The 279,059-nt window shown below is 40.5% G+C and overlaps 1 protein-coding gene across 2 annotated transcripts; it reads right to left on the bottom strand.

Annotated features, from left to right (window-relative positions):
* Nucleotides 1–39,811: 39,811 nt before the first annotated feature.
* On the bottom strand, nt 39,812–266,156 carry SLC35F1 (solute carrier family 35 member F1). Of its 2 annotated transcripts, none has more exons than XM_077175219.1 (8): nt 265,708–266,156; nt 136,554–136,729; nt 88,507–88,634; nt 75,783–75,942; nt 70,380–70,536; nt 66,066–66,118; nt 61,389–61,543; nt 39,812–43,883 (listed from the first exon to the last, which is right to left on the bottom strand). In XM_077175219.1, the coding sequence occupies exons 1-8, from the start codon at nt 265,908–265,910 to the stop codon at nt 43,659–43,661; spliced, it is 1,257 nt and encodes a 418-aa protein (XP_077031334.1). In that variant the 5' UTR covers nt 265,911–266,156; the 3' UTR covers nt 39,812–43,658. The 2 variants fall into 2 exon arrangements, with proteins under 2 accessions (XP_077031334.1, XP_077031335.1); XM_077175220.1 differs by lacking the exon at nt 265,708–266,156 and adding an exon at nt 249,246–249,483.
* Between the last annotated feature and the right edge of the window lie 12,903 nt (nt 266,157–279,059).

Raw genomic sequence — 279,059 nt, 5'->3', positions numbered from 1 at the left:
AATGTTATTTCTGTATGATAAAAGGATTTTAGAGCAGCATTCCCTGATTCTTTTTTTAGACAGATGCTCCTGTTGGCTGATTGGAGAGATCAGAGGTAGGTCTGTTTAAAAGACTAAGCACAAAACTGTAGGCAGAAGTCTCCCTGCTGCATGGAATACTGCAGGTCAGTACAGCCCAACACAACCAAGCAGTGTTGACTTCCCTGTCAAGTTACTCTGGGGAAAAGTCAAAGGGTGAGGATTTTGGTCAATCTGACAGGAGTCTTCACAAGTGTAGAGGGAAGTGGGGTCACCCAAAAGGGGCTTTTTCACAGTTCCTTGTGATAAATCTTGGAGCCTGTTTGGAGCACGAGGTGCTGAATGAGCTTTGCATGTGGAGTGGTCTTCTCCCCTCCTCACGCTCCATCGTGCAGAGGGCAAAAGCTGGCACTAGCTTTTCTTTTCAAAGGCACTGAGAAATGCACTCCACTTAGGTAATGCATTATATATGGCAGACATCACTTGCTTTTCTCCAGCATTGTGACTGAAGGTTGCACGATGGGTTTGTAACTCAATTAGAAACATCCTGTGCCCTGTGTAAATACGTGTAACAGGCTGCACAGATGCCAGCTTTTTGTAACTTGCTGAGGGTGGCCTTTTGTGAGCTGCTGCTCAAAGCCAGGTTTTGTTTCAAAGTACAACAACTAAAGCACTGCTAGCAACAGTAGTGGTAGAAAATGTCCTGTTGCCTTTTATTCCACAAACAAAATACAACTCCACATGTGGGTAAAAATGAAGCCTTAAACAATAACTCTGCAACTAACACCGCAGCATCTTGAATGAGGACAATTTGCAACAGGTAAATCTGTGGTACATTGCCTTCCTTATGTAAATTAAGTCTGCATGCCGGGTAGTTTGTTTTGTAAATGAATGGGTTCAGTATAGTTGGAAAATTTCCAAGTGGCAAGGTATGAAAGATGTTTTTTAATTACATTTTAGTATGTGCATATTTATTTTCTGGCTTTGTGTCAGTTACTCCCCCTTTGGGGGCAGCTGCTGCTTTTCTCCTCCTTTTCTTGGTGTCACAGGTCTGAATTTCATGGAGATAAAGGCACGCTTCAAGTCATGGAGTTGGAGCCTGACTGTGGAAAACCTGATAGGTTCAGCTCATGTTTTGAGGTGCCTTGATGAGCAGTTTGGCAGCTCTCCCAAAGAATGCAACCTGTAGGTATTAATAGACCAGAAAATGGATTTAATGGCCTGTGTGCCTGTGAAAACATTTGCCTGAAGGAAGGCAAAGGGAAACCATTGTATAACTCTGGTTGGGAAAAATGGTGTCTCCTGCTGAGAGACTGAATTGTAACCCTCAAGGTGGTTTAAGAGAGTTTTCTGCCTGAAAACCCCTCCTCGTGTGGCACCTGAATAGAATTTAGTATCAAAAAAGCTTGTCTCCCTGCATTAAAACATGGGAATACAGGTAGCCCCTGACTGCTGCCAGGGCGATGCCAAAACCCCTCCCAGACTGAATGGGCTGTACTGAGCTTTGAGGTTGGCCCCAAGGTGCTGAAGGAGGGAATTTCTGAGCCCCACTGCTGTCAGCCTGTGTTGGGCTGGGGACCCAGCCATATCCTGTCCCAGTGCTGGGCCAGCTCACTGCCAGCCCATTCCCAGGGCTGAGCTGTCCCTGGAGGAGCATCAGGAGCCACTCCTGGCCCCAGAGCTGGTCACGGAGCTTCAGTGTGCCCTGGGCCAGAGGCCAGATTCTCCTGGTGTCTCAGGCAGCCCTCTGACCCTCTGCAGCCCTGCTGAGATGCATTCACAGGAGCCAGGCAGTGGGGACAATAGGAGTTAATGGACCAATGCATTTTTTAACCTTCTGCTGTTTTTGATCTCATAATAGTTAAATGAGATTATGCCTAATTTATGGTAAGTTAATTGGGGGCAATCCAGCAACAGGGAGGGAGAGAGCTCTAATCAGAGTGAGTGATGACACAAACTTTAAGATGATCTATCTTCACTCAACGCAGAGACACCTGAGCTGTTCAAAAGCTGTCTTAAGGTGGCCTGAAAGTAATGCCTGGGGCAAGTCCAGACCTGCAGGGCAGCCTGCAGCAGCACAAGATGGGCTGGTGAGGACCCTCTGTCCTACTGCAAACACATCCTGGCTGTGAGACAGGCCCTGGAGTCTCACATACCCCACACTGGTCCTTGGAAGCCCCACTCAGGTGCTGTGGTGGTCATCATGCTTTGAGCACAACCAGCCAAGGCTGCATTCTGCTGAACTACTTGAAAGCTCCCATGGATTTTCAAACTGAGCTTTCTCCTCAGGAAGCTCAGCTGTGCCACAGCAAGTTGATGGTGACAGCAAGTCCCCCTCCTGTTAGTCTGGACAGTGCCTGGTTATCCTCTGCATCAGAGCTGGGGTGGCAGCACCCAGTTTCTGGAGCCTCCTTTGCTCAGTAACTTTTTCAATAAATGGTTTACTGACAAGTTAAAGCCAAAACCAGCCACCTCCAGCAAAATCACCCCTGAAACACTATAACCACGTGCAGGAGCTCATCAGCAGTTTTCATCCCAGCTTCTGCACCCCTCATGGGAGCTCCTCACTTTGGGGAGAGACAATAAAGGTCACAGCTGGGAGGGAGCTGGCACAGGCATACACTGCCCTGCTGAGAGCTCTGCTGGAGGAGGGAATGCTGCAAAGGGCCTTGATTGATGGCATAATCCCACCAGCCCCCAGACACAGCTCATTATGCAAGCCAGTGACAATCAGATCATTAGTTACATTATCATCCACTGCCTTGGTGCCTGGGAAATAGCAAAGATAAGTAATGGGATATTTTTAGTTTAAATTGTGGTTTGAACATTTTAATTAAAAGCCTATTATAGTCAATCTGTTTCTAACATCCTTTCCCTCACCCTCATTCATAAAAATTAATTATCACTGTGGAAGGCCAGTGAGTGCATATATCCTGCTCATGGCCAGTGGCAGCTTCAGAGCCCGAGTTTGCCACTGCCTGGGTGGCTTTGTGCACTGAGCCAGCCCAAATTGTGTGCAGTCACCAGGGCAGCTCACCAGCCCAGTGCTGGCCCAGTACGGGGGGTGTTGTTGATCACTAAAGCAAAAGTGATGATCTGCTCAGACCTGGCTCTCTCAGACATCCATTTATTCCTTGGAGCTGAGCAGAGCTGAAAACACCTAGACTTTTAAAATGGAAATTGTCTTCTCAAGGTGACAGATTTTTTTAAAATGTCTCAAATCTTCTCTGAAGTTCTGATGCAGTGGCTATAAAGGTCAGCACAAAAAATGACCCCCCCAAATGGCTGAGAGAGAAGTTGGGAACATGGGGATACCAGGCAGATTAACGCTGTGTATTTGCAGTGTTACTCCAAAACACATTGAGGGTGTAAGAATAAGTACAAAATCAATCATTAAAAAATAATAATAATTGACTGGACTTTGCTTTGACCTTCTCAAGGCTCATCACTGATCCCAGCTTGCATCAACGAAAGGAGACTTAGGTCTTTAGACACCTCATTTGGGCATTAAAATTTTTCCAGCAGCTCTGGAGTTCAAAGCAAAAATGCTTCCCCTGCCAAAGAAAAATCAAAAATTTTAACTGAGGACTTTTCCTAATTGTTAAAAAAAAGAATATAAAAAAGTCTAATTCCAGTGTTATTATCTCCTGGGAAATCCACACAGTATGGTGTATTTATCAGCAGGACTCATACACTTGCAAACTGTACTGTTTTCTGAAGTCCCAATAGATTGGCTTGTGCGATGTGGAGTCGGCAACAAACTATTTCCACAAATTAAATAAAATCAGATTGTTTGTAGCATACATTGCAAGTGGTGACTTTACAAAGCAAAAAAATCAAATACCTCAATCACATAAAGCAAGAACATCTAGTTTGGTAGAGAAATGCAGTCTCTTCTCCAAAAAGAAAACAACTACACTGTTACAGAGTTCCAGATAAATTAACCAACACCTGCAATAGGATCCATAATTCATCAGTTTGTCCATGAGGATGTTACAGGAAACAGTGCTGGAAGGCTTCCTAAGCTCAAGGTGATATCATTCACTGCTCTCCCCTTCTCCACCAAGCAAATAATTTTGTTGTTTTGTCATCTGTCAAGTCAGCCACACATGATTTCCCCTTTATAAATCCATGCTGATTACTCCAAATCACTGGTCTTTAATGTGTTCCAAACCAGTTTTCAGCATAACTTGTTCCATCCCCTTCCTGGGGATCAAGGTGAGGCTGACCAGCCTGTAGTCCCTGCAATCCTCTTTCTTGCCCTCCCCGAAGAGGCCAATGACATTTCCTTTCTTCCAGTCTTCAGGATCCTCAGTGTACAAAGATTTCCAGGAGTGGCCTTGCAGTGACATCAGGCAGATCCCTCAGCACTCGTGGGTATTTCCCATTGGACCCAAAGGTTTGTGCATGCCTGGTTTGTTTAAACACCTAACCTGTGCCTCCTCCACAGTGGGTAAATCTTCATTGCTCCATAATTCCAGGTCTGGGAAATGAGCTAATCTCTGCTGGCTACACCTTTCATTTACTCACATGTAAGAGTTTTTCCCCAGCTCCTGAGGGTGGCAGGCACTGCTCACTCAGTTAGGGGAGTTAAAGCTTCAATGGATTTAGCAAGTGATGATGCTAATCTAATTTTTTTCCATCTTTCAAACAACTTGACCCCCCGAAGTGAAGTACACCACTCTGAAAGTTCACTGTTTCTCTGAACTGAAACATATGTCAAGCAAAAAAATCCTGTTAAATTTGAAGAGCTGTGGAGGCTGGATGTGCCTTTTCTGCACCTGCTCACTTTTCCCCCCCCATTTTGCCAGCTGCCTGTTCACCCCTATGCTCACTGCTCAGTGCTGGAGCAAAGCCTATCTGAACCTTTGAAGGAGGCACTATGTGTTGTGGGGCACTCCTGACATAATTTTAAACAACCGTGTTTCTCCAAGGAACTTTTCTTCCTCCTTTTAAGGGATGGGAGCTGTGCTTATGAGGCAACACAAAGACAAAACCAAACCCCAGTGTCACCTTGCACTGCTGGGTGCTCACAGGAGGCAGCCCAGCCTGCCAGGCTGGATATACAGGCAAAAGGTGGATTGTTGTTTCTCTGCCCCAGCCTGGGGTGGAGTGATTAAGGAAGCAGTGAATCAAGTGCTCCAAGCACATTTGATTGCTTGTCATGACCTTGTTACACAGGTCCTTTTGGAGCATGACTTGATGGCTAGGAGTCACACACACAGATATATACACACCCACAGAGCTGCTTTGCAGCTGGGTTCCCTACAGTACCAGCGTTATTTGCATTTTGGTGGCGCTTAAGCTGACATTTCTCCCTGGTCATCTGTGGCAGGCTGAGAGAAGTCCCTCAAGCTGTGTAGTAAGGAACAGGAGGCTTGGATGGACGCAGAGGAGCACAGAGGAGCTGGCAGGGTCCTTTCCCAAGGAGAAAAGGGACAGGGAGAAGCCTTCACCCATGATAGATGGGTTCCACAAGAAGAGCATGGCAAGAAGTCAAAGCTGAGCCCTGCCTTGGATATTTGGAAACAAACCATTTACATGGCAAGTCAGTCTCAAATTATTAAAATGGGAATAAAAGGAGTTCTCATGGAGAAGTTGTCTGAGGCAGCAGTAGTGACATTTTCTGTGTCTTAGGTCTAGGGTTTCACACAGATGCAGATGTCCAGAAAGAATATCTAAAAATATCACACCAGCATAGTACAATGATTTATGTGCACATTAATACAGGACACAACATGGTCTCTGTCTAATTAAAGCACAAAAGTCTATTACATAAGCTGACCTTCAAATAAAAAGAAATTTATTATCTCTGCACTTACACATTCTAAATCTTTGGAATGCTTTGAATTGTTTCAGTGTACACAGAGAAGAAATTGTTTCTTCTTGACACAAACTAACTAATCTTGCATCTGTGGCATGCCTGAAATGTATTTCAGAGGCACCATGTCCTGGAAAATGCAGTTCTGGCTGTTCTGTTTGGGTTGAGCTGGGCTGAGTTTTGGGCCAGTAGCTCCTCTCAGTGCCTCAATGTATGTCAAGTGGCAATTACACAGGCTCCCCTGGAAAGCACCTTGACAGCCCTGGATGAAAACTTCCATGAGAGCCAGACAGCATCTCCACTAATGAGCATTCGCACACTTGTCTGTGTAAGTGAAAGGCTGAAAAATTAGATGCTAAAAAATAAGTGGTTTTCAATCTGACCACAAAACTGCTATACTACATCTCCTGTCTTGAGTCCCCTACCACTCCATCTCAGTAATCCAGGTAAATTGTCCCACTTCCAGAGCTGAGATTACTGGAGTTGCACAAAACTAAATCCAATTCCTCATACAATGAATGGAGGGAAAAACCCCAGGCTTTAAAAACATTCCTGACTAGTACCCAAAAAAAAGTTGTAATTTCATTTACATACTTTCATGATTTTCCTGAATCCACAGGTTCTTTTGCAAGAAGACCTGGGATTTTTTTTTTCCCTCTTGCTGTAGAGATAGCACAATACTCAAGTTTTCTTTCATCAACCAAGAGACCAGTTTGTTAGCCATTAAAATCTCTGCTGGATTCCCCGCATTAGGGTCTGCTAAACCATGCTTTGGAGATTGTCACCCTGTGCTGGTGCATCATGGTGATGTTGCTGCCTCATGGGCCTGCAGAGCCATGGCCAAGGGAGTGGAAAAAACTCGTGCTTTGCTCAGCATCCGGCTTTTTTGGGAACTGGCCCGCTGGGAAGGGAGCCTTGAGGGAGAGCATCACTCAGCATCTCGGGGCGGTGTTGCAGGGATTTGCCTCCCGCCCACTGCAGGCAGCTGACACTGCTTTGCCTGCCCTCCCTTTCTCTCCCTCCAGCCCTGAATTTACAGAGCAGCAGCTCCCAGCACCCCTTCCCAGCTGCACCACCATGGTGCTTTTCCTCCCCATGCTAGTGGTCACTGAGGCAGGGACAGAGCAGGGAGCTCCAGCACAGCCATGGCTGCTGCTGCCCACCGGGGCTGTCTGGGATTTAATTCTCCTGCTGGAAAGGCCCCTGCTCATGTGTTCCATGCTCTGACAGTGCTTCAGGCAGTGTATGCATAAATGGAAAATTAACTAAAAGATAGTATGCACAACTTCAAAGCAAAAGGGACCTTCTCGAGATGTCCTCTGTCATTCAGGGAGTTGGCACCTGCAAATGAACACACTTCAGGAGAGGAAGGGAGACTTAACAAAGGAAGAAAACCCCAAAACACCCAATTTCAAGAAGAACCTTAAAAATTCAAAAACTGGATATTATGGGTTTGGTGTTTGGAAAATCCCAGACTAAGGCTGAATGTGTGTATGTAACTTCCTTTCTGCTTGCTCTCGGCAATTTTCTCTGAGTACCCAGTAAAACTGTTCAGAAGCCTGGACTTTGAAGTAAGAAAAAGAGGGATTGGATCCTCACAGTGGCTTTTATTGTCTTCACTTAGTTTTAATTTTCTCTTTTTTGTCTTTAGAATTTCATTTTTTCAATTCCTTCTCCTATGTCTTTGTTTACTTTTCTTCCCTGATTTTGGAATTTTAGTGGGAATAATTTTGGCAAGTTTTTGTCCTTTTCACTGCCCTTCATTTCATCTCAGTACATTTGGTTGTAGTCAGTCCATTTGCAAATTTTCTGGGTTTTTTTCAATTGAATTTTATTTGATCATATCTCCTTGCCAGAGTGTTTGTTCCACTTTGTTGTCACTTTGTCCAATTTGGAAGAATTTCCTTTCAGGAAAGGGACTGAAATCTTGCCATTTCAATGAGGATCAGTTGGGATCACCTTTTGTCTTGGGTGAACATTTCTCTTTATTAGGGATTTATCACCAGTCACTGTTTAATCACCAACAACATTTACCCTAGCAGTGGGCACATCAGTCACTTCATTAATGTGGGGAGAAATCTGGTTTCCCCACCTGCTATTCTGTTTCTATTGCAAAGACAAGAAAAAAGTGTTTAAAACCAGTCTTTTGTCTTTATTTATCTCCTTAATAAGAGCTGGAAACTTATTTATCCTGGAAGCAGAGTGGGGTGCAGCTGGCCAGGCTGGTGTGCCCCATGCAGCACCCAGGTCCTTGTGGTGTATGGTGGAGAGAGGGGATACATAACTAAGGCTTTTTCATTATGACACCAAATCAGCACTTCCTGATGGGAATTTCTCTTGGTTGAAGATGGGCAACACAAGAAGTTGACATATTTCACTAAATCATATGTAGGAGAATGGTCCAATCTCAGTTCTCCATGAGAAGTGCAGTAGCTTCTAGAGAAGTCTGGCACCAGCCACCATCCATTCCCACCACACACCACAACCTGTTTTCTGCAAGCGTGTTCAGGGACTGCTATGGTTTAGCAGTGCTGTAAAACAATCCACATTTAATTGCAGCAGGCTATTTATAAACCTGTGTTTTCAAAGCCAGGTGTGCAGCAAAACAAATGATGGTGGTCACTGCTTGTTCCCACGAGGATTCAGTCTCTCCTACGTTACACTTGTGCAGACAAATATTTGGAAAGAAAGACACACCAGCCTCGGGACACCTTGGAGAGGGCAGGAGCTGAACATGCCACCTATGGCTTGTGCAGCCTCTCCTTGTGCTGCCCCATTCCCCAGTGTCCCAGCCATCCTGCCCACCCCTGGGCTGAAGGGCAGAGCCCAAGGCCCCATCACTCCACCCACACCACCACTGGGCTCTGGGAGACACCGTAGCTGGCCCTGGACACAGCCTGCCTTTTGGGTTTTGTCAGGAGGGAGTGGGAAGAAGGGAACGGAAGCAGCTTGTGAGGAGTAGGCACAGCTCATACACATATGTGTAGTGAACACAGCTTCTCCCTCACTCAGTTTTTGACCCCTCTGATGAGGCAGGGGATGAAGGACAGAAAGTTGTTCCTCCCATGGGGGCAAGCACAGTGCTTTCTCCAAAAAAAAAAAAAAAAAAAAAAAGAAAATAAATTCAACATTTGTGCAGGATGACCCAAATTTCTCTTTTAAAATATGCATGAAGCTTTAATCTTGTTCTTTCCCCTGACATATCATTTAAATTCAGTGCAATGAAGGTGTCTATATCCTGGCAGACACTCAGCCCATTTCATTTCAGGTATTCATAAAATATTTCACACACTAAGGATGGCTGACACTACAAAGAGCAATTCCTACATAACTGTAGAAGGTATTACAATAACATTGACATTTGTATATTATTTGGCAATTTTTTTTTTTTTTTTTTTACTGCCAGGACAGAAGATGATGAAAGGAAAAAATAATAGTATTGAACACAAGTACAAACAAGTTCAGGTGGAGTGCCTAAGCCTTTGCCCTGTAAGCCGCTGACAAAATATAAACTGTTTGCTCTACACATTCATTACTGACATTTCTCTTTTTCAGGCAGCACTTGACTGGCCCTACTGGGGTTGCAGCAGCCCACACTGCCTGTCTCAAAACAATGGCAAGGCCACAGAAAGAACTTGCCATAAGCCACCCTAGAGGGACCGTGAGATAAGCACGTAAGGGAGGAATTTGCAAGAGGAAGGCGCTGATTCCAGGCCTGATGGTGAGATCTGAGGTGAGAACATGAGGCTCTCCATCACTCCTTGTAGCTTTCAGATTTCTTAAATTTCTCCACCTACTACACACATTACCTGGGCAGCATCCACATTTTTAAAGCAGAGGATAGAGGAGCTCTGAACTGGTGAGACTGTCTTGACAGGTCTAAGTCCAGCCCATCTAGCCCCCATAACCATGATCAAAAAGATCTGAAATCCATGAATTAAAAATCTGCTCTCTTGCCTCAGTGTCATTGAAATGCAAATCTCAGCAAAACATGGAGGCTAAACTGATGATTTCCCCTTTCAATCACACAATGATGCCATTCTTAGAGAGCAATTTGTTTGACACAAAGCACCCAGGCTCTGGAGACCTCAAAATCTACCAGTGCTTAAGCTTATGAATGTTAAAATTGTCACATCAAAACATGAGAAATTAATTGCTGCTAACTGCAGGACTTGTCGAAGCACTCAATTTAAATATCATGAATTGCTCATTTAACAGAGTTTTACATGGGGCACCATTGTAGCAACACCTTCATGGTAGCAAATATTTGCAGAACCTTCAGTAAAAAACACACCACTGCTGAAATAATGTTTGGGACAGCACAGAATTCATGAGATAGGACATTTTTAAACAAAATTTCCAGTCCAAACAGAACTAGAAAGAGCTAACTATTTCATTTTTCAACTCATAACACCAAAAACTGAAATGTCTGAATTACTAAATATTAATATTTCAAAAACTCCACTGCATATAAGAATAAAAAATCTGGCATAAATAATACATTTACAATTGTAATATATTATGTATAAATATGTAACGTAAGTGCATGTATATGTACACATATACATAAGTAATTATGTAGGCACAAAAATGTCTAATTAAAAAAAAACCAAACCAACAAACCAACCACTTGGGACATGATTTAGAGATTCCTGGCAAAAAATATAAAGATGCTTGAGTACCTACACAAAAAGCACTTTTAATTTGATCTTTGATCGTTCTGTATTTGTTATCTATATGCTTATATCTAATAATCTTTTTCTTATTTTAAGGACAGCACTTCTAAAGTTCTTGAGTTTCTCCAATGCAAATTCTTTGCACTTTATCTTAGAGAGGACTGAACCACATGAATCTAAAAACTGAGAACAAAGGCCCTGACCCAGGGTGCTTCTCATCAGTGTGGGCCTCAGAGTTCTAATAAGCCACTAAAGTGTTAGGAAGCACCACAAATGTGTCCTACAGGCAGGTTGTCTGCTTGACCTAATGCTCACAGTCCCTTTTTGTGAGGACAGGGATGAAGCAAACAGGTAGCAGTAATTCCAGCCTTCCACAAAAAACCTGCCACAGCAACAGAGAGCTTCTGGGTGGAACTGTGACAGGGATAAAGAAATGCAGAACAAGACCAGTGAAAAGTTGCCATAGAGTTCCCAGCCAATGCCACCTCTGTTCCAAGAAAAATAGGACAGCTGTCAATCTCTGACTGATGACATCTCATATCAGAGGCACAGTGTAATTCTTTAAATTCTACTTCAAAACTTCTGGGACTTTTTTTGACTTCTGAAAAGCAGGAAGTAGATCAGGGCAAATTCACCTGTGGCGTAAACCTATTTATTTCACTCGATTTAGATTAGATATGAAATTGGTTCCTAGCAGGATTTTAAATTATGATTAGATTTGAAATGTCACTATCAGGCTTCAGAAAAGCGAGCAGAAAGGAAGTGGTGCTGAGCCACCTGGAGAGCAGCCATCCATCTTCCTGAAAGAAAATCATTAAATTCTTTGACCAGAAACCTCTCAAGGTAGAGGACTTCTAACAGAAATGCTTCTAAAGTTCTGGGTGTCACACTTTCTCTTCCTGAGAGTGGAAGGACTTGCCAAATTTCATTCTGGCCAGGATAAGAAAAGTTGGACCGACCGTGTGTCCAAAGATCTGTGGCATCTGTACAAGACCTGTAGCAGCCACTGCTTGGAGGAGGGCAGTAATTTCTCTGTTCAGTGCTGCAGCTGCTGACAAGCTTGTGACACCATTCCAGCTGTTCAGCAGCTCTCCAGGTAGTATAAAATGTGAAGAGATTCTTATGGCTTGAACACCTTCAGCCCTGGCACAAACCTTTGTCCAGTCTCAGCCATGTAGCTCTCAGCACTTCAGTGGTGCTCATCAGTGGCACCGGTGGGAAGGAAATGCAATTTTGACTTATTTACAGAGTTGCTCAGCATGATCTAGACTGAAGCATCCTTCTTTGCATTGTAAATGAATCATTGTGGAGGGATAAAAATATTAAGACCTAGTGACTGTCTCCCTGTACCCCTGAACCTTGTCTGCAAACATGTTCTACTTTAACAGCAAACAAAAACAATGATAAATCTTTAAGAATTTGATAAAACTCCTACCTTTAAAGCCCTATGAAACCACTACACACCCTAAGCTTTTCTGACAGTCAGTATTGGAAACTTGGTTTCAGCAACTCCTTTGACAAAAATCAAAATTAATTGCCTTGTGCCAGCAGACTGTTACATTTACTGTTACATTTACTTCCCACACTGACGAAGATTAGAGGTGCTTTGGTGTGCACACCTTTCCCCAGGTGATGTCATTGTGGATTTGTGCTGAGCTCCATGTTTCATTACCAGTTCACAGCCACACTTGCAGTGCAAAATATGCAAGTGCCCAGCCATGATCCACATTTTCTCTTTCCTAGAAAAGGGCAGAGTGTGCTGCACAGCAGCTTAATGAACTGTGGATTCAGATCTAAGCTTACTTACAGCTGTTTTGTGGGCAACAACAGAGATGTTTTTCTTGCCTGAATTCTATTTTAACCTTGCAGAGTGCTTTTTGGTGGGTGCATGGACAGTAATGAAATGTTTTGCAGGCACAACTGCCCCAGAAGGCCCCAAGGGCAAAATGGATTGTCTGGGAAAGAGTGCACAGTGGGCACATAGGAATGCTGGGGGAATAGCAGTAAAACACTGCTATTGTAATGCAGTGTTTTTACACTGTTTTAAACACTGTTCCATCAAAGTTTGGGTAAGTTTTCAAAACATATTTAGGGACTGACAAATCATAGGATCAATATTTGGGCTAGATGTTTTTAAAAATTCCTTCATAATTTTTCCAATTTGGCCCTTATAAAAATGAAAGCTTTCTCATAATCCATGATAGGAGAAAACTTTGAGGTTAGTGCTTAGTTCTGCTTTGAAACAGCTTAGGGGTGTTTTCAAACAGTCCAGCAGCAATGTCTGGTACACTGATACAGTATTATCACACTCTCTCAAAGACAGTTATGAGGTAGGTAAAAGCAGGGATAAATTCATATCTGGAGTCATGTGCAGCTTTCCAGGGTGGCAAGGAGAGCAGTGGAAAAGTTAAAATCAAATCCACAGACAAAAGGCAGCACTATTCTACTTCATTACACTTAAAGAATTAGAATAAAGATATTCACCTAAAGAGTCAGTCTTGTCGGGAAAATAAAAAACCTTATCCTCCCCTCTAGGCATCTGCTTCTAAAAGCAGGAAACCTGGCTATGTGTGACTTTGTTCTGGCCAAGAAAAGCCTCTCTGATTAGTCTAGGAAACAGGAAGCAAAGTACAGACCTACCCTAAGAGGAAAATTAGAAGATGCTAGGTCAAGTTAAAGAAATCTTTTATCCAAGTGCAAGACAGAAGTTCCTGTTGCACCTGTATATGAAATGCCATGTAGGCAATGTCTGCTGGCTTTTAATCTGATTCATTTTCATCTTTCACTTTGGAGTCTCAAACCCATTTCTAAATTTCAGACAGAGTGCTAATCACTGAAATCAGGCACCTGTGAGCTTTTTTTCCCAAAAGAGATCAGAAACAAGCACAGAGAAGGCTAGAAGTTGTATTAATTAGTCCTTCCAGTGGCAACCTTATCCAGAAGATGTCACCAAAGCACAAGTAGTGCTCATAGTCCCTAGAACAATGAACATAATTGGAAGGACTTTGGATTTGTACAAAACCCACTGAAAAATCAAGAAGGATGTTGAGAGAACACTGCAAAATGTGTCACAGCAAAAACCAGGTGGTTGGGCAAGGTGAAACCAGTGCCTGGAGCAAAGGCTCTCAGTGCTTGAGAGAGCTGGGTCTAGCATGGCAGCAATATGGACACTGCTGCAACCTCAAGCAGATCAGCAATTACCAGATGATATCTGAGAGGTTTAACATCATTTCACTTCTTTGTGACAGCTGAGTGCAGGTATGAGCCAGCATGACTCATCCTGATTAATGCACTGTGGTTCAGAGCAGATCCGATTGCAGGAAAAAGTTCAACATGAAGAACACAGACCAGGACATCAGCCAGCAGGAATTGTCCTGAGTCTTGAGCCTCGTGTTTAGGGGGCTTCTTGATCCTCTCTGGCAGCAGGAGATGAGCCCCATTCCATCATGTTTATCTTTCTCTGAGAAGAAAGCAAAACAAATCCACCTGATAATGGTAAAATCCACAGGTGCTCTAGGACTGACAATGTGTTAGAGTGCATCACCACCTGAGTACTTCTCTCCACAGACCTCCCTGACAAACGTGTTCTAGGAGCAATTAGAGCATGAATAATGGAGCTTTTAAACTCAACAGACCTTTATTCAGATCTTGTTTACACCATTTTCAGCAGAGGGTTAAAAGTAAGACTTGCTTCAGTGGTATTTGTGCTATTATGGGAAAAGATTTTGTAAGAGGTACTCCTAGGAAATTGTGCATAATAGTTACATAATATGAGAAACCACATTCTCATGTCACTTGGCAGGTTTAGCCTTATTTCTAGGAAACAGGCTAATGGAAATGGTGTCCTTTCAAATTCTGTATTAATCAAAGCAATGTAATGAGACCAGGTCTACACTAAAAAGTAATCTGAAGGTATATCTATGTGGATTTCCAGTGTTCTGAAACAAACTGTACTCTAAATAAATTTTGTTATATTATACACACACACACACACACACACACACACACACACACACACATACACACTATTAGGAACAATCTATATCCATAATTAGATCTTCAATCTACCCAATGCTGTAAAGAAGTCTTCCATAAAAATGAATGCTACTTTAAGGTCTGTACATCTAGCATCTGCGCCCAAAACATTTTTCAGTTTCGAAAAATTTACAAAAAATAATTCAACAAGTAATGAGGTAAAAAGAGAACTTCTTTAAAGGCAGAATTAATTTGGGTTTCAAAAAATGACTATCATGCTTCTTGGCTGAAGAAATTCAAATTACAGACAGGCATCTTAAAAAAAATCAATTAATGGCACCTAGCCTTGCTGCTCATGTCTGAACAATCAAGCCCCTGCTTTGTTTCAGATAAAAAGAAACAGTTTCCTTAGCAATCTCAGAAAGTTAAAAAACACAGCAGCAAAAGAAGAGGTTTAGCTGGGTGCACATGCTTAAAGCAGTAACAAAACTGCTGCTCTACACCTTGTCAGATCCCAGGTAATGACAAACAGACAAAATCAGCTACTTAGGCACCACACAGTCCTGAAGTGCCCTACAGGGTGTAGGCTCAACAAGGTAAGAGGGTCAGGAAGTTAAAAGCACTCCTGGGAGAAGTCAGCTGTCTGGTAATTCTCTAGTCCTGTGGTAAGGACCTGCCTGCTTCAGACAATCCTTTCCAGAAAGCTCCTCTGATTTGCCTTTCTCTGTAAAAAAGGAATTTGCTTTCTATTTCTCTAAGTGAGAATAAGCAGAAGTGGAAGAAGTGGAGCAAGCTGATTTTTTTAGCATAAGCTAAGACTGGACATCAGGTCTGGTTATGAACAAAGATCCTTCTCTTTGTCACACATTGAGAAAGTCATAAAGCTTTGCTTAAGGGTAAATTGACATCAAAAGCTAATGCCTGATTAGGCATAATTTGGGAGATTAGGCAAGGTAAAGAGGCATCCAGCCCTTCTGTGTAGAGCAAAATGAAAATTTCAGCCTCTGGGAATCTCTGTCTGCGGGTCTACCAGCTAATAAATCACTGGCAATGCACAGGCTTTTTCATGACAATAATCCTCCCCATTACATAAACTCATTTCTTGCTATCTTTGTCATAAACTAAAAGAGGATGCTTGACAATAAACACTCACAATTCTCATTAATTTGCTTCTGTTTGTGCAAAACCTCCCTGGTTACCTCCCTGGACATCCGGGATGATTAGGAAGTAAGATGATATTAACCAGGCAGAACCAGCATGGTTCAACTCGGTAACTGAGGAGATATTTACAGTTTTCAATTTAAATAAGATTTCATTGTATACTTCTGTGAGCAAAGATACTTACAGGGGAATTAAAACAAGTCAAGTGATGCTAAAACCCACTTTTCCCTCTTTTTGTAATTTGCAAGTAGATCCAAATTCTAGTCTGTGTAGATAAACATCACAGTTGGCCTTGATGGTAGACCCCAAGACTAACATTTTAAGTACTTCCAAATGCAACTGGGAGCTACTGTAATCTATGAAACTATGTGCAAGTGAAAAGTCCCATTTTATTGCACATGCTGATCAATTACTCTACTGTATTTTCAACCTGTGCTTAGCAAAGTTTGCAGGTTGTCCTACACATAGCAATTAAAAAGAAGTCCTAATGAAAAGGAAATTACTAGTTCTTTACACCCAGTTTTATATTCTGTTCTGTGCTGTTGTCTAAATTCCTAGAGGATATGACATTACATACTGCTCCTTTATGATGTTTTATCACACATAGCTGCTTGTTCAGATTTCTCATACTCTAAGGAGTTACAGTCTTGGAGTTTCTGTAGCTGGTGTACCCACAGGACAGACTGCTTAAAAATGGCATAGAAAATGTAAGTAAATCAGTGTACCTTTAATTTAACTCAGAGCCCTCCTTCTTGAGGAAGATACATTAGAGCTGATCTCAGTTTCTTTTCTGAGTGCAATTGAAATCTCATTGCAGGAAACAAAAGAGACACTTTAGTTCATAGCCACACTATCGTGGTGATGGTGATCTACTGCCAAATTTGGCACCAGTGCCAGGAACAGAGATTTGAGCTGACACTGTCACAATGCCTTTTAAATTAATTTGGCATCAAACATCAGAAAGGTTTGTCATCACTTTCCTGTGACACAAGTGCAGCAGTCTGACAGACACAGTAAAGGCTGTGGCATTTTTCTCTGTCAACCTGGCTTCTCAGTGTTCATTTTTCAAACATACCTCCATTATCTGTGTTGCTCTGTTGGAGCTCCTGGAGGGTGCAGAGGCAGTTCCTACTCAAAGCACAGCGGGTGTGAGGCTGGGTGGGTGAGCTCTGGCTCCTCGTCCTGGCTGTGCAGTTTGCTCCCTTAGCTGAGGCATCATAACATTGATCAAAAATAGCAGAATTGAAGGTGACATGAGAAGAATCTGTCTTTTGCTGGTGAAGAGTATTGGCAGTGTCTCTGATGAGATGTGGCTTTGACAGTTGTCACCCCAAGAGCAGCTGTAGTTCTTACTCCAGCCTTTTGCCCCTAAATCAGGAATTTCTCAGGGACAGGTAGGTGTTTTCTCTCAAAGTGCAGTGAGGAAAAAGAAGTCTGAGCAGCACCATAAATAATTAGAGATTACTATTAGGAAAAATGGAAAAGAAGGTTAACTGAGTTCCTGTGACCATTCAGATGCTTAGGGACTGGTAGTTAGGATAGGCTGTGGATAACTCACAGGCTTAACCTGAAGTATATGGTTAAGTACACACCTGCATGGAAGCCTGTCAGCCACTGAGACACTGGAGCATTCCAGTATTTAAAACATTTTGTGGTACAGAATCCTCTCTACTAAAAACTGGAGTTTTTATGGGTCTGAACCTGTAATTTACTTTATAAGCAAATCCATGAAGAAATTTAGACTTCCATAATTTTCTCTTAGCATGATTGTAGGATGGTTTGAAATAAATCACAGTAAGCAGGAACATACTAGACAACTTATAGACTTTGACATCTCAACTTACACATCTGTCTTTAAAAGAAAAACAAACAACATAGCAGAAATATGCATGATTGTTACTTTTTAATTTGGTAAATGACAGCATCATTTCATATAAAACAGAAAAAGAACCATGCTGATCAGCCACCCACACACTTTCTTTAAAGCTCTCAGGAATTGGATCAACATTTAGAAAGCACAGCAAGTACTGGCATTTAAGTGATATTATAAAAACAGTCAAGCTGTGATAGTGAATGCATCTCCAGCCTTTGTGCATTGGCTTCCCTATACACCCACAATGTTATGAAACACTGCTCAGAAACACAGGAATATGATTTTCATGGGAATTTCACAATCAGAAATCACCTCTTCCTTTACATACATGAGCAAGACAGTTCTAAGCTCCCCCTCTGCCCAGCACCAGCTATTCATGGAGCTGCTCCCTCATCCTGTCTCTGATTACACAGCTGTGCTTCAAGCCCAGCATCTGCATCTCCCAAGGCAAAAGGCTGGCCCCAAGCTCCTGTGCACAGTCTCCTTGGTCCTCCCACACCTGAATTTAAACTGAATTCAATCCTGACATAACTTGGGAACAGCTAGAGCTATTGTCATGCTGTATCCCTGCCTATGCCAAGGTTCTTTTCTTTTTAGGTGATATCCTCTGCTTACAGAAAATGACAAATTAATGCTATAAATCCTTTGCAGGATTTGTTCAACACCAAAACATAGAGTTGCCATTTCATCCTTTTTCATATAAAAGGCAGCTGCATGAAAACAAGCTGGGGTTGGTTTTGTATTCCAGGTACCTCCAGAGCCACTGTCATGGTTTCTCATTCTGCTGCTCTGGTTCTTATTTAAAATTTGCATAGTGTTTACATTCTTCTACACTGATTTTTAATATCGTTTTATCTTGAAACACATACATACACAAAAACTCAGCTTTTAGGCTGGTTGAGATGCATTGTTATCCTTTAAAAGAACACCAAGTGTTTAATGTTTACCCTTTTTATTGCCAGTCCCTCTTTAGCACCAGTCTGATCTTCTCCATTCAATGGGATGTTGTGGAGGTGAAGGGGAGCAGGTTTTGCCTTGACTTTTCAATAGAGATTAAATTTAGTAAGTTATTGTGATATCGTTACTGGTGCAGCTGGACCCCTCTGAAGCAGCGTGGTAACCCCTGTGAGATGCATTGCCCAGGGGTGTGAGCTGGCTTGCCTGCTTCTGAGGCACCCCAAGGAGGCCACAATCTGCCCAAGAAGCCACCTCATGCCTGGCCCAAAACCTGAGCAGGAAATCTTAACACACACACACACCAGCATTAGCATATGCAATCAACTTGAGTCTTCAACTCCCTCATATTTCAAAGCTGGCATACTCACCTTAAAAATGGACCTGCTGCAATTCTTTGGGTGGTCAGCTTCCCACTGACATCCCTGTGCCCCCCTCTAGAGCACACTGGCTCCTAATGCAAGGTAACAATCAGGCTTTTCAGTGAAATCAAGCTTTCAGTTTGCATCCCAGTGTCATTAGCATCAGAGCTGTTGTTGAGCTGTAATTCTGATTTCTTTCATCTGTATTGTTTGTCTGCATAATCGAGAGACAGGCAAACACATGCTTGGTGAATGGGCAATTGCAACATACAACCATTTTTTTATTCTGTCAGGGAATGCCATGGCACGAAGCAAGCTCTTTGTAGTCCCTCATGCCTCCAGGATGTGGGACTAGCACACCCTTGGCTGGCTGAGGAAGGAAGATGAGCCCACCTGATGCTGAGGCTGGGGGACAATGCCCAGGACTGCAAGGCTTCCCAGGGGGCAGAAAGGAACCCTCTCTCCACCCTTGGAGAGCCAAGGGTGGCCAGCAGGTCTGGGCAAGAACATTTTTCCTCCCTGCCCCCCTAAGAGGTGCACAAAGGCTTATGTGTCTTATAAAGCACATCTCATGGAGTTTGGGAATGGCTGTGGCCATGGCATAGTCTCTCTTTAAATAGAAGTGGTGATGCCTTCAGTGGGACACCAGATCCTATTATCTGCACTCAGGGCAACATCCATCCACTCATTAGGTTACCCAACACGTTTGATCTACTTGGGCTAAGCAGGGACCATGCAATTCCTTTTGCTCAGAAGCAGAATTTAAAGCAGAGTTTAAAATTGCAGACCCAGAAAATTGATCTTAAAAAACCACTCAGCTCTGTGAAGAGCTCATAAACCTAAAATTAGAGCTTTAAAATAAATGCAAAAGCCATCATCTACTGCATTATGTTTCTCAGTTATACCAATTTAAAATTTTCACACCGAGATAATCTGAGTAGCCCAATTCCATGTTGGTAATATCACCTACACTAACACCCTGCAAGCACAGCAGCAAACTCTCCCAGGCAGGAGGCCAGGTGCCAGCAACAGCCACTGAACTTGAAATCAATTTTGTCTCTCAAGTGTAACTTTATTCTTGTACTCTATGAATATATCACTGTGTACAGGGACAGCTATACACACACTTTCCAGAGATAAGTAAGATGAAACCACAGACTTAATAAATTCATTTTTTATAGACGTACCGTACTTCTGTGCAGCTGTGTAACATGGAGTGGGACTGAAGCAAAGCAGGAAGAAAGAAAAGATGAGGTGATCTTTAAGATATTTTAGAGTTTCTTTCTCTGAAAAGGAAATCTCATTTCTGTCATGTGAGCTTTATTATCTCATTGAGGGGTTGCTTTGAGAGTTTTAACTAGTGCTGCCTGGAGGGTGTGGCTACAGCCTCCATTTCTCATCAGTCCCTTTGCAGGCAAACCATTATTTGCATCCCCAGCTCTTCCATGTCCCCAAAGTTTAGATTTACCTGATCTTCAAAGTGTCCCAAGATAAGCTGAACTTGGAATACTCTTTGCAGCTTCCACAAACAGGGAAAATGACATTATCCTCCTCTGAGTTAATAGATGCTACTAATTGTTCTAATATTGAACAATGGCATATAAATTCACTGAAATATTTACTTGGAACTGAAAAAAAAGACAATAAGGAATTAAAACAATTTTCAGAATAAAGATAGCTGACTGCAGAAGCCAGAAGGTACTACTCAGGTGGGAGCAGGTTGAGGTATCTGCATTTATTCTAAAAACTAGCAAAATGGGAACTGCAAGTCTAAAATGCTCTCTTATAGCCTTTTGTTTACAATCACACTGTTAGTAATCTGAACACCTCTTTTTCACCCATATTAGACATTTTCTAATTCACCATGAGAGTTGGTTAATGTCTCCCTCTAGCCCTGAGGTCACGCACCCCAGCTCGAGATGATCGTGCTTTCAGCAGAGGTATCCCTCGCACGAGGCAGATCCCTCAGCATTTGTTGTGACCATTTGATGCTTTTAGAGCAAGCAGAGGTGTTGTTCAGGAAGAGGTGCTGTTGTTGTCCTGCTCTAATGGCCCTGTTATCTGGCACCGTGCCTGGCATCTTTTGATGCCTCCTTATCTGGTAAAAGCAGAGCAGCCTCACACGTGGTGCAGTTTTTCCAATGAACAAGTCACAAGACTTTCAGAGGTACAACTGGTGAAAGGCTGTTGAAATGCTCTCAGAATTATAATGACAACTTATCAATGCTTGGAACAAAATCATCCTTTCACTGATTAATTTGCAGGCTCCAGGAAGAGTGTTGCCTGTGAAATCTCTTCTGCCTTTTTAGTGTCATTTCTTCTTTATTTTCTACTGGTGATCTCTGAAAGAGGAATCTTAATAACAGCAGAGTGCAGACTCCTCTCAATTTAGCTTGTTATCAGATAGCTTTCTTGGGAGACTAACTGATAAGAGCAAAGCATGACTTTTGTCACCAAATAACAACTACTTTGACATGCACAGTTTGAGAGATAAGCTGCCTGTGCTCATCATCTGCAGACCTGTGATCTTTCTACTACAACTCTGCTGCCTACTGAGTAGCCAAGTCCAAAATGTGGGTGTCAGCCCCCCTGTGACCATGCAGAAAAGTAAGGTCTTTAGGTATCTTCAGCTGAGTAGCAATTCCCTCATGTGAGAGCTGGTAATAAAGGAGAGCTCCAGATACAACTACACCCAGATTTTATCTGCAAAGAATAGGGACAGTTTGTATTCCAACCAATAGCCATCAATTAGAGATCCCTTACTCAGTACACTCTACCTCAGGAGAAAAATAAGGTCTGACCTGTGCTTCTTGTTGGCAGATACTCAGCTGATAAACTAGTGCCTCTAAAAATTACATTCTAAACAAAAAGACATGATGATCAAAGGACACTCAATATTAGAAAAATTTGCATAAGAACTTTTCTGACAGGCCTAAGTCACACTGGCTGAGGACAAACAACTCCACATCTTTTCCAAGTAAGCTGCAACACAGCTTGCTTCAAGCAGAGGAATGACACAGAGGGTGCCACTGTCACCACGTCTGGCTGTGAGTCCTTCAGAAGTCACAGTGATACCCTCCCTGGCTTTGAACTCTGGATGTTGAAAGCCAGAGCAAACTTCACACTTCAGGGTGCTGGACAGCAGCTAATTTTCATATGTATTTAACCCAAGAGGTGCAACAACAGGGGTTATATATGGTAATTAAAAGGTGCTCTATGGAAAACCGAAAAATGTCCTGTATGCTGAAACCTGGCCAGTGCCCAGGCTTGTTCTGTTTGCAAACAAATCATTGACAGAAGAAAAGGACACAGTGACATGTTTCTTGGAAGTCAGATTAGAGGCTACGAGCACTGAACCAACACTTGCCTTGGCTGGAAGAGGAGGTGTGCCCTAAATACAGGTTGCCAAGTTTTATCTGTGGCACTTGTGTCCTGCTAGGGGAAGACCCTCAGGCCCACACTTTATGACAACACCACGGTGGCCACAAGGTTATCACAAGTTTCATGTTTTCAGGAGTGCTTTTCTCTCCAGGTCTGGCTACAAGGCAGGGTGAGGGCTGGCAAGAGATCACAGCATCTAGAGGAACTCACCTCTTTGAGGAAAGAAGCTCAGTACACAGTTTGCCAGCCTTTTGAAGATACATTTCTAGAGGGGGCAGAAAGCACTTTGCATTGTCTCCCCAGGAGAGGGATGAGCATTTCTCAGTGTTGAAACCTTTGTATTACTCACTGCTCTGGTTACAACTTTTCACCTTTTACCGTATCTGAATCTGAAATCATCTATCATCTTCACTTGTCCTTCCAATTACAAATATTGAGCCTTATATTTTGGTTTCCTTGCAGAATACCCTCTGCTTACTGACCATTATTTATCAGTGGTAAATTGTCTGCAGATGCCCAATATGAGATTATGAAAGATTAAGCAGTGTGGGCACAGCTTGCAGAATCCCAAATGCCAGTGCTGCTGATGCACGCAGTCATGGGTTTATCATTGAAGGGGGCACATCAGTAATGCAGCTGGTACTGCAACTCAAAAGTTCTCCAGTCATTAACAAATCCTCTAAATATCTTGGAACTTTTGGAAAATTAAAAAAAACTCTCTAAAAATCTTTCTTGATGATACCATTCCCTAAATTTAAAGGTTTCTTTAATTTCTAAATTCCTACTATCTTAAATAAAGCCAACGTCTTTCTCAAAATCCAAATCGTGTCCCTAAAACTTGAATAACATTCTCAAAAAAAAAAAAAATTCCAACTAATACATAAAACATAAGCAAGCAAAGATCTCTCCCATCTCTAGGATGAAGGACAGGAGTTTCTCCCTAACTGGTTTGATCATTATCTCTCCTGGCATCCCCGTAGCATGGGAAGTACAATCAGTGCTGCTTTGTGCTGAGTTCTGCAGCAGGTGAGTGTTGACCTTCCACTGGTTTCTTGGACATTTTGGCCGAGTGGATTTTATGGAGTTGTCTGCAGCTGTTTATTTTGGGGTTTTGGGGAGTTTTATTTTTGCCTCCCTCCTCCTTAACCTTCCTTATGCAGCCTTTGAAAAGACTATGATAGAATGGTCCCACACTGGTGTGAGAGTCTGTCTGAATTTTCCCTCATCTGCCTCACGATTGTCATTGGGGGACCACTGAAGAGAAGACCCCTGTCTGAAAATCTCTGGTTCTGAAGGAGAAAGTCACATGCCAAAGGCCCTGAGACCTGAGAGCATTGCTCACAGGTGCTGTTTGCTGTATGCTAAGGAGGGGGCAACATGCCTTTGTTTTTTTTTTTTTTTTTTTTTTTTGCAACAATAGCTTTGGAAGCTGTCCCACCTCTCAGCCAGGCTGGACTTCTGAGTTTCAGGTGGTCTCCCACAGAAGACCCTCACCTGCTTTACAGCCACTGTGACAGACAGACTGAGATGTAAGAAGCCTCTCCAACAAGGATTGAGACATGAAACTCCTATGTGAGAAGGTCCCTCTCCTCCTTCCAAGGACTGGGACTGAAACCCCCAGCCCGGGGGAGGTGTGTGGGGGGAGGCAAGCTGACCAAAGCCAGATGTTTGCCTGCAGGTTGTGACCACCGGACCATGAAAACAATGGTTCTTGCCTGCTGCCTAGCTTGGACTCTGTGTACCCCCCTTTCTATTCTTCCCCCCTGAAGACCTTTGTTTTGGTTGCAAAATTTATTCTCCCTTCCCCCAACGAAAAAGAGTATAATTGGTGTCCAGATGAACTGTGCCTCTGAGATCTCCCCAGCGTAACAGGCAGATCCTCGACTGGACTGGACCAAAGGACTTCGTCTCTACATTGGTAGCTATATCCCCCTCTCTCTCTTCTCTCTCTCTATCTTTTTCTCTCCCTTAATCCCTCTATTGCGTTTTGCTGTGCTCATTCAATAAAGGTGCATTTGTTTTGATTATTACTGCAAACCCCCTTGTACTGTGTCAGTTCTTTTGCACCCTGAGATCACTCCTACAAACCACCACGTTATCTGTTCACTAGGAAGGATCATGACAACTGGTAACAACTATTCTGTAGTTGTTAGCTGTAGTGAGCTCTTCCATCTCAAACCTGTTTCCAAGAACTGAGGTACATATTGATTAAGAACATAAATTGTACACTCTCATTTGAACACTGACTGTGCAGTTGAGAAGACAAAGGATGTACTTTATACGGTGAAGATTGATTTTGTTTGCTCACACTGCAAAATACTTTACTCTAAAGGATGTCTTGCCAGTACCAGTAGGATACTTGGGCTCTTAGCCCCATTAGATCAGGCACTGGTTGCTTTCTTGGAAGAATCCAGAATGAAAGGACTCAGGTGTGTAGTTTCAGAACAGCTCCACATGTTGGACAGATGCTCACTACAGTCTAAGCCTTTTTTTTTTTTTTTTTTTAGCAATAATTGACCTCAATTAACAGCAAGAGTTTTCCAGCTTGGTAAAACCCAGAAAGAGTGAGGTGGCATTACTAATACAGGAAGGCAAATATTATATTAGGATATGAAATACAGTGAGCACCATGCACATAATCTGAAAATCACAGCTCAGTGCTGACTTCTAATGAGATTTTGCAATTGTGCCAGAAGAGGCTTCCCCAACAAGGGAGTAAAAACCTGAGCTGTTTATCATTTACTAATGCATACTACAACTGTTAGAGACAGCTTCTTCAAAATCTAATATTGCCATATCTATTTTGACAGCTGTAATCTTGGGTAAACAACACTGAACATAATATGATTAGCAGTTATAATTTCCGTTTGATGTGAATGTAATAACCTTAATTCAAATCTAAACCAGAAAATGAGGAACTGTGAAATTTTCACCCTGACAGCACTGGAAATAAAGTTAAAGAGACAGCCCATCTCCATGGTGGGAACTGTCTAGGGCTCTTGAGACTGGATCATTTGAACTTCAAGAAATACCACTTCCAATAAAACCAATATAAGCATCTAAGATAAATTTGACTGTAAATTACAAAGGGCACATGTGTTAACAGAATAATGAATTTTTTTACACCACATTAATTAGCACAGGAAGAACTGTATTTCCCAAGCAACAAATGTATTATTGCCAAACACCACTCTTGGAAATCAGAAACAACAGGTAGGTTATTGAGAGTGTGGTCTAATCAAAGAAATTTTCTTATTCTGTCTTCTATTCCAATTTCTATTTTTGATGGTTTTTCTGGTGTTGCTTTAAACAACCTGCCTAAGTAATGCAGCTTCTTCATCATGTTTTAGGAAACCATTCTAATTTGATAGGTAATAATTACAAATTTAGCTGCAGGCTAATTTTTTTGCAAATTAGTTTACTGCTACTGATTTCAGAATCTCTCTCCTCTTTGACAGTCAAGCATTTCAGACACAGTTATGGGTAGAAAATGTTATATTACCAACTTGTATCAAGACTCTTTTCTTCACAGAAAAAATCTCTCCACATTTCAGACATTCCTGATAATCCCTCAAAACTTTTTACCCTTCTGGCAATTACTCAACTTTTCCAGAGCCAGTTATTTGTAAGTCAGAGATCAGAGCCCAGTCTTAGTGCAGTAGTACATAAACCAGCCCTGGCTGAACTCTTCTTAATCACAGAAGGCAGCACACATCTGAGGAAGACAAAAACCTTTTCAGATTTTTTCTTTTTTTTGTTAGTATTCTTTTTCCAAAGTGAATAACATTTTTCCCCTCCCTAGTTTTTCACACAATCTGAAATTAAAGAAAAAATTTACTCTTTGAAAGCTGTAATTGCTATTGGAGAATGAAATAAAATAAGCCCCAAAATGGAGGGGTGTATCCTGGAAAAGAAGATAAAAAGTTGTCACAGACATGTTTTATGAAAAATCCTTCTGTTAGTATTTTTCTCCTGAGAAGCTGAGAGGCCTCATGAACAAAATGTAAACAATAATTATCTGTTGCTGCGGAATGAAACAGGTGGATCTGTGATTGGTCTCATGTGGTTGTTTCTAATTAATGGCCAATCACAGTCAGCTGGCTCAGACCCTCTGAGAGTCACGAGCTTTTGTTATTCATTCCATTCTTTTTCTTTTCCTTTCAAGCCTTCTGATGAAATCTTTTCTTCTATTCTTTTAGTATAGTTTTAATAAAAGATATATATCATAAAATAATAAATCAGCCTTCTGAAACATGGTGTCAGATCCTTGTCTCTTCTCTCATCCTGGGACCCCTGTGAACACCACCACAAAAAAGTATGTGCAGAGGTTTTCCAGTGGTCTTATATGATTCATTATGCATGTAATATAAGATTGCAGATAGAAGTTCAACCTTTAACTTCAAAGGTCCTGTGAGAGCATCAGCAAAAGAAAACTCCTCCATGTTCTGAATATGCACTGTGGGAAAGTGACAGTAATGGCTATGACAAATTGTTATCTAAAGAGACTGTGAAAAACCCTGACTCAGGACCAAAGCCCTATACAACTCTGCAAGATACTCTGTACACATAGGATAAATTAATCTTTATTTAATAAAGTCAAGCAGACAGCTCCACTAACACCTCATTCCTATGTGTCAGTCATTGACCTTTGCAGCAAGCCAGAAGCATGGTTAATTAAAAGAAAAAGAGCAGCATAAAAATTTAGGAAGAATTCCACTGAGCAGCTCAGGTAGCAGATGCGATGTTCTAGCTCCTGCCACCGTTCCCAGAGCGCACATCAGATATCTCTTGCTAACAGTGGTGTGCATGTCCCTACAGCTTCTGCACTGCATATTGTGCCCAGTTCCTTCTCTTGCTTGGAGGGGCTCATTGTGCTGTGTTTTGTGTATCCCATTCCTTGGGACTTGGGAGCAGCTGGAGAATGACATGTGGAAATCACAGCCAGAGAAGACTGGTGCATCCCACACTTTTTACATTGGTGTGGAGTTGATGTGTAGGAAGGGCATAAATGCAGCCAAAGCCCTTCTGGCTCCCTGGTCAGATGTAGCCTTTATACCTTCCACAGCTTCTTCCCTTCCATCTCTTTTTCCATGGCATGCCTCCCTTCTCTCCTCCTGTTGTTGCTTGTGGGAACCCAGGAAATTCCTCTGGCTGCCCTGGAGGATGCGAGACCCTGTCAGGAGGCTCAGAGACCTTGGCACAGAGCTCAAAACCCCTGTGCCTTTGATTTAGCCCTTAGGAAAAAAACAATTACCAATCTTTATATGAAGGATTACCAGCCACGACAGTTTAAGTAGAATGATAGTGAATTTATCACGGGGTGAAAAATAGATTTTTGAGGTTTTTGGAATGGGGGTTCAGGGGGCAAGATGGAGGAATCTGGGCATGTCCAGCCTTTCTTCTTCTTCTTGGCCTCCATCTTCTGGATGATGTTGGCACTTTTAGATTGGTTTAGAGTAGAAGCTCATGGTCTAACATAGGTGATAGGTATTGGAAAGTAATTGTAAACATTGTATATCTGATTTTTAGTATAAAAAGATAACACCACCCTGGGGGCAGGCAGAGTGTCTCTGACTGTCTTGCTGAGCAGACCTCAGCTGGACAGGAGAAAAAATGTTATAGATGAGGAAAAATAAACAACCTTGAGACCAAGAACTGAAGAGTTCTGATTCCTTCGAGCTCGGCGCCAGTAAAAGAGACTTTCTAACACATCTCGAGGTCACTCTGACCAGCGAGAGAGCCCGAGAGTTGCTCCTGCTCCTTCATAAACAGCTATGAGGTGTTTAAAGTGTCCATGTTGAGCGTGTGGCTGCTACACATCCTTCCATGACTGCAGTGAAGGAAGGGAGATCCAGATACACACACACTTTTGCATAAAGAATATACTTGTCTTATCCTATAAGGACCAGGTTAAAAGCTGGACAGAGATGTTGTATCACATATAAATGGAAGAGGCTACATTTTCAAGAGATGCTGTGTAGGCCTCAGGTTTTCATACATATGTAACACTGAAAGTTAGTCAGAAAAACTTTTCAAATCAAATTGAATGTCAATGCCAGAAAGGCTCTAGCCAGAAATTATTCTGCATCTCAGTATTTCAGTTTTTCTGTTGCATTTCTATTAAAACCAAGTCATGTCTATAGGGCACGAAGGCACTCATTCATGAACTTCTTAAGGAACAAATCCTCTGTTTGAATAATTGCAAATGAAAAGTTAAATCCTGAAATTCTATTGCAATCTGACTTTTCACTGCAGGCCAGAATGTCCTAATAACCTAAACATTAGAAAAATGGAAAATCTACATAGCAATATAATCTCCATGGAGAAAGAAAACTCCAGATTCAGAACAAGTGCTTTTCTCTTAATATTGAGCACATCTTGTTGGAATTTGTAATCCCCTATCGTAACCCTATGTTAACTATTTTGACAAAATGAATAGTGTTTTCAAGCCATATAATTTTGACATGAAAACAAAACTATTCAAAACTGCAACAAAGAGAAAGCAGATAAAAAGCCACCATTTGATCTCACAGTGAAGAATGGTGCACTCTTAGCTGCTGTGTGGCAAACAATTAGAAGTGAACAGAGACAAATGCAGATTTAACCCTCACTTGTCTGCCTTTAATCACAGGCAACGTGAAAATGTTTTAGGCTGAACAGCTGATGGACAGAAGATTACAGAATGCTTTCATTAACCCACAACAATGTCCTCAAACTACATGTTTTCCCAAAGTCAGGTAAGGAAAAGAATAGATATTACAGTAAGGGAGCTGAAAGCTATGGTTTTGGAGCAGGAGCAGGGAAAGTGTTTTGAATGGAGTAACTGCAAGAAATTTAAAAACTCAGTGGTTCTTTGGTTGGGTTTTTGTTTTTTGTTTTGTTTTGGTTTTTTTTTTTTTTAAGCCCTAAGCAGATAGTTCAGGTGGAAATAGAGAGTTCTGGGAAGAGAGGTAAACATGTAGAGATTACCTGGATTAATGACTTTTGTTTTTAACTGTTGGAATCTAAAAAGAAGATGTTTTATTGCTGTTGGGACTGGAGTCCAAATCTTTCACTGTTTCAAAACCAGTGCAGATAGTTGTAAGTTTGTTTGTTTATTTGTTTGAATTTGTAACCCCCAAATCAGTCCAGTAGAAAGGGCCAGAGAGTACTCTAAACTGATTAGGTGAAGGTGTAAAGGACTTGTGATGCAAGAGACCTTAAATGCTTATGCTTTTAATATTTCACTTATTTTTTGCTGTTGTGTTAATATCTGGAACTTCAGGTTTGCACTTTAATACAAGGTAAGAGTAAGAAAATCAGGTATTAAGACTCATGCAAACAAAATTCTTTTAAGTCTTGGAACATTTAGAATGGGGGCTTTAAGTGATCTTTCAATCACTGTGCTTTTCATATCTTGAAATGCAAATTGGTTTATATTGACATTGGTATATTGATTGATCTTTCAATCAATATGCTTTTCATATCTAAAGAGCAATATTAGAAGTTTTGGGTCTGAGAGGAAGACTGTCCTGTCACTGTCCTTGCAGAAGGACAGCTTAAGGAAGCCAAGCTGGAAAGAGACCCAGAATATATATTTTCCCCCAAAAGCAGCAATCAAATGATTTGTTTATTGTGGAAAATAATGTCAGAACCAGACTTTCTTTGTTGGAGGGAATGGGGGAGTAACCCTGCACAGGACAGGACACTGGGTGAGGAACATCTTCCTCTTTGCCACACATGAACAAATGCCTGTGGTACACAGGTCTCTTTTGGTGGCAGTTACTTCATCTATTTGAAACAATACAGCCAAAAACTTCATCTGTTTGAAAAAAACCAGCCAAAAAAGACAGTTCCTGGGGGACCCATGCTCTGCTCAGCACTAAGAGTATCGTCCTCTTCTCCAGGCAGACTCAGTGCTGTGCAACTCCTGCATACAGACAATTGCAGCTGACCTGCTCTCAAGGGATACCAAGCATTTCATTTCCAAACTAGCTATCTACATAAATGTCTCTCTGCTTTTGTATTTCAGGAAAGAAAAAAAAATAGTTATATTGGAAAACTGTGAAACAAATGTTATCATTATTTCTGTTCAAGAAATAACTTCCAGCATTTCAAGTTTCTTGGCTGTGGTGATTTGTTTCATGTTCATGTTGCCATCTTCAAAATTTTTATAGGTCCTTGCAACAGGGGAAGTATAACCCAGTCATGTGAAAACCCAAACAGAACTGAAACCTTGTATATCTGGTTTATGTCCTATGGTTTAAATATTCACATACTAGCAAAAGGCTAAATGACCAAAATAAATCACCATAATTGCAAAATTCAGCTCTATTTCTCCATTCAGACTTTAGGAACAGAAATATTTGTAGCAGAAATACGAAGATTTTTCTGAATGTGTCAGCCCATGTGAGGGCACCAGAAGAAAATGAAGGGTTAAAACAGTAGGACGTAGCACACACAGAGCAGTCAGCCTTGTAAACACAGAGAAAGAACTGTGTTGCTGTTGGGATACAGGTCTTTTCATCTAGGTATAAACAAGATGATGGCAACAAGGCTGCATCACATGTTCCATTCTCACCCCTCTCACAAAACCAGAAATCAAGTTACAGCCAGAAAGACAACCAAAATGAGGAAATAAAGGCAATGGGTAGCAACGGGGCCTAAGAATAGTAGAATATAAACAAGGTTCAGAGGAAAAAGCTCATGCCATAGTCATTGCTGAGTTCTCAGAGGCACATCAAGTCTATCCAGAAATGAGTTTTCTTTCCCAAGAGATCTGTTGAGGAAACTGAAATCCTATTTTCTGGTGTTCTTCAGTTTTGATTGTGGGCAGCTTGTGAACATCTGGGTGTGAATAAGTGCAGCCCATGAGACAGTGAGTGAGACTGGTGACAGTTGTTATTTAAGGTATTTCTTTCCCTTTCTATACAGTCTTACACAGACTTCCATTAATTTATTACAGGATTTCAGGTACTAGAGGATTTCTCTATTTGAAAGGAAATAAGTGACTAGCTTTTTTCTTTAAAAAGAATCCCAAAACAACATCCATTTGTCTGATGCCAGTTGAATACACAACACTTCAGGGATACATAGCGAAGAGCCTCTGCTGCTGGAGACATTTGTGCTAATTACTTTCCCCTCTTCTTATCTGCAGTGGAAGTGGAAAAGAAGTGGAATTGATCTCTTAAGTGCTGTGCCCAAAGAACAATCTTTAAGGAGAAACTACCTTAATTAAAACAAGATGAGCAGCAGCACTTCAGGACAAAACTGCACAGCCATCAAACAGTGCAGTGGCTTCAGGACTGCAGAGTTCACAGTAATTAAGAACAGAGATGAGCAGCTCTGGTGGGAAGAGCCTGAGCAAGGCTTAAGTCACACTGTCACCCACAAAATGATGTTAGTGAGACACACAGTTTAGTCTGACAAACAAAGCTGATCAGCACTTGAGAGAAAGGATTGGGAATATTATCTTGGCAGACAGTATATGAACAAGTTTACTCATGGATAAGCTGCAGAAGAAAGAGAGAAAGTGACCAAGAATTTAAATTCTCCAAGATTTAGAGGAGAGCTGGAGGGAGCACAACTAAGAGCATTCAGAGGACAAGTTGTAAAGCTGAGAAGGGCCAAACCAGAAAGACAGATTTCTAGATCTCAGGGGAGCAAACAACTGCCAGGCTGACAGATTTTCAAGGTGTCTGCCAGTTAAATGAAGGTGTAGGTGCAGCACCAGAGATGTGCTCCTAAAGATCTTCCCAAGGGCTGAGGAGGAGCCATCCTGAAGCTTCAGCACCATCTGGCAGCTGGGAAGAAGGCAAGGGGATTTGCTACTGCCCAGCAAACATTTGCACAACACACCTCCAGAAAAGGTCAGCATTTGAAGCTGTTATTGAGCAGTTTCCTGTAGAAGTTTTTCCAGGTGTACAGATGCCTGAAGGCATCGTCCATCAGGGGATTGAGATGGGATGGAGGCATCCAAAATGAGAGAGCTCATTTACAGAGAAACATCCCTTGACAGCTCAAGAGAACAATGCATTTCAAGAATAATTTGTCTGTGCATATTTGCCACAGTTCTGTTTTCTGCTTAAATGCAAAATCTATCAGGTTGCTCCTATTTTTAAATACAATACACAGAACATCATACATTCATTGGAGAAACAGGTATAAATGTGAAAACATCAGTAAGAGCAATACAGCACTTTTGGCATTAGTTTGTACCTCAACAGCATGTTTAAATTTTAAAACCTATGTCATATAAAATAAGGGAAAGGACAAACATATTTCAAATACTTACTCCCTTTGATATTTTCAGTTGTGTGTGTCCTCTAGGGGTTTTTAAAAGTGTAGGACTTTTACATCTCAAGTATATTCCAAGCAGAGATGTAAATACACAGAAAAAGAATGGTTGTTAAATCATAGCAGGTTAAATTATTAAATCATCTCAGTGACAAGACCCAGAAACAAGACTTGGCCCCAGAAACAAGACTCTAATTCTGAGTGATTTTCCATGTATGAAGGTTAAAAAGATGTATGAAGGCCAAATGGGCACACTACAAATGCCACCCAAAAGATACATGGAGCAGCACTTTATATACAGCTCTGCAAGCATAATAGAAACATTCAGATCTAGTTATATGTTTCTTCATGTGAAAATTCAAAGTCTTAGTCTTTATAAGAAACAAAGAAAATATTCTCTCTCTTGAAGCCCTGCTGGAAAGCCCAAACATCTGCAGAATGCAAATGAGCACCACCTGCTGCGGCCTCAACAGGCTGAAAAACATTCTGCTTGCCTCTAGATAATATAAATACAAAACGTTGTATGTTAAATTGCTAAAGTGAAAATCACTTTTGCAAATAGAAAAGCCAGGTTCAGCTGTAAGCAAGACCCCTACAGAAAGATTTGTTCTGTGGGCCTGTGGATAAATGCCATTGCCTCAGAACTGCAGCAGCTCCCAAGGAAGATGTGTTATCCTGAGGACAGTTCTGCATAAGCATCTTTCATTTGGGGATTACATCTTCTGCCTTCTTCAGAGATCATCTGGGTCATTTTCTGTGCACCACACCTTTCATTTTAATGGAAATCAGAATGCCCAGCATTTCAGCTCAGCTGTTTTTTCAAAATGCATTAGTGACATTTGCTGATTGGAGTTGTTCTTGGTTAGTGACTAAAAGCTTTTGTTCAGTGTGCTCTAATATGTTCTGCTTCACTCTTTTCTCTTTATTTGCTTTATCAGATATGAGCATCCCTAGATCTGGTGTTAAACACTCTGGTGCATCACTAGGCAAATGGAGAGGAAGAGGTCAGAGCAATTGAGGCTTCACTGCTTTATGAACTCACAGTTATAGAGGTTAAGCCATCACACAAGATGGCCACAGAGCCCCAACAGTTTTTTTTCCCCTTTATTTCTCTCCCCCCATCTTTTCTCCTTCCTGATAAATGAGCAGTGAAAGAAGTGACATGTTTATTTCCTGGCTCTGATGCAACCCAAGTATGAGGCAAGCAGGGGAGAAAACGTTGAGCATAAGATCTGGGAGTTGTTTTTGTCCAGAAATGTTGATATAACAAGACTGATTTATTTTATAAGTCTTAAAATTCTTCCAAACAAAATATTTTGAAATAACCAACAGAAGGTCCCTGGCATTTCTCATTAGATTAAAGTGTCAGTGGCAAACTCCAGACACTGCCTCAGACACACTTACCAATTGCCATTTAGCTTGTGCAGAGAACAGTCAGAACACAGCCAGAATCAAAACTGGGAAATACAGAAAAAACAAACCAGGATGGGTTATTTCTCTCTGCTCAGAAAAATTAACCATCTTTCATGCTCAGAGATTGCAAACACTCCATGCAGCAATAATGTTCCCTCATACATTGATAGACTTTTAAAAAGTCAGTGTGGGGTGGCAGCTATTTGGGGAAAATAAAAACCCCAAAAAGCAAGACAGCAGCAATAAATAAATAAATACAACATAAATAAAGCCCTTTTCCACACTATCCTTCTTGCTTGAGGAGTTTTTCTTCCATCTTTAATATCTGGGAATGGTTGTTCATTAATGGGCTTCATCAGTGTCTGCTTTAGGTTCACACACATCCAACACAAGCACCCCAAGGTGCAGCTCCTAAGGAGAAGCCACCTATTCCATTTTCACGGTGCTGTCAGAGCACATCCCCCTTGCAGATCTGCTGATCAGGAGGAGAGCTAAAGCCTCAGACTTGGTAGTGCTTTGGCAGCAGATGAGGTGATGAACCCCTCTCCTACCCCTCTCTAACCTCTTAAATAACCTTGGACCCAGGCCATGGTCCCCCTATCCCATCCTTTCTTTCATTCACAACTCATATCCCTTCTTCCCTTCTCCATCCCAAAAGACTCCCGTCTCTTTCTCTCCCTCTGTCCAAAATCACCACTTTCCTCTCTTTCCCACTGCCACATCTTTACCTTTCACAGCTGTGAGTCTTCTCCCTCACCATCACAGAGGGATGCAGGAGACTGGAGCTGGCCTTGCAGACACCTTCTTGTCTAGAACACTTCCATGCAAGCTGGGTGTAAGGTGAATTTCATGTGACTGAAAACCTCTTAGGCTGCCAAAGCCTTTTTTTGGCTTTTCTGTATCTGCATTTCTCTCCAAGGCTCAAATGCTGGTATGGAAGAAGTGTCTTGGCACCATGTAAGGGCAAAAAGAATGGAAAACTCACAAGGAAAAAGCACAAGCTAAAATGGGAGTGCTAGGGCACTTTTTTTGCAAATTTTTCACAATGCACGCTCAGAGCGAAGTCCATCAGTGTTCCCTTGCCATAATGAAACACCCGTGCTGGAGCTGACAGGGATGTTTACCCCTCTACAGCAGCAGAGAGAAGCCTGTGCTAGTGCAGCTGCTGCAAAAACTTTCTTCAGATCAGCAGCTTACCCCAGTAACTCCAGCTAAAGCAGACCTGTGGCAGGTGCCAGGCTGCTGGCTCTGCAGAGCACAGAGCCCTGGATCTAGCAACTAAATCTGAACTCAAGTAGCTGCAGCAGGACAAGATTTTAGCAGGACAAGCTTTCTCGTGCTGTCTTGAGCATGCATCCTTCCTCCTGCACCCAGGGGAAATAAAAGGAGCTCAGCTGGATCCCTCCATCATCTCACAGAAATGAAAGTCTGTGGTAGAGGTGAAGGCTGAGGTTTGGGGCTGAGGACTCACAGTCCTCCCAGTCTCTGAAGACAAATGCCAGCTCAGCCACAGTTCATGTTTGCACCAAGTGTAGTTCAAAGGAGGCATTTGTACAAGGAGAAAGAGAAGCAGTTATACCTTGGATAAACACTTTCCTTAATTTTTCTCTCTTTTCTTATATTTTTAGTGGAATTAAGCATTTCCTTGGTCAGACCAGATGCAGAGAAGCTGGAGAGGAAAACAAGAGCTGGAGGAGAGGAAGCCAATCTCTATATGTAAATGGATCATCAATGCCATCTCTGTTAATAATTTAAATAATTACAAGCTGGAGAGACATTTTGCTTTTTATGTTGGTTTTTTCCATGAGGACAGAATGATGTGGATTACCCTCCCTTGCTCAGTTCAAATAATGCAACTATTTTTGTTGCTGACTTGTTAGAGACAATGACCTGCAGGGTACCTGCAGCTCATTCTCCATCAGCCACTCATCTTTCACCTTCATTGTAAATCAAATGGCAGGCAAATTAACATTGTTTTTTGAATCTCCTATGACTGGTTCATACCATACTGGTATGCCATTGCCTGAACATCATATAGTAGAAGAGCGGGCATTTTATTTTAATTTTTTTTAAATATGTCCAGTTGCAATGGTTGCAACGGAGTGGGGCTGGAATCTGACATTTGTACAGAAACTGAAAGAAACTCCTGTTCAAATATTCTGTGACAATTAGCCTTCATGTTGAGGCCAGGAGCCCCTTTGGCTGGACTACACCAGCAATAAAGCAGCAAGATGTTTGTATGGAGGAGGCAGAGGACCCATACTGTGGGCCAGACTGGGAGGGAGAGGCAGGATAGCCAAGGACCTTGAAGCTGTGAATGAGTTCATTTAGGTCAGTGATTCAGAAGGGAGTGTAACTTAGACCAAAAAGATGAAGATGAGCTTAGTAGCTGTTTTGGTCACATGGAGATTGGTGGATGGTGACCTGGGGAAAAAGAGTGTCAGACAAACTGGGTGACAGAGGAGTAGGAAGCTAAGTGCTACCCTGCTCTTTTAATATATACCTGTTCCACTTTAAATCCCTGTTTGCTTTTGTTGTATGTTGTGTTAAAGCTCAAGGCTAAAATAAAGACTCAAATTCTGCATTTTCCAAATGCTTTGCTGGCTGGTGTAGCAGTACACATCATACTAAGAGGTGGGGGTGGATGCATCCACCTAAGGATGCAAAGTCAAGGCAGGTTCTGCAGCATCAATGTTCCTTGTCAACTTAGTCATTAAATCAACCCTGCTGCAACAGTTTTAAGTGAAAAAAAATTGTGGGTACTCTCCTTTCTCTTTAATTACACTGTAGGCTCACAGACAGTGTATGGGGACATAAAGACTCATAAAATATGTGTCTGCATACATGTGTGACCTATTTATCATCCAGAAATCTCTTTAATGCCAAGAACTACATTAGATAGTTCAAGCCACTGCTCACAGTGAGTCACATAATGAGGTTCTTCAGATTATTGTTGTCATTAGCCCATTCCCTTCCCTCTTCTCACTTAGGAAGTTCATTTAGGCAAGCAGTCATTTTAAGAACATGCAAATGCTGATTGCTGATTTCTATGGATCTGGCAAGCAGCCAGGCTTCTGGGATGCTGGCTACTATAGGCAGTGGGAAGTTAAATATGCATGACCTCCCATAATGTTGATCCATGGGCTTGCAGGCATTCTGCACCTGTAAAAATCCCAGCTATTCTGCATGCAAAGTGTCTCTGGTGTTGTCATTGAATCACTTTGTGCTTCAGTGATCAGGTAAACTCAGCACATGTTCATTATCTTTCTCTGCTTTGGTAAGGTCTAGAATAAAAAAAGTCATTATTTAATCATGGCAAATCCAATATTTTGCTCCTGACAGGCATGTACATATTGCACATGGGAAGGAGGAGCTGAATCCATACTGACAACTTTGCAGTTGTGTTAAAATCTGATGAGTTTGCTGCTATCAAGATGTGGGGAATAAAATGCAGTAGTTAATATAAATAATTTATTTAGCAGTAAGGAATTAATAATGAATTATTAAGATCAGGGTAGCACTAGGAAATTGCCTGAGGACATTGTACACAATAAGGAGTCACAAAAAAAGTCAACTATAGCTCAAGGTTATAAATCAGAATCTAAGTAGAATAAAATTTATAAATCTAATAAGATCAGCTTCACCTAGTCTCAACCTACAAATATTTGTATAACATGTAGGACTGACAATATCTGTACTCTTAAAGAGATTCCATACATTAATAATATTATCAAATAGTAGACTATTAATAAAGGGCTAAATTTTGACATCATGAATACCAGAGGAACTTGGGGCATAATTTCCAATTAAAAATGGAACTTCTAGGATAAGGGGAAAAAATACCCCCAAATAAGAGCAAATGTATGGTTCTAGAGCAGAAAGGACTGCATGGAGTGCTGGCTTTTCACTTCAGTCCTCAAGATTTGCTTTGAGCCAGTTTCTTTCCTCCACCTGGTTGCTGTATCATAGCAGTGGTAGCAGGGGCTCTTCCTCATGGAGGGAAATTCCTCTGTGAGAGGCAGCACAATGGTAGTGGTTCCTCCCTGCACCCAGCCAAGTGCCATCACTGGGATCACAGGGCACCTGTGGTGCTTTCTAAGGCTGTGGAAGATGCTCTGAGCATCAGAGGGATGTGGCCTGAAGAAACACTGTGGGCCTTTTAGTGAAACTGAAATAACAGCAGTGCAAGCTATCTGAGGGTCACCACTGGCTTTTTGTGGCCAATTTGTAGGGTTTTGTGTCCTGTTGGTGGCTCACAGCCAGTCCATGACTAATCACTGATTAGTGATCCCAGCCCTGTAGAATTAATATCTTCCATAGAGGAAGGATTTTTAATAATAAATACCACAGTGCATGAGCCTACACTTCAAACAGGAGGAGGAGGCTGACAAGGACAATACTCTACTCCAATATTGTCATTATTGCTGCATTTGGTGTCCCCTTTGCAATTGCTGAGGGAACAGGTCAATGGCTGCACAAGCAGAGGTATTCTCTTTCACAAGGGTTTGGCTTAGTTACTGTTTATGTCACAATTACTGTGTTTATAATTGCAGAGCAAACATAACAAAACAACTTTTCTAACTGTAAAAGCACTGCTTCCTTGTTTGTATGCCACAACATATTGCTGCTAAGCATTCAGCTTTGGGTTTGTAATGTTTTGGAGAACTAGCTCTAAATAAACAAAAACAAAGGGAGACTGGCAGCTTTAAGCTGATTGAGTGTCCTTCAGTGTTAAAACGTGTTTTATTTAAGAACAGAAAGATTCATTAATGCCTATTTATGATCTATTTTTAGAGTAATTCCATGCAATTACTATTCATATGACTCAAGCACCCAGGCTGAATTTTAGCCAGGCAATAACAGGATAATTTTATAATGCCAGAGAGTCTCTTGAGAAGATTTGGAGGAAATACAAATCAACTGTTAGTATGATCAAGCTGTGCACACTAACTCAGTTTCTAGCTCTGTATAACAGGAGACATTCACAGTGGAATATCAGACATCAACCAGCACATAGGTGCAGCACTGCTGGCTTTGTAACATCTGGGCTCTGTGCAGTTGCAGAGCAGGGAGTGGCTGGAAATGAGCTCACCACTCTCCATTCTCCTTTTACTCCCAGCAATGAAGTATGTGAGAAATACTGATGCAAAGTTTCCCAGAGAGACATCAGACAAAGAGGGATGGAGAGGTGCATATGCTGGCAAACACTCTTAGAAGTGAATGAATACATGTTTATAAAATGGCTTGCTCTCACACACTAAGGATCTTCCTTTCCTGTCCATGTGAACTTTCAATGAGTCAAAGTCTTATTTTCCTTCTTATCCTAATTCTGTTCCCCCTAACACTCCTTTTCCCCCAGTATCTAAACTTTGTCTCCATCCTTTCTTTCCAGGACTCAGCTGGGTGTAGTGTTGCAGTGTAGGGCAGCCTGGGAGGGAGGGCTGGGAAAGGCAGCTGCAGGCACTCCATAACCTCTGCCAGAGAAGCCCTTCAATACCATGCACTTGTCAGATTAATTCTACACCAATTAATTTACCCAGATTAATTCTAGACTAATTAATAATTTCTGGAAGGCAGTGGAGAGAGTGGTTTTGTCTCCAAACGAGGGCAGTGACTATCAGGATACCTGAGCTAGCCCTAGGGAAATGGCAGGTTAAGATAGAGGGCATGCAGGAGTACTCTTATCCTTCTGGATGAGTGCTGTGGGGCCAGGCAAGGTACTTGAGGATGCCTGATGGCATCTATTCTTTGACACCTTGGAAAGAGTTCTGGGTTAACACCTCACAAGGGGGAGAAGCCCTGAGCACAGCAAAAAACTGTTCCCCGCAATTCAAGATTTACACTTCTGAAAAATCATTTAAGGCAAAGATAGCAGAAAGGAAACAGTCAAGAAACCACTAACCCCGCTTTCATAAAGCATTTATTTTTTTTATTTGAAAACATTATACAGGCATTACATTGCCACAGCCAGTCCATATAGGTGCATGCAAATATCAAAATGGAGAAAGATTTATTCAGCTTCTCAATGCAGGATTTGGGGTTGGGATTTTGTTTGCCTGGTTTTGGTTTTGGTTCATACTTCCATCTGCGGTGTCAAGATTAGTGTGCTTTATTATGGCATTTAACAATAAAATCCTACCCATGGGGTAAAATTTATATTTGTAGCTAGCTCAGGAATACTAAATGGTTGTCAAAAAAAAAAAAAAGAAAGGAAATGATACTACACGCTTGTCAAAATGTTAATAGCACAAGTTAGCAATCTCTACACTATACATTGAAACTTCTTCTTATGACACAGTGGTGCAAAATTTTCAATTGCTTGGTCTATCGTTGTGTGTTTCGAAACTTGATAGCTGGAACAAAGACCAGGTCTGTCTCCCAGTGAGGGTTTTCATCTGGTATCAGAAAATTCCATCAGTCTTGCTAAGGGCTGCCCAGGACCAGCAGAATCAGAGAGTTTCAGTTTGTTGAGGCAAGGAGCTATGCAGAGCTAGAGACGTCCTACGCACACGGAGAGTAGCTGCCGTTAGATAGCTGAGCCTTTGCTGGTGCACACTGAGGGCTCCAACTGCAGAACACAAGCAGGCAGAAGGAATGTTTTCCTCCACTAGACCTCAGTTTTTCAGTCAACACAGTTCTTTGTAAAGCTATACTACTGTTCTCCTTCGAGGTCCAGCCAGGACTAGCGCGCTGGCGCTAATCCGAGCATCCACCTTGTTTATGGGGAAACACAGCGAAGCAGCCCCGCTTTGCACATCAAACTCCTCCTGCACCAGAAGCACAAGGGATGCTGGCTGGCTGCAGAGCGCTCACTGAGACATCCATAACTTATTCCTGTACAACAGAGCCTTTCAGAATAGCCTGGTGGCACCTCTCAGCCACCCATGGATTGCAACCCCTCGTAAGGAAAAACTCCCAGCCCTGTGACCCGGCCGGGAGCTGCCTCCTGCCCAGCTGTTTCACAGAAGACTCTAACAAACGTCTACAAGTTAGTGTCAGAAAAATGAGGAGGGGGGGGTCGAAGGACTACAAACATTTGGCTTAAAAATAAATACTAATAAGGAAATTAATCAAAACAGTTATGCAAAAGGAAGGAACTGTAAACATGAAACACACATGCGCACAATCCTCAAGGTTCTCAGACCAACACGGGGACTAATGCTCAGAGAAAGGTATTTAATTGGTACAAAAGGTAGCAAAAAAGACTGAGATGACAGGTGCCCACCAGTGTGCCTCTGGGTACCTGAGGGAGCCATGAGTGTAATCAGACCCCTTCTCCTGGGGGATGTACAAAATCCACCTGAGGTCGAAGCTCTCACAGAGCTTGACCCAAGGATCTTACCCTGAAGTGTTAGATACTCTTTCTTCCGTGTTTTTTATTTTTTTGATTTAGACTTTCCTTAATATCCCCAGAATACAGACTCTGTTTTTCTGCAGGAATCTAGTGGGGGTTTTTTTGTGTTTTTTTAATCCTCAATAGTTTAAGAAAAAAAGTTCAGAAACATGAGTGCTAAAAAGATTTAAAAAAACCCAGAAGACAGGAAAAAAAAATCATACATTTGTTAGTTTAGTACCAAGGCATCTTAACCAAAACTTTTGGGCTAGTTTTGGGCATGATTTGGCAATACTGCAGAACCTTCCCTTAGGTGCAGCAGGGTTGTGGCAGACAGCCTAAACACAGAGGGAAAGAAATGACCTCTTCTCCACAGTAAGAATAAGATACCACATACTTCTGCTGTTCAAGAGCATTTTGACATTTGCCACTTCATGTCTGTTATGCATATATAAACTTCTCTCAGTCTGCTTCAGGGAAGTTCCTTCTGTATTAAAGCAGAACAGGACTGTAAAAAATGAATGTTACCTCAGCAGAAATTCATCCTGCTTGGTTGAACTGTGTGACCTTTCTAATCTCCAATGTATAGATTGACTTTTTTCTTCTTTTTTATATAGAAATAGGTAAGTTGTATTTTTCAAACATGAAGGCCTACATTTTTGCTTTTAAACAGTCCTTTTCAGCAGAATAACATTCAAATCAAATTCACCTTCTATGCCCACAAGCAAAATATTCATCAACTGTGCCGTAAACTCCATTTTCAAATACGATGAATGTATACACACTTTTACAGCACTGTTATGTGCTTCTTAAACTCCTTCTTTCTGAAGATCCTGAAGCATTTTAAAATAACTTGGTCCCATAGCACCTCTATGAGGTAGGTAAAATGTCATTATTTCCATATATACTGATTGGGAAACTCAGCCACACAGAAGGTAAGTCATGCCCAAGGATTCATGCAAAGATGTGGCAGACTGGTGAATAAAACCAAGATCTCTCCTAGATTCCCCATCTATTGTTAGACACAGGAACACCTTGTCTTCCTTGATTTTAAATTACAAATAGATAAAGGATATTGAAATAATGATTTCCTTGTACTGGGCTCTCAGAGGAGCAAACATACAGGCAAAGATGGATTTTTCATGGTGGTGACTAAGATTTTCCCCATTCTGGTAAGGCTCCTGAGGCAGAAGTACAGTTGTATACAGAAGTGTGGAGCACACCCTTACTATTTTCACACGTCCCCAGGAATGTAAGAAAACTGCTGAATTCTTCTGCTTGCTTCACAGCTAATGAAAAATAATTGGCTGCACCCTGCCAGTAAAATGCCTTTGTGCTACTGCAGCAACACCAGCAGATGGTCCAGTCTTTCTGCTCCTGAATTCCTCCCTTAATCTTCCTGATTTTTACAATCTGTGGGTTTTGGTGAAAAACTGACACATTTCTAAATAGCTATTGTTAGAATAATGAACCACGGGAGGCTAAGCAAACTGGAAGAGCAGAAGGCACCCTCGATGCACTGAGTATCTAAAATAAGTGCCCTGATCCACATGATATGTCATCTTTCCATGGAGAGGTACAATACATAGGAAACTAGAAAATGTATTTTTCTTTCTACAGGTTAAAATTTTAAAAGTAAGAAATCTGTGTTGAATCACGACTACAGAGAAATTGACTCCCTGTCACCTGATGCAGAACCTTGGCCACTAGGAAATCTGCCATGGATCATAGAGAGGTCAATGCTTGAGTACTTCACTTCTGCAAATATAGAAAGGCTAAAATGCTCGCCTTATACCTATTCCTAGAATAGAGACGGATATTGTAAGTTGTCCCTTCTCTGGATTCATGCATCAGATTACCTAGAAAGGGCAACTAGACAGAGAGCACAGAAGAACTTCATTGTATTTCCCTCACCAAATCCAAGGTGCTAGCAAAAATGTGTCAGGGGGTTGTTACCACGATTAACCCATCTGTTTTGCGCAAACAAACAAATTTTAGAGAGAAATTAACAGTGACTGCACAAAGTATATTTGCTGTAAAAAGGCATTTTTTCCACAGCTGGTGTGGCTTAGGCATAACATCACTCTGTGTGTGTAAAACACCCTTCTATTAATTTCTTTTTTTTTTGTAATTTCATCTTATGTATTGAATATCTTTCACAGGTAGTTTGACATTAACTGATTCCTACACAGCAGTTTGTATTGCAAACATGCTGCTCATTTCGTAAACGAGGGACTGGCATCTCCTTGCAAGGAACACCCTGGAACAATTGATTTGTGTTTGTATGAGCTTTCCTTATTTGCTACCTTGCAGCTCACCAGTGTAACTGCACCCGGTAAATACCTTTCTCTATGTACAATACAGAGATAATGGATATACGAGCTCCACTGTCAATAGGTCATCAACAGCCCTGGGTTTAAGCAACTCTAACGTGAGGCTCCTCTTCTGTCTCCTGCCCCAGGCTGGTGTATGTCACCGAAGGCTCCATCTGGCTGCTGGCTGGCAGGTCTACAACAGGTCCAGAGGGATTTCGGAACTGCTTGTACACCCGAGGATCCTGGGCTACGTAGGTGGATGTGGAGGAGTAGAGCATCAGCCCAACGAGGATTGTGAAGAATGACAACAAGTAAAGTCCTGAAAACTGAGGAGAAATAACAGCAGAGTCGTTAGACACAGCACCAATTACCTGAGTTCATGAAGACCTAAAGACAGGGTTAGGCACAGATCCTTGCTTTGGCATGCACTGCACAGGTCAAACTCCCTATCATTTGGATATTGAATTTTTATGGGAATGACTCTTTGAAATTTAATTTACTCTCACCAATTGCTCTGTCCTTCATAAACAAGAGCTAATAATTGCCTTCCCCTGGGCCAGGCATGTTAAGTATTGACTGTCTGGGACCTGGGAAAGCTGAGTTTTGGTCACAGATCCAAAGCTGATTTTTTCATGCTTTTAGACAAGCCAGCTACTTCTCTGAGTCCAAGTTTCTCCAGCTCCAGTGCGAGGTACCATCATTTACAGTTGTCAGACAGGCAGTGGACAAATCTGAAGTTAGTTACAGCTAAAGCACATGTCTGTGAAGTTAACATGTTGTTAGAAATATAAAAATATAATTAAATAATAATTTCAATAAGAATTTTAAATATATATATATGTATTAATAAAGGCACTTAAAAACTACCCTTAAAAACTACCCTGTCTGCAGTATCTCTTGCTTGTGAATAGAAAGCAGCTGCTAGAAGATCTAATGTGAGTTTGGACAGGATGAACTTCAGCTGTGAAACGTGCTCTGGGTCAACATCATGAGGTTTGAAAGTACACAGGGAGGGCAGTTAACTGAAAGCTCAAGTACACATATTTTGGCACACAGCTTCACTAGATCAGAGGTCAGCCTGAATTTTTTGACATACACAGACTTGTGTCTGAACTAAAAATACAACACAAAGAACCTTTCTGGCAACTCATTAGCCCTTGCAGATAAAGCTAAAGGCAAAGACAGGGTTTCAAAAGCACAGACCATTGGGTACTAGCTTTAGATACTGGGTTCTGGCTACAGGGGACACAAAAATGGCTTTCAGCCCACATGACTTGTCTGTTGATCCCAGACTACAAGTTATTTGTTCATGCATGCTGTGTGTGAGAAACCATGAAGGACAAATTGCACAGCCACCTTGTTGAGGATATAAATGATTTGTATTCAGTGGAACTTCTAGAAGTGCCTGTATTCTGCAGCTGTCAGGAATCTGTACCTGAACACCATCAACTACTTGCAACCTGCTATTAGCTGCTCCATGAGGTACTTCAGGATTTTATGTACAGGTGTCTGCAAGTCTGTTTGTTAATCCTGACTGACTCTGCTTTGATGGATGCCCCATTTGTTTCCTCTGGATCACCTTAGCACAGCACAAAATAGAACGGACTGTATTATCTTGAAATTTTTTTAGCAATTCTGTCTTTTTTGCTGAAAGAAATTATCATTGTGGAGAAAACAAATTTTACTTATGCTAAATTTGTAGTGATGTTAATTTGTTACTGCTTCATAAACCTACAAAACCTCCATCTAGCCTCCTGCCTGAGGAAGCATTTGGACTTTTTACAGAACCCTCAGTATCTCTGAAAGCTTTGGTCACATAACCCATGTGATAGGTCTGAGTGTGTTTCCCACATCCAGTGTGCATGTTCAACAGGGAAAATACCATAATGGGGGAAGTTTTTAAAGCATGTGAGAAGGATTAGAGGGTAGGAAGAGTTTTGCTTTTCATCAGCTTTTAATTGTTTTTTAACATGTATGCCACCAGGCCCTCACATGTTGTCTGGCAGCACAATTTGGTGAAACCACCCAGCTGTCCCAGAGTCACAGAGACACTGTTGAGCCTCACCTGGTGTCTGCTGAAGGATTCCTTCCATGTGACACAGCTCTGATAGGACTGTTAAGCTTACATCTCCCCCATGTGGCAATCAAACACAAGTCAATAATTTCAAACTTCTGGTTGATTTCTCCCCCTCCATTTTCAGTACAATTTTGTTCTCAGCGCTTTCTTCCCCTCTTTCACTTTGTATTTGAACTTGAGCATCACTTGGCAGCAGTGAAGCTGACTAAGCTGAAGAAAATCTCAGGAGCCAAATGCATCTAGTTTCCCATCCCTAGTTTCCCACTGTCCCTTATTCCCACCTTATGCTTGAATTTCTCACCCCAGCCAGCCAATTGGCTTGGCCCACTGCATAGCCAGAGTGCCAGCCAGATCTGTGATTGCCTCGTGTCCTGCTGTGAGGAATCTGTGGGGCTTCCAGCAGCTAAATATGCTTTTTTCTTGTTCTAGGAGCTGTCCAGACAAAATCAATTCATTTTTGCTTTGGTTCATGGCTCCAGCTCTACCATATCCCCTTTCTCCTGGCCATACCTCTCATTCCTCTCTCAGAGGCTTTTGTCTGATAGTATTCTTTCCATGGTAGTGTCCTCCCTCATGGCAGCTCTCCAGCCTGGGGGAAAGGCTTTGGGCAAGCTTGGGGAAATCTAAACAAAGATCTGTGAAACATTTGTCTTTGGTATCTGTGCACAGCTAGTTCAAAGAGACCTGGAGTCCAACAGTCCTATGACAATTCCTTCCTTTTTACCTTCCTTAGAAACAAGGTTCAGGCTGAATTCATTTATGCAGCAGCTCTCTGCAACACTGAAGTAGAAAGGTAGATAGTGAAGTTAATATAGGAATATATACTGAAGTACATGGCAAATCTCTGTTTTTTGTCAATACCCAGTCAGACTGATCCAAACCTCTTTGAAATAAATGGGTATTTTCCTCCTATTAAAACAGCAGTGAATCCATCAGTGCAATGGAAAGATGCAGACCTAGTTCCCAAAACCAAAATTTGTTGTTCACTGTACTATGCTCCTCAGACTCCAGCTGAAATCTGCGATTTATGGCAGATAAGATTTCAGGCACACTCTACTACCATGTAGGTTTAGGAGGTTTTTTTAATATTCATCTGCAAACCTCATCTACTGAGATTTGCTATTAATAGACAGGAAAAAGAAGCACATTCAAAACCAGAGAAAAGAGCCACTCCTTAGAAACGAAGTGAGGGAGGATCACTTTTCATTGCCACTCTCCACACAACTGCAGTACCAAACTGTAGGTTCTTGGGAAGTGTGTAATTCCTCTCTCTGCCTAAAAAGCTACTTTAGAATGATACTGTGCTTCATTTCACTCTTTCTACAGAGAACATATTTCCTCTAAGAAAAAATATTTTTAAAATATCCAGATTTGTATGCCTCTCCAAATCCTTCCCTCCATGCTAAGCAGGATAACTGCAAAAAGAGTAACATGGTGAAAAGAAACTGGTTAGCTCAAATTAGCTAATGAGTGCCACACACCCTAAACAGACTAAAATTCAACCCATGTTTCCATACCATTAAACAGTTTTACTGTGGATTTCTTATCTACATTTATAGGTACATATGTATTACATGTGTAAACTTGCTCATCCATGAAGCTTATTGAGAGACCAGATGACTTTGTGGTGGGGTCAATGATCTAACAGTCATGAGTCCTGGATTGGATTTTCAACCTGTGAATTTAATTTGTGAATCACAATGATTTTTTATGATCCTCAGTTTCTTACCCATTTAAAAGAGATAATAGCACTTGGTTATTGAATAAATATGAGTTTACAGAATAAAAATGGGGAATACGGATCCTCTGAGGAGAAGGCAGAGAGCTCCTTTGCAGGGAAAGCACCTTACTTACAACATTTCAGATTTCATCACTGACATGAAAAGCATGTGCCAAAGCTTTTTTGTCAGTCAAATCAAATAGTTAAATCAGCTCTACAGATCTGATCATGTCTACTCTGCTCTGACATCTGTGTGTCTATAAATGCTTCCCCAATCAATAGTATTCAATATGGATCATAAAATGATATTCATAAATGTTAAAAAACTGTGAAAACACAAAAAAAAATCTTCTCTAGATACCATTTAGTACCTGTGGTAAAAATAGCCTACATTAAACTAACATTACCTTTCAGCATGTAAAAGGCACATCTTTGGTGCCTGTCAATTTGAAGATAAACACACAACACAAAACCTAGACAAATATAACACGGTAATATGCTTAACAAGATTTGGTTGGCCTATCAAAACAAGCACAGATTCTGGTGAGTGGACATTTCTGGTATTTATCTGAGTTGTTCATTAGGAACCCGGTATTTGACTGGATCCGCTCAGTCAGGTTCAGCAGATGAGCTTATGGAAGCTCATGGCTTGGCTGCAGGAATAGGGGCAACACTCCAGAGTGTGCAGCTGCAGAACCCCACCAGGAAAACCACCGCAGCAGCAAGCTCCAGCAATCACAGCAAATGTAAGGTGAAATTACTCCTTCTGTTACCAATGCACAAAGTCTTTGACTTTAAAAAAGAAAAGAACCCAAACATATCTGCAGTCCTACATAAAAGTGTAGATGAAGTTCACAAAACAAAATTTAGCTTATATATGTAGCATTTTTGTGGCAAGTGAATCAAAATTATGAGTAAGCGAAGCATCCCAAGGTACCTAAAATAAAGTTGAGTATAAAGGCACCTGAAAATGTAGTATTTTTAAAAATCCAGAATAAACTATTAAACCTTTCAAAATTTACTCCCTACTGGTTTTTATCCTCTACTTTTTACTATCTGTCCATGTGAAACTTGTCTTTCATATATCCTGAATCACTATGGGTAAAGCGCTTCTACCATTTCGTCTTGAGACTCTTATGCTTTAAAGTAACCCACTTGGAAAGGTGGGAGAAAAGGAAGCTTCTTAACAGGGAAATGAGTGCATCTGATTTCATTGTCTTGAACAGTGATTAGACAGTAACAGGAGAAGAAAAAAACAGAAAGAAAAACTATTTAGAAGGTAGTAGATTCATGCCTTGGTCTGGAGAGAAAAAGCCATTCTTCAGTACACGGGTCATGAATATAGAAGGAAAAGTCCAAAGAAACATGCATGGAAAAATCACATGGAAAAATCACATCTAGGAAAGGCTGTGCTGACTGACTCCTGCAGAGGGAATCTGCAGACAAGTAGTTCTGGCTGTCACAGATGTCCATGTCCATGTTACCACTGACACCATGGCAAAACAGTATCCAGAGTGACAAAATGAGGCAGATGTGAGTCTGCAGAAAAGCCCATGCAGACAAAGAAATTCAACCATTTGCTAATTTTGGGTTTTCGCTCAGCCATCATGATAATGATCTTGAACATTATTGCAATGGTTATGAAAATGCTAATTCTGTTTTACTCAGTCCATTGAACTGGAAATAGTTGCAGGAGCAGACTATTTGAGCTGCAGCACTCCAGCACTCCATTTGTATTTCAAAACAGCAGCCACACACTGAATCTCTTTAGGTAGTATGAACCCCAGCTCCTAGCCTATGGCAACTCAACTGTGCTTTTCAAGTCTTTAAAAAAGGTTTTTTTGTTATTCAAGTACTAACTGAAAATTTATAATTGTCATGTTTCACATATTCAGTGATAAAGTATGAAATGGAATAACTACGTTTTTCTCTACCTCATCTGGCAGTTCTCCACATTTTGGCATAAATGAATAAAGAAATCAGGTCCATTAATTCAAGTTTTAAATCTCAGAGAAAAGTGGCCTCCTCAGTATTACACTGATGAAGAGGGGTAAAAATGTATGTATCAGGTGGAATTAATCTAGTTCCATATTTCTGCTGGCACCATCCATGCTCTCCAGTTCCACCACCTTCTTCCTTCCCATCAGTGGGTCTGTGCAGTGCAGTGAACTCTGCTTTCCAGATTGATTCAGTTTGTAGCATACGCTGCACAGCCCATCAAAGCTAAGGCCAATAGGTGTTCTTTCATTGACTTATGGCTTCTTCCCCTGGGTAATTTCACACATGAATACCTGAGCAGGCTGAGTGAAGGGAGTTAAAACCAAATTTCTCTCATTATCTTTTATATAGCAAACAGACATTTCCACTCTGTTTGATAAATTGATTGAGAGGCTGAGCTTCTTTCCACAATTTTCTGTTTTCGCCTCCAACATAGCAAATGAAGCTCACCGTGACCAAGTGCAGAAGTTGCACTTGGTGCAACAGTGTGGGATGCACACTCTCTCCAGCCAGCAGCAGCACCAGAAGGCTGAGGGCTCTGAGAGCTAGGAATTCACAGAGTGCTTTCACTTGCCTGGCTGGATGCTGCAGCCATATTACTCTATTAATAGAACAGGAGCCAGCATCCCAGTCATAGCTCGCAGCGCTCTTTGGCGACCGCCTTGGATCACACCCAGGAGGATCTGACTGACTCTGTCTTGGATCAGCACTGTGCCTTAAACTACTGCTGACTATTTTTGTCCCAGCCTCTTTGGGATTCAGAGCTTGATCTGCTCCTCAACAGAAACTGAAGCAACCCCCAACAGGGCAACACTGTTATTTTGCAACCCCAAATGGCATCATACACACCAGAAGGGTTGCTGTGGGTTTTCCAGACTGCATTGAAATGGAAAAAACAAATTCACCTGAACCTTTATGTGTCCTGTGAGATCTCTCAGTTTTTAAGAAATCTCCAAAGGGACCCAAACCACTGAGGCATGGTTTAGAGTGCCTTCCCTGCTCACCAACTGCAGAAGCTGGAATGTCTGAGCAGAAATGTTGGTTCTCTTGCTGAGAAGGGGCACTGGACAGCTTCAGTAATGATGATACCTTCTGGACAGCAAGTCTGTCCACTACCAGCAGGATTGTATTATCTTTACATTTAAATGACCTCCAGCTATTTCTTAGGCAAACCATGAGGATAGAGTCTTAAGTGATGACTTGAAGTCCTGCCTTGCTCTCTGAACACAGCTGGGATGAAAAGTGGAGTGTGTAGCTAGTTACTCCACATCTTTGATCATCATTGAATGAAGGAGGTTTGTCTCAACACATCACTCATGACAGCAGAACCCAAAGCAAGAAGTTTCTGGTTTGCCTGGACAACAGTGAAAACCTGACACTGCCCTTGTTGCCATTTGGTGAAAACAAAGAGGCCAAAGGAAGTTTTTCCTGTCATTTCATGCATGGCAGAAAGGCCATACTTCTCAATTCCTGATGCTTGCTTGCCCTCTCAATATGATCTAACTCAGATGAAATGCTGTCCATTACTATGGCTTATGCTGAATTGTAAATGTTGCATAGAAACCATGATGACAAGGAACCAGACGACACATTTTCTGTATTTTCCAATTGATTCTGTTCTACTGCTTGCATGTTTTACTCCATGTAAAACATACTGATCTATGCTTTCTGTCATACAGCAGCACCCTCTTTTTCAGTTCTTGAATTATATTTGCTGGTGGGCACAATTAACTGGTAAGGCAGTGGTCAGTGGGAAACATCCTAGTTTTCTTACCTTTTAGATGCTGAGGTTATCTACAAGGGAAAAAAATGAGGAGGGTTTACTGGAAAACTGTCACCACAGATTCTATTAAATTCTTAGGAAACTTAATAGATTTCCTGGAATTCATTGGTGGAATGAAACAAACTTATGGAGAAAAATGAAAATAGCATTTTGGGGAAAAATCTCTGAGCTTGACATAGGCAGCTGTAAGGCAAATACTGATTTTGCACTAAGCTGCACGATTTCATGCTTCTCAAATGGCATCCTCATAAAAAAATAATAATAGCCTGTCATTTCTAAATACATGCCTGATAGGGCAAAATGTTTGTGTGAAATGGCTTATCTTCATTTCCTGAGTGCCAGGAGAGATGGGAACGCTGCTTTCTCTTCTCTTTCCCTTTGTTGCCTCTGACATCAGACGTGGAGAAAAAAGAAGCCTGTGTTCAGTACCCCTGCGGTACCAGCACTCTGTCTAATTAAAAAGTGCAAGGTAGAATGAGTCCTGCAATCTGTTTTAATCTTATCTATGTAGGAAAGAGATTTTTATGTGTAGTTAAAACACTTCTGTTACATTTCTCTAATTTCCTGTGAGCATCGTTATTATGGCATAAAGGGGCTTAATTTCTGGTTGTTTTATATCAATTACTTGGCAAGAAAGTGGTGAAGGACCTATCCTTTCAGATGTTCTTAATACAAAAAGGAGGAGTGCAACAGAAAAGCTTATAAAATCAATTTTCCCTCCCTCCTTTTACCTTTCAGTATTCTTTGTTGGTTTTCTCTATCAGCTGCCAGTTGCCATGTGTCCTTTTGGGTTTGTGTGCAAGTATTTAATATAGCAGCAGCTGTCTGCTGTAATGATTCTCTATTACTGTACATGAGGCTAATTGTGCTCAGTGCATTCAAAACCACAGTTACAATAACTGATTCATCTTGGATTCTTTGTTTATATTTTTCTGCTGAATCTAGCAATAAAATAAAAAAAAAAATTCCTGTAGGAATTCCTTCCCAAAAGGTGTTCTTTCTTCCTGGCAATGGAAATTTGGGGCACTCCTACCCTGAGAACCAAGGACTATGCAGCTGCAGCATCTTAGGATGAGTGACCAGGCCAGCTGTCTGGAGGGAGGGTGACATGGCTGTTTCATGTCAGGGCTCTCTGCAGTGTGACACATTTGCTGCTGCAACGAGAGGCCAAACTTCAGGAGCTCCAAGAGCTCTCAGTTGAGGTGACTCTCAAGGCAGGTTCATGAGGGAATCAGAGTGGAGAGCATGTCCTAAGCTGTTGAATCCAACCCCCCATTACTGCTTACAATCAGAGGAAATATTCCATCTGGCAAATCCTTCTCATGCAAGCATTATTAGGGATTTTTTTCTCTTCCCACTAACCTATTTGAATTTATCCTGGAACCTCCCTGCTATGATAGCAAAAAAATCCCCCTAATTTCTATACATTTTCAGTTTCCACCCATATGTTCTTTTATCATTAGATCAAATAATTCTCATTTTCTCCCTGTGAATTTATAGATTAATTCATGTATGTTAAGGTTCCATAGTCCCTCCCAACCCATCAAATCCATGTTACACACAATAAAGATTTTTTTAGGGATCTGCATATTCAGTACTTTGTTAGGGGCCATATGGTTACTCTGTTGAGGCTTTGGTGCAGACAAAAGAAAAGCTCTGTTTGGTGCTCTCAAGCTGACAGAAAAAAACCCTATTGCTACAGCTAGAAAAGTGCTGTCCCTGAGACAGTAAGTTGTCCTGTCCTATGGCATTAGCACTTCTTCATCAATACCAGAAATACCTAGACAGACTCATTTGGAAACAGCTTTGTCACGACCGTGCTCAAATTCTTCCCATCTGTTGCCACAGACACTGCCTCGCACTTTGTGCTTCACAGCATTTCTCAATGTCAGCCAGTTCTGGTTGCCTGATTATTCTAATTCTTCTCCCTACTGAGGGTGCCAAATCTATTACTACAGTCTCTACACAAGGCTGGTCTTCAGACCAACTCTTTGGGACCTCCATCAGCGAGTTCCTTCGAGCATGCTGTTTCTCTCTCAGCACATTGCCTTGTCCTTTATCCTCATTAGCCAGTTTCTCACCTGGCTTCCAATCTTTACATCAATAATCCTGTTCTTTAGCTGATAATTTTCTGTGCTGCACTGTTCAAAAGCCTTGCATATTAGATCTACCATTTGACTTTTCCCTACAAAAATCTGTTAAATTATCAGACAGGCACCAGATTTTGACAGGATTATCTGTCTTGTGAGAACAAGCTTATATTTCATCTAATTTTCCATTTATCTCCATGTTCCTAATTATGTCTACTTTTGATTTTATTGTCTACTTCATATCAAATTTGAAGCATTCAGATTATTGTGTTCTGTTTCTACTTCTGACATGGTAATTTCCATTTCTATTAGAGATGGTGCATTGTCCTCACATTTAACTCTCATCCTTACTGAATATTACAGAAGGTCCCAATTTGTTTTGGTGCCAAGTGAAAGGTTTTTTAATTTCTGCCCCCACTGTCCTTGCACAGCAAAACTATTTCTCCTCTTAATATACAAGAACTTTTTACTGCTTGTTTCACTTTCTTCTTCATTGTCAAGTTTGGTTTATCTTTTACAGTAATTAGACTTCACTCATTTTCTTTTTTACCTGCACAGTATTAGTTTTCTTTTGTGATTCCTTGTTTTCTGTTTATTTCTAAGAGTTTTTTAAGCAGTTTTTTTGTCCAGTTGCATTTGGAGTTCTCCCTTACAAGTTTTCCTCTTGTCTTTAAGATATAAAATTCATATTACTATAAGTTAAATCTATTAAAAATCTCCTCCAGATCCATTATGAGCCTTTTTAACAGTGTTCCTTGCTAAACTTAACTCATGTGTGGTGGGAATAATTCCAGAAGTTTAGTCCAGCTAATAAAATTGCTTGTCAACAGTGCAGATGTCAAGCATCCATCCCATATCATGGGTTTGAAAGCTTCCAGTTTAGTGGGAAGGGGGAGTTTAGACAAAAGAAGATGTTTTTGTTTTTTTCTAGATGTTATAGAAGCTAATAAAATACTCCACTGGTTATACTGAAAGCATGTAAAAGTGATGTTTTCTAACTGGTTTTTTTTTGGTGTGTTGATCCATTCCTCCATTCTGGCAGGCAAGAGAAGCTGATGTGGATGTTTTAGCCCTGTATGTCAGTAGCATTCACTGATTTGGCTGGTAGGAGGCACAACTGGAATAAGCTCTTCAATTCCTGTTGTATACCAAAACAGATTTTATGTATGTTCCTTCCTGGCAGCTCAGAGACCACGGCATAACTTATAGGCCACACATAATTCTTTGCACACTTCCTAAATATTCTACCTTATTTTCTGGTCACTTCTTGAAATAGAGTTTACTCAGTTTCATAACAAATTTATAATGAAATTATTGCATTTAACCCTTAGCATTTTCTTTCAAAGATGATTCTGTCTACATCCCTGAGGAACTTCTAGTCTTTATTTCCCTATGCAAAGGTGAAAATAGCATCCAATTCAAAGAATCATAATTTCAAAATCTTGTAGATTTTCAGTAGCTGAACCTTGGTTAAGCTTTTGAATGCAACTGCTGCCTTGCTAATTCATTACTTTTCTTTTTTTTTTTTTTTTGTTTCTCTCTTGGGTTGCAAATTATTGCTGAGATATGTAACTCAACAAATACATTGTACTCCCTTGTCTTAAAAATATGCTTGTCTTGGGAAATGCTGAGGGTTTTTTTTATGCTGATTTTTTCCTCCACAAGTAATTACAAAACTTAGCCTCTTGGTCTTTGCTTTCATATTCATTGAGCATCAATTAAAAAAAACACATTGTCAGTAAGATCCATCTCTTTAGATAGGATGGCTTCACTACGTTTTTTCTGTCTGCACATTTTCTTGGGATAAAGAAAAACGTAGTTATTTGCTACAGTATTTTTTGCTTTCTGCAGTTTGCAATCCATTTGCTGGTTCTTTGATATTATGCATCTTTATTGCTGTTATCCCTCAGCTTTCCTTTTCCAACCCACATTCACTGGCACCTTTAAAATCAATATGGTTTTGTTGAAGATTTATCATTCAAGAGTTAATTCTAGTAACAGGAAGAGCTCCCCTAATACATTTGAGCTCTCATACTGTGTGAGAATTAAAAGCTATTTACTTCCTTGAGATTGTAACAACTACACTTCACAATGTACTCTTGTTGTATACTTAAGAGATCTCTGAAGAATTCCCTAATAATTTCTTCACTAATTCCATAAATTTTACATTTTAACACTTGAGGTATGCAGGAAGGTGTGACACTAAGAGATAGAAAGATGTGGTTCCAAAATTACCCACAATAAAAAAGGGGTGGGTGTGGTGTTTCCTTTGGAGTATTCTAAGATCAAGACGCATCACTTAGCATTTCTGTTTTGATAATTGGGCATTTTCAACAAAAATGCATTTTCATAGAAAGCTTCAAAACAGTTCTGTTGTGTACAGTCTTTTAACATGAGACCAAATGAAAAAATCCCAAGATAAAAGCACTGAAAACAAGCTAAAAAACTTGACATTTAGATGAGCTAGTGTCTGAAATATATATTTGAAATCAAAGCTTTAATCATAACTTCTGCAATATGAATGCCTCATCATTTACACTGTTCTTGATGCCTTCCAAAGAGTGAGTATCCATGTTCCACTATTCATGCTTTGGAACTAATGAATCTATTGCAACATAGCACTGCAAAAGGAAGACATTTAAAAATGCAGTATTTTGAAAAAGCTTCCATATCCGTGCTGTGTTGTTAAAAATCTGTCAGGCTGTGTAACATCTTAGTGGAAGACACTTTGTTTTCCAGCTTCTACTCTCTTCTGTCAGTTTACTTCATAGCTTTTTTATTGTATGCCATCCTGCATCATCACAAAAAGGGTGAGTGGATGGGGCTCTTTCTGTCACAGGAATTCGTGTGACCAAAGACATGTGTTTAACTCCTTTCCACCTCAAGGCAGCTCTTTAAATATAGACACCTAAATATTTTCTAATTGACTAGAATTTGGAGGAGGAAATTCAAATAGCTAACCAATTAAATAAATAAATTTAAAGAAATTTGAAAATGATGCTGCTTAGCTGAAAGGCAGTAGAACTTCATGGGAGCAGAGCTGTTGAGAGGGACTCCCACTATAAGAAATTTAGTACTTTGGAAAAGAAAAGTAAACATGAACATAGGGGTTTTTTTTGCACATTACCAATGACATAAAGAATTAACTAGTAATATGACTTACCCTCATTATTATCACAGGCTTAGAAGTATTCACAAGGATAGAAGCCCTGTGAGATTAAATTCCATTAAAACAGGAAGTTTATGGATCAACAGCCTGCATACTCAATTTCATCAGGAAAATACCTTTAAATATATGACTGAGAAAGTGATAGTGTAAAAAACAGCTTTTTAGCCTGCACTGCCTGCTTCCCTAGAAATAATGATGCACCACTGACAGCACCACTGTCAAAGTTTAAAATAGGTAGGTGTTAGCTCCCTAACAAGTGCAAGCAAAGAATAGGATCTTACTGACTTCAGCTAATACTTTCAGGGAAGTTTAAAAAAAAAAAAAGGTGAGAACATTAACTGAAGTATTTTCACAGTTAGGTCAGAGGTTTAGGAAAAGTCTCTCAGATGTTTATGGATGGCTGCCAAATAAAAATCAAAGTAATAAACAATCCTCCCCCAAACCAAACCAATTTTATTTAACTCCTGCTGTCAAACCACAGACTTTGTAACCATCCTGCTCCAAGAAAATCCAGGACTGCCTGAAGCATATGGAGTCAAAGTCAAAAATAAGGTTTCATCTGCATAGTCATGAAACTGTGAATTTTTCTAAAGATTACTCCTTGAGGGGCAAATTTAGGAAAATGAACTGAAAGCGCACCAAAGACAGCAGAAAAACTCACACTGGCTGCAATTCATGTTTCTAGCAAGGGTCAAATTTTCACTACAGTGAAAGTTTCAAATTCACTACAGTCAAATTTTCACTACAGTGAAGACTGTGTAAATCCCAAATTCACTAAGCATTGCTTAGGATCTGTGCTGGCCAAAAAAATCCAGGAACCCCCTTCCCCCAAACTTCATCCTCTCTTCTCGATCTGGAAAAACCCCTGTCTTCATGGCTTCTTCCTTGATGTAATGGAAAGATTGTCTTCCCATTGGATGGATACTGTTAAAATTAGCATTCTGTTTAGAAACATCACTTAGCATCAGCAAAGGAGGCCTCAACTAGCATAATTTCAGATTTCTGGTCCTGGAAGGTCTTGAGTATCATGTTTACCTGTCTATCAAGTCCTTTGTCACAAATACTCTCTGAGATTCTAAATCAAGATACATTAATTACTACTATATCCAGAAATTCTGAATTTTTATAGCTGCATCTTGGATAAAGTCATGAATGAATTTGCCAAGGAATCATATAATCTATTGGGCTTGGCTTGGTAGGTAATGATACAATATAGTGTGATTCAACCTGCTGGTCCAGAACACAATCAGTATTCATGCTCTAGCTGCTGGAAAATATAAAATAACTGCTTAGATTATTTAGTGAGAACCTAATTTGCTTAGAATGACTAAAGACAACATAGAGCTTGCAAAGGAAGCCAACAGAAAAGAGCTAACAAAAGAGCTAAGGCTGAGACTAAAATGTAAAAAAGAATACTCCTACAAAAAAATGGCCCCATATTTATATAAAAGTTCTACTCTGTGCACCCAGAGATGCGGCCCTGAATTTTTCAGCACCACTTGTGTCCATGTATCCATAACAAAGAATGGCCTAGGACAATCCTGTTTTGAACATAAAAATTGTATAACATATCTCAATATGGTGAGAAATTAAAAAAAAAAAAAGATATGGGGTTGTATACTTAAATGCTATGACAGTGGTGGATATTCAGCTACCACAGAGGCCAGACACATTTCTCCATCCACTGGAATATTTGAAATCAATTTTTGATTACAGAAGAACTAAAAAGACATCTTTTATCTTGGGGGATGTGAGAACTTTTAAGAATGATACATTACAATCTAGTAATCTATCTCCAATTGAAAACTACATATTTTTACATTTTAATACAATAAGATCTTGAAAAATTAACATCTGGAATTATACATATATCATGAGAATTGTGTGAAATTAACAGGCTGAATTTCCAGCTTCCAAGGGCCTAGAAAGTGTTCAGTGTGATAAGAAGATGCCTGCATGTGGGGTAAGACTAGAGATGCAGCTGTTTATAAACTCACTCATGTCCTGCATACAATGATGTTGCAAGGCTGTATTATATAAAAATGAAATGCTAATGAATCAAAACACTTCAAAGACAATCTTCTCTTCAGTTTGGTTTCAAAAGCTCTAAAGCTCAGTTAAACTAATTTTCTGCATTTTCCATGGATTTTCATAGATCTACTGCTATAGGTGCAATAAACCTGTCTGGTGATAAAAGTAGCAGCAGAGGGAAAAATCACAGCTGTTTCTTGAAAGCCTCATAAAATGATATTCTACAAGGGATGCTAAACCCCTCAGTTGATCCTACTTGAGCATAAACCCATTTGCTTCCCAGTGAAGTGGGGCTGTGCCCATTGGCCAGTGCAGAAAAAAGCAGAAGGTGCTGCAGGAGATGTACAGCTGGGCTAGGAACAAAACAGCACTTTAAAAACTAGGAAACAAGTAAGTGTACACCGTCCTAGGAGGGGAATTACTTTGGATCACTTCATACCAACTTATTAGACTTCATTATTGAGTGCAAGTCACACATTTCACAGTTCCACTTCCTCAGATAAAATGACACCTGTTAGCAAACCGTAAGAAAAGGAGAAGGTCATCTAACTATGAATAAAAACATCATAACTAAAGAAGAAACCAAATAACTAAGTGGACTTTAAAATCGACATGATCTTTGCATATAGCCTTTCTCTTCAAATTTCATCTGCAATGTAAGTTTGAAGGGTGTGAAAGGAGACACAGCTTGAAAAATTGATGCTGCATTTCAGGTAAAGGTCCTTTCAGAAAGCCCTTATAAAGGTCTTCTCCTTTTCAACGCTTCAGCTGGGAAGAAGAAAAGTGAGACATGAGTTGTATGGAGTGCAGGATGAGGATAAATTACAAAAGAAATGCAGTGATGAAAAATGTCATTGCTGGTTTGCTGTCTATGGGATAACTGGCTTCCTAGAGAAACAGAGTAAAAAGCATTGCACCAGGTGCTGGAGGGACCAGGACCTCGAGCTGAAGGGGCTGTCTCAGGGAGGATGAAATCCAGCCAGGTGAGGTGCAGAGAAGGGCTTGCCCTGATTAGTGAAGGCTGAGAGACAATATGATTCCTCTCTACTGATGTACCAATGGAGTAAAACACCTTGGAGATGGGCATTCTTGCTGCTAATGGATACTCTTGGTAGAAAGATGAATGGACCAAAACCAGGCACAAGTAAATTTATGCTGGAAATAAGGAGGTTTGTAACTGTTGGAGAGGCAATGTTCTGAAGGTCTTCCAAGGAAAGCAGTGGAGGTAAAAACCTGGATAGGTTTAAGTAATTGGTAAGTGTTTATGAAAGCAACAGCATGATACATACAGTAACCACAGGAGGATGAGACTTTCAGTTTTCTAATAATTAGAGCAAGGGACAGAGGGGACCATCAGTTACTTCAGATGTGGAACTCAACCAGTTTACCAGGACACATGTTGAGATGGATGCTTTCAACCAGAAAACTTCCCTGATCTGAGCCTTCTACTCTTGCGCACTTTTCCCATACAGGTCTTGGAGGGAGACCAAGATGCCATTATGGATGGGAGCTGACATGAACTTACTGTAGAATGATGGGGTTCAGTAAAGCTGAAAGTTCTGCCTTCCTGGCTCTGCTAATGTATCCATCAGACACAAGGAAGAAATTAAACCGTTAACTCACCTTTTGCCTTTCAAGTGTCTGAACTTTGGAGTGTGTGTTTGCAAAACTGCCGTTTTTGTTAGGTTTGAGCAATGCTAAGAACAGAGCTATTCACCCTCTGCTGCCTTTTGAGTCTTTCCTTCTACTTAAGTTTGATTTTGCTAGTACACCACCACCACCACTGTTTTCAGAATAACATTTGTCTTTCACTGTAGTAAATGTAGTAATTTTTCTTAGAAACAGTGGACTAACACCCCTAAATATATTTTTCTGTGTGTATCAAATAATAATATTTACAGGAGATAGTTTTCAGATAACACCTATGTCAAACACTTGGGGTTTGAAGCATGAGGCAGAAAGAAGGAGAAATGATATCACCATGAGACAGCTGCAAAGCAGCAGGCAACCCCTACATTGTGTTTTCAGTCATATTTTTGTTTCTATTCTTGCTTTTCTTGTGCCTGCAGAATTCTCAAAGCCACAAAACCAAAATAAAAGACAGTAGTGGCAAACAATTTTGTGTTGAACTCTGAAGATTTGAACTTTGACTGTCACATTCAGAGTCATGCAGGTACTATTACTACAACAAAATCTGATACAAGTTGATTAGACACTCAGAATTTTAAGGCTTTCTGTTGCCTAACACTTCTAACACAATTTAGCCATCAAGTAACCTCCCTCCTATGAATAAATGATGGTAGAAAGCAATTGCTTCCAGCACTGCAATGTTATTTTCACAGGATGGACACTGGCGGGGGATACTTGTGAATAATGAAGTGCCATTCCTCATAACTGGAGGTCAAATGTGGTCGTGTACCACATGGTGCTTTAAATATCAGGGGACCTGGGAGGCCAAAGTTTAACTTCAACACAAATATGCTGCACATTTTGGCATTTACAATAAGAGGGCAAGCCACTGGTCTGGCCAAGAGAAAGGTATAATTTATGAACAATTTAGTTATGAATTCAGAATCAGTATGAATGAAACAACCTTGTTTCCAGGCAAAAAAAAGTCTGTGGGAATTTTGGAAAAGTCCCTCCCTTCATGCTGCCACATTGGGTCTGTTCACTGCAATTGAAGGTAACCTTTGATAAGTAACATGAAATTAATGATACAGTGGCTGATAAGCAGGTACTCAAATCTTAAAACTTGTAACAAAAAGACCAAATGAGCTCTCTCAGAAAACAAATAATAAAATAAAATTTGTTTTAGTGTAGGAAGTCTGAAGTAAAAAAATCAACTTGCACTTTAACTGTTTAGCCTCCTAGCAAAGCTTGGAGGCTTCTTTTGTTTCCTTGTTGTTAACTGATGTTTCTTGAGGCATACTGCTATTACTCAAACACATCCCTCATTTCCATACCTTGTAGTGGAAGAGGAATAATCCACAAAAGAGGCTGTACAGGTCAGCAGTGAGCAGGGAGAGGTTGACAGCAGTAGCACTGGTTTTCTTTATGACCACTGGCATGAAGCTGTAGAGGCCAAACATACAGGCACTAAAGCCAACGTACAGCAAGCCTGCAGGAGAGAAACAAGAAGCAAAGTGACCTTACAGCCTGCAGAAATGATTTTTTTGGGACAACCTTCTTTCAAAGGTTGCGCTTTTAGGAAAAGAAAGAATAATGCTTTTTCAAAGAAAAATTCAAATTAATAATGTACACATATAGAGAGTGAAAACCATATCAACACTGGACATGAGGTCCTTTGGGGTCTCCATAATAGCAGAGTTGTTTCAAGTTGGTGTCTTATACTACTACTGACTACCTCATGTCCTACTTAGATTTGGACATAATGATGCATTTGAACATATCAAATCCAGTCTCTGCAGGAGCTGAATGTCCCCAAAGCCAAGTGAGTTCAGCTGAGTTGGATGGAGCACACAGTGTTTTTTGGGAATGGACCCAAAATATGAACACAATATTATTTGCAGAGGACTTAATGAGCAAATGGATGAATGCATGAGGACAGCACTCAAGTGTCAGAGATCCTAAACCTATTTTGCCACCAAAACTGACAAATCACTTCAGATTTTTGCACTTCTGTTCCTCTACTCCTTTTTGTCTGCCTTCCTCAATAAAACTTTTGTGAGCTGAAACGCTTTCCTGCTACATGTTTACAGAGTGCCTCACACAAATTAGATTGTTAGACACTAATATAATAAAAATACATTACAGTAAAAATCTAAATTAATTTAAAAACCTAAATAACTTACTGGGAAAGAATTCATTGCTTCAGTTATTACTTGATAAATCCCAAGGCAAATTAATCAATATGAAGTTAAAAAAACAGCAAACACTTTACTCATCTGCTCTCATGCAAATGATATTTCTTAGGCTGCCATATGCTGCAGAACTCCCAGCTGATATGTGCATAGGCCTAAATTTAGACTCGTGCCAGCTCTTCAGAACATGTTATTGACTAAAAGTTGTAGAAAATCTGATTGCTAAAGTCCTAAAAGGGATTAGAAAGGATAAAAAAAAAGCCATATAATGGTCATATATCTGCATGTGGATCCATTTAGTTAAAAATTCTTTAGAAAAGCTGTCTAAAGGACAAAATCAGCTGTGACAGATTGAGTCTTTTGGAAGCATATGAACTGAAGTGTACACTCAACTGAAATAAACATAGCAGACACAAACTATCAATGTCCATAATATGGCATGATAAGGAATTTTGAATTTATATTCAGAATATGGACAATTATAGCAAAACTGCTTTTACCCATAGGCAGCAAATTTATAAGGTGTGCATTGTATACTGGTAACAGAATTAAGTTTTAGGCAGTGCTTGAAAGCTGCTTTATTTAAACTCTGTGACTCTTCTGTAGCAGGCAAATAATTGCACCATGTGGAGTGTAGTTTTGGTCAATGGGAAATTGTTTTGCACACAAGAGCACTAAGCCAGCTTTTCTTCCAGGCTTAAGAAGAACAGGTCAGGCACCAAAGCTATTCTGGATCAGAAGTCAGCATTGTCAAAGTACAGTCTGCAAACCACAAGCTGGTCCACCAAGTCTCTGGCTGTCTGGATTTAACACAGATTTGCTGGTTTATGCACTCAACTCACAGTGTAATTTTATGGTACTGCCTTGGTGTTCACATTATTTGACAGCCAGCTTCACAGGTTGCTTTTCCAAAGGGCATTTCAGTTCCAGAGGAAAATTGCTTAAACTGTAGCTGTCCTAGCAGAGGTGAATATAAAATGGCATTTCATTTACAGCTTCAAAATATTTGTAATATCCACCAGTTGGGTGGCATTTAGTCGTGACAATAAACAAATGAAATCAACATAATATGATTTCCAGATATATATGCTTCTTAGAGGGCCAATTTTGAGACTGAAAATATGATTTAAGTCAACAGCTTGAAGCCTCAGCCTCCTCAGGTATCCATGCAGTGCAAATAGCAGCCTTGGGAATCGCCTCTAGTGCTGCAGTCCCAGCGGACTCCAGAAGCTCTCTGGGCAACCTGCTCTGCTGCCTGCCTGCCCTCAGTGTGAAGGTGGTTTTCTTTATATCCAGTCTGAATCTGTCATTTGAGCTCTCATCCTCCTGCCATGCACCTCTGACAGAGCCATGCACCAGCTCTGTCCTTTTGATAAACTCCTTGCAGATAACTTCTCTTCCACAGGCTGAACGAGCCCCAGTCCCTCAGCATTTCTCCATTTCTTGTTACACTCAGTGTCTTCACACAAATAGGCAGATCTTTCCCTAGGGACCACTCTAATACAGCCCAAGTAGGACAGAGACCAACATGACTTGAGAACTTCTGGTCTTGCTCCTGAGCGAGGTGGTTGAATGTTGCATGGTGCCATGATGTACAAATTTGCCTTTGTGCTTTTACTCCAAAAGCAAATGTTTAATTGGCATGACATGGAATCAGTTATGATCTTCCATACTGCCTTGGAACAAAGACCATTCAGAAATATTCAAACCCCTGGTACCAAAGGACACTTCCTTGGAGCTACAAACTAGCTTTTCTCTTAAATAAAACTGATGTGAGTTTATTTGTTAGTATTTCATCTATCACTATAAAACTTGTCATGGTCTCATATGAAACCACTCTCTCAAAACTGTAAAATCATACTCCTTTCAGTCTGGTTGTCAGCAAGTATTAATACTTAAAACTTCAAGGATACAAACAGAGCTACAGTGATTCACACTGAGTGTGAAGATGATGATATGTATCAGGGCAATTTCCAAAATTAACACCAGGAGGGACACAGCCTGTTTTAAACATGATAGACATAACAGATTGGCTTTAGATCTTTATATTCAAAAATCATTTGCATCAGTTAAAAGGTAGCTCATTTGATCTTAAAAGCACAATTATGGCAGATGGCAACAGGCCACCTTGATTTATTTATTAGGTTGCCTGCTGTGACTTTATCACCACCATTTGGAAGGCTGATGATTTAACTCTGCTGGACTGCAGGTTTGAGTCTGTCACAGCGGATAACTACCCAGGACAAGGCTGTGAACTCCCTTATACAGATTTGTCAATCACTTTTTGACAATCTTGTATCACTGCCAATGCAATGGAAAGTACACCAGGTGCAGTGGAAGCCAAGGAAGAACTACAGAACTGTCACCATTTAATCCATGTTCAACTACACCACATTTCCAATTATTGCTCTAACAAAACAAGTTCATATCTATGATGTTTTTGCTAAGATGATCTCAGCCTTGTGAAGCATAAGGACTCTTCAGAATTAGTAATCAATTTTCAGGGACATTTTGGCAGCATCACAGATGAAGTAAGACCTTATTTTAACAGCACATTTCACTGATACTGAGTTTGAACAGAAATCTCATGGAAGTATATATGACATTTACATGGACAGTAGATTAATTCACTATGACCACTGGTATCATCAGTACCAGATTAATTATGTCCCTAAGCTCCTTCTCATGAAATATAAACAAACACTGATGCAATTATGCTAACTATCTCAGATTAAAGAAGGCCAATACACTTTAGTACACAGTTGAGTGTGTCTCTCCATGGATACTTTAAATTAATTTGTCACTTAGTTTTACAGCTCAACCATCAAATTTCCAAGATTTCTAGGTGCAATGTTTTGTGAAAAATGTGCTGTATTTATCAAGGTTTAAAATGATGAAAGGAAATTACAAACCAAGTTTAAAGAAACCAACGGTATTCCACAATTTGTATCCCCTCCCCTCAGGGAGTCCCCACCTAATCAGTTGTTTTTGCACACTTCTGAGTTGCCATTTTGATGTTCAGTATGAAACTAGGTAAAGAGCTGCTGTCAATGGATTGCCAAAGCTTGAATCCTCTGCAACCAATCAGCTCTATGCTACTAGTATTCTTTTATTTCTTCTATTGTCATAAACAGTGAAGGAGTGATTATAGGGACTCCCCCAGATATTGATTTGCTTTTAAACCAAATAATTCATTGGACTAATTAGAAGGGACTCATAAACTCAGCTTCCAAACTGAAATGGGAAAATGCAATCCCCTGCTTGGCAGAACACCATAACTGCTTCATTGGGCATGATGCTCCCAAAACTTGTCTAAAAGGACACATCTGCTTTATTCCACCAAAACTATTTGGAAAGCAATTAAACCACTTCCATACAGAAATGCTCCTCCTGGAAGTGAATTTATGAGGCTATAATATGCACTGCAAGTACTTTTCAAGGTTATTTTGTTAGGCTCCATTTTCTTTCCTTGGCTTTCATTGGAAAGGTTTGGCTCTTAATGACTGCCTCATTTATTGCCCCAGTGTTGCATTGAATCTTAAAACTGGAACCACACTATTGTTTAACTTCACGGCTGTCTGAATGGTTATCTTACAGCATTCATATGCTTAACCTAATTGTGCAGGGAAGGCATAACACAGCAATGGAGGACAGATTGTTTAAGAGCAGTTATGAGGTTCAACCTTTGGAAGTAACTTTTCCTCGTGGAAAAGTCACAAACATTGGCTCCCCTGAAACTCTGTACCCGCCTCCCCAAATGCTGGCTGTGAGCATGCCTCCTTCAGCAACCATCTCCCATGAGGTAAAGTGTGTTCTTACCTATTTGCCAATCCCAGGGGACCTTCAACAGCTCTTTGTGTTCCATGATTGCACTAGAAGAGAAAGCAAAATTTGATGTAAGAGAACAGAAGTTAAATTACTTCCACTCATTGAATTCAAGTGCTGGACAAAACAACATAAATAACCTTATAACAAAAGAATCTCTGTGGGAACAAAATGCAATCAAGAGTTTACTAATCTACTCTGGCATTATCCCTGTGCCTGTGTATTTGAAAGATCTTCAGGGTAATAATCAGATGTGATAGCATACAATTTCTCCTGGTTTATTTCCAGCTCTCTATATACGTGCTCTACATGTCCATTTGCGTAAATGTTCAATCATCTTGTACTTTTCTGACTTAATATTCTGAAATTTTTTGAATGTTAATTATTAATAATATATCTATCTGAGTTATCCACACTTCAGAGTAGCTCTGCAGTGTAAAATAAATAGATATCACAGTCTGGTTTGGGAAGAATACTGTGATTTGTTACACACTGAGAGAAACCAAATAGTCACAGCAGTGAAAGTCAGGATAATAAGCAAAGGATGGGCAAACCTGCAAAAGTCCACTCTCAGTATCTTGTAAATCTTGCATTGTACATTAACATCAAAGTCACATATTCATAAAATTCTAAGGTGGCAACAAGTCAGCTCTTCCCAATCCAGGCAAACAGACCCTTGGAGATAAGATATCTCCCAAGCTAGGTCTTCGTGCAGGTAACTGCTTTCCCTGTCTGTGTGATTTCCAGATAAATCCAGCTGTGCAGAACTCTGCATGCTGGTCTGGACACTATTTTAGACAAGTATAAAACACGAAATTATACAGATTGAAAAACAAAGTACCTAGTAGGAAAGGTGGTATGTGGAAGAACAAATCTAATAGTAAAACTACAGGAGCTCAGCACCTTCCAGATTAATCTAGTCTAAAGAGTTGCATCCTGGAAATTTTAATTTGCTTGCTGCTGATGTGAGGCAAATCTAATACTGTGTACAGAATAATAAGACTATATTCTCTGCAAAATAACTAAATTATAGGTGTTTTTGCATACATAAGGTATATGTCTCCTTTATAAGTAATTTCTTAAGAATATAATGAAAACAAGCTGCAACATATCTTGGTCTGGAAAAAAAAAATTCACATAAGTTAAATGTAGGAACATTGCATTCATATTATTGTTTAGCCAATACAAAAGATGTATAAAACAATATGCTATGGCTTGTGATTTCTTATGATCTGTAAAAAAAGAGGGGTGAGAGAAACTTTGTCAGAAATGGCCATTTAGTGATGCCAGAGGCACTGAAGAATTGGAATCACAATGATTTTGAAAGCTTGTGGTAGTTGGAGGAGGTCTCTGATGACTGAAAAGAGACAAATGCAACATTCAGTTTAACACAGAACAATAAGTATAGCCTGGGCAGCCAGATTATGTTAACCTTTGGGAAGATTATGGAACAAATCTACCCTGAAGTTATTCGCAGGAAATGAAGAAGATGGGTTCCAGTGGGAAGAGCCAGCACAGTGGTCTCAAGAGCACTGCCTTCTATGATGAGGTGACTGGATCAGTAAATAAAGGAGAGGGAGTGAATGAGAGTATGTGTGTAATCTACTGTTACTTTAGCAAGGTTTCCAACATGATTTTCTTAAAGATCTTCAGAGACTCAAGAGGTATGCACTAGATGTGTGGACTATGTACAATGTTGTCTAAATAAAAGTGTGAGAAGAAACTTAATGAAGTTCAAAAAAAGCAAGTATTAACTCCTTCACCTGGGGTGGAGAGACACTGTGAAACAGTACAGGATGGGAGCTGACTGGATAGAAATTGTTTTCCAGCAATAAACCTTACAGTCCTGGCGGACATCAACCTGGACCCAAGTCAGCAATGTGTCCCTGGAGCAGAGGAAGGCAACAGCATCCTGAGCTGTGTCAGTAAAGGTCTGGCCAGAAAGCTGAAGGATGTGATTTGTGAGACAGCAGCTGGAGTCTTGTATCCAATTATGGGCTGTCCAGAACAAGACAGATAATAACAAATTGAAGGGAGTACAGTGGAATTCCATCACAATGGTCAGGCAGGTTGAGGACAGGATGTAAGAGGAAATGCTGAAACAGTAGGGTTTGCCTAGCATGGAGAAGAGAAGGCTAAGCTGGGGGAAAGGAGGACACGCAATAAATTTTCCATCTTAACTATGGGTATGAGTAGTTACTGACAAAGTAGTCATACTTTTCTTGGAGGTGAACAACAAAAGGATGAATGACAATGGACATAAGTGGCAATGTGGAAAACTTATTAAATATCAAGGGGAAAAAAGATTGTCAAACACTGGAATAGGTTGCCCAGCATGACTGGCAGTTTCATTCTTGGAGATGCCAAGAAATCAACTGAACAACTCCCTAAGCAGCCTGATGTAACTTTGGAGCTAGCTTTGGGTAGGAGCTTGAACCAGATGACCTTCAGGGGGCCATCAGAAAATAGGCCATGTTATGATGATGTGATTCGATCAGATAACCTTATCTCAATTTGCTGGGTAATTGTGATATCCCCAAGTCTTATAAACTAATCTCTTATTCTTCCTCCCTGCTTTAATCATACCCAACATACTAAACTCTTTCCACCATGTCTGGGTAATCAGCCAACTCATTAATTCACTGTTTCCCCTGACACCTTAGCTCTTCCTCCTTTGCTGCACAACAGGCATTATTTATGTTTATTTTATGTTACAGTCTAAGACTCCTTCAGTTTAGAGGATCTAAAGGTCCTATATTGCACCAAAGTGGCCAGTAGTTTTTCAAAGAAAGAGCCTGCAGATTTAACATGAGGAATTGGCTTCTCTTTGAAGTAAGTGTTATATTCAGTTAGATTAAATCTCTGTGAACACATAACTGTGACTTCTGCTATTCATTACAGGTAAAGGTAAGAAAAAGGCACAGGTATGAACTAAGTGGGGTTGAGTCTCCAGAAGGTGCCCGAAAAGCACTATCAGCAAAAAGCTGCAGAGGCTGGTGGAGAAAAACCTGTTGGAGTGAACCAAAGTTGGGCCAAAGTTTGAATAGAAAAACCTTAGGGCTTTCATCAAAGAAATGGTTTCTTATTGTTTCCTTTCAGTTGTTTCTTCTTTATACAAAGATGCCTTATTCCAAAACCAGATTCCAAACCAGCAGAACAACTCACAGACCCTGAATTGTGACTAACTGCTTGGGTCAAGAGGGAGAAATGGCACAACAATTGAATTCTGGAGTATGAGACATTTACATGACAGTTTACACACACAGAGCATGACAAGGGCACTGCTTTGATGTCCTCAGAATGTTAGTATCTACTTAATCACAAACATATAAAAGAATGCTTTAGCCAAAGATACTAGGCACATTTGTATGCTCTTAAATTCCATATTCTTTTAAAAGGGAACTTCTTGTATGGCAACTAGTTAATAGAAATAATTTTAAGACACTTGTTCAGATCCCTTACAAATATATTAAGCTTTCTAGCTAAAAAAAAATAGAACCATTGAAATAGGAATTGATGGGCTGTGTTTTTTTGATCAGTTTCTGTTCTTAGAAGCAGAGTAGCTTAGATCTGTAGAGAAGCAACTTCTTGTGGACGAATAATCAAAAGTCATTCTGTGTTACAAGCACCAGAGACAGTCCTGCACAAAATGCAGCAATCTTGCAGGGCTACTTTTACATCAGTCACAGCACTGCAACACTGGAAGCCACCTTCCAACTATTAGGCTTGCAGTTGGGATGCTCATTAGGTACATGTGGATATAGACCAGACTCCATAGATCCTGAAATCCATGCAACAATATCCTAAGTGCCAAATATTTTTGAAGTGAAAATGCCATTTTCTTACAGGCTTTTTATGATTTCCTCCATATCATAATGTAATTACATAGAACAAGCAAACCAGTAAAACACTTTCTGACTGGATGTGTTTTCTACCTTTTAGAAATCAAGGGGACTTTTTAAATGTATAAAATAGAACCAGAAGAAGCTGTGGATTTTGTTATTCACAGTTCAGAATAATATGTGAAGCATCCACTTGTCCTCCAGCGGCAAGATGGTGTGACATGTCTTCTGCCTCTTTATGTGACTACTCAAGGACAATGGTCCTTGAATTAGAGTACTTGGGTAAAAATCTGTGCTATTATTCAAACCACCAATTTGAAATATGAAAACCAATGCAAATTCCAAGATTAGAGGACACCTGCTCTCCACAGGAAAGGGCTAATTTTGAAGGAGTGGGTAATGTATCTCAATGGAGGCCACAGCTGCACTTATTTAAGCCTTAGTGAGCTCAAACCTGCTCACTTACAGCTGAATTCCACTGAAGAAGGAGCCAAAGAGTCCGATCATGCCCAGGAACTCCACTCGACTCAGGTTTCGGACGATGTACTCCTCACAGACGTTGGAGATGCCGTACAGCGTTGCTCCGCCAAGGACTAAGAGGTCCCCTATCAGTTTATTTTCACCTAGGGATAAATAAAAAAAAAAAATCAGAATGCCTCAAAACAACCGTCTTCTGTCCAAAACCATTGCATGTTCTTCCCAAAAGATTTCATTCCTCAGTCATTACGTAGCCCTTATCTGGGTTAATAAAATGAATGCAAATATTCTGTCACTTGAACAGTTTTCATTCAAGACACCAGCCTCAGTCAGACAGAGGGAGAGCATGCTCCTTGCTGTAGAAAAAAGAAGCCAAAAAGTTCTGAAAAACTTGTAAAAAAAAGTATAGCATCCAAGTGGCACTCTTCAGAGACTGATCCTTTTTACTTTATTAATACTACCTTTTTTTTTTTGCAGAGAGAATGTGACTCAACTCTATAGAGCAGTTTGCATCTCATCTTGAAATTTAACCAGTCTAAAACATGTTCAGTACTTAGATCTGAGGACAACTGAAAAATTCTGTGTACCTGTGAAATGAGTGAAGAAATCATTACAACCTAATATTGACCTCATTCTCACATGGAGCTGTTTGACAAGAAAGGGAGGAGGAAGGATGGGGTGTAGACAGGGTGATGATAAGGACAGATTTCTAAAAGAGGTTCAATTAACATAGCAATACCTAATGCATGCAAAGAACAAGATGTATTTTCAATACCTCCAGGTATACAGAATTACTAAAATATTTTGTTATCAAAGATTGCTTGAAATCTTTTTAAGTCTTGGAAGATTTTATTATTGGGTGCTGGGGAGAGCTGCAGTGACATTTGATCAAGATCAAGTTCCAGCTTGAAAACCGAGGCCCTAGCTTTGCAAACTGGTGCATGCAATTCCCTCTGCACATATGGCTTGTTAAAATATTTCTACAAGAGCTACAGCTTCACAAAGCTGTCAGATATTGCTGCAGAACCATATTCTGAAATGCTGGATTATAATGGATTTTTCTTTGAAAAGTTTCAGCAGAAATGCTGAAGTACTACACAGTATTTTTTAAAAAAGAAATCCTGTTTTCTTTTAAAATACCTCGATTTACTTTTTACGTCCCCGTCTTTTAAAGTTTTATTTCAATTGACCTGTAAAATATACACTGCAGTAAATAAAAATGGAAACCAAACATTCCAACCGGTTCAAAATTATCTTTTCAACATTTTTCTTTAAGGTGTTCTTTTAAGCCTTCAGTTATCATTCCAAACTGTAGTGCTGAAATTTCTATGGGGAAGAAACTTATGATAATAAAAATGGTCATAAGAGGACAGACCAAGGGTTCATTAATCCTGTCTCCAACACTGGCTACAAGCACCAGAAAAGTATAAGTTGTTTAAGGACAATAGGAATGGAGTAAAGTGTAAAATATTCCCAGTAATACTCTCTTAGTTTCCAACAATTTTTGGCTCAGATGAGATGTGGCTTCTGTGTATTTAGCAAATAGTACTAGATTTGTTTTTCACATAGTCATCCAGGCTTTGACTGAATTTCTTGACTGGCAACATGTTTATATTTGACCATTTATCTTTTTATGATTTGGTTGTTCTGTTAAAAAGATTTTAGTCTTCTTTTGCAATCAGTAATGTTCTTAATTTAAAATAGCCATCACAACGTTACAGAACTTCTTCATACCCCTGATGCATTTCATATTTCACAGTGGCTCCATTGATTCCTCACTGAGCTCACTTTTTTGGTATTTATTGCAGCTACTCACTGACACTTCAGGGAAGTATTGCTGAAAAAGCTTTTGACCTTAGAGCTCCTGCTGGGACAAAAATATCATCCTTTTGCATCTGTGAAACAAAAGCAGCTCAGAGGCTGAGCATTTTCACACAGATGGGATGGCCTCAAGCATCATACCCTGATAGCTCTTCCCAAAGTGCTCTTCCCATGCTGAGTGTGAGCCTCAACCTTCAGGGCCTTCCCAGAAGAGGGAGCTGAGCTCTGTTCAAAGCACCAGACTCTGACACTGGAACCTCCTCTGGTACTCAGCAGCACAGAGTGGCTGAGGAGAGCACAAAAAAATAGGGAAGTACAGAGGGACTTGTGTCAGCCAGTTCTCAGTAGATCGGGCATTTTCTGAGATAGAAGTTGCATTAGGCCATCAAATTTAATGAACCTTGAGGGATCCTTCATCAATTTGTGTAAAATCTGTATATTTTTGGTCTACTATTAAGAAGTACTTCATGCTTTTAACTTTTAGTCTGGATACCTCAAAATTGTATGAGTCATCCCATAATTTCCTGAGAAATATTTAAAAATCACTCTGTATTGACCCTTTGCATATCACTGAAGACTTCATATACCTTCACAGGTCTCTTTCTTGCCTTTTCTGAGAAATGGAATGTCCCAGTCTGGCTACAGTCTCTTCATCTGAATCCATTTTATGTCCTTGAACAGTTTTCTCATCTTTCTCCATATCTTATACAGGTTTATTTTCTGATGACTTCTTTTGAGATGCAGTGACTAGAGTAATACATGGTACCCAAGGAGTTAGTGCACCAAAACTTTATATACTGGTGTAAAAATGTTGTAAAATTGTTTTGCTTTCTTTCTTAGCAATTACTATTCTGGTTGTCAAATGCCTTATCTTTGCTTCCTTGAGAGGCTGAGACTTTGGAACTTTCCCCCAACACTGACATATCCCTATAGATTTATTTTCATGCCTGTAATATCCACATGTCTCTACTGGTTTCATTGCTAAAAAAACATGCATCAACTAATTAGATGCATTCTAAAGACTTTTAGGATAATAAAGCTGTATTTCACCAATTTAATGGTGTAGGTCATTCTTCAGAAGACACACAAGGCATAGCCTGGCAAAACAAGCTTTATATTAATGATTGTTACCATATTTAATATTCTGTGGAGAAGTCATATGGTCCAGAGCGGAGTTAGTGTTTTGGGAACTAGTTATAGCATTATGGTGCAACACAAATCTTTAAAATGTGAATTGTGTTCTGACACAATTTCTTTTCACACTCCCAATAGGCCTCTTTGTCACATTTTTGCACTAGCCCCTGCCATTAAGAGGCATTTCTCTTTGGTTTGATTGTAGTTACTGATGAACGTAATACCTAAAAATCACTCTCAATGTGTCCCATTTTAAATTAAACACTGATATATGTATTAGCAGGATTGATGTGAGTGGTTTCCAGAGACTGCTGTAAGTTAAAGCAAGGAAGTGCTTTGAAAAACCTGGATGAAACACTTAGACCTGTGTGGCTTAGACCTATGTGTACAGCAGGAGCAGAAGTGTGAAAGTAACTCATGGGTGTTAGTTCAGAATAATGTTTTTTTCAGGTATACTTGGCATGTAAGATGATAGAGCTCTAAATACTAAATAGTAATTGTGTTTTCCCATTGAATAATGTGCAAAATATCAGCGAGGATATAAGTGAAAATTGAAAGCATGTGTGCACATTACACCTAATTCCTGCAGACAGTTTGGAAAATACCTTTTAATCTCTCTGTGATACATTTTAAATTCATGTTCCCTTACTGTAAGAGTTGGCAGGCTAAATTGCCTTATGCTGTGGGTACCTAGCAGAGCCTTATGGCTCTTCTAATACAGGAAGCAGTGTGGTCAACAGGGGCACACAGGTATCAACAGTTCTTGTCCCCTAAAATATAAGATAAACAGAGACATTTACTGGGGACTAATGAAAAGTATCAGTGCTTTTGGTGTCTTCCTTACTTTAGTTTATCCAGTCCTAGGAAACATCCTATAAATGGTGTACAACCTCTTAATGAAGAGTTTCAATAATTTTTTTCTTTTCTTCCTGCCATTAATTCTTTTTATTTGTACATTCTAATGTGTAGTTTTAGTCTTTCAAAGAAATTAAACTAGATGATCTATTTTACTCTGTTAAAGACAGCATCACTAATAACATCATTATGCCACTAAAAAAAGTAAAAAAGCTGCAGTCTCTCTGCATAGCAGTGAGCATGGACAGTTTTTCATGTGTAGGTCCAATTAAAAAGGCAATAATGCATGTTCACAAATTTTTCTGGACAAATTTACTTAACAGCTATACCCATGCTTCAGTAATGAACATGGCAAATAACATCTAATTACTGCAGTTGCATGGCAAAGTGTCAGTGCTCTTCAATCTGTTCCTTGTCTGCTTCCACTGCCCCACATGCTCCTGCTGATCCACAGCTCACCCACTCATGCATGTCACTCTCTAGACTGCTGGGACACAGGATGTTTCTTCTGTGGAACCCTAGTTTGAAATCTCAATCCCTCTGAAACCAGCCATTCCCAACACAGCCTTGGCTGGCTGGTTACATAGTACAGAGTATATTATTTCATTTTTAGCTGGGGCAAGGCTACTTCTGGAGGAGACCAGTAACTAAAAGTCTCCTTTCAGGTTTAAGGACTGAGATAGAAGGGGGTAGGGAGATATGGTGAGCACTGTTACAAACTCCATTGTTTTATTTAGTAGCATTCTAGCAAATGCAGTTTTTACAGCACTTGCATTTGTATTCAGAAAGCTGACTCAAGAATTTTAAATCCCAGCGTATTATGCTCTGCTCACAATTCAGTGCTTTTAATTAAGAATGAAAACTGTGCCTAATTGACAATCTTTGAAAAGAATTTCCAGCCTTCCCACATCATTTGGCTTGGCACTAGAGAAATCAATGTGACAGGGGAAGTTGATCGATGAAATCTAACTCTGTCTAGTCTGCATTAATAGATACACACACATTATTCATATGATGCCACACAGAAAAAAAAGAACATTTTACACACAAGGAGGTTCTTTTCAAAAATGTTACAGTAAAGTCCCAAAGCTTTAGGACGAGACTGTGTGCAAAACCCAACTGGTGGTATCCAGGTTCAGTGTGTTTTAGCACCTACCAAGTGATCCCACCTCTGTAGAAAAACAAGCCAAGTTGAGGAGAAGTAAGAGCGCACAGTGGATGTGAGAGGTGCTTACAACTCAGAAATGCATCCAATTTGGAAAGGAAGCTATTGAGGTTTGCAGTCCAACACCTAAGCCAAAAGAGAACAAAACTACAAATATTTAGCTTGTCCCCCCAGCTTGCAGAGGGTTGTAAGACACAGGGCCTAAGAAACCTGTTTGGAGCACTGCTGACTTGTAAGTGATGACCCCTTTCTGCCATTCTGACAAAGAGACAACTCTGAATAGTGCAGCGCTTTGGATTCATGAAGGTACAGATTTTCTTGCCAAATTTCCCCCTTTTTTGGCCCCAGTCTGACACACAGTGGTCAATGGCTTCTCTGAACAGAACTTAGCCATACAACCCATTCATTCTTACCCACCTGCTCCTTGCTGTCTCCCAACGAGGACATCTGCTCCTGCCATGCAGCCCATGCCCAGAATGCAGACCACAATCCCAATGAAATGAACTGCCTTGTATCGCACCAGTAAGAAGAACCAGGAGAGGAGTATCACCACTGGGATCACAAAACAGTCTAGGAGCTGTCAAAAAAAGACAAGAAAAATCAAGAGCACATCAACCTGCAAATAGTTTGCCCTGATGTACTAGGACAGATTCCAGCAGAGGGGAGCAGGGTTATCTAGTTTGTGATAGCACTTTCTACCAAGAAAAAGTGTATTCAAGTGGCTCTTCATACATCAGACACAGGGTAAGACTATCAATGCCAATTCCACGAATTCAGGAGAGCTGTTGCTCTCAACATGCACTCAAATGCACTGCTCTTGGATTCAGATGCATATTTCAAAGCTATGGGAAGAAAACTGGGCCAAAAGAGAGTCACACCACTCCATCTGGTCCTCACCTCCAGGAAGGTAGTTTTCCTGCAGTCTAGACATACACTTTAATTCAGTCGTTTCAGGCTGAGACATTAAGAATGTTCATAACGCACAAGTTGACTGGATTTATTAAATCTGTCTAATCTGTCTATATAAATTAGGGGTTTTCTGCATGCAGAATGCTTATGAAAAATCTGGCCCCCGTGGTCACTGTTAACTTTGTGAAAAGAGAGTCCCATATGCCTTTGAAGGAAAAAAAATCCCAAACCCCCATTTTGCATGCAGTACAAGAAACTCGCTCTTCTTGTCAATATACCCTTGGAAAGAACTTTCTCAAAGAAATGTTAAAAAATGCAATTTTTTATTGTTTGTTTTTTTTCAGAGACATCAAGAAATAGGCCCAGAGAAGATGTGTTAAAAAAAAGTGTACCAACTGTTTGTGAGAGGACCTTCAGATTTTCAAATTAAAATATATTTTAGAAACTAAAGTTTATGTCACCAAGAAACAAAAATCCTGTATAAGAAACCCCAAAGAAACTTGACTAAAGTCAAGTTTCCCACTTCCCAAAAGGATACAGGTAATGAAGAGTTGCAATTCTGTGGACTAATGATGGGATTGGGCAGGATACACTACTGTTCATTGCCAATTGATGCAGCATGAACCAAAGCAGTATATGACATGTATCTTCTTCCTAATGAAAATGTCTGGACCAAGCAAAGAAGCAGAACCATCAACTGTGTCCATAGCTCTGGAAAAAACATTCCAGATATTGTTACCTTTATTTTAGGTGATGTTATCTGATTTTTCCTCCCTTTGAACCCATCACATGTTACTTGTTTTCTCAGTGTGATTTAGCACTAAGGACACTGTTATCAAATAAAGATCAAACCCCTTTTAACTTTGTCTTTCCATGTGTTATTTGAAGAAAGAAAGATTTTTGGATTATTCCAAGAATTTTACCTCTTAGAAAACTACTTTTTGCATGTGGGATACATATGTAACAAGCATTGTATTTGTGAAATCAGCAAAAAAAAAAAAACCAACCAAAACCAGTTTTTGGACTGAGAATAATTTCCCTGAAACTTTGAAAAACAGGAATGTGCAGTGAAAACCTGTCCATCAGACAGTGAGACACAAAAGGCTTCAGAGGAAAACCAGTGTATCAGTGGGACCATGCTTCTCTTAGCAGGCTTAAACAGTCCCAAAGAGTGCAGAAAAAATGAGGGAAATTACAAATGGGAACAGTTGATGCTAAAAGCAGGTTCTGCATTTAAAGTGAGAGCTAATCATCTAAAAGTCATGGTCAGGCCTCTTTACAGTGAAAACTTTCTGCAGCAGTCCTCCATCCTTCACTGATAGAACACAAAAAGGGACAAAGTCTGAAAGAACTGGAACAAGCTTCTTCTGCATGGGGCCTCTGCTCTGCCCTGTAGCACACCCAGCATGTACCCAGCTCACACTGGGCAGCTGGGCTGGGCAGAGACACACACAAGCAACACTCCCCATCCACAGGAACAGATCCAGAAGCTGTGCTGCTGGGAGCTGCCATCTCCTGGGGCAGGGAGGGCTGCTGGCAGGAGTACTGAGCACACACACTAAATTCAGGGCATCTGAGGGAAGGGCATCCTTTGGTGTAACCTTTGGGATGTGGGCACAGCTCAACAGCTCCTGCCTCACTCCACACTCACTCATTGTGCCTGCACTCACTGGATGTCTGGCCTTCAGCACACGCTACACCCATCTCCTCTGCCAAAGGTGGTACCAAAGAGCAAGGAGGCAGGCACTTCTCCCCCTGCTCACAGCTCTCCTTGAAGGTTTGAAGGCCTCTGCCACATTCCCTCCCAGTGCAGCATTGAACAGGTGAATTTAACTTACTATTTTCTGGCCCCACCACGGATTTCCATCACTTAATGTATGGCTACAAAGAAGATGGAAGATTTCTTCCTTCAACAGAAATCACATGGAGAATAATAAAATTATAGAAGGATTTGGATTGGAAGGGACCTTGAAGATGACCTGGTTCCAAGCCCCCTGCCATGGGCAGAAAGAGTTTCCACTAGACCAGGTTGTTCAAAGCTCCATCCAACCTGGCCTGGAACACTTCCAGGGATGGAGCATCCATAGTTTCTCTGGACAACCTGCCTTACCACTCTCACAGGGAACAATTTCTTCCTACTGTCTGACCTAATCCTGCCCTCCTCCAGTTTAAAGCCCTTACCCCTTGTCTGGTCACTACATGCCCATATGAAAAGTCCCTCTCCAGCTCTCCTGTTGACCTCTTGAGACACTGAAATGCTGCTACAAGGTCACCCCAGAGCTTTCTCTTCTCCATTCTGAGCAATCCCAATTTTCTCAGCCTTTCTTCAGAAGAGAGATGCTTCATCCCTCTAACCATCTTTGTGGCCTCCTCTGGACTTGCTTCAACAGTTCAATGGATTTCCTGTGATGGGGGCCCCAGAGCTGGATGCAGTATTCCAGGTGGTGTCTCATCAGAGGGGAGAAGAGGAAAGACAAGGGGCAAGGAACGCAAGTTACGCTGGGAGAGGTTTTATCTCAATAAAGAAAGAAATTTTTTTACAGTGGAAACAAACTCCACAGAGACATGGTAGGGTCACCAGAGATTTTCAAGATGTGACTGGGTGCTAAATAATCTCATCTAGGCTCCCTTTCTCACAAAAAGCTGGACCAGTTTGGAGGGCTGGGGTGTTCCATGAGTCTAAATTGTTCTAGGAGTTTAAACATGCTTGTACCTGCCACATGTGTACTTCAACATGCAAATTCCCACTAACAGTCTTCTAGAGGAAGATTTTTTAAATTCCTCTTGTTCCATAAATATTTAGACATACCTATGCTTTCAAGTATGTGAATGAGTGTCTTTTAAGCAGTAACATGAAAGGACGCGTGAACAGAAACTTCACAAATAAACAATGCTGATAACAGCCAGAAAACACCTCCTTGGGCTGGCAATCCAAAGTCTAATTCACAAACTGTTATTTGGAATGCTGCAGTATCAATAGATACAAACATGAAATGTAGATAATGTGAACTGACTTTATATAGTTCTTAAATTGTGCTTAGTTTATATCTTTAATTAAAGAATGAGGTAGACAGAAATAAATTAGGTTACTACAATGTAAGCAATAAGATAACCTAGAATATATTATTAACTCTTTTTCAGGTATTGCTTTAAATTTCACTTCTCCAGGTCTAAATTTGCTCTGCCTTTCTTTTTTCCTCAGATAAACCTATCTAGTAGAAGAAAAAATGCACATATATTCCACAGAGATTGAGCATTACCTCATCTGCAACAGGGCTTTTTAATTGATGGTGGGGTTGGCCTTTTTTCTTTCTTTGTTATTAATTATTTAAGCTATTAAGAAAAAATATTATAGCTAATTGTAATTTTTCTGTCTATCACAGTAACAAAGACAGATTATGCTTAGCTAAATTTCATTTATAGCACATAAAGGTCAGTTGTTTATCAATATTTCTCAATTATGTCCAATATTTTCCTTCCTTTTAATTGTTTATTTAAAAGGTATTACCTATACCCTGTCATTAAGGCAAATTAATGAATGGTCTGATTTTAATAAACATTCCTGTTAATCACAGAAGTCATTATATCTCACTAACCTAAAAGAAAACATATTTCCTATGTTGCCATGGGGTAGTGTAGACCACATTCTTTGACATTGCTGTGTTTGTCTGTCTTTCTTCAGTCACAGCTCTGAATGGGGTTGCTTTGGAAGTCAGGATACAAAAATATGTTATCTATTGATATACTACCCCATAGAAACTTCTTTTTATTATAAGAATGTTATGTTGTTGTAGAAATTGAAGGTTATTATTTGACTCTAAAAGATACCACACTGCATCTGTTGATGAAACACACTGTTGAAATCTATTTCCTCTGATTACTTGTTTGTTAAATTATTATCCTTGTGAATCAAAGACAAATACTCTCTTGCTAATAGTAAAAATCTAGTCTCTGGTCTCACAAATTCAGCATGTTTCTGCATATCTACAGCAAGAATGTTCTGTCAAATCATTGGAAGAGAGAGCTGGCAGCTTTAGAAGAGAGGTCTGTAGTACAGAGTGAACTGCTGATCTGCAGTGATATCAAAAAGAAAAAAGCTGGTCAGCAAACTCCCTATGGGAACAGCTGAGCTGAATCTTCCTTTTTAAACATTCATTGGATTTTTTTCCCCCCAGTTGCAAGCCCTTTTTTTTCACATTAGGGGTTTCTCATTAGCGCTGCCCTCCAGCAAATCATGCGGAGAATCAGCTGCAGCCTCCTCTTCCCCTGCTCTCCAGAGCAGGGGATCAGTAAAACCAGTGTCACATCCATCAAACATTGTATGGTCAAGCACACATGATGGCCACAGAATTTCAGCATGTGACCTGGAAATTTTAATACAACAGCAAGTGCTATAGCCAGTGAGAGACACAGCTTCTGTTATTTACTTGGGGTTTTGTTTTTTTTTTCCAAAGGAAAAAAGGGTTTGCTGCCTGTTGAAGTGCTTTTTATCCTCCAGTTTTCAGACCACCTTCACAATATCACACACACTTGATTCAACAAAAGCAGATGAGATGTGAACCCTCACAGTGCTGGATGCCAGCTGTCAGGGGAGCTGCATTGCAATTATGCTGCCCTGTAACCAAAACCTTCTGCAGGAAAGGTGTGGATGCTGGCAGCATCTCTGACAGGGTTATTTCAAACAATTCAAATAAAAAAAGGAGCACCATTTTTGTCTTTCATGTTTGATAACTGTCTATCATGTTTGATAACTTATCACAACTTTACCACTTTCTTGCATGGCTTTTATTTAATCACAAAGTTAATGTGAAACCATTAACTTTTCATACAGTCAAAATGTACAGTACATCAGGTATGGAGACTGGTGAAAGAACCAGTGATGTAATTTGTTTTCAAACAAATGTAAAAACGTGTATTTCCATGATGTGGAAAAAACAAAAGCCAGGAGAATGCTCCCAGTCTTCTTTACTTTGCCCACAAGACCTCCAATTTTTTTCTTAATGCTTCTAGAACTGTTCCGATCAGTTTCTTTAATCTTTAATTCTTTAATCTGTTCTCAGTGGTTTTTTTTCCCTTATGGACACAGAAACTCACTTAAAACTTTGACTAATGAAAGACCTTTACCTCTATTTGACTTGTATGTATCAAAACCTGAGATGAGGAATCCCACAGCTTCAGCTTTCTGTGCACATAGAAGGAGGTGTAGTGGTTTCTTGAAGTTACATTAAATGAAAGGTGGTGGTCACATCCAACCCACAGCTCCTCTGCTCTAAACTCTCTACACAAGGACATGCCTTACTGCCAACATGAATAATCACATTTTGACTCCTTTAAAAAAACACCTCATCATTCCACACATGAACTCCAGGTGTGCTTACACAGCTCTGTGCAGATACCAGGAAAACTTACCAACAAATTGACCATGGAAATGGTCTTTCCTTCAATTGACTACTTCCTCTGATTCTACATACCATTGTCAGAAAAAGATCATTGTAAGACAGTTCTGCCAGCAGGCATGTGTTTCTGCAGAATCACCCCCCCCCCCCCCCCATTTTCTGTTTAGCTTCTCTCAAAGTAAGCTGACTGGATAAGAGCTGGGCAGATCATTTTCTCAAGGTTACTCATTAGAAACTTCTCCATGTCACCACCTGCCTTTGCCTATGTGAGGGATGAGATCCCAGCCTAAGAAAATTCATGGATCTCTCCTACAGGAAAACCTCTGCTTTTGCATGTCACCTGCCAAAATATGCAAAATGGGCACAGGAGGCCAAAACCTCTGCTCTTGTAATGGGCACAGCTCCACTGAATTTAATGAGATTTTGCATATTTATGTTAGTAAAAAGTTTGGCTCTGGGTGAATTTTGCCAGTAGAGGCAGGAGCTCTGGATACTGAGTTTGACTTCAAAACCACATACAGAGACTGTGGATACTGTAGGACCTGGTTTGCACACCACAGGTATGTAATAAGTTAAAAGAACAGTAACTGAAAGTCTGATAACAAATCAGACATAAGATAGCCTCTCTCAGTATAAATGTACAGCATGCAACACTTCCACAAAATGCTGATCTGCAAACTTTATTAACACTGCCCTGAAGCAGAACAGGAAAGTATGGTCAATCTTACATTCATAGGATGGGGGGAGGAAGGGAAAGAGTGGAATTTATCTCTGCTTTTGGGATAATTCACATTAGCAGAAAAAGTGGATCAACAACTTCAACATTGCACATGCCTGCTCCCTGCCTCCCAGATTTGCTTCAAACCCATCTCAAACCTTCTGCCTCAATGTACTTTGAGTCCACAGGGACCAAGAACAAAGTAAAGACTATTGCCATCCAGCTCTCCTATAATAAGCACTTACTGCTGACTCCTTTCCTTTTCTGGTGGCTGTTGTTGAGATATGAAAACTGCCAGAGGTAATTGGAAGTGTGATGTACTGCTCAGCCTCACAGTGATCTAAGAGCTGAGAACATCAGCATCATAGCTTTATAGCCTGTCTCCTGGTGTCTATAAATCCCAGCTTTTACTACCTTTGTTTTCATCATGCCAATCAAAGGCATGATTGCCCAAGGAATAAATTACCAGATAAATTGCTATATGGAAACATCTCTGTCTCCTTGACAGTGCCTCTCTTCTTATGACATTGTATGTATACTCTGCACTAACATTATGCAAGGTGTTGCAGAAATAATCCAGATTTCTGTGTGATGCCATAATATAGAAAAAGGATAACCTCTAGAAAGTGCAACATGAGCGTAATATGGAGATGGATAGAACAATGTGTTGGAGCAAGGAGAGCTAATTAATTTGTGGAGTTGTAAAAGGATGAGGGCAGTCTGCCTCACAACACAGCTTGATGGTTTTGATGAGAAAGCAACTACTGGCAGAAAAGATTATAATTGTTAGTATAGAACAGGATTAGTGGAAGACATGGATTTGGGAGGATGCGTGTGTACAATACACTGTAAATGGAGTACAGGCAAGTTGAAGTTAAAACACAGTTTCAAGGAAATTTAATATCTAGATCTAAGTAACTGGAATAATCAGAATCTTCAGAATCTTTTCATTCCCTCTGGGGGACGCAATTTTATCTGCTGTGTAAAACCGTCTCTAACAGTATTCAAAACATCCTTCTTGAATAGTTATTAAACCTTCCACAGGCCTGCACCAGGGTTGTTTTCAAACCCATTAGGATAAATATGACATGCATTACCAGAGCAGTCCGAAAGTTAAGTACATAGCTTCTAAACCAAGTCCATGGTGCCAGGTCCTAGTGTACAAGGGAGTGCTCAGTGTACCTTCTGTATCTGGTACAGCTGACATGCAAGAAGGCTGCAAAATGTACTGCAAGTCAGAGTAAGACAACAAACAGAAACTAAAGATCATTTCACAAGTTTGGGCCACCTGGGAATCAACACACGTATATGTCTGGTAATATTAAGTGCGACTGATCTCTGATACTTCTCAAAATAGGTGGGTTTGGATATCAAATTGATCCACTTATAAACTCCTGTGTCTTTTACTTGACTCGGTTTTTTAAGAGTGCCCTCTGGGGAACAGTTTTCATGTACTAGTCTGAGCATTTTCATGGTTATTGAAAGCTTGAGTTGCCATGCCCTCAGCTGAGATGGAGTAAAGTCAAGCCCTTTCTGTGTGCCGCTGCTTTAAAAGCTATGACTTAATGAAAAAGGTGGCCCCACACTTACAATTTGGAAAGCACTCCAGGCTTTCTGCAAGCACTTGAGGCGTGCTAAGATCATATCTAACAAATTGAGTTCCTTGGGGTACTTTGATGTAGCAATACTTAGCTTTCAGGGTTTTTAGTGGAGGCAGGTATTTAGGCATCTCTCTGCATCAATACAGAATCACTCTGGGCGTGCAAAGAGCCAGAGCCTAAAGTTACCAAAGAAGAAGCAACCTGATAAGCTAGAACATGTTTTCATGCCCCAAAATTGTGCTCTGAGCAACAAGGGAAGGGATAATAGATGTCCACAACATTTTAGATTTGTAGACAGTTAGATGTGAGTTCCTTGCATTGTTCCATTGAACCGAGTTGTCTTTGGATTGTACTGCTGGTGCTTAAAAGGGGTAACTTGGACTTTATCCTTAGCAAATGACCTGCACTGAAATGACTGAAACATAAATAGTGCATTGATTTTCAATCTAAATTCTATGTCACCTAATTTGTAAGGGAGGTATTTTAGCTGTTTGTTGTTTATTTTTTTAAAGAGGAAAATTATGTGTTTCTGGGCTTCACAGTACTTTGCTTTCATCTTATTATGAAACTGACTGCCACGTTCTCTGATAGTAATTATAGAGTACACGAGGATTTGAAATAATCAGAAGCATGTCCCAAAGTAAAGGTTAGGTACCACATTCATTTCTGATTTGTGCCTACATGTTCTCATTCACTGTGATTCTGAAGGCATTTGGAGAAAGATATGTAGGAAGGTTTATTAGAAAATCCTGTTTTCCCAGATCAAAGCCAAAAGAGAATCTTAAAATATAGGAAAATTTGGGTGTGAAACACTGAACAAAAGTAGGGCACCATTTTCAGGCTTTTTTTGTGGAACCATGATGTAATAATATAGAATATTAAAAAACAAAAGGATGGAGTAAAAACTAGAAACTCTGATAGTCCTAAGAGTTTAAAGCTACTTGGCAAACAAAGCTGTTGAATGCCAAGAGTTTTTTGGTGAAGCTGAAATCAAAGCATTTGCAATAAAGATGTATTTTTACTGTTAAGCTTTGGCTTTCCGCTGAGACCAGTGTAATGGGGTTTTTTGCCTAAAAGCACCACAAGCACTGCACACTTGCATGTTAGTTTTGCATGACGGAGCAGAGATGTCATGTGGAAAAAAGGATATGCTGCAAAACTGACATCCTACCAAAATGGTCCATGTACTACCACTATAAAAATACTGCAAAATTTCTCATTTACTCAAGTGACAATTTCAAAAAGTCTTACATTTTCTCCATCAAAAAAGCCCTGATACATCCTCTTAATATAAAATCCCCCAGAATTGACTTGAAGGGCTCAATTCCCAGCCCAATGTGTACACAGGCATAGCTCCCACAGCCTCCAGGCAGACATTTTGATTTGTGGCAGGTAGCAATAGCTTCTTGGGTCTCAGTTCTGAAAGAATTTGAACATATTTTGCTATGTGCCAGCAAGCATTTTGGCCTTACAGGTAGAGCTCCTGCAGGATCAGGCCTTCCATGACAGAGAGTTCCTTTCTCTTGAGAGTTGTTTCCTTCTTCAAAAATCAGATTCTAGGAAAAGTTTGCTTTTCTTCATCTTCTGTTTTCCACTTTTAAGGTCTTCATTTCGTTCAACGACACACTTAGACCAATGCTGAATAATTCCCTGAGCTGCTTCTGTTTCATCTTTAAATGAAATATGGTTGTTTGGCCACATTTCAGAAAATGTGTCATTTGATTCAACATCTTAATGCATTACCTCATACTTGTCCCATTCTCATTGTATCTTTGGGCTTGTCACTTAGAAGCTCATTCTTATTAGGGCATGAAATGAATTTAAAATGCAGCAGGTATTCCCAGTGACTCCATATGTATCCCAGCAAATAAGGACAGCTATGGGAAAAGGTGACCCTGTATTCACTCCATGACTGGAAAAAAGCTTGACAAGATTTGAGTTCCTACCTGTTCTTTCTTTCAAGCTACACGGGAAAGAAACCTGAGCTCTGCTGTAATTCTGATGTGGAGGAGGTCTAAAAATGGACATGACATTGTCTGTGCCCTCTGACAGCTCTCCTGATCCACCACTCCTCTCTCTCCCCCTCAGTTTAAAAGGAGAACATGGATGATTTCAGCTAACAAATTCCCTGTTGAGGCACAGGCAATGCCTGAACTCTCCTGCCTGCTTCCCTTTCACACTGTAACTTTTGATCTGTTGACATAATACACTAAAGGCCATGATCATTGCATTGCTGGCTCCAGGATCTGCATCTTCTGGAAGTGAGGGGTCACAGGTCTGGCCAGATGAACCTTTGATACGTGTTTGTTGGTGGCTTTGGGAGATGGGATTTAATGACCCCAGTCATTCTGCTCAGTCCACTATTTATACTTGCTGTGAGTGAATCACACAAAAGAAGCAATTCAGTTTGCTTTTCTCTTCGAGGCTTTTAGTGACTGTAAAATCTGAGTATATGAGATTTACGTGGATTTAAGCTTTATTCTATACTAAGTAATCAGATTTGGAAAAGTGTTAAAAACAATATTACATTGTCTGGGCATGATTCAATGAATCCTCAAACCCAGATTCTGATGCCAGAGGCACTTGTGAATATTTAGCATAAACCTCATTCAGATTCCTTGAATTCATTGTTTTTTCTATATCCGCTTCTTATTCAGCTAAAGAAGCTCAGGATTTTCCAATACTGCTTTTCAGCTATGGAAGAAATATACTCTTAATTAGCTGTGATCCTGCAAAACATTAACTGGTGCTCCTTTATTTTATTAACTCTAATGCAAACTTCAGGTAAGTAAGGTATAAAATACATTGAACACTACCTAGTGCTACTCAGTTATTTAAAAATAATGTAAAGAGGCACTAGGCTTGTTTTAGAGCAAGTAGCAATTAAGTATTCAATGATTTCCCAAGACAGACAATTTCCAGAATCTTAAAAATGTTTCTATTATTCACTTTTCCACTTAAATTGAAGGAGCCTGATTTTTTTTGTGGTTTTATATATAAAATATCCAGACTGTATCTTTGAAGAAATCAGTACCCTAGCTTTTGCACTTATAATTTTTTAGCAGGGACTGTACTTTTTGATAGCTGCAGTCGAGCTGTTATATAACACATCTAACAGCTTGCACTGTAGTCAGACTTCTTCATAAAAACTGCATTCATTTTACTTAATGACAACTTTTGCACTCTGATCTAATTACAGGATCCTAAACATCCTTTAGTTGGTTTGCTTGGCAAGGCTGTGACAGCAGTGGGGGCTGCAGGGGTGGTTTCTCTGAGCAGCAGCTAGAAGTTGGCAGAGCCAATGCCAGTTGTGCCCAAGACGAACCTGCTGCTGGCCAAGGCTGAGCCCAGCAATGGCAGTGGTGGCACCTCTGGGGCAACACAGGTAAGCAGGGAGAAAAAAAGCAACCCTGTGCAACAGAGATTGCAGCCAGAGAGAGGAGTGAGAACATGTGAGAGTAGCAACTCTGCAGACACCAAGGGCAGTGCAGAAAGAAAGGGAGGAGGCGCTTCATGTGCCAGAGCAGATTCCCCTGCAGCCCTTGGTGCAGACCATGATGAGACAGAATGTCCCTCTGCAGCCCATGGAGGTTCACGTGGAGCAGAGATTCACCTGCAGGCTGTGCAGAACCCTGTGCTGGAGCACTGCCCAAAGGAGGCTGTGATCCCATGGAAACCCTGTGTTAGAGCTGCTGGCAGGACCTGTGGACCCATGGAAAAAGAATCCCAAGCTGGAGCAGGTTTGCTGGCATGACTTGTAACCCTGGAGGGGACCCTCTCTGGAGCTGCTGATTCCTGAAGGGCTGTACCTGTGAAAGGCACCTGTGCTGGGGCAGTTTGTGAAGAACCACAGCCTGTAGAAAGGACTTACAGTGGAGAAGTGTCTCCTCTGGGAGGGATCCCCGCACTGGAGTAGGGGGAAAATGTGAGTGATTTGACTGGTAATAAATTAAACTAACTTGCCCAAGTTGAGTCTGTTTTGCTTGTGATGGTAACTGGTGAGTGATCTGTCCCTGTCCTTATCAAGACCCCCAAAACTTCCCTTATATTCCATCTCCCCTGGTTCAGCTGTGGAGGAGGGTTATAGAGTCGCACCTGGTGTCCAGATAGGGTCAGCCCACCCTAGACCTTTAGAAACTCAGATCTAATTAAGGAACCCTAAAAGAAGTGCTTGTGTTTTCTCCAAGTACAATACAAAGTGAGAAAAATATTTCAGCCAATCTGAAAATATTTCCTCAAAAGATTAAATTACGTAGATAATGACAAAAATGTGGTTATGAATGGTTTAGCACAGAGAAATAAAGTGGAAGTCAGAATGTTTTTGTACAGTTTGGAAAATATTGAATAATAAAAATAGTCCAATATGAAAAAATGTGTCTTATGAGTCAGCATTAAAAGGTACACAGAAGTCAGGGGCAGCAATTAGTTATTGCTCACTGAAGCCAATGGATACTGCACCACTGACCCCACTAGACCTATTATCTTACCTCAAAAGAGGAAATGCTTTGAGTCCTTACCTGTACACTGGTAAGAGTTGTGTATTGATAAGCTTTGACTACCAGGTAATTGGCTTCTATATCTATTATGCCCAGGATCATGTACTTCCACCATCTCCTCTTCAAAATTGCCAGCAAGTTTTCTTCTCCTGTGGAAGTAAACAAGAACAATTATGTAAGAGTTAGGTTTACATGCCCCAAATACCTGTCTGTCCAGAAAAATTATCTAGATCTTTCACATTTACACTAAACAGTTGAAAGCCACCATATACAAAGAGGTACTGCTACTACTAACACACCTTATTTGTCTAGCAGATATTAAAAGAGCCAGCTTGGCAAAGTAATATATACACGTATATGTGCACATATAAAGTGCTAAAGAATAGAGTAGTTATACTTTTTATACTTTATAAGCATAAAGTATAATTATATATAATAATATAATTATAAATATTTATAAATATAAATATAATGCATTTACACTTTCCATATACACTGATAAAAGGTTGTATGCTGCACATATGATGCAACAGGTTTTTGCCAGGGTGTGAGATTAGCAGTATTTTTAAATATGATGGAATATTAGAGCAGGAGAGTAACAGCATCATATGGGCATAGGACAGATCCTGTTCCAAGGATGATTATTCTCATCCTAGAGGTTCAAAGTTCACTTGTTTTGTGAAAGGCTGCATTGAGACATATTTTGGGTGGCAGTTGCTCTGCTCCCAGAATCTTTCTTCTAAAGCAGGCAGATTTGCTGCCTTCCATGGGAACCCTGTCAATCACCCAGTATTTAATCCTCACCACTTGAAAACTGACACTACAATACAGCCTGCAGATCAAACCCACAACTTTCAAAAGGTCAAAGCATTCCTCATGGTAGACTAGGGCTTATTGTTCTCCATTCAAAAGCAAACAGCTCATTAATTAGGGTGGGCAAACCTATGACTTATTTGCATTACAGTAAGTTCCACACATGATGAGACTTCACTGTGAAAGGGGCAGACTGTGACTGAACACTGTAGGACTGGAGGCCTTTCAGAGTCTGTAGCTTAGAAAGGAATCTAACTGGGGTTTACTTGTCTTGCCAAAGTACTAAAAATGGTATTTGAACTGTCTTGAAACTTTCAAAGCAAGCTCCACTATTCTGAGATTTTTTCATATTGCTGTAGCTTTTCTAAGGGCCTGTGATCACCAAAATGGGTGATGGAAAACACAAAAGGAAAGGATCATTATTGTCCATTGCCACCAAGCCTTCTTCAGGCTTCCCAATTCTCTTTCACAATTTTCCTTCATCGCAAGTGTGTTCGCTCTCTGGCTCAAATGGACCTGGTGATATATGGGCTGCTATAGCCATGGCAGAAACAGCAGGCTCTCCATAGCACAGGCATCTCAGATCTTATAAGACTCAAACACACTAAAAAAGATAACTACTTCAAAAGTTAATTCAAAAATCATAGCTGCTAAAGCTTGGCCCTGATGAGTGACTTGAATGGGTTCACCTGAATGAAGCATCTGAATAATTCCATGTTTGTTCATTAACAGATTAATCACACATACACTCATTCAGTGGGATATTATTAGGCAACAGCATAATTATTTGTTACAGCAATAATGACGTTGAGTACAAAACTGTAAATGCTAGAAGTCTTCTTTCCCTCCTCCTTCCCCTCCTTCCTTGCCTCCCTCCTTTCTCCTCTTTCCCTCTCTTTCTTTCAGTAAGCAGCAGAAAAATAGCAGAAACAAGGTGGTAAGTAGAGTAATACTTAAGACAATGAATAATGAGTAAATACATTTAATCATACTGCACTTCCCTGTTACACTTACTAAATTCTATCCTTCAGACATAATTATGAGTACATTTATGTACTTCTATGATGATTTGAGCATGTAGAATTATTTTCATTTCTTAAAAAATATATTTAGGGAGAGGTTTTTAAAAGGAATTTGAGATTAGGTGTCCTAATTTATACTGAAATCAGTGTAAACCACACTAAGTCCTTTACAGGTATTGAAACTGTATCTCAAATTTTATGCTGCCCAGACAACGGCTTTAAAGCATCAACTGGAAAACAACAATGCAATGGAAAGATGTGATTAAAGTTGCAGAGTGATTTTTTATTTTAACTGTAAAGATAAAGCCAAAAAATTGAAGAGATCAAACTGCAGTCTCTATTCCAACAGTGGAAATCCCACCTGAATCTCTTTTTGTTACAATAGGACCTTGATGGTACCTAGAAAAGCAGAGAGAAGCAGCAGGCTCAAGAGCTGCACTGGCAGTAGGTTGCCTGAGCCAGGACTATGGGTACAACTTAAGATCTCTTGGTGCCTTTGGCTTGCCAGTGCTTTCTTCCATTTCCAGCCACAGATCACTGTATTGCTCAAATGTGGCCAACTAAGTCGGCGTTAAAAATAAATGTATGGCTATGACTTCTGGCTAATGGGTAAAGTGAGAGTTTCCAGTGATGGGAATTAACTCTTCTACAATTTAAACTGGCACACACAGTTCTCTCTTTTTGCTTTCTTGATTTTTTCTTTGCTCTTGATGAAAATAAGAAAAATACTTGATATATGGTAACTTATCTTTGATTTAGATCTCTGAGATATTCCAAACTGCAAAAGAGCAGTTTCTGCTGAGAATGCTGGGCAGAGCAAAAAGCTCAGGAATCACTTCCAAAGGGAGAGGCAGGCAGAAGGATGATCATCTGCAGTGACTGTCAGTCCAGTGCTATGGACAGATCAAGGCAGAGGCAGTGGAGTCCTGGTTTTGACAGGTGGCTGAAATGGAGTCACCATACTCAAATGTCCCAGCCTAGCAAAAAACACCCAGTAAAAGGCAACAGTGGAAGATAACCTGGAGAAGATGTGGGGCTGCCAGCAGGACAGGACCTCTGAACAGCAATCACAGATTGCAAACTCAGTGAATTTGGAAAACAAAGAGAATGGAAAGGGGAGTCAAGGAGACAAGTGGGAAGCCTTGACTTGTGAAAACTAAAAGGACAAGCAGAGAGAATCAAAAGCTTTATTCTAAGACTCACATCCTGAATAGAAATAAACATTGCCTTTGTGTAAAAACAATGATGGGAACACAACCATAACACTTTATTAAAAACAAAGCAAAAAGAGACAATCTGAGTTTTTTAAAATATATTTCCCTCAATGACAACTCAAAGCAAATTAATTATTTTTGTCTTTTGAGTTGTAAGCATAGTAGACCAGAAGGACCAAATGTAGATGCCTATACCTGAACCAACTAGTAAAGAATTTTAAAGGGCTTTTTTCAGCTTTTTTAAAAATATGATTTGATTAGAATGAGATACAGTAGGAAGACAGATTATTTCAGATCATGTCTTTTTGTTATTACTGCAATACATCTGTGACTAGGAGTTTCAGCCAGTCATATAAGCAAATATTAAGCCATAAAGTGTGCAGGTTAGCTTAAGGGCAGCATTTCCCATGAGACAAAGCACATATTGATGCCAGTGAACATGCATTTATGTAAGTGCACACAGTAATGCTGTCTCTAGACACTGCCTTCTTTTGATGGAGGTCCTCCTTCAAAAAACAACCTCCAACTTCTTTCAGCACTTGAGCTTCTGAAAAGGTAAGTCTTCATATTCAGTCTAATTCAAATGTAGTGTAGATTTAAAAGTAAGTTGCCTGTTCAGAATGTTTCAAGATTCAGAAGTCTAGCATAGTTTTATTGCAGAGAAATAAAAACCTTCTCTTCTTGCTCTTCCTAGAATGATAATTTAAGTTTAAATTTTTTTACTAATTTTGCAGTGAGACACACTTGATAGATATATATACAAAGGAGGTCTTAGTGTTTCGAAAAAAGCTACAGCTTTGTGTCTCTTGGCTTGAATTAAATATCAACAAATAAGCTGCTTTGTAGAAAAGATGGTTTTATATCTTGTAATAAGGATTTACCCCTGGGGGGATTACAAAATTAAAAATAAATTAGAGAGAAAATTGGAAGAGGCTTTAGCTGCGCAGTGTCTACCAAATATACAAATACACATGTACAAAACCCTTTTTACATTCATCCACACAGCCACAGAGGCACAATAAAAAAATCCAACAACCATTAAGACAGCAAATTCCCAATTATTTGTGTATGGGCTTGGGACACAGGTAGAATAACAGCACTGCTAGACCAGAAAATCAGCATATTGCTTCTCTTTCATCCACTGCAGTCTCTCTCTTTTACTTTAGATGACAACTTGCTTTTTAGATCAAGATCATCAAAGGAGCTGTGCTCTCCTTCTTCCTTACAGAGTTTAGCAGAGAGATCTAAATGAGTGCAGGAGACTTGCAAGGGGGAGGGCTGGCAGGCACTCTGGTCCTCCCCTGCCTCTCACAAGAGTGCCAGAGTCAAGTGCTGAGTGGTAAAGAAGCAAAAGTCTCACAAAGGATGAAGATTATACCAGGATTTCCTTATTACCTCACTGTTTGAAAAAGAATCTCAATTACAAATAAAAATTACAGGATAATTGTTTCTTTTGAATTTTTGCCCATTACAGGCAGTCTTGCAGACACAGAGCTTCTCCAGTACAAACATTATTTCTCTACAGACTTTGCAGACATCCAGCCCTAACCAGGACAGGGGTAAGGAGGCAGCCAAATGGGGTTACACTGTGTAGAGTAACACAGATTTTTTTACAAAGCCAAAAGGCTCCCATGCCTAAACAATAAAACTTTGCTTGTCTTCTGCTTGGTCAAGTAGCTGGTTCAGGAGGCTGAAGGCCTGCTCTAGGAGACTTTAACCTCTGCACAAAAGCTCAAAAGAACTGTTCCTCTTCTGTGTGAGTTTGCATCCCCTGACCCAAAAAGGTTTCTTATTTCCTCATATCCACTTGTATTACTGATGACTACTTTATGGGAATACTGATGCCTAAAGACAAAACACCAACATTGCTAAATTATTTACACAACAGAGAAAATGCACTCTTACAGGAATACTTCCTAGTCTGGCTTCACAAAGCACCTGAAAATACCCAGTTGCCCTCACAGATGATGCTTGCAGGCTGCAGTGCTCTTGTCCTGTACCACGTTTTCAGCAAGCCTTTGGGAGACTAGATGGCATCATTTCCCTTCGCCTCCTCAGAACATCTGATCTTATCCAACCTGTTCTTATTCACAGCTCCCTCCTGCTCCCTCTCTCACAGTGGGAAAGCTGCGTTGGTGTAACAGCCCTGAGCTGCTGCTGCAACTGGCTCTCACATGCTCCTGCTCCTTGCCCTGTGCCAGCTGGTGCTTGTGGGGCTGTGCAGTGAGCCAGGGTAAAGACTTGCCTGAAACCAAAGATTTGGGATTTTCAGATTAATTTTCACACTGTGTCCTGAGCAGTTTGTGACCAAATCCATATTACTCTTGTAGGAGGCGAGCACCAAGTAAACAGATCCAGTCAAGGGACAAGTTTCTCCTCTGATACAGGGCAGGCTTAGCTTATTAACATGATACAACACAGCATTCCCTTCACTAAATTACAAACTCATCTGAAGTGTTTTGACTTGTTATTTCCTTTTAGAGATTTTGCAGAACAGACTGTTTTGACTGTGAATGTAGATCATAATAGTTGAAGTCAGATCTAAGAATTTGAACATGCATTTTTATAAAAAACATGAAAGGATCAATTTTTGGTGCCTTGATTTTGATCTAGCCTAAACTCTGTTGTTAGATCTTATAATCTTCCAATGTTTTATTTCATGAGATTACTGGTTGTTACTTTAAGGGGTAAATTACAATTTAAACTACACAGATAAAGTAGCTGATCATGCCTCAGTTTCTCTCCTCCTGCCCACCCACTAGACTACATATGGTTTTCCCTTTGGGCAGACACAATGCTTGGTGTCACTACCACAGGTTACGGCAAAGACCTGAAGAAAGCTTGGAACAGTACACTGTTTCAAAAAAAAAAACAAAACAAAACAACAACCTGCTTAACTCCCAGCCTTTTAATGTGTCAAGATAAAAAAACTATGCTATTTCTAATACACAAACTTTTTATTCATGTTGTTTTATCCCCTACCTAAACTTAAGTAAGCACTTTCCCTGAAATGGCAGAATGTGTCTCACTCTGTAATGCAGAGGGACACGAGCACACTGAGAAGCGGGAGCCTTCCCCCAAACCTAAGAGTTGATTATATCTTTCTGAATGAAATCTTCACTATTGATATCTGATCTACAATACTCTCAGTCCTAAGCTACCTCTGAGCTAACACTGTAGTCTATCAGCTTTTGGCTCACTTTCACACAGCACTACTTCAAAACAGGCTGCTGGACAGATGATCATCGTAGATCCCTTCCAACTGTAATACTCCTTTTCTTTCCCCTTCCCTTCCCTTCCCTTCCCTTCCCTTCCCTTCCCTTCCCTTCCCTTCCCTTCCCTTCCCTTCCCTTCCCTTCCCTTCCCTTCCCTTCCCTTCCCTTCCCTTCCCTTCCCTTCCCTTCCCTTCCCTTCCCTTCCCTTCCCTTCCCTTCCCTTCCCTTCCCTTCCCTTCCCTTCCCTTCCCTTCCCTCATTTTCAAACTCACTAGGGTGTAAGTCAAAAGATCAAATGAAGGAAATCTGTATATATATCTCTGTATATCATTTGTAAATGTGTAATGTGCATTAATGATTTATCCTCCTAGATAAACCTGGGCATCTTAATCATATTCACAAGATTAATTAAAGTCAAATAATCACAAAAGAAATAATATTCATTGTTTAAGGCAGAGGAGTCAGTTAGAATGCATGACTTTTTTTTCCCCATCTTTCATAGACTCATACACGATGTTGGTCCAGCCACCTACCCACTCTGTGACATTTTTTCCCAGCAGACAGATATGAATAATGAATTACCTACTTGGTATTCATGATTCCTACAAATTTTATTTCCCAAAGCATTGAAATTTGACTGAGATAGTAAAAAAAAGACCCAATGCAAATTTTCATTACTATTAACCATTCATAGATCAAGCAGACTCAACTGAAATTTAATATGTACCCTTTCTTTAAAAGACAGTAAGATAAGAATAAGGAAGTCAAGGAGTGTGTATCTTTCTCCATTCTCCATCAGTAATGTCTGAACACACTGATCTAATTCAAATTAATCTGACAGAGACTGCAAAGGTATTACTTCCTATAGATTTTATAGTTAACTGAGCAGAAGAAAGAAAAACAAACATTGCCACCACCATGTATAGGCTTGGAAGTACTCACACTACTTACTAGGCACCAAGGTTGGGACTCTGCATCTTCTCACACACCAGCTACAAACCCCTAAGAGATCAGGGAGTGCCCGTTCTGGGGATCACCAAATTGCTGCCTAGTAGCAGGCACTGGCATGAAATATGAGCAAGGGCTGTATCCAGGATATGGCACACATGAAGGAGAACCAGTTTTTTTTACAGGCTATGAAACCTAGACATATCCACTAAAAAAAGAAGCCTCTCTGCTGATGACTACCAAGAGGCCTGTACTATTAAGAGGATTACTATTAATAAGGCTATTGGTGAACATTGAAAAAGGGATTGTTGTTTCTTGTGGTACATACACACTCCAACCCTGAAAATTCTTCTTAGTTTTGCAACAAATTAATTGACATTGAAAGGAGCATTTTCAAGTAGAATAGGATGGGAAGATGATGATAAAGAAGCAATGCTGACAGAATTAAAACTTCATCTGGAGTCAATAATTTTAACCAAAAATATGTAAAATCCTAATAGCCAGCACTATTTGGTGCCATTACCCAGGGCCAAGGGGAGAAGAGTTCAGAATACATTATGGCTGCCTGGTTCTAGACATATATGTCTTTATAGATGCTCCATGATCTGAGGTATTCCAGAATTCTTCTGCATTAGATGTCTGCAAGCAGACACTCTCCTCTTGGAGTATTTATTTGTGGTACAGCATCCAGGAGAATTATTCCCCTTCTGAAACTTTTCTGACACCACTGTTGGCGAACTGGAATAAAGTTTGCTAAACTTCCAAATTACATATTAAATATTATCCCCTGGAGGAATATAGAAGCTTTGGGAACTTCTCATCACCATGGGTAAAACCCTCACTTTAGAACAACCACAGATTATTCAAGAAGTGCCACTAATTACACACGAAGCAGAAAATGCAGGAGCTGCCAGTAGTTAAAGCAGTTGTGAGGCCAGTCCAGGTCTCCAAGGTGACCAGCAGCAGAGGCCCAGGAGAAGCATGCAAGACACACCAATGAATTGTGGCTCCTTCATTGTTGGCCACAGCATGAGCACCTTGTTTTATGTGTGGCAGTAATTACAAAAGGCTTATTCAAAATGAGTAAACCCAGTTAAGCAGAGAAAATGCAGGCATGAGCATAAAGAAATATGTGAAACACAATAGCTTCATACAACAGTGAGAGCCAGTGCATTTATTTGCCTATGCCATGATACTACCAGGAGTCATACACACCAGAAATCTCAATGTTCCATCTGTAATGATCAAAACTACTAAAAAATCCTGTTGTTTATATCCCTTGCAGCATGACTACTGAAGTAGGATACCAAAAGCATAAAACATCACTGAACCATGCTAATTAATTGGCATAAAGCATCACATTGCCACCATGGCAAACTAGACATCTACAGGCAATTTTGCTGAAGAAACTTGCTATTCTTTATTACAAAATCCTAAATGAGTTCTCAGAATGACCATTAAGATTTGATATGAAGCCAAATATATTTTTAGATGACATGTTGATTGGAGCAGGTGAAATTTTGTTGCATAGCTATTATGTACCTAAATCAACAGGGTCTTGATGTGACCCCTGAAGATTTAGCAGTATTAGTATCAGATAAACAAATCAGAATTATATATCCATATGTCTACATAAAGGAGAAAGAGATGTGGGAAGCAACTGGAACCATGGAGACCAGCCCTCCATCCTGCACTTCTTGCCTGCTGAGCTGGCAGAACCAGACTAGAAAAACTTTACAATAGAGTTGGGACTGTAATGTTTCTCACAAGAAAAATACACATTTTCCACGAGTCAAACTCTATAAAATGACAACTTAGTAGGTTTACGAAGTTGAAAGGTAAGAGGTGCATAATCTCTAAGAGATGCATAATCAGAGTAGTCAACTTTTGTATATTTTTTGCCATCTTTCACAAGCGTGGTGGTCATGACTAGCATGTAAGTACAATCATATCCAGAAGGTGGTGAAATTTGCAATACTATTCAGGCATTGTTTTGCTCTATCTAGAACATTAAATGTTAATTGAATGACCAGTGTGTACCAGTTTACCTTCAGTAAATTGGTCAAAGCAGCTTTGTATCGGGTATCAAAACTCACCTGGTCCTGGTCATGCATAAAGTAATGGCTGGAATACAAAGCAAAATCCAAATCTACAGAAAAAAAAGTGTTGTGTCCCTGCTTAGTGCAGTCTTGAAGTCTGAAAAATACAGAATCTGATCACTGTAGCTGTGCTACTGAAACAATGAAGAGTTTGAGACTGAGACTGATAAGATGATGCACTAGCAACCTGGAGGTCTGCAGTCCTCTAAAGTCTGACAAAAGAGTACCTGCAGTGTGATGTGCAAACTGAGAGGTATTGCCTCAGTGCTATTATAAATGAACTATGCATCTGATAGTGCTACTGGTGACTGGAGATTGTGCTCATGCTTAAGGTATCAAAACAGTAATTAACTGAAGATTACATGCATTATCTTTCCATGGAAAAAAGTGATAGCCAACCAAAAGTATGATAGAGAAATTCAGGATCTCATAAAATATATACAATAAAGTTGTATAGTTTGGATCCAGGAATCATACAGTAGGAGAGCTAATGCCACTATGCTGCTGCTTAATCAGGGAAAGACTAGTATTACACCTGGCACTTGTCATCCTACTGCAGTAAGAGAGACTCCACTAATTCATCCAGAAACTGAGCTGTGCATCTTGGAAAAGCCAAGCATGGTTTTAGGAAGAGCTTGTTCTAGGGGCAGAATCTGGAGCCGGCACATAAGCTGGTACTTCCCAGAATGGTGGTTTGGTGCCCATTGGGGCTCTGATCCCAGGAAAACTAGCAGTTCTGGGAGGACAAAAAGAGATCAGTGTGGGAGGCAGCTACTGGAAGATGCAGCCAATATCCCCCTTTTGGTTTCAGAATAAATGCAAGTAGATCACCATGGTATTAAGAACACTCTGAAATAATGAGCTCTTGGTGTCTGTCATCCCTGGAAATCGCAGTCACTTTCTGCACACTCTTCTGTAATGTGTGTTACTGAATCATGCAGTGCTCAGCAGGGTGCACTGAAAATTAAACATCTCCCACTCCTCCTCACCAAGAATTCAAGAGAATGCGCATCTGAAAACACTGCTGAGAAGTACAGAAACTTGATACAGCAGCTGTGAGGAGTGATTGCGCCTCTCTTGATTCCAGCTGATTGCCACGAAGCTCAAAAAATCTCCAGTAATAAATGATACAATGAAGAAACTTGTAAAAAACTGTTTCCTTTACCTGAATCCTGATTTATAAGCAAATTGCTGAATGTCTCACGTGTTTTACAGGTATTGACCCTGTAGCCATTCCACATTAATGAGAAGTAACACTTAACCAGAAATATGTCCAATTCATTTATAGGAGAGGAAATATTAATGTGCTAGGAAGATATTCTGGCTGATAAGAGCAACATGAAATTCTATAATGTGAAACTCAGGGATAGAATAAAAGGAACTTGCATCCTGTGCAATTAACATCCAAGCAGAAATTCATCAACTGATGAGGTGGCCAACCATTAATGTGTGAATTATGGCCAGGTATCACAAGTGCCCCCTTGCACTTCCAGCTGGTTACTTACACACCAACAGAATGTTTACCATCTTGTCATCTATCATTTCATTCAGGAGCACATCTTTCTATGCTTACAAGCGCACATATCTGACTCAGACACATATCCTTTGAACATCAATCCAGTTGTGCAAGAGTCATGATTTTTCTTCCTTTCTCCATTCCACAGTTGAAGCCCAGTGGCAGTTCCATCACACAACAACCATTCAGCACATGAAAGAAGGGAGTCAATGCACCTTCCTTGCACGAGCTGCTAATAAAAGTAACAGATTGCTGAGGGCTGGGAAGTACAGACAGAGCATTAGCTCAGTTGGTTAGAGCTTGATGCCAATAATTCCAGGGTTCTGGCTTTGGTCCCGGTATGGACCATCCACTTAAGAGCTGGACTCAATAATGCTTCCAGCTTGGAATATTCTGTGACTCTGTGTCTGACTTTTTATATTCTATATATGAGAGTGATGCATCCAATGCTGAGAAATGCATGAGCAAAATTATTCAAGAGAAGGAAACCATTCCAGATGTAGCGGTCACCTTAGCAATCCCATTTCTCAGAAAACCCATCAGCACAGGCAGAATGAAGGTATATCACACAAGATCAGGCAGCCAGAAAGGGTGAACAGGCTGTCTGACCCTCTCAGAGAAAAGATGTGTCAGTGTGGAAGACTCAAAATAAACTTCATCATAAAGGCCATGACAGGTAAGTATGAAATCTCATTTGTCAGCAACAGTAAAACATCTTCTGTGAGAAAAGTAGAATAATAACATTTCAGGAAATACAGTTAATAAAATAATTCCCATAAAACACCGGGGGGCATCTAGCATCAAGAAAAGCTTCTTGCAAAAACAATGGATGGAATTTTTTTGTGGAAGAATATTTAAAGCTGAGAGTTCTGTAACCCATCAAACAAGAGTGAAAGTGCCATTAAACGTCTCATAACTATTCCCATTCTTTGATACTCAAATATGCATTCACAGTTGTTTTTTTTTTAATTATGGCCCCTATTTTCTGCAGCCTTGTGCCCAGGGAGTGTAATATAGGTGAGGATGACTTACACCTGCTTTGTTCAGTGTGGCAATGGCTCCACAAAGTGCACAACAGCAGGGCTGGGGCTTTCTGTGATGTGGCAGCAGCACTGGGTGTCCCCAGTTAACATCTTCTACACCGAAATGTATTCCTATGTGAAGGCTCAGCCCTTCCAGCCAACTTTACCACTGACAGTAAGACAAGCCATACACATGAAATGTGAGCAGAGGTTTCAGGTGAAATTTGTGCAGGGCAGCCCAGGTGAATTAGATCACGTGGATTTTTCACACATTTGTGTGTTCCTAGTTGCAAACACCAGGCTGAGCTCATATGAAACTCTGAAGAAGCAATTAATGTTTGAAGGCATAAAATTCAAGATGCCAGCCAGATGGCAAAGGAAGAGGGAGAGAATGAAGGTAGCATGTGGACATAACTGTGCTGCTTGGACGTATGCCTTCACCTGTTAAAACTATACTTCAGTACCTGCATAGGAATGGTTGCTTATCTACTTTGCTAGAGCTAATAAAAGGCTAATGAAAGTAGAAACATCCCCTAAAGATCTGGGAGCCACCAGAATTTATTGGCTGGTCATGAGATCTCTACTGATCTCCCAGCAAGTACTGTTGCCAACTATAACCACAAGTGCACCAGCAGGAGTTCAAAAAGCCCTTCTTTTTACTTTGTTTTCCTGCTCTCCATTTCTCTCTCTCTTCCTCTTAAGATTTTCATGGGAAACCACACTCATGGTGGTTTTCAAACCTTTCCATGGTCTGATGGAATGCATCAATTTATTATCCCACTCTTTACTGTCTTCCATGCATGTGTAGTAACACTCACATATTCTCAATAATTTCGTCCTCTTAATATTCAGCTTTTGCATAGAAGATCTTTGCTACTCCTAAGTGAGCTAAAAGACAACTCCAATAGGATTACTTAGGTTGTTTATGGGGTTAATAACAATTTGGTTTGGTTTTAGGCATATAGATTTAAATTTGTTTTCTTGATAGGGAAAAGTAACAAGCCATTTTTAATTTAGAAAACAGAAACCATTAGTGCTATCTTGTGTTGTGACAGCAAAAGACTACAGAGCTCTCCTGACAACCTCTCTATTTTTTGGTCTCTTCTTATGCCTTGCTCTATTTATTATTGCTGAAGAGGCATGCATAACATCTGGTCATAAAGATACAAAATTTCTCCTTTAGGAGGAAGAATGGGCTAATATAGGTCATCTGTATGATACGTACATCATCCTTACAATTGTATCCAAGACAGATAACATCCAGGAAAAATAGCTTTAAATAAACAAAGAAACAAACAAAATCCTTCAATATGTAGGTCCAGGAAAGCATATGCTTTAGCATATGTGTAGTCAAGATATTGAACTACATAGGCTCATTTACTGCCAAATTCTGAGTTTCTTAAATGCACAAGATCCATAATAACTATTCAGGTCTGCCATGATCTGTCATATGCATCTCCTCTAAAAAATTCCTGCTTCAAAATAAATGACTGCATTTCTAACTGCTTTCTTGTTTACATAATTTCCAAATAGGAAAGGCTAAAAAAGTCTTCCTGGGATTCAGACTTCTGCATCAATTTCACCAGTAAAAGAGCAATACAATTTGCTTAGACAAAATCAACATATTTTTATGAAAATTTATTACAATCACCAGCGTAAACATTCACAAGAATGTTTAAACATTTTTGCATTAGAATTCTGATTTATTTTACAAGCTTGAGGTTTCATTTTGATTTTTAGTTGATTGATTTTGTATGGTTTTATTTTATTTACATACTTTTTAATAATTTCAGAGAAGGTCAGGAGAAGCAACGTGGACACATGTCCATGTGATGGACTCATGAGTCCAATGTGATGAACTCATGGTATGATATTTGTAACATAAAACCTGTCAAAAGAATAGTTCAAATGCTTAATATTTTTATCACATTATTTTAATAAACTGTATAATAAATAGAGATTCTTTGATTTCAAAAAGACTGTAAGATGTATCAAAATAAAATAAATAATATTGCAACTAATCACGAGTCAGAATATATACAGAATATATCCTGAGATGTGGCTTCATATTCTCAGTTCTTGCTTCAAACCTTCTGCCTTCCAGCATGCAGTCCTCCACCAGAGAAGAGGGCTAAGGCAGATGGATGGCTTCACCCAGGCAGGAAGGATATAATTCATGCACTATTCTTCATCATCTTATAGATATCATATCTATATTTACCTATTGCAAGTACAGTGTTAGGTAGAGAGTTTAGACTAAATATTGGAATGGAGTCTCTTTTGAAGGAGAGTTCGATACCAACAGGCCTTTAATAGCTCTTGCAATCAGTATTTTGTGAGCTGGGAACACATGCAGACGCTTCCAAGTGTTGGTTTGATCTGTGGCCTGAAAAACTCCAGCATTCAAATGCAAAATACTCCCCAAAATAATTATGCTCTCTCCTTCTTTTTCCAGTTCATCTTGCATATTACTCCCCCATTTGTACCTTTTTTCCCTACACGCCCACTGCAGCTTTACCTTTGCTTTTTCAAACTATTTTGCTACATTCAAATATTAATGTATCCCACACTCACACGCCTACCCTTGTGGTTTGCCTGCAGCAACTGAGGCTCACACCTTCCATCAAACCACCATTTGATTGTTTGGTAAGTGGCATCAGCCTTGAGCTTGCTATTTCACCTTCTGTGTCAGGAGCTGGCACATGCCTTCATGGTCATGCTCACCAGCTCAGCAGTTTTACCTGCCCCCAACAGAAAAGAGCTGTGCCCAGCTTCTACAAGAGAGCAGCAAATCCCCTCTCCTCTGACAGTTTAATTGGCAAGCATCTAGGACCCTTTCCAACAATTATATAAAGTTTTCCAGCCAGCAGAAGTTATGTGGGCATGTCTCTGAGCAACTTGATCTAGCTGAAGATGTCTCTGATCATTGCAGGGGGGTTGCATTGCAGGGACTAGATGGACCTTTAAGGTTCCTCCCAACCTGGACTGTTTGATGGTTCTATGATTCCAAATGACTCAGCTATTCACAATTTCCTCAGCACCTGGAGTGCTGCAAAGGCTCTGGCTACCTCTTGCCACCCCCACCTTCCTCACCAATGCTGCTGCTCTCAAGAGCCAGAGAAAGCTGCTCAGCCTCAGCAATAAACACAACATAAGGATTAGCATTTTGGTATATGTAATTTTAAAAGCTGCTTTACTGATACATGAGTTTACACTCACCTCACTGCAAAATACCAGTAGGTGCTTAAAGAGCAAGACACAGGACCAGACAATATCCCTTCCATCACAAGCTCTTGTCCGTAGCAAAGAAAACGTATGCTGAGAAAGAAACTGCAAGACCAAGGAGTTGCAGTTGGGACTGGACTTGGGCAGCATCAAGGAGGAAGGAAAGTTCCTGCACAACTACAGGACTACTGAAATGCTAATCTGGAATGCCTTCAGTATTTTTATTCTTTACATTTCTATTCCAGTTAAAGATAGTGGGTTTTCCTTTTCCCTTAATCACTGCTTCATACTGTAGCAAGAAAATCTGGAAACCTGGGATTTCACACATAAACTTACTTTAGATGGGAGTGAAAAAAAGTGAAGGGTACTGCCTGTGATCTGAAAGGTGAGTGGGGTGGTAATTATACCGAGAGAACTGAAGAACCACATATTAAACACCACAGTGCATTAGTACCGCTACCTTCAGCTGAACCACACTATAATTTCATCACATGAGATGAATGCAAGCTTTCCTACCCAGCTATTCCTGTTTTGCAATCCTGTTTTTTTTGAGGCCGGTCTGGATATGAGGAAATCAAGCAAATGGGAGCCCAAATTCACAGGCTTCTGGACTAAAAAGGAAAAGTTGCTCATTATATGGGTTCCATGGGAAATCCTGATTGGGAACACGCAGGTAATGAATATCTTGCCAGGTGAATTTCTCAGGTCATCAGTCTTCTAAATATGTGAAAAAACATACTTAAATTTCCCCTTTGCATTTCCTTGCACAACAGCTCTTCCTGTGGAAATGTGTCATTCCTGACTTTCCAGCAGTGTCTGTATGAAAAGGCCAGTGAGGCCCAAAGTCTTGCATTCACCCAGAGTTTGAAAGGCTTTTCTTTTATTTCCTGCAATAGGTGGAACTTCTGATGCCAGGTTGTCAGCCTAGTGTGTACTCTGACAGGGTTTGCTCTGCAAAGTCTCCTGCTCTTCCTCCACACAGATCCCACTGTCACCTGTCTGCTGGAGCTGCCTGGCTCCATGCCCTGCAAGACATCATTCCTGACAACTCCCCCATCCAACCCTTCCCTGATTTTATAAATGACACCTCAAAAAATGCCCTATGCTCATATTCATGTTTAATTCCTCCTCCTTAGAAAAGCCAGGCAGCTCATGGGAGCTCCCACTGGCATCCCCTGAACTCTTATTTCTCATCCACTCCATGTCTAGCACTTCAACACAAGGCAGAGGCTGAGAAAAGGAGGAAGTGAGGAAGTGTCTACCCAAATATTGCTATGCCTCCTTTATAGTTTTACTTTCGTTGTAGCTGCTTGACCATCAGTCTGAGCAGCAAGGTGCAATTTAAATGAACTGTTGTCATTTATACACGAGCTGCCATTTAGCTGCTCGTTAGAGGAACACAGCTTTAAAAGATTGTGATGAGTCTGTTAGCTTCCCTTAATAACATCTTTCAAAACCAGCAGCGATATTGTTCTAAAAAAAACCCTTTTGTACTTCAAATTCTCATCAACTCTATCAGTCCTAAGAGCATTAGCCAAGGTTTGAGCAGTTCATCATCTCTATTACATTCATTTACATGCTATTGTGCTTGACACTGGATAATAAGAGCTTATTCAGCAATACTTCATTTTTTGATCTGGTAAATTTACTAGAGGCCTTATTCTTTAAATTGATTTTATTTTATGCTTATTTTTTCCCATCACTTGCCTTCTTTTCTTGCAGCTTACGGCAGCACAGACCTTTGAATATAAAATAGTAGGGGTAAAATTGGTCTTCCAGTTATTATACTTCCTGCTCTGGTTCTCTTGACCAAAGGCTCCCACTCCAATAGCAAAAGGACCTTCTGTTTCCTTCCGATGTGGTGTGAAAGCTTTTATACATAGGCACCATTTACTGGATGACAGACATCAATCATATTTCTACTCTTGGGTCTATTGCCACCAAACACAGAAAAAATAGCAGTGGGACTGGAAAAGATCACGTTTTCCCACTGAGATTCACACCCATGTATGGTCCAATTTAGCAGCATGAACGTCTGGAAAATGTTCATCTGAACCCTTGGAAATATTTGTGATATGCTTGTTGTTTAGCAGCTGCCTGCACTGTGGCCATCACCAGTCTTTGGAAGTACTACAGGCAATTGTTTTGGCTCTGTAAATTAATTTGGTAGAAAAGGACATTGGTTTGGGCATATGGCTGATATTCACTTCTCTTCTCAAGATAAATAATGCAGTAACTATGCAAAAGGCAGTTAATAGCTTCCTGTTGGGTTTTATGGAAAACAAACTTATTTTAACATCACCATAATTATGGTAAAACCTTTCCATAAAAAGCACACCAGTGTATTTAATTAAAACAGGTCATTTGTCTGCTAAATCTGCAAAATTCAAGTGCTAGCTTCCACAGAATAAATCTATATAGAAACACTGAGCTTGGGTAGGGGCAGTAATTATTTTTTCTGCCATTACTCTGCAGTGCTATGTATGTGACCAGGAAATGGCTTTTGAGGCACCTTCATCCTCTTTCCCTACAGGTATGATTGAAGGAAATGGGAGTGATCTCACACTCGTTACATGCTAGAATATGAGACTGAATGTGGAAGAAAATTACCTGGTCTTTATGATTACCTTCTCTTTCACAGCCAAGAATTAAAAACACATTTAGATTACTTCACATTTGGAACAGTCCTGCTACAGAAAATAAAGGCAAGCGGATTGCATCTGCTAGGTCAAGCTTCCCATCCCCCATCCCTGAAAATCACCAACCCAAATGTCACTTGTCTGTGCTGGTTCTCACAGAAGGCAAACCGTATGTTCCATTCCCAGTGTCCGTACCCTTCTGCAGCTCCTAAACAGCCGACTGCCCCCAACGGCTGTGGGCCAGACTTTGGTTCTCTTCCAGCAATGAAAGGCAGAGAGGGCAGGAGATGTCCTGCTGCTACTCTGCTTTCATTTAGAAAATGGAGAGGCTGTCTGGCTGCCAACTTGTCAGTGCAAATAAGTCCCCTCTGCAGACTTTATCAGATGAATCCCAATGTGAAAACTTTTTACATATGAATTGCTTTGCAAGGAAGGCTCCACTCTTTTCAGAACAAATAAGGAAAAGAACAACATAAAGGAAGTGAAAAGTAAAGAACCTGCACTGAAAGGTCACTTCAAAGGAACAAAAGTCCACATGGCTTCTTTCTCCTGTTCTCTTTCTTTTTTTTTTTTGTTTTCACAATTGGCTCTCCAGCACCTACATGCTGCTCCCCTAACTGCAGCACCTTAGTCACCACAAGCCTCATCAGTGTAAGATTAATTACTCCTGTTAATCAAGGCTGAAAGGCTGAAGGAGCTACAGTGCCCAGCAGATAGTAATGGCCAGAAGCCCACCAACAGCCCACTAGGTGAGCAAAGACAAGAAAAGCTCATAGCTATCCAGTTTTCAGCAGCCTAGGCAGAATGGCCAGCTGAAAGGAGTATCAGCCTGTAAAAGAACAAACACTTGTCCTGGAAAATCACCAGCAGTGCAAATGGTAGCCAGGACTGTGGTTATATTAAATCAATATTGTCAGTTACATTATTAAATATTAATCTAAGATATTAAAAAAGGGAGCATTCCTCTGCCTCTGCCAGAGACAGCTTGTGTAATCACACGCAAATCACTTCATTTCAGTTCCTCTCAAATTCCCATCTGTAAAACAGATAATAATATTTTCAACCACTTTAAGCAAGCTCATCTCTCTGGGCAGGCTCCCTGGGCACCTCTCATAATGCACATGCACATCCCCACAGGGACAGGCACCTCCAGAAGCCCCTGTCACGCTACAGAAGAGACACGGCACTGAAGCTCCAGGGTATCACCAGCACTTGCTGCTTGCAAAGGGGGAAGAGCGTGGGCTAAGAGAGCAAAAGGGTAGATTGGAGTGCTTTAGGTAATTTTTTTGTCTTAAAATCAGCTGATTCCAAAAAACAGTGTCCTCAGCCACAGAAAACATCTGTTGAGACTGACAGTGAAGTGTTTTTAGCTCTCTTGGTGGACTCACAGTGCTAAGGGAATGCAATGCAATAATGGCTGACAGTGACACAGAGTTGTCCAAAAAACCCCATGCAGGAGTACACTTATTTCTGTCACAGAAAAAGGAGTGTTAAGGACAGGAGAGAGGCACCAGATATCACATTTAGAGGTTTGCTGCTCAAGCAGGGTCTTGCTAGAGTATGTTGCCCAGGACTGCATCTAGATGGCTCTTGAGTGATATTCTGATCTAACAACAGTTATATGTGAGAGAACATAGAAACAAGTGCAAGTAAACCACAAAAATGCCATCTCAGCACACATATCCTATTTCTGCAACAGTATTTTAGCACCCCAGAATACTGCTGAAGCCTAAACTCCTTATTAAAGTTAAGCACTTGCCTAAACTGCCTGCTGAATTGAGATGAGCTGATAAAATGTGATCCCAGAATATAATAACTGAAGGACAAGGAAACTTTGAGCCTAGACAGTCATGAAGAAATCATGTTCTTTATGCTCTTGAGAAATTCCTGTGCCATACCTATTTCTGTCTTCCTAAGGACATGCTGTGGATGGAAAGCCAGGTGAAGTGACAGTGGCTCAGCAGAGGGACACTGGGTGAGGTGGTGCCCAGGCGTGACTGCATGTGACCTAAGCAGAGTCAGGCATGGATATCAATGCACAGAATAACTCTACAATAATGCCTGTTTGTGGTGATAATTACAGCTCTTTAGGAAAGGAGTCTGTGTTTTCCAAGATTTTGTGATTTTATGGTGGATTCTTAGCCATATATTAAGAATTTGTCGAGAAAGAAGACATGAGGAAAAAGGGACACTGTTGATGGGTTACTGCTGCTTTCTTTACTATGGCTGATCCTGTCCATTAAAATAAACTTGAAGCTGAACAGTAACAAACAAGATAATGTCTGTAATACAATAATTGCCAGCACGGCATCTACTTCATAAATCAACATGTGAGAGATCTAAATCATAAAAGACAGATTAGCTTTCATTACTTCTCTCCTAAAATGACAATTACAATGGCCGGTTATTTTCTAATGTGTTTGCCATAGGCATTTATGTCACTTCTTTAAGCCAAGACTCTCACAAACACAGATGTCAAGGTTTGTACATGTTGCTCCATCTCATCTGAAGGCCAGCATCAGTAAGAATAAAGCTTTCAGAAATAGCTATTTATGTGGGGTGCTAAAGCACTCAAAAATAAAGAGATGCATAGTTGCAGGTCAGTGAAAGAAAATTTTAGCCACAATTAGAAACAATTAGTTGAACAAAAAGGCCTGAGTGCAAGATCTGAACTTCAACTGGAAAGTCTCAGCTATTAATGATTCCACATCAGACAGGGTCAGAGTGTTCCCAGTCTCTCTCAGGGGGAGAATGGACTTCTCTTCTTTGGGGGGCCTCTGTAAAGGACTTGTGGGAGGTGCAGGACAGATCTCCCACCCAGGGGAAAGACAGCAGGAATGAGAAGGGCTGTGGGATGCCTACACTGCTTGAAGCTATGGATCTGGTATCCCAAGCCATGGTGTGGACTACCTGGGGAAACACTTGTGCCACTGTCTTCATAGGTGGGCTGTGTCACAAGGATACATCACCCTCCAGCAAAGAGCAGCTCAGCTGGTGCTGCCCAAACACAGCTGCTCACATGGCTCTGCACCCCAGCTGCTACTCTGGCTGAGGTGGGACTCTCACCTCTTCTGGGACACAACAGCAGGAAAACAAAGGAGAAGAAAAGAAATTTTCTCTGGAGAGGGATTGGCTGGAGAACTAGAGAGGAAAAGAGCAGGGAGCACCAGCTGAAACACTTTCACATCCAGACATCAGCTAGCAGCCAGCCAGATTCTGCTCTGGTTTTGTGAGTGGACCTCCCCACGGGTGCTCCATCTGTATTTCTCTCACTGCCCTTTTGGCTGATCCCAGCATCACTTCCCAGGCCTGCTGCCCATCACTGAGGCCCAAGGGCTGTGATGGGAAAGCATCAGCCTAAAGGGGTTTTATTGAATTGGACAGAATTACAATGGAGGTTCCAAAGGTGAGTAAGGTGGTTCTTATTTCTATCATTTACTGTATTTTATTTTTTCAGTTTGTCTTTGTCCTACTTTGTCCTGTAACTGTAACTAGTAAGATACACCTACAAATGCTGGCCCAGACTTTCAGTGAGCCCTTTAAGACCTAAAGGATTATTCCAACCTAATAAAATCCTCCTTTCTCTGCTGAAAATGACAATCTTCTACCTGCTCTCCTGACAGTGGCCCCATAAGCCACTGCAATAGAAGTCCAGGAGCAAACCTGACAGAGAGGCTGGGGGTTTTTTTGATGCTCTCTATCAAAAAAAAAACAACAGAAGCAGAGACAGATTTTGCTGCTAAGAACTAATGTCATTTATCCACAGGTTCCTTTGTTCTATTCAGTGCTATGTTTCCTAAAGCTATATTAAATTGTTTAACAGACTTCTGACTTCTTTGAGTGGTATCTGGCAGGTAACTGCTGCCCAGACCAAACTTCTCCCCAGCCCATAATGACAGCATATCAATGGTTCTAGTACCCAAAATCAGGTAAATTTCTGAAATTAGGGAAGTCTTATGAATGTTCTGCATTGAAATTTAGTGGTGAGATGCAGCAACTATTGTGCAGTTTTTCTTTCCATCATGTCTGTGTTATCCCCAGCCTGGAATGCCATGAAAGGCAATAGGTCTCCTGCCCCATAGGCAAATTGGTCTCCTGTGGGACTGCAGTCTTTATTGGGAATGGGACTGATTTCCCTCATGGCTGTTCTCAGAGGAGGGAAAGCCCCAATTCAACTCTTGCTTTTCCCCAAGGGAGTGAAAAAAAAGGGAGGCAGGGTAAACAATAGCTTCAATCAGCCACACACACACGAAACAAAGGGAATTTTTTTTGCTGCACAGCCAGAAGAGGAGGGGTCTGACTGGCATTCAGACTTTGCAGCATCTCACTGTGGGAGAGAGGTCTTCTGCAGTCATTACTCTCCTATGGTGCTTGTTATTGACAGCGCTTTCAGCTGACTCTGGCAGAGAATAAAAGTATCCCTCTCAATAATATCATTCACTTTCCCTGCTTGCTTTCCCCCTCTCTGTGCCTCTTCCAGAGCACATGTGCAGCTGACACTGAGTGAACATGGTGACCTCCTCTGAATATGCATAAATGCTAAGGATTGTCTGATTTTTTTTCTCTGCTGCCATGGCTGGCTGAAGCAATAGCCTGGCCAGCATTTTGCTGATGAAAGAATGCACCAGTTTGCAACAGTTAGCCCACAGATGGCCAACTCCTAAGTCTGGCATCCAGGCTCATATTTACTCTCATAAGCAATTTAGAAAGCATATAGTTAAAACTGATGAGACATTGATAGTCAAATGATGTGCATCTACTTATATTTTCTTAAAACAGGTAAGACATACATCAATGTGCTGAGCATGGACTAGATAGCAGGGAGAAAAAAATTAATGTTACCAATTTTTTTTTTAGAATTTAGCTCTGTAGTGCTTGGCAGTCAGAGTGTGCATGACTGAAGTATATTGGATGTAAATGCGGATTAAAGAACAGGCTTTATTCCCACTGGAGCTATGCAGATCCAACACTGCTGAACTTCTGTAGGTTATACACATGAAAAAGGCAGATTCACCACCTCCATTCCTTTAAAATTAAAATGAGGGTGTCCTCACAATGATAGGAGTAAACATAATCAATTTTGCTCTTGATTGCTGAGCACAATGCTCCTTCGTTGCTTTCTGCTTTTTAGCACTTCAGATTATTATCTTAAAGCATTTTCTTTACCCATGAAAAGTTAAAGGCTCCCTTTTTAGTTTGAATAGAAAATGATTATTATATTATTTACACTTTAAGACCAGAATATCTAAAACAAACATAAAACTGATTAAAATACCAGAAGAAACATTATTGAAGTCTGCTGAGGCTTATTTGCTCTTCTGATAGTCATTGCCGTGAGGAAGACAAAGAAAATGAACAGTGCCATTGTCTGATGAGTACATTTACACTGGATTTGCTTCAAGTCTTTATAGCACAAAAGTAAGGGTTCAATTAATCACAGACAAAATTTTAAGAAATCAATAAGTCAGTGAAGTATTTGGGGATGCCACTGTACATTCATTACTCATGGTCTGCCTCCCTTGTAGGATAAAGTCATTCTTAAGTCATCCTTATATTGCCCTCCTTCCACTTTTATCAGTGAAACTTGAACAGTTCTTATATTCCTTTCATTTGTGCTTATATTCCTACTAGTAGGCTCACACAACTTGTTTGCCACCGACTCCTTGGCTGTTCCAGCTGGAATAAATCTTCCAAATGACTGCAACCACCAGTGCCACCAGCAGAGAGATCTGCAGCAACTTCACTCTTCTTGGGCCTGTGATGCCTACCACTTGCAACAGGTCTCCTGTAAACCCCACCAAACACCCAATTCTCATCTGATACAAACTGTTGTAGCTAACTTTGAGTAACTGTTGATTTATACTATGTAATTCATATTCACATAGTAATATGAATTACTATGTAATTCATATCATCAAATATGAATATGAAAAAATCCAGAATATGAAAAAATCCTGAACACAAATCTTGTAAGCAGCCAGAGTAATAACAAAATTTACCTTGCAAAAGCTTAAAAACAATCTAGGTTTAAAACAACCATTATGGGTTGCTTGTCGTTACTGTTGATTAAAGTCTTTCATAATAGGAAGGTAGTTTAACAAACACAAGAAAATCATGGCAGGGGTGAAGGATCAGAAATCATCTCTGATGGTCAGTATTACTGCTAACAACTGCCATGTCTTAAGCAAATGAAAGTAGTTCATTTGCCCAGTAAGAGAAAGCAGATGTAGCAGGCAGCTGGAGAATGGGGGGAAAAGATGCAAAAAAAGAGCATTTATAAGGACTTGTGTCAGGAAACAGAGGTAAGGAGTTCATCAGCACTGAGGTTTTTAGTGAATTTTCAGCAAACTTGCTATTATACCATAGCTAGTTAGATAAAGCAAAAAAAACCCAGCTGAAAAACCCCACCAAGATTGTTTGTTCTACTAACAGTACAGTGAAAGAAGAGTCACTGGCACAGATTTGTTGTCCAGGCAGAAGTGAGCATCTGACATTCTGCTGTGACCCCAAGAGACATTTGTCCTCTCAGAGTCTGCACTGCATGGTCCAGATAAGATGCCTGAAGTGTTAGCCATGAAAGAAAGAAAAGATTGAAAGGCTGGGGAGCTTGGAAAGAAAGAAAAAAAACAACCTTCTAATAAAACTAAATTAAAAGTAACAGTCAAAATCTGATTGGAGTGTTCATTACCAAGGCTAAAATTTATTGAAAACTTTAATAGATAATTAGCATGCAATCTTCCTTAACTGTTAAACTGCCTTAAAAATTTGTGTGGGATAGCAGCCATGTAGCAATTCCTCTGTTTTGTGGCAAATACAGACAAAAAGTGTTAGTGGCAAGTTCTGTAAATAATCCTTGAGTAGTGGTAAGAAATTAAATAAGTCATGCTTTATTCCACAATTAGATACTTAATCCAAGGGCATGAGATGTCATATCATGCATGGCTGCATAGTATGTGAAAGAACCTACACCCAGTTTATTTTGATGTAAAAATTACATATTGCAATTCACATATAAACACAAAGTTTCATTTTGGAAAATATTGAAAGTGTAATCTTGGACTTTTAAATAATGAAACAGTGTGAAACATTCAAGAAAAATAACAAGTTCCCAAAACATTTCACTGCTGCTGATCAATATTTTCTTTGTAAAACAGTGCATGCACAAAGCTATCGCTTAATTTTACTTACAGTATCTGATATTTTCCTCAACATTCAGTTTTTGGCATAAATTAATTTTACTTTTAGTGGAACTTCTATCAAAACTGAGCCCAAGAATTCACTTCATACATCAATATTTGAAAATGTGGCTTATATGTATCATAAAAGTTAAACTTGTCTTGAGTGAAAAGTTATAATTTTTCTTATTTGTACCTTGTTCTTAGAATTATTCTTTTTGTATTTGATTTTATTTTTTTAAGATCAGTTTCATAGTGTTTGAGAACTTCAGGCTGAAAGATCTGGTACCATAAACACAAAATAAATACAAATCCTGTTTCCTTGGGCTATAAATAAGATTTACTGCATCCACGAATTACCATGAAATTTGTAAGAAAAACAAAAATAAGCATTGCTTTCCTAGAAATCATGTCATTTGGGAGCACTGAGGATTATCACTAACATATTGACAAACTTTCTGTACAGTAAGAATATTTTCAGGGGAAATAAACTCCATTCAAACCCAAATACCTTTGAACTGAGGCAAACTAAAGTTCAGAGTCTGTTTTTCAATTCATATTTTAATTAAAGAACTCAACAAAATATAGAGAAATTCAAAACAATTTATATTTTTAGCAATAACATTTGAAAAGTAACCTAGCAAACAATACAAATCAACCAGATCTATAAAACACATCTCCTATAGAACTGCAAAGGCAATTTTGGGTTTCATCAGAGGAAGATGAAGGGGCTGCTATTTAACACAACACCTGCTTGTATCTTCAAGTGCAATTTTTCATTTGAATTCTTTCTAGTAACAGCTGATTGTATTCAAGCACACAGCAGTAAATTAAACAGGTGAAAAGAAGTAACTGAGCCTTCAAAAATCAGTATGTGCAAACTGTCCTTTTAATTAGTGTTAACTGAAGACAAAAAGAAAAGGTTGGCTGAGGTTGATTTTTAAATCAAGGGTCAAGTCTAGCTGTTGTCCAATGACAAAACAATCTTATAGGATAACTGTAATCACTTTTTGAACATGTCTAAGCCAAAACTCTGAGTGATCTCTGTGGACAGAGCAACTGCAGAAAACTGGTATTAGTAATAGCTTTTAATGAGACTGGGAAAAATCCCAAACAAACAAATGTAATGTTCTTTTGTTTTTCTTTCATTTCCTAAAAGGGACAGTTTTCTCTGCTGAACAGGTGATTAATGGACTCCCAGTAGAGGGCAAAGGATGCATTTTGACAAAGGATTTGTGAAACCTGGCCTGGTCCCAGCCTGGGGCTGTCTTCCCTGCTTCCACACTGCAGGATCCTGCTCAGACATGTATCAGACAGAAGATGAAGCTTCTTCTTGATAAGAATAACCTTAGCTGATCCCAGACTTCATGTGGGAATAAAAGTGCAAGAAAAAGGAAAGATAGAGCAGTACTGAATCTGATGTGGGACAGATTACACTGCAAGGAAGGCACCTTTCTGTCTTCTTATGCTGGGAAACTGCAGGAACAGATAAAAAGCTCTGGAAAACTCCTTTAAGGTGAAATTCTGGATTCAAGCACCTACTGCCTTAAAACCCTCTTATTAAACACTATTTTCCCTGGTTGGTGTTATGTGTTTTATAGCTCAGGGTGAAGGACTATATTGTGCATGATTTCCTTACATAATTACATTATATAAATCTGCACTGCACTAACACAGAAGTCAAACAGTTTCACAGTGTTATTTAAATAGGCCTCTTTGTATTTCAGACATACTTGCATTTCCTATCTATTAGATTACCACATAATCATCTATTTTTAATGGTGTAGTTCCAGTTTCTTGGTCAAAAAAGCACTTTTAACATCCATTACATAAATAAAGGCACTTTAAAAACAAATTTAGTATTTATCTATTGGTAGGCAACATTTCTTATATGTCTATGTTCTAAATTTTAAATGAGGATAGCAATTTTTATTGCTTTCATCTCAAAGAGCTTTAACTGATGAGACAGCTGTGAATGGAAACCTATCCATGGAACCTTATGTTGAGCCAAGTATGTCCAACAATCCACTACACAGATGAACAGAAAATGCTTCTTCTCTCTCCTCATTAAAAATTCATTGTATATTAAGCAGCCATTCTACAACCAAACTCAAAAAAGAAGCTGCTAAACTGCAAACCCCTAATAATTCTCAAGGAAAGTTTCAGAATATTCTTTGCAATGTAAATATGGTTGAACCATATAAGTCAGGAGTAACTATCTTTTGGAGTCTTGAATGTACCTTTATAACACATGGTTCAATTCAGCAATTGCTTTCACAGAATACCTGTCTGAGAAACTTGGCCAGTTTTAATACAGATTTTGTCCTGGAAAACTTCAATGGGCTGCTCTATTTTGTTCCTTGTTTAATTTCCTCTTCTACGTTACTTTTTCATCTCTCATCTTAGAGTAACTGCATCACAAAAGAACCTCACGGGCAGAAGTGACTGTCTCTCAACCTCAATTTGTTGACTTTTGTATTGGAGCACACCAGGAAACCACTCAAGATGTTCTTAAAAGCAATTAGGGTATTGGCTATATTGGGAGGCCCTCAGGGTTTACAAGTTCTCTTAGCATGAGACCAATTTATGAATGCTTAAGTTGTAATGAAGCAGAAAAAGTATAGAAAAATAAACAATTTAAAAATATTTAAGTCTCTGGAGCATGCTTCTGACATATTTTCCAAGTAGCAGAGTACTTTATGATTTAATAATGGGCTTTTTTCTTGAGAAACACTAAAAACTTCTCTAAAATTAAACAGTAGCATGTAAAAGCTGGAAAGGCAGGAAGACATTAAGAGAAAACAGCAAGGGACTTGACCCTTCATCCAGCCCAGAAGCAATAATCCATAAGAGCAAAGAAACTCTACGTAATAGAGATGAAGTCCAAAATTTGATCTTTAAAGAAGCTGTCAAACAAAACCTCATTAGATGCACAAGCACTGAAAGTTCTTGAATAGTAGACATGATGCTATATTTCAAGCATTCCAAAAATGTGATGGAGTCAAAAGTTCAACATTTCCTTATAAATTCTGCTATGATAATTCTGATTATGTTGCTCAGAAGAATAGCAGTTTTATGGACAAATATATTTATGTTTTTAATTCAGCTTTTTAATTTTATTTTTTTTACAAGAGTAACAAGTTGTGAAGACCTGATGCTTTTAAGAAATATCCATTAGTAGTTTCATGTACCCAAACAACAGACTGGGGAGTTCTAAAAAACCCTCAAGAATGAAAGATATCAGGCATAAGAAGTGTTGAGAAAGCACATAACTAAGCTGTAACTTTGGAGTCAGAAATCTAAAAGATAGTAACTATATTATTTGATATTAATGTTTATCACAGCTTTGTGCAAAATGCTGCAAAGGTGGGACAATAAGTATAACAGAAATTGAATTCTCACACAGATATGATTTTGTTTGGAGTCTTTTTCTGGAAGATATAGAAGCAGTCCTGAGGGGACTATGATGGAAACTGCTAAGAAGATGACCAAAGACAAAAGCCAGCTGCTGGGGCAGTGCTGTCACCTGAGCTGCAGCAGGGGTTGCTGTCAGGGTTGGTGCAACAGGCTGGGGCATTCTCTGCCTCTCACCTTCTACTTTGTTTAAAACATGCTTTTAAATTCCTTTTGAATCGAGTGATCAGTACTGACTTCTTTTCCCTCCCTAGTGCATTTAGATTATTAACGTGGGAAGAATGCCCAAGATTGATACACAGTCATTCTAGGCCACTTAATTAAATTTCATTTTATTCTGGTTGGATGATGAGTATTGACCAATTTGCTTGCAGTTAGCTCTTGGCCTATTTAATTCCTTCCAAAATCCTGCTCACCAGCACAGTGAATCTCCTATTAACACTACAAGGAAATATCCTATTTTGGTTTTGTGAGCACTCTATTCTCACCAGAGTTAAACTGCAGAATTGAAGTTACACCAGCTGACTTGCACTAGAGATCCAGAAACAGCAGAAATGCCATCAGATGGTGGTATAGGCCAGCTGTGAGGAAAGCTGGAGATGTGGAGTGATGCACAACAGGAATAGCCATCCAGTCTCCTTTACAGGGCACAGAACAAATCTGGCAGCAAGTTGCAAAGCCAAATGGACTGTGCTTTCTACTCAAGAAGGTACTATAAATTAAAAGTTGCATCTTCTCTTAAATACTGCCCTATTTATAGACTAATATTAATTCTATAAACCAGCACAAACCACAAGACAAGAAGAAGGAGCTCATTTGAATAATCTACTATTGAGAACACCATAACACACCTCTGATTTGCTGAAATGGTCCCCAAACTCTGAATCCAGTTCTTTCTTCCTATCTATTGCCTACTTTGCCGCTAGCACAGCAGAGTCAGATTACTGAAAAGAACAGAAGTTTTACAATCTTATTTTGCACTAGAGGACCCTCTAAAGAGAGCATGGAAATAAGTACCCACAGCAGAGGAAAAGCTGTAGGATCCCTTCCTTTTGTTCACAAAGAGGACTCACTAGAGAGACTAAAATGCTTGTGTTTATACAATGCCCTTAAGTGTTATTACTTATTACCATTTATGTGATTACAGGCTGTGTTCATAGCAATAAAATAAGGCTAAGCTTGGGTAGTACTAATAGCCCAACTAATTACACTGCTATAAAAGGTTTATGGGTAGTATAAATTTCAATATTATTACTGCCATGGCATGACATTCACAGGCTTTGTCTAAAGGAAGGTGTTGGAAAGCCAATCTCCATGTTCTCTATTTTCACTTTAATTCATAAGCAATTAGTGAAGACACCAGGATACAGGACAATTCCCACCTGGCTGTAGGACCAATTCAAGTCATGTCTAATCCCACTGCTACAGTAGAAAAGCATTATCACTATGGATTCCTGTTTAGAGGTGGAAAAGATCAAAAGGGTTTTTTTTTCTCATTTTTATGGTCATTTAAAATGCCAGCAGTGTTCCTTTAGCTGTGCCCAACCTTGTCAGACATCAAGAGCAATCTGCCATATTCAACTGGAAAATTAAAAACTCTCTCATCATCTTTTTATGAATTTGCTCTTATTAATAAAGAGACATGACCCTACTTTTATCTACACTCAGAAATGGCAGATCTATTTAGGAAGGATACACACCACCTTTAATGATATTGCTTTGTAGAACACTTCACAGGTTCTAAGTCATATTACAGATAAATTCAAAAGTGTCAGAATGATGCTATTTGTTGTAAGAAAATAAAGAAACCTTCCCAGAGATTATTTCAACTCCCTGAGTAAAAGTAGGCAGTTGAAGGCAGAAAATATAGCATGGAACTCCAATTTCTATAGAGTACAAGAAAGAAGGCCCTGAATCCATTCTACACTCTTCTACCTCCTGTATCAAACAGACCTGCCAAAAGTGGATCATTGCTGTTTCATCAGTAGGGGAAGGAATCTTCTCACAAGACAGCAAGAGTTGCCAGTGGGGCATTTGAACCAAGCAGGAGGTGTGAAAAGGAAACACAGGAGGGCATCTTGATCAGGTGGCTTTTCTTGCATGTCACCACATAAATTGAGCTTTCTAATATGATGGATTTAACTAGGCAACTGGGAACAGCAGGGAAGGAGGAGCTGCTCACTTACTGGAGCCAGAAGACAAAAGGCAGTCTGCCAAGGCCAGACAAAAAAATATTGACAGTGATCATCCAGAGTCAGGAAATGAGGATTCACTGTTACTGGAAGGAACACACTGCCACGTACTGTTGCTGAGTGGGAGGGTGAGACGGCAAAGTCATTACAACTGGTTTTAGAATGAACAACTGGGGCCATTGCTGGGGCATCAGGCCACCAAGACTGAAAAGGATCTTATAAATTGGATTGGAAATGCATGTCACCCAGTAGATACCTGTACCTACGTTACCCTTTGCAAGACCTGCAGGATATTCCAATACTGGATTCCAGCTGCAATGCCTTGTGACCCACAGTGGGCACGTAGCAATTAAACATAATTGCTTCAGTACATTGCTAAGAGCTCGTTCTACAAGACAACTGTCAAAAGTGGCAAATAGCATCTTGTCCTCCTTCACAAGCTGTACCTGCTGCCAGCAGATTTTCTTCCTTTTACAAGCAGAGGGAGTAGACAGCCATCTCAACAACACTTCATCAGACTGTGTGCTTTTGGTGGCATGGGACACTTCTGCACTCAGTGAAGGCTCCTCTACACTCTATTACCCTTCTAAAAGCTTGGATCAGTGGACAAACTGCATGCATTAGGCATAACATCAGCAGCACTGTTCAGTCTTTTCACTTGTTTGCCATTATTTTACCTTCCTCTGGCCAAAAAGAGCACAAGCATGTGTAGTCTCTTTTTCAGAGTGCCAACTACCAAACCTATCAATCAGGCAGGCATCCTTCTCAGTACAGTCAACCACAAACACACAAAAATGTCTTCAAAGGAAATATCCCATTCAAAATATGAGAGAGAGCTTACAGAATTGCATTATGCTAAACATCATAAACTTGATGTTATAAGAAGAAATTGAGATTCCATGTTTGAAAACTTTTCTTTGCTACCATGTAAGAAACATAGTTCTTATGAAACTCAGAGGAGGTATTTTCAGTTGACAAAACTAAACAAGGGTTTTAAGGAAAAAAACAGACATATTTATTACCATGAATGTCTTTACAACAGCGTTCTATAAAAGCTGGCAGCACTGTTCTGTACAAAGCACAATGTTTGGCAGTTCGCTTCACTGCCTCTGCTGATTTTCTTTCCTGTTCACAGCAGAGAAACAAGAATAAGATTATAGTTTAAACAACTTGTTCAGTGTTACCCACTGAATCAAAGCTAGAAATAGAATTTTGACACCTTAAACTTGTTGTGTAATGCATTTGAACATATGGCATCTAGAATAAAACAGCTTTTAAAGGCACTCAGCAACCACAGTAATGGACGGATGGACAGAGAGATAATCCGTGTGCTTCTGGTGTGATTTACTGCCTTGTAGGAACCTGTGCTGTACAGAACTGAATCTGCAAATTCCCTAGGACCGTGCTTGACTGAACTCTAACCACAAGGGGCACACCTTTCAAACATAACTTCATTGGTTTTATTTCCATGGCAGCAGCTGTGAAAAGGTTATCCTGCTCAGATTAAGTGCACCAGTATTTGTGATGAAATGTTTAATCATCAAATCCCTATCAGATACTTTTCATATTTACTATATTTCGAAAAGATAGAAATGCAAATTTGTCTGTGTTACTAGAGCATATAGCTCAAAAGCTGATTGGACTCTTCTGTGTTAATAAAATACCTGACTTCAAAATAGTCTATATGTTTCCTCAAAAGTCATCTGTATGAAAAATTCTCATTACAGCTTATACATAAATCAAATCCTTGTGAAATTTCATTCAGTTTCTGTCCATATTTTGGATATGGATGCTATCTATTACTGACATAGTGAAAATGCAACTCTGTGACAGAGAAAACATTCTAAAAGGCAGGTACTTTTCTTTTTTCTCTTGCTCTGTGGTACATATTTCACCTTTATACATTCGATTATTTCAGACAAAGGCCCTGAGAAATTACCTCATAATTTGGTCTTATTGTATCATTTATTTTGATAACAGCATGCCTTGTACAACCAGATATTGCTGCTTTGATGTTCATTTCATTTCTCCTCCTAAAAATAGTAAACAAATTTTATCCACATGAAACTGTGTTGGAATAAAAATTGTTCCTAACATATTAATGTGGAGTAAGTACAAAAGAAGCTAATGCCTCGTTCAGAAGCAAATGCATCATCTGAGGATAATTTCAAAGATGTGACCTGTTAAGAAGCAATAGGTAATATTTGGAATAAATTACAAAAATGCTTATAGGATGAAGATAGGGAAGCAGGGAGCAGAGTCTAACACCAATGAAAGGACTCTAAAAGACAAAATCAAAACTAAGAAGAGAAATAAAGCTTTGGATGGCACTGACACTAGGACAAACAGCATAAAATTATTTTGGTATGGCAGGGATAAATGGAGTCAGCAGGGAATTCCTCTGATCACAGATGCGACACAGGGCTCTCAGATTACACAGAGGATGTGAACTGCTGTTCTCCAGGCATGCTGACTCACTCAGCTTTCAGCAAGCCTACATCACTGTTTTGGTCTCAGCTCCCACGGCTCTTTACAGCTTTGTTTCCTTGATTTACATATCTGTTTGTCTGTTCAGGCAATCTCTTCACAGATTTCCTTGTATGCAACCTCCAAAATTTTCCAGAAGGCTACAGAAAGATCATAATGTATCTATGTTCTGAAGTTAAAATGAAAAATTGGTTTCTGCTGCACTTTGCTTTTTGCCAGGTTCAACCAAATTCTAAACATAAATTCCATGTTCAGTCTTGTGACTATCTCTATTTCAGCATCAACATCATTCAGTCTTTTCAACCAGAACTGGACAAGATCAAAAGACAATTTTTCTCTGAACAATTATTCCCTGAGGGAGTCAAGGACTTAGAAAGGGGGTACCATCAACTCTTGTCCATAAAGACCCAAACCCCCCACAAATTTGAAATTTGGATATGGTTGATCTGGTTAGTAATAATAATACAAAACCCAAATCTGACTACCCAAACAGCCAGTCACCATGTAACCATCTGGAGACTGTGCCATTTGCAATTTCAGGCAACTGGAGCATTTGGTTTTGCAGCCTGTGCCTGCTTTTGAGTTTGACAGAGGCAAACCACAGATTTCTATTTCCACATGCAGGCACCGAAATCCCTCTTGCTGCTCTCAAACAGGGCAGTTTGAGCATTTACAAGAGATGATCACTGAGCAATGTCACTTTGTGACTCCGGGGCCATTCAGAGTTGGGAAATCAGAGATCAGTTCTTCAGGAAACACTTCTTGAGAAACTATTCTGTTTATGTGCTCCTGTCTGCAGACCCTTTGCCCAGCAGTTCCCTCACAGAGTCCTTTTGTCAATCAAACCAGCAAAGCCAGAGCTCCAGCAGTGACAGTTCAAATCCTTTCTGCAGTGACACATGGCTAATTGAGAACCACTTTCCCATGCTGGGAACACTTGACCACCAGAGGGGAAGGATGACCTTGGCAGGTCTCAAGGAGGAATCTGAGCAGTGCTGGTGGAAACACTCCTGTGTATTCTCTACTAAGAAGAAAAGGCTGACTGCACTCTTTGGAGGGTCTGTTTGGTGACTACAGCTCTGCCACACTCTCACTGGCTCAGTGCTTAGGGCACAGTGAATGCACCAATACAGCAAAAATAATCCTCTTGCTAAAGATGCTGCTGGGTGGTTTCCAGAGCAAGTATCTGTGTTTTCTGAACTTTCCCACCTTGCAGATGTCTGACAACAATCCTAAGAACTTCTTCTCTGACCATGTCTCCCTGAAGCCTCACCAAACTTAATTTCTCATGTTAATACTTTCCTTACCTACTGGATGGTACCCACAGTTGAGAGGAAGCATTGGTTGTGCTTGGCAAAAGAGTTACAAAAATATAAAGCTCCTAACTGAAATCCTTGCAACAGGATTTCTTGTATCTATATATTATCTCTAGAAGATACTTTGCTAATACTGGTTCTTAAATTTAGTCAGTGGTTGCTGTGCAGGGAGTGGTTCAACTGGGTCACAAAATCTTTTCTGAAAATTTAACTTAGGAGGTCTTAGTACTTTTTATGATTGTATAATCATCACTAGGCAATATATTTTTGGAAGAAAGTGAGTAAAAACCCTTTCTCACTATCATTTAAAGCTCTGAAATACTTATTTCCAATGTATCTATTAAAATACTTATTGTCCTTGCTTTGAAGTTAGCAATGTTAATAGGTAATAAAATTAAGTTGTAATGAAGAAATTTCATTTACTAAATTCCTTGAAGGGGAATCCTTCATTCCTGAATGGCACTGTTGATATGGGATCTAATTTTCAGTTGAAAATCACTATCAGTAATTTCTTCATAAATCTTCACTGAAGATATAAATTTTGGCTTCTACAACTAATTAATTCCAATTAACAATATTAATCTTTCTCTATAAGACTGCAAAAGGCAATGGCAAGCACCACTGCTATTGATCCCATCACCTGCTACTTCCTTAGTTCTACAGCTTTTTATACCTGCCAATAATCTCTCTCTCTCAATACCCAGAGAGATAATTTTTTCAGTGAAAAATTCTACTTAAGTGTTGCTTACATCTATTACCAATAATTGGTCAAGTCCATTAAATACACCTCTGTACGTAACAGATTAAATCTATAAACCATTAAACACAGCTCATGAAAGTACAAAATAGAAGCAACAGTAGAAAATATTAGTAGCATGATAGATAACTTTGAAAAAATGTACTCAAGCAGTTTATCTCTCAATATTGTCATTAACAGAAGATAAACTGTTCCCTCCCCAAGCAGAATTCATTGAAATTATGGAAATAAACAAAAGCTTCACCAAATGCCTATGAAGAAATGTCTCTGTAATGCACACAGGGACAGCTGAGAATGAGTTTCCATTTTTATATCACTGTTCAAATTATTAAGAAAAAAGGAGATGCCATTTTTCAGGTTATTGACAAAATCTGAAATATGGAACTAAAAAAACCTGATTCTTTTGTAAAAAGATAGAGAAGGAATGTTGACAGAACCTGAAAATTTGCAGTAAGCAGCTTCCAATCTTCCAATCTGGAATAAGTTACTGCGGTACTATCAGGTGGGCATGTAAAGAAAAATGAAGGTAATGGTAGAAATTTCAAGCAGAAACATCCTGTGTAAATTTAAAGATGGGATTTTCCTTCTTGTTGCAGTTGGCTTGGGCTTATTTGACTGTTTTAAGTTTGAATTTCTGGTGCACATACTTAGAAATTATTTTTTAAATACTTGGAGTGTACACATGCTTAAAAATACCTATTGATAGAAATTTCGCACCTTGTGCTTTTCCATACAAGTTTGTTGACACAGCACCTCTACATTTTAGACTCCCTCCTTTCTCTACACTGTCTTCACTGCTTGACAACTGAAACAAGTACCTTGCTTTTAAATCAAGATCGTTTTTACAAAGATGGTTTTAAAGAGAGGTTAATCAGCCATAAAGATGACATGTCTTCATTCAGCTTTAGGCATGGATACAATCCTTATAGACAGAGACACTGAAATACAGCCTATGTATGAAGTGAGTCAGCCCTGCTAAAAATGTTTCTATCATCAAGGCATAGCAACGGTGCAACTCTTCCACAGACACTCTGGGAACTCTTCCTTGCAATCACACACTTTTGTTAAGAGAAAAGACTTTTATTAAATAAAAAAATATATTTATATGTTGTATAAACATATACAAGGGGAAATAGTTATGCATACATGCCCAAACTTCTGTGTTGCCTTGTATTTTATGTTTATTTCAACAGATTCCTGAAAAGATCTTGGTGTGTGTGCTCTCTATTTTGAAAAAGGATTCTATTGAGCAGTCATTACATTACTGGCAAGAAATACTATCGTAAATACCCCCATCATTTGTCTTCTTAAAGGCAGGTTGTTCTGAGATATGACTTGAGTTCTCTCACCTTGAAGCAGCTACACATTTCTTTTCTGCAGTGTGCCATATCCTTCAAAGAAAAAAGAACCCTACTTTCTTTTTTATTGGTTTTATTTTACTCCATGCTTCAGACAAATAGTCTTCTGATAAAAACATACTATTTTATATTTTCTAGGCAAACAACAATAGAAGAAACACATTCAATACTCTTGCTAAATGAAAAGTGACTGGATTCCCACATTTCTAATACTCCATTCCCCAGAGAATAAGTAGGTGGGTTTGAGAGCACAGGCCTCAGACAATCATGCACTGCAGACTCACAAGCATTCCCAAGTATTATTATCCATGCAATTTCAGTGTTACTGCAGTAGGGAGAAATGTGAAAGTTTTAGTCCTCTTTCTGCTCAGTAACTTGTAGTGATTATTACTTTCCCTACAGATCCTCAGTAGAGCACTTTCCCAGAGAGAGAGAGGCAGTCTGCCATAGGTATAAAACACCAGTGGGAAGAGGAACATGGCACTTGGGATGTGACAGTGGTGTGTGCCAATCATGCTATCATCGAAAGAGGAACTAAAATATCAGGGCATATGCTTTTTGAGGCAATGTGCTTGGCCCTTGGCAGGGTTTCTCCACCTTGTCCATCTGACATGCTGTGGCTCCTCACACAACATGTCCAACATCCACTTAAAATTCATTCAGATTTCCCTCCTGTGAAGCTGTTTCTGTAACTTCAGCTCCTGCCAGCCTACCTATCCCTGAGCTACCTGGTTTTCCTAGAAAGCACTCAACCCAATCATCTCAACCCAGTGACTGCTGGCCACCTGACTCAACAGCCAAGTTCATGCACACCCCTTATCTCCCAGTTTAGCAGGGACCAGTTCACAAAAAGCATTTCCACATCAGGTTTGACCCAGTCATGAGAGCATCAGACATTCATTGGAATCCTTTTTGATGCTCTCTTCAGCTTTGGAATACAATCTTAACAAAAGACATTTTGTCTTAAGACAAAATTTAACCCAATTTAGTTTCAATACACTTTTGCAAAAGATTCCACAGGGTCCTTCACCAGCATCCATGCATTCTGGAATTCACATCCATGGCTGGGAAGAGCTCACTGATGACTTGGTTTACCCATGGAAAGCTTGGCAACTGGCAAGTTTCTGTTCTCTTTGTGGCATTTCTTGTCCTTGAATTGCTATAAAAACTGTGATAGACATGAAATGTTCCTAGTCATGCTGTGGCCTGCTTCTTATCATATGCCTGCCCAATTGAGCATGAAGCCTAGCTCAGGAAAACATGAAATTCTGGAATCTTGAGATGATAAGCACTACAAAATAATTCTAAAAATAAATTCTACCAAAATACATAGTTTGAGGTTTTTTATATGTACACATGCATAAAATTAGATGTGTGTGCATGGAAAAACTCCATCAATATAAACCACCTTCGGTCCTTTTAAATGAAAACAAACCTTTTACATGCCAAACTTAATAAATAAGGGCACTAGTTGCTCTTTTTCTACACCAAGCTGTTGAAATCTTAATAAGACACTTGAAAGCACATTCAAACCAAAGATTCCAACTAGCAATGAAAACAAACAGCATATATCAAAATTTATGTTGATGAACATGCTACTCCCTCCCTGATGTCATCAATGATGCAAATCACTGCAGATCCATTTGATTAAAATAGTGACAGTTCACTTCTACTCTGGGGTATTAAAACCTCCTTTAGCATTAGGCAAAACAAAACCAAGTATCAGATCACACACAGATAATCAGAGCAGCATGGACAATGATATTGTGTAAACATTCTAGTAGCTGCACAGGAGCAAGTTCATTAATATTTAACTCAGAAAAGGCACAGATGCATAATTTTCCTTTGAAAGTTTATTTGCTATATTTCTGTAACAGTTACAAAAATATCCCTGTGAATTGACTGTCACTGTGCTATAACTGAAAACTAAGGGGTAAGTGCTCCTTTGAGACATGCACATGGCCTCTCCCTCCCCTGTGTATTTGGAGCACTCACTACTGCTGACAGCAAAGCTCCCACCTTTACCTCAAAGCTCCCTCCTCTCATCAGGGAAATGTGTGCAAGAAATGGAGGAGGCTGACAGACAGCATATATTATCCTTCTCCTTTTCTCTTTAATGTTAAATCAGGAAAGATAACGTAGGGGGTGGTTCTAACAGAGTTGGTTGCTAATGACCTTGAGCTGCTCTGTTTTGTAGCAAACTGGGTCTAGAGCATCCTCAAGGTTTGCGAGCAGTGCTGCAGGCAAGGGGACTAAGAGGTGAGTCCCCAGGTCCCTGCATCCCGAGCACCTTCCAGAGGTGACTCAGTGTCCTGTGACCTGTGCTTGGCAGCTCATGAGCAGAAGGGAGAGACAGCACAACTGCAACTTGAATACTGAGTGCTACATTTATAAAGGTTTTTTCAGATGAAGCTGCAATTATTATTATAGCACTATCATCCAGAAATTTAACAGGAACTCACGGCAACCAGATGCCAGTAGCTAACAGTTCAGCCAAACACAAAGGAAAAAAATGCTTACAAAGGGGTAGATAAACTTACAGGATATTTGTACATTTTTGCCTCAAAGATGTATTTAGTTGCAAAAATAAATATATGTATTATCTTGGTAGTAAGGGACATGAAAGAAGACAAAATCACTGCTTGTGTTAGGACTAAGTATTAAGTGTGAGGCAGAAGAATAAGTTGAGAATACAGTTTTATCCTACTGGCATAACTTTTTATTCCTTTGATTCATGCTGTCTTATACTCCTTATTTTAGAAAAGGTAGTACTTCCAAACCTTCAGAAAGGATGTGATCTTCACAGGGACTTTACTGCAAGTCTTGTGTACAGTTTACAACTGGGCTCTGCAAAATGGGATGCTATTGAGCCTTTGATTTAATGAAAACTTAGGAAGTCAATTCAATTCACTGCAGGGACTGCTTTGTTCTTTCATTATGATTCCTTTTTAATGAGAAAGACGATGGCAAGGATAAACTCCATTCCTCGGAATTTTTACACTAATTACATACAAAGCACCATTCTGGCAGAGCGGGACTTATCTCCTTCAGGCAATGCAGTTATCATCTTGTAACCACACTTCAGATCTCCCGCATGAACGCTGGAGCTACGTGTGCTGAATGTGGATCCTGCTACCCTGGCTAGCTGCTTGGCTTGATGAATGTTTAAATATTCCATAAATCACAGGGAAATACTGATACTGCATGAAGAGGCAGAGACAACCCTTGCATTCTGCTTACAGCTGTAGGATCAAGGGTGCACTATTTTATCAGAACCATTAACTTTCCTCATTGAAGTGGGAAGGGATGGTTGGTTTTGCAAACAGTACTTGAGATGTTTATGTATTAACAAGAGCCAGACACATATACTACCCCTACAAAGGACAGTTATCCCTTAATTCTACCAAAAAATCAAGTGTTTGTGATTCAGCTCACATCCTTATGAGACAATTTATTATTTGACATACTGTGAGGCAATCTGGGCTACATAGAGAGCTTCATTACCCTCAAATAAAATTACTGAGAACAACATTCACCCCTCTGCAATACCCTGATACTGTGGAGTAAGTTTCAAAGCTCAATCTGTGCTCACGGCCACAGTATCTCAGCACTTCCAAGGCTGTGCTACCTCACTTTCTACCTGCTCAAAAGCCTTGATTCTTTAACTTACAACATCTGTGCCTCTGTTTGAGCCTGTGGTACAAAATACATGTAATGGCATCTGCAGAGATGGAGAGAAAAATCAAGCAGCAAGATGCATGAGGGGTAGGTACAAACTGCACTTCCTCAGAGCCTCCTCGAGCCTGCCCACTCATCCTTCTAGTGATGAGGTTTATCTTCTCAAACAGGAACTCACAGCCTTGTGCTCAGATTGGCACTGTCTTCGAAGTACTGGCAGGGCTCCTGGAAAAGTAAGCGAGGAGGGAGCTTTCCAGGCTCAGCAACAAAATCTAAATCCTTATCCAAAGAGAAATGCTTGCAAATATACGTTGCAGATTTGCCTCTCAGACTTAGGTGCTGGCATCACCAAGAAAAGCATGACAGCATGAAATGTCACATTGTGGTGATTTTTTGATTCTGCTGAATTTCACTAGCTACCTGTGATTTTGCAGCTGTGAGCTGAGTAACTGCAATGTTTCCCATTTTATTGCATCTGTGGTTTCTATTTATGGACTTACTGGCATAAAATGGCCACAGCTGGCTAAATGCTCCTAAAATGAATGTACATTTACCTCCAGGGCAAAACTGCCTTTTTCTCAAGTAGTATACCCAGTATAGACATTGCCTCACAGATATGATGCAGCATCTTGATGCAAACATGGTTCATCACCCAGGATTTGGCCAGCCTAAAGCTCAGCATCCCTTTCACGCTCGCTGCACTCAGTGCCTGTAAGGTTTGCTCTCATAAAAGATGCACCAGTCTTTGAACCATGGTGCAAATCTGAATGCTGTGTCTGGAAGGTACTGGCTGAGGGCATAAACTTGGCAGCCAGAAAGATGACCAGGTCTGAGCTTCCCAAAGTGAGAGTGATCTGAACTGCCTGATTTGAATCTTCCACGGACTTTTTTACAAGGAGAGGTACTCCTGGTGTATCTTTAGAACAAATTCATTCTCTGTGTGGACAAGACCTCCCATTCCCTCATTTAGGTCAAGAGAATGGTTAGAGAAATCTCTTTTTTCCCCTGTGCTCTGGTCTGCATCACCAAGCACAGGAAAAATGAGGTGTTCCTATCCTTTCACACAATGCATTCTTGCAGCTTTTGTCTCTGATAACACAAAGGATGCTTCCTTGAGCACCAAAGCTATTTTGAAAGCAACTTAGTAACAAGAGGTCTCTCAGGGTTGAACGAGCTGCATCAGGGATCAAGGGACACTACTGCAGAGAATGCTACAGCATGGATGCTTGATGAGGCCAGGCCTTTATTGCTTCAGGGTTATCATGATTGTATTAGTGATTGCATCATTAAACCAGGACATACAGTGCTCAAGCTTAACTGCTGCCACCTCCACCCTAGAGGAAGAGGGCTTTCCAATTTTCAGCTTGTATGTGCTATGGGATGTACATGATTTACTCCAATGATACCATGCAGGAGCATATAATGTGCTGCTTTGGCTGGGATTAGAAAAAGGAAAGATATTTTGTAACACACGATGCATGCTGTGGGTTTGTACAGCAAGTCCTTACCTAACAATCAGGAGCAGCTTATTGAGAGAAATAACTCTAGAAAGAAAAAGCTGAGGGGCTTTTTGAGACTTTACCTGCCATTTTATTTGCCCTATGTTTGGGGCCAGGATTCCTCTCTGTGTTTATTTGTACGTGTTAAACAGCTGGCAAAGCAAAGCACACATGATGGAAATGAAAATTGACTAAGCCCTGAGATGCGTGGTCCTTTGTGTGGGTGGAAAGGAGCAGCAGGGCCAAAGCAGAAAGCATCTGTTTGCTGGTCAGTGTAACAAGAACAGCTAAAAGTGGAGAAAAACCCTGAGGATTAAAAAATACCATCCAACATCTCGGCTAGGAATAGCCAAACAAATCAGAACAAAAGACAGAGGTCAAGTTTATTGTTTTTAACCCTGTCTTTGTATCCCCAACGTGGTCTTTTTTTTATATGCCCTGCCTTTCTAGCTATGTGGAATAATCATACTGTGCTGAAATTGCATCTGTTTTTGTATTATGGCTGAGAATGCAAGATGACTTCACTGGACTGGGAAGGGAAATTCGATGTTTAGAGAAACTATCATAAAGAAAAAAATCCCAAGGTTCTGTATGAAAACTTTACATATCTGAAAAGTTTGACACCCCACTGAATTGTTATCACCTACAGAGTAAAATAACGAAGGCTCATTCAGCAGCAGCAGCAGTCAACATTTTATAGCAGGAAATTTTAAAAACTCAATTGGAAGTAGAATGAAAATTCAAACACAATTATTATGTAAATAGAACTGAACAGAAACCTGGCTCTAGTCACACTGGTTTTTTTCCAGCTAGCTTGCTGTGGTGTCCATGATATGATAGGCAAATCCCAAATACATAACGTATCATAATCCTTGCTCCTCTGAGCATGCTATCCAAAACTGAAAATTGCACATTACAAAAAAAGATCTCTGCAATTTGAAGTGTCTATAAATAGGCAGCATTCTAGTTTCATTTCTCCTAAAGTATAGAATTCCCTCTGAATATGAAAAGGGCTCTTCAGATCCCAAACAAAGGGACTATTTGGCTGACCATTTTCATAATAAACATATCCCACACGGTTTGGCATCCCTAATTAGAAGCCCAGAGTAATTAGGAGAAAGTACTTCGCAGACAGCAATGTGTAACACAGCAGGGAGATTCTGCAGCGCTGCTATGAGAATACCAAAGACCTGAAGGTCATTATTTTTCACTGGTTCCAAGCCACATTTGCTGCTGTGTTTTATTTTTACAATGCAGAATGATCATGGCCCCTTGCACTGGGAGGGCTGCGAGAATCATAGAATCAGAGAATGGTTTGGGCTGGAAAAGACCTTGAAGACCATCCACTTCCAACACCCCTGCCATGAGCAAAGACACCTTCCACTAGACCAGGTTGCTCAGATCCCCACCCAACCTAGCCTGGAACACTTCCAGGGATGGGGCATCTAAACCTACTTCCAGTTTAAAGCCATTTCCCCCTGTCCTATCTCTGCATACCTCTGTCAAATGGAAGAGATGGGCCAGCTGGACTTGCCCTTCCCTGTGCTTCAAGGGCAATGTCACATCTTCTTGCAACGTCTACCATGTGTTTGCAGGCCAGAGTGTGGGCTGAGCTGTTGCCTTGAGAATCCAAGGACCCCTTCTATCACAGCTAGATAGAGCAATAAAGATACTTGGCTGCAGCTTTGAACATTTTACTTGACTGGAGGGATACCAAGCTCTTTGTTTTACAAAACAGTGGCGTGAGCATGCTTAGGAAACTGAACAGTGATGAAATGTATCTTTTCTAATCAAAATCACTCCCTGTCATCCTCAGTGAAGAGGAAATTCTGACAGGATCAATGCCTTTCCAGAAGACATTTCATCTCAATGGTACAACATATATTGTCCAAAGTTCATGATATCTAATATAGTTTGATCAGCTTAAATAATATACAGATAATAATGTTTCCCAGACAAACAAGATTGTTCTGACTGGCAACTGACAAAAAAAGGTGTTGGTTTAAAAGAAATTCTGTTATGTCTACCTAAGTTAAGTGCATAATACTAGCTTTGTATTAATATACCTTTACTAGTAGAACAGAGTTAAGTAAAAAGAGACATTTTACCTTTCTATCATTCAATAAATAGCTGACAAGCACTGCAGTGAAAAAAGCAACTCCTTTATGGTTCTCTATCTTCCTTCAATTAGCCAGGTTTGGTCAACTTTGGTGAAGTAGGAGTGATGCTGGGGAGCAGTGCCATTATCTAAATGGAAATACATACTTGGATAGCAGACACATCAGGAAATTACATATGGCTGAGATACTAATGGCATAAACCACCCTGAGATAGAAATGCTTCAAAAAATGATATGCCAGTAAGAGGTCTGCAGTCTTACCAGTCTCACTGGACTCTCTTTCTTACTCAGGGGCACAGATCACCTTTAATTGTATGTCAAATCTAAGACATAACAGTCACTGTAGGGAAAACTATTTCCATTGACAGATGATATAACCTCATCACTTGGCCTAGAAGCAGAATTCATCCAGGCATACAGAGGTTCATAAAAAATGTTTCTGAACAAGCAAATTTTTGCCATCCCTTAGTACTGGTGGGCTGAAAACACTCAGTAACTTGTTGCTCTAAAATGCAAGGAGCAGCTTGCAGTGTGGAGCCCTACTCACACAGAATCTGGCCCTCAAGGCTTTGTGGTTCCCGTCTGCTCAAAAGACACTTCCATTGCTCCCTCATTTTTTGTTTTCCAGAATAACAAAAAAAATAGCAGTTTTGGTTTTTTCTGTTTTTAATGATGTCTAGTAGATGTGTTGTTTTCATTTGTAGCATATGTGACGTGGCTTTTAGAAGTAATTTATTTTTGGTGGCAAGCTGCTGATGCTTGCTCCCATGTTGGCTGTTAGCAATTAACACCTTCTGGTCCACTATGGACAATTTCCCACTTGCTGCTTTTCAAGGTGCTAAAACTAATCTCCACCAGCTCGATCCCTCATAGCTCCATTTCACCCATTTGAGGCTTTTCTCACTGATAGCCAAGGTTTTTCTTTTCTCCACTAATAATGACATAGGAGGCAGAGCATATAGGACAGTATCCCTACATGTTTTTGTCAAGCATTTCCCTCTGCTAACGAGGAGACTGAGGTGAGATAATATGTGTTAAAACCTTCTCAGAGGTGTTACCATGGACAAACACAAGTTCTGGCTGTGAAAACAACAGGCGTGAGAGGAAGCTACCTCAAGAGAAGGAACTGAGAACGGCCTCGTTACCTGTTAAATGTTTGGCAGATTTATTTTTCATCAGAAAAATCCAAGTTTAGACAAATTCTTCCACTTTTTCATGACCTGTGCCTGAGTGGCATCCATGTTTTAAGGCCCATATGAAAATCTCAAAAGAACAGATCTCCTTCAATGCTTTTGTCACTTTTTATTTTGGGTCATGAGAACAAAGTTGCAGTGATGATGAAAAGCCTTACTTACATGGACTTCACTGCTTAAAACTATTGAGTCTACTTTTACTCCTTGAAACTCCTTTTTTTGGGGGATTTAGATTTGTTTTTTGGGTTTTGTTTTGTTGGGTTTTTTTTTTTCTGGTTTGTTTTTTTTTTTTAACATGGAAATGAAGTTTTAAAAATTCAGAGATTCTGACACCAGCAGGACTGTGCCTCTCCACTATCTGATGATATGTTGATTCACTGCAAGCTGACAATCCTAATCTATGTATCCATTAGGGCAAGCGCTGTGGTAGAATTATTTTGGAAAACAATCTCAACTCACAATATAAAAATGAAGTGGACGCTGCTGATGCTGGGCTAACTTTAGCTGCTGAAAGCTGAGCATTCACTGCAGAAGGCTTTAGTCAGAAAAGCTCAGGAGCTTTAATCATCTGCTAATGATGATTTTCAGAGACCAGTGCAAATTCTGCCTTTTCATTATCACTCAGGGAGTATATAAGAACAGTGAGTGACAGCTAAGTCCAAGGGCATCCAGAGTAAATCAAATTTTGGAAGAAGCCTCTGAAGAAAGAGGAACTCTTTGTGTCTTGAGGAAATTATAGATTTCAGTCCTAGAGTGAATTCAGGGTTTTTTTGGCTACCCCAAGCGACACCTCCTTAAACACTACATTTCTGCAAAAATCCCAGGAATTAATGAAGCAATGAAAGAAGAAGACAAAGGGATGCAATTATTTTTTACTACAAATCAATTTATGATGGTTTGATTTCTGAAGGGGAAAGAGAATGATTTAAAAATTTTTCAGTCTTTCATAAAGAAGTATACTTGAAAAAAAATGGTTTTGATGATGTCAGCACTCAGAACAGAATCATTAATATTATTATGTGATTTCCATTTATTAATGAAGCCACATGATTAGAGCTGCTAGAGAAACTGCTTTAATGGAACAAACACAGATAATGGATTTGAATAAATACACAAGCAAAAAGACAATGTCAGGCTCAGTCAGCTGGCAACACTAAATGCCGAGTAAATAAATAGGCTGTGTAGTGCTGTACCATCCAGCAGGAATGTTATGATGAATGCCTGGATCACTGCTTTCATAGCTTCTGTAGCCAATTTTATTTTGGGTTTTTTGGATGAAACTATCTTTTAGGGTTTTTTTACAGCTCCTTTTCCAGACAATTCCATTGGTACCCTTTACACGTGCTCTAGTTGTTTGTATGGTCTGTAATCAACCACAGGTGTTTTCAAACACCTTCCCCAGCCCTCTTCACTTGTCCAGAAAACATTTTCCACATATTCCTAACACTTTACCACTTAGTTCCCAAACCTATCATATTGGCACAAGAGATACTTCTGACAAACTCCCTTTAGTCCACCACTGCATTTTTAAACAGAGTCAGAAAAATATTTATAAAGTGCCTTTTTAATACATATTAATATATGAGTAAAGGAGAGTGCTTGATAGTATTTTTTAGATGTCAATATACAACAGGCATCAAACCTTATTCCAAATTAGCCTCTGTAATGCACAGCAGAATGCAGTATCTATATAGGTATACCCTCTCACAAGCATTTTCAAAAAAGTAACATCTATTTAAGAGTCCACATAGGGACTTGCCTTCCACAGTATCTAAATAAGTCCAGAGGACGACATTTCTGGGACAGAACTTGTGAACATCTAGGCAATCCTACACTCAGAATAATTATTTTTAAACACAGTTCTCCAGAAAGCTGCTACTAATAACACATTTTAAACCTTTGGCAGAGCAAAGTATGTGGTGATGTTTCCCCCTACACAAGCTGAAATATCAAGACAGTGAAACAGTGCCTGAGCAATCTCTCCTTATATAAGAACCAACATTTCCTTTGCACATTGGCTTTTAGCACCTCTGCAAAATGCCAGTGGGGACCAATGTTTATAAAACTTATGTTGTAATATGCTTAAGTGCTTTGTGCTGGAGTACTGAGGTATTTTTTGACTGTTCATTTTTGCATAGAAATTAAGTCCTTGCTGCTTTGGAACACTTTTAGCATTGTATCACAAGACTGTACAACGAGTGAAGAACTTAAGCTTCACGGTTGTTCCCTTAAAAGATCAAAGACCAATCCAAAAATCATTGTTCCTGTAAGAAAACATGAGCTTTTCAGTATGCTGATAAATGTACCACGGCCTAATACATTTTGTAGTTGTTATCCTCCACAGAGCCCTACCCTCCTTATGTCAGGAGAACACATGATATTTTTTCTCTTTTATTTATCTTCTAATCTATGTGTTCTGTGAAGGTGAATAAATAAAATTATTACAGAAATGAGTGGCTGAGAACTTCAATGCATTCACTTCCCACACCTCATCTAGAACGAAATCTCAAAGAAGGGAAGAGGTGTGCAGGAAAGGCACAACACCCCATAAAAAATACAGACTGTCAAAGAGAGCATCATTAGATAAACAGTACCAAAGCATACTGCAATGCATTTCTCATTTTGGAGGTCAGATTGGTTACACAGGCCCCATGGCAAAGCAGTGACAGGGCCATGGAGCTGCTCTGCCCAAACCTCCCCCCAGAGAGAGAGCACCCCAGAATCCCTCCCTTCATCTCTTACTTCCCAGTAGCTAAAAGTTGGCTGCTATTTCTTTCTGTCTAGTAAGTGAACTACTCAATTGCCATGACCATCATCTAGAACTAGCAAGCTCTTCTTTGCTTGTATCTGAGCTCTCCTCAGTCTATGTAAGATGTAAAGCATACTTAAAGTATTTCCCAGCAAGGCAAGAACAACCAGAATTCAAAAGTACTGATGTTTACTTTAGCTTTTAGGTAGCACCCTAATCCTTGTGATCTAATGCTTCATTCTTTGCTAATGAAGATTTGTTGGTGTTTTTTTCAGTTCATTCAATACACATTTCTAGGTAATGTAAATACGGAACAAATATTAGTGGAATATGTGTCTAAATCATATTGCTTGTTGCTGTTCTGCAAAAGCCTTTATTCCCACTGCTTTCTATACAACAGTTTCAGAGAGACACTCACCTTGTCTGACGGCTAGTGTTGTTGTGTAGACCAAGAACAGAAGGATATAATTGAGGAAGCTCTGGAAAACAGGTGTGTTGGCATGGAAGTCTTCTGACAGATACTTGCTTGTGAGACCAATGCCACAGATAAGGAGGGAGAGTACCTGGCCAAGTGCCACAGACAGCAAGAGATCCCTGAAAGGAATGAGAATAACAGACATAAAACACTCAGCCTCCTCACTAAGGAGGAAATGCTCATCCTCCTCCAGGAATCATGTTCAGCATTTCTGGGACATGGAAGAAACATGATGCTTCAGTCAATGAGGGGACCTGCTGGGTATAGCCAACATAACATTTCCATTATTCCTGCTCTTATCATGGGCATAAACATTGTGCCAACATAGTAGCTTTTATTCACATGTTAAACAACAGCAGATGGCACGTCCCTACCATTTAATTTTGCATTTCACATTTCACAAAGGATAAATGATAGTTTAAATCAACCAAAACACAGTACTGCTTCCTTTGAGCATCCTCCTTAACAGAAAGACCCAGGGTTATCATTCAGACACAGTGGGAAACACAGCTCTTTCAGGACTTAGCAGCCAAAGAGAAAAAGAAGATAAAGGATCAGATTTCATCATCAAGACGAATATACATTTCATCATATAAACTATTCTTTCAATCTACTATGGATAAATATATTTATATTTTGTTTCACCCTTCCAATTGCTTTCTCTTCTGCTTGATGGGAACAAGATATTCCAATTTTCCCCTTCCTGTCTCCTTCTGACTGTTAGAAATATACTTTCTGGTTAGGATTTTTGCTTTAATCTGTTTTTTCTTTTTTTTCATCTCCAATATCTTCTGCATTCTCCTATTACCCCATTCTCTTTCCCCACAGGTGTCAAATAGTTTTGCGCATGTTCTCTGTCTTCCTATAATATTCTCTTTACTGCAGAAATTGCTATATCTGAAAGACTTTTTCCCTCCAAATACCTCCATCTCTTTTACTCTTGTAGAATTTATTATCTAACTACACAGCCCAACTGAGTCCAAACAATCCTCCTTCTCCAAATTCTCCCAATGCCCACAACACAGGAATATCTGTATTTTTTTAATTACCCTTAAGAGTTTTCCCAGGTCCCCCATGTGTCAGCTCTCTCATGCTGATCAGGCCTGCTCTACAGCTACACCTTCCCATGCAGAAGAACGAAATGCAAAAAGTGTTGGTCTGGTAGAGAAGCAGGCAAAAACAATGCCAGGGAGAGCAAAAGGGCATCCAAAGGGGACATCTAGTCTGAGCCCTGCCCACTGCTACTGCTGCTGTCAGCAGCCCCCAGAAAAGAGGGGCTGAGCTCCCTGGGGAAGGTATGAAGGAGAGGAGCATGTTCTGCAATGTCTCCTTTGAGCCTGGAATGAGGAAAGGGAACTAAGCAATCCTAAGGGAGTAGAGGAAGGAGGGCAGCACCCTGCTCAGCTATAACACTATTTCATGTGTGTTCTCTGCCAGACAGTTAAAAAAAAAAAAAAAAGTTTCAAGGCTGCTTTGCTTTCCCTGACAGATTTCCCTGACCTCGGCTCTGCGTGTTTGGCAGTGATGAGCATCTGTGCTTCCACAGCTTGGTAAACTCAAGTGTCAAGCTCGTTTCCCTTTTTCTCATAAACAATCCTCCCACTAATGCGTCGTGGTGTCAGTCATGGCGTGATTTAACCAAAGAGACACTGGAAAGCATGGGAGCCTGGGTAGTCATATTCAGCAAACATATCTCGTGACAAACAGCCTGACACACAGAGTAAAGAACAAACTTTATTGTGCTAACCTTTGTGTTTTGATGGGAGACTGCTGGAGAAGCAGCAAGTAAGACTCTACTACTACTACTACTACTTCTGCTTTCACATTACTCACTCCACTGTGAAACATAAAATTATGTTTCACAAGGGAAACAAACACACTCGACAGAGGTGATATCCAAGAACATGATGCAGATGATGCCTACACTATTGATCCCCAGTTCCTGCTGTTACCTGCTCTGCTGTTGACATGGAATAGGAAATTTGAATACTGACTGCAATTTAAATCCACATATTCATCTTGCACCCTTGTTTATAGTTCTTCATTTAGCTGGATATGTTTCCTACATCCTTCTCTAATTAAGTTTCATGCAGGGTTGTCCTCTTGCCTACTGCCATTTCTATAGTTCCATTTCATTAGTAAATTGGATGTTTGCAAATCAGTTACCAGCTTTACATGAAATGCAGGTGTGTCCCTGTATTTTGGCTGTGCCTGTGAGTGAAAGTTGTATTACATTCACTGGGGGACCACACCTGCTCTGAAGAGAAGCATCTTGGATCCTGCTTAGATTTACATAAAGCTAAACACACCCTCTCTCAGGAATGGATTCTCACAATAACATATTTCTTGCTCCCTAGGGCTGTTAGCTGTTGAGAACCACACTAAACATTACATTTTTTCAGACCGGTGGGAAGTTTGATACGGTCTTACAAAAGGCATATTTTCTAGCTCAGCTCTCTATATTCAGGTGTGTCACCAGGCCTGACCAGTCTGCACTGACATTTGTATTAAAAAATCCAACCAACAAAACCTGAAAAACACCAGGTAAATTTCAAAGCTGTGTTTGATAGCTGTAGCCCTCTCTGGTGTGTGTTTTGATTCCCTCATTGCTATTTTGCTATTTATAATACAACTACATTTTTTCATGGTTGGCTCTTTGCTAAGTCATTCAACCACATCTACAAGTGGCAGTTTTCCTAAAGAGTCAAGGTCTACAGCATACATACACACATACAACCTGCCCTCAGCTTCTGGATTTTACATTTCATAAACTTATAAACAAGAAGGTAATTCAAATGTTATGGTCTTATTCCTGAAAAGTCATTGAGAATACCTCTCTAAGTCTTCTGTCAATTTCAAAATGTGTCCAAAGATCCACTTGCTATTGCATTATTGAAGTCATCAATGAACACAAAGGGTAATTGGAGTTCAGTTCGTGGACAAAAAAATCAAGGCTGTGAACCTAAACACCTCCAAGTCTGTAAGTAAAGGTTGAATCTGTATAATCTCTGTAATTTGAAAGCGCTTTTGAGTAATAATTATCTTTCAGAAAAAAAAACTGAATGCAAAAACTGCAGAAAACTACTTTGTGGGAGTCCAAGTGCAAGCAGTACCATCACTACCACTGTCTTTCAAAACACTGACTACATAAATGATACTGAGTACATACTCACTGCTTGTCTCTGATTTTTTCACATATTTGGTATTTCTAATTATGTAAGAAAACTAATTCTGAAATCAAGCTGTTTTGCTTCTCTTCCAGTCAGAACTTAGTTAAACATTTCGCAGTTGATGGATGACACAGAAAGATACAAATCTTTTACTCTTATTTCATAAGTCTAATTCAAGTGTCCATTATATGCTCAGACTTGATCTATTTTACAAAATGTAACTGTTCATGCCCACATTAAACTCTCCTGCCACACCTAGTAATATGCCCATTACAGACATGAATGACAAGCAGTGGCACAGAAGATTCTGTATCCTCCCCTTCTTTCACCACTGTAGGCTCTGACACACTGACCATTATCATGGAAAACAGTAATGGAATGAAAAGTAAGTAAGAGAAAGCAAATAATGAGATCAATAAAATGCTCATTTTTGCCTTGGCTGAATGTAAGATAACAACTCATCTCTCTCCAAACAGAAAAGTGGAAACAAATCTTAAATTGTTTAAATTGGTGACAATGTCAGCGGCAATATGGAAAAATACAATTTTTTTATAAACCTAATAACCAGTGTAAGATACCTGAATTTTACAAAAAATGCTGGTAACGTTGACTGTATTCAATTTTTTTTCCCTGCAAATGGTGATCTAATAATACAAGAGTCTTAACTCCCGAGCCTTTAATACCTGGATAAGAATAATAACATACCCATTCTTTTTAAGAAGAAGCAGCAAGCAAACACTGAAAAGAAGATTTCAATGTCTGTGGAAAACCTACTATTTCCTTTAGACAAAGTAAAAGACACTAACTCAGTGCTGTCATCTCTGGCACTCACAAGTATCTTCCCAAAAAAATCATAATACTGTTGAAATATGCAACATGGCTTCTATCTGCAACACTTTCTGTGTTGCTTTTCATGTACCCCACCACTCAGGAGATGGCACAAAGGATGATTTCTTCCCTAAGCTTTTTGGTCTATTGTGCTGGCTTCAGCAGCACATTCATTCATGGAGGAAGTAACATTCATTCATACCTTGAAGAAAGGCTGTGCAGTTTGATGGCCTTCAAACAGTACACCAGAAAGAGAATCTCAGTACAAAAAGCTTTATAAAAGTGTGGGTTTCTGCCTTTCAGGATCCAATTTCTCTTTAGCTGAGTCCTATTCTATTTCTCTACTTGTATTCTATTTAAATCAAAACAAATCAATTCTTCAAAAATCCCATTTTTCCCTCAGCAACACCAACAGTACTTTCTCAAACCAAGTTAAAACAGGGAAAGATCTTCAGCTTGTAGTTAAGCTTTGATCTCATAAATGCATAGAATCATTGAATCATTTAGGCTGGAAAAGGTCATTTAGTCCAACCATTAACCTAGGATCACACTGGTATTTTTAAGTGAGAAGTAGGTCAGAATTACTCCTAAATCTCCAGGTGTCATGTTCCTAAGTAAGTTTTTCACTCACAGCATACTAACAGAATTTTAAAAATACTTCTTTTTTGTCTCTTTGGAAGTGAAGCCAGAAGACAAAGCCTCCTCTTGATGTTGGAAGCCATTTAATTCTGTTTAAATGTCTGGGCTGGTAGCTGCTGTGCATCCTTTTCACTTGTTCCTCCAGGCTTATGGAAATTTCTGTCACTTGAGTGTCTCCTTTATCAGCCATGACAAAGCCAAACTTCTGAAGGCAGACATTCTCATATCAAAGAACTCTGGAGCTAGTGCTTGGTTCCTTGCACATACACACTGGTGCAATAAAGTGTACTAAACAGCTATCTACAGCTATCTAATTATCCTGTAATTATTCGACATGAAGTTAAAATATTTAGCTCTGAATACTAGTCCATTCCCATATCCTCCCCAGAACATAGAAACACTCTCCACAACACAAAATCAAGGCAGTACAACACTGAGAAGGAGCCACACAATCACAGCTGCTGTATGCTGGAGAATCAATGACATGCAGAGGGTGGCCAAGTGATTTAAACATTCAGGCCTATTTAATTGACACTAAATCCTGTTTTAAAGCACTCTCCATGTCAGTTTAATTTAACTGCTTTCCCTCCTCTCTTTTGCACTTTATTTGGTATCTTTCCACTGGTAAGTCCCCACTGCATCAGTTTTAGAGTATCTCAGATGATAAAGAACAGAGGCTACCACTACTTTTAATCTCGAGCATGAGGTGTGCTAATCCTTCAGCATGCCACAGGCTCCAGCAGACAAGAGATTGGCAGTCTGTTTCCTGAGCCAAAATTTCACTAGAGGAGCACATCTGTAAAGGCTGCTTTAGAGCATTGTAGGAAAGGGCCTGCAGGCAGGATTGTGCTTTCTCCAGGGCGGTAATGACTGCAACATGAAGTTACCACTCCAAATGTTCCAACTGTGTATTTAAAAAATGAAAAAGCAGATACACTTCATTCAGACTGATGACTGCTATGCCATAGTGAAGCTGATGATGTCTGTCACAGCACTGTGATTCTGCCAAGCTTCTTCACTTGAGTGCATTTTACTGTGTTTCTATAAAAGCATGAGGAGAAATAAAACAAGGTCTTAAAAACTTCACATTGATTCAAAGTAAGCTGAAGTTATGCCCCTGTATCCTGTAGGAATCCAGTCAAGTTTATTTAAATGCTTACAGGTGGATGTGGAATCTTGTTTTAAAATTCTACTTATCTGGTAGAAATGTTGATGCATATTACCATAGAAAACCCAGGAACAGGACATGCCAAAATCACAAATACTAACTGCCATTACCAGTGTGGAATGTGACTGTTTCCACTGCAGCCGAGTTCCTAAATTCCCACACCACCCCCCACTTGAATCGCTGCTTAATGAGGACACGGACATTACTTCAATATTTTGTGGTTCACACTCAACACTGACACAGGCAGCTTGTGAAAGAATAAATTAACAAGATTTGTTCTGGACAATCAGCTGAGCTCTCTCTGAAAGCTAAAGCTGCAGATTTTCTAATAGCTTTGAAGCATATGAAGTCTCCTATTAGTCCTGCGTTGCTCTGAAATTGATTGCATCTAGAGAACAAGATTCTACACTAATTTTGCATGGAAACTTGTCTTTTCTTATTTTCCCCTTATTCTGACATGCCTGTTACACAGGGGAGAAATTCCACAAGTTGGCACATGCAACCCTTCCCTCCTCTCTGCCCCCCTCAATAAAGTAAGGATTGCAGCAAGTATCTTCAGTTAATGCATCAAAGCTGCTGCACACTGCTTTAGAGCAATTTACAGAAGCAGTCCCAATACTCTATAGTAAATGTTCACAGCAGTAATAGCAACCACATCACCCAACACATATACTGACAATAACATCATGGGCTGATGGGCCACAGTATTCTATTGGTCATCTACTCCCAGAGTCTACATTCTCTGCAATCATCCTAGATGATATCTCAAGAAAACACAGAGGATTTGTGGGTCTAAATAAAAGACACTTTTAATATTTCTGGTAAGGAAGAACAAACTGATGTAAAATATTTTCAGAATATAGGTATCAAGCCATTGCTGAACAGTGAAATACCAAAGTCTGGAGCCCAACTAAAGCCACACTGCATTAAAATACAAACAACACTAATATTAACTGACAAATCAGAGAGAGAAACCCATGCAACACTAAGCCTATCCATCCCTTAATTCCTACTGAGTCATTATTGTGAAATCTTTAATGTATTTATGTGATGTACAGGCTTTGTACTGGATCTCAGCACAAAGGTTGGGTTTTCCACACATTGAGTTGCAGACTACCTCAAGCTCCCACTGAGGCTCAAAAGAAATTTTCTGTGCCATAAGCTGGGGGTAAGAGGGGAGCTCTGCACCTCCTTGTTCTCATCATCCTCTCTTGCCACCTCCCCAGCAACTTGTCACTTGCTTGCAGCTCTGGATCAAGCTCCACAGGTTCTTTCCCCAGCAGGCCCAGCACCTCATTGCAGCATCCAAGGGACAGCCAGACCTGGACACACAGCCAGCACTCCCCAAGAGCTGAAGAAGCCCCAGCAGCCACTGCCTTAGCTGGAAGGACACCCTGGAGAGAGCTGCCCAAGTTTCTTATCCCTTGCTTACTGGCTTTCATAGTTGCTTTGAGGTTTTTCTATTCAAGACATTAAGGTTCTAATTTGTATTCAAATACAACTGGGCTTGATTTTAAGAGCCTTTTGGGGATATCACTTAAAATCAAGGAGTAGGTACATCTGCCTCAAAGCTGTGGCAGACTCAGGCTCTGCTGCTTTTCTGTGATAGCTTGAGGGACCAGCCCAGAATGTTGACTTTGGATGAAAACAAAGCAGAATCACATTCAGCAAGCCTTGGGAGTCTCTGAAGCAGTTTCTTAAGATGAGCTTTTACCTAATAAATTTCCCAATTCTTGTATAATGCCAGTTACAGCAATTCTTGAAAATGGGTTCAATTTACCATACGCTTATAACCCCAACTTCACACACATACACACAAACGTGGTCATAGTTATTGTGTTTTACAACACTTTAGTAACTGGAATTTACTGGAATCTTTTTTTAACACTGTTCTTACACAGATAAAACATATCCCTGCACTTAATAGTTAATTGTATACTGTTGAGATATCTGCTGCACTGACTCTAAGTGCAAAGAAGGCACTCCTTTTTTAATTATTACTGTTGAATAAGATATATGTTTAAAGATAGCAAAGGAAAGTATGGTGACAAAACTTCCATGGTATTATCTTGATGGAGTCCAGTGCTAAATCCTTACAAGCAAATTGGAGGCATGGGGTGGGTGTGTGTGTGTGTGTGTTGGTGCAATTTGCTTATAGTCATCTTCATCCTACCAGTAAGCTAACAAAGAAAATAAAACATGCTAATCCTAAAAACATGCCTAAGTTTTCAAAAAGCCATCTGCCTTCCAATCAGTAATTTCCTGGTTCCTTTTCAGGTAAAAATCACCAGACTTGGAGCCCTAGAGGCTTTTTCTCTTTAAGAATGAGGTCTCTCCATATACAGTTCTTGGCAACTTCTCAGCCTATACTGGATAGACTGGAAATATTTCAATCTTCGTGATGAAATCAAAAGTATAATTATAGATGACCATGAGATAAAAGAATTGTATTTCAGGTTATTTTAGTCAAATAAATTGACTGAAGCTAGCTGCAGTCCATAAATTTTTATAAAGGTCACTGTCTAGCCTAGTATGACTAGAGAACTTAGGATATAGAAATGAATATATAAATACGTAAATATTTGATCTAGATTGGAATAACAAATGACAGAATTAACTTTCCATACAAGAGCTTACAAAACTAGTTACAAACACCAACTGCTGAATATGGTACTTTTGAAAGACTAACTTCTTCCATCATTATCCAAAAATTAATTCAAAAATTATATTTCCAGTCTTAGAAATAGAGTAAGAGGCTCAATTATGTATTAAGAGTGAGCTGTAATTTCTCAAGCTAGAAATCCATGTGACAACCACTGAAAATACCACATTTTTGCCAATGAAATTGAGGCAGTCATTGGGCTGCTGATCAGTTATTTTTATCATTCAAGAATAAAGCACACAAACAGATGTGGTTTTGAGATAGATATTTATCTTTACTCTCTTCCGAATGCACCAGTCTGAGCTTTTAGATGTTGAAAGTAATGAGGATGTGGAAGGACTGATGGCTCTCTGTTTCTTGTAGAAAAGAAATTCACTGTCAAATTGCATTAGCTCATCTCACTTGCAGTGGTTTTTACGCCTAAGGCTCAGGACATTAAAATTACAGTGACGAATATCTTTAGATAATATGAGAAAGAGTTATAAAGTTTCAGTTCAGTTAAGATCATCATCAGCTCCCAGTTTTCTCAGAGGAGCTGAAAGCCTACAGTAATAGACCTGGATGATTCCCAGCATCAAGAAAAATAGCTCACCAGTGCCCAAAGTAGTACAACATCACTTCTTACTGCTCTCTTGCCATTACTGTACAGTGCTAATACAGTTTAAAGTGATGGGGGTTTATGGACTCTTACAGTTATTGAGAGGCAGTTGATAAAGGAGGAGATGAAAAGCATTACAGCTCCTGCTATACCCCTGCCACTGATAAGCCAATCTTGATTGAACAGTCTGATGGAAAACAAGTTCATATGACTCAAGATTCCTCAAGTGATAGATGCTACTGTGACTTAATTCAGTGTTGTCAGAAACACAGAAGTATGGGCTTAGAGTTCCTAGAAAATAGTATGTATGGGAGTCAGGATGATGGATGATTTCAGGTTCTTCCTGGTGCTCCCGAAAGTGGCAAAATTTGTTTCTGAATTTCTGTCCCCATAAAATTCGTAACTCTAAGCATATGCAAATGTGCGTACTGACTGTTCATCTACAATTAGGCAACTGCAAAAATTATAGCTTACGTGTAAAACTGGAGGTCAAAAAAAAAAAGGTGTTCATATTGGAAATGCAAAAATGCCTCTATGAATATCATGGCTGGCTTTTGGAGAACTAAAGCTACTAATTCAATTATTACAAGAGGTATAATTTTTTTCCTTTATTTAATATCAGTGCATTTGCAAAATAAATAGTATTGATTTTTCATTCAAGAGAGCACTTAATATCTATTATAAATATTTAATTTAAAAATCAAATTTATCTGCCTGATTATGCAAAATATTTTTCTTAGATAAAACTAACTACATTTAAAACTTCAGAACAAAACAGTTACTTTTTTTTCCCCTGCAACTCTTGAAAATTGTTGCAGAATTAAAAAACTCTGCTTCTGTGGATGACATTTTCTCCACAGGCAGGCATATGCAATTCCCATAAGTCTGCATCGTTTTTACAGTAAGTTTCTACTCCGTAAGCTATATGCTTGAAGCATGTAAAAGAAACCTTAAGAAAAATGTCCTTAAATTGGGCCCTGAATATTGGCCTCTTGATTACACCCCTGGTACAGAAAGACAAAAGATACCCACATTAGCATTTAATCAAGTGTCGCAGACATCTTTTATGAAAAATCCTTTCTTAGGATTTTTCCTTGTGAGAAGCTGCAGTTTCAGCAACTAAAAGTAAACAATAGTTATCTGCTGTTGTGGAATGCAATAAGTGGACTTGTGATTAGTCTCTTGTAAATGTTTAGATTTACTGACTACTCATGGCAGAGCTGGCTCTTGCTCTCTGTCTGAGACACAGATCTTTGTTATTCATTTTTTTTCTATTCTTAGCTTAGCTAGCTTTTAAAGAAACCTTTTCCTTTCTATTTATTTTTAGTATAGTCTTAATGTAACATATAAAATAATAAATCAAGCCTTCTGATCATAGAGTCAACATTCTCGTCTCTTCTTCATCCTGAAAACCCTTGTGACCACTGTCACAATCAAGGACAGCACTACGCCATTGCACACTTTTCCAAATCTCCACCTGCTTCAAAGGAGAGATGCTCACATGCCTGTGGCTCATCCTAACTTCAGCTCTTTGAGGCTCTGACCTTCTTTTGCTTTTTCCTGTGTGTGTGTTGTATTGCTGCTACCTCATTCTGCAGCCCCTCAAGCAGGAGTAATGCTCAAAGTTGCTTGCTCATGGATATTATGACAAACACAAGGACATGAAAGTTTTACACTTTTTTCCCTCCAACAGTTCTTTAATGCACAGAGGCCAGAATTTTCCCCCTTTGTGCGAGTGTCTTTCTCTATCCTATTCTTGAATGTGAAGCTTGCATACTGAGTTTCAGGGTGGCACAACTTCATTATGGTGAAAGAGAAAACATCCTCAATAGATCTACTGCTAATCTGGTGGTTGATAGACCACAGGATGCAGAATATGCAAGTGTAAGTCCTCAGAACAAGACCACTGAAGCCACTTAGGCAAACAATTTAAGAGTTTGGCTGCCTTACTGAGCTGGGTGTCACCTTCTGGAAGAGAAGTTTGTGCTCTGGCTCTAGAGACATTGCAGAGGCACAGCTGGAAAGTGAATTCCTGGTTTGGGTCAGTAACTAGCCCAGGGCTACAGTCATGATGGGTTTCAGCAGGCAACACCCTTCCTGGCCCAGATGGATCAATTGTGAGTGCCCCACTTGCAGGACCTGAAAGGTGTTGAGTTTTCTTCTCTGTCTGCAACTGGTCCTTTCTGAAAGCAAGGTCCCTCTAAGGTATTTTGAGTTGGGTGCCCAGAATTGATCCAGCAATAACCCAGGGCTGCCCTCACAGGTCCTCTCTGCCTTCCTACTCAGAAGATACAGAAGGGTCTTGCAGGAAAGGAAGCGCTTGGTGAAAGGGGGCACAGCAAAACCAGCCTTAAGGAGAGGTGGAGTGCAAGTACTTCTTTTCCTTGCTTTTGCTGTTTGTTCAATACTCAGCAGTGATAAAATCATTACTCAGCCAAAACTACACAAGAGGTCCAAACTTCTGCAGCTGTATTCTTATGCATTCTGCTTACAATTCAAAAAGAAAAAAGCCAGTTTAAGTGGAAATAACAACTGGTCAAAATTCAACTCTTGCTAAATGAAAAGTCCAACAACACTAAGTTCTTCACTTTTAGGAACGAGTGTGGTGGTTCTGGTTTACTGCTCTAGCCTTAGGCTCCAAGATAAATCTCCCCCTTCCTCTCCTCCTTTCAATTCAGTGAAACTGCAGGACTGCCTCTGTCAACACTGTAAATTTACTACAGACCTGAAACACAATGATGGAACAGGCTCAGCTGAAAAAACATCAAGCCACTGATATAATTTTTCCTGTTTTATTAGAATTCAGAACTGCAAGGAGTTTGAAATAAATAAACTGGAAGTGGTCTGGGAAGTCACCAGCTGCAGATTTTGAGAGTCAAGACAGAGAAATTCCTGGCTTACAGGAACATGCTGCAGTGCTGAATATATGAGCGAAGTCACTGATGACCTAAAGAAGGAGAGTGATGAATCACTTAAATTAGAATGAAAACTGTGAAAAAAACAGGAGCTGTAAAGTCCTCTTGAAGGAAATAAACCAAGTGACATTTGCCAGAGCATTGCTCCCTGCCTTCCAGGTTGCTTTATTACAATTCCTTCACAATAGTAGCATCTAAATTTCAGATATGCAAAAAAAGAAAACTCAATCATGTAAAAGATTTTATGAGTGGGCACAATTTCACCTTGCCAGCACTGAACTGTAGAATTATGCAAAGGCAATGAGCAGGCTGCAAGCAGGCCACTGAGGGTTTCCTCAGTGTGTGCAGCTGATGTGCCATCTCCTTCCCATACACAGGACAATAGCACGCCAAAACACACCCTGACCCAGGAGAACCAGAGGACCTTTTGCCTCCCAGCCATGTACAAGTGTGGTCATAACCTTCAGCTGGCAAGTTTATTTCATTTCCCCTCCCAGCGTGATTCACGTCTGTGCTTGCAGCACAGAGAGCAGGGGTCAACCTGAGAGTTGAAAAGTGTGAGGAAAAATCAGGGATGAAATCATATTCTGTGCAAGCATGACATTTGTGACACTTTGCTTTAAGCCTTTAGACTGCTACTGTTACAAAAATACATGCATAAACCTATCATTAGCATTAAAAAGTTTAGGAAGAATTTCCATGTTACTCAATAGCATTTGCTCTGCAGAGATCATCCTTCTGAAAGGCATCTGAGGCTGTAGTTATAACTGAAGGATAAAATCCCAGTCATAGCTCTCCGTTTCCTTGCCTTTTGGAATTGAAGTTAGCCATTAAATCGGATTTCACTGTAATGATATGCAGTATGTTCCCCATTGATGGCTTTTTATTCTTCTTAGTAAGAAATAAGACAAGTTGAGAAGGCCAGAGAGAAAAACTCTCATAGCTGCAAAAGTGAATCAAGTGGCACACCCATCATACAGAGTGCACAGCTGGGCTAAGTGCTTAGGTTCATGTGGGCCATCCTGCAACATGACTGCAGATATCTCACATGTTGCTTTTGAGCAACACACACTGCTTAATTTATGTGTGGAAGGGATTATCTGACAAGGGCCATGCAGGGCTGTAAAGTACCTAAATACTTCAGAGATGTAACAAGCTACCTTTTCATTTACTGCCTTCATTTACTTATGGAATAAACTAAAATTTAATTCTGTTTGAATTAAATTAGTTTGTGTAAGTCAAATGCTTTTGTTTGTAAAGCCCAGTTTGAGCACATGGATCATCCATGGTTATATCTGAGTCAAGCAGGTGCAATAGGCCATGACAGGGCTTGCTGGAGTGAGGACTTTGGAGTGACCTTTCCTAAGGCCACTGATCTCACCCGTTTCCCCCATGAAAATTTTGCTGCAAGTCTAACATCCCAGTGGCCTGCCCAAGTGGAAGCAGGGAAATCCAGACAAAACTGAAAAGTTGGTGATACTTGTGAAATACCATACCCTGACAGGCTCTCATTCTGCTTCTTCAAATTCTGTCTGAAAGGAATAAGATGTCTTTACAAACAGACTGTGTGAATCTGCTTGTAGATAGGGCCAGGTACTTATAGAGAAGTAACAGAAGTAACTATTAGTTCTGGAAAATGTTACTAATCAACATGGACTGTTGCTCAGCCGAGGCCATGTTAAATCTCCGAGCCTAGAGAAAAAGACTTACTAGAATTATGAATATCTTTTTTCTTTCTTTAATATGGCCCCCTCTTTTATATAAGAGGTGAGAACAGTGTAGGCAATTCAGGAAGTCTGTGCCTTCTGAGTACCTCAGCTAGTGGGGAAAAGAAACAGGGTGATGGGGCTGGGAACTCAGGATAAAACTGGGGCTGTGTCACCCAAGAATTTCAGAGACCCCGTGAGAAATGCCCCATGACCTCTCACTTTATTCAAATAAAGTTACAGGAGTCCTGTGTCTCCTTTTTGGACATAAACCTGTGACATTGTGGATTAATTTTCCCAACATGTTCTTTGTCAAGATTTATTTTCTTGGGAAGACAGGTGGAAAGGACATCATAGAAGACTGTTTGCAGATGCAAGAATATCTTTACCAACCAAACCCAAATTTGGCAGGACAGTGGCCCTTCAAATGTTCAAATGAAATTGATGAGGATGATTCTTCTCCTAGTGAATATTTTCCATTGCTCCATAAGTCTGATTACCAGGCCAAGTGCCTGGACAGACATCAGAGGGCCTTACAGGGGAAATTATCTGAACAAAACAGTGGCAGTCAATGAGAAAATTTTAGTATCAAATCATGCCACATTGCTGCTACAGCTTCCTTACTGCATGCACAGGTGAGCAGTACATGGCCCTTCAAACAGGACAGCAATCTGAGACCCAGACACTGTTTTTTTACAGTTTACACTGTTGGGAAGTATCACACTTTACCTGTGTGCACTGTGCAACTACATGAGGTACAGTATATATATACAGTATATACAATATCATCAGTATCATGTTAAGGTTATATATTTATATATTTATCAAAAAATCATTTCAAGCTCAACTAACATGATTATGAATATGCAGGAATACTTGAGAGATATCATGGGACAAGATAAGAACAGATTAAGCTTGTAATTAATTGTGTGCTTGAATTTAATTTATATGCTTTTATTATTTAGTACCTGTGTCAACCACTTAATCTGCCTGCAAATCACTTCTTTATATAATATTAATGAAACATTCTATATTGAAATTCATCAAACTATAGAAATCAGATATTAGGAAGACTCATTATATCATCAATTTATCCTCTTCTACTTTAAAACAGTTCAAGACCTGTGGCTCCAGAAACCACTCCTTCAAGAATATTTCAGTTCAAGAAAGAGCATTCATAGCAGAATGAACAATGTCTTTTCATAGTGAGAGATCAGAATTAAAAATCCAATTTACACTGTGGAACAAACTACAACAAGACTTTGAGAAGGAAGAAATAACAACAGTAACATTAATTTCAACACAAACCTTGCACAAAGGTCATTGATTTTACAGCTCTGTACAGATGACATTCTGAGAAAAGTGAAGATAATACAGATTTATGCAATAAGAGACCAACTAATTTGTCTGCACAGCCTGCTCAAAACATTTCATGCCCAAAGATGGAGATGGGACTGCTTGGGGTGCTGAGGAGCTGCTGACTGAGCACAGGGAGAGATCAAATCAGTGAGAAACATCAAAGTAATCACTTGTTTAATCTTTGCTAAATTGCTTGCTTAATCTTTGGGTTAGTCTAATGAATGTTTAGGGCATTCCTGAACTACTCAGCTGGGAGGGTGCACAGCTGTATTTCAGAAAAAAATGTCTGGAAATGAGAATAGTTGGTAATTGGCACTATTGTGAGAAGAGGAAGAAATAGCTAAGATGAGAACAACCTGCCTACAGGGTCCTTGGGGGTCATCCTGGATCTGGCTGGGATCAATTACCTACCTTTGTCTCAACCCATGATTTTCTTGTCTCACTTTCTCCCCTTGAACTGCTGAAAAGAAGGAGTGAGAGAGCAGCTTGGTGAGCAGCATCTGTCAGCCAGACAAGGTCAATCCACCACAGGAGTGGAGAAGATCTTGTTGCACCTCTTGTCTCACCTTAAGACACTTCTGCCATCCTGCTGCTTGTGCCCAGCACCAGGAACATGGAAGCTGTAGCAGCAGCAGCCATGCTGAGGCCATGCTGTCTGCTGAGCTTGTTTCATATCCGAGTCAAGCAGTTAAAAAAACCCAGCAACCCTGCACCTTCTGACCCTGTGGCAAGTACTTGTTAGACTTTCTATTATGTCTGATTATTTGTGCAAGGTCAGGCAGATGAGGCACTTCAGTAATCCAGGATGGTTTGTGGGATAGAAACTATGGTCTCAGAGGTCCTACCTACCCTTGCAGTGGGGATCAGGGAAAGCAGGCAGAGGTCTGTAACTGTGGGATATTTTCAGCACATCTAGTCCCAGTTGCACCACAGACCTCCCATGGATATTTTCAGTTCTCTCTGCCTCAATTTAATCTCCACTGTTGTGTCTGTTCAGGTCAAAAAATCTCAGGGAAAAGACTCCTTTCTATATTAAATGAGCCTTTATTAAATGAGCCTACCAGAAAGCCTTTATGTAGGAAGCAGAATAGGAACAGAGGAGCAACACGAAAATAGTCTCCACAAGAAAACCCAGTGGAAGATGCCTTCCAGTGTTGGAGGTTTCACCCCTTCTAACTCCTTGAAGGTAAGACCTTCTTATCCTGCAAAAAGTATATTGTATCATCTCTTTGTAACTGCAATTTATTTTTTAACTTGGGAGAGCTGACGCCTTACACTTTCCTCTTTTCCATTTTCAGCAAACCTTTTGTTGTGTGACACCTTTTGGTTCTTTGTAATAAAAATGCTTTCATTGCCTGGATATATTGATTTTCAGTTTCCTGAAGCTTTGTGCTTTTCTTCTAGAGTTTCGCTGACACAGCTTAGGCTGAACCTCACAATCCCATTCCCTCTTGCTCCTGACTGAAGAAACAGTTCTCATCAAACTGGATGAAGATCATCAGGCATTTAAAACCTATGTCCATTCAGCTCCACCTCCTCTTTGGTCCATTCTTTTCATCTCTTCCATCCTCCTCCCAGTGTTGCAGGACAGAAATTGAATACAATTTAGACTGGTTTTGTTTCAAAAGGAAACCTCTATCTTGCTGTACTTCTTCTGTGGATAACTGGCCTGTTGAGATAGGACAATGGATAATGGTTTTAAACTAAAATGGGGACATCCAGATGAAATAATGGAACAGGCTAGCCAGAAAGGTGGCACCAGCTTCATCCCTGGAAACATTCAAGATCAGGCTGGATGTGGCTCTGAGCAACCTGGTCTAGTTGAAGACTGCCCTGCTTGTTGCAGGTGGGTTGGACTAGATAAGATTTAAAGGTCACTTCCAAGCCAAACCATACTATGATTCTATTTTGTGATGCAAAAGTTACAATTGTGACAGTCACAATTGTTATCTATACACATGGGATTTTATAGACAATTACTTTTACCTCCACCATAAGACAGACCACAGGACATCTCAATATTAATGCCTGTTTGAATCAGAGTATGCATTTTATAAAGGTATCCAATACTTTCCATTGTTCAGCAATGGAGAGACTTCAGAGTCTTGACAAGTTGCTCCAGAGATCAATTACTTAACTACTAAAATCTGAGTCTATTATTTCAAAGAGGAATTTAGGTAGCATCAGCTTTCACGCTACTACTGCTTCCTGATGCTCTATTACCAATTTTTGTTTAACACGTACAAAATTCTATCAAGTCACTTTCTAATGTTATTTTTGTTTTTTAGCAAGCAGGCCAAGCCCTTCACTATAAAATGTTCTTTCTTTTAGCACTTATGGCTCCCACTTAGAACTTCTCTAGTTATCAGTATTCCTCAGTCTTGAACAATGCAATGGGACAGTGTCCCAAAGCCAGTCATACACTAGCCAAGACCTCCTCAATATTCCCTAGTTCATGTATCAAAAATCTCATTTTCCCTTTTGCATCACACACTCACAGTGGAGGTCACAGCCTGCTAATTCCACACACAGCATCTCAGCCTTTTCTGATACTGCTTTCTGGGACAGAGAGAACAATTCTATCAGCACAGTATTTACTCCTATATATAGTCCTTTCACTTGGCCTCATAAAGACTCCTACTGCTTTCTTGCATTTTGTCCATAGCAATCAGAGCAGACCACTCTGTACAACAGCTTGTTCTGTTAACTATTACCACACTCCTTTAACTTTGTGTCATCTGCCAGTTTTATGCGGAATAATTGTCTCTCTTCTTTCACATCTGCTGTTAATAGTGTAAGATAGCATGCAATTCATCATCCTCTGTGCAGGGAAACACATTCAAGTTTAAAAACTACCACTATGCCAGTTTCAACTCCACCTAATATGCGTACAACGTTAATTTTATATCATTCTACTTATTCTACTTTCTTAATCAAAACATTGTGTGTCAGCAAGTTGAAAAAGGCTGAGAGAATTGAAACAGATTACTTCAAGACTGTCCCTAAACTAACAACAACTTCAGAAAAGGCACAAAGCTATTTTGACAAAAGGTATTCACCATAAACCCACACTGATTAAAACTAATTACTTTAACCTTTCCTTCATATTTGATTAATCAGATGCCAGGTCTGCTGCAATGTCAGATCAGTGGCAAGGTGATAGGGCAATGAATATTTGAATCACCTCTTTGGTCTTTAATAAACCAGTGTAACAGTAAATCATTTCCTATCCTCTGGACCTCCTCACTGCCAGCCAGCACCAACAGCACAGAGCACTCCTCTGGATGCAGATTGCATGATCTTGCTCTTGCCATCCAATACACCACCTGGATTTTTCAGAGAATCCTACTTCAATTTCTCTCCTGAAGCAAAAGCACCAAACAACTTCCCCCCTTCCCTGCTAAGGCAGCACAGCCACCTACCCCTAAGCAAAGCACAATCACTTCTCCCCCTGCTTTTTGCCACTCCTAGCCTCACATGCTTCCCACAATCCTCACCTTTACTGCACACCAATTCCCACCTGCTCTCCTTTTCTTTCATTGGTTATACATTCTAAGTCTTTTTGTTCATTTTTTAATGTAGTCATGAAAGCACAACTGACTGGAAGACAGAATATTTTGGGTGTTCTTTTAAGAAATGCAATGAAACTTTTCAGAAAAACTAAAAAGAAAACATGAGAAATAGCTAGAGAATGTGCTCAGTCAGAGAAATCCATTCAAATGCAAGTAATGTCAAGACTGGTGGCATTTCTCAGCTCCATCAAATGTTAGGAAACTTTCAACCCCAAGAAAACATCACTGTAGTCCAAATCAAATTTGTTTTACCATTCTACCTCGGTCACAACTTTTCACTATATGGAGTGAATACTGTTTTCTAAAACATAATTTGCATAGGGATGAATACTCTGCTGTGCTGGTCCACAGAGACTGTGTATTATAGTTCAGACTTTGAAGTTTTTCAAGATAGGTAAGAATAACTCTTTTAAATAATTCCCCACAGCAGGTAAAGAATGTTAGAACTGTGAGAAAGGTTATTAGATTTACAGGAGTCTAACTGATCTGTCCTGGTAATAAAAGACTCATTTTCTTTTAGCAAACTAGAGATTTGGCACCTGAACATGTAAGAAGTCCATACTTTTTTAAATTTATTGCAAATTGTAAAATTGGTCTTTAAAGAAAAAATGAGCAAAATTAATTTGAAAATACTGCTTGAGCCATCAGAGAAGGACTTAAAAGGAAATTAATTGCTGGAAAGTTCTTGTGAAGCTCTTCATGCCATAGAGTGAAATCTTGGTTTCCCTAAGATCAATAAGAGAGAGATCAATGCTGACTATTGAATCACAGGGTTTTAGCTCCTTATTATGGCCTTTTGAATTTCATTGTTACAACAGTTGGATTCAAATTAAAATCATTCTCCCTTTGCTCCACTGAAATAATAGTTATGGTGCTCTTCAGTGATCTGAGGGAACAAATGTTATTGTCACTGCTAAAAATAATGGCATTTTACCAGTAAAAATGTAGGTTGATTCTGGTTTACTTTTTCTCTAAAAATAATGGTTTATACTTTGATTTTGAGAAAGAGTGCATAGTGAAAACAAAAGCCTAATTCATACATATTTTACTGAGAAAGCCACAGAACTGTAGAAATATTGATTCAAAGGGATGCCTGGATGTCATCTAGTCCAACTTTCTGCCCTATCACCACAGCAGATTAGATCAGACTTAGTTTTGCTTATCCTAGACTTAAAAACCTCCATGGATGGATAATCTATAACTTCTCAAGATAACCTGTTCCTGTACTACAGTACCCTCCTAGCAAAGAATTGTTCCCTAACGCCAAGTCCAAACATGCCAAGCCACAATTTGTTCTACTGTGGCTTTTCTGTTGGAGTGATTCAATGTGCTGGAATCAAATACAAGGCCCAGTGTCACAGGACACTGCTTGCCATACCCTCCCATAAGTGAATGGGATTAAAAAGCACTCAGGCTGTCAAGAGAAAGTGGTTGGCTTCTCAGGGGCTTTTACCATGATTCAGCAGAACGTATTTAACATGAATAATGCAAAGGCCATTGGTCCATATTTCCACAACAGCCAAGTCAAAGCAATACATTCCCCTGTCAATGCAAGTCAAGGCTGCACTTTGGGCAGGGTGCAGGGCTGGGCTCTGGTTTTGCTCTAAAATGGCTCAAAAGGCAGACAGCTGTTTTCTTTTGTTCATATTTCCATGAATAATGCCAATTATTTTCATGTGCAAGGCAGAATGTTACAGATGTGTCATCTTTTGAAACACAGGTGTGTGCTGTTCATAGTTACAAATGCAACTTATATCTCACTTGCCCCACTTGTGTAAATAAATGGTCTTGATGTAAGTGAATAAATATGGCCTTATACATGCCTTATTCTCTGCTTTCATCACTCTTAACTCAGTTTGCTGGCATGCACTAAAGGAAAGAAATAGCATGCCAAGATGTGGAAACCCATAACCGTGATAAAGAGGATGTTGTTCAGCTTCTATGGGAAGTTTAGCTGATGGAAAGAGATGAGAAAAAAGCTTCTTTATTCCATTTTTTTTTAAGAACTGTGCCTGTTACATGGATATACAAGACAAGCAGTAAAGAGTGAAAAAAAATAAAAAAAAATAGAAAAATGGCAAGGAGATGAAGCATGATCATGCAACTCTTATAGAGCTATCATTTAGAATGTAATTATTTGTATTCCTGATTTCAGCAGTCCCAGGAAGAAAATTTCCTCTCCTAACACTCTCAGCTTTTTTGAAAGGCTACATAAACACCCAAAGAATGTGTCACTTCATTCTAGGCCTTCCCCAGCCATTACTGTCTTTTGTCCTCCATTTGCACTCAGTGTGCTTATCTGGTCAGCCCTGAGCTGAAGTACAGTCACAAAACCAGATATGCTTGCAGTGCAACTTAAATGAACATTAAAGCTTTATTTCTCTTAGGAAAAGGTGCTGAAAATGAAGCCAACACACATTATGAAAGCGTATAAAAATGGATGTGATAAAAGGGAGACTCAGTCATCTGTGCCTCATCACTTTCAGGAAACATCTCCAGCGCTAGGGGAGGATGAAGCCTAAGTGGGCACACCTCTGTCCTCATGGGTTATCATTTTTTTTCAATTCGCAGACTTTATCCTCCACTTCTTGAGCATCATTGCGAAAGGGGCCACGATCCACATTTTCTAAAGACAAGTAACACATGCCTGCCTTTCTTTGTCCTCTTGACACTGGGTCTATTTCTAAAGGCAAACAAAGTGGTTTAGCAGACATAGTGAAAAAGAAAATTGATTAACCATGTCCTGGATGAATTATCAGCAGCAATGAGTGAAACCCACCTGCATGTAAAAAGTCTACAACACTGCTGGACTTCTTAAGTGTGACTTGTTGAATGGCACCTAGGCTTGCTTTATTTATCTTTTCAAATGGATGCTCTAGCCCATCTTAGAAAAAGTGAACAAAGAATTTTGGAGAAAATTGCCCGTTGACACCTTGTGAGAATTTGATAATTAGTAAATGAAAATTAAATACTCCCTAAATGATGTGAATCCTACACAGCCATAAAGTCCTCTCCTCTTGAGGAGCAACAATAGCTCTTTGTGTGGAATGCAGCAATATTTCAATGAACAAAACTATGAATTTTCCTTTTGCTCTTGGTGAAAGGTAATGATTTTCCTGGATGAATAAGCTTTTGACATTTTAATGCTTAAGAGAAGGAAGTATTTGCATATAGTGTTCTGCCCCCATTTTCTCCCTGGTTGATGCTAAGCTCTGGCTGTCCCCCTCCTCAGGCTTTTCTCAGTGCTCTCCTCTTGCCTCACCAAAGTCAGTTTTCCCATGTTGTGATCAGCTCAAAGTGCAGCTTTCTGGTCTGAAAAGGAAATCTTTCCACTCAGGAAAAAGGATGGTAATTATGTTAAATGAATGTTAACGTCTTGCTAATGAATGCATTGCATCTCTCCTAAACATTTCTGGAAAAAGAGGCAAGCAAAGAAACAAAAAATAATCAGACATGCCATTCATTTGCCAGAAGTATTAATTACAAGTAATTAGAAAAAGTGACTCATTTTTGAAGTATACAAGATTCCTAAAAGGAAATACAAAGATTTGAGCAAGAGCTGAAGAGATATATCTGTATCAAGTGGATAATCATGTGCAAAATTACAATATTACATACACAAAGGTTTTAATTTTGAAGGAAAAAAAAAATCCAGTCATGACTTTTAAATTTCCACTGATGGTAATTGACGGTTGCCATAAACTATTAGTATCAGATTCTTTTCACTGTCCAAGATTTAGTTTGCATTTACCTTGACTCATTTACTATTGAATCTTGTTAGACTAAAGATTTCTCCACCATTATTTCCTGCCTTTTAGGTCTCCATTTACTAATAGCCCCCAGGAGAGTTATCTTTACTCTCTAAGGCTTCTTCCTTAGAGCAAGCATCAGATACAATAGTGAATTAAGAAAAAGCTTTATTTTTTCCCCTTTGAATACTGTTCAAAACTCTCACAGAATTTTAGTAACATCTCCTACATGGAGAATATGAATTTCTACATTTGTTGAATCTAGGTAAAAGTTAAACTAAATTGAACAAATTGATCAAACCTCTCCCTTCAATATTTTCCAGTCTCTCTTTTGATTCTTTTCTGAGTCACCTCCATGCTATCAAAAGCCTGGCTGAGCTATGGCTCAGCTCCCAGCAGGTCAGTGTGGCTCTGGGACACACAGCCTGGCCTGTTTTACCAATACCATCATATGCCCCAGGAAGATCCAGATCTGTCCATCCCCTATGGTGTTCAATCAGCAGGCATGACTCATCTCCTTTTTATACTGCTGGATCTCCCTAATAAGGCCACATCGTTTCCCAGTTTGCAAGTATAACATTTTTTAATCCACTGGAACACAAAATACTTTCAGCAGATGAAAGCATAAGTATATATTAATCACTTCATCTTGTTAAAACCCTTTCACATTAACTACCTATACTATGAAAATTCACAGCTATTGAACAGCACTACAAAATCTGGCAGGAGAGAAAATGTCTGGCCACGCACAGCAGGAACTATGGGGGAGAACTCAGCTGGAAAAGCTGCTGTGCAGGATGGGACATCCCTGCCTGCCTCAGCCCACATGCCTTTTTCAGCAACAGAGGTGAGTGCAGCATCCCAAAATGTGGCACTGAGGTGCCCCTACTTAAACATTCCCATGAATGTTTAATGGCTATTCTCCCTTCACTGAATCTTTAATGCCAGTATGTACAGCATAAACCAGAGAGCAGGAGCAAAGCTCTCAGATACTTTAATCTTTGCTGCATGTGAGTTTTTTCAATACTCACCAAAAAAATAAGAGTTTATGTTCTAATACTGTTGTACGTAAGTTTCTATCTAGAGGAGAGAAAAATGGATGAGGGGACTGGAGGGGAAATGCATTTACAAAACAAATTGGATACTCAATTATTTTGCTATAATACATTGTTACAGCATCATTTTGCTCTGAATGTGATACCAACTGAAAAAATCACTGCCTGGCATCACAAAGGGGAAAGGGGAGACCTCTTATTGGTTCTGCATTTCCTTGGGGCTTTATTCACTGTGTGAAGGACTTGAAATGGGATCGCTCTTCTCCTCAGAGGTCCTGGTGGGAATAGTAAGGCTTTTTTTACAGAATTGCAAGATGAATTCCCAGAAATGTTAGAGAGCTCAGAAAACGCAGTAGGGTTCTTAAAATGCACATATAGCACAACTCTATACAGCAATTAATTGTACATTCATATGCACAAACACGGAAATGTGGAAAATAGTGAATAATGTCAAATGCAAAAAGGAGAGAAATGCAAAAATGAGTATTTCCTATCACTGCTACTTACTTTAAGCTCGCTATTTATTTCACAGAGATATTTTGTACTTTAAATACAGCATGTTCTTCCAAACCAGATTATATTGAGATGTATGAGAGCCAGCCAACCAGGTAACTGATAACATTGCTGGACTTGGCACTGTGACTTCCACTTGGAAATATTTATTCTGCCATGACTGCTCAGACAAAATGGAAAGACATTATCTGACATGAAAAAAATATATCTACATTTGATCCTCAATAAATTTGAGGGAATAGGGTTTCTCTTCATGGTTCATCGCCTTTTTCTGGGAGGTTGATTTTCCTACATGCAGTTTTATTTGTTCAGCAGTTTAGGATGAAGGGAACATGTTAAACCATCACTAGAGAAGGATTGCACTCAGTCCCTGAAAGGATTCTCCTGTCAAATGCTCTGTCCCAGAAGAGGAATGAAGTCTGCACAATGATTATTTGCTTTTCAGTCTCACTGCACACAGCAACTCTTCTTTGATAAGTTAACAGTATCAAGCTACGTGCTTTAAAATAATTTCCAAAACCCACATATTTTTGAGGAGCAATCAAAAAAGTTTATTATTTTACTAATAAACTTGCTCCCATCTTCCTACAACCATCCCTATGTATTGCACAGGGATGGCGTTCTGAGATCACATAAACATCCCTGGGCTTTTGTCAGCTAAAATGCCACTGGTTCCCTACTTGTTTCTATTTTTCTACCCCTCAGCTTACTTGTCTTCCCCACTATCAGTTACTGTCACAGCTTGGATGCTTTGAAGTTCTGTACTCAAAAGCCTAGAGACATGAACTGCATGCATATGCTATCAATAAAATTAAATTCTACCTTTTTGACCATTATTTATCAAGTTCTCTCCATTATGCTAACATAATCTCCCTGCTACTGTTGCTGTAGGGCTTTTCCTCAATCTTTTACAATCTCTGGATTTGTTTGGTCATGTCTCTCTCTGCTTGATATCAAAAATAATATCTAGGTGTGTGTATTTATATACGTATATATAAATCAAATTTATTTGCCCATGTTTTGCAGTCCAAATCTCATTAATAAAAAGAAACAAATCTCTATTCATACTGAGACCACAAAAAAGACACGAAACTGACTAAGCATAGAAGAAAAAAATAACTCTTAGCTGAAATATACCAATGGGCCAAACTATGATTTGAAAATTTCACCTTAAAAATTAGAACTATTTATAGACACACAAAAAAAAGTTAATTTCAGACTCTGGAGAAAATGATCATGATACATGTTACATGTAGTTCACACATTGAAAAAAATATTGCTTTTCTCCGTGGCACCCTCAGGACAGTTCAGAGATGGATTTCAATGGACAACTACAGTCCAAGGACATTTCAGCAGACAGCAGCACTCGTGTTGTTGGCTAGCACAGCTCTGAAAGATGTGGTGCTTTTTTCCACAATTTATAAACTCTAACACTGTAGGCCAGGCTGTTAAGCTTCATGTGTAAGTGATCCACTCCATTAGGTCCCCTGAGATATCTCAATTTCAACCAACTTGAAAATTGTACTTCTTACTTTTGTTGACATAGTAATTGACCTTGAGAGGCATCTTTTATACCCTGAGCACAGAACAGATGAGCACAATGACTCTTCTTTCACGCACTGCAAATGTGTGTGTGCCCTGAAGGACTCTCAGGTGCCTCTGGACCTTAGCAAGTGTACATTTCCAGAGGTCCACATCCAATCTCTTATTTGTTAAGGACAACCTTTGTGTCTCTAGTGTCATCCATTCCTGTTTAAAATGGGAAAGCTTAAAGAAAACCAGAGATTGGGTTTTATTTTCTGTAAGAAGGGAGAATTATTTCCCTGGTGTCCTGGCCCATCAGCAAGTGTTGAAAGTCTGCATTAAGCCACAGAGGCTCTGCTGTTCCCGTGGGGCAGACACTGTCTAACAAAGCAGGAGTAACACCCTCAGCAGGGCAGCTGAGGGCCTTGGGAGACCTGCTGTGGGTCAGCAAGTTTAAGGTGCTAGTGAATGCAGTAAGGATGCTGCAGGGCCTCTAGGTCAGCTCTAAGGAATGATATTTGTATGTCTAATAAGCTGGATGAGTCAAAACTGAGTGGTCTCATTCAACCTACTGAAGCCCTAATCTACTTCCCACTCCGCTCATGTGAAGGTGATCACCCATCTCCTTGTCAGCCTTCACAGCTCTCTTAGGCAACCTGAGTTCTGCATTTATGTATTCACTGATCTACTAGGTGCCTGCCTACACTCTCAGAGTTAAAGGTTGGAACACACACTAGTGATGTGACAGACTGGAGTATGTAAACAGGATGTAGACTGGATCAATAAAGATGATCCCTCATCAGTTTGCTGAAGCTTCTTTCCAGAGCATGGGCTTCTACTATGACCTGCTGATGCTGCAATCAGAGGCACACACAGCAAAAACTAGAGTGTGAATGGATGTTTGGGTATTCCTTTGGGTGCATTAAAATTTCAGTCACATGTAGGGGTGTGGGATTATTAATTTCTAATTTCACATTTTTAATATTCCTTTTAATGTGATCATTATAGCTCTTCCTCTCCCAGGTGGCATTGCATGTACTGCTCTGTTCTTAAAAAAAATATTTTTTTTTGTCTCCTTCTTTGTAAATATATATCTCAACCTGACACGTACTCTGGGAAATAGAGCTGCCTTTTTATTATCTAGCCTCCAAAACAATGTGCTTTCTCCTTCTTACTAATGAAACTTGAAAATGAAGACTTAAAAGATGATATAGAAGAATAACATAAAAGAGGAATTGAATAGCAAGAGATTTAAGATTTTGTCATGTGGCTGGTATATTACACAATAAATTCTATTTGTATATCCAGGGCACTACACTGAATGGCACCAAAAAAAATGGATAGCTTGACATATATTGAAAGGCAAAAAGTAAGATGAAACATTTGAAATTTAGTGTTCTGATTACAGTGCATAGTAGCCTCATTTAACTCACTTTTTAATTACCATTTTGAAGTCTCTGCCCTTTATTTTCAGTGCAAGCGGTCAGCCTTCTTTAGAAGAAGCTGAGTACAAACATTATTCTTCCCTCTATCCCTTTATACATCTAAATTGGGAATTAATTCTATGGCCATTTGTTGTCATCTTATTGCAAAAGTTCCATACCTTCTTGGTGATTTCTCATGGGCATCTCCTCACAGCACTGACTCCTTCTTCTTCACAGCACAGCCAACAGACTCCAGTGCCCTCCTCACCCAGCTAACCCAGCCTTTTATAGCAGTCATCCTCATTGGACACAGCTGTGGCCTGTTAAGGGCAGGCCTGTTCCTAATCTTTGGTGATTAGTACAGCTGCAACTTGTCAGGGGTGAGATTGCCTTCTGCACTATCTTTATTTTCTTACATTCTATCCCCCCGCATCCATTCTTCTGCTTCTTTTGACTGATTCATAACTGGTATAATTAAGCAATAATACATGGCAAAAAAATACTTGTGGGTATCAATATCATACCACAAATAGCAGGATAAGATTTTAAATTTTAACCACCCAAGAACTGCTGCAATTGTCCAGAGATAATTTGAATTTCCTGTGCTATTATTAAGAGGACTCTAACAGACATTGAAAAAATTAGGAAGACTGGAAGGTTTGTGTACTTTCACAACAAGTAGAGATGGCTGGGTCAGCTTTGATGGGAGGCAATGGGTAGTCTGCTTTTCAGCTGTGCCCAGCTTAGCCTCTCAGAAATTCCTGCTGAAATCCTCTGCTTCCACTTCCTTTGAGAAGCTTTAGAAAGCCTCAAACTGAGCAGATGAGGCTGAAGGCAACCACAAAGTGTAGCACTAAACTCCAACCATCTACTTCAGCCAGAGCATTAATAATAAGAATTGCAGTGTCACAGGACACAGCACTGCAGGTAACCTTTCATTAAAAGTTCACCCCACTCTTCTCTCATTGTCCCCAACAGCAGCTTTGCAGATTCATCACTAGACAGCACTAAGGACCCTGTGGGCACAGAGTCCTGGCTCACAGCCAAGGGACCATGAACTATTCATCCAGGAATTGTTTACAATGTGTAGAGAAAACTGACAGGGCTTGGATCCAAACTAAAGCATGTCAGTTCTGAACAGGAGCTCCACATGCACTGTGGACTGCCAGGCTTGTATTTCTGTGGGCTGTTGCCCACGAGGGAGGATGTGAGTGCTACCCAGGTGCACCAGGGGTCCCCAGAGGCAGAGGACAGGCAGGCTTGTGTGTGGAGAAACAGGAGCATTCCTGCCTCTGATGGGCCACCAGGCAATTGTGGTATTCACATGCCCTCTGAGATTTAGATTTCTGAGGATTCTCCTGAGAAAGGTTATGAGAGAAGCAGAGAAAAGAATGATCAAAACAATTCTTATCTCATTTGCTGCTCCTGTGCCCATGTGGAATGTGTTCTGGAGATTGTTTACCAGAGGTGATTGCTTGATTCTGGAGATGGTGTTTTGGATTCATTGACCAACTGGATCCACGTGTGTGTGTGTGTGTGTGTGTGTGTGTGTGTGTCGGGACTCTTGGGCAGAGAGTCATGGGTCTAGTTAGTTAGTGATAGCTCTTGTTAGTGTAATATAGTTATAGTAAAATATAGTATAATATAGTTATAGTATAATGAATGAATCAATTAGCCTTCTGATATCATGGAGTTTTGTGCATCATTCTTCCTGCCCATCGGGCATCTTAACACCAATAGGCAATAACACAACTTTATGAAAAGGAAGAGAAAATTTCCTTTTGGCCAGCTCATGGTGACAGCAAGCCCAGAGTGATTTGGCTCAAGAAAGGGAAGAGGTGGGTGGGCAGGAGAGCCCTGGGGTGTGTGGCCTGACCTCTGTTATTTGGAGGAGAGCAGATATTTCAGTCCATGAACTGCTCTCATTTTCAGAGCACAACCCTAAAACATGCCACTGTATAAGTAGCTACAGAGAGCAGGCATTTATCACTGGTCATTTATTTTATGACTAACTAAAACACAGCAACAGCAGAGAAGCACAGGCACCAAGTCTTCTCAGACCAAAATTTTGTCCCATTTATTTCATACAAAACCCTTACTCCTCCCCTTGGCTGAAGCTTCTCCTGGAAGCAGCTCCTTTTCACAAATACCACCCTACTTCTAGTTTAGCATTACATCAGGTTTTTTATTGCCTTTTAAACATATCTACTGTTAAATGTCTAAAGCCCAAACTATCCTAGGTCCTGAAATTCTAGGCCAATACACATTCAGAAATAACTTCAAAAATTGCCCGCTGTATTTATTTCTATGGTTGTGTTGCACAGGTGTGCAATGAAAAGGGACTCACTCCCCCACCCAGCAGTCTGCAATGCACCTACAGCAGCTCTGACACTTGCAACTTGACAGCTGCATCTACCCACTGAGACAGCTGGATTTTCTTTTTTCAAAAGAAAACCTTTGCACAGGAGATGGCATTTGTCAACACCAAGATAAAACATCCCGATGATGAGCCAGATTGTGCTCAGGCATTCATACTAACCAGAAGAAAAGAAATTGGGGGGGGGGGGGGGGGATGACGACACCAACAAACTACTCAAGAGACATTCTCTTTCAGGATCTCACAGCCAAAGCAACCTACAGTAGTCACCACTGCAGAAATGTCTAAATGTCTGCTGTTGGCATGAAGGCAGGCATGGGGGAGGCCTCTGATTTCTATTGAAATGTTTTAAATAAACAGCAAATACTACTTAACCACTAAACACGAGAACTCCAATTTTCAGCCTAGGGAGAAAACATTGTATGTTCATTCAAGTTTAGGAAGAAAAACTAATTTTTTCTCAAATACAATTGCAGTTGGCCAATTATACTTGAATGAGGACTACCAAGCTGATCATTTGCAACACGTGGACCAAAAGGAAACCCTGAACAGCTGTAGGCAAGCTAAGGTTTGTTTCAGCTGAATCCTGGAAAAACACTTGCCATCCTTCCATATTACGTATGAGTTAACACTATATACATGCCAAAACACATGCAATGCATTTTCTATTTGGCAATCTGGGCATAATTATCCCAGCACATAAAGAAAAGCTAGTAAGGGAAAAGAAAGAAGAAGGAAAAAAGACAGCCCTGGTTGGTTTTGGTCTACCAACATTTTCAACAGGGTTAGCAGGAGAGAAAAAGAAAGGGAAAATTAGAGGAAAAGGAGAATAGAAAGAAGCCTTACAAATGTGTCATGGTGTCTTCCCAGTATTTTAGCAAGGTTGCAAACAGTTCTGCTTCCAGCAGTAGCACAGCCCTATCTATGAGCCATGGAGATACAAGTTAGCTCTATAGCACTAAAGTAGCACCCAACAGAAGAGCAGATGTCATGTACAGTGTAAACAATTCAACAGTCACTACCTGACAGAAAACAGCAGGGATACAATGTGTAGCACAAGGACAGTGGAGTCAAGATGAACTAGAAAAGGACTAACATGGGCTTCTGAAAGGGGATTAGTCCTAACTGACTGGACACACTGGTCCTGAGAATCATAGCAGGCTGCCACCAGGCATGCCAAAAGCTGTGATATTTGTAGGTGTATTGCTCTTGGCAGGTACCATCAGTCAAGTAAACAACAAGAGACAAAGCAATCACAGGTGACAGCACAGCCATCAGGCACTGGGCATATCCCTAGCAGAACTCCTGCTGTGCCATCACATTAGGGCTCTGTGGTTTCCTTACTGTGAACCTTTCTTTCAAGACTGTACTGTGAACAGTGCACATTGCTAGCCTAATGAAAAGAGAATTGCATGAACTGTGCTTCTGTCCTGCCCTATCCTCCCAGCTAAATAACTGCTGAGTCAAGCTGCCATGCTCTTAGCTCCCACAGTGCTTCATAGGTCAGCTAGGTTCAGGCTAGTGATGCCTGCTCCGTTCTTAATTCAACCCAATCCACACAACAGCTACAGTATATTTATGAGTAGACTCCTCACTATGTTTCTGGTAGGTTTTTGTTGCTCTGATGGTGACCAGGAACCATCTCAGCTGCACATCTGCTGGAGCACTCTTTAAGAACAGACAATTTCTCTGCCCAGTGCCACTCTACTGGCTCTTGACCTCTGCCTCTGTCCTCATCAGTGTCAGTAAAGTCTGCTCAAACCCACTGCCTCTCCACTCCTTTGTGCTGTTATCACATTGCTGACTCTTCATTAATGCTGAAAGACTTTGTCCAAGTTCTCATAAACAAAAGCCAGAGGACAATTATATCACTTATGGATCAAATAACAGAGAGTATAAATGGCACTATACATCAAACAACATTGGAACAACTATAGCAACATAGCAACTCTGCTAACAGAGAATTTGGTTCTTCATATGAAATTTTCTCAAAACTGTAACGCATCTCATCTGTACATACTTTAGTATGCTTTGATTTGAGTTTCATTGCATCATATAAACAGACAGCACTGTAATCTGTAATACCCTTACAGTTCAAATCCTAATTTTCCAGACACAGAAGATTAATTTCACAGAAGTCAGAGAAATGTTTTTTTCTGAGCACTTCTGTCTCACACCTTTCTTATTTTTTAGATGTTATTTAAACAGCCATTTCACCTACCTTGTAACTGCAATGCCTTTACAAAATGAAAAAGACTCTTAGGAAAAGAGATTAAAATAGCCAAGTAAGAAGGCATTTAAAAGAAAACCTAAAAGTCATCAGGCAAAGCCCATTTGGAAAGGCAATATAAATCTGTTGCATTTTACTACCCAAGAGAGGGTCTTCTCCCACCCCCCTCAGATTCCCTTGACGTGCAGCCTCTTCTGTTGGGTCCTATTTTCACAGCTTGGCAAGCACCTTCAACTTGAGCTGTGCCTTACCCTGCTGGTGCAGGGCTCACTGCAGCCCTACCTTACATCTGCCCATCTCAGACTCACCAATGGCTGAAGCAGGTGGAATAAAAAATTACCATAATTAGACTGCTTCCTTGTTGAAACCATGAACAGGTTATTATTAAGAAAAGCATATTGGTTTGTTTTTTAATGATGAAAACTTAGTTCATCTTACTTGGTGAGAGAAAATATGTCTGTGGTAGACACAAGAAATGGAAAGGAGGTGCAGAATGTGTGCAGTAGCTCCTGCTTACACCTGGAGGCAGTGGGAAAAGTTTTGTACATAACAAATTTAGCATCCAGCACCATTAAGTTTTTTCACTGTAGCTTACTGCAGTCAAAAGCAATGTACTGGTAGCTGCAGATGCTTCAAGTACAGGCTTCAGATAGAAAAGATAGTTATGAAATGAAGCTGTGCAAACTCTGAAAACAATTTCTCCAAGAGGTATTGATAACTGAGTTCTTCTTGCCGCACTGTGGCTGTTTTTATATCTGAGAAATTGAAGGATTTTACCTTTGATCTCAAGCAGAGCTTTAAAAAAAATTCAATTCACAACCATTGTAACTTTTAAAATTTGTTTCCACCAGATAAGCAACTGTGCAGTTAGTATCATCAAATATTTTTCCATCTTATAAATAAATACTTACTGTGTTGCTATTGCAACACCCAATCTGATGATAGCCAAAGGAATTATAAAGAACTCAAAAGAAATCCATCATTTACTATAAAATCCTCTTTTCTTTTTTTTTTTTTTAATAATCCTTTAATACAAAGACAAAGAAAGAAAATACACTGGGTCTTATCTCCTCTGCTTCCAGAAGCAAAGCATACCTTCAAGTCCATCTTACCCAGCCTGAATGAAGAGGCACTTCCCAAAGCACCCACCGCATCCCCACTCCATCTAGAAATTCTCCCATGGATCACCCGTAATCAGATGAATGAGATGTGTACAGACAAGAGAAATCTTTAATTCCTTGTGGGTAATCTTTGGAGTATTCTCTGTCTTGAGAAAACAGATTCTTAACTATATATTACAGCCCAGGGAAATAACACTTTAAAAGCAATATTCACCTGGGCTCCATTTTTTTTACTCCTGTCAGAAAGGAAGGAAGGCCATGTACGTCAGGATGGATGAAAAATGGATTTGCAGGAACAGAGTGAAAGGGTCAGAAATGTTTAAGTAGCTTGGTAGATAAAGCAGTATTTTGAAAATTAAGAGACATTTGGACAAGTCTCATCGTGGAGAGTAAAGAATTCATTAAATTTCTAAAATAAAACTATCCAGCAAATTATTCCAATAGAATTAATGCACCGTTTTGTGACACATGAAGCTACATTCTTGACAAACTTATTACTCCCTTCCTCTTCAGTGTTAGGCAGCTCTGATTCTCATGCTTAACAATCTTGAGCCTTCAGACCCAGAATCAATGTAATTGGAGGGCTTCATGCAGTACCCACAAGCTGTATATGTGTGCTGATACACAGGAAAGGAAAATGAATAAGGGTGTGGTTGACTTTGACTCCCACTTCTTTAGGGCAAAATCCAAGAGTTTCCAGTACTTCCATAAAAGGTTTTTCTTGACCTATTGCCATTAATGAGAGATCATTTAGAAATTGAAGGTTCCTAGGTCAATGCTGCTTAGACCACTACAATGGAAGGATTACCATTGACTTCAGTAAGAGCAAAATTAAGTCTTCCATTGATAAAAATGTATTTATTCTATGGTAAACTTTTTCTTTCAAATTTCTATGCTTATCTAGAGCCTTCCCATACATTTTATATACGAAAAATCTCCCAACAACAAACCAGTTCTTGGTATTAATAAGATATGACCTGTACTTTTCTATGAACATTTGACATAGCATACAAACAACACAGCACATGTGCCACATGTATGCATGTATGTTTTTGCTGCTCAAAATGAGCACACAAGGTCCCTACACAAATAAACACATTGTGACACCCATCAGGATTACTTCACCATGCAAGAACCAAAACATAACTGGAAATAGACTTTCACTTGTACCTAATAGTGACTCATCAAATTTCTTATTTGAATTACTGCCCTTTTGGGTGTCTCCTTGCTCAAGAGTCCTGACCCAGGATTGCTCATTGCCATTTTACATGCTGATTTTGTTTCTTGTAGGTGAAAAAAAAGAGCAGAATGTGGCATTGCACTGGCTTTTGTGGCCAGACTTAGGCCAGACTCTGTGACATGCCTATTTGGCACCCACTGCACTTCAGTTCAAGAAGGCACAGCACATGCTGCTGCTGTGACTGAGATTCTGGGTGCCTGGACATTTATCCCCTGTCAGTTAAAACACCTACAACTTCTTTGGCTCATCAGCAGCTCCTGCCACCAGGAACACTGACAATACCCACTCTTCTCTGTACATGCCTGAACTAGATTATCTCCTTATTTTTATTTTTTTTTTAATCTTACACCAGAATCTTGCATTCAGATGACTGAGTGCTCATAAGCAAAAGACAACAGCAGCTTGCTGTGCTCTGAGCTGCCCTATAACTTGAGGCCCCCTGCTCCACTCAGGAGAACAGAGGAGGAGAGGAACAGATATGCTCCCAGCTCCAGAGATTCCTCAAAAGGCATCCTACAGTCCCTCCTCAGTGACACCCAGCTCAGCTGGGGGGCTGCTGGACATCTGTAATTCTGCCCACTGTGCACTAGATGCCACTGCACTGATTGTTTTTAGCAGGCAAAGAGCCATTGCCTTTCCTCTGGCTGCCACACTCTGCCTATTAAGAGGCTACTGATTACCACCAGCTTGGAAATTCAACACAATCCATGAAAACTCCCAGCAGTCAGGGCAGGGCTACCTTTGCTTTGCAGGTTACAAACTGGGGTGCAGAGCCTACAGCATGATTTAGCCATGGGTTGGGCATGCAAGGCTGACAGTGCATGGACTGAGGCAGCAGCCACCTGCACTCACCACCAGACTGAAATCCTAGAGAGATCAGATTTCTGCCTCTCCCCCTCTGCCACGGCTGAAGCCAGGTACAGACAGGAGATCAGCAAGGAGGCAGGGAGGGGCAGATGGAGCATAATGGTCTCACAGTGGCACCAGCAATGTAATCAGCTAATTGCAAAGAGATTCCACACTGCATAGAGGTTCCCACAGCCTATCTCAGTTTCTCAACCTCCTATTGCCTGCTCAAACCCCTAGACATCTTCCTAGGAACCACCTCCACAAGTCTCACAGCCAGGCATCCTCTTGCCTCTGGGCACATCTCCATGGTCTTTCAACAGCAAAACTGTCTGGTGATGAGCAAGGAGAGGCATCTGGAGAGATTTCCTAGGAAGGCTAGAAAATCTGCTTCACTCAAGGTTTTTAAGAGGGAGTTAAAGGCAGCAGAAGATGGTGTTTCCAGATTGTGTACTGCAGAAGTTCCCAGCACCTCAGCTGCTTTGTAGAGCAGTTGCAGTAGCTCTTCCTTATCCCAGACTATAGAGCTGCTTTGACATTGGAAGTGGGGGAAGAAGGGAGGGAGTGGGGAGGTAGGGTTGTGGAATGTGTCACAATCTCTTTCAGCTTTACTTTCCTTTGATTCTGAGAAGGGACAAACAGATCACGGAGGGACATTGGTCGTTCCTCCTCTACAGATTTCCTGACAGGACACTGTCTGACCCAGATATGGCAGCTGCTCACAGATGCCACACAGCAATCCCAGATGCCTTCCACACTCACCCTCCTACCTGCCACATTGGGCTTTTACATGAACCTACTCAGGAAAGATATAATAAGCCTTGTGAACCTCCTTGTCCAATGCCTGACACAGATGGTGATGGAGCCTGTTCACCACCTGCTAAGGTCTGTGCAACATCTAATTAATAACCTGTCATGCAGCTCACTGGAAACAGCTGCTTACAGCTGTGGGGACAGGGTGCCATGGTATTTTGGGGCCATCTCCTGCAGCAAGAGTGGGTGAGCCCCGGCTGAAGGGGGCACAGCTTTCCAAATACTAAACCCTGCCTTCTACTTTGCCCCTCCCAAGACAAACTAAACTCTTGGTTTAGGGACAGGCCAGAAAACACATCTGTGTGTTACCTCAGTGCCAAGAAATACGGCAACAGCCCAGCATCGGCTGGGAGCGTTTGCACATGTGCAAGGCTTTTTTGTATTTGCTCTGCCAACTGAGTTCATTTGCAAATGCTGTTTCTACGACACATTTTGCTGTCTTGCAGGAGCTAAGTAAATGAAATTAAGGACTGATGGAAGCAGGTTTCATCTCTAGGCTAAGCTGTATGAAATAGGAAAAAAACAAAGTCTAAATTGAGGTCTTCCTCTAGGTCTAAATCAATTAACCACAAGATATGTCAAACTTAGAGCTATGTTAAAAAGATTCAGCAATGATAAGTACTTGAATCAGCTGTTTCTTGCCCAAAAAGTGAGTTTTTAAGATGTACTTTTATGGCCATCGTAATCTGCAGTTCTGCTTCTGTTTTTTATTTCTGCTCAACAACTACAAAGTCTTGATTTTCTTTGCTGTGAGAATTTTAAAGTTTACCCTCTCTTGGGCAGCCACTGGGCAGGTCCCCATAGTGGGAAGAAGGCTGGTCCAGGAGGTTTCCAAAGGCTGAGGGACAGTGTAACACAGCCATACATGTTAGCCTAGACCTGGGCAGCCACAAGGTCAAGGACTGTACTGCAGGTGGGTGAACAAGCCCGGCTGCCAACAGGACTGGGTCCAGCAGCCCCTCCTTATGATGCCCACAGCTCTTCAGTGTGGTGTCATCAGTAACTCCTGCCACTGCATTGCCCTCACCACTGCATTTCCCCACAGATCCTGCATGTAGTTTCTTCCCATGGGACCTCCCAAACCGCCCCCTTCCCTCCTGAGCCCACTGGAGCCAGCAGCCATGTGCTGGAGCCAAGCTGGCTGATGGGACACCTGCTCAACCAGGCTGGAAATGACCTTTAAGATCATTAAGTCCAACTTTAAGTCAGCATTGCCAAGTCCACCACTAAACCATGTCCCTAAGCTCCATACCTACATGTTTTTTAAATATCTTCACGGGAGGTACACTTCCCTGGGCAGCCTTTTCCAATGCTTGACAACTTTTTCCATGAAGAAATCTTTCCTAATATCCAACCTAAACCTTCCCTGATGCAAGCTGAATTTCCTTTCAGGTAGCTGTACAGAGTGATAAGGTTGTCCTTTTCTTCAGACTAAACAACACCAGCTCCCTCAGCTGTTTCTAAGATCAGTGCTCCAAACCCCTCACCAGCTTCGGTGTTTTTTTGGGGGCACTCTCAGTGTCTTCCTCATAGTAAGGGACCAAAACCTCCACACTGTCACAACAAGATGTGACATTTCCACATTTGCATTCTGGAATAACTACTGTGCAAAAGGTATTTTTTAATTATGATTATTAAAGCTTTTACATGGGTGATATTGGTTTGTTTTATGAATTAGCATACATTGCATAGCTGATGTCAAGCATTGCTGTCACAGTTTTGCCAGCTATCACTTGCTGCCAGGTACATAATTCTGTAAATGAGATTTACATAAACTCTCCCACAGAATAAGCCTATGCATGCAAGTGTCACTCCATGAAAGCTCTCTCTTGCTCTTTGCTTGTAGGTAAAACTGTGTGTGCACACCCATCTGACATTCAGCCCCTGCTGCTGAACAGGGAATTGTAGGAAAAAAATACAAAGCAGCCTGAGGAAATGCATGTAGTATTTTGTAAACCTCTAGAAGAAAGAAGGCAAAGAAAAGTGGGAAAGCCTGTAGGCAAATATTCTTAAATGAAACAGAGTGTGAGAGAAAGAGAGAGAGAGAGAGAGAGAGGGAGAGAGAGAGAGAGAGTAGTTACTAGAACAATAAGGCTTTTCTTATATTTTAGCAGTATGTCCAACACCAGCATCCAAATTATGAATTTTACCACCCAAAACCAGAGAGACACATTTAGTGGCTCGTTGCTTTGATCCCTCTTGTAAAATTTACAATTCCAAACACAAATCACCCTCATCCTGTATTCCAGAGCTCAAAATTGATTGAATCCAAGATTTCTAATGGAAGTACACCAGTGCTGCCCTAAATATCTGACATGATTCAGTGTCTTTTGTAGTGCAACCAACTCTTACAGAAGTTTTACTCCATGTTCTACTGCACTGCAATGCTTTTAGTCAACGTGTCTTATCCAAATGCTGGCATCAGCACATCAGCCACAATTGAAACAAAAACACTACAAAGGCCAACTAGGCTTTGTATAAATCTCTGGTTATGGGTTGTAATGTATTTTAGGCATGGAAATTATTTGGAGCCCAGGCCAAGCAGTATAGCTTCCCACCTTTTTCTCAATCACCATTTCAACCACAGAGCAAGCACCGTAAAATGCTGCAAGCACTTCTGTGCTATTTCAAACCTGGCCCAGGTTCTAACAGCTCAATTAGGACCAGAAAGCCCAGTATCAATCAAGAAGAAGAAATACCAGCATGGACTTTGATTGGTCTCTCCAGCAGGTCTCTGGTTTATTGTACTTTGGTTTCTTCACATTCTGTAGTCCAGCAAGGGCATGGAAATTACCATGTATGAATCCATATGGACATGCAGACTTGGGGTCACCTTCTAATATTTGTCTTTAGATTCTTGTCCTGGTTTTGGGCAGAACAGGGTTAATTTTTGCAGTGGCTAGGAGCAGGCATGGCCAGGTTACCCTATCACCTCATGTCCATTGCCTGGGGCAGGGGAAGAAGGGTTTCCTCTGAGTTGAGTAGGTGTGGTGGAGGGACCCTGGACCAAGCATGAGTGTGATGCAGAAGAGAAGCAAAGTCCTCTCAGATGAGACATCTGTCGTGGCCAGATCACAGGGCAATGTAATACTACTTTGCAATAACACTTCTGAAAAAGAGACAAATTTTCTAAGCTACAGCCTGCAATGCCCACAGCTTCAAGAAGACTTTTGAGGTACTGCAAGAACAGTTTTGACAAACTTCATCATTCACTGTAATTTTATTTGCTGATTGATCCATTTAGAGCCTAGAGTTACTTCTTTAAGGACTGGCTGTTCTGTGGTCTTCTCTTTTTTAATATCCCTATAGATCTCTTGCTTTTTTTTCCTGTCATCTTTAAGTGAACACACCTGAAGAAGTGAACACACCTCCCAGGCTGCTGACCATGAAGAAGGCTTTTGCACAATCATTTCACTTAAAAGAAAGGAAAGACAAGGACTGAAAACATAAAAAAACCCAAACCCATCATATACCAAATAAAAAACCTGACATCTGATGACATCAGTGAAATCCAGCTGAGACCTTTAAAAGTCCTAGATGTCATCTGTCAGTGCTTTTTTGAACTCAGGGCAATGTCAACATGTGTTATTAAAATGTGCCTGTTTTATTCACATGGACCAAAAGTGGACTGGAAGTTTTCTTTCCAAATAAGAAAATGTGCAGGAGTCCATTCGGTCAGACAAAAAAAATTTAAGTTACATCAAAATTATATACATGGTAGAACAATTTCACTTCTGCCCTTTGAAATGCAACACAGATCTTCTCTTCAGGCTAAGTGTGTTGTGTAAAGAAGAAATACATGTCTGTATGTAGACCCCACACAGTTCACAATGATATGCTTAAAGAGATTATATTACATTAGAAAATCTCCTAATTAAGAGTTCAGAGGCTTCATGCAACCCAGCAGAAAACCAAATGAATATGTGTTATGAATGTACACACACACAAACACTCTGTTAGTTGGTGGTCGCCTGCCAATGCTCTTTGCACACCTAATTATGGCATTTGTCATCTTAACACTTTCATTACTCTTTCTAATGCATATTGGGCTGCAGCCATCTAAGTCATACAGCTCCTATAGGAAAAACGTGTTTTATGGAACCACTGTCTCCAGTGTACAGTTTAATAATGTTAAAAAGATATCAACATAAAATTAATGACTAAATTTTTCATGAAGGGAGCATTACATTCCCACCTAATTGTGGTTTAAGCAGTTATTTCTCTATTATTACTATAGTGCTGAAACTAATGTTCAGTAGCCCATTGTATAATCCAATGGAGAATCCAAATTATTCTTGGTGCTAATGACAAATATCCTTAGAGAATAAATATCTTCTGGACACTGTGCCAGTTCTAATTTGACTGATTGCATTTTAGCTAGAGTAATGAAATCTTTTCTGCTGGTGTTTGGAAAAAAAACAATTAAATAACACTTCAGTTACTTTCCCGTCAAAGGAAATATTTTCAGGCTCTGTAACTTCAAGTCACTACAAAGCAGAAACCTCCTAACTGGTGCTGGGCTTCAATGTCAACATACCTGGCATCAAAAATCCAGCACATTTGCCCTCATGCAACTGCACAAGCAGTCAAGAGCAGTGTGCTGCCATGAACTATGGCTGGCTTTGCTGCAGTTCTCCCTTCCCCTAAAGGGCAGAGCAGTCTGCTCCCAGCACAATACACAAAACCCAGAATGGTCTAAGCAAGAAAACAGTGTTTTAACTTCTTTTGAAATTCACATGGCAAGTGTTTTACATTTCATCTGTGTTTAATCTAATGAATTCAAAGGTATTTTAGATATTATATTACCTATATTCTGTCATGCATAATCCAACAATGAGTATTTGTTATATAAAGGGAGAAAACATTTTGCTTTTCTTTCTCTTGCCTCCCATTCCCTTCCCTAAAGTGCAGGAAGAACTGACCCAAGAGTCTGAAGAAACAAGTCTTGCATTTCTCAAGAGGAGGCGCAGCTTGGAGAGCATGAGCACAGCCTCCCCCACAGTCAGACCAGGGTGCTTCTGCTCCAGAGGGATGAAGACAGCCTTTTTTCACCTCCTCACACTTTGCCAGGAAACCTGTTCCCAACCTCCTTAGCCACTGCAGTTTCAGTTTCTCCACACATCTTTACCTATGTCTTATTTTTACTGATCGTTCCTGTATGTCTAAAATCTAGCCTTCCCTTCCTCCACTGCTTACATAGCATATGCTCCCATTTATGCCTCTTTCCAAATGTGATTTCTGTGACCTTGTAGCCTTTCTAATTCCACATTTTACCTCAGTTATACATAAAAATAGATTTTCTTCACAGACATCTTACTTGCCTTTTGCTATGCTCCCATTACCTCCTTGTTCTTCACTGATCGCACTCCTCACCTTAAAATACTCTCCTTAAAATATTAAATATATCTTCTAAACACTCCTTTTCCCACACAGGCTATTTTGCTCCCTGCCACACAGAGTAGGATGCTGTCTTACAGCTTTGTTTTGCACATTTGGCTCACTGCAATCAGTGTCTTTGGTGCTGCACAAGTTACTTTAAACCACTATCTGTTTTCTCCTAGAACTGCTCAACCTCCACCTCCCCAATGACTGCAAAGTCATAGGTGACTGGCAGATCAATCATCCTGTTCTAGCTTCTCTAGGTCTAGTACAAGACAAAAAATACAGAAAAAAAGCTATTCCTACACATGAATTTTCAAAGATTTACCACCTAATTTACCAGGTACAAAGCCTGTGATTTCCCACTTAAATTTGTAAACAGTGCAAATGTTTTTCAGGACAACAGGACAAATATTTCCTGCTAATTTGCATTGTGTACGATGACTTAGAGATGCTTTTGAACAGAGTGACACCTCCCACTCTTTTTGTTAAATATTTGCTTTTATGTGACTCATTTTTACTCATCACATTTTTCCATATTGATATTTACAATTTTTCCATCGTCTTAATCACAATAATTTATTTCAAAGGTTTGAAATAAATTATTGTGATTATTGTGATTCAAAGGCCCAACTTAACATTGTCTGTGACCCAGTCCTGCAAGATTACAGAAAGTATTTACCTGGTGGGCTGCCCAGGGAGGTGGTGGAGTTATTGACCCTGAAGGTATTTAAGAAAAGAATGGATGTGGCACTTAGTGCCATGGTCTGGTTGACATGGTGGTTTTAGGTCATAGGTTGGACTCTATGATCTCCAAGGTCTTTCCAGCCTAGTTAATTCTGGGATTCTGAATTTTTTTTTTTCCAAATGGGCAGAACTGTACCAATTAACAGCTACCCATTCACATAAGGATTGTCATTAGGAAAAAACAGAATGTTTTTAACTGAATAAAATGAGCTGGTTTATTTTATCAAAGTGCCAGAGTTAACACCAGAGCCCTTAAATTGGCAAAGAGACATGCACCATAACCATGTTCTGGAAAAGCTGACAGAAAGAGCAAAAAGTTCTTTTCCCTCCAGTTTTTAAGTTGAACTCTTTCCACTGACTTGACTGTACTGGGCTGGACTGTACAGATCCCTGGAGGCTGAAGAAAGAAGGTGTCTATCATGCCTGACATGTACAGCTTGAGACCTGAGGCGGGAAACAGGCAGTGACATTTTAGTGAGTGTATGGTCCCATTCACTAATGGGGCTGAAGTCTTGCTTCATATTTTTCACTTTTCAAAATTAACATTTTTATATAAGAATCCCCAAGGCACTGGAGAAATTAGCCATTGTTCATTTCTTTAAATTATATTAGAAAAACAAATAAAAATATTTTTGTGGCCAATTCAGGATGCTTCAGCCAGGTTGTAAAACAAAGGGTGCCCTGAGCTATTCCTTTGTCTTAGAGATCATTTGCTTTGTGCAGGATGCTTCTTCACAGCAGGGGGCTTGTAGCCTAGATCCCCTTTAATTCTTCTTGACTAAACCCAAAGACAGAGCCACAGAAAGTAGAAATCATTGCAGAACACAAGTGACAATGATCTAGCAGCTTAGTGGTAGAGATGTCAAACTGCAACCCACTCTCAAAATGTCCCTCTCCCACTTGCCATAAGCATGAAATAAAATCTGTAATAAAATCAAAGACCTTTAAGTCCCATCAGAGCACTTGGAAGGGTGGCAAAAGCTGGCAAACCATGCAAGATTACCCACAAACTTCATGGGGTCCACAGGACAGTGGCAGCTGGAAGGTGATAGTTAAAATATCAATAAGGAATAAGGACAAGGATTTCCCCTGAAAATCAGATATACACACTGCCAGCCTGGTCTGAGCCCTGACCCAATGGTCAGGTTTTTGGGAGTGGTTTAGGACCACAACACAGTTCTTCCACTGAGACAAAAGAACAAACTCTACAGTGATCAATGTTCCCACACTACCTACCACAATGTTACTTAACTGCTGAGGACTTAAGGACTTAAGTGAAGTAGAATAAAAAAGCATCTTGGACTTCTGATGGATTTGTGCCCATGGATGCTGGAAACAGCTTAGCTACGGACCTTAAATCAAGCAAAATGAGTAAAAGAAATTAATGAAAACCAGAGATGACACCTCTTCTGCACCTCTTCAACACCTCTTCTATCCATGGGGGAAGCAACCAGAAGATCTTAAAGGGTGTTTACTGACAGTGTGGAAGCAGCTCTGAATTTAAAAAACATTGTTTTGTTTTTTTTAAATTTCCCCCCAAATCTTTAACTTTCAAGACTTCCACTTATGTTCTGGATATTGCAGGCAATTCAAAACATTTCCTACATTTCCCATCACTTGCAGATATTTCTCATCCAGTCTTCAGAGCATTGGAATAGGAAGCCAGCACAGCCATATCCCCTGTCAGACTAAAAATATTTTCTTCCAAATCAGTTGGCAGCAGCCCTGGTGAGATTAGTTTTTCTCCATCTTATACCATACAATCTCTGCTCCTAGAAGTTCAGACAGCAACTGCAAATTTTCTTTGCCACATATCCTAGCAAGCCTCCACCAGCAATGCCTGTCTGATCAGAAAGGGTACCACAATTAATCAGAACAAAAGTATATCAGGCCAGCTGACAGCAAGGCAGGAAGAAAGAGTAATGTCCCAACCATGAAATAATGCAGCAACAAATTTTATGTATGGTTTCATTTGTTAAAGTCCTTTTTCTTGCTGACATTTAGACGTTTTTATCTAGCTTAATTTCTTATAACATGAGAGCATGTCTTGGAATTTCAAGGTCAAGTGCAGTGCCATCCACACATAGTCCTTGTGCTGGGTTCAACTTGCAAGATCTCTCTACTGAAAAATACAATTACACCAAAACAAGTTATCCCCTTTTTTTTGCATGCTAAAGTACATAACCCATTCTTTTAGTGGTGTAGCTGAACTCACACAAAGGCAAAAAAAAAAGATTTTAATTGTATCAATATTATATATTACTGCCGTGAACTTAATTTTGTAATTACAAAAAAGTAATTAGAACTTTAAAAAAAGGGGTTTTTTTTAAAAACCAGAATTGTTTACATGGTTAGACAAAACCTCTCAAAGCAGTTAACTATATGGGAAAGAACTGGATTATTAGCTTGAAAAAAATACTTTCAAACCAAACCGTTGTGTACACTAACTTCTCTCCCAAAATTATGAGAAAGATGGGAAAGGGAGGAGCTGGGTGGACACTGTTTCTAGATGTGGCTGGTCTCCTGTGCTGCAAAAAATGAGCTTCAGAGAAGTGACATCGAAGCAAAATCATCCTTAGGCTTCCTGTTTCTAAGAGCCAAATAACACCAAATTTCCTATTGTGGGGTAAAGTCTTCTGAGCTCTGACAGAGTTTGCTCAGGGCCAGGTGTCTTTGTGCCCAGGAAGTACCAGCATCTCCTCCAGCATCCACACACACACATGGGGCCAGCAGGGACCAGCGCTCCCAGCACCTCTTCTCTGCAGCCCCACAGCCAGACCCCACCAGGAACGCAGGCTAACACCTGAAAACCACATATCCTCATGTGATGCTAGGGCACTTACAAGGTACCAAACACAAATTTCTATCCAGGGGAAGTTTTTTGAAGTTTTTTTTTTTTTCCTTTTCTGCAAATAATGTCTTTGAGATTTTTATTTGCACATGTCTTCATGCTGAAGTAATTTTCCTGTAGAACTGTGCCTGTTCACTCCTTGGTGATTTTTTTTTTAAATCTCAAGTTAATTGACTGCCAATTAACTGAAGCTATTTAGAAAAACAAGTCAGAACTCTCCCCAAACATTTGTAATGGACTACAAATATTTGTAGTCTGGCTTAATCTGATCCCCAAGGTAAACTAGAAACATTTGTAGTATATGTTTTGAGATTGCTATAATTCATGGTTGAAAGACAGGTTTTTCACTTTCTGGAGAAGCTCAGCATTGAGTTGGTTTTCCCTGTGACTTTTTAAACTGTAGGGTTTTTTGTAAAACCACCAGAAACAACTTCTGAAGCTCCAGTTCCGGGCCTACTTCTTTACTTATTCAGCTTTCTTTGATAAATTTTTCAATTAAAAATGTCTGGAATTTAACTATAATAGATCCCATAAGTACCCAAAGACAATTTTGATGATGTTAAATTCTTAAAAAAAAAATTAGAAAAAAAAATTTGTGCACCTGAGTCGTGTGAGATACAGGGAACAATTTTAGGATTACCCATAAACCAGAATATATTATGTATATAAACAATACACAAGTATTCTCTAATTTGTGTTACTTGATTATATGCAACCTCTAGTTGCATATAATCTAGATTTTGAACCCACATCCCAGTGCTTTCTACAATTCATTAATGTCAAAGCATGGATATATGCAACCTCTTGTTTGACCAGCATAAATGTATGTTTACATGTATGTTCACTTACATGATTGGAGAGAGACATTGTGCATGCTGCAGTAATCAACTTTTCTCAAGTTACAGATCAGAATTGCAAGAAATTCTTTCTCCATCCTCATATGAACAGACCCTTTTGTCAAGAAGGTAAATCTAAAAGGGTTCATACCAATTTTTGTTTTCTTTTTTTAATCAAAAGTCTCTTTATTCAACTCTACCTAATGAATAAGGTAGCTTTTTTCAAGCTGAGAAACACAATTGCCTTCTTGAACACAGTAAGTGGACAATGATCAGAGTTAACTGTGACTTCCCTATGTGGGTGGAATTTATCTTTCTATTATCTAAATGTAGTAATTTAAAACTTCAGTACCTAGTTAAAGATTGCTGTTTAAGTGCTTTCTCTTTCTACAGACACACATGGATATCCCCATCCATATAAAGTAGTTGATGAGATGGATCATGAAGCAAACAGAGAAGAATTTTCTGAGGACAGATAGTTACTCACCTTTTCATATGGTTGTTTCCCTGAATCTCAATACTGTGATGCACACTGTGATTAAATGAGGATTATTTCCAGTGACTTCCAAGGTAGTAATAAAGAAATCTCTATGTTTACACAGAAGTTCACCAAAATGCAGCTATATTTAATATACTGTTTAGATTAACCTACGACTGTTGCTTTGAGCTGGTGAAGTGATAGAAACACATAACACTAAGAATAGTATATATAAGAATAATTAGACCAAGTTGCTTAATGGGTATAATCTAAGCATCTGCACTCCCAAATGTTTTGGTTTTAAATTTCCTGCTAATTCTAGCCTTATGCTGTTACTGATATGCTCTTACACAGAATGATCAGAGGACATATTTAAAACATGAAAACTATTAGTAAAACATTCATTTCAAGCCAAATTAATCTTCCCAACAAAAGATTATACATTTTTCCCTCACATTTCATTTACTGTAGTCACCTGACAATTAAATCATACAAGCTTCTCAGGGATGTTTAAGATTTACATTCATATGTATCATATAAATGTGTTACCCATTTTAGCCAATAATGTGCAGGAATGACTTTTCAGAGTCTGGAATATTTTCTTGCTGGCCCATCTGATTGCAACAATCCATAACCAAAATTCTCACTTTCTGACAATCCAGGCTTCCTGTTAGCAAAGCCTTGGAGTTCCATTAAAAACCAGCCCCAACAGCTGATGAATGCTGGTGGACTGTGCTTTCCACAAACCAAAAGATAAACAGAGAAAGCAGAAGCCAGATGCCACAGCTGATGATAAGTATCTGCCTCTTACGACGAAACAACTGCTCGCTGTATTGTGTATGACCTTTAGAACTGTAGAGAGAACCTCAGAGATGGCTGGTTGGAGGAAACAGGCAGACTAAGCTGTTTAACACCTGCTGCACAGGGGTATTTAATCCTACAATACATCCTGGAAGATTTAGGCTATGTGTTTTGGGATCACGGCTTTGATGAGGCCGATGCTGTGATAGTCTCTAGAGTTTTCAGGGTAACACCCACAAGGCTGACAAGATGCCAGAATTCATGATCAAGTTCTTCCCTGTTTGACAGCTTAGACAATAATGACAGCATTACTGTCATTACTACCAACATGCACTCACACCTATTGTAGCAGCCATGGGGCCTGAAAGCACTTATGGGGTCCTAAGACTTCTCCTCCTCCTGACTAACAAAGCTTCTTTGGCTCTGCAGAAAAAGCCATCAGAACCCATGGCAGAGAAGTTTGCTTCAAGCTACTCCAGTCTGGAAAGACTGCAGCAGTCTCAGTTGTGAGTTGTAAAAGCAACACAGACATGCCATTTTTCTAATGTGAGAACATCTGGAGATGTCCAATACAATTATGTTTTTCCTGGTGATGAAGCATAAGGTTAAGTGGCACAGCTTTAACCATCAATGTGAGCGATTCATGCAGCTTGTCAGAATTGTGCACCCAGTTGAACAAAAGACAAGGGGTTTGGAAGGGCTTCTTAAAGCCATTGTGAAACAAGTAAGATGTAAATGGTGTATTTAAGAAGCTATTCCTTGTGCAACCCCCAAATGCTCTTCTCCCAGAAGGAGTCCATACCTCCAGAAGTGAACCTCAGCTGCTGGGTGAGAGGCTGTCCCATTGACTCCCAGTTGTGGGTGCCACCCCAGCAGCAAGTACAAGGAAGTGCCATCCACCCTGAATAAGTCACCAAAACAAAGAACAAACAGCAAGCAGGAAAATTAAGGAACAGGCAGACCTACACCAGCTTTGTCAGGAAGGAGATGTGGGACAGTAGCTGTAGATGAACAATTCCTATTCCTAAACCAGGGTGGAAAGATTCATTTTTGTGAACCCAGGAAGAGGAAACCCAATACAAAATAACTTGAGGAATCCTGTAACAAATTTTGAGGGCGCACAAGTTCATGATTCAAAAGAACTAAACTCATTGGAAAAAAAAAAAATGGTAGTTCATGAAAACACAAACACAGCTCCAATGAAAAAAACACATTGCACATTCCATGACCCTAAAAAAAATAAACAGAAGGGCTGTCAGCATGTCTAAGATATCAGCAGCTTCCCTTCATTAACTCTGATTGCTGTGCATTAGTGATTCTAAGTGATGCACAGATGATGGAGTTTTCAGTCAGGCTGGAGCAAAGGTGGGTTCCAGGCACCTACCTGAACTCCCCTTTGATCATCAGCCTTACCCCATACAAACCATACTGGTGACAAATAAATAGAATTCCTGTGTGTTCTTTCAATTTTAAGATGCAAACACCCTTCACCAATGCTTGGCCAATGGAGCAACTGGACATGTTTTCACAGCTGCTGGTTGACAGTACACAAATTGATCAGGTGAGTAGATGAGACAGGACTTCATTCTGAGTTTACAAGTATGGGATGGGTTTGAAGACTTTGCACATTCATGTACAGACAATACATTTGCCTTAGAAATAGTATTAATGAACTTAGGTTAAAATATTTATCAGGAATCAACCCACACTAACGAACAACATAGAGCAAAGAACTGCTTGTCTTAAATTTTGATTCTGCTCCTTTGTGCATCTGGAGAGTATTAGTACAGGAAATTATTCCAGCACAAGATTAAATCCCTCTGAAGTGAAAAGAATATAAGCCTAAAGTTAAGTGGATACTTGTGTAGCTTTCCTAGACAAGGGAGTGCAATTGGGGCCACAATCTTTAACTGTATATTATGATCCTGTATTCCTCCAGTGTTATGACATTTCTTAAAGGCTGATAAGTATCTATATCCATGCACTCTTTGGCTGGAGTCAAGTATAACTCATGAAAGTAATCTCATTTCACACCGAATTTTACTTGCAGGTCCTTCTCTAAATTAATCAAAATTAAAGTGTCATTGTGGGTTGGTTGCACACAGAGCCCATTTTGGCTCATACCCCCTGAATTATCATGGCTTTACAGAGAGGATTCTAAGACCTAACCGTCAGCCCCTCTGAACTGGGGAATTCTGCTGCCAAAAGACCTGTGGATACCCCACTCCCAAAAACAATGTCAACTGGATCCACACTGCAACAGCTTGTGTAGTACCAATGCTTCTTCCCAGAGACTGCAAACATTTTTCTGTAACCTATCCTTTTTTCACACTGGTTTTTGATGCCTGCTACCTCACCAATGGCACATATATCTTCTGGCCTCTGTTTTAGAAAGCTGATTTCCATTCTTTTTCACCCCAACCTCTGAACATCTCAGAATCAATGATCTTGCTCAGAACAACAGTATCCTGCTAAAGCTGCATTCGTGCATATAGGTACACACACTCACACATATATAACAAAAGAAAAAAAAATCATGGAAGAACCAAAAGATGCCACTCAAATGGATCAGTGCTATTCTTGTATCTGCCTTTTGCACAGAAAGATGATTAATTTATATTTGTGGAATCAAAGCAACTGGCTGCTTAACAAAGAAACAAAGTACATTAAGGAAAGAGGAGACCATACAAGTAAGTGCTTGAACTTGGCTTCTTGCTGTGACCAGCCAAGAGAATGGTGGGATGTTTCTAGATCTACCCAGTGGCCACCAAGACAGGTTCCACTGTTACTCAGATTGGAGGCAGCAGGATTGCCAAGCGTGTAGGGCTTTCAGGCCAGCATGAACAGGGATGCTTTCTCAGGAAGGCATACTGACCACTGGTGGGCTCACAAGAAAAGACACCTTTCTTGGACATCTGACTTAATCTTTACTTCTTTGTCTGAAGCTATTTAAAGACCAAAGAAAACAAAGAAAGATGAGAAAAGAACATGCCCTGCCACCATTCATGGAGGCACTCCTACTCAGGAGCTACTATCAGGCTTAAGTAACAAGCTTCATCAGCTCCAAACATTAACTTCTGTATCTTCCAGCAAGAGCTTTCAGTTGCTCATAAATGGAGGCAGAGTACAGATTATTTGTAAAGAATCCTTCCCTTAGGCACCCCCTTCTCACCTCCAAGCAGGTCTTGGACCAGACCCAAGAGCAGGACTAGTTTGGGGCTGCTCTTTTATGCCACAGTCATGCATGAATAGGGGCCAGATACAAAGGCAGCATTGTATCAGCTGTGCTGGGGAGGTTGTAGCCTCGCTTTCCTCCTCCAAGTCATCCTCCCGAGGCAGGCAGCCCGCGTAGGAACACCGTGTTACGGATGGAGTATTTTTAAAGCTCCAAAAATAATTCCTGTGAAGAGTGAGAAATTGCCTTTGAATCCCGACAGAGCAAGAGACAGGCTGAAGCTGGATGGAGGACATGTAGATCAGAGACAAAGCAGTCACGACAATGCTGCTGAATATCAGAGGACCCAGACAAGGTAGAATATCTGCAGTCTGGGGGAGAAGGAGGCTTTTCTTTTTTCCCTTTCTTTCTTTCCTACACAAGGCTAAAAAAGAGAAAACAAAATAGCAGAGGAGTCTTGATAATCACAGATTTCTGAGTTACATCTGCACTGAAAGCACACTGAGCAAGTGCTAACTTTTTTGATGGAGTCTTCAAAGCCTGCTTGTAAAGAGGCTTGAGGACAAAGAACACTGCTATTAAATAAAAGGCAATCAAGCCTATCAGAGAGGCACACACAAGGCATTTCATATAAACATCCCAAAATGCACCAACTCAAAACTTAAGAGATAACTTGGACAATTTTTTTAAAATGTGACTCACACTTGAGCAGATAAATAAGAGAGGTGCCGACCATGAGACCAAAGAGCTGCTAGCCTTAGCTCTCCATTGCTGTCTCAAAAGTTGGTTGCAGGTAATGTTGACAGCAACTTTCCTTGAATTGCACGTTTTGGAGTTCATCCTCCTATTATATTTTCATTGCAGTGAAATTGAATTAAAACTGATCAAACAATAGCTGAGGATTACAGAATATCGTAAGAGGATGTTCTTTCACTTTGAGCTAAAATGAAACATTGCCAAGGGCTGGCAGGAAAACAGCAAAGAAGGAACATGATTAAAAAGGAAAGCACTATTACAAAGACAAATGGCACATTCTGAACGTTGGCTATTTAAGATACTTACAGACCGTATAAAAATAATACACTGAGCTACTGAAATGGTGGTTTTGGACAGGCATATGAGATTACAAAAAGGGCACTGGGGCTGTTGAAGTGGGAAAACCCTTCTCCTCTAGGCAGGGAAAATCAGAGAAAGGCTTTGTAACATGCACTGCTGCCAATCCATCAGGGCAGAGAAAGAAACCATCCCAAACAGCAGCTCCCACCGAGGTGTCAGGGGCAACATGTCTTCACGCTTCACTCCCCCTCCTAATTCTCGCTGGCGTGACCCATATGCTGAGTCCCCATCTGTGCTACACATGCAACATCCCCTTTCCCCTGTACTGGGTGGGAAGTGAAAGAAAAGCTAGAGCTGGTCCAAAGGGCTAGAAACCTCTCTCACTGCAAAAGGTAATGAGCAGAAGCAGCTTGTTTTATTTCCCTGCTTTTTTGAAGGGCTGTGAAAATTTCAAAAATGCATTTAAAAGAATATAGGATTTTCCATTAATCCTTTAAAATGTTCATTAACACCTTGACTAACAGCTCTGCTCATGGTATTTTTTTGGGAGGGACAAATCCTAACAGCATTAAAGTATGATTTGACCTTGGGTTTTTTTCCTGTTTGTTGGTACATTTAAACTTGAAAATCAGGGTGCCCTTTGGGTCAGGCAGTAGGCTTGGCAGAAAATTGTGGAACTAGGCTTTCAGGAGAAATTTTTGCTGAGTGCACCCCGAGTGTTTCTAATGGGATACCCAGGTGGCAGCACTAACCTGCCCCTGAGGGGGATGCCCCGGCCGGCAGTGCCACCTCAGCAACCATCTGGGATGGATGGCAGGATGGCAGAAGCAGAGCTGGAAACCACTGCACCACCATCCAGCACGGCTGTAACATAGCCAACATCTCATCACTTATTAAGATAAAGAAAACCTATTTAGCTGACATTTGCTTTGTGTGCCATTAAGCCAGACTCTGCCTTTGCCCACACTTGCCCAGTTGGCACGTATGTTAATGCACAAAAGAGTACAGACAGGCACCCACACTGCAGCAGCCTTTCCTTTCAGAAAGGAGCTAGGTCTGGCACTGCCACCCCAGGTCCTGCTTTATTCCAACTGTAAATGGCTTTTGCAGCGTGCCCAACTGGCACGTCCTTTAAAGTTGCGACAGGGGGTGGGATGGGGGGTGTTGGCTTTCCTAACTGAATTAATCGGTTCTGAAGAAGCCAAATTTGCAATTCAGAGAGCCAGAGTTGTGTTAAGCTGCAGCCTGGACAAGGGAAGTGGGAGGAAAGCAGCCTTTCCCACACCTTCTCCCAGCACCATTCAATGCCAGGTGGAGGCTTGAGGCCAGCCAGGGTGAATGCTGCTCCTGCCAGCCCAGGTGGCAGCTCAGCACCAGCCAGGATGACACTTTCTGTCACATATACAGCTGTCCTGGAGCCACCAGGCTGCTGCCACCTACTTGCTCACCCCCAGACCTATAACAGCTGCCTAACAACAACCTTTGTTGCTCATTATTGCTTTAAACCAGGAATTCAGAGGAGGAGGACAGATTGAATTACTACCTCTCTGAACTAGACTGCCTTCAACTAATATTGTTAAAGGTTTATGTGAAATAATACAGGATGAATTGTGAACCTCCTTATTGGTTTCTGGGTAGACAGCTTTAAATGCTAATCATAGAGAATTAAATTACTTCATTTGCCTCTGCCAATGGGCCATGTGATAAGGTAACTTTGGAAGACAGTGCTCTTGGAGGCTCTGGCTCTTATACATTACACCAGGGCAATGTTAATCACCAGAAAATGTAATTACCTCATTGTTGCTATACTCATCTGTGAGAAATAAAAATGAACTCCAGCAACAGAAAGACATGAAATATCCAACTTCTTGAATATTTATATAATCTATTTAATCTCCTCTGAACACTGAAATCTTGGTTAGTAGGTAAAGCTCACTGCAGAAAAGGAACATGTTTATAACTAAAGTAATATTTAATATATTTTTTAAGAAGTCTACCACACATCTCCACATTGCAGAGAAGTATCCAGGTGAACATTTGTTGTTACCATCTCAAATTTCAAAAGGTCCTTGCCAAGAACAAACATCAGCATGGAACTCCTCTCCACAAGACGACTTCTCACACTCCACATTATTGCACAAAATACTTTTCACATCTCTATTCTGCATCTGGACAAGCTGAGGCAGAGACATGAAATCTTTTCTCCGTAGCTTTTGATAGAAAGGCTGTCAGACCCTGGGCTGAGGTCTCTCATGAGATCTTGGGCCATGTTTTGCTTGCACCTTTCTTCCACGTAATACTGCTTGCTTTCTGCTAATCAACACCATGTTCAAAGCCCAAAGGCTACTGTCACTGGCCAGCTGAGCCTGCCAGTTGCTTTTATCTCTTCTACAGTGGTGGGGCTGCCACTTGAACCACAACAGTGCAGTTGAAGCACCACCATCACTCTGCATTGATACTGGTATGAAAATGTTTCTGAAAGATGACTCTGTTGAAGTCAGAAATAGGAGTCACACACAGATCATTGGCCAAAAAGTGTAATTTGAAAACACCACGTGAATGGCCACTGAAATTCATTGCTCAATTTCCATCTCTGGCAACTGCCAGCTCAGGAAAACTCCTTTCCATTGCTGCCTGGCACATTGACTATACCAGTTACAACAGCACAACTTATTCTTCACATAGCAGGGGGGCTCAATCCATCCATCTCTGCCAGGGCCATCAGCAGCTCCCCAAGAGTGCCTGCTTTCTCTCTTTACATTTTGGTTGGTTGGTTGGGTAGGGTTTTTGTTTAACATGAACATTCGTTCACACTGCTCCTTTTTCCCAAAAGTGGAATTTTTCACATAGTGGTTTTTCACTCAGCTGTCCTCTCATCTTCTCCAACACACTGCTGAGTGTGACTCCAGCTGGGCTTGATCACTCATTCTGTCTGTCCTGTGTCCATCACAATCACTCTCACCTTCACTGTAATCCCACAGACCCTCTACAATCCCACAATCTCACCTCAGTTAAATAACTGCCCATAATGTGAAACACGGAGGCTTCAAGCTCTGCAAATGAGATTAGCACCCGTTCCCTCCCACACCAGCAGCAGGATTTAGGATGCTCTGACTCCATTTAAGGACGTGATATAGAACCCTCCTGCTCCTTTCTCCCAACCCATCCAAATCCAGCATCTAATAACAACTCTACATCACATGGCAGCTGGGAAAGGAAGTGTAATTGAATTACCTGGATGTAACACATCCAGGTAATTCAAGATGGAGAAAACTTGTGCAGAAAACAATACTCAGCAAATCCAGAGGAAGCAACACCCTCCACTGGCACAGCCTGGCACTCTCACCAGTTACTGCACAGCAGTGGGGTTCTCTCAGAGACAGGCAGTGATGGCCTGGCAGTGACATTTCTGAAGTACATGAAAACATTATCCTCTGAAAATGAATATATAGAGATATATGTGGGTATGTGTGTGTGTGTGTATATATATATATATATATATGTATAATGCCTAGCTTTCCCTTTCAGCCATTTAAGGATGGCATGGAATTTTCACAATACTTTTCGTGTGGAGAGAAACAGGAAAAATGTTGCATAGCTGTTACTTTGTGGTATCTTATTAGCCAAGAATATAGTGAAAGAACCTCTTTCTGATAATACGTCACCACGAGGCACTTTTAATCAAGAGCAAACTGACTAAAATGTTCAGTCTGGATTAAAAAAATACTCTTTTGCCTTAAATATGCAATCAATCAAAGCGACACAATTACCTGGCCTGAATTAAAACACTTGGTGATTTGTACCTCAGACGCTGATAACTCCAGAAATGCAATTATCCTGTTAATATTCAGAACTGAAGCAAAATGCTTCTGAACACTTAATAAATCTTCAGATGGAAAATTTAACATTCAGTAACATGTTTTATTGGTTTTGCTCCCAGATGTATAAGTACCAATTTGTCTTTTCAAAAAGAAAGGCAAGACTGACAGCATTTCTTAATTGACTTGGCAACTTTGCCAAAGGACTCCAAGCCACTTCTTGATACAGGGTGAGGGCAGGGAGGGGGAACCCTCTTCAAGCAGAAACAGGTGTGCCAGGCCAACTTTGAATGGACAGCCTGCACTGTAGAGGCCTTGGAGAAATCCCAAGCTCATCACAATCTGGTGAGGACAGAGCAAAGACTTGAAGATCTAGTGCTATTCTGTTTACATTCAAAGCAGAGTAAAGCATCTTGGCTTCTTTTTCAGTGATATTATCAAGCTGCAGAAGAGAATTTCAGCTATTAAGGCAATAATGAGATACATGCTAATTGTTTAAAATGTGGTACATAGCTTCATTCTCCATTATTTCTTCTTGTTATGGATTATAAACTACAATAGTAACTTTAGAAATTGTTGCAATTAGGGTAAAAAGACACATTCTTGCTTTCACCACTGAATCAACCAAATGCTATCTGTCAACTAGAAATGAAAACATGATCATGCAGAGTATTAATCAGCATTAATAGAGAGATTAACTGTACTTAAATCACTAAGCTCAATATAAATGTTAACTTCAGTTACGTGCCATGGACCATACATCACTGTCACAGGAAAACAGCCAGTTTGCAAGCTGCAGATTAGATGATAATGAACCAAATATTATTGTGATCAAATACAGCCCTCAGCCAGAACACAGCCATTTTAAATTAGCAATGAGGTTTTAACTGAGAGCATTTGAGCAAGTTCTTTGTCAAATTTCATAGAGTGATTTGGGTTTAAAAAGCCTTTAGAGATCATCTATTTCCATTCGCCCTACCATGGGCAGGGATAGCTTGTATTACACCCAAAAAACAGTGGCTCAAAGCCCCACCCAACCTGGGTTTGAACACTTCCAGGGATGGGTCATCCACAGCTGATCTGGGCAACCTGTTTAATTTGTAAAACAAAATTGTAACCCTTGACTGTAGCAGCAACACACGATGTCCATGCTTCTACAGCAAGACTGTACTTCTGAGGGAATAACAATCCCAAACAACAAAACATCAAACTAACTTTGTCACATTTTAAAATGTTCTTTAGGGTGAAATCTTAGCAGGAAGAGCTTTGTTCACTGGGGAGTCCATCATGCTGCCTCCAATGACTGCACACAAATTCTCAAGTGGCAGGCAGGCAAACCAAAAGGGAAAGCAGAGCATAACACACCTGTATATCACATTTGTACCAAATTATTTCTGAGTAAAAGCCAAAAGCTCATTTCACTTGCTGCCAGTTCTAGAAAGTGAGAAAGAGGGTAAGAGTCTTTGCTGCAGATGAAAATGAATCAACTCCAGGCATCAGTCCCAGGGAGCTGGGGGCAGATATCTGCTTCACCCTGAAGGGATCAAACAAGACACTAGGCCACTTCCTCACAGCAGCAATCCTGTGACATGATTTACATCATGATGCTGCAGCTGAGAGGAAAAACTGTCTCAGTACTAGGATGTCAGTCAAACCTAGTAGAGATTTACAAAATACAAAGCATTTGACTAAGTTGACAGCAAGGATACGGGGAAGAGGAATCCCAGACTATTTGAAAATCTTTTTCTCTGAATGTACAAAATTTCTAAATATCTGACAATATGATCAACATATCTTCCTTTAGAAGGATAAGTCCTCATGCATTATGCACCACAAAGTTTCACTGGACAATCTTAGTTATTTTACACACTGAAATATGGCTTTGGATTAGAGTTTAGCTTTGTAATTTGTAATTTAGCTGAGCTGCAGAAAGAACATGATCTTACAGGTCTTAGATAGCAGCTTTACAGCTGTAGCAAAGTCTTTTTGCACTAAGAGTTTTTGGTGTGTTGAAATAATATTTATCATGTAAAGAGCTGAACTGATAACCTTTGAAAGGTATAGTCTATTTAATAAAATATGCTGAGATCCAGTGCTTTTGCACGCATACACTTACATAAAGTAATAATCCTTTCCAAATCTAATCCAGAATTATAATAATATAATCTTTTAATTTGTGAATCTGGGATAAAATAAGTACTTGGCAGGTAGAAATGCAGAAATAGTAGCTACCCAAGTCACTCAAGTGCTAAATAAATTTATAAGAAAACCCCAAACAAACAGGAGATAAGAGAGAAGCCAGAGCCAGGGCTAAGCATGGTAGGAAAAGGTGATGATGTTTTTGTCAGAAGCAATGCTGTGCATCCTTGTGCTACATATCTTACAATCACAGAATGGTTTGGATTGGAAGGGACCTTAAAGGTGATCTGTTCCTAACCCTGTGTCGTGGGCAGGGGACACTTTTCACTTGATAAGGCTGCTCAAAGCCCTGTCCAACCTGGCCTTGAATACTCCCAGGGAATGGGGCACCCACAGCTCCTCTGAGCAACCTGTTCCAGTGCCTCACCACCCTCACAGTCAAGAATTCCTTCTTAGTATCTAATCTAAACCTATCTTCTTTCAGTTTAAAGCCATTACCCCTTGTCACAAGTCCTTCTCCAGCTCTCTTGCAGCCAGCCCCCTTTAGGTACTGCAACGTGCTATGAAGTCCCACCAGAGCCTTCTCTTTTCTGGGCTAAACAACCCCAACTCTCTCAGATTGTCCCCACTGGAGAGGTGCTCCAGTCCTCTGATCATCATGGCTCTCCTCAACAGGACTCACTGCAACAGGTCCACATCCTTCTTTTCATTGGGGGCCCCAGAGCTGGTTTCAGTACTCCACGTGGGTTCCCACAAGAGCAGAAGAGAGGGGCAGAATCACCTCCCTCGACCTGCTGGCCACGTTTCCCTTGATGCATTCCCTTGACCCCTTCTCCAAAGACTCAGAAAGTGCAGAAAAGGCTGTCTAATAAAGAGCCAGTAAAAAGGCTAAAGATCTTGGAAAACACCTCATTGTGAAAGCGTAATTGGTTTAGTATAAAAAAAAAACCTGATTATGCTCTATAAATGCTCTTATAAAAAGAGACTATTCCCTGGCAAAGTATTCTTTAATTAAGTTGAAAAAATGGGGAGAAAAGCCAGATAAATTGATCCTAGCTGCTGAGGCAAACAGCTGAGGAAGATGCCACATTTTCCGATGGTGCTCTCTTCAAGGCAAAGCTGGGCACCCTTCTGGAAGGCATGCCTGACTCCAAATCAAATTTATGCTATCACAAAGGGAAAGCACAGCAAAATTGTCTGTCATGAGTTTTCATCTCATGCTCATCAGCATGACTTTCTGGGTTGAGCACCTCTTCATTCAAACAGACACCACAGGACTGTCTTCCTGAAGACTGGCAGTGGAGACTCCTCCTTGGCTCTCACACTTCTCTTCAGCAAAAGCACAGAGCAGCCAAGATAGAGTTAAATGAATTAAACAGACTAAGCGAAAACAACAAGAAAACAGCAGCTTTTTAACTTTTCAAAGGCTTTTAAAATTAAAATTTCAATTTTTAGTGGCTATGGTGCATCACCCTTTAGAGTGAAAAGAGAAAAGTCAAGTTCACAACACAAATTGCTCATAATAACTGACCAAGAACTTCTAAATCCCACTCTTGGACAAATTCACAGATTCAAAATTTAGCTCAAATACAGGCATCCTTCACATTTTCTGTATATTTTTATTGTATCATGGGTATAGATTACCAAAGCTAGTCACAGTATGGAAAACATTTCCATTCAACTTTTAAAAAACATTAAAGCAAATTTCACCTTAAACACCTGAATACTTTTATTCAAAATTGTTCAGAATTTTTCTTCAGTCTTTCTCTTACAATTATTTGACTTTTTTAAAAAACTACAACCATTATTAATAATTGCAGTAATTTCTATGGATAAGGAGGAAGCTGGAACTCTTAGATTTTAGGCAAGGTAGTTGTTGTTCTGCATCAAAGATATTACAGTCTTATACTGCTGGTCTAATTGCCTTCACTCCTTTCTGTTCTGCTCTCTGCTATAATAGCTCTATGCTTCATTGACCTTCCCTTATTTTCATAAACTGTACCAGCCATTTACCTTTATTTGCTCCTCTATTGCTACATTAAAACAATTCAAGAAGATTAACTATCAAAGCACAGGCTGCCTCTGCAGAAGTCATGATATTTTGACCCCATCTTATCATGATTTTCCAGCTGCTAGATAGCAGTATTTTCCTTTTCAGCTTAATCAGTTTGCCAGATAGTGAGACAGGGCACATTGGTTTATGATAACCTGGATCACCTTCAGTGTCTATAAAAAATACAAACACAGTGTGCCCCAACACACATGGTTTTAATTGAAAATAACACAATTTCATTAGTCAGCAGGAATGTTCCTCAAAGTGTTTTTGCCAAATTCAGCGCAGAGGCCAGACTGCTGCTGCCTTGTGTATCTGTAGCAAACAGTACATCAATACTTATGGCTACAGTGAAGAAACCAAGGCTGGTCCTGACAGAGCACCCAAAACAGGAGCTAGAGCACTGGAAACAGAGCTTGGGCAGGCACCTGCCTGTGGCTGACTGCACTGTGCTGTGCACAAGCCCTCGGGGGACAGCTGGGGTGCTGCTGCTCTGTGTGGTCCAGAGAGATACAGGAGTTGTTGCTGTCATGTTTCATAATGTACTTTTCTTTAGAACTGAGCAAGGAGAATGAGCCACACATAACTATGCAGGAGTCTTTGGGCAGTGGTGCTGCCACACAGATCGTGGAAACTTTAGTGTCTTATCAAAATATTGGCAGAAAATTGCTTGCCATTTTCAGAAGCTTCTAAAAATAAGCTGTGGATATTGATGAGTTGGGGATCTACAGAAATAAGAGCTGCTTGTCAGTCACAACTGAGCACAGCAGACACCACACCATGACATCTGCTCAGCCCTATCTGCAAAAGGCAACATGGTAAACCTGTCTGGGCAATTAATACTTGCTAAGTTTGTAAGAGTTTGTCAAGAAAGTTAAAGGCAACTGCAAAAACAAACAAAAAAACCCTGCTACTCTTTTTGACATTAAAAAAAAATGTACAGGTAAAGCATGGTAAGTTAAACTAAACATTTATCCAAAACCATTTTCTTTTCTAGTCTGGTAAGAAAATAAAATATAGTTCTGCAGCTGACCTGAAATATTTTTGTTTCCAGTTGAGTAAGCTAATTCACAAAAAATATATTATTCATAGAGTATTATTTTTTAAAATTTGTGTGTATGACAACCTTGCCATGTTTCAATTCTCTGATCCAGATCCTAGAATTAGAAGACATTTTGATAACTTTAAAATATATTTTTTCTAAATCTGTTATAATATATAGCTGAATGGGGCTTTTGTAGAAGTCAAGCAAGCAGATATGAACTCCCTCTTAAACCCAGATTAAGCTCCCACTGACAGAGGCAATCAGATGGGAAATCTTGAGCCCACTTGGTCAGAAGTTACAGCCCAGCAGAGAAAACCAACTTCAAACTGACACCAGTAGGTAATATCAGTGACAATTATGATGAACAGTGAGATATTGCACAAAGCGACAATGTGCCCCAATGCACTGAGCAGCTGTAAGGGATCCCTCATCTGACACACCTGTCACACAGTCTGTCTGCAGCCATTAGAGACTGGCAGACTAGAAAATCATCCAAAGACTATTATAAGGCTGTGGCAAAAAATATTTCTGAAACCAGCTCTTCCTAAAGTTACCAACTTAATAATTCTTTTATTCCAAAAATCCCACAGAATCTTAATCAACAGACAAACATTATTCTTTCAGGGCACATTCACAGATGGAAGCTATAGAGGCTATGCAAAAAACAACTAACTAATTAATATGGTTAATTAAAACTTCTCATTTACTTTACATTCATAACTCTTAAAGGTGGTCAAATTTATTCTTCCTTCACTTGTTCTTTTTTAAGACCTCAGAGTAAAATGCTGTCCTCTAAGAGATGCATCATAGCAGGTTTGTTAACACTGTTCTTCATTAGGCCTGTGCAATGCCTGACTGATTTTAGCAGTGTGATGTGTACAACTAAACACACAATATCTCTGTAAAACCAAATGAAAAACAAATGCACATTTACACTGTCAGGTGTCTAATATATAAATGCATTTATTAACTGGGCCCTACAATCTGCTAATAGTGTGCAGACATTAATGATGCAATCACTGGGAAAAATAGGCCTATGAATCCATTGGATAATAGTCTATAAAATAATTAGCTGCTTCAGAGCATTTCAAATTACTGCACTCAAACTCATTTAAAACCTTCCAAAAAAAAAAACCAAAAACCCAAAACAAAGGAAAAAACCACAAAAACCAAAACAAAAACCACAAACAAAAAACCAAACCAAAAAAAAAACCCCACCACAAAACCCAAACCTGAATCTCGGTGTGCCTAAGAGCATATAAGCTTTATTTAATTGAAGCAATGAAGAGATCTATTCATTCCATTAGAAAAACATACCAAATATCTTCCTCATCAACATCTTAAGATGACTGAAAAGTCTCATTTTGAAAATCGTGGGTTTTCAGACACATTTTTATCCACCACTCTGGACCATTAGTAAGCTACAGGTGTAAAGTGGTGCCATAGCAGCTATACAGACCTGGGAAGAACTGGTGACAAGGTGTTCAGCTGGGCTGATTTGAGCCTACAATTTACACACCAAGTGTAAAGTATCTGCATCAGTAACAGGGGTACAGGCTATGTCTACAAGCCTGTTTAAAATCCTGCCTACCCTGGAAAAACCTCCTTTCTATACTGCCTGGCTGTAAGGGAATAAAACCTCATTACACATCCAGAACAAAGCAAGGCACAGAGCAGATATTGACCAGAATTGTCAGAAAAATGGCACTGGTGAGGAGAGTGAAAAGGTCACTGGAGCATTATAACCTCTCCTTGTGGCTCTCCTAATCAATCTAATGGAAATACAGTATGAGCAAATTCAGGATGTACATTTTTTTCAAGGGAGCACCTGGAAAAGTGATGTAATTTTCTCTTTGCAATTACAGCATCTGCACTGCAGACTGATAAAAGTTACAACATCAAGCATGGAACTACAGTGAACCTTGTGATTTATGTTCTCATCTGAGTACCAGAAACTGCACAAGTGTGTAATTATTTTTCTGCATTGGAGAAACACTTGTCAGGGAGCAGGAGTGGAGAAAAGAAGGGGTTTTGGGGCAGGAGTGCACATCAACCATCAGAACCTCTCTCCTATGAAGAGAGAAACAAATTTCCTGATAGATTTGAGTGGTAATATCTGGAACATTAAAAAAATAAAAATCAGAATCTCCATCTAACAACTTAGATTTATCCTCTATGGCTTATGCTAACATCTCAGAAGAATGTACTTTGAAAACCTCCTTTAACACTGCTGATGTGAAAATTACTATAAAGATGTTGTGTTCAAGAGACAGGTAAAGTTGTTTATTCTCATAACTTGTTTTTACTGCAAATGTTCTTGTTCTGTGCAGAGAACACATGGCTTTGTTTTTTGTAGTGTTCAAGCTAATTTCTTGTACATGTTAAGAATCTGCTCCAAGGCAGGAATGCTTTCAGGTGGGCTATACAGGAAAGATGACAGAAGTCTCATGATACTGCAGACTGTTTCAAATATTAGGTTTTAGAGCACTAGTGTACTCCTGGCACTCTTTTATTTTGAGCTGGGAAAGTACCAGTATTCATCAAAACACAGCAGGAGCCAGTTCTAAAGCCAGGTGCCTGACATTTAATCTGCCAATAAAATGCTGCTGGTGCACAGTGTTTAGGGCAGCCAGGTTAGCTGATAAAGAGCCCTTTTCATCCTCTGCTGTCTGTAATTACTGCATTCCTGTCAGGAACAAGCAGAGCAGCCCCTGTCCTGCAAATGCAGCAGTGCAAACAGCACAGGGTAAACTTAGCAAATAAAACCCAGTTTAAAAGGAATCACCTACATTAGAAAACCTATTAAGGAAAATAGGTTATTGCTACAGATCAACAAACATCACACCTACTTAAGTGCAATTTTTCATAGCCAGTAATTCAAATCTTTAGCAAAGCAGTTGCTTAATAGCACCTACCAGCAGACATAGAAAAGGGAATGAGAAGGCAGAAAACAGCACAAAGAGAGCCTGGCTATACTCCAAATGTGGTGTATGAGGAGGATTCTGGATCTGCTCCCTGAGATGACCATTGCAGACCTCCTCCTCCTTTCTGCAGTGTACAAGGTTGGCTGCAGAAGTGAGCTTCATTGAGCCAAGACAAAGAGCAAGAGACTTAAAAATGAAAGCACAGAATATAGATGAAAAGGCGGGGAAAAAGAAAGACACAACATTCAAGAATTTCATCCATCTTTTGCAGCCCTGCCCTCTAAACACAAGATAGACAGAATTAGTCTACTGCAGCCAAGAGAAAACAAGTGTAGAATAGCCATATATATCTAATTTTAGTAATTTTTGGACCACTGAATACAGGAGCATTCAAGGACATAATGAAATGACAGCATTCAACTTATCCAGTGTCACTGCTCTTTGCAAGAAGGACCCAGAAATCTGCTTTTGAACTGTACAGTAAAACATGAGTCATTTGAGACTCAAGGAGCTCTGGAGAAACTAGTCTAAAGCATTATAGGGCAGGCATCACCTTGCATAGTGGGCAGAAATCTGTGGCACAAAAGCATGTGGAATGTGACAGTAGTGAAAACCTGGTAAGCTAAAAGATCTAGTTGATCAGCAAACTAAAAAGTGTCTATTGATTCTCTTGTGAATCCTTTTAACAGAATACAAAGAAAACTCTTCAACCTATGCCCAGGTAAGGTGCTCCCACCCACAAGGCTCACTAAGACCATCTTCTATATTTTTTCCTATCACCCTCAAGCAAGTTTGAATTCTTGGGTCAGTAAGGCATTATAGGTTTCAGTCTTGCAAGATGTTGTGGTAGAAGAGCTGTGCAGGTAGTATTACTCCTAGTTCTGAGAAAATCAGCTTACTAATTAACCTCTTTGACAGTCTCTCAAATTTCATTTTAAAACCAGCTAAATTTTTGTTTAGTCTAAGGATCTATTGGGCTCCTGGGACCTAATGCAGTTTGGTATCTGCAGACAACTGAAGGCAGACTCCAGAGGAGGTGGAGACACAAACATATCATCTACCATTTTTCATGAAGATGTGTATCATAACTTCACCAGTTTTGAATTCAAGGAAGACTGGGTAGTAGGAGAGAAAAAAGATGACCCAAGAAGGAAGGCAGGCAAACAATTTAAACATAATTTATTTACAAACAAACATAATTTAATTACAGAGAACATGTGCTCAAGTATCCTCACATCACATGAAAATTCTTTCTTCAATGTCCTCGTACCACTTTCATGAAAACTTGTTCTGCCTCTTAGTTATCATCCCAAGTAACAATCTGAACAGCAATCCCTGTAGGCTTCCCATCAAAGCACTACACTCAAGTATTTTTCCTCCAGTTGACAACACGAGTGACAAGAACAGTAGCAAGGCTCTGCATGTATCAGTAATTTGATTCCTGAGGAGCCAGCAATCCATCACACAACTCTTTGGCTTATCCCCCCCCTCAAAAAGCTGCATAATCTATTTCTGTGACACCTCATGCTGAACAGCTTAGCACAGGTTCCAACACAGCACCAGTTGTCTTTGCCAACTTCCATCACGCTTGGCATTTTATGGATGCTCCTCTGAAAATAATCAGTAAAAAAAACGTGATAAATAGGTAAGGAATCTCAATACAGTAATCAGGGCCAAAAAAATTCATGTAAGTTGTACTTGTGGCCTTCAGGAAGAAGTAGCTTCTCAAAAAAAGTTATTTTAAGCGTGTAGCCAGTGGGAGTCAGGAGCTTATAAGGTCATGCAGAATCTGCCACCAGCAGAATACACGCTCTTATGCAAAGAAAAATTGATACTGCCTCAGAATGCAATATATGAAAAAATTACTTGGTAATGGATGGGCCCTGAGAATGAGATGGCAGAGCAAGAAACTTGTTGCCTGGAGGAGGCCAAAACTGGAAATGCTCTGCTGCTTTTAAAGAGAATGACAAATCTCACAACAAGGATGAGCGCCATCACCTGCTCTAGCGCTCTGCTGTTCTTAACATGAAAATAATTCTGCACTAGGTCCACTGATAAAAAGAGTGCCTTGCAAAGACATTATTCAACTCTATCATATGCTTATTTACTTCTAGCTAGTCTACAGGAAAAACCATTATGAAGATGATAAATAAAAAGAAAAAATCTCAAAACTTAGGAAGGAGCAACATTGTGAGTTGGATACCGATCCTGTGCAACCTTAATAGTGGATACTTTCTGTTCTCAAGGATTTCACTATGGAAACTTGACATTTTCTTGATAAAGAAAGGGTTTTTTTGGACTTTCCTTCAATTCCTTTACTATAGTAACGGAAATATACACTACATATAGAAATAAGTGTTTTGAGAATGTCTTAGCAGACTCAGAAACTTGATTTCTACTTCTTTTTTAAGTGCTATACCACTTTTCCTATTTCATAGGCAAAAAGAATATTTTATATACAACTAGTCAGGAGGATGCTTCTAAGTTGTCATTGGAGTTCCTCCATCATGATCCATCAGTTTCAGCAGATAATCTCTATTTCCATCATAGCTTCCCTGCAGCTTGGCTGATTTTGTCAGGCATGTGACAGAGACTTCATTTATGCACATTTTTATGCAAAAATGTTTTTTTATCTGTGTACCAATTTAAAGCTTGAGGAACAGAAGCATCCTATAACTTAACAGGTAACAGTCCCACCATCTATGGCCACCCAGATGAAAGTGGGAATTCAAAATTAGCTCTCTGATATAGTGTGAGAACGAAAGTTTTCTGTTCCAACTGATCTATTGCTAATCTTCGTCTCTTTCAATTTCATCGGTGACTGGAATAAAAATGCAAATCAGACTTTCACTAATACTTTCAGTAGGCATGGCATTTACAAAGCAATTTCCATTAGGGGCTCCTAGTCATGTACTGATAATTTCGAAAATAAATCCATTTCAGATTTAGAATTTCCATGGTCCATTTCTTCTCAACATTGTATATTTTATTTGAAAATCTGGAGAGAGAAACAGTACAGTTAAAAGGGTGGAGGCTTTTTCAGGCCTTTAATACTTGCTAAATAAACAATAACCATATTTTCAAGCTATCAATCTTCTGACTTCTGACGCTTGGCATACTGAGGCTTACTCCTCAAAATCAAAACTGTTAATCTTGCTACAGTCATGTGACTGAATGAGGAGCAGGAAGCAGCCAGACACACGCGCCTCTCCCCGTGCCCTGAGGCTCGCATTGCCTCCACACACCACTGCCAGCCCCTGCCCCACAGCAATGTCATGGATCCATCCCCGATAAAGACAAATGACTGCATCAAAGACCAACAACTGTACATTCAAAGAGTTCAAACATTCAAATCACTTGAAAGGATCTCGTTAGTGCCAATTTTATCCCTAAATTAAGTTAATTAAAAAGAAGTAAGTTTGTATGCTATTTTTTTCCCCAATATTCTACTTATCAAATGAGGAATTGACAACATTGAGTTTGGGGTTTTTTTACTGATTAGAAGTTAAATAGAAAAGGAAGAATTAATAAATTCACATCAATAGCCAGAAGTGTCAGTAAACTTTTAAACAACTATTTCACTACTGATATTAATTCAGCCTTATTTTGTATATTTAGTATTTTTTGTCTTGATTTTCTCATTAACTATACATCTTAACATTGTACTACATTTTACACTATTTAAAAATAAGTAAAATGAGACAACCCTCTTAACACTGTTGCTGGACTCTTACTTTCTGGTGTTTAGTGATCTGTCTTTTTGCCCCAGAGTTACATTATCAGCACTGCTTTGATCCTGAGCAGGTCCACCTCCAGCACCTGTTTCTTGTGGAAACAGCCTCATTTCTGATCATTGGCTGATGCTGGGCCTTCCTGAGTAAATGCTCAGCCATCAGCACAGAAGACCTTCAGCCCAGATTGTGAGGAAATTAATGCATCTAAATTTAAATGTATGTCTTCTTGCACTGGCATGGTCCTCATATAGGTAAACATCTAAGGGACCAAGACCAAGAGCAGGCAACCTCACTTCATTTTTGAGGAAAATCATGAGCTGACACCAGCATTAACTACTTCTTTCAAGATTTTTTCCAGTGAATGAGGAAGTAAGCAATGTTTTCTCAAAATCCTTAACAGAGCCTTGTGGGAACCAATTTATATTTGAAATATTATTTTCTTATTATTTCCAATATTGAGAAATTGATTTAAGAATACAGTTAAAAACTAAGCTTTTGAAAACATGCCACAGCAATAATTTGCAATCAAAAGAGTATGTCAGGCATAAAATGAGAGTTATATGAAGTAGATGCATCAATTTTAGAAGAAATGTATAGATAAAGTAAAGGAGTACACAGTAGTGTTAGGACAGCATAAAATGCAAATGGTATATAATGAAAATATAAACTATGTTTCTGAGATTGCACAAGAAAAAAAAAAGTCTACTGCACATAAGTGGCTAATAAAAAGAACAAAATCAAGACTATTTCAGATAATGGACTCAATTTTTATAGTCATCTGGGCCCAGCCTACAGAAGATGTGACATTTTACTTCAAAGCCTGAAAATCTTATCATGGAAAAGATTATTCTGGGAGGTATTGAAAAACACCTGGGAGACAAAAGAGTCATTGGTCACAGCCAGCACAATTTCATGAGGGGAAGTCTTGCTCATCAAATCTAATTTCCTTCTATGACAGGGTAACTCGCCTAGCTGACCAAGGGAACCCAGCTGATGTAACATTTTTGGACTTCAGTAAAGCTTTCAATACTTTCTTTCACAGTATCCTGGACAAAATGTGAGGCACACAGCTGGATAAACACATCATGCCATGGGTGAGCAACGGGCTCACCAGTCAGGCACAAAGGGTTACAGGGAATGGGGTGACATTGGACTGGTGACCTGTCACTGATGGGTTTCCCACAGGGCTCCATCCCCAGCCCTGTGCTCTTCAACATCTTCATAAATGACTTGGATGCAGGTCTGGAAGGGATGCTAAGTAAGTGTACTGATGACACTAAATTGGCAGGAGCTGTTGACTCCCTCGAAGGCAGGGAGACCCTGCAGAGAGACGTCAACAAATCAGAGAGGTGAGCAATCACCAACTATGTGAAGTTTAGGATGGGCAAGTGATGAATTCTGCACCTGAGATGAGGCAATCCTGATTGTGTGCACAGACCAGGGAACAAGATAAGCTTAATAATGATAAACTTTACCACCTGCAAGCAACTTTGTTAGTAACATGTATCCCATTTTGAAGAGGGGAGAATAAGGAACAGCCACCAAAATTCAAAGAACAAGAGAAACACAGAAGTTGTAGAATCCAGAAGAAAACCTTTCAATTGGCAATGCTGCCAATTAGTGTAAAAAGAGCAAGCCCTCCTCAGTATCCATAGAGATCCCAGGAGCAGTCTGTATCCTGAGCATGAAGTGAGGAGTGACAGTAAAACCAAAAAGGTGTAAAAGTTCAATAAAAGTGCTCAGTGTTTGACACTGGCTGCCAGTCAGGAAGAAGGAGCCTTGCCACTGTCACAAGGGCAGCAAACCCTTCATGGATAAGTTGTCCTGTATAAAGGAGTCAGACTCCAAAGTAAGCCGCTGCTGCCAGCAGAACAAAAAACCCAAGAGCCCTCTTGTCATTCCTTGAAGATTTGCAACAAACATATGGACTCACATTTGCTCATTTGTACTGCAAGTCTTACTTGAATATGTAGATTGAGTGTCTCCAGATTTTTATGAAAGGCCATCATTTTAAGCCTAAGAATAAACAATCTGGGCTCTCTTCCAGAAGATTTAAATTGTTTATTTTTCATAAGAAGGAGAGCCTCCTTCAGCAGAAATCAGTCTCGGCCGCCATATCCACAGGCAAACCTTCTTAGAGGAGTTTATGCCAAGCCAAACAACTTTACCCACAATGGTTCCAGGTAATTTACCAGGGAAAATTAGATTTTTCTGGGACTATATTTAGTATCTTCACTGGCTAGAAGTCATCCAGCATTGAGCAGAGGTTAACAAAAACCAAACCTAGACTTCAATAAAACATGTGAATCTCTATAAAAAGTGCAGTCATTCTCACCTGTGACTGAATCTTTCCTCTCAAGGGTAGTTTCCTGTGGTATCAAGCAGATAGCTCATGCCCCTGAACAGGGTTCAGGCTCAAGTCACTGTGTTTAAAACAAGACTTTTCCCTCTTTTCCCATGAGCTGTTTCAGCCTGACAGGCTTGCAGCCAGCCACACCACAGAGTTTCCTAACAAGCGGCCAGCCCGGCAAAGCGCTGCATCCACGGCTGTCTGGTGCCATCAGCAGGGCTGGTGGCTGGAACCAAACTCCTGCCATTGAAATTGATACCTGCTCCTAAATTACAATTTGCAGATCCATATGATGTGACTCACTGAATACTTGCTAAGATATTATCAGCATTAATGAAAACCAGAGGTGGACACAGGCACAGATCTAAGCATTCTGTGAGACCAAATTATTTTCTACACATAGGGGTGGGAAACTACTTGTAAGGCTACCCTTTCACTAGGCATCCTTCTTCACTCTGCCAATAAAAGTACTGAGTAATAAATCCTCTGGAAACCTGCATGTGGCTTTAAGTCCTGTTACCAGAAATAAATTTATTTTAGTTTCAAAATCTGCATAATCTCCTTCCCTCTTTTAATTTTTTCTAGTATTGAAAAGGTACTTGACACTACAAGCTTTTAGCAATTTTGAAAGACTACTCAGAAATGCTATTTCATTGTCTATTTCAGTGGCATTAACTTGAACAGTTTTACCAGTAGCCCAGTAAAATGCTTGAAAGCAAAGTTTTTTGGGGTTTGCATTTTGTTGGTTCAATCTGATCAACTGTTGGTTTAATTATTTTACTGGTGTCTCCTCCAATAACTACAGATACGCTTTGACTTTGCCTAAAAAAGTATGCTGCTAGCTTTCTGTATGTGAAAAAGTCAAAAAAGAAAAACATCTTTATTAAAAGGGGAGACGATTTGCTCCTTCAGTGAAAGTAGAAAAAAAATAATAAAACCACTTTCCACAAAAAGTAATTGAGAACAGCATTAACACTATTAACACTTTGAGAAAACTTGAAGAAAAGTAAAGAAAAATGTATAAAGAAGGCCTGAGGATGGCAGAGAAAAATATATAAAGAAGGTCTGAACATTAGAAGAAAATTAAAAAGTTATTTTCTTTTTCTTCTTCCTACTACTGTGTAGTATGTGTATCATTAAGAGTAGTAGGTGCCTTATCATAAGAGTCCGTGAATCTTGCACACGAGATACTCCAATATACAGAAAATAAAGAAATAATTTTATTTTACTCATAGGAAAATGTGGAAAGTGACTGTGATCCATGAGATTTTTGGGGGGAGCGATATACTAACCCCTTTATTGACAACACAGTGATTGTATGAAAACATCTACACAAACTGCAATCATATTTCCAATAAACAGTTAGAAGACAGACATCACTGGGTCGAAGAGTATAAATTAGCTTTACACAATCTAAGCTGTAAAGCTGAAAAGCCAAATGCTTAACATCATGTCTCCCCAAAGCGACATTTAGTTCATCGTTCCCATCTTCATTTGCTAGCTCCATATGCTGGCTCTCACTTCCCAGATTTCTCACGTTCACCACTTCACGAGCAACGTCTATAAGCACACACTGAAATCAAACTGAAGAAAAACCCCGAGCTGCTGCATTTATGGAGCTACTTCTGCCCAAATGGCAGACTAAGTGATGAAACTCAGGAATGCAATGGAAAGGCAGGAGAGCAGAGATGGGTGGCACTGCATTTAGGGAACAGAGGTCAGTGACAACACAGTGACTTCTTCCAAGGTATAGGGTCACCTTCCCATCCTTGCACACTACATGGTATGCAGGAGAAACCTGTGTCAGCTGCAAAGCTCACACCTGGAAAAAATACTTCCAAATCTGACAAAAAAGAGAAAATGTAAAACTTCTACTAACTCAGATTTGGTGATTTTCAGAACTAACCAATGAAAGCACAATAGTGAGGATATTTTAAAAGGTTGGTTTGTCACTAGTGTCTTTATTTTATTTGGAAACAAAAAGACACAAGGGTCTCCCCAAAGTTTTTGATTCTATCTATGGAGTGACTTTCTGATTTTCATTGATGTTCAGTTTCGTCCAGGTTCCTGAATTACCTCCACAATCTTAAAGTGTACTCAGAAAGCAGAAAAGATTGTATCAATCGAAGAAGGTTGTATCAATTTGAATAATTCCCCTTTTTTTCAGTTTCATCATAAATAAACAAGACACTTTATGTTGGACAGGAAGATCTCAACTAAAACAAAGTCAAGTCTGAGATGCTACAGCAAATAAGCCTGTCTAGTAGCTGCATAAAATAAGACTGTATCCAGGATGGTTGGATTCGCCTGATGTTGGATTGCTGGGTACGGAAGGACTCTTAGAAACAGAGTGACATTGTTGTGATACAACACCTACCTGTCACTTTTCATTTAAGGAAAGTGATTAGTCAGAAATTTCATACACCAAAAAGCTGCTTCAAAACTCATCACAATTTTACAAATGCTCTTTTTGCCTAATTCTAGCAATGTTCTACTTTATTATTCATGGGCAGCAATGCTCTTTTTAAATGTTCTATTGGTTGAAAGTCAAAACAATCATAAAGGAAACTCTAATTTTGATTAGTGTGTTGTGGAAGTCACCAGTTTTCATTTTCATTTCAGCCCTTTCAGTTAGTGACAAAAAAAGGCATTATTCTATAGGAAATGTATTAAAATAAAACAAAAACTTGTTAAAAATGGTAAGACTCCAAATTCTGTGCCTGTTGCATACTACAGTAAAATGAAGTGATTGTAATGACTGGGGGGTGGGGGAACCCACCACTAAACACACAGAGAAAAAAAAAGCCAACTCCATGTAAGAGAAGCAAACTTTGAGAAAAATGCTTTAGATCTGTACCATAAGATTAAAGATCTGCAGTGAACCTAATTGCCACAGCAATCACATGCACCAGACTGATGTATCACTCCAGGCAAGGGAGGACCAGTACTGCTATTTTAGCACAGACAGCTGAACACCAAAGGCCTGTATTCAAACAGAGTCTGTTGGGCTTCCTTATTTCCCTGGGGTACATATGCAGGGGTGCTTCAGCATGTTATGCAGCATCCTTTTCCAGCTCCCAGCCCTGTTAGAAAAGAGGAAAGGGCAACCAGGGCTGCTGTCATAATCCAAGAAGTGCAATCATGAGCCACCACGCTCCAGATCAGCATTGTTATGTGAAAGTTTACCAAATCTGACTCAGCTTTAAGGGCAGCCTTAGACCTAGGGTAAGTACAAAACTGTTTTCTCTAAATAACTCACCACCCACCTCTACCTTTTTATTAGTTCCCTTTCATTTAATTTCTCTTTACAAGCTGTAGTTCTGGCTGCGTGAGCAAACATATCCAATGCAATACTACACTTGGATGAGGGAGGCTACAGAGTCCTAGGGGGCCCTTGGCTACAGCATCTTGCTTGAGGTACTGCTGTAGACAACCCTAAAGATTCAGGGGACTTGTTCAAACTAGTCCCAGTTGCACAAAGTAACATTATGGCTCATGTAGTAATTAAGCAGAATGGAATTCAGTTCAGCAGGGATCTGAAATGCTCACAGTTCTGAAGATGTCCGTGCAAACACAAGTGTAACGTGTGCACTGAACACATGCCAGGGGGAAGGAAAGGTCCCCCCTTGGGTGGCCAGGGCAGAACTTGCACAGCTGCAAACCTGACAGACACACTGCTACAACACCAAAGCAGCAGCACACTGATCAACCAGCAAAGTAATCTAAACTTTCCTTCCCCCTAAAACTTCAAGGGAGTGATGGAGCACTGCTGCAACCTTTGCTGGCTCTCCTAAGAAAACGAGCAGCAGCCTCTAGGCATCCAGTAATGTACTGGCAGCATCATGGGCACCAGCCAAATCAGCCTGAGTGAGGAGTGAGGAGCCCCTGCCTGGGCACAGGATGGAGTGTGAGGGACCACTTTCTGTCCTCCCTTTCAGCACTAACTCACCTTAGAAATGGGAGTGAAGGTCATGCAGGATATTGATAGTACAACTGAAAAGGTTCATCTAACAAGTTCATAATATTCCCATTTCCAGCCTTTTTTCCTTTTTTTTTTAATCTGTCACAACAGCACAATCATCATTAAGAATCTTTTGCCTTATGAACTCTACAAATTATTTTTAACACTTATTATCTACAAAAGCAAAATGATTCCTTCATGTCTCTTTGCATATTCCTTTTAAGTGATAAAACCTTTAGTAACAGGCCTTCAACACACAATAAATAGAAAAGACAGTCAGACTTAAGTAGTAGCTATTACTCTTTCCTAAAGCATCTGGATCCTGTTTGCTAAGAAAAAGTCATTCCAAGAAGGGGATTTGAGGGGGAACAACAAGGAACCCCAAAACATACAAAAACACTACTGATGCTTTTCATTTGTTGAAAAATAAGAGGGGTAGCACAAGATCCAATTAGCTGTCCTGAGATCCCAGCTTTACTTCCCTTGGTTCTGAGAACATTTGGCAAGGTTTTTGAGGATTTTCCTACTGGAGTCAAATCTTTCATGTGAATATTGGACTCCTTATATCCCCACTGCCAAAGTAATAGAGAAAGGCATTGCAAGGTTCCATATGCCCACCATGGCTGAGCTGAATTCCTATTAGATGCTTAAAAGAGAAAAACCAAGGGAATAAAATGAGGACATGTACTAACAATGCTAAGAGGAGTCAGCAGATGGATTAACTTCACAAGGTGGGACTAGTGTACAACAGTGAAAAGATGAAACATCTTGTTCTCCAGCCTTGAAAATACCTTTCAAAATGACATGACAGGAACTGTAATAGTAACTTATCTTTTGTATGTGTGTATATATGAACACAGGAAAAGCCAAAGGAACAGGGCTTTATAGATGACCTGAAAATATTTCCGAACGTTGTGTGGGAGAACAGCCTGAAAGCAAAGCAAGAAATGGGGAACCAAGGAAAAACTGAAGGAGACAGTAATACAGGAAAGACAAGGAAAACAAAGTAGAATTTGTTCTGCATTCTCTCAACCTTTAAAACCCATGTCGTTTGCAAGACTTATAACATACCTGCATGTATTTCATAATTATTTCTATTGCATCAAAAACTATCAGTCCACATCAGCTCCACTTACCTATATATGTCAAGTCAACAAAGGGGGCTTGGTTCACTCAAATTGTCTGCTAAATGAGGAAGGCAGTCCCCAAATTGGCAACTAAAAGCTGCCCTCAGCAAGCAGTGCTCCCCTGGCTGGTGCTGCAACACTGTCTCCCCACTCCTTGCACCGAGCCATGGCTTGGCAAGCAGCACTGGAAGTCAAGGTGGTGGCAGCACACCTTGCCTGACTTCCTGCCCACCCCACCTTCACTCCAGGCAGCTTTTCCTCCTGATCTGATCCCAAACCCTGCCCTACTGTAAAAATCTCCCTACTGTAAAAATTTTCACAGCAGCTTAACTTCAGCTGCAACCTTCTCCACATTAAGAGGCTATGGCAGTAAATGAAAAGTTGTGCATGTTTGTGGTCATGTTACAGGCAGCTATACTCCACACCCTCAGCAAAGTTTTGGGCTAAAAAGAAACAATAACTACCTTTGATCATGTTGAATGACTCTCAGGATAATAAACTAGAAATAGCAAAGGAACTTTCTTACTATTTACTGTGCATATAAACGTGGAATGGAAACTGCTCCAAGACCAGGAGGATATTATGGGCTTCTGCTGCAGAGACACAAAGTAATTTTTTTTAAAGAAAACCCCAAAGACAAAAGAAACAAATGTGAGAGAGAGACAAAAAGAAGGTCTTCCAAGGGTGATTCAGAGCAAAACCTTAACTCAAAGCAGGACTTCACCTTATACTCCAGGCAGCACAAGCAGGAGCTGCAGCCAGGAGTGACTCTGCTCCTTCCTCTCACCCTCCTTCTTGCCCCTGGACTTGGCACTTTCACAGCTGTGAAACAGCTCAGGCCCCACCAGCTCACCCAGCTGAGCCCTATGCAGCAAGACAGGGAGCAGGTTTTTCTTCTTGGGCACCTGCTTGCTCCAAAATACTCTGCAATACTCAGCTGCTAGATTTACAGTCTTTCACACCTAACAGAAAAATATTTCGTTAAGTGTTAAACATTTTTGTTAAGAAAATGTCAGAGAAAGATATTTAAACAACTACTTGGTTTTGCTTTGAAATTAGAAACATGAAAACAAATCTTCTCCCACAGTTTTGATTTCTGTGAATCAGCAATTTCAGACAGAAAAGACCTCTGGCTGGAAAATTCCTGACAAAGTTTGTTTCAATTGTGCAGCCATGCAGTTAGTGGCTGCACCAATATTTTATCTGAACTGCAGCACCCGATTTGTTTTATAGTTTCTTCAGCCACATGCTGAGAGGTTTGATAATTTATTACTTGAGCAAAACCCTATTGACTTACGAGTAAGGATTAAGTGGTATTTCAGCATCCTTAGTTGCCAAGGTTACTGTTGTCTTTGCTGTCAGAACTGGAGAGCAGTTGAAGTAGTCTCTCCATCCCCCAAACCAATCCAAAACAAATCTTGCCAAATAAATGAAATGCATCAGTGATCCATGGATAAGCACATGCTTCTCCAATATAGAACCTCTTCAGTGCTCCTTGCCCCAATATGAACAAATCTAATTCTAATCAAGTGCTGGTGTCATGAGGCAGCAGAACTTAGTCAAGCAATGAAGTGGAGAAAATTAGTTGCATTAACAACTAATGTACACATTCGTTTCATATAATCCTGCACAAACTAGAACTGAAAGGGCACTGGAGCAGAAACAACAATGCTGATGTCTGACCTGGCATATTTAAACAAAGAGAACTACTTTACTGATCCCCATGCTCTATTATTATTGCATTAAGAAAGTAGAGAAAAGCAAGCAAAAAAAAAGTAGCATGAGGTAGAAAAACTGTGTTTCATATGGCATTTGTGTGCAAAGCCTTGAAAACTTCTACTAAGATCACAAAGTCAACATACTATTATTGACAGCATAGTATGGGCAGTTTTACGCTTTGTGTCTAAGAACGCGTGCCTATATCTTAAACACCCCAGATACTATCTACCACCTTTTATATTGCCTTGGCTGACATGTTCTGCAACAGTAAACAGAAATGGCAAGGCTCAGCAAGTCAACAGCTAATGACATACAAGGAAAATCAAGGAGAGAAGCAGCACAAGGTGCTTCTCTGCTGCCCCAGGAATGCCTGAAAGCAGAGCAGCAGCCCTCCCCACTCCCTAAACACACATCCTACTTGCACAGAGAGGAAAGTGAGCCATCAGACAAGGTTGATGAGGCTCAGAGAATGCACAGAACAAAGCAACTTCTATGCACCATGTATGCAGCAACCCAAACTTGAAGAAAAATAAGGAAGAGGGTCAGCAATGAAAGAAACTTAAGATAAATGTGGCAATTGAGTAGCTCTCTCCCAGCAGCTCTATATAACTTTTGCATGTTGTTGTCTAAGCTAATCTTCTCTTTGATTGGTGCTTAAAACTGTTCTAGCATCACTTACACTGCTGTAATTAGGACTTTTCCACGTTATCATTTCTGCTCCTTCAGACTCAGCCAGATCCACTTACATCCACTTAGTAACATGTAACTTATGCCACTTCATCTGTCAGCTCTGAATCTTGCACAGTAACTTGCCTGCTTGTGCATTTAAATTGTGCTTGGCCTTTAATTTTGCAGTGCAAGTAGCCACTTGTTCTTTGCTGTGGCTCACATATCTCTCATTTCTTCTTAGACTACAACAGCTCTAGCAAAACAACATAAAAAGGGTTGATTTCAAGCACTCCAGGCAATGAGTATCTGCTACAGAAGAGCACTAAAATAACACCACTGGACCAGAATAATGCCACTTCCACATTAGGGCTAAGACAAAAAGCCTACTGTTGATGATTTTAATGTAATTAGCAGGAGCTCACAGCATTGCTTAAATCACTATTATTTAGAAGAGCCCTCTATACCTGCAGTTGGGCTTTTGACACTGCATGAATTTGAGAATCAGAAGTGACCAAAGGAGGAGTCTCCCAGAGGAGCTCACAAGCACTGGATGAAATCAGAGGGATGTCATTAGCTGATCACACACCAGACCTTGCTGCTGCTGTGTTTGTGACCTGGAGCTTTGTAGCATGCTGGGAGGGGAGGAGGGGGCAAGGGGAGTGGTTCTCTAAAGGAGTGCTGCAATTCCTGTTCCTGCTTTACACAGCTGGTGAAGAGGTGCTGCTCCACTGCCAGGCATCCCCAGTATGGGCTGGCACCAGGGCAGGTGTCAAATTCCTTCTGGGCCACCTGAGAAGAACACACGCATCTCTGAGCAGGACTGCTGTTCTCTGTATCTTTTCCAATCCCCTGATTTTCTGTTTATTGTGATGAAAGGCACAGATGCTGACAATCTTTCCGACAGTATTAATTAAAGGCGATAATTATAAAAGCCTCAGGAAAGTTCCTGAGCTAAAACTTGATGGCAACCCACAAAGATTCTGCATCCAGAGTTAATGAAAGGTAGGAAGAAAAAAAAAAAAAAAGAATAGTCTCCAGGGTAAACAAAAGAACATTCCAGAAATTAGTCATGTAGGCAGACTCATTCTAGCATCTTATTAACCACACACCTTTGGTAACACAAACACAAATCATAACTCTAAGTTGCCTTTTAAACTGAGGTAAATCCTAGATTTCTTTTATGTCTTCTTGCAACTTCTCTCTTCTGAATCTAATCTTGTCATATTCAAAATGTGCCACATCTTTCCAATACAGTGCTTCTGAACTGCCAATTACTCTGACATTGCTTTTCTTTTTTTTTTTCCCCCACAAATCTAGGCTGGAATTTTACAGGCCTTTACTTGGTATAAGGAATGCTACTTTGGTTTTTATCTTTCTGGCATGTCAGCCTAGTTCTTTTACTTTACTAATTGATCTGATTGTACTTTACATCACAGCATATATATACATTAAAATAAACTCATAACTGAAAACATAAAATTTGAGAGCTTAGTCCTTACAAAGCAGCCTACAGAATAAAAATTCATGTTCTCTAAGGAATAGAAGTCTGGCAGTTCCAGCACTATTTTGAATATTTTATTTCTTTTTTCTTCAGGGAGTTTATTTTCTATTCTCTTGACACCCTGCAAACACCCCTCAAAAAAGTCTTCCCTATAACCTTCAAAATTAGAATAAAAGAAATTATGCTATTTCTTTGAGGTTTCTAACAACCTTTGATCCTGCTGGTTATGCAATGTTCACATTTTATTCTTGTGGGATATACAGAATAAGAAATATTTCTGCACTCTGTCTGCTTTCTCTATAGAAAGGATTTGGCACAATAAAAAGGTGGAACAAAAAAAAAAAAAAAAAAAAAAAAAGCAGGACAATGGGACAGCACCCACCAGACCCTCCTCTGTTTGCCACGTGCATCAGATCACAAGGGAAAAAAGTTAGGTTTAGAGCAATGAGCAACACATGTCCTTTTTTTATTAGAACTTGCTGCTTGACTTTCCAAATGTCTTCTTGGGGATCTTGGGTAAAAGGCAGTTATGTGCTGCAGAGATAACGAACCAAGAGCAGGGGCATCTTAGTGGAATAGGGAAACCAACATAAAACACTACTGAAACAGAGAGAGGAAACTGTAAACTTGCAGGATTATTGAGTTTGAAATCCTGCTGGCTATCTCACTATTTCTAAATCTCCAAGCCATAATGACAGTGTCCTTTTTTTAAAGATTTTATAACTGAGTAAATTTATAAAAAATCTTTGGTTATCACAGCGTTTGTAATAGCTTATGAAACAGAGCACTCAAAGGTCCTTCCTGTTCTGATGGATGGGTGGGCACTGCAGAGGAACAGTGTGTCAGGAAGGCACAATGAGTCTTTCCTGGATTTCACTGACCACACACCAAAATCCCAGGATGGAGGTGGAAAGTTCTGCAGTTCAAAAATCCTGTAGGCAAAGCCAGTTTTAATTAAACTGACATATTTTAAACATTTAGGCAAGACAAATTGAAACAGTTACATGATCTCAAAAAAAGACCTGCACTTCTTTACTTAAAGCAAATTTAATATGAATTATTTTCATAGCACTCTGAAAGCTCAAACTGTTGATGGGGAAGGTGGTTTTCTGGGAAATGGCATGCAAAAGGATAATTATATGACATCTCACCCAATATGACCTTGAGATTTGGGAGCCATGAATCAGTTTAACACTGCCCTGTTCAGCATTTTTTTAAAGTTCTTTCTGGTATGTCATATATGGAAAAACTGGCACCTGAACAAGCATCAAAGTCTCCCAAATTGGGGATTAGAGTGAGCTCATCCCATCATGGTAAGAACTAGTCTTTGTTCTCAGTGTGACATCTTGCATTAATAGAAGATCATTTTCTCACAATCACCACCATTCATCTGGAGTGCAATGGGGTCTGCACGGAACAACTCCTCATTGAATTGCAGAAAACAGGGAAATAACTGCCGAGTTTTCCCGGTTACGCTATTGATATTTAAGTGCCGTTCTCTGTGGGCACGTAACAGCTTAACTCCAAAGAGGCTGTGACCTATTTCCATGATTACTGCTGCACTAATGAGCAAATGGTTTCTAAAGGATATATGCATGTAAAAAGCCACAACACAAAACTCTGGAGAAAGATGGACACCCCCAACAACAGGGTGGGTTAGACAAAAAACTTAACTCAAAAGAAAAATGTTGCTTTTTTAAATCTGTACTGAACAATGAAGTAGATGTTTGTGTATACAACAACAAACAAATACTTTCATATTGATCCTGTGTTTTAGCTCGTAATCCTCTTGGCTTTGAAATTATTCTAGCAGCATCCTGGGTTTGGAGGAGATGAAAGGGTAAAGATCTGAAAATACATATATTGTCCATATGCTCAGCTCTACCATGGCTGTAGAGAGTGATAAAAGTCACTACTAATGTCAAAGACATCCTTTTCACATGACAATGTCTTCAGTGCTGCATCTGTTTCACTAATGAAAGCTTAAATCACAGACAAAAATCTCATTTTCATTGAGAATCTGGCTTTTCATACTATTTGGCACCAGAGATGTCAGGACTAAAAGGTCAACAAGATCATGGAAGCCTATGAATGAACTTAAAATAGCATTTGAGGTCATTCAGGCTCTGAGACCCTAGTTTTACATGAAACAAGCCTCCAACTTGCTTTCTTCATGAAAGCACAGTTACATGATGCAGTTCTTCATCCCTACAGAAATCATGCTCAGTCTCTCATGGCTGAGGATTGCATTTGAGCAGTACGAGGTGGGAACCCAGTTCAGTCATGTATGTGAAAAGCCACTCTCTTGAACACACATATGGAAAATCTCCTAGATTACTAAAAATTTGCATGTTTTACTTGAGGGAGCAGAGGCCTCTGTGCTTCTAACCATGGGCTGGGATAAACAGGTGACAGACAAGACATTGCTACATGAAAAATTTGCTCAGAACACAAAAGTGTGTACATGACAGTGATTAAATATTCTCCATAGGGTCCTCAATGATCATGTGCCAGGTGAATGTCACAAAAGTGCAACCAAGTCCAGCTGTGCCCTCCCTAGGGAGGGGAACACCTCACAACACATGATCTTTAAGAAGCTCATTGTATCACTTTCCTTTCCCTACAATGCCATGTAGTTTTCCAAAGCAATTTACATCCACAAAATATTAAAAGGCCTAGACACTAACCATTTAAATATATGACAAAAAAAGAATTTGATCTTTCTGACTTCAGCCCTGCAGAAGTTAAATGTCTCACCTAAGATTTGCATCTGTGCATACTCTATAGTTCATGGATGAGACAGATCTCTCCTGGGAGTTATTAATCTCATGTTTTGCACAGCTGTATCCATCACCACAGAGGAAAATCCTGGTTCCCCACAGATGTCATTGACTTGACCAGGTAGTCCATCGGACTTTAAAAGCCTTTCCTGGGGAAAGCATTACTAGGACTGTTCCCCAAGATGCTGTGGTCCTGTTGAATCAGTACTTCCAAAGAAAAAGTAATTTGTGAAAATGTAAAACCAGCTCCCCTCACTTAGGCCTTTCTTGACAAGGAACTAAATCAGCAAACCTCTACAAATAGTTTTTTCAAGTAAAACAATTTTTAAAGTGTAATAACAGTTCAGAGAAAATTCCTTCCAGTCACAAATTTCAGCCACCAGCCTGCATCCATTGCTGGTCTTTCCTGCATCCCAAACAAAAAAGCCTTGCTCAAAAAGCATCAGCAACCTCTTTGCAAAGTGGCCTGCAACAACTCCCAGCCTGTGGATTTACATTTACAGGTTATCCTGCACAGCCAACCAAAATGTGCCTTGCGTTATTTCCAGGCCAAAAAGTTGGAAAGTTTGGAAGCAAGTCCTTAGCAACTTTCTCTTGATGGTAATGGATTAGTTTCAAAGAAAACCAAAGAATATGCAATCTCTATGTGCACGGGTGGAGATCTGTAGGTGGCAAACCCTGGAACAAGGTGTCCCAAGAAGCTTTGGATTCTCTTGCAGACCTTTTGATGTGAACTACATCAGGCCATGAGCCACCTGCCGCAGCTTTGAAGTTAGGCTGAGCAGGAGACTGGACTAAAGACTGTCAGAGATCCCTCTCAACATGATGTTTAAAATGATCCTATGAGGTATTCTAAAATGGGTTTATATTTTTTGACACACATTCTCCAAACTGAGTTTGTCATGGTGGATGAAGCAGCTAACATTAAATATAAAAGTACTTGCTTAAGTTAACTGCTTTGCCTTCACTTCTACTTACACTTAAATTTTTTCATTGCTACAGGGTGGTGGTGGTTTTATATCAAACAGCCTTTTAATATATGAGAATTGGAAATTTTAAGGTTTTTTTAACCCATAGAACTTCATAAATATGCAAGAAAATTTATTTCTTTGAGCTTTTCTGTTTGAGTACAACATTCAACTCAAGGATAGAGAGCTTAAATAAGTAAATATGCATCTCAGAAATGTATACATACTGTACATTTTCTGAGATAGGCCTGTTTTGTCTGCATTTGTACTATGAAGCCCTGACTTTTCTGGGCCCTGCAGGAGTTATTGTAACACAAGAGTTAAATAACATTCCAAATATTCCACCCCAGTCACACTGAAGCTGACAGTTTTCAGCAAGGGTTGCAGAAGTCTTCAAGATTTCTGGTTTGTAATAAGTCTATTCAGAGCTGTATATGATCTCACCTCTTTGAGCTCTTTTCCTGCAATCAAGATAAAAAGCATAGGCACATACCTGTTCCATAGCCTAGAATAAGTCAGTGAAGCTCAGCAGTTCAAGCTTTCTCCCCTGTTTTTAAGCAACCAAAAATCAACAGTTAGACATTGTTCCTGGGGACTCTTTTGGGCTCCTGTGTTCTGGGATGTTTCCTTGCTAAATGTCAGGCAAGAGATAGACAACTACACATGAGCTGTTTTAAAACAAACTTAAAATTCAGTGGTGATAAAGAAGTACTTTTAAGAAACAATTTATTAATGGGTTTTTTTTCCTTCCCATTTGTAGTGGGTTGACACTACATGAAATGCATTAATCCCACAGATGCCTTCTCTGCACTGACTGTATGGAACAGTCCAGACATGAGCTCAGGTTTAGGTGTCTACCTCTATGCTGATCTTTTCCAGCACTTCTGCTAGTCTTAAACCACACATTACCTCTCCCAACAGATTTTTCTAATATATCAACTGTTTCTCAGCTCAGAAATGTGATGAAATAAGACCTCCCAAGCTAGACAGAGACACTTTGGATGATTTTGCAGTATGCTGGCATACAAGAGTACGATTTTCCATATTTATTGACACTTATTCCCATGCTGCCTGAACTTGCAATTGATTGTACTTTCTAGAAATCATCTGCCACACAGCAGGAAAAGAAAGAAGAACTTGAAATCATAAATGGTTTGACAACACCGATGCCTCAATGTCATTAAATGGGAATCCCTTAAGCATTTTCTGACCTAGTTTTCCTTTTTCTGTTGTGAATTACCAGACTGCAGACAACCTTTGTGACCCTGGACTCAGAATCAAGGGATAATCCCTAAATGTTACCAAAAGACTGGTGCTTCTGGGTGTCCATCTTGACATATGGAAACAGGGACAGACTTTCATGTATCTAAAAATTGAGGTGTCTGCAAACACTGAAATCTTAGAGCACAGCCAGCTTACCTTCTTGGCACAGCTGCATGACAAAATTTCCTCATTGAACCAAACAGAAAGTAATCTTGATTCTATTTTTGCCTTATTCATTCCCTTTTACATTTGTGTTTTGTGCTACAGCAGTGCAGTACAGCTAAGAGGACCACTGCACCAAAAAAAAAAGTACTCTTGCTGCTTCCTTTGATCAAACCCTTGCTCTCAAAACACCACCACTCATTGTGGGTTTGCTCAAAATCCATCTGTGAAGTTTGAAAAAAGTTACACCCACTTTCAGTGCAGCATACAAACAGGAATTACACAAAAAGATTACCTATGTGTTCAAAATCCTACAAAATTCTTTGTGACAGAGAAATTCTCCCTTCCAGACTAGATTTAACAGCCTGGCGCAATTAAAGATTAAAAAAAGGACTATGTAGCAAGAAGAAAATAATTTCCACCTTTCTTAGTTCTGTCACAGTGCCAAGGTTTGTGTTATTCATCTCTGCCTTGAAGGCATCTCTGTCAGAGCAGAGGGATGCCTTTCCCTTGTCCTTTCTGGACCCAGTCTCCCGAGACACAGACTTCAATAAAAGCTATTGATACTCAGCAGGAATGGACTTTTGTTAACAAGTGGTGGAGAAATACAATCCTAAACTAGTAACTTTGCTGCCAGCTAAGTGAAGGCATTAGCAGACTGATTCAATATATCCAGGGGAGCTGCATTTAAAGTGCCTGTCTGCTGGGACCTCCTACCTTCTCCAAAACCCTGCATTTGATCCTAATCACCCTTCTTAGCTGCTTCTCAGATTCCTCCCTCCAGTCATTTGTAAGGTAAATTCAGCAGTGAAAAAACTACATTTCACTCCTCCGATTTCATCTGCTGTTCCCAGCAATTTCATGGATGTCCCTTTTATCGGTTTTGCTGTCACTGAAGTCTCCAGCAATTCCTTCAAATTCAAGCCTTTGGCTTAGTCTCCATGTCCCTTGGCCCATTTATGACTTTCAACAGTTCCCACTCAATTCACACCATCTACTCTCCTCCAGCTACTTCAATGCCAGAGTCTTGTCTAATGATTCTTGGTACACTTCTCCATAAAGCACCACGACTTCTCCATTGCTTCCTCCCTTTCCATTCACCTCAGTGAGTCTGGGATGAATGCTACCAGTTTTATTTAGTTAGTTTCTCGAGGGAGTACATTATAAGGTTGCTTTGTTGTGTGCAAGTGGGATGCAGGGAAGGGAGGGTCTTTGCCTGCCTGTTCCCAGCTGTGCATGCTGCAGGGGGTGGAAGTCACTAGAGGGAGCGGAAAACTGTTCCTTCCCCAAAAGCAGTGGGCTATGCTAACCTGGGAAAAACCTTCCAAGCCACAGGGCATGCAAAGGAAGACACATGGGAAGGATGGAGCAAGCCAGGAGAGCATCCTAGAGCAGTGTTCAGCCTGGTCTTAAACACTTCCAGGGATGGGGCATCTACAGCTTCTCATGGCAGCCCGTTCCAGTGCCTCACCACCTTCACACACATCCTTAGAACAGACTAGATTATGTCCTTCTATTTAATCTGCTCCTATTCAGAAGTCTGTGTTAACAGAGGTAACCGTGCCCTGGTCACTTTCAACACCCCTTAGTCAGTATTTTCAAAACCACATTCTCACATTCCTGGATCCATTGCATGGAGGCTGAATCCAAACACCACCCTATTTCTCTCTGAAAGATTAATTCTATCCATGGAGACCCTCTGACACAAATTTCAGCAAACCCCACTCTCTCTCCTCGACTCCAGAACCCTCTACTGCCATGAATAAATTAAAATGTCACAGGTGTGATAATGCACACATACCCATCTCGATCCTTCCTGATTGCCCTGCAGACCTGAAGGTGGGCAGGCAGCAAGACATTTTCCATTTAGGGGTCTATGCACAGGTATCCAGGGATGCCCCAGCTTTGTACAAGACCAGTATGATCCATGCAGACCCAGTCAATCATGGGACAATGATTCAATTAATGTTTAAGTCAACACCTCAGGCACAACCCACTTGTCACCAACACTGCCCATAGATGAGTCACTAGGCATAATTGTCTAGTGTCATATTCCCTGGAATACCCCTCCTAGCTCCCAGCTGCCAGAAGGGCATGGAGCAGGTCTCCTGCAAGCCTGTACAGCACCTACCTGTACATGAAGATGTCCAGATCCTCTACAGCACACCTCAAATGCCATTGTATGTTTAGGTAATTGAACTGAGCCCATCCTGGCAAACAGCTGAACCACTGCTCCAAAGGATTTGCTGACCACACAGGCTGAAAGCTCTGGAACAGTACAAACTGTTACACCCAGGGGTGGTGTCTTCACCTCAGCCCACGTCACACCTGCTGCATCCAGGATGCACCCAGCAGCACTTGGTGCTTTGTGGCTGTCAAAGTAATTCAGCAGCTAACAACAGCAAAAAACATTTGCCCTTCTTTCATTTCGTTATACAAATATTTACCTGCTAATCTAAAAATCGAGATGGACGTTTTTTAAGGATCCATCCTGTACTTTGCTCATTAGATGAACAGAATGTGAAGTTTTGCCCTCAGTGGCAACAAACATCTGTAGCTGCCTGTAGAAAAGGAGAAATTCTTGCAAATCTAGCATGATAAATAAGTCACTTATCTTTCTTTGCATGAATGGATTCATTATGTGCAGATGTTCAGTGCATATCTACAAGGTTTTATGGATGAAAAAGTCACATCATTATTGTGTTATCTGACCAGAAATGAAGCATGGACTAATGCCATCAAGGAAATAAATTAATTAATTAAAGCTTCCTGTGTTTTTGAGTTACAACCCCAGGTGAATCTCAAAGATACATGCAAAATGAGCAAGAATATACCTGGAGATTCGAAATTACTCCTGTGATGAATAACAATTCATAAGAAAATAAAACCGAATTTTTCATCACACTGCTGTCTCTATAATATACTTCAATCTGCTTTGGCAATTTTACTACAGCATCCAGAAAATCACTTTAAGCTGTACCCTAACAGATCTTCTCAAAGACAAAGGAGAAAAAAAAAAAAAACAGCATAAACTATTTCATTATAGCAAACAAGGAAACTAAGCATCCATGACAATTTTCTGATTTCATTTATGTCTTGGATTAAAAAAGGGACTCGTGTGAGTACTTGCACTGGCAACTACAGGAAAAAAGCTAATTATAAATTGTATCTCAATACTTTTTTTGAGTTTTATGACAAAGAGCTCCTTATTTTCAAATCTTCTTGCAGCAGAGTACAAAAGTTGTCTTTCAGATACTACTGACATCCATGCAAGTTACACAGAACAGTAGCTCAGAGGCATATCCATGTACTAGCAAGGACTCAGACCACCACCACAACCATTCGTTTTCTAATTTTTTCAACAACAGATGTGGTCTAAATAGAAAGATATTTCCTGGGGCAAAAAATACCTCAAACACTGCAAAAGTGGTGCTAGGCAAGGTAGCTAATGAAAAAAAGTGCTTTATGGCCTATAAAAGACTACTTAATCAGTAAGTTGTTTCTTAGGAAAGTCATACTTCAGGGAATGCAGCAGCATGTTCTCCCCACTGCCATGGCACAGTGGGAGCCAGGACAACTGGGAGTCCCCCTCCAGGGCAGGGCTATCTTCCTCAGACTCTCTTTGGTTAGTCTATTATGCTAGTTCCTGTTGAAATGCACCATTTCCAAGTGACAGTGAGTAGGAAATACTTTTTCTGCTAACAATAGACTGGACCTGAGAACTCCCGTCAACAAATGGAGTGTACAAAGCAAAAAAAAAAAAAAAAAAAAAAAAAAAAAAAAAAAAAAAAAAAAAAAAAAAAAACCACAAAAACCTTTAAAAAAATCTTTAGTAAGAGTATAATGCCATATTATCACAATGGTAGAGTTAACTTGTGTGCATCCTGTATCTGACACTTAGGTGCTTCAGCAAAAGACAAAGAACATAAATAGAAAATTATTCCATTAGAGGTACCCAGCTCTGGCTTGCATTAGGGCATTTGGGTTTGCAATTCCTCTATTTCTTTGCTTATTTTGGCACATGATTCATGGTTGGACTCAAAGCACGGGCATGGTGATGCTGCACAACAGGGTAAGGAAAGGTGCTGAGTGGTCAGCCTTCAACTACAGCACAGGACAAAGAGCCAGCAAATTTATCCCCAAATCCATGAACACTGTACATGGCAAATTAGCCACACCTACTCCCTGGCCACCCTGGGAGAATTGGTAGAAGATTTGTAGGACTTGTTCATTCCAGCCATTGCCTCCCAATTGCATGCAGCAGGTACACTGCCTATCTACCAAATACTCCAGCTAACCCAGGCTCAATCTAGGAAAGCACCAAAACAGTAATTCTACTGAAGGCAATAGATCCAGTAACAATGCTGAAAATTAAGATGGTGTCTAAAGGGCTTTTGGATTTCTTCCTATTAGAGCTTCCTATCATCAGCTAAAAAAAAACCCTCAAACAAGTGCTAAATCAAAGCATCCAATGTGAACAGAATTCTACTACACAGTATTTTGTTTCCATAACACAAACCATGGCTGAAAAAGATACTAATTATGGCACTAGTACAGCTGTATTAATTACAGCTGCATTAATTAGAGCAAATTCCTGTAATTTAACTAGGTTGGCACTTAGAAGTGCTTGTTCAATTATGATACATTTCAGACCTTTGTCCATTTTTTCTCAACACATTGGTGAACTTTTAAGTTAGTGCTCTGGGGCTTACACAGGTACCCATTCCAAGGAGGTGATGTTTCAAAAATGTTATGTCTTCAGCTGCCCTTGAGTTATCAAGGGAGCTAATAAAACTGGATAGAGGGCCACTGGATAGCTCAACCTCTTTCTACCCATTATCTGCAGCAGCCCAGGATTTTGTCTCTCCTTTTGGGCCTGCCCTGACAAATGTCAGCCTACAACATTGTGAATTGCTAAAAAATCCTTTGAACTCAAAGTGCTAATTTCAACAGCCACCAAAAAATTACAGAACTTCCCTTTACAGGTTACATGAAAAAGGGTAGGAGAAAGAAAACCTCTGGGTCAAGGTTTTTCGAATCCTCAGGATCTGGCGAGCTTTGAATTAGGCAATGCTCTTATTAGAAAAACTCAACACTGCAAGACATTTCCTATGCAAGAATGGGGTAAAGTGAGCAGGAGCCAGACCTCAGCACTTAGCTCCTTATCTACAGTCAGTATCTTTTCAAGATTTTTATGTTTCAATATATTTGCCAGATGATCTCAGTTCTAAGCTAGCAAGCAGCTAACAGGCTCCTCTTAGCAACTGGAGACTTTGGTATATGCCTGAAGCATTTAAGGTCTAGTAACAATCTGTATCTTAATAAGGAACTGCTTATAACATCTTCATAAATATAATTAAAATTTTAAAACCTTTGAATGTACAAATAGATATGAATACAAGAGATGCAATCATACTGTTTCATTAGAATCAGAGTTGTACATAGGTGTATATTCTCAGATTAATTTTTAGCTAGACTACAATAACTCAAAAAGACAGTAATCTGAAGACACTCACTTTTAAATGGGTCATACCTATAACCTAATCTAACCAGATTTTGGGAAGTTGTGACGACTAATTAAGTGTCACTCTCTACAAGAACATACATTAACAGGAAACTGTGCGTGAGTATATCTGTATACACACGTCCATGTGCAATACCCAAATTCATTTAATGGGTCTCTGCTAAAATACATCTATACAAGAGAAAGCTAAGCAAAAACACAATCCCAGGCTTGGCTTAAGAGGCAGAAAAGAGGCTAAAGCTGTAGAAATAAAATGGCAACACAGAAAATTATTTTACCTCCAAGTAAGTAAATTGTCAGGCAAGGAAAAACTCACTAATAGATATTGTTACTGATAATACTAGACAAACTTTGCTTAACAAAATAATGACATAAATGCAAAGAAAAATATGCTGTCTCAAGATACTACTGGCCTGAGAGAAAATATTGGTTGTAGTGGAGTTTGAGACATAAATTGCTCACATGTGGCACACAGCCTACATGCATGTTGATTAACCTCCTATTAAAAAAATCCAAATATGCATTTCCCACACTTCAGCCAAAACACACATAACAGGATATTCAGAAAAGCATCAGGGATCCAGACAACCATTTACATGCGTCTCAACAGGCATTAGGTACCCTACTTCTTTACATTATAAACCACTCATAACAATGTACATTAATTAGGGGACAAATTAACACAGACATCTGTCTGCTGTACCCCTGATAGTCTGCCTAAAATACAGCACTTAATATACCACAGATGATATGCTGTCTGAGCCACCAAGAGCAGCTGTCAACTGCTGGCATGGCAATGAAGCAGCAGATATGGATATACCACCTGCTGGTCTGCTCCAGTTTAAACACATTATCTCCTGAAGAGTGACCCAGGGATATTATTCACCTGTGCTACCTGATAGCTTAACATTGCTTTAGATTTGAGCTGCATTGTACTCAAGAGAAGATAAGAATAGAACTCCCATTGCCACTAGATACAGGTAAAAACTAATCACTAGTTTATACTATTGTAACCCACATAAGTTATGTGACCAGGCTCCCTACCAAAATTCACTTCTGGCATCTTCTGAATTGGCAGCACAAGCCACTTGTTTCTTCTATGCTGTAAATCACAGTCAACTACACAAAAGCCTTCAGGTCACTCCAGCTTGCCCAAAACCACACAAAACTCCAGCTATTATAATGCTCTTCCCCTAACAAAGCCTAAATGTAGCACAGTCATTACTTAAAGCAGTAATGGGGCAAAATTTAATTGACCAGAATCTGTTCAGGGATAAAGTCTGTGCAAAGAAGTATGATTAATGCTCTTCAATCTTAATATAAATTGGAGGCCCACAGCTCCAGGAGCAAAAATAACCCACATTAACTGTTTGTAAAGGAGAGCTGGCTAGGTGATTTATCTTCTGTGATCAAAACAATACACTGACTTTTTGCTTTGTTATAATCATTAAGTTTCCCTCATTCAACATTTCTGAACTGCCTAGTGCTAATTCTGCCCTTTCCTGTGCATGTTAGTTCAGCAGCCACCTTCTTTTTTCTAACCCTTACCTTGTGTTGCTGTTTCTCCTAGAGTCCTGACACACAGGGTCCACATCAAACCTTTAGCTTCATAACATGTGGTTTGTGTCTGGCTATCTTTCCCTTTCCCAGATGGACAAGCAATCTCCACTCAAAATGAAATTTCTGCCCAGAACTGATGAAAAGAATTAAGCAGGTTTCAAAGTTCCTGACTGGGAAACAGGAACAACCCTAGTGTTAAATCTCACCTGCACTCCTCTATGGAAAAAGTGCACAGATGGTATCATGGTGGTGACATTTTCTGCATCATAAAGGAACAAATCTTTGCAAAACAAACACAGAAATGCAAGCAGAAGGTGTAGTTTCACCAGTGGCACCACCAATGCATGCTGCACTTCCAAAATACACCTAAGCTGCACACACAGGCCTACAGAGATTAAACCCCAAAGCAGAGACTGAGAGCTGCTGCTCATGAGCAGTCTCCAGCTCATCAAAACTGCCCCTAGTAAAACAAGAGCAAATGTAAGGAAAAGATGAGGCTGACTCCAGTCAGGAAAGGGGTGAGGTCAGGTTGCTGCGGGTAAGGAGGTTTCAAGAAGCCAAAAAGAGGGATTTCTCAGATAACTGGGTAGCCTGAGTAATAATCACAGCACTCAGATGCTTGCTGCAAAAAAAAAATAAAAATAATTCTGATGATTGGAATTTATGTGCAACAAGACCAGTCAGGTTTTTCATCTCATATCCATATCTCATAGACTAACTATGGACTCATTTTCATTTATTTATCCATGTTGCTGGCACTTGTTGATTGATACAGAAAAAAAAGAACTGAATATTAACACATGCTTGTCTCTCCCCTGCAAAAATGAGAAGAATCCAGCCCACTCCTGCTTTCTCAGAAACCCAGCAGCCACAGCACAAAATTACAGGTCAGTACAATGGAGCATGCAAAAACTCTTTATAATCCTGCCACCAGTGAGACTCCAAATAAATTGAATCTTAAAGCCTGAGGAACAGATAACTATAGACAGTCAACTAACAAACAAGTAATTTCCTATCAGCATCACTGAAGTTAGTGCCTTGCATCCCAGACATTTGTTACCACATCAGACAAGAAAAAACTAGCAGATTTGGATTTTTAAAATTTTTTCTTTACTTCTGTAAATAGCACTAATTAAACGAAAATAGAAGAAAAGTTTTAAAGGATAATGTTCTTTTTTGTCTTCAGTATAAATGCCAGCAATTCATTAAAGAACATGTGCAGGGAACCAGAGCCAAAGCATTCCTACAATGGGAGTAAGTGAACAGGAGCTAAGGTCTAGTAATTATATAGGACAAGGAGCCCTTTCACCTTTCCATTTTATGGACCATTTTATGACTTTGACATTACATGGGATACTGCTAAAAGGAAAAGAGAAGTACACAATACTTAAGGGCTTATTTTCTCTCTGCTTATTATCCTCTGACGACTAAAACTCTCCTGTTCTGAATTCCCCCCAGGGCATTTGCATGAAGCTGTATAGAGAAAAATTAAGCCACTACATACTGCACAGATTTCCAAGCAAAACTAAGAATTCACTTTATGAACTGTAGTTTCAGATGAAAAAATGGATAGGACACACTGAAACTTTCTAGTGACAGAAGAAGTGCTGCCCTGCAGCACAGGTAGCATCAAAGCCTTCTTCCCCAATGACTGGCCAAAACTCCCCTAAAAAGAGTACTATGGGCCACTTCTGTTGGGTGAAAGTATTGCAGATTTTTAACTTTTTCATTCATGCCTTCATGTCTTAACATCAAATTCTAGATTACAGCAGGCAAGACAAGCCAGCTCACCAGCAGGTAACCAAACTAGCTCGCTGCACACAAGGTACTAGTAATTCCAATTGTTTTTTTACATTTTACTATTTAGTTTAGCTATACCATTTACCTTGGTAAGCAAACTATGAAACATCTCCATTTTTAAAGATTTCAGTACCATGAAAAAAAGGAAGAATGATACTGAACACAGGATTCTTCTCTGAAAGCATCAAACAAAGCAAAGAACTGAGATAGGTCAGAGACTAAATATATGATACTCTCTTGACCCAGATGTTACTGGAAGGCTTTTTTTGTCATTCCATAGACTAGCCTCAATTGTCACAGCAGAAGCACTGTGTGAGCACCACCACTGAATATATCAATGACACTTCATTTTATACTGCTACATGCCTAAAAAAGACCCAAAAAGTTATTTCTGACCAGAGTAACTGATGGAACCAAATAAACCCAATATAACCAGAGATGCATCATTGAAAAACTATGACTATCAAAATAATAAATATCAGAGGAGACAACCCTTTGGTAGTTCAGACATAGCTTTCAACCACATTTCAGTAGATGACATCAAGCTCATTGTCCAAGCTGCTGTTTCACACCACACTGGATGCCTGAAATTTTCATTGTTAAAAATTGCCCACTGGAAAAACACAGAGCTGTAACACTAACTGTTATTAAAAGTTATTGTTACTGAAGGCATGATGTTGATTTTCACAGATGAAAATTTTATTTTGCTTGTCCCACATTTTGGAAGTTTGTTAGTTGAAGCCAAGCCCAAATCAGGAGCCAACATGACACCAAGGATCCATGTTCTGTTATGCATATTACAAGAGCAGCTCAGAATAAAGTGATGTAGTTGATGATGTTCCTGCTCATCACAGATGAGTTGGACCAGATGGTGCCTTTAGAGACCCCTTCTGTCCCAAACTATTCTTTGAAAATGCAAGCTTGTATATTTTAAGTTTGTTATTTAGATAGGGATTAAGTACACTAATTTATAACCTTCCAAAACTTTATGACTTGTATAAATTAATATGTCCTGATTTAAGAGGTCAAAGTTCAAATGAAAAGTCTCTTTGAGACATAAGAAAGCTACAAACTTTGGGAAATACTGAAATACATACTGAAAGATTATTTCTCTGCAAGAACATGACCTTTGAATAAAGAGTAAAATTTTCAAAGTCAGAAAAGACATCAAGATGCCTGACTCTCAGTGAAAGTCGACAGGAACTCAGTGCCAGATTGTCATTTATGTTTTATTCTAATGAAAAGCAAGACCTTAATTATAGGCCATCATGGAGCATCCTCAACATTCAAACTGACTTTAATGAGGGGAGGAGGAGAAGAGGGTGGTTGGGCTTTTTTGTTAGAACTGCCACGCCCAAAACAAAGCAAAAAACCACCCAGCAAAGTGCTGTGTACAATGCAAACTAATTACTTTCATGGGAAATTTAATTATTGTGACCCCAATTGGTAACAACTGTCACTGATCAGAGGGACTCTGCCCTCCCCAAATCGACTGAGCCCATGAGCACTAAATTGAATTCTAGCGGCTGCAGCGTGCAACTGATCTGCCACTCATCAGGAATCGTGCTATAACCAAGTGTCTGCAGTTAAGTACTGCTGTGAGGGTATCAAAGTCCTATATTCTCAGGAAAAAACATATTACTGAACTTGGTTTCCAACACCCACTGCCTCTCCCTGCAAGCGAGCAAGTAAAAGTGGGCAACATCAGACCTTTGTCACTCTCTTTTCTTTTTTCTGACATGCTATGAGCAAACCACAAAGCCTGAGTTCCTGCACTAACACAGAGCTGGCAGCACCAGCTCTCAACTCCAGTCAATAGGCAGGCAGGCTGCTCTAAAGTCCCCACACCAACCAATTTGAGATGCATGAGCTCCTGGCAGCAAAATAATTATTTCCTCAGAGGCTCTTATTGTCTCCAGCACGCCATGAATTCTGTTCAAGTTCAATGTCAATTTATCACTCCACATTACTAGCAGCAGCTGACATCATGGGTGCAATTGTTAAAGAAAAGGGAAATTATTTCTGCCCTCATACATTTAGATTCCCTTCCCCTCAATAAGTGCAGTGAAGGGAAAAAGCTTTGAGCAATCTGAAATCGCAGAATGACTCTTTCTATAAAAGCATTGTACTTGTCCAGCAAACCTCTCTATCTACTACCACTGAATAATATCAGGTACCAGAGAGACCTGAAAGGGAATAGGGAGAGGAAATATGACCTGCAAAAAGGTAGTATTTTTAGAGTACAATGTAGTTTTTCCCCCTCTAATATGCAGCACATTCTTGGCTCAATACATGGGGTGCTGAGTGTCTGGCCTCTCTCAAGCAAAGCATGGCAGTGTGTGCTACTTACTAATCACAGCACAAAATAAAGTGCTCTGCTGAGGGAAGACCTAAGTGCCTCACAGGTTGGAGCCCACCTGCCTCCATGTCATGACCCTGGTGCACTGTATGACACATGATTTTGCTTGGAAATATTTTTTTGTTGTTGTTTGTTTGTTTTTAATTAAGCAGAGTAGTAGTTGGCTTAAAGTTTATGAGATCTTCACAAAAAAAAAAAAAAAAAAACAAGACTTCTTTCACCGTACAAAATGTTTTGTGTCAGTACAAAATTATTTTACGTTTGTGTACCATCAATATTCAACTCCAAAAAGCAACTCAGAAAGTCACCATTTCAACAGAAAACTACAACACTGAAAGACAGGACTCCTTTAAAATAGTAATTCTGAAAGTTGGTATTACTATATTTGTTTTGCAAAGGAATCAAGTAACTTTTCAGATGTTCAGATGAAATGAGTATCAAACCAGTGTTTTTTCAAGGAATGCAAAAATCCTGTACCTGCCCTTGAAATCTTGTAACCTGTTTGACAGTATGGAAACCTTTCCAAATGGTGTAAGCATTCCCTGGCAATATAGGAGATGGAGGGGAGTTAAAAGTGAAAAGACTGGATCCAAATCACCACTGAAAGGGGAAACAGTTAAATTCAGTTATTAAATTCAGTGTGCTGAAACCTGCAGTGTGAATATAACAATCCCACTGGCAAGCAGCTGCAGCCCAGCTCTTCTCCCTGGTGCCCACAGGCAGGACAAGAGGTACTGAAACATCTTAAGACAACTTTACTGTAAGAGAGGTCAAACACTGGAATAGGTTGTCCAGAGAGGTCCTGGAGACCTGACAGTATAGCAGGCTTATGTGCCTACTCACAGTATTATTAAAATTTGATCAAAGGATAAAAAGTTCTCTTAAAAGTTATCTTGCAATACCAGATACTGTCACAAGAGGCACAGAAGTTCTCTTTTGTTAGGAAATTAATCTCCGTGGTTTTAGAAACTTCAAAGATGCTTCATTATTGATTGCCTAAGCTAACTTTCCATGTCTTTAAGGCATTTTTTTCTTTTTTTCCATGTTCACTCTGGCCAGATTCTTAAGCAGCAGCTTTGCCTGAACACAGTAAGTTTTGGTAGACTAACAGATGTCCGCCCTGACTCTGTATTTAACATTACAAGCTAAAACACTAAATCCATAAGTACTTGAATGCTTGTCACTTTGAATCCTGCATGACTCATCCTTCAAGGCAGCCTATGGCAGTCCAAACTGCCAAAGTATTCCTCTGCCACCCTGAAATTCCCTTTGGCTTGTTTTTCTCTTTGCTGCATGTTTTCCAGTTTCTGATCCTTGGACTGTAGCACAGTAACCAAACTGGTCCTGAGCAAATCCTTCTGCTTACTTATGGGGTAGGGAATTTGCAGCACATGCCTGTATTATCAGAAGCTCTGCTCTAGAAAGAGGAAGAAAATTCAGCATTTACAGATCACTCACTCTGGCAACTGAGATATCCTTCATACATAACCCTAACATGTGAAGTTCCCTCTCCGTGTGAGTGTTTGCAATTAATCATTTAGATTTCCCATAACAAATTTCAAACCCAAAATGTCCTCACTGACCATCCTGCTATGCTGCTGAGCTTCACTAGCACAGTGGGAACTTACTCATCTGCCATCTGGGCTAATGAAATTACTGAAATTGTTGTCAATCTCTTAGTGGATCACCACTGCAAAGAGAAAATGCTCTCTGCCATGAGATGGCAAGTTAGATGGAAGCTCAGCAGTGATGAGATCCAGAAAAATCATGTCCTCTTCCAGACCTGGATAAAAGTACTGCCATGCCAATGCATGCTTACTGCCCACATCTGGAAAACATAACTCCTCCCACACTCTTGCCTTTGCCCTGTGCCCAGTCTCCATCTCCTCCCTCCCATTGTTGGATCGCTCTCTTTTCCCATGCCAACCCGTATTTTCTGATTTCTCATTTTTACACAAATTTCCCTGACAAATTATCACCCTGGAGCAGCACAGTCTGTTCTCAGACTTGCCCTCATCTATTGTATTAGCAGGGAATACCCCGACAAAGGCAGGAATGATGCATCTGACTCCATGTTTTCAGAAGGCTAATTTATTACTTTATAATACTATATTATATTAAACAATACTATACTATTCTAAAGAATACAGAAAAAATACTTACTGAATGCTAAAAAGATAATAATGAAAACTCATGACTCTTTCCAGAGTCTCAACACAGCTTGGCCCTGATTGGCCAATGAGTCAAAACAACTCACACCAGAAACCAATGAAACAATCACCTGTGGGTAAACAATCTCCAAACACATTCCACATGAGCAAAACACAGGAGAAGCAGAAGAAGATCAGAACTGTTTTCCTTTTTTCTGAGGCTTCTCAGCTTCCCAGGAGAAAAATCCTGGGCGAAGGAATTTTTTCAGAGAATGTGAATGCCACACTCATCCTCCAAAAAACCAACTTCTTCCAGTCCTCTATGTCATATCCTCTCTACATGTGAAGGGGGCTGCTGGGAAAGACATCACCTCAGGGCAGAAATGAGCATCATGCCAAGGGGGACAAGCGCCAGGCCCCCACCACAGGCAGAGGCAGCAGCCCCAACCAACACACCAACACAGAGTCATTCCAATGTACCTTCAGCCTCGTGGGAGCTCTGCTGCTAAAAAACACCCTGATCTTCCCCTTTGCTTCCTCTTCATACTCTGTGCTAGTCAGAGCAAGCAGAGCTTGAGTAGCAGGAGTGGAACAGAGTTCAAACAGTATGGGCATCCATGGGAAGACTGTGATGGAGGGCTAAAGGACAGCCTTAAGCTCAGGGATTCTTAGGTACACCTGGTGGCATCATAAAGGAGATTTGCCTGCATTTCTAAAAGTAAATGGATAATCCCTTACTATGAAGGTGCTATGTACTCATCAAAACCAGACCAGGATTTTGTATTGCTATAGAAAAGCAAACCAATCCCTTCATATTTTTTATTTTCAGTATTGACATAATTCACCATTAGTACTACAGTAAATTAAAAACAAGTAGTAAAATGAAATGGAGACAAAACCAAAATTCATACATGCTCTTATAGTACTTATTCTTGAAGCAGTTAGTAAGGCCATTTTTCAATTTACATAAAGAAACTGGGAAATACCCAAATTCCCACAAAATCAAGGCTTTTTCTGCATCACTTTAGTTTAGTCATAGCCAGGCCTAAAATTTGCAAGAGATAACCATATAACCAAGCAAATGTATGTCACAGCTAAGTTAATTTGTAGTTGCATGTTATGGGAGAATTTTATCCTGCAGATGAAAATAAAATTACAAATACATCAGCATTCTGAGTCAGCAAGACCTTATGAAAGAAAAGCAAAGACAATCCAAGTATTTAGATTGAAAATTAGCTGCTTTCTGAAGAATAAAAATTGTACTTCTACTACATTAAAAAAAAATATTACTTTAAAAAGTTTATTTGAAGATTTAAGGCTTGACCTAAGGGCTATTCTTACTGTTTGTAAGGCCAGGGCAATGCAAAGGTACAAAGGTGACTCCACTGCAGAGAACAGAAGCTACATTGGATCTCCATCAAACACTGACTTTTGTCTCTATTATGTTATATATACACACACTGCAGTTCTCCAGCTTTTTTTCATCTAAATAAGCCCAAAAAAGACAGGGACAAAATAAAATATAGGATATACAAAAAATTCCCATAACTGCAAGATGGAAGATGTATAAACCTGTAACCCTGCAAGATCTACTGTTTCTCCTTCTCACCACAGTCTTTGACAAAAAATTGATGTGCATTTGAAACATGCATCAGTGAAACATCTTGGTAGTAAAAGGAAAAGTCAAGCCAAAGGAAACACTGTGGGAGCACACACTTAATACACCATTTTCACCTCCAGGTTAAAAATAACACCAGAGGTTCACAAGCAGCTTGTATCAATGTAAAATCAGCTTTTCTTTGTGGTTCATGCAACACTTTAGTGTGTATTTAGGGGGAAAAAATCCAATTATTTCTACCACATAGTCCCTAAAACAGAGTTTATTACAGTTAGGAGATTAAAAACACTGAAGTCTTTTCATATGCTCTTGACAGGTGGTGTTTTGGTTTTGTTTTGGTTTTTTTTTAATGTGCAGAAAAACCCTCCAGCCAGCAAGGCATCCAGCAGCTGGAAAGGCTGCACTCTTCTGAGCTGGATTATGTGACAGTTGGTTACACCTATTTCTAACACTTGCTTCCAAGATAAAATGCAAATACAAAATTTCCCGATTACTTATTATCATTAAAGAAACCATTCTGGGCTTCAGTAGTCTATTGGCTTGGAGTCCTGGCCAAAATCCAGCATCAGTAAGTACATTGAGATGCATCCTGTTACCCTTGAGCTGCATTCAGCAATATTAACTTGTTTTCGTTTTCCTTCGTATTTTACAGAGAAAATAATGGTAATGTTGTCTGTCTGAGTTTTAGTGTGTCTGAATTTTAGTGAAGTTCTACACATGCATGGAGAGACCCTCCTTCAGAAACCTTTCTATCAAATCCATAAATCACAAACAATAAAATCTTGAGTAACCCTACTTCATATCAATGATTAAAAATATAATCAGTCTTAAACACAGCAAAGGAACACAAGCTGGGAGATAGCTGTAGCTACTGCTGGTGGCCTCCAAACTCTCTCAAATGGACAGGGAATATATTTATCACCAGGATAAATGAAAAAAATATTTATTGTTCTCACCTGCTGAGTTAGAAGCTACATCCTTCAGAAAAAGAAAGTGTAGCTTAGAATACCTCTGTGTGCATTTTAAATGCACTGAAGTCATGGGAAATCTGCAAGAGAGACTGACTGTTCTTTGGTTTTTATTTAGAAATTATTGTTATTCTTCTTAAAACAGCTTGGTTTTGGTAAAGAGACATGTAGAAGTATGAGAGCAACAAGATATGAGAAACTCATTAATTGAAAGGAGAGAAGCATGAAGATAACAAGGTGATTAAAAAGCAGGACAGAGAGGACCAGGGAACCTAGGAAGAGGTAGAAAGCCAGGCACAAAGACAGGGAAAAAATACACAGAAAGCAGGTCAGGACCAGGAGGCAACCAAAAGGTACAACATTTGAAAGAAAATCAGAGATGGAACATGGTGCCCCATATAACATTCACCCTACTGCTGAGCAGGGAGGAACCCCAGAGAATATTCTCCTCACCAACCACTAGAAAATGTTCTCTCTCAGCAGGTGGGGTTTTCTCTGACAAAGCAAGAGCCTAAGTGACTAACCCACTCTTATTTATTAGCATCCTGACAAAGGGACATCCAGCACCTGCAACATGTCCTGGCTAGATGCTGGGCACAAAATAATTTCTTCTTATGCCTCCATCTCCACTGAAAGCCAATCACACTGTACCTGATCCCAATCCCACTAAAGGCAAGGAAAAGGCTGCTGCTTCTAGTGACAATTAATAAAATCTGAAATGCACAAAGGAACACAAGATACTGATGGACCCTGCCCTGGGCTACTGTCCAGGTGATGGGACCTGCACCCCTTCACAGCTGCCTGCCCCCCAGCACAGGCTGTGCTGCCTCTGCAAGTCTCTGCAGGTCTCTCAGGTCTCTTCTGAAACCAAGAGCACTTTAAACTCTTACCTTGCACAAAAAATAAGACATAAATACTTTAAATTCATTTTGCTTTAAAAGAGAACTGCAGGGCATTTTATAATTAGCTACTAACCCAGGGAGCCACTGCTGCTGTGTATCTAGACATTTTTATGAAATGGCTAACTATTTGGAGAAGGGATCAATGAGAATATATCACTGTTTCCCATTGGTGCAGGCTGACTTTCCTGATGCCCCAAGATTTATAGCAGCCTGAAGACCTGCATTAGCTACAGACCAAGCAACCTCAATGCCTAGCAACTTTCATTCCAAATAAAAGCATTCAGCACCACTTCAGCCACAGCAAAATATGTCTTTGGAGAACTCACTGGACAAACAAGTAGTGAAATGATACTGGAGAGGCAAGGACCATCCAGTTCATAAAGGTTTCTAGGAATACTGTATTTATTACTGACAACTACTGCAATATGGCATATGCTTCCTGCACACATGGTCCTTGCTTACAAAGTTCAAACTCTATATTCTCTGGTACAAAACAAATAATTGAACATAAAATTAAACACAGGAACAAACAATGAGGGGAAGAAAACTGTTCTTTCAGATCACAGGTTTTGATGTGGTCATCTCTTGCATTTTAATAGCATCAAAGTGAGTAAATCACTTCTGTAAAAAAAATCCACAAAGATAAACTTTGGGGTCTATAATATTTCTTGGAAGTATTATTTGGTTTTTGTTCCTCTGTCAGCATGCATATCACTTTGCCAGCCTCCCTCCTATTTCCTTTCTCTCTGGAAAAGAACACTTCCTGCCTTGCCCTAGAAAGTATGAAACCTTTGGAACAGAAAAGCTCATTTTTCCACTTCATCAGATGCTGCCCCTGTTCAAACTCATCTCAAGAAATACTGCCTGTGTTAGCGGTCTGCACACTCTCTTATTTTCCCATGCCAAGAAGTCAGTTAATAATGCCAGAGACAGAGTTTCTTCCTGCTTCTGTCCAGTTCACGTGAAAGTCAGCTGTGGTTGTTGTATAAAATCACGTAGAAAAGCAGGGGGAAAAGGGTGATGCCAACTTCAGTAAAAAGAATCTCTGTTCTCCTATGCAGCCCTTCGAGATTTAAAAAGGAAAAAAGAAAAAAAGAAGAAGAAGAAAAAAGCAGCTGTAGCAACATTATCTTAAATTGAAAGCACAAATCAGATTCAGAATCCAATACAACCCATAGCCCATCTGTGTCTAACATCAGGGGCTCAGGTCACTCAGTTATTTTATTGCTTTTGCTAGGGATGCTGCCCACAGCACTTTCCCAGGTGCCCACCCCTGGTTTGCTCTATCAGTACCAGGCCTGCTCACATCCCAGCATGAACCCCTGGCTGCCACTGCAGGTACCAGCACTGGCAGCTCTCCTGAACAGCATTGGAGGTGGGATTTTCTTGGCAGGAATTGGATCTCATACACCAGCACTGAAGCCTGGCAGTGCGGGACTCCCAGACTTTGAACCATGTGTTGCTTCTCAAGAGTCAAAACCAAGGCCAGAATGAGCAGGGGAGTAGTTCAAAGCCACATCTGGCTGCCACTTGGAGAGATCAGCCTGGAGAAGGTACTCTAAAATACATGCACATGGAGTGCAGATGGAAGCAGCAGCCAGTTTCATCTTGTAAAACCTCCTCTGGGGAATGCTGATCCCCAAAATGACACAGTGGATTATTTAGGCTTGCTGTGTGATCTTTACAGTACCCAAAATTTGTATGCAGGCACACAGAGACGTGTTTAGTCACGCACTCAGTACATCCAGGTGTCTACAGTTCACTAGTTACTCCCTTCAGAGAAATGTGTTTATAATAAATGACAACTTCCCTTTCAGAAAGATTTACACCATATGATCTGTATTCAGTGGAGAAGAGCCAACAAGTGGGTTGAGTTACAGTTCCCCTCCTTGGGGGAGGAGTGTGGGGGGGAAATCACAACTTCTTAGTTTGAACATTTCAAAAACGTAGAAAATAGCCTGATCTGTTATGCCTCTCTTCTCAAAACATGCAACAAGCACCCCACATTAGAGAAGTTCCAAGGAAAGGTTTCAAAGCTGTTGGTAGCAGCACGCCCCTCTGGAGACTAAACAGAACTTAATTCTGTTAAAGATAGAAACTGCTTCTCTAAATATTCTGGAGGGTAACAACTACATTTTACAGGACCACAGTGAAATTTTTAAACGAGGCTTTAAAATTCCTCATTGAATTTAATGTTTGGGTTTTTTTTAGCAGTTTCATTTCTGTGGCTGGTTGGTGTTAGGTTTTGTTTTAAGACAATGATTAAATAAAATCCCATTTGTAAACCAGGAAAACTTTTAATGAGACATAATATATCCAGATAATACAGAATTCATCAAGATCTAAAAGGAGCATCATTACCAACCTACAGCTCAGTTTTTGCACTGTTGTTGGTTTTTTTAGCTATCAGCATTTGCAGCTACTACAGTGTCAGAGAGCAGGAGACCTAACCCCTCACTACGACTGACAGGATTAATTTGATTAACTTATCGATTGGATGTTTTATATCCTTCAGAGATTGTGAATATTCTTTTTTTCCTGGTAGGGACATTAAACTATTAGAAAAATCTTTTGCTAAACGTATTTGGTGAGATAACAAACCGTTATTAGAATTAGCTACATTATTGCAGCTAAAGACAAGGGAGATCTTTCCTCTCCCAGATTTATAGTTTTATAATTGAGTATGTCAATTAAGATCTAACCAAGATTTAGCAGGCAGTAGCTGAGGGTAATTACTGCAAAGTCATTGAGGTAAAGATATGTGCCTTATTTTTCTAGTAGCTGAATTAATTTTATCTAGCCATTTTGTACAGCACCCATCATCTTTATGCCACTTTGCAGGATACTACACTTTACATTAGCAGGCAAGAGGATGGTACTTTCACATTATGCAAAATTTTATCATATGTGTTGTTAAAAATCACCCCCTTTTATTTACCTAAGGTAAATCTGAATGTATTTTCCTTTTTGCACTCTCATGATGTTATTTATGGTACCACGCATCCAAGTAGAAGATAGATCTGTGTCTTACTAGATAGACACTGAAGTCTGACATGGTGTCAGACACAAAGCTGTACTATAGCACATCTCATTGTGATTTTTGGTTTTTTAGACATGTGAATCTTGGCCAAATTAGAGCAAGTTTTCACCAAAAAAAAAGTGGATGGCATCACTCAGCCTCCACACCAATTCAGTATTAAGGTCTCACTGAAAGCCCTAAAAAGGGCTCTGTTGATGGGAGATCCCCATTAAAATTATAAGAATTATTAAGTGACATAAGTCTAATACTCACTGCTGCTTCTCCATAACACAGACACTCACCTAAGCTTACCTAAAATTGATAGAAATTACATCTGAAGGAGCACATTACCTATTAGCAACATGGATTAGGTCTGCCAGATTTCCCCAGTAACTCACTCACCAGTACAGGAAAGATCCTCATCTGTCTCCAAGTATCAGGCAAAACATGGGTTTATTTTTGCTGTTCAGAGCAGTAAGATTGTATTAGCTGTACAACAGCCCAATATTATCACACAGCAAGGCAGCATGAAATATAGCAGAAGTACAGGGGCTGAAAGAAGGAAATCAATGGGTATTTAAAACACCATTTAGTTGATTTACCTATGGCATGAAGCACTGCCGTTTAAAAATCTCTCATGGAGATGTCTCTTCTCCAAATAAATGCCTGTACTGAGAAGATTATTTACTAAATGGCTTTTAAATGCTGCCATTAAAAGCAACACATTAAAATCAATTAAAAGGTTTTATAAAAACACCAATCTTCTTTTTCATTTCCTAAGCTCTTACCATCATCATTTCACCCTTTCGTACTCCTGCTAAAGCCAACAAGGTGCTCTTTCCCAATTCAAATAGCACAGAAGGAACCACATTCTAGCTATTACAACAAAATCTTGTTCTAGGCACCAATCAGTTGCTCCCAGGTAGGGGAGTGGGTGGGTGTATCTGGGGCACTTTCTTTTAACTTTAGGGCTCTCCTGCATAACACAAATTTACCTTGTGTATGTGTTGGGGAGGAAGTAGACTGACTCTCATCAAGTAGAATTTGTCAAAGATTTTTGATTCCCCCAAAAGACAAGAGCAACCTATTAATTTGGGAGTGGAATGCATCCCATTTAACTTAAGTCTTAAAAGAAAAAAATACTTCTAAGGTCACTTCTCACTCTTCCACAAAGAAGAGGGGAAGGCACACGTGTTTATTAAAAATGCACCTAAAGTCAGAGCTTAGAGTACATAAATTTAAAACAAAAAAAAAAAAAATCACACTGGCAATTTGTCAATGAAAATTATTCAGCTGTCAGCACTTTCCAGCTTACAGGAATAACTCATGTTCCTGATTGTGACAAGTCTCCTTCAGGTAGCTGAACTTGCTTAGGTGAAAAACACAACATTTGCATCAAGAAGAAAAGATGTTAAAACTGATGGCTTCACCACAGCTGGCATATTGAGATAGCAAAAAAAAAAAAAAAATGGAACTTTCCTTTACACTTATTTCTTCTCCACCTTTTTTTGCTTTGGCAAACCTTTGGGGAACTAAAGTGTTCCTCTTCTCTTCCAGCATGAAGACATATACTCTACACAACAGTTCTATATCTACAACAGAAATATGTCTAGAAGGAAAACTTCCCAAGCATCCTCTATCCATCAGCACCATGAGGCTGAAGGTCAAAGCATCATGGATTCAGGCCCTACAACAGTGGGGGGAAAAAAAGAAAGAACAAAGATGGAAGGAAAAAAAAAAATACAAGCTCTGTGTTATTTTTCTGCTTAGCACATGAAAAAGAAGCAGCCAGAAAAGGCTCAAAGGAATAAAATTTAAAATTCCATTTAAATCTCAAACTAATTTAAGAGTTCCATTTGCAAACCTCAGAAAATCGTTGTGTGTTGAGAGTTGGTGTGGTAATTTGAAAGACATGCAATTCTCCATTCATAGCCAAGCAGTTGGATTATCTGCTTTGGAAGAAAAATTCCACTCATTCACAGCCTTGGAGCACAACTGGGGCTTCCATAAGAAATAATAATTAGAGTAGGGAAAGTGAGATCTCAAGACGGTGCTTCTCTGCTAATTCAGTCAAATTTCACCCATTTGTTCTAGATGCAATATTTGCTCACAGGCTGGTGGCAAAGAAACACATACCTCATACTCAGTTCATTTGTTGTTTGGCTGCAAGGATATTACCATTGTTTCACATTTGTGTTTGGGGGTAAAAAAAAAACCCAAACAACACACTACTTTTTGTCTGGTAGGTTGCTGGGGTCTTTTTTAATCTTTCAAAGCAGCCACAAAATGCTGTTTCACTTCCTCATGCAGCAGGTCTCTGCTATGTTTCTGCTTCCCAATGCTTGTAACTCTGTGGAAAACTCCTCAAGGGCCCCCAAGTTCATGCAGTGTTTTGTGATGATACATTACTTTAACACAAGTGATTTAAAACGTGTGAAAAATGCCAATCACTTGTTTTTAAAAATCTTAAAAGTTTAATGATAATAAAATGGTCATAAAAATAGCAATATTATTAGAGGAACAATAATTTGGACAATTTGAATTAGGACAATATGAGACAATAGAAACAAAGAGTTATGGACATCCGGGTACCTTTTCTGGGCAACATAAGCCCGAAAAAGGACACACGTTAACAGATGATTAACCCTTAAAAAAATATCCTGTTGCATATTCATACATCTCATACATGATGCATAAATTCCATTCAAACACAGGATTCTGTCTGGTCATCGACAACTTCTTCCTCTGAATCCTAACAGCCTCTTTAGGCCTGAGTGAGGCAGGAAGAAGTTAGTTTCTTCTGATAAGAGAGCAATAAATTCTTTTTCTCTGAAAGATTTAAGTGTCCTGTGGCTATCTCGCTGCAGGTCCTTTCTTTAAAAAAAAAGGATCTTACCTAGCATAGTTTCTATTTTAACATTTTGTTACAACCTAAAACTATATTTAACACACTACTTAAGAAAATTAATACCGCATAACTTTCTAACATAACACATATAATATTTCTTTTAATATTTAAGAAAAGCCAATCATAAAACACGCATTTTTCACAAAAAGTGATCCGAAGAGGCAACTTCCCAGCGGCTCCGACTGGGAGGCAAAGGGCCGGGGCGGCGGAGTTTGGCGGCGGCCTGGATGCGCTTGCACAAAGGCACCACCGCGGCTCTTCCAGGCGGGGATTTCTCAATGAACCCAGCGCATTCCAGGCGCCGCTCCCCGCGTTGCCGGGCGCCCATTGAGGCTCTCAGCGCCGCTCAGGTGCCACCAAGGAGGGCACCGGGGCACTTCAAAGGGGGGCGCTGCAGCGCCGCCCTTCTTTTGAAATGAGCTGTGAAAAATGCGTACTGTAGGGCCGGCTTTTCGCAAGTACTAAAATGAATGTTATATGTCTCGTGTTAGAAAGTTATGCTGTATTAATTTTCTTAAGTGGTGTGTTAAATATAGTTTTGGGTTATAACAAAATGTTAAAATAGAAACTATGCTAGGTAAGATACTTTTTTTTTTAAAGAAAGGACCCGCAGCGAGGTAGCAGCCACCTAAATCTTTCAGAGAAAAAGAATTTATTGCCCTCTTACCAGAAGAAACGAACTTCTTCCCGCTTTGCTCAGGCTTGACAACATCGTCAGAATTAAGAGGAAGAAGTTGATGATGATCAGACAGAATCCTGTGTTTGAATGGAACTTATGCATCATGTATGAGATGTATGAATGTGCAACAGGCTATTGTTTTTAAGGGTTAATCCTCTGTTAACATGGGTCCTTTTCCAGGCTTATGCTGCCCAGAAAAAGGTACCCAGACGTCCGTAACTCTTTGTTTCTGTTGTTTCACATTATCCTAATCCAAGTTGTCCAAATTATTATTACTCTAATTGTATTGCTATTTTTATAACCATTTTATTATTATTAAACTTTTAAAATTTTAAAAACAAGCGATTGGGTTTTTCACATAGACCGTTAAAAATAAACATATTTTTATGTCTAAAAATATTAAAATATTTTAAGGTCCATGTGTTCAGTACTCAGCACATTACCTGTGTTTCGGTACTCCTCAATCTGTCAGATTTTAAATAAGTGTCTCTTTGTATGCAACAGAAGGGGTTAACACAAACCAGAAATATGTGACTGAAGGGAATACGGCTTAAACTGACTGACACTGACCTTTGAAGCAGCGACTGTCGGAAGTTCCCACTTTGTGGACTAATGGTTAGGTGGTGAGATAGATAGTTAGCTAACCTTGCTCCCATGTATGAAAAATGTGGGACAGATGTGGCCATGCGCTCTCTCCCAGCCAGCAGCACCGCCCAGGGCAGCCCCGCTCTGCTCCCCGGCAAAGCCCTGCAGGGGAGGCCAGCCCGGGCTGGGATGACACCCCGGTCCCCAACACTGCTCCAGGGGAAGGGCAAGGACAGGGGACAACCACAGCGCAGGGTCTGGTGCCTGCCCGTGCACAGGGTGACAACCTACACTCCTGTGCCAAGGGAAACAGAATGGCACGCCACAGCCACATTTAGACCTGATGCTTCTTATACAGATCCTTCATCCCTCTCTTTAATAACCCTAAAATGTCAGTTTTGACAAAGAGCTATCGATATCAGAGCTACAAGGGATGTGTTATATCATCTGTACCTCTCTCTTCCTCCCATCAGCAGAGAATTATTTCCTCCAAATGGGTTTGGGAGGGCTTTCTGTGATTTAGTTTGGATGATACCTCTTCTTCTGAAAGATTAGTCCACATACAAATAGACATCTCCATCGAATCCTGCTTTCTACTGCCTAGTTTTTGTATCTATCCTGCTAGTTCTAATTGTCTTTTTTGAGATGCTCCAAAAGCCTTCTGCTACAGCACAGAAAGAAATAAGACTTTCAGATTTTGTCCCTTAAAAATAAAAATAAGTAGCACATAAGGTCAGTTAGTACATGTTCTTTCGCATCCTTCGGTGTCCCTACCAGAAAATAAATATAACCTTTTTTTCTAAGAGCACAGAGAGATGGGGCTTCACAGAAAAAATGATATCACAAAAACTTCTAGTGAAGAGAGCAAGGAAAAAAGTTAATTAAAAACTAAGGAGCTTTGGGGGGCTAAATCAATCTTTGACATACTGGAGGGTACAAATCTCTTTCAATGCATTTGGGGCTAATTTTTATTCTAGATCAGCCACCAAAATTCAACTCAAAATAAGGAGAAGTAATATTTTATTTAGGAAGTTAATAAATCTTGTGTTAAACTTATTGCTATAGCACAGGGTGAACAGGCAAATTTTGTGGTGAAGTTAGTTTTTGTGAGTATGCCACACCACCTCACACAGAAACCAAGACACTTGGGAATTGTAGTCTGATTTTTTACCTTCTTCAGACACCACATAAGATGGAAGTGTTGATTTTTCCAAGCTCTGTAGGGCCAAACACTGGAAGTTTCACTACAAACACGTGTTTTTTCTAACCTGCTCCACATGATCTTTATTTCCTATATGCCGAAGACAACCTTTTTCAAATATTTAAAGCTAAAATTTCAGGTTCATTAACTGCAGTTAACATGAATTTGCCAACTCCTGTCTTTTTGTTCAAACAACAGTCTGCTGAAAATTTCTGTAACCTGAAGTCTGAACCCCAATCTAGTTTATCTGGGTTTATGAATACACATGTTAGTCTATCATATCACGGCCAGACCACTGCATTTGTAGATGGTTATTTCCCTCTGACAAGGGAGAAAATTGTGTTCCATCTCTGAAGCAGTAAAGATAACAATGCCTCAGAGATGTGGAGCTGAGGCATGGAACAGAGGTTTCCACAAGTTAAGGAGGATGTGGATGTGTTGCAAAGTAGGCAAAAAAATGTTCTTGCAGACACATCTGGATCTGAGGCTGGACAAAAACCTTCTGTCCAGGTTTGTTTCACTGTTACCGAGTCAACTTTAAAATGTAAAAGCTCTAGAATACTAGAATGTTCATAGAATACTCTCAATTTGACTTCTGTTGAGAGGTTACCTTCTACTTAAAACCATGGAGGTCATTGTGGCAAGCAATTCCAGTGGCAAGAAAACTGCAGGAAGGCAGTGAAGCTGTCAGCAGAATGGCTTTTCCCGGTTTTGGGGTGGAACCATGTGCATTTATGTGGTCAGTTAAAGCAATGAATATTTCAGATTAAATCCTAGAATACCTACCCAGCTGAGCCCACTACTAATTTAAAAAGTCATAGCAGTCAAGGGATAATTGTATATAATCAGGCCATGCCAGCAAACAAGAAGGCAGCTTATTTACAGAGACTATTATGTTGGCAAGAAAGAAAGCATTACCAAAATTAAACTGATAGAGAACTTGATGCCAGTATTATACATAATTCAACAGCATCCCAATTACATTGCCCTTTCATGTTTTTCTGAGCTTGTAGTGAGAGATAGAAGAGACTCTTCCATATCTGTGCCATGGCCTTTCTAGCCTCTTGCTCTCCTTGCCAGCCAGTATTTACAATACAAATTAGAAGCATCTATAAATATCTTTCCTGCTTTTTTGGTTTTTTTTTTTCATTAAATAGTCCAAATCTCCTGATGAAGGGCTAGTGTTTGCATCCCAGGGGGAAAACCAGCAGCAAACCTAGAAAATGCCTTGCTCAAAAGGCAGGGACTGCATGTCAGAACATGGGTTAAAACTAAAGCTTTTTTTCTTTGTTCATACTTCTGCATTGTAATTATCCCATTACAGCATTAATCTTTCCAGCTACAAATAGCTGATTTTATGTATGCCCTTGCTATGCTAAAACTGCTCTTCCACAAGAGGAGATGCTGTGCCTCACCAGATTTTTTCTGCAGCTGGAAGATTCATAGCCCAGAGCAGACCAAGCCAGAACAGGAGTGCAAAGCCCTGCAGGTGATGACAAGTGAGGCTGCTGCCACACAGATATCATTTGCAATCCAATGGTCGCCACATCAGACAGTTTCCATTGCAAAAAATCAAATCTTAATGTAAGTTTGCTTTTATTTCAATTAGACACGTTGCTTTTATAGGACATTCTAAACAGATTAAAGCCACAGGAAAACAGACCCAGCTCACTTCTGCTTCTCAGAGCCCCTTCAAGCCAACACATTTAAATAGGGCCAAACAACTCCATGAGAGCCCAAAGAAGTTGAGGGAAAGATCACAGGCTAGTGACTCCTCCCAGCAGGCACCAAAAGCCACTGAGCTATTTCTGTCTCAGAACCCTGAAGTACTTTCCCCAAGAGACCTGAGCATCTGACCCTTGCCTAAGAATATCTTCCTCTGAGAGAAGGGCAAGAAAAAGAGGCAGTCAGTCTGGGGAGAAGAAAGAAGGGGAAGCTGCAGGTGAAGGGAACAGCAGCCACACAGGGAGCAGGGGAAAAGGGACAACTAACTAGTGCTTCACAAAAGACAAAGAATTAAAAGGACAAAGATAAAATAAAATTGTTTCCCAGGGCAGATGGAGCTGGCACAATGCTGCTAAAACCACCCTGCAGGAGCAGAGCAGGGCCATGGCTGGCAGCAGTGACAAGTGGCAGCAGCAGCTCCTGCCATGCACCATGGTGGCTCCTGTCAGATGTCCAGTGGCCCTAAAGTGTTGAGAACCCAGGGGTTTTAGTAGTGAGAACTCAGGGGGTATCAAACAAGAGTGAGTTTCTTATTGCATTGCCAGCAAAGGTAAAGAAACAGCTGTCTGTCATTCTGCTGGGTTTCAAGGTCCTGCAGCTGGAGAGCACTCTCAGCTTTCTGCCATGGCCGCATCTCCTCCCAGCCCCCAGGTACAGTCCCACTGGGACCCAGAGGAATGTCACCCAAGAAAAGCCCCAAGAAAAGCCCCAAGAACCCGGCCCACCATTTCCGACAAAGGGGAGTCCTGGCACTGCAGTGGATGCAGGAAGAGGAAAAGTTTCAGGACTTCTGAAGGATACTGTAAGGATACACAGTGATGGCTGAACAGGATGCACTGCACAACAGCAGAGCCTGTAATCACATTGATGTACTCAAGGCAAGCACTGCTCACATACACAGGGCTGCCTGAAGCAAAAACCCCATTGTAATATTACATTGCATTAAAGGGGGAAAAACCCAAACAAACACATTGTATTGGAATAAAATTAAAAGATACTGGCTTGAACTGAGTTTCATGGGAAAAATGGAGCAAGAGGCTAATAGTTTAATAGTCCTGGCAGCAGCATGGGTGTGGGCATACCCAAGTTCACAACTTTGGATCATCACAATGCAGAGCCACTACACATATGACAGAACTGAAACCTTTTCTGTCTCACATCCCCGGCAAGCCAATTCCAGATGCCAAGATGGGGCTCTGACTGTCAATGGCAAGGGAAGGCCAGAGGATACTGTTTTTTTCTCTGAATAGTACTTCCAGGGCTATTAGTAAGTTGAACAGGCACTACCTCAAAAACACCACCTTGGGGCCTTTCACAGTCCTCTGCTGACCAGGAAGAATGTAGTCTTGAGAAAAGGTTTTCCACCATGAAAAGGAAGGAAGGGAGTGTACTGCTATTTAACTGGTTCTTGTTCTTCCACACAGGAAAGCTGATCCTGGAGGATACAAACTGAATAAACAAGACCTTAGCCTGCAGGCCTTGAGCAGCAATCCTGCACACTTCCAGTTTAAAACTCTTTGATAAGAGAAAGAAGCAATGGCTGCAGAGCCATAGACTGGGGGTTAGGTCCATTTCAGTTGCTTCTCTGGCTTGACCTGAAAGTTCTGAACGATTGCACATATTTGCCATATACAAGATGGAACACAACTATTTCTTCAGCCATGGCTTAATTATCAACAGTAGTACCTGATACTCCTCAAGTACTGAAATTACAAATGAAAAGCAAGCCAATATTACACACCTATGATGGCAGATGGCACATTCATGTCTCTGTGACCAGTGGGACAAAATTAGTCACCCAAAACTAGGATACATAGCATGCACTGAATGTATACAGCTATTAATATTTCTGATAATCAAAGTTACCTAATCTATTTTAGCACATTTGATTCTGATGTGACATACCAAACAATACCAACATCTTGCCCACTGTCTCCAGTAAAAACAGTTGTAAGTTTCCTCAGACATATATATTGTGTATATGAATGTGTTTGTATCAAGGTGACATTCATTAAAAAAAGAGAGACTGCGCTGAATTGCACCATTCCTTTTGTTTTAAGGTTAAGAGAGAATATTGTGCATTTGATAACTTATCCCTTTAAACTTGTTTCCCTTCATAGGGCTTCATTTTGGTTTTTTTTTTTTTGTTTTTTTTTGTTCTTCCCTGGGAAGGAATATTAAAGGTAACAGAGACTTTAGTGCCTTCAAGGAAGAAAATAAACTTGTCAAACTTCTGGACATATTTTTCCAACCATTCTAATAATGTACTGAGGGAGTTAGGACTGTCTTTCCAATGAAAAGGGCTTTAACCTACAGGAAGACTTTTAAGAATATTTGCATTCACTGCTGTTCAGTTTTCTGGACTAATGACAGGGGAAACATCTATTTCTCTCCCCTTACCTTGGCAAACAGGCAAATACAGAGTACAGTCTTGCAGTAGGTTGAGACACCACAGTAATTCCCTGTTCCTCTTTTTTAAGGTACAAAGAAAAGCCAAAGACATATACATTAATTGCCTAGTGCAAACCTTCCAGTAAAAACAAACAAACACAAAAGAGTGCATGCACACCTCTTGAAGACTATACTACTTACATTTCCCAGGCACGCACAATCTGCTGGTCACATGAAGATTACATGCACAGAGCTGGAAGGCACCACATCCCTGTCTATTTTACAGTTGCTCTTCAGAAAAAATTCATGTTTCATCATGCTCAGGGAAGTGAAAGCCAGTCTAAAAGCATATACCAAGTTATTCTTGCTTTTTTTACAAGTAGGAAGCAGAAAACCTCTCCATCCCATTTTTCAGGGTAAAAGCAAATAAAGGTGCCTGAGGAGCAGCTTTAACTAGTCTTTCAGGCAATTTACAGGGATCTGTAGTCGGCACCAGCCCTTAAAAGACGCGATTAATTGTCATAGCAACCAGGGCATGGAACCACACGCACTTGGGCTGGGATACAGGGACAGCAGTGTGCCCTCTTACCCACACACGCATCTCAAAAGGGTACCGGGCTCCTCGAGGGGCTTCATTGTTTGGGCACAGTTAATCCTCTATAATAGACACTCTTAACCAGGCATGGGGGACTCTCCCCTTACTCCCCCTTCCTTCACAGGAAATATGGAAACCATGGTGCTGCTGTGGCTGTGGAGGGAGGCTGCATGTCGGGGGAGGAGGAGGAAAGGAGACAGTTGGACAGGCAAAGGAAACAAAACTGGGGATTATCGTGTACTTTGGGGTCCAGCTAGGAATTCATCTTAAGAACTGACATACCACTTTTTCCTGCATTGATAACATATTTTCTTTACTCCCACTGTAAGTCTTTCGTCTTCTTTCCCTCTTTCAGGACAACACCATCACTGAGTTTATAAAAACAGACAATGTGGTTATAGCACAGCACACCTGCAAGCTAGTTCATTGTCTATCTCTGCCTACATAAGATCAGAGCCATGGTCATCAGGGACCCAAAACAACAAGAAGCAGGTCCTTCCCTACATGATAATTTATTTTTATGCCACAGAAGCATATCTGAACACAGACAGACAAAGTAAGTTTTTGTTGTGTTGCATTTCTCTACTCCCAACAAATGGGATTCAAACACTGGCAGAATTTACCTGAAAGCTTCTTCCCTAGCTTCCTGCACATTCATTTTGTATCAAAACACAAATGGCTGTATAATGGCCTGTAGCAACGTTGCTGGGTTTGGTGGTATTTCTTGCATGGTTTTGCTTTTTGGGGGTTTGTTTTGTTTTTTTTTTTTTCCAGGGGTGAGAAGGGTGATGTGTTGTTATTTTGTTTTCTTTAAAAATCGACAGAGCCTGTACTCCTACTAATAGACACCTTCCCAGTCTGAAGATGATCACTCCCTTTTCCTCCTTACCTATGCTTTTGGTGCTCTAAATACAAAAAAGCTTTGCTTGCTGCAGGAGAGAAGAAGTTGTTGTGAACTGATACTTTGGAACACTATACAACAGTATTGCAAGTGAAAATACAACAGCTAGGAGGACACTGGATCAATTTGGGAAGCAGGACTAACAGAGAAATGCTTCCAGAAAACTATCTATCTATGTCAGTACAATATTGTGACCATTCCCCAGGTGGCCAAGTTGGTGGATACCTTGCTCTTAAAGAATTATTTTGGTAACTGAAGTTATAGGATTGCAGATCAGAGGCAGTTTTGGGAAAGCTTGTGCATGGCTGCTGGCTCCAGGAAGAAAGAGGTCAGGGAATGGCAATAAGCCTCCAAGATCACATCAGCCAAATAAAAACAGCAATTCACACTATAGCAGAATGCTATCATGCATCACATGCCATCATGGAAAGGGAGACAATCCAGTTCAGTGGCCACCAATTTTGGCCACTGCTGATTGGGCTATTTTTCTAGTCAGCCACAGCAAAGAAGTCACTGCACACCTTGGCAGGAAGGCAGAAGTGAGTCACAAAGCACACAGGAGCACTGCTGCACACCAGATATAATGATGACCTGCTGAACATGTGCCTGCTCTTTTATTTACTGTGAAAAAGAACCTATTTTGTGGATAGGGCTCCCCTTCCATTTTCTATCAACAGGGAAACACAGAGCACGCTTACACTAAGGTTTTTCACAAATGCTTATCCTCACTGAACTCAGCCTTGCCTAAAAACAAATAAATTTAACCTGTAACAAAAAAGACTTGGGCTGCATCACACCTCCACCATCACCTCCAACAGCAAGTACTTACACATCTAACAGCACACATTTTTCCACCACCCCATTCAGAATCACACTACCTGATCTCTGGCAACCTTCTTTTTCCTCTCTGCGTATACTCACACCTCTTCCCCCCTACCTGAGGGAGGAATTGGCTACAGCTGATTGTTTACCAGCTGTCAATAGCCAACAGGTCTCACGTGTTCATTTCATCAGGAACATCACACTAAGGTTTGCAACAAGAAGGCAGGAGGAAGCTGAGGATTTTGGCAGTAAGTAGTTAGCTCAGGCATGATATTACAATACAGATGAGCCAAATAAAAAGCTTGAGGTCATAGAAAGGTATACTTTCCTTTCCTTCTTTCTAGTTTCTTTTACTTCCCATCCCTGTTTTCCTCACCTCCTCTGCCCTTGCTCCTCTCTGCTCCCTGCTCACAGTCTCTTTCCTTCCATCATCAGTCCAGGCACTAGTTTAATCAAAAGTTAGCCAAAAACCCATCTGTGATTTTAGTGATCTGCCTGTGACAGAAACCAGACGTGGCTTAGCAAAAGCAGAAGGAGTAATTTGGCCAGGACAGGGAAGAGACAGAAGTGCAACCTCCTTTGGCAGCTCATGATGTTCTGTTATGAGCAAACTCATTCCTCAGCCTTAGCTCATGTTCATCCTACCTAGCTGTGTAAAAGGACTGAGAAGTTGAACCTTCACATGAGGTAACTTATGACCTTCTCTTAATAATTTCTAGGTATCAATGAAGGAGTGATGGATTTGGAAATGGTTTCTTCCCTCCACCACTGCTTCTATTTTTTTAACAGTCTCCTATTAAACCAAATCAATATGTATGCAGGTGCATTATTCATATAGTGCACATATTCACATTGTAAGTATCTCAAATAATAGTCAAGATGCAAATCTCAGAAATTATTACAAGCCAGTCTCTAGCACATTCTTAGCTTTGTCCCTTTTGTTAGCAGAGTTTCACACACAACATGATGAGCTTCAGCTCTTCACCAAATGGTTGCTCTCTGCTGCCATACACATCTCCAAGGAAAGCAGAGTAACTTGTCTTTGGAGGCAGGAAAAAGGGTTAGCTCACTAGCACACTTTCTAAGCTCTGTGGTGGCAACACCCTTTGTGTCTGGGTAACATGGCTTGTGGGACCTCCTCCAGTGTCAGGAGAATTCCAACTGCCCCAGACTCCACTATGTACCAGCCTCAGAGTCTGTGTGTGTGTGTAGCCACATGATAAAAAACTACACTGGACATAAGATCCATCTGGAAACACAAACCAACAATGGCAGAAACTTTTCCCCATTTTTATCCCATTTTTTTTTTCCTATCTGAATCAAACCACCAACCTGTTTTTCAATGGTACCGTGCAAACAGTTCCATCAGAAAAACAAATGGGAGAAGAAGCTGGGCAGGGTCAAGAATAAGAACAAGAAGATAGGAGTGGAGCAAAGAACTCTTCTACCACCTGCCAGAGCCTCATTCTCAGCCCTAAATTCACCTGACACTGCTTTCAGTCCCAGGACACTTCAGGTGCTCTTGTATTTTGAGAGAATGTACCTGAGGTAACTTAGATGCTTTGGAAAGGCCATCTGTTCCTCATCTCCCAATGCCTACGTGTATTGCACACATTAATCATTTTGCTTCTTGGCAAAGTTTGCCCATAAAGTTTCAGAGAAGCACTATAGTAACTGCAAACCAGATGTTTCTGAGTACTATGCTCTGTTTTATAGCACTGTGTAGCATTTCACAAGCATTAACTAATCAACAACTCTTCCAGGTAGTTAAGTTTAAGTCCCCATTTTACAGGTGCTGAACCAGACCCAGCGAGGTTGAGAGATTCACCCAGGGCCAAAAAAACCAATTGGTGTCCTATTCTAGACTGTAAATCAGAAGCTACTGTATGTAACTTCTCTCCAAGACCTTACAACACAGTATTTCCCCTCATCTACTGCTGCAGTACAGCTTCTCCTGAAAACAAAGCCTACCCCTCCCTGTCCTGCACTGCACACGTTGGTAAAGCTGCATTTTGTCCACCAGCTGTCCTGTAGCTTTTAGTCTTGCACAGTCAGGATGACACAAATCATCCTGCTCTGGCTTTGGTCCCAAACCCCACAGCTGGGTCAGGCAGACAGTATTTATGGAGCAACTCACCATTTTTTTGACTCTGATGCCTACTTATATGATATTTTTTGGGGTGATTTTTTTCCTCCTTTATCACCTGGCTGATCCTTTTGTGCATGCTGTGTTTTGTTTATCAGACTTGAGCTTTTAATGCCCAGTAAGTGCAGTGGTGCACAAGCAGCAGCTACAGCAGCAACAGTTAAATACAAACCAAAAATTGGTCAGATAAGAAGCATACTCAGTGAATCCAGCAACTTTAACTGGAAAAAAAGAAAGAAAGACTGTCTGGAGAAGAGTGAGTTTTACAGAGTTTCACCTCACAGATCACTGGATGAAACATTATCTCTGTGTTGTATATGCAGCTGCTGGAGATTTCTCTGCATAAATGTCTGGTGAGCTGCTTAGAATTGCATTTAAAGGCTGGGCTGAGACCAAACAGTCTCTGCAATTCTCTTCCTGAGAGTTACAGAACATTTCTGGTCCATCCAGAAGAAGGAAGGACATTATCCCCAAGCACCACTGGAGCTGTGATGGGAATAGAAATGCCAGTGTTAGGACTGTCTGAAGACTTGTCTCTCCCTGCCATCAGTGCTGTCTACCAGTCTTGAATTGCAGCAGGGGCAGAAGTGATCAAACAGCTTTCTTACCCCATATTTCTTCTGGACCCCACTTCTTTTACTTCCCACCATGAGCTTTCCACAGCTCAAGCTCTGGGAGCAAGTGAATGAGCTCCACATCAGTTGCCCATTTCAGCTGTTCTTTGCAACTGCTCCTCAGCCAAACACTGCTGCTTCTGAGAGATAAATGCACGCATGGCCGCTGCTCAAAGGGAAACATGCAAATACAGCACATTTGGCAGGCAGCTTAGGAGAAGTTACATTTGTACCTTTGTTCCCTCTCCCTCTTTGGGCCTGCCACATGGAACAGCAGCCAAAATGCATCTCAAAGATTAGGTCTGGTCTCACAGCCCTGATTTTGCACACCTAAGTTACTGCTAGACTCAACGATTGAGTATGATCATGACTCACTTGAAGCTTTATGCTTGGCATTTTGTTCAAACAAGTGCCCAGATAAATGGAAAAAATAATCATTAAAGGCAAAGGAAAAAGACAAATTTAAAATTGTTGGAGTGTAATGCTTCACAATAAATGGCAGCTAAATACTCTTGAGTGTAACACTGTTTTGGATGTTAGTAAGAACATTCATAAATGAGGAAAGAAATTGGTATTGATTCTGTGGGCTCATGTCTCAATACATCTATAGGTTGTAATGTAGGGATAAATCTAATAAATTAATCTGGCTGAGTAATAATAAGTTCCATTAACACAGTAATGCATACCAAATCAATACTTATGGACAATTTCAGACATCAAATTTAACAGAAATTCTTCTACAAGTTAGAATTACCTAGAATTTATTTATTTATAATGGGAAGTTGATTTTAGGTAACTAAAAGAGATTACGTGCTAACACACAGTCACAGACAGAATTTTTCAAGTGAATTACTCGGGAATTACTTGGTGTCTTAAACTCAAGTAACCTCTCTAGAGCAGGACCAACTCTGTGGTTAACACAAATCCAATGTAACTATTTCATTTCTGGCAACCCTTCAATCACCATCATGGCACTGCATCTTACCTTGACCACTCTGCCTCAGTCCTGGAGTGCATTTCTGCTACTGCACAGTTGTTCTGTTGTCGCCATTATGTTTAAATGACAGAAAACTTGGAATTTTCCTTTTCAGTTCCAGTAAGAGGTGCCTTCATCCTTGAATGATAACCATCACACCACCTTGCCCCTGTGCTTCTACGTTAAATCCTCCAAATGTTCTGGAATCCACTGAATGTTATTGAAGACATGACTCCCCCACCAGAATGGACCCAAAAATAAACCCCTTAAGTATACTGTCAAAAATTGCTGGTGAGCACAAGCAAAAAGCAGCTTTGGCAGAAGAATGTGAAGAGGCAGCAATGGAACAAGGTCTCCAGGGCTACCCACAGGTGCTGTCTGCCCTGGCACAAGCTGGACAGCACCTCTGCCAATGCTGAAAGTCCTTTTTCTACAGTGTCCCACTCAGCACATCAGGCATCTGACAGCAGAGGTCAGGTATCAAAATCTGACTGGAAGTTACCTGTGCATGTCTGATAGGTTGTGCAGGAAAAGGAGTGTCCTGGGGTGATTTTTTGATGCTGAATTGTATCCCCATTCGTCTGTTTAGCCCAGAAATTAGTTATGTGCCTTTAAAACTAGATCTGAGAGCAAAGTGGGGGAGAAGGAGAAGAGGTGGAATTTTTTCATGGTGTTTTCAGAAACACAGAGATAAGAGCTTTAGCTTTCCTTCTCACAGACTCTGTTGTCTGCAGCATGGACAGACAGCAGGAGAGAGCTCTCCTTTGCCATTTTAGTTAGTTTTTTTTTAGCTAGCTGAGGCAGAAAAATTCCCTGGGCTGTGGCTTTTTGTTTTCCTGGAACTGTTCAAACCTGTTCTGGACCAGAAACCCAGAAAACACATTAGGAGCTCACACCAGTGTCCAGGGCCCAGGACACGGCATTCCAGCACCAGAGGGACTGAGAGACACTCAGTGAGCCAAGAAACACCCACAGAGGACCCTCTCTGAACTACAGAAGGACTTTCTGAATTTGCCATCTCTTCAGAACAGCGAGAGGTTTTATTGTTTAATATTATTCATTTTTTATGCTTCTGAATACTTTGCTTGTTAAATAAAGCTTTTTCAACTTTTCTCCCGAACAATTGGGGGGAAGGGCTGCTGAATTTTGCCCTTTAGGAAATCATCCCTTTGGAAGTTCCCTTCCAGATTTGTCCCAAACCAGGACAAGGAGGCATTTCAGCTGATCATTAATTATATTTGGGTGATGGCTTTTTCCCCACTATATGGGATGAAGCTTGAAAACTTTTTTCTGCCTAAGGGTACTTAATCCTCATACCCAGCCTGATGAAAATTATATCCACAACATTAAAGTTTTACTTCCTTCAAGTATCAAATCACATACCCATTAAAATATTTTCCAGCTCACTGCTCAACTCTACCCATCCTACCTGCCATTTTCTGTCCTTTCTCACTTTCAATCTACCCAGGACAATCCCTACAGACCTCAATATACTGGCAGGAGGGAGTTGAAGAAAACATATTCAAAAGCATTTCATGTCTGTAGCAGCAGCAGCAGGAAAGAAACCCATAGTTTCATTACAGCACTCAGCTTCAAGTAAGAAGAGATTTCAGAAGGCAAATGGCCCAGATCAGATGGCAGAGACCACCAGGAATACCAAGCTGTTTAAACTCCATAAAATACCAGGACTTAAAATAATCACAAGGTAATTAATTTAATTTTAATAAGTATTTTCTAGCATTTGTCTCACCATCATAGGGCAAAAAAAAACCCCCAAAAGATCCATACAAAATAATATTTCACCCTGGGAAAGCCACAGAGGCACCTGGGTAGACAAAGACTGAAATCTTGCTAAAAATCAGAAAGCATCGTACAGGGTACAGCTTATGCCTTATCCCTCCTTGGAGCATTTGCCCCCTACCTTTCAGTGACTCACTTCAGGCCTCCTCTTGAAGAGTTAGACATCTACCTCCTCTCTTCAACAAAAAGGAGAGAGAATTCCCCCCTCTTCTACCTTGCAGCCACCACTCCTATTCAGCCCAGCCCAGCTCCCTCAAACTCCCCCTTCCCCTGAAAAGCTCTGAGACAGCCACCTCAAGGCTACATTAAGGACCAGAATTTTAGTCATTAGGCTGGAGAGATCCAGGAGTGGAGCTGTGGAGCTCTCTTCTGCTTTGAAGAGTTGATAAAGAGGTATCAGAGCAGGAACAAACTCTGGCATCTACCTCCTGCAATGTCAACGGCTTCTTCTCTATCTCACTAAAGAGGGGGAAAGACTTATACCCCTCTTAACTCATATTCCATTTCTACCAAATGGAAAGAAGGAAAAGCCAACTCCCATCAAAAAACACTTGCCAGATGAGAAAACTAACAAGAATAAATATAAGAAGACAGCATCCTTTTGAAATCAGTGCAGCCGAATTACATACTTCTGGACACACACACAACAGCTCCTTTGACAAATGAACGCCAAAGAGGACTAAGTAAACTAATGGACATCACTAAAGATGTTTCAAATTTTGTTTTCATTCCATTATCAGCTAATACTGGCTTACAGGTTGAAATTAACGCTAGGGTTATGGTCTTGTTATTGGACATAAATTACTTCATTTATCTGTATTAGAGATGCAGCAATCTGTTTCAAGCATGGAGTGCTTTTGTAAATGAGCACCTTTAAGCCTGAAATGCCTTGGAAGATGTGCTGGGGAGGATGGGGGGAAAGCATCTTCTAGTTGTAAACTTTCAATTTTCAAAATTTCTCATGTTTTGCATCAAGACAAATCCATGACCTTTTGAGGTTCTTCATCCCTAGGGAACCTCACAGTACTCACAGCTGCCTTCAGGGATGCAGCAAAGCAGAGTTAATCATGATCTCCTACATAAGCACTCCCACCACCAGATTACCATGAAGTCTTATTTGCTCTCCAACCAAAAAAATCTAGTGTGGACATAAGAAACCTTACTAAACACAGTCTCAAGAAGTCTCAAGAAAGACCAATCCTTCTTGAGGATTTGACTTGTCTATGTTTTCTGTTAGGAAAAAAAAGTTGCAGCAAAAGAGAAGATTCACCATCCAGCTCCAAAGTTCCTACAGGTCGCCACAGGTCAGACCCATCTGAAAGTGGAGTGAGACCTCTCATATTACATGGGGAACAGGCAGTGTAAGGAAGCAAAGGTGACCACCACACCAAAGGGAATCTGAAATTATGGACTGAAGTTACTGTATCAGCTATAAATAGAAGACTGGCTTAATAAGCATCCCTATTTTTTTACTGTGGAGCCTGCATGGCATCACTTGTGGATAGACCATTCTGGTGAGAACAAGGGTCACCCACCTCCTCTAGGATATTGTTTGGTCATCCCCGTGTGCCATGGCACTTCCCAAAAGGCCGGCACACTCCCTGCAGATGTAGGGCACTGTGCTGCTGTATGGGTGTGCTCACCCAGCACAGCCAGGCTGTGGGGATGCTCCCCCCTGCACTGAGGTGGTGCATGGGAGTCAAACCTGCTTCCTCACTCGTTTGGTGACTCCGAGAAAAATGACCTAGAGTGAAGATGTATTGAAGAAATGTTTTCTTAAATCACGAGAGGAACCAAGTCGGAGAAAGCTGAAAGACGAACTTCAAAACTTGAAGTTTTCAGTAAAAATCTCAGCTAGATGGATGACAGACATAAATAAGCACAGACAGGTAAAGTAGGCAGTTCACAACATGAATCTCAGAACTACCAATACTTACACACTTTACAGTCATAGCAATTTATGAGTCCCCATACAGCTGTTCTTGCAACAGGTGATTTCAGCTCAGTTTGAGCTCTGCTCACAAGCCTTTGAGCATGAGACTTCTGTTGTTGTTGGGCTTGGAGGCTAATTTTTGTAGTTTTTAATGTCAAGCTTCTTCAGCAACTTCTTTTTCCTCAGCTTTCCTGGTAATTAGCCCTAATCAGTATTCAAGTGCTAATCTGTCAGGCTATCTGCTGACTTAAAGGAAGGGAATACCTCACTAATAGCCCCAGTGTTTCCCTCTGCCTGCAGAAACAACCCCGATAAGGACAGAGACTCCAGCCATCTCCAAAGAGACAGAGCCACAAAGAGCCCTTCTGATCGCTGCTGGCATCTGGCCTTCCCCTCATTAGCACATTAAAGCTGCTCTGTCCATCCCATAAGAGCCACTCTGTCCATTCCTCCCGCTTTCTCTATGGAGCCATTTATGGTGCTGCTCCTTTGAAACCCCCCTAGTTCAAGAGGCAGTAACCCCTTCCCAAAGCCCACAGCACAGCCAGTGTCAAAAATTCCCACTTACAGACAGGCACCCAGTAAGGAGTGGCATTTTGAGTGTCATAGGTAGACAGAAGACACCCAACATATTCTGCTTTGCCGAATTGCCCCTCCTAGGGAAATCTTTTCCCACTCAGTTCAGGGACGGTATGGTTTGAATTACAGTGCACTTAGGATATCACATCACTTCAAACAACTCCTACTTCAGAACAGGACCAGCTAGGCTTGAATCTCCAAAAGTGCAAATTCTCAGGAGCAAAACAAGGCAGGAGGGACAAAGCTTCCCAATCCTGGCTTCTAAACCTGTTAAGAAATGACACTCAGACACTTTGAAACCAAACTTGGACAGCTTTTCAGTGCATGCTACATCAAAACCATGGAAGCTTTTTGTACTTTAGCTGTTCTTCACCCCTAAATCAAAGTATTTTGGGTGTGCTATGGCATGCCAATAAGTGTGCATTCACTGAAATAAGTTGTTTGGAGAAGAGGAAGAGCATCTTTTGCTCCCATTATTTCCCTTATGCACCCTAATCATTGGGAACACAGCTAGTTTGCAGAAGTTGTTTGCTTACAAAATGGCGATTACAAGTTAACTAATGAGAAAAGGAAAGAATGGACAATTTTTCATCACTTCATTTCTTTATGCTCTGCCAGGATGCTTTCCAACAGGCAGATATGACCTTCCCACTTCCTCACCCAAAAAGAATAATACTAACAGGCACAAGAAAGCCAACCTAGTTGCTTTATTTATGCTCTGATCTCATTTTCTTTGACTTACTTCAGAATGGTATAAATATTTTTACCTGAAAGGAGAACTGTGGCTATCTGAATTGAACTCGGGCTCATCTTTCTACAGTCACTGTGATTCTGGGTGGACTTTGAGGAGCTATTTGTACTTTTTAAGAATAAAAATCCCAAAGGAAGCAAATTCTTTTGTTTTGAAGAAGAAAGGCAAAGCAACTGAAGGCAATGAATACTCACTCTTTTTTTGGATTCATAAATGATATGTTTGATCCTTGACTTGCTTTTCATTAAGGAAAAATGCCATAAATTATTTGGTTTGTTTGCCTTTCTGATCAGTCAACTGAAAGACATTTTTGCTTTGGGGCAATGAAACATATCATCTCAATTTTATTATTATTCAGCTCCAAGTTCCTTTTAGTACATAAAATCCCTATGTCTGATTTATTATGCAGGTGCATGTTATTAGGGAAAAAAACCACATTGGGTTATAGCTTTCAATGCTTGCAGTGCCATTTAAACAGCTCCCATCCCCGAAGAATTAGTAGCTTTGACACACAGGTCAAGTTCAAAGTTAGTCAGCTAGTGGGCCAAATTTCCTCAGCTCCAGTATCAGGGAGGAATTTGGCCTGTAACACACTAAAAAATCAAGTTTTACTCAGACTGAACCCAAACAGACAGACTTTCTTTCAAAAAGAATCTAAATTGCTTTTCTTCATATAATTTTGTTCAGTACATCACTACCTAATTTAATGAATTATACCTATTAGAAACATTTTTCTCTTCCTTTTCCTAAGACAGGAATTAGAACATGCAGTGGCTTTTATATAAGGCCGAAATTTACTCGGCAAAGTAAATAAGTGAGCAAAGAAGCAGAGAAAGTCACACTGCTCCATAGATAACTTTTGCAATTCTCTAGTGCAGAGAACAAAGCTATTTAAAAGATGAGATGGGACTGAATGGCTGAAATAACTCTTATTCCATTTTCTGATTCAAGTTTAGTATGTCTCTAATATTCTGATATGATTTTTAGGAAACTTCTGAGAAACACAAAGTGCCATTCAGCAACTGCCAGCAAGAAAAAGCCCATCAAGACAACCTTGAAACAGCAAGATAAGGCACAGCCAGACTTTATAACTCGTATTCCTTAAGGAAGCTCTAACAGATAGAAGTGGGTAAACCCAGAAAAATGCATGTGCCATCCAGCTGTCTAAAAAAGTCCTTGTCAAGGAAAGCAATACAATAGCAGTGCCTTAGACATGTCTCTGGAGACCTGAGTTCATCAACATGGCTATGGGATTTTTTATTTCTAGGAATAATCTTGTTTACTTAGCTAAAAAAACTTTGTCATAGTACCTAAAGATATTAACTCATTTTGCTTGCAGAAACTTTATTTTCTCCCCTGTTCTGCTGCCCAGGTTTACAGAGATAATGTCCATGTGTAATCAGGTATCTTGCTTGTTGGCTTTCATTTAGAGACAATTTGCAAGAATCCCCCAAAGAGATTCCTTGGCAACCTGTTCCCCCTGTGTTTCAGCAATGTTTGTTGTCTGTCCAGTCCTCTCAAGAGATGATAACCACACTTCCCAATGTGAGATCAACCTGTAAATTAGTTCAAAAGGTTTCAGGGACCACAGGTGAGTCTCTGCCCTTCAGATCACCCAGGGAGTGCAAGAAAGGGACACAAGCTGTCTCTTGTGCTGGAATACAGCCAGATGGAGCAAGCTGGGACCACTAACAGGTATCTGAAATATGTAGGTGATTGCTGGGGCACAGGCACAGAGAACCACAGAACTCCAAACCACATCATTTATTTTCTATCTCCCCACTAGAGGTGGGAGTCAATGAGGAGCAAGTAAGTCACTGCTTATTAAGTGGTCTTCTACAAGCAGGCAGAGTTTGTGGATTCCAATTTTGGCTGCACAGAAATTTGGGGAAGCAAGTAATCAAGCAATCAAGCAGCCATCATTATTCTTGCTCCTCCCGGCAGCATAGCAGGGCACCATCAGTCAGGGACACCTGCTCAGCAAATGTCACAAGGCAGGTACCAGGCTGGGCCCTGCAGATGGGATTTATGGACCATGGGTGTGAGTCACAGGTCCAGGAACATATCTGCAGCACAGCATTTCCCCTTTGAGCTGCTACAGCAACTCAGAGCCATCCTCTCCCAACTCAGAACCACAAAATCATTAAGGTTGGAAAAGACCTCCAAGATCCTGGAGTCCAACCATTAACCCAGCACTAGCAGGTCCACCATTAAACCAGATCCCTAAGCACCACAACTGCTCCAAGGATAACAGCAAGTTTGACCCTTTGCAGCAGGTCCTGTTCACCATCACTGGCAGCCCAGAATTTATACACAAACTATTCCAGTAGATCCCATAACTGTGCTCAGCATCTCCAGTCCTTCAGTATTCTAACTATTCACTTTTTTGTTTTAATTACTTTCTGCTTTCTTGTTAGGCACTTTTGTGAGTGTTTGCTGTGATCACTGAAATAGACTTTTACAGGCAGCCAGCTCTGCTTTCAGTGTGTTCTCTCCCAAATACCCTGCAGGGGTTGTTCCAGTGTTTCTCTATTACCTTGGGATCTACTGAGTGAACAGAGAGGAGAGGTTGGAAGGTGAAGTTAAAGTAAGCTTCCATAGCTTGGAAAACAATTTTAATTTGGTTTAATTGTTTAATTTTAATTCCTGAATTGCCATGGAAGGCAATTTAGGAATCAGAAAGTGCCTGGGTAACGGAACTGCTACAAAGAAAGTGAGCAAGAAACAATGATCAGTTTCTGCTGGTGTCTGTGTCCTTTCTCCTGATGCCTTGTTTCCTCCTTGACCACACCAGAGTCTGTCCCTTCCCTGGGCACAGATTTCTTAGCAGGGCCTCTTGTGACAGGACAAGAGTTTCAAATTAAAAGATTAGATATAAGGAATAATTTTTTTATTATGAGGTTGGTGAAACTCTGAAAGAGGCTGCCCAGAAACAATCAGGGTGAGGTTGGATGTGGCTCTGAACAACCTGATCTAGTTGAAGATGTTCCTGCTGATGGCATCAGGGGTTGGATTAGGTGACCTTTAAAGGTCCCTTCCAACCCAAACCATTCTGTGATTCCACCAGCCAAAAGCAAGTTTCTGGCAGCCCCAGTTGTTGTCAACATTTTTATATTGATGCCTGCCTGAAGATCCCCTACTTTGTGTAGCAGAAAACAGAGGCACAATGAATCAGTCAGGAACCTTCCACTAATGGGTGTCAAGCAAATGGTGCACACAAAGTATAGATAGCACAGAGAAAGTGTTACCCTCTTCCAGGGGAAAAACAATTGGAAAGGCCAATGTTTAGTTTGTTGGGGTCTCCCACTTCTTTAGGGATATGGCACACATGTTTCTTTCTTTCTCACATGTATTTTCAGACTATTGTTTCCATAGAGAATGAAAATATAAACACTGTGTCAGAATTCATTTCACCGTATCAACAGAAATACTTATGAAAGCTGTGATGTTTCGTGGAGACATCAGTTCCCATGTAAAGTTAAAAGAAACTTAAGGAAATCTAACTTTTGAAAAATTTCCATTGATACACAGTGTGGGACTGGCTAAGAATTAAAACACCTCAGTAACATGTCTTCTCCTTCTCCACAAACCACATAAATTTGGAAAAATTTTACCCTTATTTCATGTTTCAGGAGGAGGTAAGAACACAATCACGAAAAAAAGGGACTGACTCCTGTTCCTGTTCCTTAGGCTGCTCTTCTGTGCTATGTGAGATCTCATTTCTAGGTTCAAGTTTATGAATAAGAACAAACAGATTTGAATTTCAGTCACCAGAGCAAATTTCTATCCTTCCCCTCCTTAAAAAAAAAAAAAAACAACAAAACAAAACCCCACCACAACCTAGCTACCTAGGTATTCTCATTTCAATCATACAATCATATATAAAGAACAACAAATACTGATTTGACATTTTATCTACAGCTCAGTCATATGCATGCATAAGCCTGTTAACTGTTTAAACTGTTTGAATTAATCCAACACCTCCATGAAGACTGTGGTCAATCTGATGACTCCCCAGAGGTCATTATCACCACCCTTGCCCAGGAGAGCCTACTGCTTTTGTATCTGACCTCTTCACCACACCTTCCTGTTTCTCTTGGTGCCCCTGGGAAAAAAAATCTTTTCTCTAGTGTCTTGTTTCAGGACTGACACACACCTCAGGATGACCAAGCAGAAGGAGGGCGGGATCTTGCAAGCACAGGACGCCTAAGATGACACGGACTGTCGGGTTAAGGAATTGAGCCAATCTTTCAATACGGAGAGTTGCAAAATGCATGAGGTACAAGAAAATGTGTAACTGAGTTGAAGCAGCTCTTACTTGTTTCAACTTCTTTTCAACCCTTGTCATGCTCAAATAACAAAGATAAGTATTCCCTCTGTCACTGAAGCTTTGGGGAATTCTCCTGGAATGGTAACAGTTAATTAACTGCGTGTAATAGGGATGTTCTGGGAGCAAATAGCTTCACGTATTTTTAACAATGTAACACTTGTAGGAATTGTAATTGTTTAATATTTAAAAGCTTCATCTTCAAACCTAACACACCCATTTAGAATAGCTGGGTTCAGTAGCTCGTCCATGTTACGTGAATCTGAAACTAAAGCCGGGACAATGAGGCCAAGGCTGGTACGCACCATCCCATTGCTGCAACCGCTCTGTTCAGCACGTAAGAGTCAGAAGTGATGGCTCCAGCTGCCTTTTCAGACAGGAGCCCCTTCTGGAGAAGAGCAACCAGTTAGGCTCTGGATGGACTCTGTTTGGTACTAAAACCCTCTGCCCTCATCAAATGCAACGCAAAAGAAACAACCGGCAGAGAGGGGAGCGCAAAGGATTAACTAAGATGGTTCCAGCGTTTTCTTGTGCCTTCGGTGAAATAATTTACTCCGAGTACCCTGCAGTTTTCCCATCTTTGCACTGACCGCTCTGAGCCACACGCAGGGGCGAACGGAGCGGCTCGCCTCCCGCCAGCAGCCCCAGCGTGCTGAACCGGGCAGAGATCCCACACGACGCCACCCGGCACCCCGGAGCATCAGGCCGCGCCCGGCCGCCGCTGGCGGACCCCGGCCGGGAGCCCCGGGAGCCCCGGGGGCCGCCCCTTCCCCGCCGCCCTCTCGCCCGCGCTCCAACTTCCCCGGGCTGCGGCAGCGGGGATGCTGCTGCCTGCTCCCGCCTGTCCGCGACCGGCCGGGAAAGCCGGAGCCGGCGGCGGCGCGGGGGCTCCGCTGCGGAGGCTGTGCCTGTGGGCACCGCAGGTGCCACCGGCACCGACACCGGCACCGGCGGGGAGGGCGCGGGCTGGCGGCTCACGCCGCCGCCTCGCAGGCAACAATGGGCCGGGGGAGGCTCCGCGCCGTCGCTCCCTTCCCGCCCGGGGCTTCTGTGGGGAAAGGCGCTGCCAGCCCAGCCCGGCGGAGCCGAGCCGAGCCGGGCCGGGCCGGGTCCGGGCTGGGTCGGGGCCCCTCCGACGGCGGCCCTCGGAACCTGCGCGCCCCAGGGCGAGCGGCACCGTGCCGTGTAGCCAGAGCCCCGCTCCATCCCCTGGCCTCACCTGTTCAGCACTTTCCTGATCCTCTGGCGCACGCTGGAGGAGGGCGCGGAGATGCCACTCCTGCCGCCGCCGCTGCCGCCCTCCGCCGGCAGGTTCTCGATGGTGGCCACGACATGGCTGGGCTGCGGCGAGTGGTGCGGCGGCGGCGGCGGCTGCGGCGGCGGCGGGTGGCGGTGGTGGCGGTGGCGCTCGGGGGAGAGCATCGCGGCGGGGCTGCGCCTCAGCGGAGAGCGGGGCGCATCCCGGCGGGAGGGCGGCGGGCGCTGCTGCCGCCGGCGCTGGCTCCCTCGGCTTCCGGGCAGCTCCAGACCCTCGCCCGCTCCTCCCTCACTGGGCTGCCATGCAGCGAGGGGCGGGATGCTGCCGCCGCCGCCAGCGAGTGCCGCTCACGGCCGACGAAGTGGCAGCAGTTTGGCGACCCTCCTCCTCCTCCTCCCACACCCCCCGCGCCCAGCCGGTGCCTCCCCCCGGCGGAGCCGCCGCCGCTGCGCCGCCTCGATCCCCTTTGTTCCCGCTCGCCACCGCCCCGCGCTCCCCTGACGCGCGGCTGCTGCCGCAGCACGGCCCGGCCCGGCACGGCACAGCGCGGCACAGCACGGCACGGCACGGAGCCCCTCGGAGCCCCCCGAAGACCCCCGGAGCCCTGCGCGCCGCGGGGCCGCCGCTGAGCGCGGCCGGCGCCGCCAGGGGGAGCCCGCGGCGGTGGCAGCGCCCCCGGGGCAGCGCGGCCGGGCCGGTCCCGAGGGGTCCCGAGGGGTCCCGAGGGGTCCCGAGGGGTCCCGAGGGGTCCCGAGGGGTCCCGAGGGCTCTGCCGGCCTCCAGCTGAGCTCCGCGCTGGGGGGTGAGGGGGAGCCGCGTCGGCGGGACCTCGAACTGTGCCCCATTAAACCCTCATCTGTTTTCTTCGGGGTGTTTAGTTGTCTTTGTGGGGTGGGTTTTTTTGAGGTGTTGTTTCTTTGGGTTGGAGATGCTCACGGCTGAGCGGCACGGCACCTCCTCCCTGGCCGGGGCTGTGTGAACACCCGGGAGTTGCCGTACACTTGTCTTCTGAAACGCAGCACGGCCGGTGTCATCTTCAGCCAACTGGGAAAAGCGAAAAGAAAAAATCGCCTCTGAACAACGCCCTGGCTCTCACACTGCCAGAGGCACGTAAGGGACTGAGGGAGGCATGGCAGTCACTGTAAAGTTCAGAGCTCCATACATTTTTCACAGACACAGTGCACTTGAAGTTCATGCCTGGGCGAGGCTTGTTAAAGTGTTGTGTTTCTCGCGTTCAAATACTGGGAGACTCCCCAAAGAGAAGTGGAATGAACGTGGGTTCAATATTTCTTACTCTAAACATAAAGATCTTTCACTTCAAAAATTGAATTAGGCTCAGAGGAGGTGTCTTTTTAATCGATCATGTCTCTCTGAAACATATTACATGATAATTTTGCTAAGCCCTTTAGGTGACATACATTTGAAATTTCACCTTCTTCATTCTATTGTTCCCCTCTACTTATTTTTGTCAAGGACTCTTTCCCTATATTTCTGTTTGCGTGAACCCTCTACTTATTTTTGTCAAGGACTCTTTCCCTATATTTCTGTTTGCGTGAACCTTACACAAAGCTGTGAAGATGAGATGGACATTCATGGTAAGCAGGGAAATGTGGTTGTAAAGCCGTGCAGTGTCTCCCAGGGAAATCAGATAGATGTGATACTCAAAATTATATTTGCCTCTTTTTTTTTTTCTTTTTTTTTTTATTTTTAGGTTTCAGGTAGGTAATGTCAGTTTATAGGAACTCTTCCTTTTGCCAATATCAATGTTTAATGTGTCGGTGTACTCTGAGTACCTGAGCAGCCTCTGTCTAACAGGTCTTCAGATGAGATCCGGTGGAGCATGTTGCTTTACCAGAGGAATGCTTTTGAAGATGGGGCTCGCTCACTCGAAATCCTGTAAAGTTCATTCTCTGTTCTGGGCAAACAGCCAGCTGTTTTCAGCGCGAGCCGAATCTCAGTTGAATCGGATTATGCTACCGAGAGATTCTCCTCTCTCCCATTCCCCCCATGGCAACCACATGCTTCCATAAGTGGAGGGAAGATGAGGTTCATTCTCCCTGGCAGCTCTTGGCAGCGGAAGGGGCAGAGGCTGGGAGCTGCAGTGCCCCGCAGCCGGGCGGTGCAAGGTTGGTTGGCTGCGGGGCTGGCAGCCCGCGCTGTGCCGAGAGCCGGCAGCGCCGGGCTCCCTCCAGCTGCAGCATCCCCCAGCTCGCACACTCATCTGTGTCCTACGCACTCTCGCACCTGTTTGTTAATGCTTCCATGCCCTCTGTTAAACAGGCTGTCTCGCCACTCTGCGGCTGGATGAGTACTCTGGAAGCACTCACTGTGAGATGGGAAAGGGTTGAGGTCGGAGATGTGTTTGCTTCTGGGTGCTCAGTGGCCATTTCAGACTAATCCGACAGCTGAGCAGACCAGAACAACAGTGTTTGTGTAACTTTATTCCTGCTGATTAAACCAAGTGAATGCATACCTGAAGTCCAATTTGGGATGTGCCCATAAACGGGGGGGGGGGCTGTAGGGAGGTCCTGTCCTCAGAGCAGCCCCCTTATTTATCAGCCCCCTTTTTGGCAATGCAGAGAAAAACTGTAGGTCTGTGCAGACAGCCTTGCTGCCATTGTGACAAATGGATTTCTTGCACATGCAGGTCCATCATAAATGCGATGCCAAACTTTTGCTGTGTCCAATGAAATTGTTTCCAATTACTTTTCACTTTGTCTCACCACCACACCATACCACACACAGAGCATTACACCATCCCACGGCTTCATGCTTTTAATATTGCAGCTTAGCCATGCAGGGCTTTTTCCATGGTTAGACAAAAGTACTGGGAGGAGCAATTACACAGGATGCATTCTGTTTAGTAATATCAGCAGTGGACTGCATCATACAATCAGTAGGCACTGATTGAGAGCAACATTTTTTAACATTTTAATAATTGCTCAAGATGCTGTTCCTGTGGCTCAGTATCCCTCAGTCCTAGCATTCCTGGCCTGATTTCAAACTAAGTGCTAAGCATGCTCCGCTCCCTTGTAACTTTTACTTTCCATGTTGACATTCAATTATGGCACTTCCAACATTTTCATTTATGTAACACCCAGCTGGAGTAGTTTTACCAGAATATAGGCATAGAACCTGTGTAATGGTGAAAATTTGTTTTTTGTTAAGCATTTCACCCCCCAGGTGAACATGCTAGAGGTTAGTCTGATGACTCCTTTTTGTCATTTACCCTGAAGAAGCAGTTCACCTTCCAGCAATTGAATCTGGTTTCAAGTGCAGGTTTTCCAATATTGTCACGTGAGCTTAAACCCAGGCTCTCAAAGGCACTGAACTGCCTCAGCCTTTTTGTTCTCCAACAATCTCCATGAATAAAGGAAAAAACTCTCCATGGCCTCCAGAGTTCACAGGGAATCAAGTCCTTTTAACTTTTGAGTTTCTGTCAATAAAGATGTACAAAGCTGTTAGAACAGCAACCTCAGTGACTGCCTAACACACTGCCCAGGAGTCTGGCCTAAGCCTAAATCCTTGTGCCTGAAACACAATCCTTAAACTAGATGGGGAAGTCCTCTCCTGGGGCTCCAATCTTGCAGCTGTGCTCTGATCCCACTTGAGAGCTGGAAGGACTTCTGGCAGGACCAGAGGCTAACCAGTAGACAGAGGTTAGAGACACAACACAGTACCAGTAGAATTTGTAAGTAGGGCAGCAGAATAAAAAAGAAGAAATTTTTATAAAGGCATGCCCCTATACCTACAAATAGGTTGAACAGTTTCCCTGGATGCAAGGACTTGGGCTCTCACCTCTGCTTAGCCAAATTTTAGAGATTTTAAACTCAATTTTTTGCTTTTCCAGCTGAGTCTCCTAGAATTGCTGAAGTTGCTTTTTCTGTTGGCACCCCTTGGTTCCCAGCTCCAAGAAAAGAACCCCAAATTTCAGTGGTTGCAGTTCTGTGGAAAAGCTCTGGGTTCTGTAGCTCTCAAGCAGCTCTCAAGGCTGCTTGTCTTATTGTGGGGATCACAGCCAAAGTAGACTCTTCTGTCACATTTTTTTTCAAGGATGGGAAACTGAGGTACTGAAGCAGCTCTAGCCAAGACAGACATGCACTGTCATTTCTCAATCAACCATCAAGGATGCCAAGAGGAAGAATCATGATGGCTTTTTCATCCCTCTGAATGACTATTATATATTTCCTGTTTGATTTGTATAGAATATATAAATTTTATGTTGATATGTAAATTTTAATATTTTATATAACGTTTTATTTATCTTAAACATTTTTATTTCATTAAAACATTGCTTGATTATGACTAAGAAATCAAATATTACTTTTTTTTCTTTATCCCTGGAATGAAATAGTTGCAGCTGGAGGGAATGAGATCTTTCATTAACACACTCTGCTGCAACACCAGATGGATCAGCATTAGCTCATCCCACTTATTCCTGCATGGTGCTCCAGAGAGGGTTTAGTCATATTTCGGGTGAGTTTGGGTTGAGCACTATCCTGAAGCTGTAGTGCTTCTGTCTAGCTAATTTGAAAGAAACCCGGGTATCTCTAAAGTCAGAGCTGCATTGGGAAATGCTTACAGCCTTTTTTTTATGGTGCTTTTGGGGAACAAGCAACAGCCATGGAGGCAAAGTGTTGGTGTCAACAAAAGTCCTTTGCTGAAAATCCTTCCCAGCCTCCTCTTGGGCAGAGTTTATTAGGAGAGTCCAACTACTCCAACCACTTCCCAACACACATGAGAAAGATTCACAGAAGTGACAAATTTCCAACATGGGAGATAGACTATGACAGAAAAAAGGAAGGGTAGAGCACAGCAGCACAGCCTTCATGTTATTCCTCAGCCTCCATGCACCACTGTCCCATTTTGGCACCATTATTACAGGTAATCCTGGCCTCACAAGACAAGAGGTTACAAGATGAGAAGTCATCAGTCATGAACAATGAGCATAATGTGTCTATTCATACATGTTAGATCATCTATGGAAAGGCAATATAGCTGTGGGGAATATCAGCACACAACTCACATACAGTACCCAGCCAAGAACTCTGCATCTGATGAAACAAGAGGGGAGGAGCATGGAGGCACAGACAGAGCTGCTCTCCCCACCAGTTCTCTCTTCCTTGCCTTGCACATGATGTGAGACACCCCACCTGCATGGCAGAGGAAGGTTGTGGGTGGTGATGTCTATTATTCACATCACATCATAAAAATACTTTATATTTTTCATTAGCTGCAGAAGGGAATATAACAACTGACTAATAATTTTCTTTCTTGTAGGGGAATATTCACACACACAAGCAGAGACAGGGAGAATTGCATTGCAATGCCTTTGGAACCCGAGACCAAGCAGCTGCATCCATATAAAGATAGATTATACAATACAGAAAAGGTAAAATTAAATAGAATTTATTCAATTCCATCACCTTCGGTGAGCAGCAAAGGCACAATAAAAAGTACAATAAATAATCTGCGAATGCCTGAGCTTACAATAGTACAAGGTTCACAAGCAGTTCAGAAGCAGAACATCTGGAATAGCTCTGTTTCTCTAAGGAGGAGAATGGGGAGAGCTCCTGCCTCACATGTGATTGCCTCTTCTTTGAGATTTCCTTGCTTCACTGCTGCAGCAATCATTTCAGCACTTTGTCACAGCCGTGCAATCACCGGCAGCTTTTTGACAGTTGCAGACGTTTACCTACTTGTCCTCCTCCTAATTTGCATAAACATAAATGAATCCTGCAGAGATTAATTAAGAACAGTATTAACTTTCCTGCTTTGCTTCTAGCATAGGTCACTCACAGACTCAAAACCTCAGACTGGAAAGAGAGCTGAATCTCAAAAGCAACAGCTCATCAGCTCATCAGCTCAGGAAGCTGCGGGGAGGCAGACTGCTATTTCCCTTGTTGATATTCAGTGCTGGAAAAGCAAGCAGGAAGAAGTCCCTAACCTGGTATTAAAAGAGAAATTAAGTTATAATAAATCATGTATTGCTGGTTTTGTGCAGCCCAGTAGCATTTTCAATCTACTTGTTCTTTTCACAAAAACACATTAAGATTAATTTCTTTGATTGTTTGATTCTTGTCCTTCCTCATTGCATTATTAAATCTTAGCCTACAGCATGCCCTGATTTAATGTCTCTACTTGTCCAGAAATAACAAGTTTTTTAAATAATCCTCTTCTTCTATAGAAAAACAATAACTCTTTTCAATGTTACTGTTCGGCAATCAGAAAATGTGATACACAGATGAGAAAAATCAAACCAATTTGTTTTGGTTTTGAGGAAGCAAGTCTTGAAAAGTCCATTTCAGGAGAAATATGATAATTTGATATTGCTTTATTTCCTTACTTATCTGTACTTTATAGAAAACTTCCCAATCCTGCAGGATCTTCTCTGCCTGGGGGATTCTATGTCCAGGTTGGAGGGATGCTTCGACACACAACTTGGGAAATATTTTTGGAAATGACACACCTCACAGCAGAGGTGGTCTATTAGTCCATTTGCAAGCCAGATAATTGTCAATCTGTCAAGGAGAGGCCTGGATTTCCAAGAATGAAGCTGCCCTTGGACTGAGAGGCATTTCACTGCCCAGGTTTCAGCACACCATCTCCATACAGCAGTAGCTCAGTGGAATGTAGAGGCCTGTGATGTACATGAGATCATTTAAGGTGATCTTGAGGTCCTCCTGGCCATGCCCTCTCTGGGTAAACAATGTCCAAACAAAAACTCAGGGTGAGAGGTGAGAGATGCAGAATGACAGAATCATTTCAGTCAGAAAGGACCTTGAGGATCCCCAAGTCCAGCCATTAAATCAGCACCGCCAAGGCCACCACTAAACCATGGCTTCAAGCACCACATGTATGTGTTTTCTAAATGCCTCCAGGGCTGGTAACTCAACCACTTCCCTAGGCAACCCCTTTCAATGCTGAGCAACCCTTTTGGTGCAACTTGTCCTGTCAGCCTGGTGTTTATTATGTGTGAGAAGAGACCAACTCCTGCCTTGCTGCAGCCTCCTTTCAGGCAGCTTTGCACAGCAATAAGGTCCCTCCTGAGCCTCCTCCTGTCCAGGCTAAACAACCCCAGCTCTCTTGGTTGTTCCTTGTAAGACTTGTTCTCCAGACCCTTCACCAGCTCCACTGCCCTTCTCTGGCCATGCCCCAGCACCTCAGTGTCTCTATTAGTGAGGGACCCATAATTGAGCACAGGATTCAAGGCGTGGCCTCACCAGTCCCAGGTACAGGGGGACAATCACTGGTTCTGCTGACCACACTGCTTCTGATACAGGCCAGGACTGCCAGATTCCAGGGCAAAGTGACACAGCAGTTTTGCTGGACAAGAATTTCATCTGGAAAAAGGATTTCAACATTTAAAGCAAATCACCTCAGGAGAAAAATGAGAGTTCATTTTGTAAGGGAGAAAAGCCATTAGATGGACTGTGGAGAAATTAAAGGGGCTTCCCAAACAGTAAAAGTGTTAACCTCTAGAGAAAACCAACCATACATATTGTATGCCTTAGCAGTATTGTAATATATCTCATTGGCAGACTTTTGTCCTGGTTAATAACACCAGAGGCCTCTGGGTTTCTAATTATTGCTGTCATATCTCCCATGGGGAAACAAAACGGTAGGGTTGAAACCGAAATCAAACCCACTGGAGATGCAAGGAAGGTGCCAGGGAGTGCAGCCCCAGCTGCTGCAGGTGCAGTGTGGTGCTCCCTCCTCCCCCAGGGCCATGGGGAGAGGGGTCCAGGCTGCAGAAGACAGGAGCAGAAGGGTTGTGCCTTCAAGCAGGGGTCATGACAGTGGTGCAGGTTTGGCTTTTCCCTCTTCATTTCACCCGCACACACCGGCCATTTGAGACAGTGCTGCTGTGACCACAGCTGTGTCTTTGCTGGCACTGCCTGCCCTTCACCACCTATTAAAACTTCCTGTGTCTTCTCTCTCTGGCCTTGTGTACCTCTAGTCCCACCTGCCTCACCTCCCCTGCACAGTCCCACCTTCTCAGAGCTGATCCAAAAATCTGTGACAGACAACACAGCAACACTTCAGTTAATGCTACAGGGCAGGAGAACGACTGACCTTTGTACTGCCTTTCCTTCTTTCTGTCATTTCTAACTTCCCAAGACTTCCCAGGACTGTCAGAATCCTGGTTACACCTTGAGGCTGTCCTAGAGTGTGGGAAACACAAGAACAAACCTGCTCTTTTTCTAGCATGACAATGCCCTAAAGACACCAAATCAGAGCAATTTTAGCATAGATATTACAACAAGCCAGGTGCTTTATTAACTCCATCAAGCAATGGCACAGACTGCCCAGGATGGAAAGGCTCCATCCTTGAAGGTTTTCAAGATCCAGCAAGTGAAATCACAAGGCACCTGGTTTCACAGGAGATTGGATGTCACTAACATATTTTATGAAAAATCCCTTTGCCAGGATCTTTTCTCCTGAGAAGCTGGAGAAAAGCTTCTCCATGTTTTGCTACTTTGGAATGTGATTTGGAGAATTGTTTACTCAGCATGTGAATTGTTTTTACTTGATGACAATCACAGCCAGCTGTGTCAGACTTTCTGAGCCTGTCATGGGTTTCTTTATTATCATTCCTTTCTAGCTTTCTGATGAAATCCTTTCTTCTATTCTTTAGTATAGTTTTAGTATATAATTTTAGTATATAATTTTAGTATATAATATAATGTAATATAATGTAATATAATGTAATATAATGTAATATAATACAATATAATATAATATAATATAATATAATATAATATAATATAATATAATATAATATAATATAATATAATATAATATAATATAATATAATATAATATAATATAATATAATATAATATAATATAATATAATATAATATAATATAATATAATATAATAATATATCAGCCTTCTGAATCAGGATTTTAGTTGTGCCAAGCTATGTTTCAGTCGTATGTGTACGTGTAACTGTGGGGTCAGAAAAATCCAGAAGGGAAAAGAGATGGGAAGAGTAACCTGTTCACTACTTCTCATTTTATTAGGATAAAGTTACAGAAAAACACGAAAGGATGAGGATCTATAAAGTGACTTACTCCCACATTCTGCAAGAACAAAGATAAAATGTATGCAAATAAAGCAACAGCAAAGCACTCGACAAATGCAAATTCTTAATTACTCAGATTTATTGGAAGGAATAGTAGAGATTCAGCTCTCTTGCCATATTCCTTGATAGACTGGAGAGAGGAGCACTTAGAATTATTGCCTCAGTAAGATTCAGTATGTATGTGACTGGCTGGCTGTTTTAGTGTATCCATCAGCAGGGGTAGGCAACAACTAAAAAAAAACAGATAAAAATCAGAATACTTCCTTTGGAAGCAGCACTCTTTAGAGATATTTATTGTTGGTTTCTGGTGATTCTTTATATCTGGTACATTTTTGTGAAATGCCTTAATCTTTCAAAAATAAAGATTGATCTCCAGGTATTAACAAGTTCTCCTTTCAAAGTGTAAAGTGTCTTTCCATGTTATTTTTTTTTACGTGTCAATTTGTTTTGCAGGCCTTGTTGGCAAGACATAACTGCAATTCTGTGAGTGAACAAGAGGAGGGATTGTTGTTAAGCCAAGTCCAAAAGCTAGTGTGCTGAAGGAATTAAAGATTAAATGCATAGCATTTGGGGGCAAGAAAATCACATCTGCTAGTCACATTTTGCAAATAGGTGAAGTCTTTGGGTGATTAATGAAAGTTACTGTCAGGTTCAAGGCTTTATTAAATTATTATTTATTATATTAGTTCTGCATTACTGAAATAGCAGAAGGAGACATGATTAACAGGACAACTTGTGCTTAGGAAGGTATCACCTAAGGAGGTCATGATGTCAGCATCATCAGCAGTGTTCAAGATGAAAAAGGATGCATGGAAAGTGGAATTATTTCCATGGCTAACCCTGATTCATTCCAGAAGTTAGATTTGATGATTAGAGAGTCATGTCCCACACAGAGTCTGAGAACATGCTAATGGTTAATAAAGAATTATCTGAATGAACACTGAATTTTGAAAGGAGATATGGAAGCCAGAATCTATGGGCAAAAGTATTGGACAAAATTCAGCTCTTTTTGCTGACTGGGTTGTTAACTTCTCTTGACTTGGTCATTTTAACTTATTCTCAAAGCATGTTCAACTAGCTCCATGCTTAACAACTGATGCAGGACTTGGGTGGAAATTTTACTTGGTTTAAGACTTTTGCTGTAGATGTATAAACTGCTCTCAAAAACACAGATCTTCTGATTTCTACACACATTTGTACCAAACTGCACAGCTGGAGCCTTGCCCTTCTCTGCACTTAGGATGGAGAGCAAGGAAACAGGATGAATAATGTGCTTGTCCTGGTGTACAAGCAGCCAGGATTTGCTTCTTCCTACACTGGGATTAATGAACATGTCTATCATATTCTGAAAAGTATTTGACTGTCATGCCAACAGAAGCAAGAGCTATTCTCAGTGATAAGAACTACTTAGCAGACAGATATAATGCCCGTGTTGAAGTAAAAGCAAGTAAATCCCACCATAATGTGCTCCTGTACATACTGTGAAATCCTTCTTAAGGAAGCACAGCCTGGGTAACAGAGTTTAAATCCAGCTGAGATGTCTGGGACTGCTTTTTAGCTTTCTCTGACTCAGTAACCGAGCATAGAACTGGAGAGAAAGTACCAGAAGGATAGTAGACATGCAAAATATTTCACAGCATCACTTGAAGGCTGACTTGCACTCATTAAAATGTATTGCCTGACAACTAATCCTGTAAACTACTGCTTACTGCCCCATGAAAAGCCTGCCAGATAATGCCAGCCTTTCTGCTTGCTCCCCTTCCTTGGACAAGCACAGGCTGCATTTGCAGTTTGAAATTCACTCCCTCCACCTCAATCTTTCCAAAGAATTTACCAGAAAGAAAAACAGGCAGCAAAGTTAATGTTACTGAAGGGGATGTGTCCTTTCAAAATCAATGAACAAAGACATTTCAAATTTTACATCCAAGACTTCTAGTAAAGAGTGGAAATCTGTGATAAAATAAACATAACCCACCTTGTGCTTAAATCCCTCTGGATTTGAATCTGAGTCCTTTTGAAATTACAAGGAAGAGCAGATGGGTTGATGCAAGATGCAACCTCAGTACTGTAGTCCAGGAGCAAAGAAATCACAAGCCCCCTGCAGCACAGCATCTGCCATTCAGCGAGTGTCAGCAGTTCAGTGCTTTGTAGATTAAAAGAGAGATTCTTCTGTTCTTCAAAATACCGTAAGTGGTCAGTACAATATCTGCACATGGGATATTTATTCACTCCAGATGAGGATCTCCTGTATGATAAAAATCTGCCTTGTGTCCAAGCCACATGTCATGACAAGACTTGCAACTTGTTCATTCACCTTGAATCGAGAGTGTACAAAAGTGTACAAAACCTGTACTGAAAGCAGTTCAAAGAGTTTGGTGGATGAGAGGCTGGACACGACTGGGCAACGTGCACTTGCAGCCCAGAATGCCAACTGTGTCCTGGGCTGAGTCAGAGGCAGAGTGGCCAGAGGGCAATGGAGGTGATTCTGCCTCTCTGCTCTGCTCTGCTGTGGTGAGACCCCACCTGCAGGGCTGCATCAGCTCTGGGGCCCCCAGCACAGAAAGACATTGACCTGTTGGAACAAATCCAGAGGAGGGACACCAAGATGTTTAGAGGGATGGAGCACCTCTCATACAAGGAAAAGCAGAAAGAATTGGGTTTGTTCACCCTGGAAAAAAGACAGCTTGGGTGACCTAACTGCAGCCTTCCAGTACCTGGAGGGACCCTGCAAAGAGGATGGAGGGGACTTTTGACATGAGCATGAAGTGATGGGAAAAGGGAGCATGGATGTGGTATTTTTGGGGTCCCCCGTCGTGGGGAGGAAAGATGAATCTGACTCCATGTTCTTAGAAGGATAATTTATTATTTTATATTATATAAAAGAATGCTATACTAAAACTATACTAAAGAATAGAGAAAGGATACTTACAGAAGGCTTAACAAGATACTAATGAAAAACCCATTACTCTCTCCACAGTCCCAACACAGCCGGACTGTGATTGGTCATTAAGTAAAAACAATTCACATGTTGGATAAACAATCTCCAATCACATTCCAAAGCAGCAAAACACAGGAGAAGCAAATGAGATAATATTGTTTTTCTTTTTCTCTGAGGCTTCTCAGCTTCCCAGGAGAGAAATCCTGGCAAAGGGATTTTCCCAGAAAATATGACACTGACAAATGGATTCAAATTAGAAGAGAGATTCAGATTAGATATTACAAAGCCTTTTGTTGTGAGGGTGATGAGGCAATGGAACAGGCTGCCCAGAGAACAGAGAAGTTGTGGGTCCCCATCCCTGGAAGTGTTCAAGACCAGGTTGGATGGGACCCTGAGCAACTTGGTCTAGATGAAGGTATCCCTGCCTGTGTCAGTAGTGATGAAACTAGATCATCTTTAAGGCCCTTTCCAACCCAGACCATTCTATGATTCTGTGAGTAATACCATAATTGATTACAGTATTTCCACCTGCTGGACCAGCTGCTGGGCTAGGAGTCCCTGTGGGTGACATACATCCCCATATAAGGGGATGAGTACAAGAGTCATTGACAGGAGTCACACTCCAGTCTTTTTGCTTAAAATAAAAGAATTTTACAAATAAAATAAAAGCTGTGTGCCTGTCCTTCCCAAGGGGCTGGATTTCAGACAGAGTGAGACATTGTCTTCTTGCTTTGTAGACTATTTCAGGGCTGCAGTACCCAGAGGAGGTGTTTGCAACGAGTGGCTGTACATGAGCTCTGGAGCTGTGTCCAATGATAATGCAGCAGTAATCTGTGCACTGAGCGAGATAGAAATCTGGGTAGGCCCCTCATGAGCTGTGAGGTTATGTCACAGTAAGCAGTGCAAGCAGCTGCAGTGGCTTTCTGAAAGGTCTGGAGGTTTAACAGCTACAGTATAGCAACAAAACATACCCAGAAAATGTCAGTGTGGCAATTTTGTAGGCTTTCAGCATAAAGCTTGGAGACACCCTGAGCATACTCTGGAAGCCAAACCATATTTTTTTTACAATCCCTACCAGGTGCCTGAAGGTCAACACTGCTGTTTCTGACAGAGAGCTATTCAGGAGTCTCTTGTGGTGTTTTGGGGTGATTTTGCAGGAGGTGAAAAGGTTTTTTCAGCACAGGGTATAGCCTATGTATAGCAAAAATTAATGATGAGAAATGACAGCTAAATGGAATGGAAAATGGAGGTTTATGACCATCACCGCTGTCCCGAAATTTTCTTAC

Source organism: Agelaius phoeniceus, chromosome 3, assembly GCF_051311805.1.
Source record: "Agelaius phoeniceus isolate bAgePho1 chromosome 3, bAgePho1.hap1, whole genome shotgun sequence".
NCBI classification, from domain to species: domain Eukaryota; kingdom Metazoa; phylum Chordata; class Aves; order Passeriformes; family Icteridae; genus Agelaius; species Agelaius phoeniceus.
Note: the sequence above shows the minus strand (reverse complement) of the source record. Positions and strands in the feature narration are given on the sequence as shown.

Bases quoted from the DNA above. Each gene is read 5' to 3' on its own strand.
- SLC35F1 (XM_077175219.1), bottom strand. From the start codon at position 265,910: ATGCTCTCCCCCGAGCGCCACCGCCACCACCGCCACCCGCCGCCGCCG. The intron at 136,730-265,707 runs GTGAGGCCAGGG...CATTCCTTTCAG, and splicing joins ATCAGGAAAGTGCTGAACAG to GGATCTCTTGCTGTCTGTGG. The intron at 75,943-88,506 runs GTAAGGACTCAA...TTTTTTTGACAG, and splicing joins CAACTCTTACCAGTGTACAG to CTCCTAGACTGTTTTGTGAT.